This window comes from Miniopterus natalensis, chromosome 2 (genome assembly GCF_054644295.1).
Source record: "Miniopterus natalensis isolate mMinNat1 chromosome 2, mMinNat1.hap1, whole genome shotgun sequence".
Classification (NCBI taxonomy): Eukaryota; Metazoa; Chordata; class Mammalia; order Chiroptera; family Miniopteridae; genus Miniopterus; species Miniopterus natalensis.
Genome location: NC_142082.1, coordinates 176,140,495 through 176,397,078, shown reverse-complemented (window position 1 = coordinate 176,397,078; position 256,584 = coordinate 176,140,495). Strand labels below are relative to the sequence as shown.

General features: G+C 44.4%; 2 protein-coding genes across 6 annotated transcripts; both read right to left on the bottom strand.

Annotated features, from left to right (window-relative positions):
- Nucleotides 1–917: 917 nt before the first annotated feature.
- Nucleotides 918–98,285, bottom strand: RIC8B (RIC8 guanine nucleotide exchange factor B). 5 transcript variants are annotated; one of them, XR_015714083.1, is made up of 11 exons: nucleotides 98,153–98,285; nucleotides 89,834–89,881; nucleotides 62,363–62,971; nucleotides 52,416–52,510; nucleotides 40,085–40,313; nucleotides 39,236–39,331; nucleotides 34,639–34,783; nucleotides 24,546–24,690; nucleotides 15,285–15,404; nucleotides 6,921–7,885; nucleotides 1,068–1,155 (listed from the first exon to the last, which is right to left on the bottom strand). XR_015714083.1 is itself a non-coding variant. In XM_016223168.2 (10 exons), exons 1-10 carry the CDS (start codon nucleotides 98,234–98,236, stop codon nucleotides 1,044–1,046), a joined length of 1,683 nt encoding a protein of 560 aa, XP_016078654.2. In that variant the 5' UTR covers nucleotides 98,237–98,285; the 3' UTR covers nucleotides 918–1,043. The 5 variants fall into 5 exon arrangements, 3 of the variants coding, with proteins under 3 accessions (XP_016078654.2, XP_016078657.2, XP_016078656.2); XR_015714082.1 differs by lacking the exon at nucleotides 1,068–1,155 and having other exon boundaries at nucleotides 5,167–7,097; nucleotides 7,747–7,885; XM_016223168.2 differs by lacking the exon at nucleotides 6,921–7,885 and having other exon boundaries at nucleotides 918–1,155.
- A 12,894-nt stretch (nucleotides 98,286–111,179) lies between these two features.
- RFX4 (regulatory factor X4) lies at nucleotides 111,180–230,620 on the bottom strand. The gene is made up of 18 exons (XM_016223239.2): nucleotides 230,541–230,620; nucleotides 206,504–206,590; nucleotides 191,132–191,189; nucleotides 183,428–183,551; nucleotides 169,668–169,729; nucleotides 165,419–165,632; nucleotides 164,370–164,447; nucleotides 160,637–160,800; nucleotides 152,977–153,077; nucleotides 150,939–150,997; nucleotides 148,568–148,712; nucleotides 144,173–144,267; nucleotides 143,647–143,764; nucleotides 135,222–135,341; nucleotides 134,736–134,894; nucleotides 122,927–123,089; nucleotides 121,022–121,160; nucleotides 111,180–112,623 (listed from the first exon to the last, which is right to left on the bottom strand). Exons 1-18 carry the CDS (start codon nucleotides 230,581–230,583, stop codon nucleotides 112,351–112,353), a joined length of 2,202 nt encoding a protein of 733 aa, XP_016078725.1. The 5' UTR covers nucleotides 230,584–230,620; the 3' UTR covers nucleotides 111,180–112,350.
- Nucleotides 230,621–256,584: the final 25,964 nt, after the last annotated feature.

Here is a 256,584-nt window from a genome sequence, read left to right as displayed (position 1 = left end):
TTGATCAGTTTAACAGTAACTATTTGTGTTTCTTTTTTTTTTTAAATAAATAAGGTTACCGTTAAACTGATCATATGGTAGAAAGGTAGGACACACACACACCAGCACACACACAACCCCCGATTTAAAATGTGTGACGTCTGAATGACCTATATGTACAAAAGGGTGCTGCTGACCCCCCAGCCCCAGCAGAGGCCACAGAAGAGCTCCATACCCAGGAGTCCCCATTCCCTCTGTGGGGCTGGAGGACCAGATTCCTGGCACCCCAAGTTAGACCTCAGAATGCATGCTCCCCATGCAAGGATACAGATGGGGGTTCAGTTCTATGGTACTAGTGTTCAGGTACGTGAGGGAATAAATAGGCATTTGTAGCTGCCTCAGAACTAAACCATCATTTATAACTCTTTATAGGGAGAGATGTATTCTGAAGTTCTAGGTAAGCGACATACAAACTTTTAGTGCAGTCAGTTTGCAAGTCCGGGGCTGTGTGTGTGTGTGTGTGCGCGCGCGCGCATTTCTATAGATTTATACAAAATTGAAACGAAGAGTGGGCTAGGGTTATGGAGCAGCTGCTTGGCTTCCATGTAGTCAGTCTGATCTAACAAGTCACTTGCCTCAGCCCTTATTTAGCAGCTCGTTCTGCTTCCCATGTGCCTGCGTCTGCTGGAGAGATTCAGGTGGGGCAGTTGCCCAAGTGAGAGGAAGGACGCGGCTAAATCTTCTGCTAGGAATCTTGGCAAACGGACCTGCCAGATTCAGCCAGGGCTGCGTTACAGAATGGAGTCCTTCAGTTCTGTCCCAATGAAACGGCGTTGCTTCCTGCTGCCAGCCCCTGCACCTTCATTTAACTGCAGCTCTGCACGGATGCCTCAGTATCGCAAAAACACAGGATCACCTCTTAGATACGCTGGATTCTCGATGAGTAAACCAGTTAATGTGTTTCTAGCCAAAGCAAGGGCATAAATGTTTGAGAGAAAAGATTCCCCTGGAGCTACAGAGAAAAGATGCCGATAAAAGCAATATTGAGTTGAGCAGGTGACGCTTTAGTCGGTGTCGGAGCTGGTCTCCTCGATGACAGAGTACTGGCTGAGCGCTTCCTCCAAAGGCGTTATTGTCCCATCGGGTTTCAGTCCCATTGGTTTAAGCAACTCCTCTCTGGAGAAAGAGATAAAAGAAAGAAAAAAAAAGTATTCACCAGCATCACATACACACCCTCCCTCCCACCCCAATCCACAGCCTTTTAAAAAGAAAAGACTTTAAAAACCAAAGTATTTTTCCTCAAGCTCTGTGGGTAACAGGAAAGAGGAAAGGGGCACGGAAGGAAAAAGAGGGAGACAAAAGGCTTCATTCACACAGGCCAAACCCACTAAGCCATGAACAGGATGCAGTGAAGTCTAAATGGCTCAGGACAAGGAGCCAGCCTCTTCTGTTTCTAATAATTAACTTTTTTTCCTTTTGTGGATTCGTTTAGTGAAGGTGAAGCTGTCAAAACTTCACCTGTCTCCGTGGGCCAGGCATACAATTAGATGGCTGGTTTGATGCACGTGGATTTCACTCGGTGAGTAAGTTTGTCGACTTGGGTTTGCCTCTCCAGTGACAGAGGGACTCACCGATCCACCGCACCAGCCGCCTTCCCCAGCTGTCTCCCTCCCTTTTCTTTCCTTCTCTCTCTCTCTCTCTCCTTTTGTGAAAACACCATTGCTTTTGTTTGTGGCAGGTTAATTATGGGACTGACGGCCTTTTTAATCTCTTCAAAGCTCCCCAACTGCCCCTTTCCAGCTAATCCAATTATATCTACTCTGCAAGTTGCAGCCTCACCTAAAGATGATTAATTATTGATTAAGCCAATCAAAAAGCATTAGGAAAGATTTATTTAATCTTCTCATAGGCTCTTATTTATGACATGGAGATTATGGCAAATGGACCTGTTGTGTTGCTGACTCTCCTCCTACCCCCAAGGCCAGCAGTGCACTTTGAGTGGAGCCTGGACTGGCACATGAACTACATAGAACGTGTTTCTCACGGAAACGGGCATCACCCCCTGAAACCATGTCGACAACCAGAGGCCACCTGGCAACAGCTGTCATGTTGGTGGGATCTGGAGTGAAGGCAAATAACAGAACCTCCTCTCCTGCCCCCTTGCTGTTGTCCCCTCAGGCCAGCACGAAGACTGGCTCCCTCCTGGGAGCCCTGGCCACACGACAGCTGATGGTGCTCTAGTACAGTGAAACACCCTGGTGGGTGAGGACAGCTCAGTGGTCACTGGGAAGCCAACAGCAGCCTAATCAGGCAGCTCTGGCTAGCACTGGAAGGCTACTTCTGAGTCTGAAAATCAGTAATGTGGATGGCTGATGGGCTAAGCTGAGGCTCCTGAATATTATGAAGTAGGAAACATGTTTCCTGGTCCAAGAAGTGGGGTCAAAATCACAGAACTTAAAGTTGAAGGGGCCTTAGAGATCATTTAGTCCAACCCCTCCTTCAAGAAGAGACTGAGTGACTTGCCCAAGGTCACATATCTAGTGGCCAAGTTGGACCTGGGACACAGGACCCAGTTCAGTGCTCTCCGCAGCACACGCACCTGGGCTACCTGCTCTAACTGCACTGGAGGAGCACACAGCACTCAGCTGTTCAATAACTGCGCCAGGAACTACGCCACATACGGGGGAGACAGAAGACTGGGCTCAGCTGCTGCCCTTGAGGAGGTGAAATATACACATAAAAAGTAACTTAGAACATAACGGGGTAAAATGCTGTAAGAACCAGACCAGAGCTGTGGCGGCTCATGGAGCACACAGCCTATGCTGCCGGGGAGGTGGGGATGGCACCAAAGAGGTGTCTGTGCCCGGCAGCAGGGGTAAGAGTTTCAGGCGCAGCAGGCCGTGTTAAGGCTCCACATGGTCCCATCTACTTGTGTGATTTTGTAGAGCTTATTGAACGGTGTGAGGTTCTTTTCTGTCTGCTCTCTGCAGCTGTGAAAGGCTCCAGTGTTTGGGGAGTGGCGAGGGTCCCTGAAGGAGTGGCAGGAGGCGAGGCTGCAGGAGTAAGGCTGGAGGGTAGTTTGGGATCTAGCAGTCAAGTGTCCTAAGTGCAAAGTGAGGAGCTTGGGTTTTACTGTCAAAATGCCCAATCAGGCCTGTCTTGGAGCTGTCTCTGCGGCAGTGTGGGGGACACACTGAGTAGGGAATACTGTGGCAGAGATAAGTCATCAGGATGTCACTGTGACCATGTGTGAGAGGACACGGGCTGTACTATGGCCATGCTGTGCAAAGAAAGGCTACGTTTCCGAGGTAGACCTGTGATCCACTGGAAAGGTGGGGGGCTGGCTGGTGAGGTAGTAAGGAGTTGAGTGTCCCCGTGCTTCCAGCTCAGCTGACCATATGACGGTCACTCCATTCACTGTAGCAAGAACACAGTGGATGGAGGCCTGCTGGGGAGATGCTGACATCTTTACAACATGAAGAGCTTGAGGGCCTTGCATGACAACCAGGTACAAGCGTCTTGTGGGGTGCTAGAAATGCTTCGTTTCCATGAAAACGTCTCTCCAGCACAGACACACATTATGCATGTCTGTAGTTCTACAGCACAGTTTCCTAACCATGGGCTGGAGGACTCTGCTATTGCACACTACTGACTAGTAACTTACACAAAAGGAAAGGGGGACAATCTGCTGGGAATGAAACACTGAGGTGTAAGAAAGTTCAGAGGCCTGAGGAGGCTGGTGGACCTGAGGGTACAGAAAGGTGGGGTGGGGCAGGTGGAAGTAGGTGAGACTAGAGAAATTCTACTACGATAGCGATTAACTGCTGGTGGACAAAACATCACCCCTAACACTGCTGACGCTATTGCGTTTCTATGCCGCTGGGCTGGCTCCCAGCTGGAGAGAGCCGCTGGCTTTCTCGTTCAGGTCCAGGAGGAACATGTTCTAGTCAAGTCCATTGGTTTCCTCCCTACTCCTTACCCGTTTACAACGGAAATAATGAACAATTCACAAGTTTTATGGCCAATAATTCACCCACAGGACAAAGGGCCCCGCATTTTAATTCCCCTTGTGAACTAGTCTTCCAAGCATTCCTTTTCCAGGCCCTTTGTCTCACCCCTCCGCTAATATGGAAGCCTCTGAGGGTATGAATTACTCTCTTTTCCACATGGCTCCACGTGACGCTTGGACTTCCTGACACTTCTGTGGCAGAGGTGTCAGTGGTAACTGGCCACGTACTAATGCATTTGCACAAATGAATTACGGCAGCAACATGATGTAGCAGAACAAAAAGATCTGGCGCCAGGAGGTCTGTCTGAAGTCCTGGCTCTTCCACTTACCAGCTGTGTGATCGTGGGCAAGTCTCTGAGTCTGTTTCCCCATCTGCGAAATGGGAACGATGATACTACTCTAGCGACTTCTTAGTGGTGATGTGAGGAGTAGCAGTAATAGTACTAGTAGTGGTAGTGGCAATAATCACAACAATGCAGATGAAAGACTCCTATGAACTGTACAGGGGTCCTGAATGTTCGTTATTACTGTGGTGTAATGAAAGGCACATAGAAGTTTGAGTCAGAGAGCCCTAGGTTCTAATCCCGGATTTACCCTCACCAGCAGTAAGACCTTGAACTTCCTGAACTCTCACTTCCTTATGTGTAGAACTGGGACTGGAATACCCCCTCACTGAGCTGTCACAAGAGCAAAAGGTCATTATACATCTAAAGTGTGAAGTGCAATGGCTGGACTATCATTGGAACCCACAAGTTGCATTTCCTGTCACGTGCCTACGGAAGGTCTCCCCAAGCTCACTAGGGGACTCTGGGAATTAAGTGGGGGAAGAAATGCAGAAGCAAATAAAAGACATGGTCCCTGTCCTCAAGCTTTTAGTCAGTTCAGAAGATAAAACACACACACATTAAACAATAGTGAAGAATTATAGAACAGCAGCTCAACAAGCTTGAGAGGAATAACAGGCAGAGCCCTGCTTTCCCTAGACTGACATCCATGTACCCTACTGCAACTGGAATCTGCTCAGAGGAGACTTTTTGTCCTGTCTGCAAGCAGAAAGAGAGGTTCACTTACAGATATGTGACTGTTTTCTCTTATAGACCCCAGGCTGACTTTTCAAGTCTCCATCTTAATGTTTCTGAATTCTTTATCATACAACTAACAGCCCACAAATAGCAAAGTGAAATCTTTGCTATAGAGACTCACTCCTAAAATGTCTGATAAATGACCTGGTTATATTAGACTGTTTCACTTTGTCAACTCTGTTGTATCTAGATCAGCAAGATGTGGACAGAGAATGGGAGGCATTAATGAAGACCACAGAAATGTTGCTCCACCAGTCATATGTACGCGTGGGAGGGACACAGGAGACGGGAGGCTGCTCACAGGCTCCTTGCAGGAGATGGACGCAGGGCCAGACCATAATGGCAGTGATGCACATGGACTCATGGGGAGAAAGGCATCCCAAAGCAGAAGAATTAGTCAAGCAAAGGCACAGAAGCAAGAGTTAGTTGTGTGCAGGGACTGGCAAACAGGCTGGCTTGGCTGAAGTAAAGGAAAAAAAAAAGCTCAAAACAGATATGGGGTGTGAAAGAGAATCTCAAAGGAGACTTCGAAATCCTAGGCTGGCAAGTCTGGACTACAGTACGGAGGTATCTTTGCCTTCTCATTCAAGGGCCCCACATTTAAGAATATTTTTATTGAAAATAATTCTCATTACAAAGTTTGGAAGCTATGAAACAGTATCACTGACATACTAAAAAGAAAGTGTTGCAGGCTTTAATTTTCACATCCCTAGTGTCTAGCACAGTGCCTTGCAGATAGCAGATCCTCAATAAGTGTTGATGAACTAACTTAGTTGCAGTTGGTATCACCTTTCATTTACACAGAAAGGAACGGTATGGTGTTCTATGGGCCTCCTAAAAAACAGAGCACGACCAAGAGAAAAGCTAGATCTTTGGGTAAAAGACTCACTTGCACCATCAAGATCCACAGAGCTAGGAGAGGCATTGTTAGCATCCTACAGGAAATTCTTTCCAGGGGTTTCTCGTTCTCTACTAGACTGGGAGCAACTTGAGGGCAGAGTCCATGTCTTACCTGGCTGTGACCTGAGTTTCTAGTGTAAGATGGAGAACACAGTTGGTGCTCAGTACACGTTTACTGAGAGAATATAATACATGGGTCATAGCATAAATGGAGAGTGGTAGAGAACCATTTGTCAGGCATCATTCTCATATTATTTTAACTGTAATTATTTCCCCGATGAGACATCGTGACGTCCAGCAGAAGTCCAGCCCCCTTTGCACCGTACAGCCTGGAGCCCCCAACCACTAAATGGTGTAGGTTCAGCTTTTTCTATATGGGGCATTAGGGGGTCTAGATTCTAATTTCAGGTCTCCCACTAACTTGCTGGGTGTCCTTGGGCAAGTCATTTCCTTATCTGGGCTTAAGTCTCCCCATCTATAAAACGAAGGGGTTGGACAAGATGATCCCTAAGACTCTATTCTACTTCTAAGAGTCTAAAGTATTAGGCTACTAAATAATTTTGATCTACTTAAAAAATGGCTAGGTTTTTAATACTGCTAAGCCTTTGTTTTTAATTAATATAATCTAAGCCTAAGAGTCAAACACAGCATCCTACCTAATTGTTGCTGACATACACCAAGACCAGAAATCTTTTCTGCAAAACTATCGCAGATGGTTAGAATGATTAACAAGTAAATCAAAGCAATGGCAAAGGTCACGTGGAAGGGTCTAAATTCAGTCATGGCCCCCAATAAATAGGCCATTTCATGAAGAGTTACTGGTCCTAAGTGATGAAGGTCCCATCTAAGGGTGTCAGATATATGTACATCATGGTTAAACAGAGATATTGTATATTGAAATGTGCATCAGGATTAAGATAGTCACATAGCAACAACTCCTTCATACTTACCTTCAATGCTATACACAGGCCTTAACACAAGTTAAGACTGCCCTCGTTATCATCAAAAAGTACAGTGATGTCTACTGGATAAAGAGCCCATTCTAGGCACTGTGACAGTATCATGGCGGGCTTCTCATCTGATCAGGCATCTGGCCAGGGAAGAGATAAGCCTCCAAGAATGTTCAACTGGAACGAAACATCATTTAGAAATTTGATCTTACTAAACGATAAGGAACCATAATCTATAAGGGTTTGGCCAGGCACGAGGACACAGACAAAGCACGTCCAAGAAAGGAAACCTTATTTTGCCCCAGCCTAGCCCTTGGGACTGCTCACGGAAACCAAAAAAATACTTTTTTCTTAAAGATTTAGGGGTGGGAGATTATGGGATTTACACCATATTTTAAATTTTCTGGTATGTTTCTTTTTTTCCAGATATATTTTAGCATTTTCCTGAGCCACCATTCCCTGCAAGTATGGTCCTCTGGGATGCCTGGGCTTATATAACTTCTGAGAACCTTAGAGAAGGTTCCACTTTTCAGGGCTTCTGGTACCTATGTAACTCTTTCCCCCAGAAGTTACAGTGCAGTATTGGGGTTCAGGTGCTAATATACCCAATAGCACATTATAGAAGAGGCCAGATGTGTATGTGTATAAAACACCTTACTTGACCTGGAAGCAAAAGAATACTCTTGCCCACAGCACGTTGTTGTGCAATACAAACAAAGCATTCAATTCAAGTGTACTTGTTGAAAAACAGGACACAATCAAGCAGTTGGTAAAATGCATTCTTGTTTCCCACTTGCAGATCTCCCGAGAGTCCCTTCGAATTTACCTATACGAGTTTCAGCTTCCCGCTTGCCACTTAGCTTGGTAACGACTCAAAAATCATTCCCTTGTTTTCAAGGGCTCTTCTTTCTTGTCTGCTCTGTGTACTACAGGGCAGTATTGACACATGGAATTAATGACAGGGTCTGTAATGAAACAACAGTCATGCAAACACCGGTCTGCTCTTTTGATAAAACAGCACGTTAGAGACCTATTCACCTCCCTCTAATTGAGTACTGCATAATAGTTCCGATCCTTTTATGTAACATATTTTGTTCTATGATTAGAAAGGAAGAAAAGGGGGAACCTATGAGGCATTGCTTCCTTCAATCACCCCCTGATTAATTTTCTGTTTTTAATGAGGGTGGCTGTTATTTAGGCAGGTTCTGTTACATACTTGTTTTGTTGACTTCTGTACAATGTATAACAAAACCCAGGATGGGATAATTGGGAACCATTTCTTTGGCACAGGGATTCCTGCTCTTAATGCAAGGTTGGCTTGGAAAAAAGAACCCTGACATTTTAAATTAGCCATTTCATATTTAATTCCTTTTCACATTTGAAAGATAGGATGAGAAACTGGTATATAAATAAAACCTTTTAATTAACACAGAGCTTTTCCAAAAATGCCTGCAAGAATGAAGCCTGTGATAGCCTGGAGAAAGTAGTTCTGTAATCTTTGCTCTAATTCCAAGTCTGAAAGTGCATCTTATTTCAAGATTTCAGCATCACTAGAATAGCCCATTATTCACTGAAGTACAATGGATTTTCCCAATAGTTGTGATATGCTCATAGTGATTTTTAACCCCTCTCCCCTTTTTTCTCATAGAAATAACATTACCACCTTTGGCTCTGGTTAACATATTCAGTTACATGCTGTGAAAATGTCCTTTGGACCCTGATCCTTCACTTCCCCTTACGTCTTTCGTCTAATGGCTTCCTAGTACTGACTGGTTATACTGATTTCTCACTAAGTCACTAACCCAGTAGGTGGGAGGTATATGGTGGCTTTTCCACAGCAAATTCAGGCTGCCTCTTTCATGCTTTGGGATTGGGTACATTCGGGAAGGTTAAACATGTAGCATAAAAATACCATTCCCCAGACAAATGGATATGGCGTACTGTCCACCACGTCCTTCCATTTTGTGAAGGCAGTTGGGAGGGGCCTAAACAGTCACAAAGGGAAGCCTTGTTAAAGTTTAGTTTTCTTAATGTGATCATACTAAATAAAAGAATTTTTACAATACTTATAATCACTCTTTTCAAAACTCAGACTTTAACTTAAAAAAGAGGCCTTATAGTAGCATAGAATCACAGCAATTTTACTGGTTTCTTCTCTATAAAGCTGTTTTTTGTGTGTGTCTTTTTAACATAGGCTATTTATTTAGCTCTGATCTGATATTTGAAAAGAGCTCAAACCAGTTATAGAATGAAAGAGCAGCATACACGTCCTCCAGATCTTAATTCTCAGGTAAATATGCTTACTATCTGTCTTTATGCTTTGCACTTGTTTAAAATTTAGAATGTCTTATTAAAAATAATCAGACTGATAAATTTTGAAGAGGTGTTGGTAATTTTCAAAATAACATATGATCTGGAGTCTGAAGACTGAGAATTGAGTCCTGGCTGTGCATTAACGGTATGCCCGATCTTGGGTCAGTCATGTAATCACTGGTCCCATCTACTCTTCAGTAAAACACCTCTTTCCCTATCTAAGTCACAGGGCTGTTTTAATGACCAATGGAGATAATGTATAGGGAAGCACTTTTTAAAAACTTTAAAGCACTATAGAAATATTAGTCTTTTATTATTGTTCTCAATACTGTTAGAAGATCACATGCAAAGCTTCTAGAAGTTTGCTACCCACCTCACATTAAACAGCAAGGTTAAAATACAGAGACCGAGGTTAGGGATATTGCTGGGGAATAAAATTCAGTTTTTTCCTTAAGTAAAGGTGTTCTTTATTATTTCCTGGTAATTTCTTTAAAGAATTTTTCTATCTTATTGTCCAAATTAGCGAAATAAATATTAATAAGAAGTCAGCATGACAACTGACACTGTTGACTAAAGCAGTAGAAAGAGAAGTTCTTACATGTCTTTCCCAGGTAGAAAGGCTGAAAAGTCAAACGAAGAAGGTAACTATGGGAGCAAACAGCCAGTGGGGGTTACTCTTATTTGATGTTTCTCTAATAGCCAGAAGCTGTTTCAGCTAGTGCTTAAGAGTTAGAGGGCAATGACTACTGGCCAGCCATACAGAGGTGGCATGATACCTTCCCCAAGGGCGGTCTAGCCAAAGGGCAGTCCCTCTATAACCTAATAATATACAATATCAAGTTTCTCAAATTAATCCTCACCTGCCACTTTAAAGGTACATTAATTTAACTAGATCCAAGTTCCCTTAATTTAACTTCCATGCAGCCTTACAGTGTATGTTAATGATGTGAAATAGCGCTATCTAATGGAAATATAATGTAAGCTACAAAATGTAAGCCACATACGTAATCTTAAATGTTCTAGTAGCCACACTGAAAAAGTAAGAAAAGACAGGTAAGTTACTTTTAGTATATTTTGTTTAACCCAATGTATCAAAAATATTATTTCAATGTAAAATCTATATTAAACAGTTGAGATATTTTAATTCTTTTTGTACTGAGTCTTTGAAAGTCTGAGTACGTAACACTTAAAGGATATCCCACTTCAGACTAACCACTTCTCAAGTGCTCAATGGTCATATACGGCTGGTGGTTACCATATTAGACAGAGGAGAGCTAAAGGATTTTCTGATGTAAACAATTAAGATCTTTATACTTCAGTTCCTACAATGGCTCTCACAATGCTCCAAAGATTGGACCACATTTCTGAAATGTATCTGAAAAACATTTCCTTGACTAACTTCAAAAAGATGGGTGTAATCACAGTTGTTATTCTTGTAAGCAGAGCAAAGTAACTTATTTATAAGGAAAAAACTGTATATTACTTTTCAGTCATAAGTCACCTGTCTCAGCTTTAGTAAGTTTAAAAATAATCTTTGTATTAAAAGGAACTATTCCATATTTAATACCTGCATTTATTAAGAAAGCCATGTCCCAGAAACTACACAGTGACTGGCAATAAATAAATAAATGAGTGAATAAATGGATAAATAAGGAGTAGATAAGAGAAGGAAGAAATGGGAAAACTATTATTTATTTATATAAATAAATTTTAGAGGATTTTGATAGAATATATATGCAAAAAGGCAATGTACCTTGTTAAATAGTGATGGGGTATGGGTGGAGTATAAGATTAATAAGTACTGGTTCCAACTAAGGAACTAAAGGGGATTAGAAAAGTCAAAACAAACTTGAAATATTATTTCCCTTGGTTAGTTTAAGCTTAAGCCAATCAAGCCTCTCTCTCCTTTTCTGGAGGAGGCTGCATTATTATATACGAGTTGTGTGCTGTAACTAAGGTGAATGCAATTGTATTAGCCACACTGGACTTGCTTAACCACACACAATCCCCATTCTAATCTCCTGCTTAAATTGCAGGGGCTTATTATTTTCCAGTTCAGAGAAAGATAGATGAGGTGGAGAGGCAGGCAAGTTTCATCCCCTTTTCCACCTCTGCTCCGACATTAAAACTGTCAAATGAAGCTTTTTATAATCTCATGCCTCAAGTCTTAATGCTTATGTTTCATAAATATTATAATTATCTTTCTATATTAAAGGAATTATGTACCCATATATTTAAATTAGCCAGTCACGGGCCAAAGAACCTTTATGGAATTCTTTTCTAACCCTGAATTTTATGGCATTTGGCCAAGAAATGGAACTGCCAAAAGTATACTTAAAGTCTTAAACCATATAGGCTATTTTATAGAGCAGAAAACTGATCTTCAGATTTGGGGATCAGCTGTGTTATTTTCTCACACACTGGGGAAACCACAGGGTACAAGGCACTGTATAGCTAGACATGATGGGATTAATAGGGCTCAGATTATTCTCACACTCTTAAGACCTCCAGGTCCACTGCCAATCCCCTTACCTACATCTGTCACAAATAATCCTTATACTTAAAAACAAACAAACCAACCACTTGAAATACTACTAAGTCAGTTGGTATTTGATGGGAATAAAATGTTTGAGCACTAATCTCTCCAGTGTCCTTGGAAATCTAGGTGAGGTAAAGCTGCTAAGAGGTGAGCTCCCTGAGGCAGTGGCTACGTCCAGCATGGAGGCAAAACGAAAATGTAATTTAAGTTTCCGCATTGGTGGTCTTACAGTTGTGGTAGTGAATGTCATTTGTGCCCTACACCAGGCTCAGTAATAGTATCTGGCATGACCAACCTTAGTCATCACTTTGGTAAGTGCATTGGCACGGGCCACTGTTGCTAACCACCATCCTGGTGCAGGTCCTTCACATCTGCTCTCCTATGGATGGAAAAAAGGAAGTGTCTAGTGTCCATTCATTGGCCACATCACCTCCAACCCTATCCTTTACTCAGTGCCTTTCACTTCAGGCCCAGGAGAAAATGATTTCATTTCTGAGAAGGAAAGTTAATCAGACAAAGCTCGGGATACTTTTAGCGCGATAAAGACTTGGTGGGATGCAGGACATCCTTAAGGGACAGCTGAGGGGACTAACCAGCAGCACAACGCTGAAGAGGATGATCAGGAAGTGCTCTGGCGACACTGACTCTTGGACAGACACAGCAGCACAGCAGACAGAGCAAAGGTCTTGAGTTCTGGAAAATGAAGTTCCTAATCTCACTTTATTATGGAGCTAGAAAGAGAATGTATGTGAAGTGTTTTGTAAACTGTTAAAGGAAGTGGATTATCACTAGACATTAGTTTGGAAATGTTTGGGGCAATTCTTTGGGCCTTGCTTCCCCCAATGATAAATCTGGTAATAAATTATTAATCAAATAATGATAAAACAACTTGAGCTCTTTAGAAGCTATAGTATGTGAATACCAAAGACTTATCTTAAGAAGAGTAAGTTTCCCTCCACCTGGAATGAATGGTCATTCCTCCACTTGTCTATTAAATAACCTCTTACACATCAAGGATGAGCACAAATGCTACCTTCCCTGTGAAACAGTCCCTGATTCATCCAGACAGAATGAACTGCTCCTTTTCCTGGGTGCTGATGGTTCAACACAGACCTTATTTTGTTATTTTCTTTTACACCTTGTATTCTAGAATAGATAGATGACAGTCATTCCCTTCACTAGAATGTGAGTTTTCCAGAGGCAGAGACTGTCATGTTCACAATCTCCCTCAACCTTCTTAGCACAGTGCCTTGCACAGAGTAGCTGCTTAATTAATGTTCCCTGAATTGTACTGCATTCAGTCTATTTTGGCTTTATGGCTTCTTGTTTACCTCAAAAAAACCAAAACCAACAACAGTGAAAAGAGAGAAGAAACTTAAGACAGACATGTAAGACGCATAAAGAATGGCTTCATTCTTTGCATTCCTGCTTTGGAATGCTCACTGCTGATCTCCACGCAGCTTTGTCACTGATTGTTATTAGTGAGAGCAAATGTTAGAAAGCACACACAGGCAAACAATGTAAAAGACCCACCACACATCATGCAGAGTCGGTAACTTAGGACTATTCTCAAAGTTGCCTTTAGCTTCAACTTTCACAGCAAAATCAGTACCATCCAAGCCAACACAAGACATATTTGCTCTGCTTTATAGGTGCAAAAATCAGTGTCACCTTCAGGTTGAGGTGGCATCTACCTGGGTATCTTCTTTGAGGCAGAATTTAAATTAAGTAGAAGCTTGGTATTTCAGACCTGATGTTTGTGTATTTATTTGTTGGCAGCTTCTAGAAAACATGGATTTCCCTAAGATTACAAGGAGAAGGACCTGGCACTGTTGCTGTTACAGGGATGTCTCATGAAATGGTCTTGTCTCTTTCAGTAAGTGCCTGAATTATACTGTATTGTCTCAGGTAGTTCTATCCCTCATCTCCTACTTTCCTAGTTTGGAGTTTACTCATCCTGGATCTATCGCCCAGTTGACTAGCATCTGTGTTATATTTTAAGAACCTCATATTATTGAAATAATGTACGAAGATGGTATTTATGTGATTGACTGGTTTGCTGTCCTAACATACTAATATGCTCCACTCAGGTCTTGTTAACACTTCCTGCTCCAACCAGAGGGACTCTTGGCTCTCATTCTAACTGCTATATCACTGTGTTTTATCAGGTCCTTTTGGAAACAGCTAAGCACAAATCCTATTTTTATATATTCATTCTAAACTTGTTATTCTGCCTCTTACAGGTTTGCCATGTCAGTATCGTAGCTTTGACTGTGATTCCTTCAGGGAAGGAACATGTCCGTTCTATCAAAAGTATGGAGATTATCATCTGCAAATAGATGACAATGTCTTTTGAAGTTGTGAGCACTGTCAGTTGGCTGTAAATTCTAACCCTGGGAAAGGATGAGAGTTTAAAAAGACTAGCTGGAAGTAACTAAGTTCTAGTCATGCTAGCTTTGTAGATGATGTAACCATGTACTTCTAAATAACTTCTACCACACTGCCAGCCTCATCTGAAAGAAGCTCAGACTCTGCAGTGTCTAAATATCCATCCACACTTGTCACACTGCCCATGTTTTCAAACATTTCCACTCTGAGCCTCCTGCTGTGCTCTTAGCCTCTGCTTTTTTCTTTATTTCACCTTTCCCTTTAATGGTTGGCTTTCCTATTCCAGTTGCTACTTCTCTTGACTGAGGGACACTAGCCTTTACATAGTTGTGAAAAAGGAGATGAACAGAAGAAATTCACCTTTAAGTGACAGCTGCCACCAACACACAGAAGCACTCACTCAAGATGGCTTAAAGGAGACAGTGACTCAATGTATGACTGGAAAATAGAGCAATTCAGACAAGTGTGAAAGGAATTAATATTTTCTAATAACTCCTCCAAGATGACTAGCTGCTGATTAGTATACATTTGATTTAATTATTTTCAAAACTATTTTTGGAGGGGAAGGAGGTGTGGAGCAAGAAGGGAAGGGGAGATTGTTTTTAGAAACCCTTGTTAACACAAGCACCTGCTTTTAGAAAAGCCTGCAAGCCTGCATCTGAGTTATTCCTTTTCACTTTTTCCTGTTGGGTGCATGACAGTTTAGAATTCTTGGTTTCAGCAGCAACCCAAAAAGACAGAATTGCAAACTTGCACATCAAAAAAGAAAAAAAAAAGCATCATGATTTGAAACAAAAACCAAAACAGACTAAAACAAAAAATACAAGAAGCAGCAAAATCACTGAACCTAACTCAGCATCCTTTTGAAGACAGGGAGGTTAGTTGGTTAAATGTCACAGTGACCTAGCAGTGACTGTCCCAGCTTTGAGAGACTGACTGTTTAGAGTGCACATCCAGAGCGGCACAAGTAGGAGACCGCAGGAGCTAACTGCTGCAGCCGGGGCCACCTTGTGCCAGTCAGCATGGATTTCCAGAGCTGCTGTTCTATGGTAACTCTCAGCGAGAGAGACAAAGAAATAGAACATTTGTAGAAACCAAGCAAAATATGGATGGGAATACAATACCTGGAAAGTTTATCAAGCATGTTGACAAGTTTCATGGCTTCATATTCTTTTTGTTCTTCTGTCATTTCATCTATAAGGTTTGGCATTGGTTCCTCTAAATGACCAGTGATAAGATTAATGCTACAAAAAGAAAAAAAAGTTATGCTGTATGTTTTAAAATTATGCTCTTTCTATACTTTGCTGGTCCAAGTTGTAAGTTATAATAAGAAAGAGTATAATTGCCAAAAAACTGGCAATAGTAGCAATTTTATGGTATAGAACTGCTATAGGGATTTAAAAAAATTTACTTTCCTAGTAATTTGCTTTGGGAAACAGGTATTAACTATTGTTTTTGAAAAAGCAAAACTAACTTGCCAACTTAAAAAAAAAAAAAAGGCACAGCTGCTTTTTAAAATTATGAAATTTGATTGGTGGGGTTAGGGTAAATATCCCTGGATGCACAGCGTATTCATTAATTATAAGGGGACAAATGATTTCAGAGAGGAAGAAATTCATTTTGTGATACAGCATAAAACATATATAAAAAAAAATTGGAAAAATGATGACAGAGAGGCTAGAATCTAAAAATGAAAGCATGCCAATTTATAATCTCAGGAAATTAGTCCATTAGTGAGACCACAGAAGGCAATGAGTGTTTAAATAATAAAAGATAAAGCAGAAGAACAATTTTAATTAGACCTGATCTGACCTAGATAAAAAAGGAATGAAATCTAGCCTACGAGAGACAGGTATACCATCTGACTTTCTGGAAATAGATTTAATAAAGTACTTAGAATGAATACATTCCATAAACTCTGTATGAAGTTCTAAAACCAAATAAGCTTTCCTCTTAGATAAAAGTCACACTTTTTTTTTTTTACACAGTGAAATAGAAGATAATTCTTCCAATGCTGCTAAATATCTGTAAATTAAACGTGTTTCTGGAGAAAAGGGCAAGTAATTATAGCATTTTGTACCAGCTAAGTACAGATGGTCTGTGTTTAATGATCAAATGAAATATCCTCGCAAACAGCAAATTGCTAATAAATTGCTTTGTAGGGCCTACAAACACAAATGCATTCAGGCGCCAGGCCTTCAGGATAAGCAGGTGAGTGAACTGGTCAGTATAAACAATGTGGAGTGCTGGGACTGGAGTAAACTGGAGACTAGAATGCTAGTCTAAGCAGAAAAAAAAAATTACGTGGGCCAAAACAAAGACATTGTGATCAATTAGGTTCTCTGTTGGCGAGTTTTAGACTCTTATTTGGGCAAGTTTACTTTCTTTACTGACCGGGGCTTTTCTCATTTGGAGTAAGGGATAGGCCACTAGTTACTATTATCTATTACCAGAAGATTTCCTTTTCTTTTGCTGAATTTCTCGGAGGCTACCCAACATACAGATTCTTGTAAAAGGACTCAGCACTCACCATCCTCAAAAACATGATCTAACACATGTGTTTTGCAATTCCTACATAAGACCTATGTCTAGAGCCATGGTTAAAAAACCTTTTTTCTGTCATAGTAGTGGAAACTATCCCCTGCTTCTTATTTAACAAATGAAATCCTGTGTACAGGGCCGACATACAAAACATAAAAGTCGGAACTGCTCAGGCAGAAGGAACAGGAATGGCCAAGAGCTTCCTCCATTTGTCTGCACTCTTAAGGCGCTTTCAGGAACTCTGGCACTCAGGGTAAGCAGTGTGAAACCCACAGGCTTGCCAATGATTTTTAGCGTTGGCTGTACATGAGAAATCACTTGGGAAACTTTAAAGAAAAGGCATGGGCCTCACCTCAGACCAATATATACACACACACACATATATACGTGTGTGTGTGTGTATGTATATATATGTATAAAGTTTTCTAGGTAATTCTGATCCGCAGTGAGGTAGGAACCACTGGGCTAGAGTAGAGTGCCTACTTCAGACACTCATTGTGTGCTACTATTTCTTCTTTTTTCAGGTGCTTGTAAAAGAAGAGAGAAAGGCCTCTAGTTAGTGGCCATTAACAAGAACGCTGAATGGGGTCATCATATTTCCCAAAAGTGAAGAACAAAGCGGACCTAGACAAGGCTTCTGAGAATGACAGAGTTCTTAAGAGGTATCCAGATGCCACACTGAAAATGTAATTCCACCACCCATCTATTATTTGCTTAGGCACGTAACAGTGAGACAAGTTTTCACTGGTTTCTCTACTGCTGCCTGCTAAATCAGAAAAACAACTAGTCTTATAAATAATAAGTAAAAATGTGTATTATAGGTACATAACCACTTTCCAAGCAAACAGAGGAAGTCAGGTCTTTGAACAAAGTATAAGGGAAGGCAGTAGGTGTATTAACTATATATGCTCATTTTGTCTCGTAAGTGAAGGATTCTCTCCTATGGTCCGTGGAGGGTGATTTTAGCCTATGCTAATATTACACAGCCATCACGTGCCTCAGGGGAAGATGTGTCAGGAGAACGCGCTGGTAAGCTCTGTGGTACTGTGGGCACCACAGCACACAAATGCCAGGACATGTTTCCTTGGGTCGGGGCACATTTGATGCTTTTCTTGGTTCTTTTAAGGGTTTAATGAAAATGATGTCTGTTTTCCATAAGCTGACCTCAAGTCCTCTGCTGCTAAAATAATTTAATGGCTTGCTCTGAAATTAGTACTGAAATCACAAAATCCTTTGCTCACTGAACATAAAAAAAGCAGTAGCCAGGAATTCCTTTTTTTGGAGTAGGAACTTACCATCCTTTACTCATGTAGTAAAACATTCCAACCCCCCAGTCACTCCAGGGATCCAGGTTTCAGTTTTTCCTTTACAAAAACAAGCTCCCCCCCATACTCAGAACAATGTAAACAATACCACAGAAAACACAAGCTGGGGCGCTGAACTATGCCACTCTTTTAAGGGGAAAATGCCAATGCGGGGGGAAGGAGGCAGACTGGGGCACTGTCTCCTCTCTTGCTCCCTACTTCAAACCAGTCACACGAAGTTTCCTTACCCAGGGAAGAAGAGAAAACAAGTAAGAATCACCACAGCAATGATGTCAGTTTCCATAAAGTAGGTTATTTTCAGTTGAGTAAACACTTGCCACCTTTATAACCTCAAACAGCATAGTATAAGACTTAGCTTTCCAGGATTCAGGATCTTAACCCTATGAAATTCTGGGGTTAGTTTTATTTTGTTCCAAGATGCTGAGTTTTAAGACGCTTTAAGTACACTAACTGTGGTGGATGTTTTATTGGGTAATTTTATATTTATCATTATTTTCTCCACCTTGTTTCTATTCCCTTCCCAGCACTCTGTCCTATGATTATATTTGTCTTTCAGTTAGATGACAAGAAGTATCTAAACTCTTATCTGTGGTATTTACTTGAGAATTTTGTATTATATAAGGCCATTATATGAACTGAGAACAGCTATGAGCCCGGAGACCAAAGGATTGGGACATACTAAAAAGGTATGAGCGAATGAACATATGCATAGAAGCTGAAATATATTTCAAGACTTCTGTTCTTTCTTCAAACTGTTGTTACATTTGGCCATCAGCACTAGGTCACCTAACAAAAAAGAGCCATTAAAAGTTCCCTGAACTATATGAAAGTTAACGGTGTGAAATCAAGGAAGCCTTTGCCTGGTATGAAGGGGACCACACCACTCAACTCCATCAGTCGGGTGCCATGTGAGAATGTTATCAGAACCATCACTTTCCTAAAAGGAGCTGAAAATCCAATTTTTCACATGAAATATCTGAATTCTAAATGCTGGAAAGTAATTATTTTAAGCAGTACTATGTAAAATAAAAAAATAAAACCCCAAAACCCAAATAATCAATGCAACATGGGGAAGTCAAGTAGAACCTACTTGTGGGCTAAATGTAACCTATGCGCTTACAATCTGCAACCTCTAGGAAAGAAATCAGGGTTTTAGGAAAAGGCATTTGTGAAACAGACTAGAAAAGAAGGGGATAGGTAGGGTGGGAAAGGAGACATTATCTGCAAATGAATCTAGAAAAGCCTTTCCAGGAAAAACTCCCCAGAATATTTGTTCCTCACAAAACAACAAAAGAGCAGAGTGGAACTTTACCATATCCTGATTTTCTTGAATTTCATTCCTTGCTCCCACTCCCCAACTACAAATTGATCTTGATGAAGACAGGAACCTCAATCATTTGGTATCCCAATGCTGAGAGAAGCTTACTCAGAAAATTTAGTCAAGAACTCAAAACAATTAACAAAAATTTACTGAGTGCCTACTGTGTGCCAGGTACTACTCTGGGGACATCTCAATGAACAAAAACAGACCCCCTGCACCCCAAAGAAATCTCTTCTCTCCTGGTGCTTATCTTCCAATGGGGAAAACAGGCTTTATATGTAGATTGTATGGGTGTTATAAGTGCTATAACAAAAGAGCAATGTGAGGTAAGTGTAAAGTGGAGGGGTGATGGTAGGAGTGCTGCAGTTTTTAATAAGGGGACAGAATAGGCTTCACTAAGATGATGATATCTGAGTAAAAACTTGGAAAAGGTGAGACAGTAAGATAGTCAATGGTATGGTAGTTCTTCAAAAAATTAAACACAGAACTACCATCTGACCCAGCAATTCTGCTTCTGGATATACACTCAAAAAAAGTGAAAGCAGAGACTTGAACAGAGATGTGTCCACCCATGTTCACAACAGCACTATTTACAACAGCTGAAAGGCAGAAACCACCCAAGTGTCCATTGACGGAAGAACGGATAAACAAAATGTGGTACATACAATGGAACGTCATTCAGCTTTAAGGAGGAAGGAAATCTGGCACATGCTACAACACGGATGAATCTTAAAAACATTATTCTAAGTAAAATTAGCCAGTCCACAAAAGGAGACAAATACTATCTATGATTTCACCTATATGTGGTTCTTAAAATGGTGAATTTTATATTATGTATACTTTACCTCCCAAATAAGAAGGCAAAGTGAAGAGCACATTAAAACTTGCTTTGCCTACCTCAAAAAACAACAAAACATAAGCTCTGGAGTCAGGCCACCTGACCCACTCATGAACTATGTGTCCCACACAAGTATTTGACATCACTGAGCTTTAGTATCCTCGTCTGTAAAATGAGGAGAACCCTATCCCAATGGGTTGCTATGAAGATTAAATGAGATAATACCAGTACAGTTTTTAGAACAGTACCTGGCACATATTAGACACTCAATAAATACCAGCTATCATTATTAGCATAAGTGAGCCACTTGCTAAGGAATAAGCAAGCCAGAAGGCCTTGGATGATGCAGTGAGCTCACTCTATTCAGTTAAATTGTCACCCAGGAGTGGTCTGTACAATATTCATTAACTAAAGAAGCCATGCAACAATTAGATATTTTGAGCAGTTTCCTATAGATAAATTTAGATAGAAGGTATGTGGAAGAGACATCAATAAATGGTGACTGAGGCTGAAAATGTCTCAAGTAGTTTCGGAATTACCATAAAAATGGAACAGTGATTCCACAGTAAACAAGATGGTAAATTATGAAGCATCTTAATCCAAGTTTCTGCATTCCATTAGCAGTGCAAAGAACTAGGGTGTATGGTGTCACTCTTTTACTTATCAATTATTTACTAAGTGTCTGTCGTGTAGCAACCATACAAATATACATACTGAATACATATACATACGTATATAAATACCATATTTCATCTAAGCAATTTTAAAAAACCCAAAATGTCTTTTTAAATTATATTGCTTTCTAAGTGTTTCCTATGTTGGGTTTTTTGGATTAAGACTGATATCCTTGATTACAAAGGATACAGAAACTATGGTTGTAAATCTATAGGAAATGAAACCTGGAGCAACACTGTACTTTATCTAACACACCTGACCTCTTGCTGGCCATTTACCCAAATTATAATACAAAAATAAAAATAAAAAATAGAGAACTCAATTTTGAAAGTACAAAACTGGTATAGTTGCAAATATCACAAAGGCTGGTAAACTTACGGAACCAGTGTACATGGCAGAAGTGGCAATTTTATTTTCAATTCTGACCTTTTAGAGATCTGAATTTAGATTGTTTCATGATGGCTTACAGTAAATAAATTCCAGTTCCTAGAAATGCCAGTTAAATCCTATCATACACAAACATAACATCACAGCCCAAACTAGGCAAAGGGAAAATCTTCAAGTCCTGGTTTCTGGCTCATTTACTTAAACACAAAGATCTTCCATTTGGATAGCTCCAATATATGGAGACAGTAATAATGGGACCTGACTTAAAGCAGCATAACAAACCTTGACAAATAAAAGAAAAAAAGTCTTTTGTCTTGTGCTAAAGAAACTATCAATACAGCTGTTGCCACAGCTACTGCTGAGAGAAATATAGTCAAGAAGGCAATACCCAAGTAGCTTAGTATAATGTTAAGCTTCTGAATGTGATTTGAACTAGTGGGGGGGTATTAAGGTTGTAATGATGTATCTTAAAGTTCTTCCCACTCTGGCCATCCCCTCCTTCTGCCCCTAAAGACACTTCTTTGGACCCCTAGGCTCCTAGATATCTAACCTGAAAGCCATTTGTCTAAAATGAGCCAAATGTCATTCAATACACATCTTTTGATTGATGTTTAGAATGATGTATACAACATATCAGTCAGTTATACTACATAAACAGTTCAGGGGCCTCTATGCTCAGAGGCACAAAAGAAACAGGTATAAAAATTAGAATTTAGAAATTTGATTTCTCTTTGCTACAATAGCAAAGTTTATCTGAAAACTTTTAACAAACATGGCTAGACATATACCAAAAACTTGTGTGGCATGTAACTTGATTCTATGAGTATATTCTATCTAAGTGTGCTAATTACAGAAAGTCATTTCCAGTCCATTAAATACATTTATTTTGACACAAAAAGGACTGTTGTGATATTAACTGTCTCCCATAGCCTGAATGTAAGCCCCATACAATTCTTGGTTTCAGATTCCACTAAAGGATTATAGGTTACCTTGGTGCATTAATCAAAATCCACTTACATTTTTTACAATGGGACAAGGGCCAACTGGAGGAAGGGTAATTTCTCTGCTTCTGCCAATAACTAGCAACTCTTGTGAATAAATGCATCATAAGAAACACTGACCCTGATCCTGGGAACACTGACCGGTAAAGGATAACCAGGGGGTAGGGGAGTAAGCGATCCTTTCAGACACTGATTTTATAAGCTCTGCTAGATTGATAAAAAGTTTTTATAATAATTTTTAGGGAAAAGGTCCTTTGAGTTCTGTGGATCATTCCCTAGAGCACAAAGGATTGTCTTGCTTGCAAAGTACTTTATTCACCACTACTTCCTAAAGGACCATTTAAATAAGTATTTTGAGTTAATAAATTAAACATCCCACTACCCTGTTTCACCTGAAAGTAGGGAAGATATAAGAAAAAAATAACAGATGGGAAACATATTTATACTTGTGATGAGTAATGTTTCAGAAACACAAGGTTTCACAATGGTGACTATTCTGATCATAACTACACCATTCCTATAAACAGCGTAGGCCAGGTTCAAAGGCTAAAAGGATTAGAAATCTAAGGCCCAAGTATAGAATCTTATGACAGAAAGCCAAGACAATAACAATATCAAACATCATGGTCCTTGATTTAAACAAATAGTGCTCTCCTGAAATCTAGCATGTCTCTTTCCCATACCGTTGGGACAGACCCAGTGTTCTTGTGTTTTCTCTGAGCTCTTTCTTGTTAGAAGAGCATTCTGGTGCTTGCTAGATACATGACCATTACCATTGCAGAAGTCATCTACCAAACAAAAGCAACAATACACATTGAGTTGCAGCAATATAGACCATCCTCAGGTAAGTACTCAAGAGCTGTCTAAGTTGATTGTGTCTATATCCCTGGGGCACAAAGGAAGCCTAATGCAATTTCTATGTTCATTTAATATGAGACTTCTCCCCTGTTATATTTTAAAGTCTCAAATGGAGAGATATAAAATATTAAACTGATATGGAAATACAGTTTATGGAATGGAAAAAACAAGAGTGAGCAAGACTAATTTATAATTAAATTATATATAATTAGGGAAAGACTGAAATATTCCTCTATCTTGTCTACATATACTTGATAGCGATGCCCAGTTTATAACATCTAAATGGTGGCAGTCTTGAGAACTTACTACTTAGAGTCACTGCTAGCATTTTTCCCCCAAAGCCTTTTTTTCTGGGATATACTCTAAGATCTTGCTGAGACTGATAGCACTGGCGATGCTAAAAGTAATGCTACCTATTGAGACTTAATTTGCCAAGAATACAGGCAATTTAATTCCTATCTAATTAGGGAATGATCTTTTTTTTTTACCTTCTGACAACCCATTACTTTCATGCCAACAGGGCAGGATCTATATGAAAAAAAGGGGGGGCTAATTTTGCAGATAATGATTTTTCTATCTTTGATCAACTACTACATGACCCACATCACACTCCAGAAGATTATCAGTAGAAAACATAGCATGTCAACATCTTTGATGCCAAAAGGCAGTCGCTCTTTTAACATTCAGGAATGGAAACCAGAAAACTGAGCTCAAACAACTCCTAATAAGTGGAAACTTAAGAAATTCACCTGGGATGGGGGTTGAGAGGCAGGTGAAGAGGTTGGGAGGAGCAGAGGGAAGGAGCTGGTTTGGGACAGAAAGGAATGAGTGTCTGATTTGTAAGCACTGACTCAGGGAAGACTTGACAGTCTCGGGTTTGCCTATTCACTACACTAACGCATCTGCTCAGAGGTAATTTCCTTAGTGTTTGAGTAAAATTTACTGTGCAGCCGAAGTTCTTTCCTTTTGCTAGTCATGTGCCTTGCTGCTTTGCTGACTCACAGGGGCTCTTCTGTAAGAGGAAAGAGCAGAATGCACGGAATCTACACTTAGCTTCCTCAGAAAGACTCAAACATCAAAGAGCCAACTGAGGTGCACGATCTTGGTTGTACCTTCCAAGATCTCAACCTATGGAAAGAAAAGCAAAAAGGAAACAACAATACTTTCAAAGTGTAAGATGGTGCACACATAAAGCACCATCTCTCTTTAAGTCTTGGGACAGGATAATGAGCATTTTGTTTTCTTGCAATTGTTACCCTTCCTCAATCACTTGAAGTCACTCTAAGTCATGCGCTATGAAACCGCTTCTAAAAACACTATTAAATGGAAAGCTTCCAAATCCACAAAAGAAAAGAAATACTTGGAAAATGAGAGGCCAAGGAAGCGAAGGGCGAGTAGGGCGGTGGAGGCGCGGGCAGCGTGGGGCAGCGGCACGGCACCTGGGCTTCGCGCTCCTGTACTCCTCGGTGTCCGTGTCTTCGTCCTCCGAGTACCAGGTGTCTCCTCTCCCGCCGGCCAAGAGGCCCCTGGCCGCCAGCAGCCCCGCGGCATTCCCATAGCCAGTGTACTTCAGCAGGCTGTCCACTGCGAAAACAGAACAGGTTTTCAGACAGGAGCCCCTGGGTGCGCACCAGCATCGTGCCCCCTCGCCCGCACGGGGAAGCTGCAGGTACGGGCCGTGGCAGCAAGTCTTGGCACCGAGAACTCTCCAAGTGTGGCCGTGGGGATGCTGAACCACCTACCGTTTCTCCTACATGCTCTGAGGACCAAGTCTTTTTCCAAGTTTCTGAAATTCAAATGGAGCTGATCTGAATATACTTTGTGGCAGGAGTGGGGCTTCTGTTACCACCAGGTCATTGGTAAGGGTGGTGTTTTAAGTGTGTGTTCACAAATCTTATTTCTTTATCCAGTTTTAGAGAAATGATGATTAGAAACTGGAGCTGATAAAGGCCAGACTGGGATTTTACCAATAGAGCACATCACATAAAAATTTTCTCATACACTTTGTAGGAATTGGAGGGAAAGAAAATAAGAAAACTTAAGGGTATTAGCAAATAGAATGGGCTAAGTTACTGCTTTCTAAAAAAAGTCAGCAACAACATAAATGAAAGCACACGGAATCCACTGAGAAGCGGGGCTAGATTTCAATAATGAACACTTACTAGCTGGTTGACCCTGGGTACATTATTTTGCAGCTCTGTACTCCAATTTTCTAATCTGGACAATTGGAATATCATCTACCTCACAGGTCAATATAAGCAAAGTGCTTAAAAAAGTCTCTGGCACAAAACTTTTTCCTGGTCATATTAGGTAAAATGACCATTGATGATTTTTCAACGTACTTTAACACAAACACACAAATAAGCCAGCCCCAATAAAGCATCTGGTGCCAGTCCCCTGTAAGCATTACCTTGCTTGTCACCAGTGTAAGGTGATTACCTCTAAGAGAAGCAGACACATAAAATTTTTGTAGGGAAACCCTGAACTGTAGGAGTTTTTCTTTGTGTGTATGATTTTTAAGTACCTTTAAGGAAGGTACTAAGCAATCACTAGCAGCTTTATTTAGGAGCACTTTTTTTTCTTCAGGTACAATTTGAAGGTGAACACTAAAATAGTCAATGAAAAGATAAAAATTGGCAAAATTTACTTAAAGCTTTCAATAAAATGGCCACCGAAAAACAACTGTAAACATAACACTAACTTTTTTGTTAATACTCGCCCGAGGATATTTTTCTTCCCATAGCTTTTCAGGGAGATGGGGGAGGGGAGAGAGAGAGAGAAACATCAATATGAAAGAGGCACATTGATTGGTTGCCTCCTGCATGTACCCCAACTGAGGCCAGGAAGAGCCTGCAACCGAGGTATGTGCCCTTGGCCCCAACAAGCCAGGACCCGTCAGTCTGTGGGCCAGCACTCTAACCATTGAGCAACCATGCCAGGGCAAAACAACACTATCTTATCCACAAGTAAAGCCTTAGTAAAATCTACATCTGAAATACATTATAATTCAGATACCTAGATCACTTACCTTGAAAAAAGACAAAGTAAAACTGGAGAAGATTTAGAGGAGGGCAATTAAAATGACTGGGAGCTAGAAAGGGACAGTGGACAGGGAACTAGGTGGGTAAGGACAGAGGACGAATGTGAGAAGGGTATGAAATTAGGAGGGCGTGGATAGGATGAACAGTCCAGGATGGAGTTGTGCACTATATTTTCAGATACTTCAACTACAGGGTACCTCCCTTGACAGTGAAAATAAAAGGAAGTCCTGCTTTCAAAGAATATAGCAAGCTGGTGAAATTTGTGCAAAAAGAAACATGGATTAATAATATAAGTAGATTAAATAAAGTTTGCACTCTTAAGTTTCCATTTGCTACCTTAAAACCTATAGATAAAACCCTTGGTAATAATTCTCAGTGGGTGCTCAAGAAAATCACATTAGAATTTAATGAGAGATGCTGGTGGTATAATTTGAAAGCCCTCTAATAAATCTGATACGCTCTCTCTTACATTCAGTACCTCCACAGGATGAAGTGGTTTAGATAAATTAATGAATTGTTAATGGAAAAGTGATTATCTAGTGTATACAGGTATTCTTAACATTCATGGAATCAGACATGACCTTAATGACACAAAGTCACTGAGGCCAAAGGACCATAGATCTGAAGCCACATGGCACTGATACTCTCATTGTAAACATTTTTGACAGGGCTTGCTTGCTTATTTATTTATTCATTCATTTATTTATTTTTAACAAATAAGGATGGTTAGTGGTCTAGAAAAGAAATATTCACTGAAATTGTGAAAGTCTAAGTTGAGGTGACATGAATAAACGGTTTAAATGAATGCCCCTAAAAACAGTAACAATAAAAAGGACTCCAAACGTAAATAGCCACCTGCAATGGCTAAAGATTAAGAATTCAGTTTATCAAAGTCCAAAATAGGTTACAAAGAAGTCTACAGAACACTAAATAACCTGCTTTCTTATGCAGAATGTCCTTCTGAAAGCTAGTTAACAGGAAAACTCCCTAGCGCGCTTATGAAAACACGACTTACTGCTCATTCACTGGAACAAACATCACGTGCCAACTCTGACAGCTTCAGCCACCGAGACCAGTTAAGATGCAGCTTGCCTTCAAGTAGATGAGGCTACAGCTAATAGTTTTAAAATCAAATGAACTTTTGTTGATAGCATAAAGTACTGGAAATGGGGGTTGGGATTGGAAGACAGATTGACTACAAACTCCTCACAGTAAGAAGCATTTTCCTTGTGAAGTTCTGACTGACATTATGTATTTTCAGTCCTTGGCTGGGAATCTGCATGTGTGAAGGGCTGACTTAAGTTACACACTGATTTTCAACGGCACCAGTGGTCAGCACTCCTAACCCCCATGCTACTGAAGGGTCAACTATATTTGGTGGAGTGTTTCTAGCTGCTTTTTAGTCTATTTTCAAATATGCTGTAAGCATCCTATTTGATATTGGGAGAAGCAGTAAAAAGGAAAATGGGCTGAAGGCGGATGGTAAGGTGCACTGCTAAGGCAAAGAAAAGATATCCTGGTGGTCCTTAAAAGGAAAAGCAGCACATAGATATATGTGTTCTTTGTCATGGTAACCAAATAGCATTCAGTCAGAAAGTTGCAAGAAATGCTTCACCATTATTTCATCAGGATGCTAGAGGGCACTATGAACAGAGGAAAGCAAATCACAGTACACCACAAAGTCAGAACACACTGGTAGTCATGGTACACTGCTTACGCAAACGTGGGTTTATCACACTCCTTTCCTTTCCAATACTGCAGCTTCTAGAAACTCTGTACTTGCGGAACTCTAACCACTCTCCCTATTTCCAGTCTCCCATCCCTCCGTACAACTGCCTGCTGTACCTTCGTAAAGCAAAAATATGACATTACCACCTTCCTGGGTGAAACTTCTAATTTCTCCCCTAAAGGTGGAAGCTCAAGTTCTAAAGCAGGTCCAAATGGGTTCTTCATTTTCTGGCCTCCGCTTTCACTTCCAAACTCGTCTCCTAACTACTCCTACACACTGTGGACCCCTCACACCTGATGTAGCTTCTTTTCTGGATGTATCAAGACGGTTTCCCATTTCTCTCTCCTCTTCATGAAGATTTTCTTTGACCTTCTCTGCGTCACCCAGCCACTCCCTCTTCCAGGGGAGGCCAAAGAATCCGCACACTCCTCATGCTGCTTACCACAGTGCCCTGAAACGATCCCTTTATGCGGAGAAATCCACAAGACAATGTACAGGGTGGGGTGAAAGTAGGTTTGTAGTTGTTCTTATGGAAAATAATACAATAATTAATAAATAAGAATACAAGAATAAACTGTTTCACATACAACTGTAAATCTCCTTTTGCCCACCCTGTACTCTCCCCAGTAGATGCATAGAGAGCACAAACATTTGCTCTTTCTTTAAACCCTTATGGGGCACCTACTATTTGTAAGTCCTTTGTTAAATACTAGGGATCCAAAGATGAAGACGACACGATCTCTAACCTAAAGAAACTAATGTCTAGGATGAAAGTTCAACAAACAAAAAAGAGTTAAAACATTAGCAAATGCAGAAAGTATTAAAAACAGAGATAAGTGAAAATGATACAAGGCACAGAATGATTAACGCTGCCTTGGATGATCAGAGATGTCTTCACAGAGATGATGCTTAACCTGATCTTCAGGGATAAATAAAGCTCACCATGCTAACAAAGATGGGGAAAGGTATTCCATGCAAAAGGAACAGCATCTACTAAGTCATGAGGATATGGCAAGAATTGGTGCAATATAACCAGGCAAGAATAAAGAACTTGGTATGATTAAGAATACTCTATGGAGGTAACATGGGAGGGAAAATTTGGATTTTACCATGCAGGTGACAAGGAGTCATTAAAACTTTTACAAGAGGGAATGAGAAAACTGTATTTGTACTTTTAGAACAATCCCTCTGTTAGCCATGTGAAAGACAAAATGAAGAAAACCTGACTGGACAGAGAGAGAGAGATGACTACTTTAATAGTTTATTAAGTGATACTTAGATTTGGAAATGCCCAGCAAATAGGTTGAAGCAGAAGTCAAGGGAGAGGATGCGATCACTCAGGGAGCAATGTAAAGTGAGACCAGGGGCCAGAAGAGAACTCTAAAGAACAGTGGCAATTAAATGTGGACAAAGATAGGAGTTAGCAAACGAGACTGAAAAGGAGACAGAGAGGTAGGTGAAGGAAATCCAGGTGTGTGGTAGCATGGAAACAGAGTGGTCAAATGTTAACTGTTATGAGAGATACAGTAAGACAAGGGCTGAATAATACCTACCATATAATTTGTTAGTCAACTTGTGACCTGATCGAGAGCGTTTTCAATGGACTCGGGAGCTAGGGAATGGTAGTGCAAAGCCTGGCTGGCAGCAAGTTGAAGCCCGAGTGGGTAGTACGGTACTGATAAGAAAAGCAAGTTAATTTTTCAAGATGCTGAGATGTGAAGGACAGTGACATGAAGACACATATAGGTTGAGGAAAACATAGGCAGAGTTAAAAAACAAAATAGAGGGTAACAACTGATGGAGCAAGCCTTCTGAGAAGACAGGAAGAAAAAAGATCATAGGGAAGGAGGACTGCTTGGCTCTGAGATAGACACCTATTCTTCTGAGAAAGGAGGCAAAAGTAAGTTTATAAAGGTGTGGGGTATGGGCTGAGGGATTTCAAGCTTTATTTATCTCTGCAATTCAGCCCCTACCACAATGCACATATTAGGAAGTAATGAATGTGTTAAAAGGGGGGAATACCCCACAAAGGCAGGAAGTTTTAAAAATTATTTTCTTTTATTAAACCATATTAAGGCCTAACTTGAGGCCCCCCCTTAGAAAGTACACAATTTGCAGAGCAGGTAATAAAAGTTTAGTTTTGTCAGGGCTCCACAAAACAAGTTTGTAGCATGAGCATAAGCTAACTTGTGGGCCACTATCAGTTGGAGATACAGTTTAGCCTGGCACAGATGGGTGTTGAAGACACTTGGATAGTTCTTTCTGTGCCAAGTCTTCCATAAAATTTGCCCTTTGTATCTCACCCCATTTCAATTCTCTTTCTTAATCTAGTCTGTGTTCCTAACCCAATTTGACAGCTGCCTGTTGTCTCTACTTAGTTGTCTGACTTTTGAGCCTTGATCATGGTACCCTCACTTTCAAACAGCTTTGAATATCCTTAAAAGGGAAGTTCAGTCACTTATATAAGTTATTTGAAATTTATTTCATTTTGATACAGTCTGCCTCCAAACCCAACCCCAATTCCAAAATCTGATAACTTTTTTAAGTTGAATGTGGAATACAAACTCTGTGCACCACCCCTCGAAGATTTTAAAATTAGAATTAGTTGACAGAATTTAAAAACTGGCAGATTTTATGTAAAAATCCAGATCCTAGCATCTCTTGGAAAATCTGTAAGATTTGGTAACACTGGCTACAAGTTTCTTCATGGTAATAATAAGTTGGAGCCCAACACAGCAGCAATGTCCTCTTTCCAGCCCCCCCAGTCCCCTTGCTCCCCAGTCCCAATCCACTATCTCCCCAACAGTGAGCTAAGTGTCAGTTTTCATTTGTCATCTTACATCCAGTCCATTTGACTTACTTTATTACCAGCCTGGTACTTGCAGACATTTGTGTTATAACCCTTGATAAGAAAGTAAATAATATGAAGGATGGCAGAGACCTTATTTTTCTTGCATACATACCTCTGTATTCCCAAGGTCTAGCTCAAAAAATATTTGTTAAATGAGTAAATTTTTATTTCAGAAGAATAAATCTACTTAACTTAAAATCAAATTGGAAGGAAAAGCAGATGAGTATATATGAGTTGTTAAAGGTCAAATGAAAAAGATAAAATTTTGCTAATATGGGTTGGCTTTGGGCTCAAAGTCAGGACCATATAGAAACACAAATGTTGGGTCCAAGGGGGAAAAAAGCAAATCATTTCAAATGAAAAACAATTAACAAACTCCTTTATAAATACATATACTATATTTGCTAAGACATAATTCACTAAGTCATTAGTAAGGTGACTGTAATTAGATATATAATGATAGAGGAAATAAACTTTATTTTCCCTCATTTAATAACTTTTTTAAAAGTAAAACAAAAAATGCATACTCATTGTAGGAAAAAATTTAGAGAACAGAAAATTAAAAAAAATGTTAATAGTCATCCTACTACTTAGAGGTAACAATGGATAATATTTTGGTGTATATTTTGATAAAGCTTTTTTAATGAATAGATACATATGTATGTGGTTTAGATTTATGCATGTTTCTATATATATAATTATACTTAAAAAAACCCGTTTCTTTCTTGTTTCAGAAAAATCATTTTAATTCAGCCAGTATTTGCAGAATATATGCAAGACACTATACCTGTCACCTAATTCCAACATGCGATTATCAATTTTTTTCAAAGTCATGAAAAAATTGAGCTGTTGAGAAGAGCAGATGTTAAATAGCTAGTCTATAACAGTTGAAGATAATTCTCGTGAGAGGAAATATGGCAGAACTGAGTGAGAGGACTCAAATGGGGGCTTCAGCCCTAAGCAACTACGTAACCTTGGACAAGTTACTGAAAGGCTTTCAAATGCCAGGGTGCCTCCTTTATGACACTGAAAAAATAATATTTATATTAGGGTGTCCTTATGAAAATTAAATGGGATTATGGCATAGGACATTCGGGACATGATACCTCTACACAGCTATGGTCATTGTTATGATACTGATCACATTATGTTGCTAATATACCATCTTAATCAGAACTGAAATGGTTGGGTCAATGGATACAACTCAATAGCAAAACACTGAATACAGTTGGCCCTTGAACAACATAGGTTTGAACTGTGGGTGTGTATGGGTCCATTTATATGCAGATATTTTTCAATACATACAGTACTATAAATATATTTTCTCTTCCTCATGATTTTCTTAATATTTTCTTTTCTTTAGTTTACTTTACTGTAGGAATATAGTACATATATGTACCACAAGATCTCACTTATATGTGGGATGTAATAAACAAAATAAACTGATAAACAAAATGGATCCAGAGACATAGAAGCATGGAACAGACTGAGGGATCTCAGAGGGAAGGTGGTGATGGGGGAGTGGGTAGGGAGAGATTAATCAAAGAACTTATATGTTTATAAGCATAACCCTGGACACAGAAATTGGTTTGGGGAAGGCCTGGGGGTGAGGTAGATGCGGGGTGGAGGGGATCAATGGGGGTAAAAAGGTGACATCTATAATATTTTCAACAATAAAAATAAAGAAACTTTAAAATAAATAAGTGCAAAAAAAGAGAATATAGTATATAATACATATACAAAATATATAAATATATGCTAATTGACTGCTTATGTTCCTGTCAACAGTAAGGTATTAGTAGTTAGGTTTTTGGGGAGTCAAGAGTTATATGTGGGTTTTCAATTGTGTGGAGGGTCGGAACCCCTAAACCCCCATGTTGTTCAGGGGGCAAAGGACCTGAATAGGCATTTTCCCACGGAAGACATAGAAATGGCCAATAGCACATGAAAAGGTGCTCAACATCTCTATCAGGGAAATGCGTATCAAAGCCACAACGAGAGATCACCTCACATCTGTTAGGATGGCTTTTATCAAAAAGACAAGAGTGTTGGCAAGGATGTGGTGAAAAGGGATGTGGTAGGAAAGTAAGTTGGTGCAGCCACTATGGAAGACAGCATGGAGGTTTCTCAAAAAAATAAAAATAGAATTATCATATGATCTAGCAATCTAATTACTGGGGATATTCCCAAAGGAAATGAAATCAGTATCCCCAAGAGATATCTGCATTCCCATGTTATTGCAGCATTATATGCAATAGCCAAGATATGGAATGAGCTAAGTGTCCATTGATAGATGAATGGATAAAGGAGATGTGGTAACCATATATATGTATAAAATGTAACATTATTCAGCTTTGAAAAAGAAGGAAATCCTGCTATTTGTGACAAAATGGATAAACCTAGAGAACATTATGTGAAGTGAATAAGCCAGATACCGTATGATCTCACTTATACGTGGAATCTTAAAAACCAAACAAACAAAAAACTCATAGAACCAGAGTACAATGGTGGTTACCAGGGGGTTGGTAGTGGGTATGGGAAATGGGGAGATGCTGGGTCAAAGAGTACAAGCCTACAGTTATAACATGAGTAAGTTCTGGGAATTAATATACAGCATGGTGACTATAATTAAGACTGTAATGTACACTTGAAATGTACTCAGAGAGTAAACCTTAACTGTTCTTACCACACACACAGACAGACACACACACAAACGCTAACTATGTGAGGTAGTGGATATATTAACCTGGCTGTGGTAGTAAATTCACAATGTATTTATGTATCAAGTCATCATGTTGTATACTTCAAATATATACAATTTTATTTTTAATTATACCTTGATAAAGCTGGGGTAAAAAAAAAAAAATTTCCACTGACTTAAGATTTTGAGAGAAGTAAGTGAAGTTTTCTACCTCCAAATTCTCTATCTCACAAAACTGAGGTACTATACAGGAGTGGAATATAAAATCTGCTTAGATGTGACTTTTATACTAGTATATTTATGAACCAGGAGATGAAGAAACAGGTAAGGATATCAGAATAACAGTCAAAGTGCCCTGTTTGGAGAACTGCCTTCTGTGGAGGAAATACCCCATACAATTTTAGGAAACATAAAATTGTCAGATATATCTCAGAAGACAATCACTTTATATATACTTATAAAATAGTATTTATTACATTGTAGTATAGTTATTTTATGTAGTTGAGATTTTCAATCTTTTCATCTCATGGCACATATAAACTAATTACTAAAATTCTATGGCACACCAAAAACTACACTTCTTGCTGATCTGATTCATTCATACCAGATAGCCATTGCTGTGTTGGCTGTTGTAATTTTTTTATTTGACAATCTAAGGGAAAAGAAGTCAGTGCCCTGACTAGTCAGGTCAGGTATTGTATGTTTTAAAAATTCTTGTGTGCCGCGGCACACCAGTTGAAAATTGCTGATCTAGTATATTATATAGCTTACATTCTATAACAATTTATTGACTAATAACAGTGAAGAAGCCAAAGCTCCTATAGCTTTAATTCCAAAAGGAGTTAAAAAGGGGAACTAACTCAGGCCTTTGTCCGGTTATCAAAATTGCAGCACCTGAATTAGTTAAGCAGATTTTTCATAATGGATCTGGGCCCTGACTCATCAAGATTAAGAAGTCTGGTTTAAGGATATAGAAGGCAGAGTGTAAATGTGAGTGTGTTTGGTAGTGTATCTGCATTTCTCAATGAATTCAGAAGTATACAGAAAATGTTTTTAAATTATTACTTTTAATATCTCCTTAGGCCTCTAACAGAGCTGATGGAGAGTAACCTCTGCGAAGAGTAGAATTATATGGCTACTATTATCAGAAAGATTTCTCAAACTCCCTCAGAAAAATTAAAAGGTAGAGGGCAAGTAGAGTTTAACATACCTCTCTCCTTGCAAAGGACAAAAAGGAATTCAGCAGCAATTTGTTTGACTCCAAGGTCAACATGTGTCATGAGGCGCACCAGCTTATTTCTCACAGTTGAGCCAACTTCAGGTCGATTTGTCACATCCCTCAATGGTGGTAAAACCTAATGGTACAAATGCAAAAACCATCATCAATCATGGGTGCCAGAGCAAGTGAGGATGACACCATGAAACTGGTCAGTCTTGTAATGTCTACTGAGCTCAGTTTTGTAAGCATAGAAAAAACATTTTAAAAATAAATAGGCTTGTTTCCAAATAAAATAAAACTAAACAATAACAACAACAAAAACAAACTTCAAGTTCATGCCTGTAATGAAATTTTGTTTGAAGAGAAACATCTCTTCACTGTACCAGCACGACGTATTCAAATCCATTTCTGAGTTTTACTCATCACAGCACCTGAAATGCCTCTGCTTGCCTGTATCAAAATTCATTTTAAAGTCTGGGTCAAGTTTCTCTTTCTTCCATGGAAGCTTCATTATTGCCCTAACTCATATTGATTTTTCCCTTCTTTTAATTCCTGCAGCATTTTCTATTTATAAAAAAAATTTGTACTCAATGTTTTCTAGTTGTTTAAATTTATAATAAAAATGGTTCATAATTATAACTTCCTATGTGCTAGTTGCTATAATAGAGTCCTCCAGACTTTTATAGGCCTCTCAAATTTTGCAAGTCCTAAACATCTCTTTATGCTACCGGCAAAGCTGTTCCTTCTATAGTTTTCTATCTCACTAGCAAGTCCGTTCTTCCAACTGTTTAGTACAAAAACCTTGGGAATATCCTTGACTCCTCTCTTTCACACCCACATCAAATCCATCAGCAAATTATTTCAGCCCTACCTTCAAATATATCCACAATCCAACCACTTCTCACTCCCTTGTCTAGTATTATCAAATCTGAGCTATCAATACTTCTTGCCTGGACTATTGCCACAGCCTCCTAAGTGTCCCTGCTTCTATCCTGGTCCTTCTATGATTTATTCTCTACATAGCAACCAGGATTCTTTGAAAGTCAGAATATGTCACTCTTCTTCTCAAAGTCCTCCAGTTCCCATGGCTTGTCGCCTCACTCCTAGTAAAAGACAAGGTCCTTACAACTCCTTTAGGTTTCACGTAATCCAGCTTCCCGTTCCTTTCCTGATTTTTTTTCTACTACTTGCTTACACTGCTACAGCCACACAAACCTCCACGGAAGTCCTTAAACACACCAAGCACTTTCCTGCTCGTGGTCTTTGTATTGGCTCCTCCCTCTGTCCAGAAACTTTTTCTAGAAATCTGCATCATGGTTTATTCCCCCACTTCCTCAGATCTCTGTTCAAATGTCACTTATAGGAAGATGTTTCTTGACCACCTACCTAACTAACCTTTAGCAATCTTTTTAACCCCTCCCTTTAATTTTCCTCATAGCATTTATCACCACCTGACACCGTATATATTTCTTTACTGCCTGTCTTTTCCCACAAGAGTAAGTGGGCATGAGAGCAGAAATTTCTTCCTGTTTTGCTTACTGTTCTCAGTGCCTGGCATATTTTATGCAATATTTCCTGATTGAAGAAAAAATAAATTAATTCAAATAACTTTAGGCACTATGTTAACAAATGAGGACAGACACAAAGTCAAGTAATAATTTACTGTGCAGGACCCTTCATGTGTATATTATTTTATTCAATCCATTCAACTTATTTTCTTCCTTCCCTCACTTTCTGTATTAAGTGCCTACCATGTATCAGGAGGTACATGAGGCAATGGAAATATAACTGTGAAGAAAAATGGAAACTAAGTCTCAGAAAATGGAGTAATTACTTAAAGGGCTTCCAGAATCCTTATTTTAACATCTCTGGAAGGGTACAACACAGTACTCTTTGTGCTCTATAGCCACAAAGTAATTGCACAATAAATTCTTACTATTTGATTCAGCCAACCATACTGAGTTTACCTCCTATTAGGAGAAGAATGAGATATGTAACCAGTGACTTCACATAGTGTGTGCCTATAGTTCCAGGGTACAGAATCTATTAACCAAGGTTATCATACAAAAATTGTGTTAGCTATATTTTGGGCTCCTTAAAGCAAGTTTTTTAAGTGAAATTTTGTTGTTTTTATCACTCCCAGACACACTGCATAGGTATATGGACCCTTTCTATTAGCTTCCAAATACTACCCTCCAACAATTTTTCTTTTTTTGGACAAATCTTGCGCAGCCTTTCTGTCAAACCCACAGCATTCTCATCATTTCTATAAGCGTCTCCCGACTAACCCAGCCTGGGTCAGTGATTTCTACCATCTGCTGCGGTCTTTCTACCTGCCCAAACACAGAATGCTTGAGACCAATTTCCTTTGGGTGTGCATGAGTAGGATTTAATCAGGTATTAACTATAGGGCATAACAATTAATTAGGCATGGCTCCATTTACACTATTATCAAAGCTAATCATCTGTTACTTTAAGTTCTGCCTTTCTTGACTACCACCCTTCTCAGAATGAAAGTGGATTTTTGTATTGTGCCTTGTATCTTTAGTTATCTTTAACTTGTCATGGTTCATCTTTTTACGTAAACTGTAGTGTTTCTTTGAGAACAAGGAGTGGGTCTCATAATCTTTTGTATCTACATGTGTGACCCAAGGCCTTCATATAAAGAAGCTGTTTAACAAATAGATTTTTTTGGCTGTCTTGGTTAGAGATAGCAAAATCTAAAGTTTAGTTGTACCTGGATCTCCTATGTGAAAAAGCTAAAATGTACGAAACTTAAAGCATTTTCATTTATTCTTCTTCAAGTCCTCCCTGTCATGGTAGAATGTCTTAACATAGACATGGTAGAACGTCTCAACTTGGAAATGACCTTACTTCATTAAGTAACTAGTTTATTTTGCTTAAATGATTATTTATGCTTTCATGATACCCCTCTCTTCCTCCAATAGACTGTAAATTCCTCAAAGACAGACTCCCTACTTTCTAATCTCTCCTCATCAGCAATATCTATTAATGTGCTCTACACAAAGTACAGTGCTTACTAAGTCTTGACTATAAACAGAGGGGGAAAATTAACCTGGTTCATTTATTAGGAGAAAGTCTATATGGCAATAAATGAACCAGGAAGTTAAGAGTGGTACCATGTACTGGAATGTGTAAAGAAAAAGAAGAAACATGGTGGAGGGGAAAGGAAATCAAGACATTAGTTTGGGATATGTTAAACTTAAGGTACTAACTACCCATCCTATGAGAGGAGATGAGTAGGCAGTCCGGTATTTAAGTCTGGAGCTTAGGGGATAGGTTAGGGTTGGAGACAGAAATCTGAGAGTCATCAGTATTTAGAGGGTTTTTAAAACCATGACTGCTGAACGAGATCAAGGTGAGTAAAAAGACGACAGGGTGAGTATAGAAAACTCTGAGGAACGCTGCGTAAAGAAGAGCAGAGAAATGGGGAGGCAGCCTGAGAAGTGGGGTTAAGAGGGGTTTTTTTCTTTTTCTTGTATAATGGAAGATGTGTTTAGGTGCAGACAGAAATGATTGAGTACATTAAAAAATATTAATGTAAGAAGAAAGAGAAGGAGCGAATGCAGGAGCAGTTCTTGGGAAGGTGAGAGGGAGAGGGACCCGGGATGAAAGCACAGAGGCTGGCCACAGGAGGAAGCAGGGTCAATCCAACCACTGTGATGGACGGACAGACAAAGATGTACAAACGCGGTGATGGCATGATGACTTCTTACCATGACCTCCCACTCCACCAGCCTACTTCAAACATTCATCAGTTCCCTCTGAGCTGGTCTCCTCACGTCTACCTACTTCTCTAGTCTATCCCACATACAGCAGTCAGTTATCTGTAAATATAATGAAGTCACCTTACTCCCTTACTCCAAATGGTCCAATGCTTTCCCATTTCACTTAAAAAGAACTAAAAGTCCTTTTAGGGGAAAAAAACCCGGGGGGAAAAAGAAAAGTCCTATACAATCTTGTGTTATTTAGTTCCTGCTTGCCTCTCTCACTTCGTGCACCACTCTCCCTTTGCACACTGTTATCTAGCCTCTTGCTTTTTCTTAAGCATCCCAAAGCATCCTCTCCTCTCAGGGGCTTTGAACTTCTTCTCTCTGGCACATTCCTCTTCCAGAATATTCTCAGGGATCCTTTTCTTACCCAGATGTCCTTTCCTCAGGGAGGCCCTCCCTTATTCCTCCCCTAAGTTTCCCCTTCCCTGCTGTACACATCCTATCTTCAGAACACTTACCACTACTTGCCATTATATATTTGTTTACTTTTTGTCCCCCCACTAGAAGGTAAACTCTATAAGGCCAATACTTCACCTGTATTTCAATGCTTAGAACAATGCTTAGAGCACAGCATATAGATTTCAATAAATATTTGTTGAATAAATGACAAAAAATACACAGGATCACTTATTTCTGGATGAGGAAGATTTCAAAGATTAAAACAAAACAAACTTTTCTGAGTTTCTGACTTTCTGGGAAAAAAACATTATGAAAGAATTTGACTCATTAATTCTATGCTTTAAAAAAAACATGGAAGATTAACTTTTAAGGTGTAATATGCATTAAACGGTTACCTGATCTTTGAGATATTTTCTGATGTTTCGATGGGCCCGGGAACATTCTGTTAATAAGCTGAGAACTGGAGTTAGGCCCTCTCTATAGCTGCTTCCCTATAAAGAAAACCATACATGCTATATTAGTTTAGTTTCTAACAGTATTACTTTCCTTCATATAACTGAGTACGTTAATACTCCTTTTTCAGGGGGGAACATTTTATGTTACCCAAGCATTAAAAGCTCTTTAAAAGAGTTATTTTCCTAAAACTATTTTCATTTCATCAGTTATCTTCATGTTTACTAGGCTTACTTTTATCCTTCCTGAATTTTGCTACTTTTTGTAAGGTCCTCACTGGCTTAACCAATGGGCTTAAAAATAGGCAAAGGTTTTGATGACCCACCCAAATGTTGCCTTTCAGTATAGCTACCTGACAAAGCAAGTGACAGATGAGAGAAAATAAACAACTCACAACTAATGGAAAGTTGGTGATTTTTCTTTTAAAGATGTCTTTTAGATATTACGGAAAGCATTTATGATTAAATTTTTTGGGAGGGTGTGATTTTTATTTCTAGGATTTACAAAATACATACATAGAAAAGTAATTTTTCCTTTGTTTTCAGGCACTAGTCATAATTTTGGTACAGCAGCAACACAATTTTCAGTTTTAAACAAATAAGTTCACTTGGTTTCAGCAATTTATCATGTATTATAATAAAGTGCTTCCCAGAATACAAATAATTATAATTATACAAGATGTCAACTATTTTAAAAGGCTTAGATTTAAAAATCCTGTTCTGTGATGTATGTATGGCACTTTTACATTCTTTATGAGCATTTTCCCAAGGCCTCAGTTTTATCAGCCTTACCTTGTCTATTCTCTTCTCCATAAAACTGAGTAAAACATGAATGGCCTCCATATTCATACCATTGTATACCATGGTATTGTTTTTCAAAACTGTTTCTTTCTCAGCTGTTTTATCACTGGGCAGTTCATCTAGAGTCGTTGCCTCTTGGGCTGTTTCTTCATGGGTTAATGGACAAATGAGAACATCCAAACAAGAGACTGGAACATTGCTTAAAAGGTTGACTGCATTGCTGAAAAGCAATTTAAAAATACAATATTTTAATTTGGTTGAATAGTCCTTTAAAATGCAAACATAATAAGTTCAGAAGTGACTTTTAGGAGTCAATTAAAATTTTTCTTTTTCAAAATGAGTCTTTAATATTACTTGGCATTTACTGACTAAGAGATGGAAAATAAAGAGAACTATTTCAAAAACACATAAGACAAATTAGAAAGAACAGATGTTAAATGGACACACACAATCACATGATGTCATGTCACTTTCTGAAATGCTAAAATAGGAATTAGTAAGCTTTAATGCAAGCTCTTTTAATTTTATTACAACACAGTGCTAGCTTTGCATTTTTTCCTTGGGGTTTTAAATCCTTTTGTGGATCCACTGGTGTTTTATTATTTCTTAGAGTACAACATAAAGCATTTGAAAAGCACTGTATATAAGCAGCTTATCACAAAGGCAACAACATTAAAAGCCAAATACTGTAAGATTAGGTTTTGTTCTTTCTAGATGTAAAAAATACAATTTTTAGATCATCCTGTTTTTTGTAAGACATTTGCAGAAAATGGGTAATGGTGCTTTTTCTTGCTCTGTCATCACCAGGTCTCTTTAAAAAAGGCCAATGCAGCAATTTTTGATCTCTATCCCACAGCCCTTTCTGCTGCATGTTAACGAATACGCAGCCTGGAATGCACACCAGCAGGGGGAACTCGAGCCTTATAGTTTTGGTATTCCCTAAAAATCCTGCACTGTAGCTCAGTGTATGAGATTCAAATGACACTAATGATTTAAAAAATTAGACATGTCCTCAATGAACATATTTTCCTTCATGCATGATTTCATGTTCTTTCATCTAAAAGGAGAATTGGTGTTCTGTCCTAACTGGATCTTACAAGCCTGTGCTTGAGCACTTCCTGATGAACAATGGAAAGACAGGCATTACATTTCCTAGTGACAGAAGCAGATCTAAAAATAACCACATCCTGACTAAAAATAAACTGTTGCAAATGCAATTTAAAAGTCTAACCACTTAGAAACCAAATTCAGAGCTGAATCTACCTGATGCTGTCTTAATTTAGACCACAGTAGTTCCTTTTAATTTAGACTATAGTGACACTCTCAAGAATAAAACAAAATAAACAACAAAATGGAAATAAAATATAAGTTCAGTCCTTTTTTTCTCTCCTTGACCCTGAAGTGTGGCTCCATTTCCCCCAAAATGAGTATTTTTCTTTCTTTTTATATACGGAAAAATTCATAAAAAATCAAACTTTAAAAACTAGACAATACAGAGCAATGAGTGGTAATGTAAAGGTGTCAAAGAAATCTGAACCAAGAACAAAAATCATTTAACAAGTCCTATGAATGAGTGGTTCCCAGTAAAATACAAGTTATTTGGTGTCCCCACTAAAAATCTACAACTGCTGCTGCTATTACTACTGTTAAACATAAGTCTCTAATTTTGGTTATTTGTAAATAATCACAAGTGGTTGAAATAAAATGCTTTTCCCAAAAACTTTAAAAAAAATTTTTTTTGCAAACATCTGGAGTTCCTTAACTATAGTTAAAAATGTTTCGCTTCTGACTTAAACATTTGGAAACTGTTATTAAATATCATACATTCTCTATAATTAAAATAAACAAAAGAACTATACTTTAGAATTACTTTCTAAAACTGTACAAGCCATTCTGAAATGTTAAGATTTTTTTTTGACACATAAGGCAATAGGCTCCAGAGTCCATCAACAGTATAATTCGCTCAATCTACTGTAGAGACCACACTGAAAAGTTTAAGGTGATGCATTTCATTACAAAGGAACGTTTCCCTTTAAACTCATTTAAAATAAGCAGGTTCCAGGAATTCGGTAAATTTAAGAAACCAAATGTAGAGTCTGATTCAACAAATATTTGGAGGTTTTAGGCTTTTCAAGAAAAGTTCCCATTTTCTCATTTCTTATTAAACAACTGGGTTCCCAAACAACTACAAAATTAATTTTCTGGCTCACTGTGTTTGAGCTATTCTTTTTAAGTAAGGAAGGCCAGCTTTTTGAGCTCTGTCACTTCTCTGACAGTTTTATTTGTGGTGGAAGAGTGTATGAAATTCTCCAGCTACCAGGAAGTCAGTGACTATGCACAGATCCACACAATAGTGTTTGCATTCCTACTCCAGGGGGTAGAAATACTGTGTATATTACTCTCCCCTTTTCAGCTTCCTCGAGATCATTAATCACTGGGACATGACATCCTCCCCCTCGTGCTCCCAGCCCCCTCCTGATATGCAGATTTAAAAGCAAGGACTATTTAGAGCTCCTTAATGTCCTGATTAAAGCCTTGTTAGCTGTATGAGAGGGAAGGCAATCTAAAATCCAGACCTGTATCAATTGCTGGAACCAAACATAATTTAATACTAAGTGACATTAAGGAGCATGCTAACAGTACGTGTAGACTTACAGCTGTTTCATCTTCCTGGTCAATTGTATCTTCTTTATGTTTGGGGCTCACATCTTTTTTCATGGCTGGAAAATCTACTTAAATGAACCTTAAGATTTCCCAAAGATTTTCAGGTGTAAATACCTAAGATTACTTTCATCTCACTCAGTTCAGTAATTATTTACTAATTACTTATGCTAGGCATTGCTTCAGGCAGGTATTATGAAGAAAACAGACACAAATCCCTGCTCTTATGGAACTCATTTTTCAGCATGGAGAGAACAGTTTATGAAAAGTAAACAAAATAGATATGTTAACTGAATAAAAGGTGATTAAGTGGTCTGGGAGGAAAATCCAGGAGGGTAAGACAGCCAAGACATATGGGTTATAATTTTGAGTAGGGTGGTTAGGGCAGACTTCACTGAGATGGTGTCATTTAAGCAAAGATTTAAAGGAAGTTAGGAAATCAGCCATGTGCCCTCTGGGAAAAGAGCTTTCCAGGAAGAAGAGCAAGAGCAGTGCATATCTCAATTGCAAAAAAGTTGGTGTGGTCAAACCACCATGCACAGGAAGAGGAGTAGTAGGGCAGAAGATCATACAGATAACAGAGGGGCCAGATTGGTCTTGCAGGCTTTTACAACTTTAGTTTTTATTCTGAGTGAAGTGGGGAACCACTACAGGGGTTTGCACAGTATTATAACATGTTAAAAGGGCCACTCTGGCTCCTGTGTTGAGAACAGGTGGAAGGACATCACAGCTGAGGAGTGTTACACAGTTAGGGTGTTACTGTAGTAATTCAGGTGAGTGAGCAGGGGAGTAACAGTGAAGTGGATAGATCTGGATGCGTTCTGAAGGACTTCCTGACAGGCTAATGCAGAGTAAGAATCTGAGGTTCTAGCTTTAGGAAACAGAAAGCTGGAGTTACCATAAACTGAAACGGGAAACAGCATAGGAGAAGCAGCTTTTTAGGGGAGGGTTAAGAGTTTAAGTTCGAATATATTAAATTTGGGAGGTCTACTAGACTTCCTAGTGGAGATGTTGGTAGGAAGCTAGCTGTAAGAGCCTGGAGTTCAGGGAGAGAGATCTGGATTAGAGATATAGACTGAGGAATCATCAGCATGTAGATGGTATTTAAAGACAGAAGGTTGGATTGGATCAGTAAAGGAGTGAGTGTGAACTGAAAAACTATGAGGGCTGAACCTGGGGCACTCTATCATCTGAGGTAGGAGGAAAACCAAGATAGTAAGGCATCCTGAAAAGAAGTAAGACTGGAGTCACATGTGACAAATAATGTAGACAGATTAAGATGACAACTGAGAAATGTCCACTGGATTTAGCAACAGAGAAGTCACTAGTGACCTCAGTAATAGCCATTCTCGTGCAATAGTGGAACTAAAGCCTGAGTAGACTGGATTCAAGAGAGGATAACAGAAGAATGAGCTGACACCTAGAGGAGTTTTATGCAAACGGCAAGAGAAGACTGGAGCAGCGGCAGACAGAGAAGTGTCAAGAAAACTTGGATAAGTTATGGCTAGAAAGAGGCCCGAATGCTGCTCTCAGCAAAGCGTAACTTTGAGACCCATGCTGGCCTGGTGACTGCTCTCTTTTTCTGTATTTGCCCATGATTTCTCCTGTCTGGCACATTCTCATTCTTTAAGACTAGATCAAACCTCACTTCATTCTCAACAAATATTTACTATGCCTTGTGCTTGGTAATAAATATACAAAAATAAATAAAATATACTCCTTTTCCTAAGAGAAGGCAGCGTAGCATAATTTGTAGAGTAATGGGCTGAATTCTAGGTTGCTCTTAGTAAAAGTGTGCTTTGCACAAATTACGAGGCCTCTTCTAGGCTTTGGTGTCCTTATCTCTAATGTAAAGAGAAATACATTTATCCAACCAGGTTGATGTGAGGATTAAATGAAAAAAGGCACGTAAAGCACTCTGCTTGGCACACAGTAAATGGCAACTATCAAGGAGCTTTTGAACAGAAGGCATACTGCACTATAGGAGGGAATAGCAAAATCTGGAAGAATGCGGGAATATGGTATCTGTGGGGAACTGAAAACAGGTCCCTATGTTTAAGGCAAAGGACAGGGCCTTAAATGAGGGACCTTAGTAGGCCATCAGAGCAGAAAAGCATGTATGTGAAGGGCGGGGAGATTACTAAGGGACTGCCATGTGAGATATGTTAGGCCACATGGGTTACTGAGGACATTACACCAGAGAGCTGTGCTGGCAAAGGAGCAGGTGCAAAAGCCAGGGAAACAGGCTTCCCAGATGAAACTGCAGATCAGTAATAAATGCAGTGACAAAAGAAATTGCTCTTCACTGTAAAGACAGAGGGGGGCCAAGAGAGGATTCTAAGCAGGGACTTGCTTTTTGAAAAACAACTCTGTGTAGTGAAGAGGAGGAGCCAAGCTGACAGGTTAGGCCGCACTTCCCACAGTGCTGGGCAGCCTGAGTCTAGAGGCGCAGAAAGAAGGTAGTCTGACAGATCTGGACTCAGGTGCTTGAAGGGCAGCAGGTTGAAACGATGAACCAATGCTTTAGAACAAAGCGGGAAGGAGGTAAATCCATCCAGGAGCTACAGGAGAAAAAGGAATCCAGGGAACCAGAGGCCTGGGTGAGGAGGGACAGGTTCAGTGTGAACGGGGAAGAGTTCCCTCATCATGAGAGACCACAGTGAGTCTGTCCCTTGAATTCTATTAGCAATTACTAGTTGGATAATTAATTCACTGGGACGCTACTCAAAAATGATCTTGTGGTATCTCTTCTATCCTTGTCTTGAGCTGTTATTTAACTTTTCATAATATTTATGCCTTGTCTCCCCATTTAGACTGTATGTTCCTCCAGGGTATGCACTGTGGAATCCAGTCCTTCAAGGACCTAGTATGGTGCTCAGCTATAGTTCAGAAAAGATCTGTTCACCTAGATAACTGTTATTCGCAGTGAAAATCAGGTTAAAGAACTAAGAACTTTAATGCCAACAACAACAAAAATAAACCTCCTTTCCCTGATCTTTCCAAAGTAAACTCCTTTTTCTGTTCATGTCTGACACAACAATCATCAAAACAATTTCACTTTTAAAAAAAGTTTTTTAGAAAGAGAAATTGGCGCCCTCCTGCATGCACCTGGACTGGGAATCAAACCCACAACCTGGGTATGTGCCCTGAACGGGAACAGAAACCGCCACCTTCTGGTGTACAGTATGATGCCCCAACCAACTGGGACACACTGGCCAGGGCATGCACTTATTTACTTATGAGCCTGTTTTACTCCCTAGTTGGGGAGCCCTGGAGAACACAGATTGTACTATATTCATCTTTGTTGCACTGGACCTCAACATAGTGCCTAACATGTAGTAAGTGCTCAGTTAATAAATATAAGCCAAAATGAAATCATCTAGTTTTCAAACATTATTAAGTCTGTCATATGTAAGTTATTAAGCTTAGCTAATGCTATAGTGCTAATCATTTTGCAATATATAAGGATATCAAATCGACATGCTGTACACCTTAAACTTACACAATATTACATATCAATTGTATCTTAATAAAGCCAGGGGAAAAAGGCATTATGCTTACATTGTAATGAGGTATTATTAGGTACTAAATTGTTCCCTTCAATATATGAGATAAAATGAATTGGTCTAAAAGAAACAACAAAAACAGCTTTGTAGATAGAATTAGACTGAAATTAGAAATTAGATTGAGAGGCTAAATGATATTAAATCAGATCTGGTCCTTTCCCCTTTTTTTTTCTCCTCTCCAGTGTACAGGCCATCTCATCTCTCCAAAACAAAACCACAACCTCATCCACATGCAACTCTTTTTGGCTACGTGTTAATACATAAGCTTATTGATTATGGACAAGAAGGCTAAGAATACTTTCAGGCAGATAGTAGAGATGAACTGAATCAGGCTGTCCTTTGATGTAGCAAAGATGGATCATACCAACAATTTACTTGTTACTGTAAGTATAGACAAAAGTAAATGAAATATAACATAGATTTTAAAAACTAAGATACTGATTAGTGGAAATAAAGGTCAAGTCAGCTGTCATTGTGAGCTAACTCATTTTATGTCCATGTTCATGTCCTCTTGATTTCTCTTGGGGGGAAAGAGCACTGTCTTACAGAGACAACATATCAGAAAAAGCTGCTGCCAAGGCCATCTTCCTACTCACTTGTCTCCTGGAGCACCTTTATAGGCTCCTGATGTGCACTTATCATAGAACATGCACGGCTTCTCTACACAATCCCACGATAAACAAAGAAACAGGTTCCAAACAAAATATCAAAATCAAGAATTTTAAAAGAAATTTAGGGGGGAGAAACAAGATGGCGGCGTAGGTAGCAGCTGCACCTGCCGCCTCCCGCAACCACATCAAAATTACAACTAAAATACAGAACCACCGTCACTCAGAACCTCCTGAAATCTGGCTGAACAGGAGCCCAACAACCAGGGAGCTGAAGAAGCACCAAGACCGGTAGGAGGGGCGGAGACGCGGGCGGATCGGGGCTGAATCATGTAGACGCGGCCACAGGCCGACACCCGGTGCCGCGGTTGAAACCCGGAAGGGCATCTCGGCGGCGGAGGTTTCCCGGAGGAGGGAGGGGTCCCAGCCCCACAGCAGGCCCCCAGCCCAGGGCTCCAGGCCAGGAAGAAACGTCCCCACAACTTCCGGCCGTGAAACCAGCGGGGACTGTCCCTGAGGGTCGCGGAGGCTGCGGGAGCCCCAGCAGCTCCCCTTAAGGGCCCGGCGCGGACTCACTCGGACGCTCCCTCTGAGCCCAGCGCCGGGCAGCGGCCTGAAAGGACCCAGGACACTCGGGGAGGAACTGACCTGCCTGAAGTCGGGCGAGAGGCGGAGGGGCGGCTTCCTCCCAGGCAGAAGGGCTGACAGAGGCCTTTGCTCCTTGGGCAAGTCCTCAGGCACACAGCGGGCAGGCAGGCGCCATGTTTGAATCGCCAGCACCTGACTCACACCTTTGGCCCCGCCCCGTGATTCCCGGAGGCCCCGCCCCTCCCCACCTGCAGCTCATCCGGGCCATTTCCAGGGGCTTTTCTGTGCAAGTGGCCTCTCGAGCCTCAGGCTTAGGACTTTCCTAAAATCTCTCAAACAAGCAGCAGCGGGCCCCATACCACTTGATAAGTAGCCCCAGGCCTGGCACTAGCGGCAGCTGCATTGGCTCATAGCTTGGCCTCTCCTGGGCTCCTCCAAGCCCAGCACAAGGAGCAGCCAACTACGGTTTGCTGTGTAGCTCATGCTGGGTGGCCCTGGGCAAGGCACTGGCACAGGCTGACTTTGCACCTCCCGGGAGGCCCCAGAGACAGTGCACCTGGTGCTCAGACTCGACCACGCTGGATTACAACCCTACCACATCCACGAGTGACACTCAAGGGGCGCACTCGGTGAACACCAAAGCCCCGCTGAAGTAAATCCTGATCCATAAGGGTGTCTCCAGCACAGCAGCTCTTGGCTGTAGTTGCAGCTGGTCCTCACAGCTGATTGGCCTGGGGGTCAGTTCCTCCCAGGGACGCCAACAGCAACCAAGGCTCAACTACAACAGGACAGTGCACACAGCCCACACAGGGGAGCACCTAGAAAGCCCAGCTCAGGTAACTGGGGAGGCTGAGCCACTGGACCCTACAGGACACCTACTACACAAAGCCACTCTACAAATTCCGGAAGACATAGCAGCTCTACCTAAATACATAGAAACAAACACCTGGAAGCAGCCAAAATGTGGAGGCAAAGAAACATGCCACAAAGAAAAGAACAGAAGAAATCTCTAGAAGAGGAACTAAATGAAATAGATCCAAGCAAGCTAACAGATAGAGAGTTCAGAATAATGGTTATAAGGATGTTTAAGCAGACTGTTAGGGAAATAACTGAGAAAATCGATAACATAATAAAGTACCAATTTGAAATGAAGGCTTCAGGAACTGAAATGAATAATTTACATGGAATCAACAGTACAGTAGAGGATGCCGAGAATCAAATCAGCAATTTGGAACCTGAGGAAACAAAAAACACCCAACCAGAAGAGCAAAAAGAAAAAAGAATCCAGAAACACGAAAGTAGTATAAGGAGCCTCTGGGACAACTTCAAGAGCCCAACATTCATAGTATTGGGTTGCCAGAAGGGGAAGAAAGAGACCAAGGAATTGAAAACCTATTTGAAAAAGTAATTACAGAAAACTTCCCTTACCTGGGGAAAGAAATAGACTTACAAGTCCAGGAAGCACAGAGGGTCCCAAACAAAAGGAACCCAAAGGGGCCACAGCAAGACACATCATAATTAAAATGCCAAGGTTAAAGACAAAGAGAGAATCTTAAAAGCAGCAAGAGAAAAGCAGTTAGTTACCTACAAGGGAGCCCCCATACGACTGTCAGCTGATTTCTCAACAGAAACCTTGCAGGCCAGAAGGGAGTGGCAAGAAATATTCAAAGTGATGAAAAACATGGAACTACAACCAAGATTGCTCTACCCAGCAAAGCTATCATTTACAATTGAAGGTCAGATAAAGAGCTTCTCAGACAAGGAAAAGCTAAAGGAGTTCATCACCACCAGACCAGCAATACAGGAAAAGTTGAAGGGTCTTCTTTAAGAAGCTAATGAACAAAAGAATCTGATGAACTAAATAGATCCAGAGACATTGACGCATGCAACAGACGATCATATTTCAGAGGAAAGAGGGAAGGGGGGTGGAGGGTGGGAAGAGATTAACCAAAGAAGTTATATGCATAACCCATGGACACAGTTAATAACGGGGTGAAGGCCTGGGAAGGGGGTGGGAGCGAAGTGTAGGGGATCAACTGGGGGGAAAAATGGGATACCTGTAATACTCTCAACAATAAAGATAAATTTAAGAAGTAAAATAAAATAAAATAAAAGATATTTAGAACTAAATATTGGATCTAAAAGCCAATGTGCTTATTATAATAATAGTAATAGAAGTAGCAGTGTCTTGGTGATGGGAGAAACAGCTCCCCCATTAACTTAGAGCTTACTCAGTGCCAAGGACGAGTGCTTTATTAATTTCCCATGTAATCATTATTGTAACCCTTTGTGTTTGATCATAATGCATAACCATGCACTATACATACAGTCCAGGCTTACCTATTTCATTACATTTTTCCTTAAAACAAATCAGTATGTTAAAAAAAAAAACCCTTAGAAAAGAACTATAAAATTGAATGAGATGTTACTTTAAAACAGTCTGATTTTTTTTCTTAAACTTATATCTTGTACACATACACATAAAATGTTTTCAGGGTCACTATAAATTAGTAGAATTTAGTAGATATTACAATTCTAGTAAGGTTCCTAAAAACAGCTATGAGGTTCATATAGTTTTCTCTTATTAACTGTATTAGCCTAGATTCATTACTGCTTGAATGATACTAATCACTTTAATTCTGATTAAGGGATATGGAGGGCTACTCCAGACAAACTGTCAAGTCAGCAGCAACCTCAATCTTCTAGGAAAGCCTCTGAGAATTCTATACTCGTAAATCCTGTCTTTGGCTCTGGGGCAGGGGTGGGGAACATCCAACCCTTGCGCAGGCGATGCACCACTCTCCTCCTACTCCCCCTCGAAATCATTTGGTCTGGCCTTGGCAAGGCAACTGCAGGCTGGACTTGAAATTCAATAAAGCTAGGAGCTTTATTCATAGCTAATTTGTAAGTTGATAATTTTGTATGGCCCTCGAATGATGTTATAAATATCCAAATGGCCCCTTGGCAGAAAAAAGGTTCCCCACCCCTGCTCTAGGGAAAACCCTTTTTATTTGCAGTGTAGTAATAGTTTGTCAAAGCAACTTTTTAGATAAAAGCAAATTTGAAGAAAAATATCTTTAAAATTTATTTAAGAAAAGTAATATTTAAAGCAAATACCAGAAAGGAAAATAAAGAAATCTGATAATTTTTTTAAATCTGATTTTTAAATCAGATTTAGTTTTGCTCTATTTTGATGGATACCAAGTGCTTTGTTAAAATATTAAAGTCATTCTTCAGAAAAATCCTTTAGCAATGTTTTGTGACTAGTGTAACAATTACTTTAAATACACTTTGTATTGAATGTTCTCTAACTTGTGATATCTGATTTTAAAAAAAATAAAAATCAATTTACTCCTGGGCTTGGTATCTAGATTTCTAGTGGCTCTTGATTAGGAAAAAAATTATGGTAAAACAAAATGCTCAATAAAATCTTTTTAGAGGATATGATTTATTGCAGTCATCTGATTATTTTTTAAAGGCACAGTATCAAGAAAATTAAAGGTGCTTTTAATCTGCAGCTGCATAAAACTATTACACTTTTTAACTGTGACAAAAACACAATCTTCTGAAGACTTGCAGGGTAGAGTACATAAAGATAACCTACCAACAAACTCATTACAATATCAAATAATAAACTGCCAATCATACCAAAAATAATATGAATTTGTTTGAAAAATAACAAGAGTATGTTTAACTTTATATTCTGGTTGTGTTTCTATAGTTTTATTTAAACCATATTTTGGAAAACAGAATATTATAAGTGTTCAAAAGGCCATTTCTACTATTAAGAACACAACTTTTAAATTTATTTGTAAAGCAGAGGTAATGCCGTTACATTTTCGCAGATTTAATTTTTTTGAATTGTTTAAACTGCCACTTGTAGCCTGGCCAGGCAAGGCTCAGTGGTTGAGTGTCGACCTAGGATTCAGGCGATCAGGGTTCAATTCCCGGTCAGGGCACATGCCCGGGCTGCAGGCTTGATCCCCAGTTGGCGGCATGCAGGAGGCAGCCGACCAATGACTCTCTCATCACTGATGTTTCTCTCTCTCTCTCCCTCTCCTTTCCTCTCTCTGAAATCAATAAAGATATATTAAAAAAATTATAAAAAAAGCCACTTGTATTATTATAAAGTACCATGAGAAGTTTTATGTTAATGTGAGAAGTCTTGTTACTGCAAATCTGATCTCAAATGGAAAGTAAGAAAACCAGAAAAATGCACTAATACTTACTCCGTTGTTCTCAGAGAATGATAAATTTTAACAGTAATCCATTAATATTCTAACAGGCAAGTCATAAAACATTCTTTATATTATATTAACTGTTATTTATATATTAATACTTGAGACTGCGATCCAATTCTTGTAAGTTTATAAAATTTAATTAACACTGCTAAAGATATATTTTTTGGTAACTACAATGAAATTAGTGACCATATTAGTTAAGTGTAGTAATTAAAAGCAGGATTCAAATCCAAGCTCTTTCACTTATTAGGGCTATATATGATCTTGGGGAAATTGCTTGATCTTTTTATGTCTCAGTTTCACCATCTATTGAAAGGGGAAAATAGTAGTACCTACCTCATAAGGCTGGTGTGATGATTAAAAGGAGTTAATCTTTATTAAGAACTTAACATAATGCCACACACACTATTCAATAACTGTGTACTATTATTATAGTTGTTCTGGGTTTTCTTGTTGAATGCAACAAATTCCAAATTCTCTTCTCTTGTTGGGGCTTAATTTATAAGTCAAAGGGGACAGAATGAAAATTTCTCATCAGAGCATAATAATGATTTCTAACCTACCAGTTACCTGACTTACTAAGATATTTTCACTTTCTTGTGCTTATAACAATTAAAATTAGATGCATAAAAATAGTAAGAACTGAGAGGTTACCTACCTGTGCAGCTCTTCTGTTTTGTCTTCAGTTGGACCTGCGATTAGTAAACAATGGCGAAGGACAGCTGCCATGACACGGAACTGATGAGAATCACTCTATGGCAAATAAAAAAGAGCGGAGGAAAAATAGATTGAATGCCTTAATGAAGGAGTCTGCTACATCACTACATCCCTGGGAGTCATCTTATGGCCCACTGCCCTTCAAAACAGTCCTTCTTATCCCATACATGGAGAGGTCATAGTCACTGCCTCACATCTACAGCTACAGCCACTTCCAGAAATGGCTGAAACCAGAAGTTGCTGATTTAGCCGCTCCCTTAGGACGTGTCAGGCAAACACAGACATAATCAGCATCCATGTATTACCTGCTCTGTTTTACCTTAAGATAAATTCAACTAGGGATCTTTTCCATTTCTAGAAAGTCTAGATTCTTTCGTTTGATAGTATAGTGTTCTGGTTTAGTAGTCACTGAAAAAGTTCATATAGATTGTAATGCTATCAGATATTTTAGGAATGGGCTGTACATCCTTACTAAAAATGTCTCATCTCTTAACTTTCAAAGTAATGGATTAAAACCTATAATTTGTCAACTTCATTTTAATGAATCTTGTTAATTTCCTAGTTCCTCCAAATCTTACATAATCTAACAAACAATAGGGCATACTTTCATTACTCATAATGCAGATGACAATATTTTAAACATAACACCATCATGGGTAGGTTTGAAAGAGATGAAGGCCTCAGTGGCATAATAGAAAAAGCACTGCACTTGGAGCACTGCACTTGCAGGTTGTGACCTTAAGACAAATTGCATAGATTCTCTGAGCCAAAGTTTCCCTATGTGCATCTCCACAAACAGGAGGTTGTTAGGGTTTAAATGAAAGAAGATGCTATACATGAAAGTGCTCAGTACTTTCTATGAAACATTTGAAGGTGAGGAGCAAGAATGAGGGAGAAAGGAAACAAAGAGTGAGACTGATGGAGCTGAAACACGTGATAATGAAATAACTGTGTGTTGGGGGAAGGGTAAAGGAGAAGAGGGGCCAGTGGGATGCCAGAGACAGAAGGCGGGCAGGGTTGGAATGAATGCTGTCCCTTTCACCATCCACCTTCAAATGCTTGAATGAAAATTCTCTAATATGTAAATATACTTATTTACCCCAAACTACATAAAGCGCACTGAAATGCATGCAAAACTCATCCATTACTTAACACTCAATCATATTTTCTTTGGTTTTGAAAATTAACTGGGAATGTACTTCCTTTTAAGCTAGATTTTCCTTTATTTTAGATATCATAATTCTCCTCTTCTCATTCTGATGTTGACAGGCCTCTTGAAAAATTATCCACTTTGGTCTTTCCATTATTTGCAATGGTGAACCCCAAATCCTACTTCCTTCTATCCCATTTCCTCCTGTCCCAATTTTCATAACACCAATTCCCAAGCTGTACCCTGTATTTGCAATGTCTTTTTTTTTATTTTTTATCATAAATCCACTAAACCCTATTTCTCTTCTCAAAACAACTACTGAAACCCCCGACTGTTGCCTCCATGGCATAAGATTCCTTTTCACCCTCTGGGTCTAAGCTAAAATATCTTCTCAGAGAAGCAAGCCTCTTCTTTGACCACCTTATCTAAGGAGATCCTTTCCTTCATTATTATTCTCTACCACTACATCTTGTTAGGATTTCTGTCATGAAATCATGATTTGTTTATATACTTGCACATACATGGTCTTCTCCAGTAACCTATTACCTTCACAAGTTTAGAGGGCATGTATAGAATAGGTGTTCAATTATTTTTAAAAATTTATTGATTTTTAGAGAGAGAGGGATGAGAAGAGACAGGGAGAGAAACATCGATTCAGTGTTCCACTTATTTATGCATTCATTGGCTGATTTTTGTAGGTGCGCTGACTAGAGATAAAAACCCACAACTTTGGTGTATGGGGTTGATGTTCTAACCAATGGAGCTACTCAGCCAGGGCTCAATCATTTTTAATGTAAATGGTGAAACAAACAAAATGTCCAAATTGTAAGTGTACAGCTAGATCAACTCTCACAAAATGAGCACATCCATATATAATAAGCACAAAAATGATGCAATGCCAAGATTAATAACCTCAGAATTCCCTCTTGGCCGCTTCTAAGGATATTCCCCCACTACTCATGGGTAATTCTAACCTCTAGTATCACAGGTCAGTAGTTTCTGTTGTCACTGAACTTTATATGAATGGAATCATAAAATATAGACTCCTTTTTATCTGATTGTGAAATTCATGCTGTTGTGTGTAGGTACAGTTTGTTCAGTTTCACTGCTTGAGAGCAGTGCTATTCGCAGTGCAATTTGTGAACCACTGCTTGCCCACACCATTTGCCACTGATCTGCAATGCCATGAGCACAGAAGGTGCCCCATGCGAGCATTTAGAAACTGTCGAGCAGTTTGACATTGTGTGTAATATATTATACAACAGTTTCATTCTGACAGCTAGTGGGGAAATCTGGTTCTTTACCAGTTAGGTTAAGAAAGCACTGCTGTATACAATGAATACATTACAATTTACCTCTCCATCCTACTCTTTTTTTGCTGTTGTAATCCTCACCCAAGGATATTTTTTCCATTGATTTTTAGAGAGAGTGGAAGGGAGGAAGAGGAGTTGAGAGAGACAGAAACATCTATATGAGAGAGAGACATCGATTGGTTGCCTCTCGCATGTGACCCGACAGGAACCAGGGACTGAACCTGCAACCCAAGTATAGCGCCTTTGACTGGGAATCAAACCAGAGACCCTTAGGTTCTTAGGCCAGCACTCTAACTAGTGAGCTACACCAGCCAGGGCCCATCCTACTCTTGATGAACACTTGGATTATTTCCAGTTTTGGGTTATATTGAAGAGTGCTGCTATGCACATATTTCTTTACGTATCATTTGATATGCTGGGTCACAGGGCATATACGTATGTGAAGCTTTAGAAGGTACTGACTGCCAAACAGTATTTCAAAGTATTTAAACCAATTTATACTCCCACCAGTTTTTAACGGCTATGCCAATACTTGGTATTGTCAACCTGTTAAATTTTAGTCATTCTTGTGTGCAGTAGTCTCATGGTTTTGTTATGCATTTTCCTGATGACTAATAAAGTTGAACACCTTTTCATATGTCTATTGGCCATCTAGATAGCTCTGTAGTAAAGGGCCAGTTCAACCCTTTTGCCTATTTTTTTTTTTTTAAATATATCTTTATTGATTTCAGAGAGGAAGGGAGAGGGAGAGAGAGAGAGAGAGAAACATTAATGATGAGAGAGTCATTGATCGGCTTCAGCCTGCAACCCGGGCATGTGCCCTGACCGGGAATCGAACCCTGATTGCCTGGATCCTAGGTGGACACTCAACCGCTAAGTCACGCCCGGCTGGGCTGCCTATTTTTCTGTTGGGTTGACTGACTATTTGTATCGATTTGTAGGACTTTTTAATGTATTCTGGATAAAGTCCTTTATTGCATATATGTGTTGCAAATATCTTCTCCCACTTGGTGGCCTGCTTTTTTACTTTCTTCTCTTGATAAACTCATATTAATGAAGACCAATTTGTCAAATTTTCCTCTATGGTTTGATCTTTATTTTGTCCTGATCTAGAAATCTTTGCCTATTTAAGAAATACTTGACTTATTTAAGATACAGTCATGAAGATAATTTTCTGTTTTCTTCTTGGAGCTTTATTATTTTCCCTTTTATATTCAGGTCTCTTATCCATCTCAAATTAGTTTTTTTGTGTATGGTACAAGGTAGAAACTCAAATTTGTTTTTTTCCATATAGCCACACAATTGATCCACTGCAATTTTTAAAAAAGCCCACCTTTCCCCCACTGTACTTCAATGTTACCTATATCATAAACCAGTTGACTGTATATGTGTAGGCTTATTTCTAGATTCTTTATTCTATTCCATTAGTCTAGGTCTCAACAAATATTTGTTGAGTTAGTGCTATTATTTAAGAAGTATTATTTAACAAAGGTTAGAGTGGACACTATTTCCTACTGTTGGCTATCTTGCTGTGTGATTTTCCATAAATAATTTAAACTCTCTGATCTTTAGTGTCCTCATTTCTCAAATGGGGTTAAGGCTATCTCATAAGGATGACAGAACGATTAAAAAGAATTACTCCTTATAAAACGCTGTACAACCCAGTTTATACAACTGTCATTTACTTGCTTCATGATCTTAGTTTTGATATCTTTAGGGCATCAATATTCTCTCCTCTGAAATCATACTATCTCCAAAGGCTGTGAAGGAAAAGAAGTCTCTAAGGAGAAAGGGAGGAGAAAGTAAGCAGGTTTGTTGTGATAGTGAATATGAAAATGAGATGACAAAACTCAGGAAATTCTTTGGGATCTCTTTATATAGCCTTTATTTCTTAATTACAGATTCTACTGTACTTTTGCTTTTTTTTTCCTCCAGTGCAAACTATAGATTTCACTTTTGTTTGGTAAAGGTATCAATTTCCTAACACCTTTTCATTCAAAGCTTTAACTGACCTAATCAATGCCTAAGAGAAAGTCTGAAGGGAGACTAGTTCATACCAATGAGTCCTAATCTGGTTTTGTTATCTCAGGGTAGTTCTAATTACTTTGATAAGATTTAGGAAACTTGTCCTATAGAAATTCAATTTCAAGTCTACAAAGAGTGAAACAGCCCAGGCCAGTTTGGCTCAGCGGTTAGAGGGTCGGCCCGAAGACCAAAGGCTCGAGGTCAAGGGCATGTATGTGGGTTGCAGGTTTGATCTGAGGCTCTGGTCCAGGCGCATGTGGAAGGCAATTGATCAATGTGTTTCTCTCACATCAATGTCTGTCTGTCTGTCTGACTCTCCCCCTTCTCCCTCCCTTCCACTCTCTCTAAAAATCAATGGAAAAAATATCCTCAAATAAGGATTAACAAAAAAATAAAAATGAAAGTGAAACACACATACAGACACAGACATGTGGGTGCAAATGCATGTAAACATTCTTATCTGGAAATATTTCGGGTAGCTTTTCATCCTATGTTTTACCCTGGCCCTACTGCTTACTTCTATCATAATTATTTGTCTACTAAATTGTGTATGTTCAAAGATCTCTGTCTCCTTACAGGCAAAAATTACTTACTTTACCTCTTTTGTATTTATCATGGTACTGGGCATAAAGTAATAAATGCTTTTTTGAATTAACTTACAAAAGGAAATATAAATGTTATAAAATAAAGAGCAGTAATTCCAAAAAGACTAGAAATCTGCTCGTATAAACAATGTCATTAAATTTTTTAGGCTTCTAGAAATTCTTTTACTAGCTTTAAACATTTAAAAGGTTTAATAAACTTTCCTCCCTTCCTGTCAACATCAGGCGATTTCTCATATACAGATATCAAACTATATCACATTTTATTTTTCATTAAGAAACCATTTATTCAACACTACTTTGTGCTAGGTATGATGCCTAGTGCAAAGGCTATGCCAGTGAGGTTAGACATACTCCCAAAGATCTAGAACATATGGCATTTGAAGCAACTGTGCATTGCTGAGGTGATTCTTTTTTATTTTCAAACCTATAGAAAATATAGAGAATAGTAAATAATGTAACAAATAGTTGTATATCCACCTATGTTATATGTCTGATTTTCCTATTAGACTGCTAATTTTGTGAGGGCACTGACGCTTTATCTTGCATCTTGTGTGTCTAACACAGAACCCGGCACATACTGGGCAATAAATGTTTGTTGAAAAAATGATTCAGCAAAAAACATGGCACAGCTTGAAGGTTTATTTTTACTTAATTAACATCATGTCCTTTTTCTTATATTTCCTTCAAATCCTCTAAAATAATCATGGAACTAAACTCTTCTGTTACAATGTGTGACAGTCCCAATTACCTTCTACGGATACTCACTGCTTTGTTTCACTCAAAAAGCATCCTTTGACTACTCAGTACTCGAACTACTTCTCTGTTGGCACTTGGTTATCTGGCTCTACTGTGGCTGTTGGTCCTTGTATTGTCTCATTGTATTGCACTGACACCTGGGAAGTACTATAGAAGGGAATGTGTGCTAAGTAAGTGATCTCTACAATAACATGCTTTCCTCCATCAACAGAGAAGTGTAACAAAGGGTTAAAGGAGAAGAAAGACAAGACCTTTTAAATTCACTTTTCTAGAGCTGACTTCAGGTCCTGCTATGGAAATCGTCTGACCTTCTTAAACACATTACTTTTAGGAAGGGGGAGAAAAAGGGAGGGAGGGAGAAAAATAAGACTGACACCACATGTGGAAATGAGGCCAGCTACATTTCCTACTGAATGGAAAGAAATCCCCAAATTAATCTGTAGAAGGAATTTAACACTGAAGCATGAACCTAAAAATGAACAAATGGCACTAATTTGCTAAGCCTCAAGAAAAACCTAGTCATTAATTTTCTGTTTATGGTGAATTGTAAATGAACAGTCATAAAAATAACTACTAAAACGGTTAAAACCAAAACCAAACATCTGTATTTTCTGTAATGGTTGAACTGTAAAATAGGTAATTGTTTTAAAAAATGAAATGCCCGGGGTTTGGAATGATATAAACTTGCACTATTCTTCTGAAAGTCAATTTGGCAATGCATATTAATAAACCTTAAAGTTTTGAAAAACCCTTTGACCCAACAATTCTAGGAATTTATCTACAAAGTTTTTACAGTAAGAAATTCACTATATTACTATTTGAAATAGCAAACAATTGCAAATAGTTTAAATGCCTACACGTAGGGTATTTGCTAAAGGAGAATAAGGGGCTTAATAAGATCTTCATGAGGACTTATCAACCTGTAACAAATAGGAGAAGAAAGCAGTTATACAAATTCTTTTTGGTTGCACAACTTTTTATCCAAGAAAGGAAATCTAGTTCCACATAACAGCAAGAGCAATAGCAACAATCAAATGTGCTCTATTAAAAAAAAAAAAAAGTTTTTATTGATTTTAGAGAGAGAGGAAGGAAGAGGGAGAGACAGAGAGAAACACTGACTGGATGCCTCCTGCATGGCCCCAACTGGGGACCAAGCCCAAAACCCAGGCACGTGCCCTGACTGGGAATCGAACTGGTGACCTTCTGGTGCATGGGATGAGGCTCAACCACTGAGCCATATAGGCCAGAGCTCAAATGTGCTCTTTTTAAAGTAAAGCTCAGGAACCTGGAGCACTGCTCACTCATCCCCAGGGGCTACTCCTAGGAACTTTATGGCTTCAAGGAACACATTTTGAAAAGCATTACTCTATGAGAACGTTTGCTGTGAAAAAAAGATCAAGATTATAAAATCACTCTTTCTGTAAAAAAATGTATACATATGTTAATATTTATCTATTATACAATGGAGAATGGTTAAAAACATATACATCAAAATGCAACTAGTGCTTATCTTTGAGTGGTAGGTAATGTGTATTTGCTTATTGCTTGTATGCCCTTTTCCCCATGGATCTTCTATAATTAGCATGTATTATTTTTGTAAAAAGAAAAATAATATTATTTTTAAAGTTATATTTTAAAGTTGGATTTCTTCCGTACAATAAGATTTCTATATCCCTTTACTTCAATTGGCATTTTAAAGTATTAACAATTCTTTAGATACTTGCTCAACTGGAGAAAGATGAGTTTCATTTGACAATCAAGGAGATATTAAAACTCAGGTAAATGGACTCTTACTGGCAAGTTTCTCTGCATCCTTATTATAGATTTTCTTTCTTTTTATTTTACTTTATAGATTTTCCTTATGTTGTGGGTGCCTCACTAAACAACATTCTATGCTGATTTTTGTGTCTTTTCACATGCTGTTCAATTTCTGGGAAATGTTCATCCCCCATTTAGCTGAATCATTCTGTCTTCAGATCTCAGGAGAGATTTTCAAGTGACTGTACTAAGTACTCTCAATCATTGCATTGTTTCTCTCCTACACAATTTAAATTATAATTTGTTTATTTATTTATTACTTGTTTCACCAAAACTGGAGTTTCATGAAGGCAGAGAGTACATCTGTGATTACCAATGCATTACATAACACCCAGCATAAAACCTAGCAATTGTCCATAAATATTTGTTGATGGACTGAATGATTGACTGTGTTAAAATTTGAATCTGGAGATTCAAGTGGTTTAAAATAAACTTTCCCACACTCTTGCCTAAATGGGTTGGCAAGATACTATTTTCAATATTGTTTAAATTTCTGATAACTATATAATAGCCCAGAGTCACATTAACCGGGTACATTTTATAATGGCTGTATCATCTGATCCACAACTCACAGGAGGCACTAGGTCTGCTGAGATGGCCTGCTGTAGGGCTACTGATCCTCTCTCAGATACCTCTGGAGAATAAACATTCTATAACACAGAATGAGTATCTGCCCCTTCAACATTTTCTAAAGCTTCTTCCAGCCCCACTCATGAGGGCTAATTTCAACTTACTGATATATATTACATGTTGTCCATACATATATTGATGTATAGCCATTGAATTATAAACCTTTTTGTCAAGAATCTGAACAGTGTAAGCTACTATTTTAGACACAATTTAAATAACAGGGGCTCCAACAATGGCAAACCAACAGTCTCAGGAGAGCTCTTGCAACTAAATGGAAAACTTAAAAACACCAAAACAAACAGTGTAAGAAAAATAACCATAGAAGGTACCAAATAAGCACAGAGACATAACATTTTAAATACTTCCAAATATTTGGTTTCAAAGCATAAATGGAGCATGTGGGCTTTCCACATCTTTTTCTGCCAAGTCCCAGGAAAAACTGACCATACTACGGTCATCTAAAATAGCTGTTAGGACTGATCTTCAAATATTTGGTTTCAAAATATAGACCTATTTGCACTTTAAAACTCAGATGCCTGCATACTCCCACTATAGCACTGCACTGAGATAATCCTTTCAAAGTAAGTTGCTCTCTAAAAAAGAGATCTCTATTCATGGTGAGAACTGCTTCAAATGGACACAGCAAAATGTTAACTTAAGTCCTAAAGTCAACTGTCAGAAAAGATCATTGACACCAAAATGCTATTCTTTCTTTTTTCTTTTTTTTTAAAGGCAGAGGCTTAATTTCACCAGTTATTTAAGGTTAAGTAGAGAAGGTAAATGTGAAATGTTAAGATTCTAGAAACAAGGAGTAAAAGTTTACATCCACTTCACTTAAAATTGTTGACTTCCTTAAACTAAGTTTCTTGTTTAGCATATTGTTCTTGTGGGTACTCAGATATAAACTATCAAATCTGCCTCACTTGGGGTTGCTGGACAGTCCAAGCCACAGAAAAGGATCTTAGTCTAGAAATAAGTCAAGTGGTTTAAAATAACCGTTCCCATACTCTCATGTAATTATGCTTGTTTTCTAGGATTGTACAAGCATGGGTATCTAGTTTTAGTCCTACACTTCTGTTATCTAACACTGTAAAGTGACACTCTAGGAGACTAGGATGATACTCGATACAGCATCTTTTATCTTCTGAGCAGACGTTAATTCTGATTGATCAATTTCAACTGGTTTGATTTGTCTTAACTTTTAAGACAGCCACTGAAAATGCCTAAACCTTCATGAATCACACTGTTTTGTTTCCCTTAAATCTTATAATTTAAACCTTGTTCCTGAAAGAGGCACTCTACTCTTAAAAAGAAAAAAAAAAGACACGTGATAGTACAACTCAGAAAAGGAACTATATCTGGCATCTTACAAACAGTAGTCCATCTTTATCCTATTCTTCTGATAAGTGTTACACAAATGGAAAGAGTAAGACTTAAAATGGTTAAGAAATTAATCCTGAGTCATACAACTGTAATGGGGGAACTTGAAATTTTTCCATTTCCAGACTTAGCATTCCTCCCTTGCAGGCAGCTCTACGGATGCCCCAGACCAATTAAATTCCACAGTAAACAATACCCTTCTTAACCTTACCTCTTTATGCACCTTCCAACTGTCTACTGTCACATTGAAGAGAGCTTTGAGGGCCTCAATGGCACAGTCTGTCTCCTGAGGTGAGAGAGGAGGTCCATTATGGTCTATGGCCGACTCATACTCATCGGTCCACTTGATGCTAAAGGCACTTTCCAAGATCTGGGTTAGCAGCGGTAGTCCCTGGAGCTCGTAGCGCAATTGTGACCTGATGTCGGTGTGCAAAAGTGACAGGACAAAGAGCAAGCGCAAGTCAAAGCACTTAATGTCATTGATAAACTTTCGGTCCTTGCACTTTCTCAGGAGGTTACAGAGCTTTGCAGCAAGGTTAAGTTCCAGGCTGAGCTGCTGTGCCATCTGACTGTTGAACACTATGTTACACAGACATTTTAATGACTCCACAATAACTGGGAACTCTGACACCTTCTCCAAAGAATCATCTGACTCATTCAGCTTCGCTAGTCGCAGCAGTATCTGCATGTTTTCCTTGGTTGTTACAGGAACTAAAACCTTTTTGTCTCTGGAGAGAATGCGGAGAACTTCCAGGCAGGACACTTGACATGTTGTTGGGATGTCCTTTATAAGAACTTTAAATATGCCTTCACAGAGTTTCTGAAAAACAAGATTGAGAATGCAAAAATCATTATTTGGCTTAAAATAGAATGCTTTTCTACTAATATATTTAATAGCAGTTCAAGATCTGGCTAAAAAGATTATTATTTTTAAATCACAAAATGTTAGAACTGAGAGAGACCTTATTTTGGTACACTTCTTTCACTTTACAGATACGGAAATTAAGGACTAGAGAGGTTAAGTTGCTTGTACTGGGCCAGAGTGAATTAGTGGGGTAGTAAGAGCTAGAGTATGGGTTTCCTCATTTCCAGTCATTATTCTTGCTATAAAATCACTTATCCTCTTTTAAATGAACTAGTCTCAAATTTCCCAAGTAGCTTTGTTCTCAATGGATTTTTAACTTCAGACTGCACATAATATCAGGATGGAAGGCAATCAGTCTGAATCATAGCTGTTCTGTTTCCAGAAGTAAAGATTAATGTCTCGAGATTTGGTGCACAACTGCTCACAAGTTCTCATAAAAAGACTTTAAAAAGTATGCATTTCTGCCAAATTTTAGTGGTGATATTTCTTCTGAATTTATAGTTCTGTCAGTAGTTCCATGTTTTATGAACCTTAGAACTCTCTTTAGCTAACATGTAATAACATTTAATCATTGAGTGACACCCCAAAGGTGATCTTCTGCAGACAAAACTGCTAAAAATTATTCTAAGTTGGGGTCCAAAGAGGTCTTAGCTAGCATATGTGATGCCTTTGAACCAGTCACAAAAAGTTGCCCCTCTCCATGCCAAATAACTGCAAAAGAGTGTTCCTAGTTGGTGGACAAATTTTTAAAAAAGCCCCTTCCTCTAGCAGCCCTGTGCCAGCACACATGGCTCAGGAAGCTCAGAGTGTAGGAAAGGTCTTAGTTCTCTGTTCTCGGTGCAGAGCACAGATTACACACATATGCAGTAGGCCTGGTTCCAAATCTGCTACTACTATATCAGAAACAGTTCTTTTAAGATGAACCCAGAATGTACTCTCTCTTGAATTTTTTGAAAAATAGTTATTTCTATCATTGCCAAATTTAAGAACCACTGATTATTCTCCCAAAATTCAAAATATCCTCCATAAACCGCAGGTCTGGGTCTCTCGCTTATGCCTTATATATGTGGAGCAAGCAGGCATAACCATTCCACTACTAACCATTTCTGTACCTGTTACATTTTATAAAAACAACAGCAACAACAACTATGACCAATATAAGATTTTACAAAGTTTCTATTAACCTATTATTAGACTTTAACTCTTAAAAAAAGGCTCTCTGTGGGTCCAGAATTATGATTTTGGCAGGAATCCCAGGCTATGTGCACCTTCTCAGCAGATCTTAGTCATACAGCTATGGAAAAGAAGCCAATTTGAAACGTTCTGTAAATGGAGGTAGGAAGGAAATTAACCTGACAAGCTAAAAAATTGTAACAATATCAACTCTATCCCTACCATACCTGATAACTAGAAGCGTCTTTCATTTAATGTTTTAATATCATTGTTAAATCATTTTAAAAAATGAATGCGGTTTTGGGGTAGGGTAAAGTATAATGTGCCCATTATTAAAAATATATAAAAAAGGAAAAATTTTCTCCCATCTTTCACATCCAAAAACCGCCCCCCCCCCCCAATTCTCATACAACTTCTTATGTTATATTCCTGGGGGTGGGTTCTGATAACCTTTGCTCCTACATAATTTTACTCAAGAGGGAAATCATCTACATTCATATTTAAGAAATATAATATTATAAAATACTATATATGTGAATCTGGAGCTCTACATACCCTTCTTTCTAAACCAAAACAACAATCTAGAGGGAATATGGCTCCTTTCTTCCTCTGCCTTCAGACTCAAGAAAGAAAAGAAGCAAAGCATGAGTATAAACTGGAATAGCCACGGCTATAAACAAATGGACTGTGAAACTCTGGGACATAAGGCAGCTACAGGAAAGAGATTAGAGGTGCCTACAAAATTTATAGTTAAAAACTGCCTCATCTGTGGGCTTACAGCAAATTGACTAGCAACCAAAGGCAAGAATTCTAGTTTTAAAGCAGTTTTTAATCAATCTAGTTTTAAAGCAAAGTTTTCTTAAACATGTAACTTCTCATTACAGACTTGAGTCATGTGATGACTGTTAGGTAGCTTTTTGCTATAATGTCTCTTGAAAAGTAATACCACTTCTTGGACAATGACACTCCCCCCATTTTTGGTATTACAACTTTTTTAAAAAAAACCACAGACATACTCAAAATATTTAATAGACATTCACTGCTTTATTCAGTACAACCATTTCTATTCAGAGAATATTATAAAGAACAAATTAATAAATCATGTACCACATTTGGATGAATCAGAAAAGCTGGCTTCGTATATGTACACCAAGCAAGAGGATTGAAGAGGTAGTATTTTTTACAATTGCTCCATCTGTTGAGTATGCACACTGCTTGTTCTAAAGGCTTCTGTATTTTGCCCTAACAGTATTTTTCTGCGCTATGACTATTTTTTTTCATTGATTTTACTCTCCTTAAAACATGCCTTGCTCTCTTGAAAAGCTTTCTATAGCTCATTGTTGCTCACAGAATTGAACTGTAATGAGCACAGCGTCTTCTTTCCTACTGCGGTCTGTCATAATCCCCAGCCCTTCCTTTTCCAGGTGCTTCAAACTGACTCCCAGTGCCCTAACCATATGTCCTGAGTTGTTTCCCCTGCTGTTCCTTCAGCATGGCATGCCCTGGCACCGTGTCTGCTGGTTAGAACCCCATTCTTTTTCTAAGGCTTAGTTTGAGGTCTGAGGGGTCTACAAACCTCCTCAGCCACTCCCTCCTTTGTTTTCTTTCTGTCTGTGCCTGCAACAGCACTTAGTTTTTGCCTTTTTATAGAATGAGCTGTTGGGGGCATCTCACTCCTTCTCAAGACCCCTTGAGAACAGAGGCTCTGTTTCATTGGCATCCCAGTGGCTGGTCCAGGTGTGCTATAACTATTTTTAAGTGCAAGAAAACCACAAACTCCCAAAGTTACCTGCCTTGAAGTTTACCACCTGACTCTCCAACACTTTCCAAAGAATGACTTCTTTGTATTCCTCCTTCACCAGCCACCACTCACTATCAAGTCTTCTTTTGTTTGTAAGTACAACAGACCATCATTACATTTTAGGTAAAAACATTTTTATTTACTTTCGAAGTATTCATTTCTACAAACTTGTTTTCTTTGTTCAGTTGATATATTTTTAATCTAAAAATTATTTTATTGCAGATAATCATGAAACACATACTTTTTTCCATTAAAATAAATAAAAATATTTTCTGATATTGGTAACTTTTCACTTAGAGGTCAGGTTTTCAGGAATGAACTAAAGTCATAAACCAAAGGTTAGGTATGCTTACAAAGTATAATTACTAAAAAATCAAAGAGTCTGAGAAAGGCCCTTTAAAGATGCACATAGCATAGTAAGCCATAGCTATTGCCATAAAGTTAGAGTGTAAGGCCCATTAGCCTAGACTCAAGAGTAAGATCCCAAACTGTTCCTCAATGCTAATACCAGGTATAAAAAAGATTTAGCAGTTTGCTCCTGAACTGAATCTCTAGAGTATACTACAGCAGAGGTGGTCAAACTTCAGCATGCACCATAATCACCTAAAGGGATTGGTAAAACCCAGATTGTTGCAGCTCATCCCGTTTCTGATTCAGTAGATCTGGAGTGAGGCTCCAGAACTGGAATTTTTAACAAGTTCCCAGTTGATGCTGCTGCTGCAAGTTCAGGAGCCACACTCTGAGAACCACTGAACTACAGTTAACAATGGGCTGATGGAACTTGGCTGTTAGGGGGTTGTGGTAAACTGGGAGCAACTGACTGGATAAGCATAGGAAAGTGGGCAGAGTGGAAAGCAATTAGCACAAATACTTTAACTTCTCCTTGACTGTCCTGTGCTGAAGAGGTTCATGGGTGGCAGGAATAGAAATGAAATGTCACTGTGTGGTCACATTACCTTTCTTAAATGTTAAAAACTACTATAAGTATTATGCATATTACTTGTTTAAGGTCAGGGATCCTGGGCATGAAACTGGTTCAATTTACCATGGACTCTAGGACCAGAACAGTGTTGTAATTAAGAGCAGGGGTTCTGGATTTAAATAGCTTGTGTTCAAACCTTGGCTCTTCTATCATCTTCTAACAGTGTGACCTTGGCAAGTTGCTTAGCATCTCTGGGTCTCATTTACTGTACGAATTAAATGACATTACACACGTATGGCACTTAGAATAGTGCCAGGCATGTGATAAGTACTGGTTATCTTTTATACATTACTGTAAGATAAAATCTCAACATCCTCATGCTAGCAATTAGGATCCTCCAACCTGCTTTTTGAGTCTTCTCTTTCATAGTATTCACCTATTAAACCCTTCTCTTTAGCTATATTCCTTTCCAAATTATCTTGTGCTCTTTTATTTTCTAACTGCCTCCCCTCTACATGCATCAGTCCTTCTCCCTCTTTGACTATTTAAGTTTTAACCATTCCCCAAAGCTAAGCTTAAAATTCATTTTTGATATCAAGTTTTCCCTAACCACTTCAGTCCTCAACATTTTTTTCTCTCCAAGGAAAACCCAAACCACAATTTGTAGCAATCATTTGGTACTCAGCACATTCTTCCTGTTGTTTTTTTCTTTCTTCAAAAAAAAAAAAAAGTCTTTATTGATTTCAGAGAGAGGAATTGGGGGGGGGGAGAGAGAGAGAGAGAAACATCAATGATGAGAGAGTCACTGATCAGCTGCCTCCTGCATGCCCCCCACTGGGGATCGAGCCCAAAACCCGAGCATGTGCCTTGACAGGGAATTGAACCACAATCACCTGGATCATAGGTCGATGCTCAACTGCTGAGCCATGCTGGCTGAGCTCTTTTTCTTTCTTTTTTTTTTTTTTTAAATTCACATCCAAGGATATTTTTTCCATTGCTTTTTCAGAGAGAGTGGGGGGGAGGGGGGGGAGAGAGAGAGAGACACACACACACAATAATGTGAGAGAGACACATCGATTGGTTGTCTCCTGCACGCGCCCCAACCAGGGCTGGGGATTGGGCCTTCAACCCAGGCTGGAATCAAACCTGGGACCCTTCAGTCTTCAGGCCAACGCTCTAACCACCAAGCCAAATTGGCTACAAAAATCTTTTATGTATGTTCCTCAATCTAAGAAATGTTTATTGAACACTTGCTACAGGATTCTTTAAATAATTGCCTGAAGACACTTAGCTAAGAAGCCAAGGACTCAATCCAGATCATCTGACTCTGGTGTGATTTCCACTGTAAGTTAATGATCATACCATAACTGTCTTTCACTTATTAACTGATCTCAAGCCTGTTGCTTTATTAGGCCTCTTTCTTCATCTACACCATGCATTAAGACTCCCTAGGGCGACTTTCCAGATCCAGAATGGTAGGCTTTTCACTATGAATCTTCACTAGGATTAGATTTAGTTTTGCTATGAAACAAACCAACCATAGTATGAAGCGTATGTGAACATTCAAATGATCTATCATGACTTACATATGTACTGTTTTAAAAGGTGATTTACAAAAATATTAAAAATCAAAAGTTAAGTTTTATACATTTAAAAAAATGTCTTTGCTTAAAAGACAGCTATCACAGTCCACTACACTCTGGCAACCCAAAAGAAGTTAGAAAACACTTTTGAAACAAATGCCGCTCTAAATTTCTGCAGATTCATGCTAGTTCATGAACTGTCTGTTACTAGAGACAGGTACATGAGTTGAGGAAGGTATAAATAACCGAGAGTATACATTTAGAAACCTTTATAGTAATTTAACGTTGCTGTGACATCCAAGGATGTGATTATTTCTTTTAATAATTCATTTTTATTGTATTTTTAAAAAGTACTGGTCTACTACAAATTAGGGGGAAATAAACAACAAAAAAGAAACAAAAACTTGGTCCTTTGTCACAAATAGTTTGAGAAGCACTATTCTAGAGAATGCATTTGATCCTGTATGTTTTCTTCGATTGTATAACCAAGGTAGTAAAATTAACTCAGATCTCAGAGTAATGAGAAAATAATATAAAACCTCATAAATATGCTTATCTAAGACTTAGTTTGTTAGGCATTGTGATGAAAACTGGTAGTTGTACCAAAATCCATTCTCTTCTTATATAGTATCAGAACTGCGACTGCCTAGCTACACCATGTTCCTCAGCTGTCCTCCGTGGCCATGACTGAGTTCTTGCCAATCATATGTGTGTGGAAACATTGTATGTTGTTTTCGGGTTTGGGTCATCAAGACAGTAGGCATGTCTTCTCCACTTTCTTGTCTCCTTCTGCAGCCCAGAACTTGGAAATGGCAGCCCAATATAGGTTAGGACAATGCTCAGATGGTGAAGAAACTAGGCAACTGAATAAATTTATGAGGCAGAGCCACCTACCTGCTGGGTTGATCACCTCAGAAATGATACTTGAAAAAGTAATGAACACCTATATTCCTTAAATCCCTTCTATCTTGGGGTCCATTTGTTGCAACAACTTAGATATCAATTTAAATAGAATGCACCTTTGAAATACGGTGTCCCATCAATGCCCTCTACAGAACATCTTGTATCATCATTCCATAAGTTAAAAAAGTTATATTTCATCTGAATGACTAAGCAACCACTCTCTAAATCTAACACCAAGAGTAGATCAACTTGGCCTGGTTGTGCCATGGCTGGTTAGCATATTCATTTGTTCATCTAGTCACCTGTTCATTAAGAATTCAACAAGTGTCTATTTAATAAATCCAAGGCAGTGTCCTTGGTACTACAGAGACAATGGTGAACTTCCAAGGAACTTAAAATTGAGTGGGAGAGAATTACAAAGAAACACAAGCTATGGATTAATGTGCTAAGTGCTCTGATAAATTTAAACCAGAGTCTCTCAGCCTCAGTACCACAGTACTGACATTCTGGACTAGATAATTTTTTTTTAAATATATCTTTATTGATTTCAGAGAGAGGAAGGGAGAGGAAGAGAGAGAGCTAGAAACATCAATGATGAGAGTCCTCATTGATCGGCTGCCTCCTGCACGTCCCTGGCCTGGGGATCGAGCCCGCAACCCTGCATGTGCCCTGACCAGGAATCGAACCGTGATCTCTAGGATCCTAGGTCTATGCTTAACCACCGAGCCACGCCAGGCCAGGCTGGACTAGATAATTTTTGTTTTAAGAGACTGTTCTGTGTACTACAGGATATTTACTAGCATCCCTGGTCTCTACCCACTAGATGCCAGTAACACCCTACCACCACCACCACCACCACCACCACCACCACGTCATGGAAATCGATGTCTCCAGAAACTGTCAAATGTGTTCTGGGGAGAAAAATTGCCTCCAACTAGAACCACTGACTTATGCACTTAATCCAATCTTATGGAATAGAAATGGACCAATTTAGGGAAAAACTTCCTAAGGAAGTGACATCTAAGATGATACCAGAAACGTACGCTTAATTTCCATTTGACCATTTAACAAATACTTGTCTACTATATTCAATACATTGTGCTACATGACAGGTATACATCAGTGAACAAAATAGGTATGATTCTGTTGTGTTATAGGGGTGATAGTCTAATGGGGAAGACAGATAATAAACATAATTAAAATGTTATTAATGTTATGAGGGAAATGAACAGGATGCTATGATAGAAAATAACTGCAGAAAGGATCAACTTTAACTAGAGTGAAGCCAAGTTCTGATGGTGAGAAGCTGCTAGATGTGCAAAGAATAGAAGAAACAGCAATACAAGCAGAGCCTGTTGTGTTTAAGGTCCTGAAAGCCAGTGTGAGTGATGTTAATGGCAGAGTTCTGTGAGATATAAGCTGGGGTCAGATCATGTAAAGTTTTACAGGTCATGATAAGGAGACTAGACTTTAAATGCTATGAAAAGTCACTAAAAAAGTTTAAGGAAAGGAAAATACAACCCAATTAAAATTTTGAAAATTCACACTGGCTACTGTGTGCAAATGAATTGAGGGGAACAAAAGCAGCCTCGACATAGCAGAAGCAGTGGAGAGGGAAAGAGGTAGATGGACTTGATATGTAGTTTTGAGGAAAAATTGAAAGTACTTGCTATATGTCGGGGAGAGGGAGGTTTCTGGCTTAAGCAGTGTAGGGCCATTTATGGAGAAGAGGATGACTGGAGGAAGAACAGATTTTGGGGAAAATTCTGTATGACACATTAAGTTTGTGATGCCTAGAGAGGTGTCAAGTGGGAAGCTGAATGTATGTAGCTGGAGCCCCAAGTGGCCATCAGCACTATGCCTGGTGATATGTGAGCATAGGCATTCTGAGCTATAAGGATGGATGAGATCACTTAGAGAAAAATATACAGAAGGAAGACTATGAGCCCTGAAAAATGCCACCATGTAGAGGCTGGGGGAGGAGAAGCTGATAAAGGAGATTAAGAGATATCAGCCAGAGAAGCAAGAGGAAATCTAGGAGTGCCATGTTTCCGAAGCCAAGACAGGAAATGTATTTTATGGAGGGACTAGTAACTGTTTCAGAAGATCAAGTACCATAAGGATTTGGCAATGACAGATCACCAATGACCTTAGTAAAAGCAGTTTCCTAAGAGTATTAATTTGGGAGGTGACAAAGTGGAAAGAAAAATAAATACTTTTCAAGATATATGGCTATAACAGAAGCAGAGAAATAGGATGGTAACAAGAGGGAATGAGGTCAAGAAAGGTCTTTTTCTTTTTAAAGAGAAGATATACTAAGCCATGTCTATATGCTGAAGGGAATAAAGAGTCTGGAATTAATCCAGAGGGAAATAGGGACCTTACTGCAAAGTATAAAGCAGAGGAATGACATCAGACTTGCACTTTGGAAATATGGGAATATGGGGAATGGATAAGGGACAGAACAGAGACAGTTAAGAAGGTGAGAAGTGACAGACGTCGAAAATAAGGTAGAGAAGTGGCGAGAGAAGAGATTTTAAGGAAGTGGAACTGACTGGATGACTGGAGGAATGACTGGTGTCCAGGGTAGAGAAGAAAGGAGCAAGGAATCTCTCGAGCTGCTAACTCGGACAACTTGGTTGGTATCATTCATTCATTCATGAGAGGGGACTCATTTCCTAAAGTCGGCAGCAAAGAGAAAATGTTCTCGTCTGGCAGACATTTCTCTGTCTCACAGTGGACACCTCAAAAAAAATGCACCCAAACTCATTAACTAGGAAGGGGCCAGATTCCCCCATAACATGCTTCCAAAACTCACTCAACTACTTGTGTCACAATATCCTTGATCCAGGCAGAAAAAACTAACTCTCTACTACCTATGTGAACCTATGTGCTTTTCTCATGTTATTTCCTGTACTTAGAATATCTTCTCAAACCCCAACCTTCCCAAATCATTTCTATCTTCAAAGCAAATGTTATCTTCTTTGCCATCTCCCAGCAGGAAGATGACAGTACTAAATCCAGAGTACTTGATCTCTATTGCTTTTATAGCACTTAATACCTCTGGCCTGGAATTACACTTATGGAGACTTCTCAGCTCTCTCATCAGCTTTGGCAGGGGCAGGATTTGTCTAATATATTTCTTTTTCTTCCACAGGTACTAAGATGCAGTCAAATATGCTGAATAAATACTTACACACATACATACTAAGTGTGACATCTTTGAAGCACTGCATGCTAGAGTACTATGTCCTGACATTCATTAGGTGATTAAAGCCGAGTTTAATTCCCAGGCCCTACTTATTTAGTTGAAGGACTTTGAACAAACTGGTCAACTTCTTTAATTTCCTAATCTGTAAAATGGGTATCATAGTAACTACTTCACAGGGTTCTTGGGGGAATTAAATGAGATAATGTGTATGTGCTGCCCTAGAAGAATATAAATAATAAATGTTATTTAACATTATAACTACATTGCATGTGCCATATATAGTATTATCATATACTTCAGTAAGAGGCTACATAGTATAATAGAGTACATGAGCTGCAGCCAGACAGACTTCATTTTGCTATTTTTTTACCTGTGAAATCTGGGCAAGTTACTTGGTTTTCCTGAGCTTTGCTTTCATTATATGTAAAATGGAGATAATATCTCTGTATTACAGTGTTTTATTAAATGAGATGATGATACACAGTAATAACTAAAATTATACATTTCTAAGAACAAGACCTATAATTATAGATCTCAGCCAATAGCAGTATCTTGAAGGAAGCTGTTTCTATGATGGAAAGAACAAGCCTATATATAGACTTGACATCTAGTTTTCTCTCTAACATCAGTGCTTATCAAAACAATTTAATGAGCTGAAGGTTTTCAACTATTTACTGTTAGTTGGTAAAATTCAGGTGAAGATTCACAGATTAATTTAGAAAAATGGGCCATTAACTGAGAAATCAAATCAAGTGAAACAGTGAACAGAGACAAGGACATTGCAAAAGACAAGGACTAATGTCTGTTTTATTCATAAGAAACAGGAAAATGCAATAACTTTCCAGATCAAGCTGGAAGGAGGGGGAGGGTTCACAGAGCGCACAGGCACTGAGTTCAACTTGGCAGTAACCCCACTGTAACTACATGACAGAAAAGAGCTTAAGAGCCAAACAAAACGAGTATAATTTCCAGAATCAGGATGTTAAGAGTTAGCTGGGGCTACAGTGACTACTTAATATTAGTGAGCACTAGCAGTGCAAAAGGTTCTATGAAAGAACGGGGTTCATGGGAGAATAAGTCTGGGAAACTTGTAAGGTTTATTAAAATATTAAAGATTCTTGGATATACTATGGAAAAAAAGATACCTAATAACATACTCAGGGGATATCTCTTTTATTTTACAGATATGAAAACTGACTGCCAGAGAGGCTAAGTGATCTGCTTAAGGTAGCACAGAAAGCTACAATGGGAAAGGGGACTCAGATTCTTATCTGACTCAGTCCTACTCTCTTTTCATTCTATTGGGATCTGGTGATATATAAGGAGTAAAGCAAAATGGGTGTTCCAACATTAAAAGCAATTCTGGGTTAAGCTAGGCCTGTGAAAGGAATTAATGAAAACTGATTTTTTTCCTTCTTAAGTACACAGACTAAAGTCATTACACATGCTTCTACTTACTTTTTTTAAATGTTTCTGTTCTTCTATCGTAGCGGTAGTGAAATACTTATCCTTACAGTCTGCCAGTCTTTCCCTGTCCTTTTTTGCCCATTATGTCTACAATGTTAGCCACATTCTTGACTTAGGCTCTCATTCCATGGACAGTACTCCTATAGCGATGGGATGGGACTCCGATCTCAAAATAGACTGTGTATATTCAACTGGGAGATGTGGCACAGAGCCAGGGATGCTTAAGGTTCCAAGACAATCTGGGTGCATCTTCTTTAACCTCTATTTTACGAAAAGATTTATTGGGGGTGGGGTGGGGAAGAGTTTCTACATGAAAATAAACAAATGCATTGCAAATCACAATATAAAAAATCACATAAATTTTTAAGATAAAAAACCAGGTATCTAAAGAATTTTATAGTTAAAGCAGGATCCCTTGGATGATGCCTCCCTGGACTCTCAAGGTTATGCCTACACTGTCCTCTGATGGATGTCACTGGAAATATATTCCACAGGAATCTAATTTTAGTTCTTAACTGAAGCTGAAGGTCAGCCACCTACATCTGATAGTTCTAAACTTTTGCCCTCTGTATACAGCACACGTGAGTGCGTGAGTGTGTGTGTGTAAGCACAAAACGAAGACAGAGAGAGGGGTATTAAATTCTAAAATAAGCTTACTATAATTAACAGTTGGAACAATGTTGTCAGTCCCATAAGACCTATTTTAAAAATTGTATGTTACAAAAATATTAAATAGTTAATGACTTACTGCCAGAATTCTAAAATGTGCTTTTAATAAAAGAGAGAATTCTAGAGGTCAAACTTGGAATTTCTTTATAAAAAGTTAAAGAGATTTTCTAAATGAATACTCATGCAGCTCAGTTCAGTTATATTTAGTTTAATATTATATCTTATACTTCAGGGTTTTTCCTACTTGTAGTATGGCAGACAATGGTAATTCTCACTTTTTATTTAATGGATACTGTCCTTGTGAAAGAGGTTTTAGGTCATTTCCTAAATTTCATCTCTAGCTTCCCTTCTTGCACATGTACATCTTTCAGTAATACAGTCCTCCTGGCCATGTTCTCTATCATGGTGATCTTGCTAAAAAGACTGAAAAGCCAGTCCAGAGTAACAACAATTGTATAAGTTTCACTTAAGTTTCTTTGCTAATTAGTAATCCTGAGAAAGGCATATTGCATCATCAAGACTTCATTAATAGATGGGAAATACAGATCCTGGCCAAGTAGCTCAGTTGGTTAGAGCATCATCCCAATACGCCAAGGTTGTAGGCTCAAATCTGGTCAGGGCATATACAAGAATCAACCAATGAATGCATAAATAAGTGGAACAATAAACTGAGCTTCCTCCCTCCCTCCATTAAAAAAAAAAAAAAAAGGACGGGAAGATGGGAAACACAGATTAGGTGTAAATGAAAGCTTACAAAACCAATCATTTGCCTTTCCTTTCTTGACTGAGGGCAGAAATAGGAATGTCAAAACTTTTTATTTTTCTTCAAATATAGTACCAGTCAACTCTGGTTCTCTTATTACTTAAGTAGGAGTCTTTATTTTTCAGAAAGCCCTTTTCTCCACTATCTATGCAAAACATATTTAAGTATTTTAAAAAAATATATGGGCAAATACAGAAGCACCATCATTTGTTGCATATTAGAATTTACCAAATAATAAAACATCTCACTTAATCTTTAGTGAATTCTTAATACAAGCTATAGTTTGACTATGTAGTATATTAACAAGGCTGAAAGATAGATGCCCTGTCACAACATATACCTCAAATCTTAGTGGTTGATATAGATCCTGGTCCCATTGATTTCTATAGACCTTTGCTTTTCTGTCTTTTTCAGTGTATTAAAGAGTTTCTATATACAGTCTCTTTGGAATTTCCTTACTTTGTCTCCAATGCCATCTACCACCCAACACTTAACTATTCACACTGAACTAGTTACTCTCTCTCTGAATCCCTTGTTCTTAGCTTTAGTAGTCCAGGCATGTAATAACTGACTGTAAACTGATGCTATGAACTGAATGTCTGTTCCCCCTACATTCATACTAATGTGATATTTGGAGATGGGGCTTTTGGAAGGTAATTTTGGAGTTCATGAAGGTGGGGCCCTAGACTGATGGGATTAATGCCTTTGTAAGAAGAGACATCAGAGAGCTGGCTCACTCACTCTCTCTCCACTCCCCTCTCTATAACAAAAAGATCATGCGAGCACATAGTGAAATGACAGCCACCCACAAGCTAAGAGAAGAAGCCTCAAAATGAACTTTGCCAAAACCCTAATTTTGGACTTCCCAGTCTCCAGAACTGTGAAGAGTAAATTTCTGTTGTTTAAGCTACCCAGTCTATGGTATTTTGTTACAATAGTCTGAGCAGTCTAAGATAGTCAGGAACAGAAACAAGAGGGAAGGTAAGTTGTCTCAATGAGAGAGTTCTAAGACTTTATCGGTTTTCAAAGACATGACACCACACTAGTGGTCACAGTAGAAAGGGACAGAAACAGATTATCTGGGTTCTTTCCAGTCCCTGGTTCTACTATTTTCTAAACTTTGATCTAGACTGATTTACTTAATCTATTTGAAGCTAAATTTTCTCATGTATAAGATAGGTTACTGTAATTATTTAATACAGATAGCATCTGAGAGAACATTATTGTAGGGTTTGTTACTTATTGGGAAACAGTACAATTGAAGCAAAGAAAGCAGCTGGGTTTGAACACAAGCTTTGCCCCTTATGACGGTATGATCTTGGGTGTTTCTTGAAAACACTTGTGCCTCAGTTCCTCATCTCTAAAAATAGGGGTAGCATCTAGAGCTTATAAACATTAAATGAGATGATATATTAAAAACTCTAGCATAGTGCTTGGTGTAGAGAGGCTAATGCACATATTATAAAGATGGCCAAACAGATCAAGAAACATTAACAGGCATACTCTACACAGGGTCAGTATGGCTAGGAAGTTTTTATCTATATTTGCCTTTTAAAGGCAAAGCCACTTGAGAAGGCGAAGTACTGATGTTATAAATATAACACTGCAATTTTATATTGATTTTATGGATTCTATAGTGTCTATTTAGAATCTACAGTGTCCATTATTGAGCAACTGTGGACAAAGCCTCGATATAGGGGCTATGTACAAAACTCAAAATACTCCCACTTTAAAATTCAAGTACATGTAAATTTTTCAAGAGAAATAAATTCTAACCAAGTGACAAGAAGTCTATTTTGGGTTAAGAGCACATAACTCAAGTTATTTATAATATCAGAGATTGAACATATGTTAAATGACTAAGAAATGTAAATGTATAGCAATTTAAACTGTATATTAAAAGACTGAAGGAATAAACTATTGGGAATTTAGCCAGAGAAAGCTTTTTGATAAATGTTGAGTGTTGGGCAATAAGTGTGGGGGGGTGGGGGGTGACAGAGACAGAGTGGCAGAAATGAAGTAGGCAGATAAGTCAAATGGAAGAAAAAGGCAGAGGCAGAGAGGGATATGGGCAAAGTAGAATGATCAACCACAACAGATTTCAAGTTCATATAAAGTAAAAGCTTTCTAACAATTAAAGCTATTCCACGGCAGAGCAGCTGCTGTGAGCTTCCCATTACTGAAGTCTTCAGAGTGTGAGATACCTTAGAAAGTACTGTGCACTGGGCTGGCGTGGCTCAGCAGCTGAGCATCGACCTATGATCGAGATTAAGGTTCGACTCCTGGTCAGGAAACATGCCCGAGTTGTGGGCTTGATCCCCAGTAGGGGGTGTGCAGGAGGCAGCCAATTAATGACTGTAGTCATTGATTTATCTCTTTCTTCCTTTCCCTTCCTCTGAAATCAATAAAAACATAAAAATAAAAAACAAAAAAAAAGAACCACTATGCTGGAAGATATTCTGGGTCCCTTTACACTGTGAGTTCCCTGAGGAAGAACCCTGCAAAGATGATCACTGAAGACAGAAAAGGAGACAGAGGACCTGATTTGAATCCCACCTCTTCTACTCACTGTGACTTTGGGCAAGTCAGCCTCACAGTTTTTCATTAGTAAATGAGGAAATTTGGAACAATGGGAATGTCTGATCTGCCAAGAACTCTCTCAGGTCCCTAAGATCTTGTTTTTAATTAGTCAAAGATGTACAAATTCTTCACTTTCCTTAGTGTGTAATCAAACTTTGTAAGGAAGGAAAGCACTAACTGCTGAGAAAAAGAAACTTTACATTTTTGGCCAAAAAATAATCTGAGGAATCTAAAAAGAAAAAAAAGCCTTCAGTATGTCAAACTCCTGTATGTCAAGTACTTTACTGCTTATGGGGAGAGCTGACACAAGATACCCTCACTAGTTATCCTGTCCAGTCACTTACATTGCAAAGCCTGCTCTTCTGTTTCCTGTCAATGCTGATAATTAGTTCAATGTGAAAGCTCTGTTTATGTTCCACATCAAGTCTCAAATTTTGGATGCCCAAAATCAGAAAATGAATAGAATAGATTCGTATGCTATACAACAGGTCAATTCAATTATTAATGAATGACAGTATGGTGTAGCACATTGGCTGCAGAGTCAGACTGCATAGGCTTGAATCCTGGCCTCCTACCACACTAGTTTAGGCAAGTACAGCAGCACCTTGAACTATGTCATTTTATTAAATACTAGTAGGTAACAGGGTGAACTTTATGATATGTGAATTATATCTTTATGATATGTGAAAGTTGATGAGATGTGATAGGAACTTAAGTATTATTTATAACAACCTATGGTAAAACTGACGTCATTATACATCATTTTATTTAAAAGTCACAGACTCTATAGGTAATGTTAAGTAGGACTTACTGTAATTTCTGTGTGCCTTAGTTTCCTCATCTGTAAAATAACAGTACCTACTTTTATAGTCTTGTTGTGAGGATTAAATGTGTTAATATTCAGACAGTGCTTGGAATGAAGTGGGCATGTAGTGTATGTTACCTATTAGTATTTAATAACAACTGTATTGATATAATTCACATATCATAAAGTTCACCCTGTTAAAATATACAGATCATCGATTTTTAGTATATTCACCCTTGTACAAACACCTAATTTTAGAACCTTCTCATCACCCGCAAAAGAGATCCAGTATCTATTAGTAGTAACTCTCCAATTCCCTTCTCCCTAGAGCCCCTGGGCAACCACTAAACTACTTCTGGACACTACAGATCTCCTATTTTAGATACTGCGTATGAGTAAAATCATGTATTACATGGTCTTCTGTCTGGCTTCCTTCACTTAGCATGTTTCCAAGGCTCGTACATGCTGTAGCGCTTACCAGTTATTCTTTTTTATGGCTGAATAATATTCCATTGTATGGATATGACACCTTTTTTAATCCATTCACAAGTTAATGGCTATTTGGGATGTTTCCACCTTTTGGCTATTATAAACAATGCTGCTGTGTATAGTCAGGTACATGGTTTTTAAAAAGATTCTTTTAAATTGATTTTTAGAGAGAGGATGGGATGGGGGAGAGAGAGAAACATCAATGTGAAAGCAATACATTAATCAGCTGCCTCCTGCATGCACCCTACCGGAGATTGAGCCCACAACCCGGGCATGTGCCTCGACTGGGAATTGAACCGGTGCATGGGACAACGCCCAACCAAATGAGCCACAGTGGTCAAGGCTCAGGTACATGTTTTTGTGTGGTCCTGTATCTTCATTTCTTTGGGTAGATACTTAAGAGTGCAATTGCTGGGTCATATAGTAACTCTATTTAACCTTTTGAGAAACTGCCAGGCTTTTTCAAAGGGGCTGCACCATTTTACATTCCCACTAACAACATATGAGGGTCCTAACTTCTCCGCACCCTCATCAACACTTATTTTGACCTTTTTATTCTAACCATACCAGTGAGAAATGGTCTCTCATTGTGGTTTTGAACGTGCATTTCCCTGATAATGAGGTCAAGTATATTTTCATGTTTATTGGTCATTTGTGTATCTTCTTTGGAAAAATGTCTATTCATATCCTTTGCCCACTTTTAAAATGTGTTGTCTTTTTACTGAGTTTTTTATATATTCTAGATACAAGTCTCGTATCAGATACATGATTTGCAAATATTGTCTCCAATTCTGTGGGTTTTCTTTTCACTTTCTTGATAGGGGCCTTTGAAGCACAAAAGTCAACTTTGATGAAATCCAACTTATTTATTTTGCTGCTTGATCTTTTGTTGTCATAGCTAAGAATCCACTGCCAAGTATCAAGCAATGAAAACTTATCCCTACATTTTCTTCTAACAGTTTTGTGGCTTTGGCTCTACCAAATTTGGGTCTGATCCATTTTGAATTAATTTTTGTATATGATGTGAAGATTCAACTACAATCTTGATTCTTTCCCCACTGAATGGTTTTGTCACTCTTGTCAAAAATGAGTTGACCATAGACACGAGTTCACTTCCGGACTTTCAATACTATTCCTTTGATGTCTGTGTGTGTGTGTGTGTGTATGTGTGTAAAACTTATATTTATATCTATCCCCATGACAGTACCACACCATCTTGATTATTGTTGCTTTATAGTAAGTTTTGAAATTGGGAATTCTGAGTCCTCCAAGTTTCTATTGAAGACTGTTTTGGCTGTTCCACATTCCATGCAATTCCATATGAATCTTAGAATTGGCTTGTCAATTTTGACAAAGAATCTATCCAGGATTCTAAAATCTTGGTAATACACTGAATCTGTAGATCAATGCAGGAAGTACAGCCATCTTAGCCATAGTAAGTCTTCCAATCCATGAACATAAGATATTTTCCCATTTATTTAGCTCTTTAACTTCTTTCAACAATGTTGTTTTTTAAAATCCTCACCTGAGGATAATTTTTCCATTGCTTTACAGAAAGAGTAGAAGGGAGGGAGGAACATTGACATGAGGAGACAAATCAACTGGCTGCCTCCTCCCGCATGCACCCCGACATGGGCCGAGCCTGCAACCTAGGCATGTGACTTGGGCTGGAATCAAATCCGACCCTTCAGTCCATGGGCCAACGCTCTAACCACTGTGCCAAACCAGCTAAGGTGACAATGTTTTATAGTTCTCTACAAAACTGAATAACTTCCTTAGTTGTTGCTCTAGGACTTACTTAGTGTATACATCTTATCAGAATCAGCTCCAGATTTATATTAACTTAATTCCAGTGGTATATATAAATGTTACTTCTATATGATGCTATTTCTTTCCTCTCTTTTTGTGGCATTATTATTATATATAAGTGTTTTGAACCAAACAATACATTATAATTATTACTTTATAATTTTGTCTTTGAGAGACGCTGGAGAAAAGAGAACAATTATATATACCTATAGCTTTTGTTATCTTAGCTTTCTTATTTATCATTTCTGGTTCTCTTGAGGTGTTCTTGAGGATTCAAGTTACTATCTGGAGTCACTTCCTTCATCCAATACAGGTTTGGTCTCAGCTACCTTTGTGATGTTTTGGGCAAACATGCTACATTTCTATACATTACTGGCTCAATAAATTATATATATATTGTTTTATACAAAAGCTTTTAAAATTAGTTAAGAGGGGAAAAAAGCACTTATATTGTCTTTTACAATTACATAATTACCTCTCTTTGTGTGGATTCAAATTGCTATTTGGAGTCACTTGCTTTCAGTCTGAAAAACTTTTAGTATTTCGTATAAGGTTGGTCTTGAACAAATTCTTTCAGTTTTCCATTTATCTGGTCTCTTTATTCCCCCTGGTTTGTTAAGAGAACTCTGCTGGATATAAGATTCTTGGTTGAGGTTTTTTCTTTGAGCTCCTTGAGTATGTTATCCCACTGGCCTACATATCTGATGAGAAGTCAGCTGTGTATCTTAGTGAGGTACCTGTGTAAGTGGTGAGTCATTTTTCTCCTGCTGCTTCAGGATTTTCTCATCTTTGGCTTTCAGCATTTTTATTATGATGAATCTGTTTTCGGATTTCTTTGAGCATATCCTACTTGGATATTGCTGAGCTTCTTGGATGTGTAGGTTGTTTTCCAATAAATTTGGCAAGTTTTTAGCCATTATTTCTTCAAATATATTTTCTTCTCCTTTTTCTCTCTCCTCTCCTCTGGTACTCCCATGTACATGCTGGTACATTAAGGTTGGCCCATAATTCTCTAAGGCTTTCTTCATTTTTTAAAAATTATTTTTCCTCTGTTATTCACCTTGTATACTCTCTCTTGATCTATCTTCAAGTTTGCCTTTTCTTTCTTCCACCAGTTTGAACCGAGTGTTGAGCCCCTTTAGTGAATTTCTATTTCAGTTATTATACTTTTATTGCACTTTTTAATGCCAGAATTTCTATTTGGTTCTTTTTCTTTTTAATAATTTCTATCTTTGTACTGATAGTCCCCATTTGATGTGACATTTCATCAAACCTTGTATTACTTCTTTAATCATGGTTTCCTTTAGTTCTCTGACTATATTTATAGTGGCTACTTTGAACTCTTTGTCTGTTAAATCCAGTATCTGGTCATTCTCACAAGCAGTTTCCATTGCCTGCTTTCCCCCCAGTGTACAGATTCTTTCCTGTTTCTTTGCATGCCTCTCTCATTTTTTGAAACCGGACATTTTAGATAACATACTGTAGTAACGATGGGTAATGCCCCTACCCTCCAAGACTTGCTATTGTTATTTGCTTATCTGCTCAGCGCCTGGCTGAATTATTTTAGTGAAGCTTATTCTCCCCATCCCTCTCTGCAAGGGGGCTTGCCCTTGGGTAAGCCCACAGTCATTCTGGGAGGACAGTGGCCTGGGCAGGCCCCTCCTCTTTGACTTTCTCTTTCTCTGACCACACCCTACTGTTCAGCTCTACTAACTCCCCAGCTGACTGACCTATTGTCTTTAGCAATATACTGAGGTATAAATTATTCTACAAACTTAAAGTCTACTAGAGCTTCTTTGAAGGGATAATTCCTGAGGTCAATATTTAAAATCTGTTCTAACCACAAGAGGGTTCCTCACAGCTGTCTTTTCCCCTTTCTCTCTAGCAAACCAGGTAGTCTTCCGGCTACTTTATCTTCAATGAGTCTGTCAATCTCTTCCCAAATGCCTTTCACAACTTGCACCCTCAGTGATGAACTTCACACTTTTGTTGCAAATGAAGTTGATTCCTTTAGGGAGAGATTCCGAGCTGTTATAAGGTCTGTTTGCTCCTCTGGGCAAAACTTCTGATCCCTGGTTCTGATGCTTAGGCAGAGACAATGGTATATTTCTTCTCTCGGAGTAACAACTCCTTGAGAGAACAACTGGAGGGGGTAGGGGAACACCAGCTTGCCTCTCCCAGGGTGAAACCTATGTCCCACCAAGAGGGTCAAGGGCTACTGGGTCCCCACTATTCTCAACAGTACCATACTCAAGGTAGAGCCTCTGTCCCATGAATGGGAAGACTGGGTGAAAGGAAGAAGACCTCACCTCTCAGCTGCACTCATTCAAAATTTAGTCTCAGCAATAGGTAGCTGAGGCACGAAAGAAAATGCTGAGCTTACTCCTGTCCCTACTGGGAAGAAAGCCCTCCAACTTTGATGGAAGAGGGAGCTCTGTGTTCCTGGTTGTATCAGTTTGGAGGAGAGTTTCCATCTTGCTCAGCTAAGAGGGAGGAAGGGAGGAAGCAGGTCTCAGTTCAAATACCACAGACTTCCACTCTTCTTACTTTTAGTAAATATTCTTGAGTGTTTCTTCAATGACTGTATGCTCTTAGGACTATTTCCAGAGATTTTTAAATGGTTGTTTTGAAAAATATTTTTACTAGTTGCACTGCGGAGCAGATCCATAGATCTGTCATGGCTAGAAGAGGAAGTTCTTGGTAAGTTTTTTGTATGAGAAAATGGATCTGAAACTCTAAAGTACAAATCAGAAAAACTATTCTTATCATTCCCAAGCAGAAATCTTAAAAAGTGATCCAGCCCGGCCAGTGTGGCTCAGCGGCTGAGCATCAACCTACGATCCAGATTGTGATTCGATTCCCGGTCCAGGCACATGCCCAGGTTTTGGGCTCGATCCCCGGTAGGGGATGTGCAGGAGGCAGCCGAACAATGACTCAATCTCATCATTGATGTTTCTCTCTCTCTCCCCCTCTCCCTCTCTCTGAAATCAATAAAAACTTAAAAAAAAAAAAAAAAAGAGATCCAAAGATCACTTATGGGCTGCCACATATATGGCTTACTAAGTTAGAAGAGCTATTCTGTTCTTTCTCCCTACATTTATCCTTCAATAGCTTTGCAAAACGTCTGAAATAAAAAATGGGAGTCTGAAATGAAGTTTAAATTGTTTTATTTTGAACTACTGTGAAGCATTCATCCTGGCCTATGATATAACGCATCCCTTCTAGTTAGGTTTTGTGCCAGATCCCAGCTGCAGGAGAACTTTAAAAAGTGAAAGGTATAGGATGCTTTGGTAGAGTGTGTGTGTGTGTATTTGTGTGTGTGTATTTAAAAAATCAAGATATTGCAAATGATTATCTTAAAAAATTTTTTTTCTTCCTCACCCGAGGACATGCTGAGAGAGCAAGGGGGAGGGAGGGAGGGAGAGAGAGAGAGGGATGTGAGGAAGAAACACTGATCAGTTGCCTTCTGCATGTGCCCCAACTGGGGACTGAACCCACAACCCAGGTATGTGCCCTGACCAGGAATCTAACCAGCAACCTCTTGTGCACAGAATGACACTCAACCACACCAACCAGGTGTGGTTTTTTTTTTATGTTTTTTTTTAAGTGATTTAAAATTTGAGTCAAATTTGCAAGGCATACGAAGCTCATTTGTTTTAGTGAAAATCAGAGTTTAACAACAACTTCCAATGACTAAAATAAGTGTAAAAGGCTTTTAGAACCAATTTCCATGCCTCAAGTTATTCCTAAGCATGGATCCACACTATAGGATTAATGTTTCTATGTTGACACATTTTCCATGAGAGAATCTTACATGAAAATTTATCCATTCATTTTCTATCATCCACAATGGGAATCCTCAGTAGCTAAGAAAGTGCCAAACCAAACACCATAGGCAAATAGCCAACTTAGGAATCAAAAACTAATATAGGACGTGGAATACAGAAATTACTGAAAAAAGACTTGTGGACTACAGAGATCTTCACTAATATGCCAAGTCTGGGGGGATAAGTTAAAACAGAAGAAATATTTCAAATGGTAGCATGGAACTCTGCTGATATAAATTTATTTCATTCCATAAACTGACTGTAAGTAATACTATCTCTAAACATAATAATGTATTTCTATGCTCCTCTAAAAGGAATGTGTAAGATAATCAAGAAGGCTCAATTTTAGAGAAAATAAATTTTTTTAAAAAGTACTGGTCTTTGCTTATGTCTTCAATCACACTATTATAAAAGAATATAATATATAACATACATGTTATATATTGTATCATACTTTATGTCATAATAATCTAATATAGCAGAAAAGTTTAAATTACAGACAAGGGAAAGGAAAATATCATCCACAGTAATAATATTCACATAGTTACCATTTAGTGAATTTCCTTGTAGTTATTTTTCTTTGTATAGTTTTTATTAGTCTTATATGGTTGTCATCATACTGTATGAATACTTTTGTATCCTACTTTTTCAGTAAACAACATTATGAGATGTACTTGAGATCCTACTGTATAGGATCTCAACACCAAACAATATGTACAAGTCAGAGGAATTGCGGTCTCCACTCAATCTCCAGGTTCCCTTCACTCACTGAACAGGTGCTTATATTGTAGGTGCCTATTTTGTGCCACATGCAGTACTGGGGGATGAAAATACAAAGAGAAGCAAGCAAGCACATTCTTGTCAAAGTATTTTCAACTCAGCAATTACTCTGATTGCACAGAAATATGGACTTATCTATGTTAGTTTGAAGATGATAAAATAAATGCTTGAAATTTGGCTATTTTTAACTTCATTTTTTTGAGGAAAATTACTATACACAAAGATTTATATCAGACAATAACTGAAATTTTCCACATTTTATCCAGTTGTATTCTCATCTTACAGGTGAAAGAGCTGCAATTCTTTTGCTCATTTTATGACAGGTATTTTTCAACATTTATTGCAATTATGTAGTACTTTATTGGTCTTGAGATCAGCTGTGTTTTAGAAACCAATATAAGAGCTTTTGTTTCTTCAAAATGTAAATTTTCAGATTATTCAAACCTCCCCCTATCCTACATATTTGCATGATATATTTGTTTATGTGCTGGTAGATAATCATAGACTACCAATTTAGGTAGAAAATGTAGAGCAAATGCTTCTGTAAGCACAGGTGCTTATATTCAAATCTATAATGATCCACATGTACCCAGAACTATTTGCATATATGCACAAAGAGCAGTTGTATCTGACTTTACCTGGAAAAATTTAAGCACTCCCAGTTGGTAATTTCCTTTGCTAGTTCTAATTTAAGTCTAGTTGTCTAAATGGTGTCTCAAGGTATGAAATAAGAGCTAAAACAAGGTATTGAGCCATAATTTCAAACCTTATGAAATACCCCTCAAGTGGTAATGAGTGGGATCATTGACCAGTCAGTGAAGGAGCTGTACACAATAGTCAGAAAATCTGTTCTCTGCCTGAGGCTCCACCACTTATGACTTAAGTGAGTGTTAGCAAGCTGTTATTAATGTGATCCTGTTTTCTTATCAATAAAATAGGGATGGTGACATTTTTGCCATACTTATACCATTAGTGCATTACTATTACAAAGCAAATCTTTGTAAAAATGCAAAACACTACATGAGCGTTAGAAATTAGGTCTAGGGATCACTGATTTATAACTAATTCCTAAAAATCTCAGTATAATTTTTATTTTTTGAAAGGCTCTGTTCCCTTACATTTACTTCTAAGTTGTCAAAGGTTTTACATAAGAAAGGTGGTGTGCTTTTCAGAGACAGCACCTGTAGTTTATCGAAAGGGGTGCTGCAGTTACCAAGGAGCTCTGTACGAAGGCTCCAGAGACATGTTTAGGAAAGAGAAAAGGAGAACTAGGGTAGCAAAACAAAATGAATGGTAATTTGAGTTCCTCTTATTTACAGACTGGGTTTAATGTGGAGACATGCATACTATTCTACGTCTCTGCATTGAGAACGTAAAAAACTGTTAGGATACAGATCCTTTAGAGTAGTCCAACAGTTTTGATGTCAAACTGTTTTTAGGGCCTTAGGCATGAAAGAGTCACTAATGGTTTTAACCACTGGAGACTGAAGTGGTTTTGTTTGTCAATGTTTTTCCATTAATGACGATTACCTAGCTAGGTCCCTAATGACATCTGTTTATACAGAACTCTCAGGAAGCAGAAATCTGCACACTATAACTGAAAATAACACCAGTACAGTAGTTACCGTCTCCAAAGATCTAAAAGGCAGTAAACACAATACTTTGAAAGCGTTAGGCTTTTGCTACTATCCTATAGGAAATAAACATGCTTTATCAATAACTGTGTGGGAATTTTTTCCCCCTCAACTGAAACTTACATGAAGTGGGGGCACCTCTGTTTTAATATATTTACTTTGACCAGTAAAAGCACTACCAAAAATTCTAGTGCCAGATTCCGAAGGCACCATAAATCTACAGATACGGATTCTCCCAACTAAACTAAGTTAACAGCAGCTGCCTTCCTAGCCTGAATACCTATTATGAGTACGCCAAAAATGTACTTGTTAACAACATGCTTCTTTTTTTCACTTACCCCTCTCCCCCATTAGTACATCAGAGTATTCCCTGTCTCTCTCCCCCTCTCTTTACCACATCATAGTATTGGATTAAGTAGATATACCCTAGTTTCTTCAAATACTCCCTAATTGCTGGACATTTGGTTGTTTCCAACCTTTTGCTATTATGTGCAATGCTTCAATGAATAACTGTTTACTTGAGTTCATCTTATCCACAAAACAGATTTCTAAAAGCGGCACTGCTTGGTCGAAGGGCAAACTATACCTGTAATTTTGGGAGATGCTGCCAGTTTCTGCTCCACAGGAATTGTCCCATTTTGCACTCCCACCAAATGTGCAAGTACTTGTTTCCTGAACACCATCTATAAAAATACACATGTCTGGATCCCACTCCCCAAATTCTGACTCAGTAGAGAAAAGGTCAAGCCTGAGAAGGCCTCTCATTAAAAAGTTCCCCAAACAGCACATTCCTGGTTGAGAATCCCAGTTCTAAAAGGTATCCTAGTCTTATTTAACTGTTCAAATCCAAAAGAAAATCAGAGTTAAACCTTTAACTTCTGAAGTTTTATTCTCCATGTCATTCATTCAGTAATACTTTTTGAGTGCCTATGATGTGCTGGACATTCCAGGTGTCAAGGACATAAAGATAAGTAACAGTTATCTGTCATCAGGGAGTTTGCAGGGTTTAATAAGAAGAGACAGAAATACATAATTGAGACAATGTATAAGCATAGTGTTGGAGATTTATATAGAATTTTATGGGAATACTGAAAGGGATAAGACTTCACCCTAACAGGAATGCCAGAGGTTGTTTCCTGAAGGATATGCTGGTGAAGCTCTGTAGGATTAACCAGGTGAAAAGGAGACGAGATACACACGAAGGAAATGGCACTCTGGGTAGAAAACAACATGTGCAAAGGTAGAAAATAAGAAACAGAAGGTATGTGTATATAACTGGAAACAGTTCATATTGCTAGAGCATAAAATACAAGGGAGAGAAGTAAGCTGCAAAGGTAAGCAGAGATCAGGTCACTAAGCATCTAGTATGTCACATTTAGAAGCTTGAACTTTATAGGCAAAAAATGTCACTCAGGTGTTTTAAAGGCTGGGAATGACATGATCAGATTGTTGTTCTAGATTTATGGACAATGGACTGGAAGGGCACATAACTGGAAAAAGAAAGAACGGTTAGGAAACTGGTGCAGTAATCCAGATGAAAGCTGGAAATAAGGCAGGGGTTAACGAGAGAATGGACTAAAGAAAACATAAGAGGTAAAATAAACAGAGCATAAACATTACCTGTTGGGGGTAGAGGTGAGTAGAAGGATGACTTCAAGGTATTATCAAACCACTACCAGGAAAGCACTAGGTTTAAGCTATTTTTCTAGCACCAGTGATAGGTTTACACTGATTCAGTCATGTTCTCTTACCTGGTCTTCGTAACTATGAAACCAGGGATAGATGTACGCAGCCCAGCAAAACACACAGATAAAACTGGTGAGCTTCTCCTTTTACAGCATGCTCAAATCAACTAGGTAAAGCAACTATAGACAACCCAACAGGGAAACACACATGACATGGTCATAGCTCTGATGCAACTTCTCTTATAACTCCTCTATTGGTGAGTCTCTTGACTCCATTTTCCTCTATGCCCCTGAAGTGACCTAGACAATTGCTGACCACATAAATAACTGCAGACAGGGAACGATGTGTGGCTAAGGGGCAGCAGCATTAACAGCTGTTTCCCCAAAACTGAACCCAAAACCAAGCTTTACAATATTAGAAAAACATTTTGGGCAGCCTGCAGTCCTGCCATTAAATGAACCCTCTCCATTGCTCTGATTTATCCAAGTGTAATGGTCATGTGGGGATGGAGCAGGAGTGAGTTGTGTGTACTAAACCTGGTACTTGCTTTCTGCTCAGAGTTCCTAAAAAACAAACTGGAAGGAAACCAAAAACTAAGTAACCTTCAGATGAAAACAAGTCCACTGTTTAGAAAGTCCATGAATGAAACACAAATACAAACACACACACACACACACACACACACACACTCTTACATAGCAACACTAAGGCTTACCTTTCTTTTATCTTCATCTGTTGGTTCAAATTTGAAAGTAGCCCTATGCTGAGGGAGGGAAAAAAGGGAAACAAAGTTATTTTAAATACACAGATTTTTAATTTTGGCTGTTTAAAAATATACAATGTCTCTGTAAAAATGTTGCCTTCCCATATCATATCTCACCATTATTAAAGTAAGAGAGATAGGCATTTAAGCAAGTAATTTTATGAAGTATAAAAAGACTACAGCAGAAATATATAACAAGGAGCACAGAGGACCAAGCCTCTAACTCTGCCCAGGGAAATCTGGAATGCTCTGTGTACAGCATAGAGCATTTGAACTGGACCTTGGGGTATGAATAGAAGTTTGCCAGGAGGCAAATGGAAATCACTGCAGGAGTAGAAACAAAGGCTCAGATGTGTGAAATGATATATTTGTGAAATAGCATCTTTGGCAGAGTGAAACATAGGACACATGAGGGGAGTGAGGAAAGATGAGAATGGAAAAGTAAATTGGACAGATTTGGAAGGGCCTTTTAATGTTGCTGAGAAGTTTGTACTTTCTTTGTTATATGTAATAAGAAATCAGAGAATTATAGATAGGGAAAAGAATATTCAGAAAAAGTATTCTGTAAGAATGAAGGTTTAAATCATGGATCTATCATTTACTAGTTAGTTGAGTAAGTAACAAACTTTCCATAACTGAATTTCTCATGTGAAAAGAAGGGATACCTGGTTCAGAGCTGCTGTGAGGGTTAAAACAGCTACGGCATATAACTCACCACCTCAGTGCCTGGCACATGGTAAACAGTAAATATTAGGATTATAATGATGGTGAAACCAACAATATTGAGGGAAAAAATAACTAAAAGAGAAGAGTATCATGACTCCTAAAATGATTGGTGGCAACACTGTATTTTCCACTCCGTAGCTAAAATAGATGATGGGGTAAGCTGACTTGTCTACTGTCACAGAAAGAGTGACGGTGCCCAAAACTAGAGCACCAAATTCCTCATTCTCCTTTCCAAGTTTTAGTCAGAAGAACCAAGTGCTTTTAAGAATCCTAAGCTTTTCTTTAAAAAGAAAATCTCCACTGAACATCTCTCTGCCTTTCCTTTGTATTTCTCTCACTGGCCATACTAACACACACTGGCAACCCACCAGGAGTTAAGTATGCTGAGTACTAAAGATATCTCTACAGGGGGTTCTGTATTGACAACTTTGTAGAAGAAGCAATTTTTGAAATTTAATGAGATGGAGAAGAAATGCTGACAGAGCAGCAGTTCTGAATGTAAGAAATGGTCAGAGGGAAGACTTAGAGGTAAGAGAGAAGGGCCACTGAGAAAACCTAAGACAGACTGCTTCACACACGGTACAAAACAATTAAAACAAATTATGTATGTCGAGTGGTAGGGGTTGGGTTTTAAAATGTATATCTGAACTGCAAGATAGGTAACAGGCATCCAGGGGAAGACTCTGAAAAAAGTGTGAACAGTAGAGCATGCTGGAATATTCTGAGCAGTAGCTTACAGGCCAGGTCAAAGCAGAGCAAGACTGAAGACGTAAAGCTCTTTGAGAAATGGTCATCAATAATCCAAGCATGATATTGCTGGCGGCAGTATAAACTGACACAAACTTTAAAAGGGAAAATAATTTGGAAACACATATTGGAAACCATAAAAATATTCATACCCTTTGACCCAGAACTTCTACTCCTAGAAATTTATCCTAATGAAATCATCCAGAATGAGAGAAAAATTATATATGTAAGCATATTCACTGCAGTGTTATCTAGTATTAAAGAAGAAAAAAAGAGACAAACTTGAATATCCAATAACATGAGACTGATGAAATAAATTGCTGTGCATCCACCTAATGGAATGTTATATTGTTATTTTAAAAAGATGGCTAAAAAGCTCTGTAACAATATGGAAAATTACTTATGATGGCATCAAGTGGAGAAAGAAAAAAACATCAAATTATATTTCTATGTCTATGATGAAAGTATCTACATAAATACATGGATGCATTTGAACAAAGGCTTGAGTGTTAAAATGCAAATATAAAAGCAACTGTATAGGGATGGTGGAGTTTCTGTTTTTTGTTTTTTTTTTTACAAAGCTCACTGTTGGTATATTATTTTTATAATTAAAAGGGAAATTTTAAAAATAAAAGATGAGCCCTGGCCAGTGTGGCTCAGTTTGGTGGAGCATCCTCTCATACACCAGAAGGTTGTGGGCTTGATCCCCGGTCAGGGCACATACCTAGATTCAGGGTTCGATCCCTGGTTGGGTGATGTACAGGAGGCAATCAATCGATGTTTCTCCCTCACATTGATCTCTCTCTCGCTCTCACGCTCTCTCTGTTCCCTCTCTAAAAAAAAAATCGATAAGCATATCCTGGGGTGAGATGAATGGCTGAATGAATGAACAGGAAAAGCAGAAGAGGAAGGGAGAAAGAACAAGTTGTAAACCTGAAGGCTGTAACTTAGGCATTTATAGACTTGATGTTTAGTGAAAACCGACATTAGATAAAAGAGAGAAGCACCATGCATCAGGCTAAGCTTGTAAACTGAAGCTTAGTAAAGGTCCAATACAAATGAAAATAAATAATTGTACTTGGAAACCACAAAAGCTTATTCTTTGCCATTATATGTGAATTCTATAAATTATCTGAAATAAATGAACCTAGTTGCCAATATAATGGATCTGGTAAACATTTTTCAGTATTTACAGAAAGGGCATAGAAAAAGAAATCTTTTTAAAAGACCCTCACTAAGTTATAAAAATAGATTTTTAACAGTTTCTATATAGAATTAATCTTTTAAGGTGATAATTTAGAATAGTACCAAGGACTAATTTTTTTGTTGCTTTTTAAATGCAAGGCTGATCCTGTCACAAAACCACAACATTAAAAAAGAAAGAAAACCTTTCAAAAGCCCTGTTTAAATAGCATGAGGGCTTAATTTAATTAGAAGATATACTGGTATGTAAAATAATAAAACTGAATTTTGATTATGCCAATCTATTAAGAAACTCAGCCCTCTAAGATTGTTTGGATCCAAAGATATTTAAGGCTGGCTTCTTTTATCCAACTTAGATCACCCCTATCACCCCTAACCTATTCAGTACCTCTAACCTTTATTCTACCCCCTTTCTACAGCTGAAAGGAAGGGGAAGGGGCACTACATTTCTGGTTGTAAATGCATTCTAGAACTGCTAGCCAAAGTCAACCACCTTACCTTCTTTATATGCTTAATCTCCAAATGAACAGGAGCAACAAGTTAAATATAAAGAGTTAAAACCATTGTTTAATTTAGAGACCTGGTAAGGTGGAACAGCTCAGTGAAACACCGGACTCACTAGGAAGACTAGCCCCTGTAGGCTCCAAAAAGTTCAGGCTCATGAGTCAGACAGTAATGGGTTTGAGTTCAATCTTGCTGCTTACTAAAAGTGTGACTGTGGGCAAGTTACTCAACTTTTCTACCAGTCAGAACTTCCTTCTTTATGTATAGCACCTTGCACCTTAGCAGGTGACCACTATTGTCATCATTGCATGGCCTATGATGATGATGTGCCTGAATACTCAACTAGGAGTTATTTCATAGATTTCCAAACATACACTCAAATGGTAAGGATACAAAGGAATTAACCTAATTGGGGTGTCTGTGTGTTGCTGTGTTTCATGAATAGAGATTACTTCTAGAACTAAATGCCAGTAACTCAGATTATACAACCCATCTGGAAATAACAAGGTACAACAAAGGAACAGCCCACTAAAATGCTCCTCTGCAAAAATCTGTGGAATAAATTCAGAGTCAGAACTCAACCTCAAAGTGGAAAGCAAGTCCTCTTACATGGTACAGGACACTTATATGCTCTATTCAAATGTGGAGGCTGTATTTCTAGAACTGTCCCAATATTAGGTCCCTATCAATCAGGTTCTTCTAGCACATAAATGAAGACTTCACTTCTATCAGTGTGGTTTTCCTCTCTTCTGAGGCCAACTCTTGGAGACCTGCCTGCCTGTATCTTAAATAACTTTTACCTTTCATTTGGCCATAAACTTGCCGTACTTCTAATGTAGAATCCTGTTGGAGCCTGCTATGGAGTAACATACACCTAGGTGTCCTCTACAGCCACTAGGCCATCTCTCTAGTTATAATCATAGTTGATGACTCTAGGCCTGTTTCTTCACCTATTAATTGAGGGAGTTGGATGCAATTATCTTTGAGGTTCCCTCTGGTCTAAGTATCCTGTGACTCAAAGAATTATACTACTGTGCATCTTGGGGTCCTGGATCACCACTTTTTGTTGATAATCGTAATGATGACAACCAATCTCTCTATTAAATCTTTATCAGAATAGGTCCTAAAAGAGGAGAAGGAGATTGGACAGCCTAGACTAGCACAATACGTAGTTCATTCTATAACTGGAGTGGAGGTGATTAGGGTCCAATATTCGCCACAGGCAGCAGGGCACTGGCACTGAAAAACCTTTCTCTTCTGTGCTCAAAAACATAGAATAGGCAGGGCAAAGGCAACATGGCCTTGCAAAAAGAGCCCTGAAAATGAAACCTGAAGACTAGGTCTGCCATTTCTAGCCATGTGCCCTTGAGCCCGTAGATAGTCACTTTGTCTTTCTGATCCTCAATGTTCTATTTCCCCCAAAAGGGAATATTTTTATCTCCCTCCTAAGTTTTAATGTAAGAGGATTATGTGGGATGACATGTGAAAGTCCTTAAGATAATACATAGTACATAGTAGGCACTCAATAAATGTTAAAAGGTGAATTGAAAAGATGGAAGAACCACCACTCTTCCTATTTTTTAAAAATACTTTCCTCTGCTGAGTCAACCTGCATTATGCCCTTGAGAGGCAATTTTTTTTTTTTTTTTTTCTGGGATAAACAGATCTTCCCTCTCCCCATGATAACCAGGGTCAGTGAATGAAGCGAGAAGGTTTGGCAATTAGAGTCTCTGTAACACAGTAGAAATTAAATGTTACCTGGAACCAGACAGGTAAATGTTGCTCTAAATATGGTACAAGGTATTTTGCTACCCATTAGAAAGTGCAAGGGTCAAGATTAAAGAGAAAGAATGGAGTATATTCCCCAATTTCTTTTATGTCAAATATGTCAACTCAGTGGCACACATTTAATTCCTGCCTTTCTTTGTTCAAAAACTAAGTTGTGGGTTCCTTCTCAAAGTCAAGCACTATTCTAAGTGCTTTACACATATAACCCATTTAATCCTGACAACAAACCTAAGATGTGGGCACTATTATTATCCCTGTTTGGCGTATGAATAAACTGAGGCACAGGAAAGTTAAGTAACTTGCCCTAGGCCACACAGATGGTATACTGAGATTCAAGAGTCCAGGCAGTCTGGCTAGAAAGCCTGTGCTTGGGCCACAGGATTTCTTGAGTACCTGTATCATTAGAACTGTAACTTACTCAGTGAATGCCTCCAGGTGCATTGTGCTCAGTGTTTGGCATTATAATTCATTAATTTAAGCCTCAGAATAACTTAGGTGATATTATTCCTATTTTACAGATAAGGAAACTGAGACTCAGGCTTAAAATAACTTATCCATAGTCGTGAAACTAATGGCAGATCTGAAAAAAGGTTTATCTGACTCCAAATTCCACCTTCTCTCCACTACGCTTGACTGCCTCCTTTTGCGGACTGGCTTTATTAAAGAAATAAGGTAACATAAAGAACATCCTCCCCCAAAACAATGAACCAATCATTCTCTCTCCATAGCATTCATTTCCCTCTTGGGTTAGACTCCTCAGTGCCCCATAACCACCTTTTATTCTGAACATTTTTGAATTCAATTTTTCCAGACAGGGAAAATGAAGCACATGGTATACAGCCATGTTTTCAGGATTTCAGACTCCACTCCTATCAAGCTGGACAATTTACTTCCATCTCCCCATTCTTACTGCTGGACCACAACAATCATATTTCCCCTTCCTGTCCATCTGCATCCAATGTCTCTTGCCTTGAGGGGCAAAGCCCCACCACTGAAATGAAATTTTCTCTGCACTCTGGACCTACTATAATCAGCATTAAACATGAGAACTCTTTTCTGAAGGAGCTGACTCGGTCTGGATCAAGTCAGAGCATTTTCAGGCTTGAAAGATGTTCAATCCTCCTGAACACTTCAGGAATATTACCTTTAAAAAATACATTTTGGCCCTGGATGGGTGGCTCAGTTGGTTGGAACGTCGTCCCGTATACCAAAAAAGGTTGAGGGTTCGATTCTTCGTCAGGGCACATACCTAAGTTGTGGGTTTGATCCCTGGTCAGGGCATGTATGGGAGGCAACCAATAGATGTTTCTCTCACAATCAGTGTTTCTCTCTCTCTCTCCCCCTTCCTCTCACTCTAAAAAATCAATGAAAACATATCCTCAGGTGAGGATTAAAAAGATAATACACATTTAGCATTATAACTTTAAAGACATTCCCAATGTGAAAGGGGAGCTGGAGATGCCCAGAACTTAAGCTGACAGCACTTGGCCAGGAGTAGTAACCAATCTGGAGGGAGATCAAGCAAAGGAAGAGATAAATTGAAGGAAGCAAATCTGGAGTTCTAATTAGTTTAGACATGAACGGGAGGGAAAATGTTAAAGGAGGTGATGAGATCCAGCTAGAGGGTTTTCCTCCTCCCTTCCCTATGGAAGAAAGTTATTCTTTATTGCTAGATATCTGTCACATAGTAAGTGCTAAACAAATACTAAATGATTCAACACAATGGCAAGGTTTTGGTTGTTTCTTTTGAAAATCAGTTTGCAGCTGCCTCAAATCTTTTTTGGAAAGCAGTTATAAAGCAAGTAAAATGAATATAATCTCCACAATAGGTACACCTATGCATTGAATTTCTCCTAAATTAGGTAGATAGGCAACAGTAAAGCATGTCAAAAAGTGAAAGAGCTAAGACATGAAGAGAACTGAATCCATGCATGCTCCCAAAGAACGCAGTATAGTCCTGTAGAAAGAGTAGTCAAACAACCTAGATTTAAATCTCAGCCCTATCTTTCAATGGCTGTGTGGACTTGGGGCAACATTATCCGAAATTTCACCGTTTGTGGAATGGGGAATACCACCACTTTCCTCACGGGGTCGTTGGGAAGATTACTTGGGAATGAAGGTGCCTTACTTTTGGATCTGCACCCCAGGCAGAAATGGCACACTGGCAGTTCAGTACTACAAAGTGTACAAAGTGCAGTGGTGGGCACAGAGCAAACACAGAAGCGGAAATTACAAATGGGCAGCAAGCAAAAGGAAGAAAGATGTTACTTCTCAGGTGTGACCTGGTGTCGGGAGTGTTTTCACAGAGGGGGCCGTCAGTCATCTCTACAAGGCCATCTTCTACATGGAAGAACAAAGGTGTGGTATGCTACCTTTTGAAGTTAGCATGTAAAATTGCTGTAAGGACAAGTAATGGAGAGCTAACGGGTTCAGGAGACAGATTCAGAGAAGTGCCTGGGATTTATAACAAGATACCTTTTTACTGCAGAGTTGCATAGTGGAAAGAAAAATGAATGGTCTGAAGACCTAGGCTGGAATCCCAGCTCACAACTACGACCTTGGAGGAGTTGCTTAACCAATCAAGAATCTCAATTGCAAAACGCAGATAAAACCTCTCAGGACTGATGTCAAGATGAAATGAGATAAGGGATGGGAAAGCTGTTAATGAGATACAGATAATAGGTATTATTAGGCGTTAGACTCTAACCCCCCCCCCCCCAGTATGTCCATGACCTTGGCGTGATTTCAGTTCTTTGCGCCTTGGTTTTCTCATCTATAAAATGGGGAGGATAATACCACCTACCCTATAAACACTCTGAGAATCAAATTAAACCACACATGAGACCTCATGCCTTGCCATCTGTACAGTGCTATAGGTACGTAAAGAACTCCCATCGAGGCTGATACATTTGATGCATGTCAAGGGCTCGTGTCCAAGCAAATGTTTTTATGCCACACAGGTGAGGAAGTCTCGCGTGCATTTACGCATCCAAGAGTGGGGCACAGGGCACAGACGCACGTCTACGGATTCCGGGGGTGTGACTTGCGCGCTCGGGAGGAGGACCGCAGGACGGGCTGCTGGGCCGGAATCTGAGGAGTGGGCGCCGGAGTGGGGGCAGGGGGATACGGGATGCACGGACGGGAAAGGCTGGGGGCACAAACACGCATGCCCAAGCCGGAAACATTTTCGGGGGAGAGCAATGCGCATCCCCGGAATGAGGGGGATGGGGAGGGATGCGCGGTGCAAGCCCCGAGGGCGGCCCGGGGGTGCTACACCGCAAGCCCGGGGCCAGGGCTCTTTACCTTATCGCTGTAATCCCTCAGGACCCGCTCGATAGCCCCCGCCTCGCCGGCCCGGACGATGTACAGGGCGCGCTCCTCATCCATGGCCGCAGGTGCGGGGGAGCCGCGGCCGCTCCGCGCGCCCAAGCCGCTGCCTCCAGGTAAACGCCTCGCGCCCCCGCTCGCTCGCTCCTTCCCAGCTTCCTTCCTTCCCTCCTTCCCTCCCTCCCCTCCAGCCTCCAACCCGCCAGCCTCCGCCCGGGCAGGCCCGACGTCACCGCCCCTCAACTTTCACCCCGCGACGTCACCGGTCCCCCGGCAACCAGCGTCTCGCGGCCGCCCCCTACAAGGCCCAGGACTCTACGGAGGCCTGCCGAGCGGCCTGAGGGCTGGTCAGGCCTGACGTCTTGCTTGCTTTTCTGCCTCTCCCTCCCCCGAAGAAGAATCCAGCCTTTTCCGTGGGCTTTCACAGACAGAACCGTTCTCTCCTGGCCCTCCTCTATGAATCATTCTTCTCAGCTGACGAGAACGACCCGGCTCTTCCCCGCCTGTCTAAGCGACAGCAGCAAAAACGAACTACAATTCCCGGCGTGCAATAGGGTCATTCCACTATTCCATCTAATATACTGGAGTGCCGAATTGCATGCCGGGATTAGTAGTCATCCAGCGGGAAAGACTTCCCTCCAAAGGCGTGCTGGGAACTGTGGTCCTGCGAAGGCCGGAAATGGGAGTCCGGCGGCCCCTGAGGCCAGCGGCCAAGAAACCGTTAGGGGGTGGATCTGAGCGTCCGCCCTGCCTCCTTTTTGTTCCTTACGGAGCTGACTGTCCTGCTGGAGCCGTGGCTGGTTGGACTGGTTGCCGTTCGCGGAAACTGGCACTCTTTGGTGGGAACTGTGAAGCACCGGTTTAAAGCCCTCTTTTCTCGTTTAGCGGTTTCGGTCTCTCTCCAATTCTTTCCTTCCTCCCTTGTTTGCGGTCATGTAATGTGTTCAGCTACAGTAATGTGGGAAATTGCAGGTAATTATCTAGATGAAAGGGGACTCGGCGATTTTTTGGATACCTTTTTTAAAATCATTTTTTTAATTTTTCAGTGATTGACATACAATCCTGTTTTAGTTTCAGGTGTGCACCCCAGTGATTCGACATTAATTACATAACCCGCGAGGTGATCGTCCCGACATACCTTGTGCCCATCTGACACCACGCATAATCGTTAGAGTATTGTTGGCTGCACTCCCTCTGCTGTTCTTCAGATCCCTAGGACTATCCTGTAACAACCAATCTGTACTTTTTAATTCCCGTCGCCTTTCCACCCATCCCCCCCCTCCTCTCCCATCTAGCAACCTCCAAAGTGGTGTCTGTCTCTTTGAGTCTGTTTCTGTTCGGCTTGCTTATTTTGCTTTTTAGATTCAACTGTTGATACGCCTTGATTGCCATTTTATTGGTCATATTTTTTATCTTTTTTTTTCTCCTCAAAAAAGAACCGGTAACATTTCGTGCAGTACTGGCTTGGTGGTGGTGAACTAACTCCTCCAACTTTTTCTTGCCTGGGAAGCGCTTTCTGTGTAGGCTCAGGTTTGCTAAGCGCAGGCTTTCTGTTGCTTTGGCTGTATCGCCTCAGTCAGTGTCTCACAAAGTCAGTCAGCAAATACTTGAGAACCGGCGCTGTGCCCGGCGCTGCTGCATGCAGCCCAGGACCTGCGGTGTAGACACAGTGGGCCCCAAGTGAAGTCCCTGCCGGGATGGAGCTTCAGTTCCAGTGCTTAACCTATTGAGGAGGTGCTATTTTCACTTGAGGATGAGGGAACCTGGGTCTTGGAGAGGCCAATAAGTTAATTTACCCAAATTGCAGAATTTAGGAACTGAATTTGAACTCTGTGTTTCTCTTTCTCTCCCAAGCTCTTTGTTAGAGAGTGGGTGAATTCTCCAGGTGATTTCCAGTTTTCCATGCCTAGCAGCCTTGACCAGAAATCACCTGTCATGCCTCCCCTGCCCGCCTCTACCTCTTGAGCGCTGTGCTGAAGAGGAACTAGAGGGGACAAAAAGGTATTCGCCCAATAATTGCCGAGTTTCTTCTATGTGTCAGATATTGTGCTAGGCTTTGGGAATTTGGAGATACAACCAAATATGGAACATGAGCTCATGGAGCTGTACGTCTTTCTGTGGATTATATTTTTCATGCAGCAAACATTTATTGAGCCTATTTGTTGAGCCAAGGCATTGGGGTAGGAGCTGTGTCTGTAATAAACTAAGTCAGAAAGATTTTAGTCTATCTCGTGAGAGAGCACACTTTTTAGAAAGGTCATGCTATAGTAAGCTATATTCCTTAGGTAATAGTAACATCTTGTAGTCGTTTTGAACAGTTTACAAAACATTTTAATATATACTATCTCAGTAGATCCTTGAGGAAGGTATTGTTCCCAGTTATAGATAAGAAACAGGCTCAAGATGGGACTCAAACTAAGAGCTATAACATAACAGTATTTGGGTGCCTACTCTGTATCCAGTACTGTATTTTGTGCTTTTTGGGTAACCATATATTTATTTTTGGAGCAAGGGCTCCCGGACAGGATACTAACAAGCATAAAGTATCTGAGTAGAGCTGTGTCTTTCAAAGAGAGTCTTACACATGTGTTTGAAATGTCTATTTAACAGAAATAGGCTTATGTTTTTAGGCTCCAACCCTGTACTTTTAAAAAGAGATTTAAAAAATGCAAAACCACATGAATTAATGGCTTGGGAAATTGCACTTTAGTAATTTTAATTAAGCACTAATATTCTGATTTTATAAATCAAAAGGATCTTTGACTTTAATTCAAGTCATCCTTTGACCACTGACGAGACTCTGGTCCCAGAAAAATTAAGTGACTTGTCCAAAATCAATAGTTAAAAGCAGACTCTGGGACTAGAGCCTAGACTAGCTAAATCCTGGGTCACTACGTCACTTTACCTCCCTGAATATTTAGTTATGTGATACTTTCAGTGACTAGAGCCGCTAGTCCAGCACTAGCTCCAGTTCCTGTTGATTCTTGGGTGGCATGGTATGAAGGAATTAGAATTTAGAGACTGGGTAATCAAAGCAGCAAATACTTAGTCACAAGCCATTGTTTGGAAAGATGGTAATATAATAATTCTATACATATATATCAATAGTGCTTTACCAGTCTCAAAATATCTCCACATAGATAATCTGATTTAATCCTTAAAATAGCTTAAAAAAACACAAGGTCAATAGGACAGGCACTATCTTTCTTTTTATAGAGAAAAGGGAAGTTCAGGGTGTTGATCAGTTTGCTCATAAGCAATAAGTTGGCTAATAACTGGTATAGTTAAGGGCTAGAAGTGCTCTGGGTTCTGACAGGATAAAATGTTATGGACCTATAGGTCAGGGCCAGTGAACAAGCCTGAAGATAGATACTAGTCATTTATTTTGGACTTTGATATATATCCTGCTGTGGCACTTCCTCTGCCATGACAATGGGTAAGTTGGAATGTGCCAAATTGAAGGTCTTTAAGGAGTACCTGGTACTGACAGCTTTTAAAATCCAGATCTTCCACATGCGATAATTTTTACACCTTTTCTTTAGAAGCAGAAATTTAAAAACTGAACAGCTTAGTCTAGTCACTACAGCTCCAGAATTGGAATTCAGAAAATTCCACTAATTCAAGATATGACCTGTCACTCAACCTTTCTTAAGCCACAGTGTCCTCAGCTGTGAAATAAAGGAATTGAGTCAGATATTAATTTAGTTCTCTCTCAGTTCTAAAATTTTGTGATTCTAAGAACAACGAAACTATATTTGAACATGCTCATTCTTTAGAAAAATCTATTAAGAGTGAAGTTGTACAAATCAATAGGTGCAAATTAAATATCAGTATGATATATGCAAATCATTTCCTGGGCATACCTGCAAAGATTCTATTTCAGTTGATCTATGGTGAGGCCTGGGTACTGGTAGTTTTAAAAGCTTCTCAGTTGATCTGAGTGAGCAGCCAGGGTTGAGAACCAGTAGACCAATATTTTGATAGAGTATCAACCACTGAAGTAGTTTTTGATAGACTACCAAAATCAAGTGCATGTGACTCTTTAGTTTGAGAAATGAGAATGACCCAGCAAAATGAAAGTTATTTTAATATAGTTGAGAGTATGGGAAACATACTCTCAACTATATTAAACTCTCAACTATATTGTCCTTGTATTATTACTGTGTTATTTTCCGTATGAACAACTGTAAACCTACTTTTGCCCCATCCTGTATGTTGGATGGTCCAGGTACAGAAACTCACCAGGGCAGGAAACCCTGGATGCCTAGCAAGGAGTGAAACTGGGAAAACAAGAACCTTGTCCCCAGAGTAACCTGTCCTCCCCCAGCATTTCGATGGTCATGTGGTTTAGACCCCCTGAGCGTTTCCTCCCTACAGATAACATCTAGGCCTCAGTCGTATTTCAGCTCCAGGCTCAGAAAAGCAGCAAAACCAGACAAGTGGTGCCTTGGCTGCCTCAGGACCAGATACATGGACTGATGACCCCCTGCCCTGGCACCCACCAATCAGTGGAGACCAGGACCCTGAAAGAGCACACCTGGAGAGCTGATGAATATTCTGAGACATTCCCCTTAGACCTCCCCTAAGATTTCCACCACCAGGGAAGCAGACCAGCGCCATCTCTAATTCCTTCTTCCCTCCAAGGGTACCCCATGAGGCTTGCAACCAGGGGATCAATAGGCAGCGGCAGCTCGTTCTGGGCTAACCCCCTGAACCTGTCTCCAAGGCCCCCTTCTCTCTGACTTCTCAGTGCGTCAGAGCACCCCAGCCTACGTGCTCCTGTTGCTTCTTGTAGGCTTTCCCTTGTCTCACTGTCCCAAGTGTATTTTTGCTGCTATCATGGACCCAATACCCTTTGACTCAGTGGTGCATAGCCCTTCCCTTTGTATATCCCCATCCCCTATCCCCTTTTCCTTAAATGAATTCAGTTTTTCTTTATTCACTGTCTGAGATGGCTATTTAGCCTGTCTGTGCACCTCCTACCTTAACCTTTCACTGTATATGGTAATCACTGGAGCACAGAATTATCTTCAGCACCATTAAAAAAAACCCAGTAGAAACAACTAGTCCTGTTCTTTGGGGTATAAGAAACATCCAGGCAATCAGCAAATCTTTTCTAATTGAGCGTAAGTATTATGCAAATCAAAGCAAGATAAACATTGATGGGAAGAAGAATAATCAGAGGAGCCTTCTTGGAGGAGGTGAATTGTAAAGAGAGTAGTGGAGAGAACTTTAGAGGGTTTAACAAATAGGGGAAAATGCCATGAGAAAAGTTCAGGAGGCCAAAATTAACAAGACATTTATTGAGAAATTATACCAACTTGGTTGAACTTGAAAGCCAGCAATGGAGATTTCTTAAGAGGTCAGTTGGTCAGTGGAATAAGGAAAAGTTAAATCTGAGAGATATTTCGTAATCAGTGATGACTCTAAGACCAGCCAACCCAACGTCAACATGTTACATTCCTGAAAACACTATCTCACAATCCCATGTGACTTAAAGTTACATAGAACTGGGAAACAGGAGAGGGTCTGCTGCCGGAGGGTGTCAGATCCTTGTGCACATTATTTTAATTTCTCAGGATCTTATTTATAAAATTAGGGTTGGATTAAATAACTTCAGAGTTTAAAATAACGCCCCCTCAAGAATTTATGACTGCTCAGTCCAGCCTTTCAGCACCTTTATGAAGTTCTTCAGTAATATTTCCAGTATTCTGATTGCTAAAATTGAGCCCATGCTATTAGTCCCTGGCAAATGTACCTACAGTTGTTCAATATTGATTGACTGTCCACAGTGGGACTCTCAAACTAAGCACACAAAATGGGCTCTGCCCTTTAGGAGTTTTTATTTATCCAAGAGCTGGAATGTGGGTCAGACCTATTTGCATCTCGCTGGCTTGGAATCCCATCCAAACACCTCTTGGGAAAACCCAGCGCTTTGGGTGGCAGTGCTGTAATGTGGCGAAAGAACCTGGACTGGGAATTGGAAAACCTGGTTTTTAGTTGTGACTCACTGTGTGTCTCAGAAGCCGATCATTTGTCAAATTCCTTAAAACCCTTCTGGCAACCAGTTTGGTTTTTTTTGGGTTTTTTGTGTGTTTTGTTTTGTTTTTTGTATCTAACAGGAATACTTGAAAGCCAAAAGACTAGTTTAAATTTTAACTCTGTCTCTGGGTGTTCAGGAATAAGTCACTTGCCCTCTTTGGGTTGAGCATTGATTTTTTTTTCAGCTGTAATGAGCATAATAATACCTACTTTGCAGGATGTTGTAAGGGGTAAAAGAGAAGGCTGTCCAAGTGGCCAGCACAGCAGACCTGGCGTGGAGTGGCCACTCAAACGTCAGCTGAACTGGAATGAAAAACGCAGCCTCCCTCACAGTGCTGTTGTGAAGATTTGGGGATAAAAGTCATGTTATACCAAATGCGTAAGTTTTGTTGTTGGTGGTGTTTTTTTAAACAGGAGAGTAATTACAACACACTGCTTTGGTCTTTAAACCTTGGAGTTAATGTCCTCAACACTGACATGCTTTGACATAAGACAGGTTTGGGATAGTGACTGCTGTGTGTGTGTGTGTGTGTGTGTGTGTAAATAAAGAGACTAAAACAACACACACACCATATCAATGTCTTTGCAATTAAGCTTTTGAGATGACATGTCAGAGGAAGTATATTCTCACACCCCTTCTTCCCCCCACTTCCTTTTTAACTCCTTACGCAGTAAAGCATTAATTTACTTACCAACATTTGATTAAACTCTTAAGGCCCCACCCTAGGAGGAGGTGGCAGTGGACAAAGGATTATTGCCATTCATCATCAACACGTTTTAGTCTTCCCCTTGGGTTGCCCGTGGAGGATTAGCATTTCCCTGAAAGGACTACGACAAAATAAATTGCATCTATGGCCAAAGAACTGCCAGCTCCTTTCAGCTGGGGGCACATACCGGGAGCTTTTCCCATATTAGTCAGCTTTATCTCAACTTTTGGGCACTGCCTACATCTGAATTTCATGGGTTTCAGGGTCAGTCAAAACAGAATTGTAGGGCTGTTGAGGTCAGAGGCCACCCCTGTCAAAGGGTAGTGACCTGAACAGCAAGAGGTAGCCAGTGCCCCCCACCCCCCACACCTCCCTTAAATGACTTCATTCTAGTGAATACTTGGCTCATTGCACCTCCCCTGCAGAGCTTTTTTTTTGACCTGGTAATAAAAATCCTCCTGTGACCTGTTTTTTTGTGTGTGTTTTTTTTACATTATTATTGATTTCCTTTTGTTCCTGTTTCTCTATAGAATGACCAAATCTTGGTCCTTGATAATATATTGGTTTGTACGTACCCTGGGAAATGACAGAGGGAAAGCTGGTCTGCTGTTAACTTAGAGTAAGTGGAATGTCGCTAGGCGTGGGGGACCTGCCTTCATTCAGCACACCAAAATTTCCCAGAACTTGTGAAACTTCAACCCTAGTAGGTTCCGTGACCATGGTCAAGGTTGATTTAAAAGCTGCAAAGCTGCTTAGGAGAGAGGAATGGGGGTGGGGTGGGATGAAAACAAAAGTAGGAAGGAGGAGGAAGGCAGCGAGCTGGAGTAGGAGCAGCACAGGCTCTGGAACTGGGTAGTTTGGGTTTCAAACCCCAGCTCTCCCACTTGCTATGTGACTTTGGGCAAAGCACTAAACTGCTCAGAGCCTGCGCTGCTTCACCTGTAAACGGAAAGGACTGTACCACTGCCATAGCTGGGAGGTCGTGAGAAGCGGAGGTGGGTAGAGAAGGCTATTGGGAGGTGATGCCTCGGACGCGCCTGCCACATAGCGGCCCAAGGAATGGAGCCGCTATAGATTCACCCAGATCTATTTCAGAAAGGTACCACAGGTCACAGAGGGAGGCAAGGAAAGCATGTCGCATTCTCCTCATTTAAATACTGTCCTCGACCCTAGCCAGTTTGGCTCAGTGGTTGGAGGGCTGGCCTGCAGAGGGAAGAGTCTTGGGTTCAATTCCGGTCAAGGGCATGGACCTCAGTTGCAGGCACAATCCTCAGCCCCGGCTGGCCCAGTCAGGGTGCGAGCAGGAGGCAACCAGTCGATACGTCTGAAAGGTTAAAGTTGGTGGTAGGCAGGCTAAAGAGCCATCTCAGACAGTGAATAAAGAAAAATTAAATATAATTAAAAGGAGCTATCCAAAGGGACGGGTTACAGAGCACTGAGCCAAAGGGTTTTGGGTCCATGATGGCAGCAAAAATATACTTAGGACAGTGAGACAAAGAAGAGCATATAAGCAGCAGCAGGAGGACCTAAGCTGGGCTGCTTTAGGGACCCTGTGGACTGGTATAGGGGGTTGGCCCGGGATGAGCTGCCACTGCCTATTGCTCCTCTGGTTGCAAGTCTCGTGGGGTCCCCTTGGAGGGAAGAAGGAAGGAGATGCGCTGCGTGCTCCCCTGGTTGGGAGCTCATGCTGGGTGCTTTGTCCTGAGCATATTTATCTCTTTCTTGCAGGTGGGAATCTTAGGGGAGGTCTCAGGGGAAGGTCTCAATAGAATATTCATCAGCTCTCTAGGTGTGCTCTTTCAGGGTCCTTGATTGGTGGGTGCCAGGGCAGGGGGTCATCAGTCCATGTATCTGGTCCTGAGGCAGCCAAGGCACCACTTGTCTGGTTTTGCTGCTTTTCTGAGCCTGGAGCTGAAATACGACTGAGGCCTAGATGTTATCTGTAGGGAGGAAACACTCAGGGGGTCTAAAGTGCATGACCAGAGATATGCTGGGGGAGGACAGGTTACCCTGGGGACAAAGTTCTTGTTTTCCCAGTTTCACTCCTTGCTAGGCATCCAGGGCTTCCTGCCCTGGTGAGTCTCCACATTCGGCTTTCTGTACCTGGGCCATCTAACAGTGTCTCTCTCACATCAATGTTTCTTACCCCGCCTCCCCCCTTCCACTCTGAAAAGCAATGGAAAAAATATCCTCGGGTGAGGATTTAAAAAAAAAAGACTGTCGGTGACTTTGGCTACCTTTCAGTTCTAAAGAAGACGTTTCAGTTTATCCTGAGGGGTGTAGCATGGGCCAGGACATTTTGGATACCATTCCTGGTGGGGGCACAGTATGAAGGTTCCTTGAGAATTCACTCTTCTAAATTCAGTGGCTTTCCCGTCTACCAGGAGACTGTTGTACATACTAAGTATTAGCACTGCAGCTGCTTCTGAGGCTGCTTCTCTCCCCCCTGCTGTCACGGTCAGACCTCATTATTTTTCATAATAGTTCTCAAACAACTGGTTTTAGCTCTTGAGGTATTTATGATGACAAAGGGAGGAATAGAAGTAGGGAGCCCTCTTTCTCTCACCCACCACCTCTCTTCACCCACACCCCTTTCCTAGCAACAGCTCTTCTCTCAACTCTTGGGGCCCACGTCTTCCGTCCCACCTACACCAGCAGCAGCAAAACATGGGGTAAGAAGGCTGGGGCGGATTGAGGTGCAGGAGCAGGAACGGGGAAAGAGCTTCAGGGAGGAGGCTGATGAAGCACAAAAGGTTCTGACCTCCTCGGACGAAGAGGAAGCCACAAGGGCCGTGTCCAAGCTGGCTTAGTTTGGGAGGCTGCCAAGGAGCTGAAGCAGAGAAGGGCCAGGTTAGAAAGTGGGAGGGAGGCGGGCTGTCCTGAAGGGCCAGCAAACCAGTGCAGTCAGAGAAAGGTGTGTCTGTCAACAGTGCGGGGAAACTGTCAACAGTGCAGGCCAGCGATTTTCAACCCTTTTCATCTCATGGCACACACAGACTAATTACTAAAATTCTGCGACACACCAAAAAATATGTTTTTTGCCAATCTGACAAAAAAAAAGTATAATTTTGATGCATTTGCAATGGATGGCTCTTGTTGTGTTCGCTGTTGTCATTATTTTATTTGACAATATAAGGGAAGAGAGGTCAGTGGCCCTGACTAAGTAGTCAGGAATTGCATGTTTTAAAATCTCCTGCAGCCAACAATTGGGAATTGCTGGCGTAGGTTACTGGGGATTGTGATTCTTCTGCACTCTGCAGACTGGAGCCCTGTAAGAAAGAAACCTGGGTGCACCATCAGGGACCAGTCATCTCCGGATCTTAGTGCTTTCAGGTACAAGGGGTGGCGTTTCTCAACTCTGGCTGCATGTTAGCATCTCCTGGGAGCTTTAAAAAACTGATGCCCTGGGGTCACTTCCAGGTCAGTTGTTTACTGTGGGTGGGACCTTATACATCAGTATTTTATAAAGTTCGCAGGGTAACTCTTAACGGGCGGCCAGGGTTGAGAACCACTTAAGCCCAGTCCTATCTGGAGCAGGAGTGTCCCTTCTACAGCATCTTTGTTGGAACTAGGAGTTCATCTCAGCTCTACCTCACTTTAAAGGCACTAAGTATATCTACTTTTCCTTTTAAGCTTCCAGTGATGCTTTGCATTCTTCAGGCTTTGAATAAATCTGACTTTGCCTCAGGAGACCTACAGCAATCCTTCCCCACACCTTTCCCCTGTAATAATGAAGTATTTCTACTGTCCCCTTCCAGGATTTATTTACTTTTTTAATTTGCAATTCTGCCTTTAAGAGATGCAAGGAGTTGGGACAAATAGCCTGTTTTTGCTCTTCTCCAGATTCACTTGAGACATTTTAATTGATGTCACTTTAAAGCCAATATTAAAGACAAATCTGGAAAGATGGGAAAATTGCAACAGACTACTACCCAGATCTGTGCAGGAGAGGATGGGGTTGGGCATGAAGAAGCAGGTGGAGTGTTGCTCAGTGGTGGTGCTGCAGGTATTGGGGCAGAGCTGATGGGCATGAACCTCAGTCTGTTTTTGAGCACCAGCTGGTGGAGCCGTCGCCTTCTCTCTTGTGGCTGGCAAGAGAATTCTCAGGAAGAATCACTGCCCAGCTGCCAGTCCCTTCTTTGTTTTCCTTAAGCCATCCACCCTCCTCACCCAGATCTGCGGGCCCGAGTCCATCAGCACACAGACTGTAATTGGGATGTCATAGTCATATAACATGCCTGCTTGAGGTCCAGAGTGGGGAGGTGACCCCCTCCAAGGTCACATGGTGGTGAAGCCAAGGCTTCCTTTCAGTTCTCTCTCCACGATTTCAGTCCCTCTCCCCCTTTAGGTTGGACTTACTCAATGGCAGTTTTGATTGGTCTGTGACTGGGTTGCATTCTCAGAGGGGAGATTCCCTTTCTTTCCAGACCTGGGGTATATTAGAGGCCTCACAAAGGACACAGCAGGCTGGATGCCTAGGACGCCACAGGCCTGCAACGTGGGTGAGCCATCCTGGCTGCTGTTCACGACTCCAGCCAATTTCAAGCTGGCAGAGTCCTTTTCAGAAAGAGTCCTAAAGAGGGGAGTGTCCCTTTATTGCCAAGACTCCTCTGTTCTTTCTCTGACAAGTGACTGGCCCCACTCCCAGCCGCCAACCTTGCCCATTCCCATTCTGGTGACAGGGTAGGAACCATCAGAGAGGGAGAGAAGGTGCAATTGAGTCATGAGCTCACAGCAGCTGTTGTCTTTTCCTAGTCAAATCCTTGTCAGTTCTGAAGTTGAAGGTTGAGAATAATTGGGAACATAGGCAGTGTGCTCACCTCCCAAGAGATGGGTACCTTGTGCTCTGGAGAGAACAAACACCCAGTGGCTCCCAGCTCTTGGCTGTGCTGTGAGGGGGAGGCATGCTCATCTCCCTCGCAAAGTTCTTGGAGTGACTGTTCTCTGGGATTCAGGTCCTTGTTGATTGTGGCTGTTTTTGCCTAAAGATTCGTGCATTTACTGAGCTTGTGGCTGTGACTCGTATATGGGTGTCGTTTATTATGTGCTGCTGCTACCTGGCTAGAGAATTTGGCAATTGCTTTATTTTTTTATGATTAGTATGTCAAAAGTCAAACTTACTCCACCCTTTGATTTCTGGAGCACTAGCTCTGGATTTTAAGAGCAATAGGTCTGGGCATCCTCAGGTCTGTTTTATACAGTGACTGAATCTGAAATTTCATTCTTCTTTCCCCTTACTTTCCTCATATAAAGCCAAATAATGGATCGTGGCCAAAGATCAAATTAATTTACCTTCAGAGAGTGAAATACAGCACCTACTTTCTTTTGACAGATCAACATAGCTAAATTTTTAAAGGGGATGCTATGTAAAATATATCATTTTAATCTTAAAATCATTTTCAGGTACAAATATGTTATGTAATAGCAAGTGAAAACTTGGCTTTAAAAATAAATCTTTCAAAATGCAAATTGAGTTGTCAAATTCTCCTGCCTTTTAGTTAACATATCACTACTGCCATTTCTGGAAATCTTTGGCTCTGACTCTCTGATAGATCCTAGACTCTGGGGCAAAACATTTCATCGTTTTGCCTGTGTATCCTCAGTCCTCAGCCCCAGGATCCAAATGCAGGGCTGGGGAAGAATCTGTTGATGCTTACTGAGCATTCAGTAATGTTACTGTCTGTTCCTGAAGTTTATGAGCATCTAAAGCACTGCACTTGACATGTCTTTACACCCAGTGATCATTAACGCACAGTGAACTAAGTGCCAGGGGACCAAATCCTAATGATCCTGGTGTTGAAGAACAACATTCCCGTTAAGGGCTGAGAAGCCCCTGCCCTTGGCTGACGTCAGTCACCGTGCAGACTTAAGTCCTTGTGTGTAGAATGGGTCCCCTACAAACTTCAGTCAGTGTGCAGGTACTAAACTGTTGCTGAAGGACTGCACCTGGGAATAGTATCCACATTTTAACGATTGTTTTATTGAGATGACGATGAACTGGATAAGCATGAATATATAGGACCACTTAGTTTTGTTTTGCCTACTTACACCCTAAATCAGAATGGTATTTATATCACTCACACACACACACACACACACACACACACACACACACACACACGGGCCTTATCAAATGCAAAATGAAGCAGGTCATTTCAATACTTTTTATTTGAGTGTGAAACCATTCATATCTTGCACAACTGTACAGATAAAACTATTTCCATTTTAGCTGTAGACATGATTATCACACAGAGTGGGTGTGATCAAAGATTTTATTTACAGAACAATTGCTAAAACATCCGATGTCATATTTCTATTTATTTCTTACCCATAGGGTAATAGGTCCACCATAATTGCTTGGTGCTTTTTATAATACAGAAAGAAAACCTATGTTAAGCTCTAACAAACCTCACAAATTGCTACAAATCTGACAGAAAAATGCCTATGAAAAAATTTTCCAAAAGTACAATACATTTTTATTTCCACACATACACAGTATAGTATAGGCTCAAAGGCACAGCTTTGAAATTTTTTTCTATCAAAGTGTCGGAAATTATAGTCTTATGAAGGAACCGGGCAAGTCACTTTCACACTTGGTGCTCGGTGAGTTAATGTTTGGTCCATCCAGTTTCACAACGTCATACAGCAGAGTGTGGTACTCGATGCTATCACGGAATTTAGAAACCACTCCCTGTCTATTGCTGACACTAGCCACTGTGCAAACTTAGGACAAATACTAGTCTGTAGAAGAACTAGTCCCCTACAAACTTTAGTCAACTTAAGGCATACAGAACAGGCCTCTTCCTTGCCTCTAGCCAGTGCTCACATTCCAACACAGGGACTGTGACAGACACGAGCGTAACAGGGAATCTGGAGCTGCCAGGTACCTGTGTTTAGCGCTGGTGCTCCGGGAAGCACCACCAAGAAGAAAGGCTGCGTAGAACATATCTGAGGGCTGTTCACTGTACAGTAAGGTGACAGACAGATGGCAAGGCGAATGCTCTTGGTAAATTATGTGCCCATCCAAAAACACAAACCAGGCTCTGTCTCCAGTATCCATCCTTCAAGACTAAAGAGCTTTTGTCAACAGGAAAATAAGTAACTTACAGGGAGAGGCTGGCAACAAAAGCCAAGTCATGGAACAAAGGGAAAAGGCACCGATGGCCTGTCTGATAGTGCTCTACAGAAAGGCAAGTCTGGCTTGGCGACAGGAACCCAACCTCACTGACTATAGTGGGTCCTGTTTCTGAACTAAAGTTTACTCATCCCACACTGAATCCCAGCCTCACGATCGTCAGGAAAATGGATGCCTAGGAATGGTTCACGAGTTATAATGTATAGAGATAAAGTCTTCTGGGGGAGGGCTGAATGGGTTTATTATTATTAATACTTATTAATATTAAATATGGGTTCCTATGAGAGCAGTCATTTAGCCCATCCTGTGGAGGCCTCTCCGTTGATGTAAGCAAAGCCAGGAAAGTGTTGCATGTGCTCATACTCAGAATTCCTGCGCGTGGTCAGGGGTGTGTACATGTCACTAGAGTTTCCATACCTCGTGGAATGCACAGACGGGCTTGTGTAGCACGTGTTGGCTGTGGGCACCTCTGGCCATCGGGGGGTGACTGGGGTAGGATGCAGTCTGGGAGTACTGCTCATCAAACAAGGTTCCATCCGGGAAGTGGGGCTATTAAAAGGGTACTTGTTGAGGGGAAAGAAATTCCACAAAGTTAAAATTTGCTTGAAGTTACATATACACATTATCAGTCACGTTCATAGTTTAAGTTAAACTTCTTAAGATGCTATTAGTGAAAGTCAATGGGACACAATCAGTGAACTTCTGAAAGATCGAACCTTGGTCTAGGGAGTATCCAACAGGAGAAATGCAAAGGATCTTGGCCAGAGCTGGACTGGTGTTCACTCAGCCAGCAACACAGACTCTGGGCTCTTAATCTGGAATGTCTTGGGAAGTCAAACCCAAAAGAAGGAATAGCCCTACTGGGAACACAGGAGTGATACAGGAGAGAGAGAGAGGGAGAGAGAGAGAGAGGGAACATGAGTAACAGCATGTCCAAGTAGATATGGATGGATGGTTGTTTTATCATTAGTTATGGAGATGTGATAGGTCCCACTCAATCAACCCAAGAGAACAGTACTGCCAAGTAAAACACAATGACATTATTAAAAATAGCATTTTACAGCTGAATTCAATTATGAACTGCAGCCTAAAAGCAGGCTTTTGGAGAGGAAGCAAGTCAACAGCTTCAAAGGTTATTATTAGTGCCTATCATTTGAAGAACATCTTTTTGGTTCATAGTCACTGGAGTCCTGGAAGATACTCAGGCAGGAAGTGGCAGACTATTGGGCTTGGTGTGTGTGAATGTGGGAGGAGTCGGGAGGAGCCACCTGGGGGAGGGTGTGCTTCTGTGCAGGTCAGAAACACAGGTGCTCGTAGCTGCAAGAAGAGGGGAAGCAGTTCTAGAAAGAATTAGAAATAAGAGAAATGTCTCTGAAGTGTTCTTTACTTTTTTCTCAGTTCCCAAGATAGCTATGCAAATAAGCCCTTCAGTACAATCAGAGGGGAGACAGGGAGGAGCTCTGAGGCGCCCAGTTTGCGGGCCAGTCAACACAAAGATTTCCTCGCTGTGCCGAGGGCCACCCGGCAGGACAGGAACCAGTCAGCAAGGATGGCGAGGAGAGCGAGCAGGGGAGAGAGAGTGGGAATGTGTGAATTCTTCTGCTCCCCATCTGTCTTCCTTGACAGTTGGAGAGTGGAGCCCCGAGGGATTAGGTGGGAGGCTGCCTCCTGTGAGGGAGACAGACAGGCTGAAGCCGAGACAGCCGGGAGAAGGGGTTGTGACAACAATGGCTGCTGCTTGAAGTCGAGGGGGCCAAAGGGAACCATTCTGCCTCTTTGAGGGGGAGCCCGAGGGAAGCAGGGGGAGGCTCTCAGGCCTGAAGCATGGGAAGAGAACCAGCAATTCATCGGTCAAGAAGGAGGGATCCAGCTTCTGGCAGAGGGTCTGGCCTACCGGGGACAGCGCGCCCTGCACAGCCGAGCGCAGCAAGGAAAGGGAGCGGGGTGAGGGTGCTGTCTGGGAACTCACGGGAGGAGGCAGCCAGGGCTGTTGCCAAGGTGACTGACAGCATACCAAGGCTTTCACGATGCCCAAGGGTACCCCGTACGTGCGGCAGCCATGTGGGACCCCAGGCCTGAGCAGTGGAATTCCAGCCCAGGACCCACTCTAAAGCCCAGAGAGACCTCAGTAAGATTGGGCCCTGCCCAGGAAAACAAGATCCCAGGTATTACACAGCCCACATTAAGCAATAGTACAAAACGGTCTTTTAATTTTTTCCAACAGGTCGCTTCCCCCTCTTGATGGTCTCTCCCGTAAGCTCCCTGGACGCCTGTCGCCTCACTCCACAGGCTCGCCCTGGCGGAAGCCTCCTCTCGGGTCAGTGGCATGCCCGGCTGGTTCCCACCCAGGGAACTGTCTCCTGTTTCCTCCGCCTGGCACACTCTCTACCACCCCTACCTATCCCTAGGCTCCTTGCGTGTCTGCCTTTTGGTCATTCTTCAGATCTCAGCTCCAATGCCTCCTCCTCAGAGCGCCTTTCTGAACGTCCTATCTCAAGAAGCTAAACGCTCCGCCCTCTGCCCCTCAGGTCGGAATGGTGTCATTCTTGGCAGCTGTCTCTCTCTGGCTTATAGTCACAAGCTCCCGGGGGGCCTTCTCATGTCTGCCACCATATTCCCGACATCTAGAATCATGCCTGGCACCCAGTAGGTGCTAAGTAATTATTTGGTGAGTAACTTATTACTTGGTGAGATGTCAGCACTAGAAAGAACCTTAGGGATCCCATAATCCAGCTCCGTGTCATACAGCTGAGAAAAGCAGTACCCGGGGTGAAGCGTCCTGCCTACAGTCACATGGCCAGCCAGTGGCAGGGCTGGCGTAAAACCCCATCCTAGGGTCACGCTTCCCCACGTTCGCCTGCCTGGCCCACCACTGAATTACACAGAGAGGAAGAGCGCTCTGCAGTGGACATGCAGCCCATTGACCTTAACCTCTCCGTCACCTTTCCTTTCAGCTCCCCGTCCTCTGCAGACCTCAGGGTGTGACAGTTCTGATCAGGCCGCAGCTTGCTGGCTCTGACCGTCCTCATGGCCATGGCTCGTGTAGGTAAAACATCACAGTGCGGACTCGCAACCTCCTTCCCCCAGAACCCGAGAGAGTGTGGCTTTTGTGCCTAATCGAGGACCCCAGATGCAGCTGTGCCCAGGGGTTGTGTCACAGACTCAAAAGAGTAATTGCCTGGAAATGAGACTGGCTCAAAATATCTCCAATGTGACAATAAAATTCTGTTACCACAGAATCCGGCCTGGAAAATTCTGTCCCGTTAGGTCAGCTAATTGCAAATGAGTCAGTGACTCGCTTTCCCTGCGGTGAAGAGCCCATTGAGAGGCGAGGGGCTGGAGCGCTCGATGCCTCTGCCTCCGCCTGGTGATTAGCGCCGCCAATGAAGCTTCTATTTAGTCTGCCCGTGGCGCCCGCCTCACCTCTCACACTTCACATCCGGTTTCACGCCGGGCCCTTAAGCAGGCTGGGCACAAACCTCTGGGTCCGAGAGCTCGGCCAGAATAAAGGCCTTTTTGTTGAGGGCCCACAACAGGAAGTTGCTATTTTCTGGGTCGGATCCCGCGCTATTGCTCTGGATGTGAGAATGGAGCTCAGTCTCCAGTGCCTGCCCTGTGAGAGGTATGTGAGGTGTGGTTGCGGGCACGTGTTTGTGTGTGCGTGTCAAAGGTTCAGTCACATGGCTGAGGCTAAGTCCGTCTCAGCCGTGCCTGACTGTGGGCCTCCTCGGAACCATATTAGGACGTTCTATTTTGAGAAACGACTCCCCACACCAAGGGCTGACTTTCCTGCACATGGCGAGGGAAGAATGAGCCCTTTATCCCTGACCTTACCAAATGGGCTGTTCCTTGAGCAAGGGGTGAAGGGTGGCCCAGTCAGGAGCACAAACTTTTCCTGTGAAAGGCGGCTCTCGCCGCACCACGGTTCTGCCAGTGGGCCGGCCCCACAGGCTTCCTCTCAGCCACTTCTGGAAGAGGCCAGAGCCCCCACGCCCGTGCCAGACAATCGTATCTGCTGAGCTTTCGGGGTCAGGACTGAGTTAATACACGTGAGACACTTGGCACACCCATGCAGAAAGTGTTCGAAACACGTCAGCTATTACTAATAATCTCCCTCGAATCATAACGTCATGAATGGCAGGGAGCGCCTTAGTGACTCGCCATCTGGTCCTACCCATCCTTGGGGTCAAGAGAGGGGAAATGGCCTGCTTGTGGGTGGTCACACAGCAACTTTGTACCAGAGTAAGGATTCACTCACTCACTCGTTCGTTCATTCATTCATTCCACTGACAAGTGTTTACTGAGGACCCACTAAGGGGCAAACCTGGGCTGGGGTCCGGGAATATATGGTTAGAAAAAAAGGACCTGGCCCCTGCCCTCACAGAGCGAGTGCAGTGTGGGAGAAAAGCACTAACTATAATTACACAGAAGCTAACAAAGGGTATAATGTATACAAGCAGTGCCAACTGTGAGCCAGGCCCTGATCTAACCTTTATTAACTCACTCAACCCTTGCAACAACCCTATGAAATAGGTGCTATCACTATCCCCCGTTTTCACATGAGGCAATTGCGGCACAGAGCTAATCAGAGGCAGAGCTGGGATTTGAACCCAGGAAGCCTGGCTCTACCATCAGGATCTTACACCACTTTGCCTGACTGATCTGTATTCCCTTTGGCCCAGGATGCTATCCCAACGCAGAGCACCCTAAGCAAATTCTGCAGCAGTCAAGGGGCCTCTGAGGTCAAGGACCCACGGGGCCGGGGCTGATCTGGGTTGAGACAGAGGTACTGTGAGTGCTGCGTGACTGGCAGGCTGGGCCGGGCCTTGGCCATCCAGGTGAGAAGTAAGGGACAGCTCTCAAGGCCATTCTAAGTGTATTTCTAGCCACACAGCTTCTGGCTGATCAAATGGCTTTGAGCTCAAGTTTACATCCCAGTTTACATTCATGGCTGTGGAGAGGGTGGAGGCTCCATGGACATGTGTGGAGTGAGGCTCAGAAACATTTTGTAGCCGTGTGCTGGGCCTGGTCTGTGTTCTCTTTCGGGCCGGCATGAGAATGGGGGCCTGGGAAGGTGCAGCTGACAAGATCCCCCATTCACTTACTCGGATGTGAACGAGGGCAGCATCATTGCCACAAGGGTGTTTCCTGAAATAACTTAAACCTTACACTGTGAAGCCTCGTTCATCTGGACTCGCTCCTTAGAAATTACGAGAGTTCAAGTAGGGCTGGAGATTTACCTTCGTATTACCCGAAAGCAAGCATGTGCTGTGCAAAGCAGCAATATGAGCAAGGGCGCACGCACTCTAGGCCAGGCACAAATGACCGCAGCTTGCTTTGAGCATGTACGTGCGCAGGTGCTTACAATCCCTGCACAGCGAGGAACTGTACCAGCTCTTTAAGGCACGCCTGGCGGGCATGTGTTTGCAGAGGTCACTTTCAGTTACTCTTGAGCGGATGGCCAATGGCATTCATTCTTTAACCAAATTCCGTAATTGCAATTTTTCTTCAGACCGGTCTTTTCCCCAGTGAGTCTTATATACTGAAGTGTGACACTCAGTACTGAGGACTGGAACAGTTTGACCTCTGCTCTGGAAAGTTGAAACTAATTAGCCCTGCCTTAGCCAGTGTGGCTAGCTGGTTGGAGCATCATCCCGTGCACCAAAAGGTCGCCGGTTCAATTCCCTGTCAGGGCATATGCCCAGGTTACAGGTTCAATCCCTGATCGGGGTGCAGATGGAAAGCAGCCGATGGATGATTTTCTCTCACATCAAAGTTTCTCTCTCTCCCTTCCTCTCTCTCTAAAATCAATAAAAACATATTAAGAACACATACAACTAATTAATCCTGCGCTGGCTTTCCCCTATATGCTCAACCTTAACCCAAAGTACTAGGAAAGGAAAGAAATAAGGTATCTTGGGTGTGTGATTCTTCTCTTGGAAACTTGAAACTTACTGAGAATAGTTGCAGTAGCCTCTTGAATTTACCTCCCACCCTCCAATACACACATAGTGCAGTGTCCATGCGGGGGCTTGGCGCTGGGAGTTGGAGAATTTGCTTCGGGGCCTGCGCTGTGTCACGTACTGGATGCCTGACCTGGCGCAGACTACCTTCTGAAGCGGTTTCCTCATCTTTAAAAATTGGAGGAAAATGCCTTCTTCTCAAGGTTGCAGTGAGAATTAAGTGCCCAAATGAAAGTGCCTAAAACAGCACTTGATACATAAATGTTAATGAAAAACAAAACGAAGGATTCTTTGTCTTTGGCGTACCTTCCGCAGAAGCACTGACCTCACTCATTAGTCTGGCAGAGATGTGACAAATTAACTTCTCCCCACCCCCCTTTCTAAATGGAGACTATGGCATAAGCCACAGAGTGCAAAGTGTGCTGTGTGGTGGGGTCAGAGGTTGTCAGAGACTTTGTCTAAGGGCCACAGGGCACGGTGGTGAAGAGGCCAGCCAAGGGCCTGTCACCTCTCACAAGATATCCTCGCCTGGGTTCAAAGCGCTCCACCCTGAGCTTTCCTTTAGTCCTTGCCTTTCCATTGGGCCCACAGTTAATGCCAGTGCTCCAGTTGGGGAATGCTGTGGCTTCCAGTGCGGATGCTGCAGACCTATCTTTCATCACCAGGGACCACATGGGCCTTGAGGAAACCCTGGCTTTTTTTTTTTTTCACAGCAATGGCTTTAAAAATATCATCCCAGAACACCAGCTGCAGAAATTCCATGAGGAGGGACGAGGGACGAGGGGGTGAAGAGGGAAGATAATGCCGGGAGCTGGGGGTTTGGAACATTAGCTTGATCTCGCCCCTTTGCTTAGACTAGTGTCTCTTCCTGGAGCGTCAGCTCTCCCAAAGCAGGCACGTTTCTGTCCCATTCTCTGCTGTATTCTCAAGGCTAGAGCAGTGCTTGCTACATACTAGGCACCTGGCAATCACTGGAGGAATGAGGGAGGGAATGAATGAGTTGCTGATACTGTGTCTGCAGCAGCAGCTCTAAGTCACAGAGAGGAGCGCAGACTCTGCTCCCAAGGGAAGCAGTGCCCAAGGAGCCTGCATCTCCGCGTGACGCAGCTGGAGACCTGTAATGAATGCCCCAGGTGGTGATTTAGTGGAATCAACTTCTTGGCTTATCTGGGGATTATACCAGGGCTCCCCTTGGTACCTCGGATGGAAATCAAAACAGACGCCCGTTGGCCCCGAGCGCCGAGTGTTGTGGATACATTCGCCTTGTACCCTCCTCAGAGGCAAGTCTGTGTCCTGACAGCTGATGCGACTGGGCCGCCACCCCGGCTCACGTCCTGCCTTCTCCCTTCTTCACTCCTGCCTCTCCCAGCCCCTTTCTGGTTCGCGCAGCGAGTGCCGCGAGAGCTGTCTTTCCTAAGCATGGTCTCACCTTGTCCCTCCCAGGCTCCCAAACCTACCACGGTTCCCACACCTGCCGAACCCCGAGCACCCCTGGCACCCACACTGCTGCTGACGCTGCCCCACCGCCTGCTCACTCATCTGTTCCGCAATCGCTCGGCGAATGCTCACCCAGGAGAGGCAACAGAGGGCGGAGTAAGAGCCTGGGTAGCTGGGCCACGCTGCCTGGGGTCAATCCTTGAGCAAGAGACCTCTCCCTTTCTTTTCTGCAAGGGTTACCGTGAGGATGTGCAAAGTGCTCGGCACATGCTCAGTAGAAGCAAGCTGCTCTTTCTGATAGATGGCAAGTCCTGTGGCCAGGGGATGCTAGACTTAATTTTTGCTTTCAAGGAGTTTTCGAGTCCCCTGTGGGGGTCAGGAAAGCCAGCAATGATAATAGTGTGAGGAGTGTTACTAATCGAGGAAAGCCCAGCGTTCAATGCGAGTACAGAGGAGTGGGACATAATAAAGTCCTGGAGGAAGGGGCGAGTGTCAGAAAGTGCCACAAAGACCTTGAGATGCTTGCTGGGAACAGCAAGCAGAAGAGGCCGGGGGAGAGGATCTGAGCCAGAAGCAGCTTTCTCGGCACAGACATGGCGGACTGCACAGGGGTTGGCTGGCTGGAGCAGAGATGGGGGTAGGGGTCTTTGTAGGCCAGAGAGGCAGGCAGATGGTACTGAGTCTTGAGAGACATGCTAAGGAATTGAACTTGACTCTGAAAGCGATGACACACAAAATGGAGTATTATGACCAACTGGGTTTTCCCCCAAAGACTCCCTTAGCATCAGTGTAGGGGCTAGACCAGAGTGGGACAAGTTTGGCACCATGGAGACCAATGGGAAGGCTTTTGCTGTCATCTAGGTTAGATAAAGACCTGAGCTGAGGCAAGGACAGCGGGGGTGCAGAGACACAGAGGATGTAGAATTGAATGGAACTGGTGACCAGCTGTGCCTGGGGCCAGTGCACAGGAAAGTGTCTTAGACAAGTACAGTGCCCAGCACAGAAGTTATAGGTACAGCCACAATTCCCATTCACCACAGGCCACAGAGGTTGATCTGGTTTGTTAGACAGTGAGGGGCAAAGGCAACGTGTGGCCTGAGAATGATCTGATAAAGGGTCCGCCTCGAGGATTCTTCTGGTAAGAGTGTTTGTGGGGGCTGCACTGAGAAGGAGCACATGGGGGAGACCGAGGCACTGGTTAGAAGGCCAGGAGATAACAGTCCCGGCAGGACTCGATGAGGGTCTGCACCAGAGAATGGTGATGGGAAGGAGACCCGAGGTCCAATCGGAGGGGGCTGCCCGAAAAGGGGCAACAGACATCGCAGCTGATCGGATTGGATCAGAGAGGTCAGAGAGGGCGGAACTAAAGACAACTGTTTGCACCCACGTGCGTGAAAGCAAGTGGGGCAGCCACTGAAGAACCAACGACGCTGGGGGAAAGGCCACTCTTTCCTCATGACACTCGGACTGCACACACAGTACACAGCAGGTGCTCATTAACTGTGTGACGCTGATAGACCTGGCCTGGGGCTTGGGCAAGTGGGTGGGACCACCGACTCACCTGCGCAGAGCTCCTGTGGTAAGGGGCGTAGTGCAGGGGTCCAGAGATGGCTGCCTCGTGAGGGAGGGCCGGGTACTGGCTCTGCATCGGTGGGGGGTGCTGGTTGCCATAGCTCCCATAGTTATAGCTTCCCGTGTATCTAAAACGCATCAAGCACATTGACTGTGGTGAGCAATAGCAGGAGGAACAGATCAGTGTGACATCGTCAAGAATGCGCCTCCTCTGGTTTTCCTTCTTCTCTCTTTTTCCCCCATTTTTTCCCCCAGTCTTAGCGTCCCCACTCTGTGGCTTTGTTGTGGTAAATTAAACTCCCAGGTTGATTTGCCTTCTCCCCTGGCACCAGGAGCTGAGGGAACAAAAGCTAGTCCTGAGCCAAACCTAATTAGTGATGGAACCTCCGCACCTGTTGTCTTAAAAACCCCCTATTATAGCCTGAAGTCCAAGAGCAAAAAAAGCAGCTGCTGTGGGATCTGTGTTTTTGTTTTCAGGCCTCGGCTTCCCCATGATGGGGAAGGACAGAGTCTCGTCTGTGAGCTCTGTCCTGGGAGCAAACACCACGGCCTGGCCAGCCGGGTGTCAGAAACCCCAGCTCTCGGCCTGGTTCCACACTTTGCAGCTGGGGACCTTGGGCTGCTCACAGCCTCGTTCTCTCATCTGCACGTGCTGCACACGCTGATTCGGAGGGTCACACGTGTGAAGACACTCCCTAAAGCCAACCCTATGGGCACACGGGATGGTCTTATCACTGCTTTAATAATAACCTCACAGCAAAGATGCAGATGGATGACCGTGTGGATGTCTACTTGGCCATTCCTGCAGGGTCAAAAAGCTCTCAAAGTTTATTCTAAATGTGTGGGGAAATACTCAAAGAGGCCCCTGAAAAATAATGGCTGCCCTACAGATGCATCGGGGGCACCTGAAGCAATGGAAATAACTTGAGGATGCCCACCCTCAGGGTTGCCACCTTGCTGCACTATGCTGGGCCACCGAGAGGACGGGACCTGAGAGGTCCTCCCCCGCCCCCTTCCTCGCTCATCCCCCTCCCCCCCTCCTCCCTCCCCCTTCCTCTCTCCTCCCCTTCCCCCTCCCCCTCCCCTCCTCTCTCCTCCCCTTCCCCCTCCCCCCTCCTCCTCCTCCTCCCTCTCCTCCCTCTCCCCTTCCGGCTCCTTCTCCCCCTCGTGTTTTCCCCTGCAGCTGGTCTGCTGGAACCTGGCTGCGAGGCTCACTGCACCACACCGCAGAGCCTCACCTTGAGGGTGAGACGCTTTTTAACATCATAAGCGTCTTTCAGATCACTGCATTAGACACTGCAAGGTTAGTGTCTTTTGATAAAGACAACGCATAATGGCAAAGAGCTACTATGATTCAGGCCACAACTTTCAATGGCTTTGCAGATGATTCATCACAGCAACATCACTACACAATACAGGGTCCAAAGCACCACTGGAACCCACAGGCGTTCCCTGACCCCATTCATGATCACTGCCCTCCAGGACCTCCAGCTCTCAGGTGGGGAAGCCCTCCTCCAAACAGTCATAAAAGACCGGGACCTACCGTGAAGCTTTATAAGGCTGCAAAGTGCACACAGAGCCGCCGAGGGGACTGCTGAATGGGAGTTTCCAGCTGAGACTCTGAAGGAGCAAAGGCTCTGGAGCAGACAGCTGCTCCGTCTGGACCCCACGTTTACCAGCTGTGTGACTCTGAGGAGCTGTACTTCATCAACCAAGTCTCAGTGTCCCCATCTACAAAGTGGAGTCACTAACACCCACCTCGGGGACTGCTGAGCACACTGTGAGAACTCAGCAAAGGGTGGCCCTCTTCCTGCCCTTTGAGAAAACAACTGCCAAGTGAGCCCTGCTCTTTAAAATCAAATTTAGAAGGCGCCATCCCAGGAAAGTCACTTACCCGTGCTCCTCTCTGTGCGGGTAAACGGGTATCCTGTGTGTGACGGTGGAGGAAGGCACATGAGTACTCCTCATACAGGGGAGCTGTTGGGAGTTCTCAGCTGGGGACCCTGCCGCCGTTGTCACTGTGTAGGTTAGAGACCACGTGTATGACTGCATCGGTCCTGCAGAGACAAATTAAGATGCATCAGTCCTAGTACAGCTCTCGCACTGCCAGCTCTTCCTTAGAACACTTCAGTGGCTTCCCATGGCTCTTGAGCTGAAAGCCAAAATCCTTACGAAGCATATGTCTCTGGCCCTGCTGACCTCACCAGAAGCATCCCCTACCCCCTGCTTCTGTTCTCTCCAATCCAGCCATAATATCTTTCTTTCACTTTTTTCCAGAGTACCATGACTCCCAGCACCACAGGGCCTTTGCACATGCTGTTTCTGCTGCCTGGAACCCTCATGCTTCCCTTAGTGCCTGTGCATGCTTCATATCTCAATATAGATAAGCTGTCTCCTAGGCCCAGACTGGGTCCGGCCCCACACTGCACTATAGTCCTTGACGGTGTCTACCACAATTTGTAATCTTACATCCATCCATTAATGAATGTGATTTGATTAATGCCTATCTTCCACCCCTGCCTCGGGCTATAAACTCCATGAGGGTAGAGGCCTTGTCTATTTTGCCCACTATTGTATCCCCCAGTGTTTAGCACAGAGCCTGGAGGCCAAAGTATTTTCAATAAAGTTTTTAAAAGGAAGAAATGGAAAAGGAAAGATAGCAAGAAAGAAAGACGGAGTGAGGGAAGGAGAGAGAACAAAAGAAGGCTTGGGGCAACGAAGCTCCATAGGCCTAGCAAAATAACTTCTTAGCACTCAACTCAACAGGTGTTAAGGATCCAACAAATTGCTTTAAGTAAACATAAGTAGATTAGTGAGCTCTGCTTGCCCAGGTCTTTTTGAAGATTATTAGACAGTGACCTTAACCGTGACCTATTCCATACATATTATTAATTCCACTAATTTACTTTTTAATTGGATACCTTGAAAGTGCTAGGGACTGAGAAAAGAAACTGACAAAATTAAAAATACTAAAGATGCTTAAGAATTTTATGAGATGGTTAGAGTAAAAAAATGATGATTTAAGAAATCGCTAATAATAAATATGCCTATGGTATTTAATAAACTTGACAAGAAACTCATCAACTTAATTTCTGATAAATTCTAGAATGTCGACATCGTGGAAATGATTAAACCTAATTTTAGAAGGTAGAGGAAATAGCATTCAACTCCCCCTTGTAGGTACATGAAAAACTAAAGAATTGGTTAAGGGAGGCCAATTTTAAGAAATAAAAGAGAAGCCCTGGCCAGTGTGGCCCAGTTGGTTGGGCATTGTCCAGTGAACCAAAAGGTTGCTGGTTCGATTCCCAGTCAGGGCACATGACGGGGTTTCAGGCTCCACCCCCAGTAGAGGGCATGCTGATTGATATTTCCCTCTCACATTGATGTTTCTTCCTCTCTCTCTAAAAACAAAAAAAATGAATAAAGTGACAAAAAATTTTTAAAAAAATAAGTATAAAAGAGAAAACTTGGTTCACCAATTCTGTATATTCTGCAGCATACCATTTCTATCTTAAAATTCCTCTGGAAAGATAGAGAAAAGGTTTTCATTTAAAAAATTCACCCCATTCCATCCCAAACACTTTGCAAATAGCACACAAGAGTAGCTGCACTGACGCGGAGCAGGAGGAAGTGAAGAGCTGGTAGGTCAGCACTGAGCCAACTATGGGACAGAGAGCGGTAAGGAGTACCTGTAAGGGTTTGTGAAAATAGTGCCCTATTTTAAATATATGTGTTAGTTACATGTTTAAAAGAGCTTTCTATTGAACCCTCCTGTAAATTGGAGAATCTTTTGGAATACAAATAATGTCTTTTTTTTATTTTTTATGAAGTGACACAGATGCAATCCTAGAGCATAAAAGGAGACACCATTTGTTGAGCATCTAATATAGGCCAGGCACTGTGCTAAGTGCATTACAGACACCCTCAGGAGAAAAATTATCCCCAGGCAGTGAAAGTAGAAATTAAAACAAAACTGGAGCAAAAAGTGCACTCAGGAATGAGATGAAACATGCATTCCCTAAAGGTCCAAATTCATTCTAGGTGGGCCTTAGACTTGGCTCAGAGTTTCCCAGGAGCCAACAGCAAACGGGAGAGCTGACAGGTTAGGAGCCATAGGATGGTAAACAAATCCTCAGGAGTATACTGTCCTTGGAACTCAGAACAAACAGGAATCTCTTTCAGACGCCCTTACAACGGACCCCATGTCTTGATTTTCAAGACTGTTCCTGTGTCAACACTAATTGCAGGCTCCTGGCGTTGCACAAAAGCCCAGTTCAGGGAGCCGTGGCATGTTAAACAGCTCGCCCAAGGTCCCGCAGTGAGTGGGTGGCCCAGGGGGCTCTCAACCCTGGTCTGCCACACCCTTCCCGCTTACTCTACCATAGTCCCTTCACTCTGGGTGCTAGTTCTGCTGCGGACTCTGTAAGCCCCTGGCCCAGCCTCTTAAACTTTAGGAGCCTTTCTTTCCTTGCCGGTGAAATGGGGCTAATAGTATCTATCTTGAAGGGCTATCGTGAGGATTAATTGAGATGACGTGGCAGAGCCTGGGCCCGGCAAGGACGGTCAAGCACTCTGCATCACAACTTTGGGTATTCTTATATCAGACTTGCTTAAGAGAGAAATGTCCTTATTTCCCATTTCAGATCCTAAGGGATGAAGTATTTGAATAGCAGCAGTAATTCAGCCAATGACAGCAAACTTCTAACCAGGTTTTTCTGTAAAATGCCTGGAGTCCTTATTCACCAGCATGGCTAAAAGCACCCCTTCCTAGTTTGCACACCTACACTGTATTTGCCCTCAAAAGATGACTTTAGCAGGCTGTGTGTTAGGCATCATTTTTAATACCTGCAAGAAGACTGGAAGGAAAATGACTGGACTTTGTGTGATGCCTTCCCCTACATTTTGAACAGCCTATGTATAATTTTTATTAAAACAGGTTATCTCTTAGTGGTGGGATTGAGGATGGTTTTTAAATTTTTCTTTATTTTGCTTATCTGTATTTTTCTATAATGAATGTGTATTGCCTCTGTGAAAAGAAAAATATTAAACTTAAGCAAATTTTACAATTGGAAATGGAATTGGAAGGAGGTAGGAAGTTTGTAAGAACAATGAACCAGCCACAGCCAGCAAGTAATTAACCCTTGATGCCCCTGGGACCTCAGGGGAGCACAGTGAGGTCAGTGGGGATTGAAAGGGGGCAGCTAAGGAAGCCAGAGGATTTTCTCTCCCCCCACCCCGCCCCCCCAGAAGTAGGAAGAGGCGGTGATAACAGCCAGCACCTGAGAGAATGCAGCAGAAGCTACTTTGTGTGAGCTCCTGGAGCACAGCAACTGTTCCTCATTCATCTGTGTCCCCAACAGAGGGTCTGCCTAATAGTAGGTGTTCAGTAAATTTCTGTTCCATTGAATGTGTTGTTGAGGGAGTAAATGCTGCTAGAAATAGACGTTATCAAACAAAAAGCTAGTGGAACTCTTGGAAAAATGGGCTCCTGTGGTCTGGGAAACAAAACCCCTAAATGGCCATGTGCCAGCAGGCTAACAGACCCACTCAGGCAGGCTTAAGCAGATTAACACCTACTGGCTTGGGTGAGAGACCCTTTCTGCCGGGGTAGCAGAAAAGAACACCCTGCATTCCCTCCCTTTCCTACCCGTGGGACCTCCAGTGAGAACTGCGGCTTCTTCTATCTTAAGGAAACTAATAAAAGAAAATCTGTGCAGTGAACAGTTTGTGCTTAATTTTTAAGACAGCTCTAACTTCTTTTTGTTTGTTGATAAAACCATAACAAACCTTTCCAAGTTGTCTCATTCCCTAACTTTCTCTAGTTCTCCCCCCGCCATCCTCTACCCTGATTTGAAAGTCCGAGGACAGAGCGGGGAGCCCCTGATGTTTGAGAATCCCATAAAGATCCTATAGGATTTGAGAATCCTATACAGAAAAGTTGTTCATGTTGTCGTATTGAAATTGCTAGAGAGGAACATTTTCTTTCCATCCCCAACGAAACATTACCCCCCCCCCCCCCCCCGTTTTTTGTTTGTTTTTTATCCCTGGGATTTTAAACACAGGACAGGAAGGGTGCTCAGAATATAATAGGCACAGTAGTGAGTTGTTGAATAAATGAATGAATGATTGATCATCCAACATAAACCAGACCTCACGCTAGTTTCTTTTTATACATCAACTCTTTGAATCTTCACAATAACCTTTTGAGATAAGTACTATTAGTGTCTTGTTTAGTGAGAAAATTGAGGCCCAAGACTTGCTCAGGTAAGTGGCAGAGTTGGGATTTGAACTCAGACCAGACCAGCTCCAAACCTTTCCACAACAATTGCTTCTCACAGTTCAATGTGCATTTGAATCATTCTTGCTAAAATGCAGATTCTGATTTGACAGGTTGGGAGTCGAACTAGTGAGTCTGCATTTATAACAAGCTTCTCAATGATGACCATGCTGTTGGTCCATGGACCACACTTTGAGTGGCAAGGCTTGGAAACACACTGCCTCCTGTCATGCACCCTGCATGTTGAGGGCCATTAAAAGTCAGAGTTGTGAGTTTGATACATGCAGGTGAAAATTTAGACTACTTCCCAGGCTTCCTGGCCATGCCCTTCCTTCAGATCTTGGACTAAGCCTTTTCCTCACTAGGATTCTATGAACCATCCCAGAAGTTGCTTAGGTTTACAGCTAATCTTAGCCTTTTGTTAGTACCTTCCTGAGAAACAAGCTCCTTTACATATTTCCAGACTCTAGAGCTGCTCTGTCATAAAACAGTAGCCAACAGCCATCGGTGGGTATTTAAATTTAAAATGAAATACAATTAAAAATTCGGTTTTTTTGCCCAGCTGGTGTGACTTAGTGGTTGAGTGTCGACCTAGAATCCAGGAGATCAGGGTTTGATTCCTGGTCAGGGCGCATGCCTGGGTTTGTGGGCTCGATCCCCAGTAGGGGACATGCAGGAGGCAGCCGATCAATGACTTGCTCATCATTGATGTTTCTCTTTCTCCCTCTCCCTTCCTCTCTCTGAAATCAATAAAGATTTTTTTTTTTCTTAAATTAAGTTGCTTTTAGTTGCACTAGCCACATATGAAGTGCTCAGTAGCCACATGTGGTTAGTGTCTATTAATTTAGACAGCTTGGGTAAAAAAAGTTTCCATCATCACAAGAAGTTCTATTTGAACAGTGTTGCTTGACAATATGTGATACTAAACAAACCTTCAAGACTGAGGCAGGGAAAGAAGGTATTTTATATATACATATAAATCCCATTGACTATCATTTATCCTCAAGGTAGTTTTACTTAAGGGGAATACTTGCTGAAGGTGAAAAACTCATCTGTTTGAGTTAAACTTTATCAACAGTCCCATGGCCAAACTCTAATTGACATAACTGAGCAGGAGCAGCAAACCAATCAGTTCCCAAGGAGATGCTGATTCACAGTCTGGCCCCAGAATACACGGAATGAATGAATGAGCAAATCCAAAGGCCCAGCACAAGCCGAGATCTTGATGGTGTGAAGTCGGAGCAGATTAACCATCTATTTTCAATCCCAGCTTCCTTCCTGATTTCATTCCTTTAAGAAAAGGAGGCAGCAGGGATGGAGGAGGGACTCAGTGGCAGCGACAGGGAAGTTCTGGACGGGCTGTGGGGCTGGGGCAGGGCCGCAGCGGCTGTGTACCCGGCCAGCGTAGCCGCGCTCAGGATAACCGGGCTTTCGCTATCTGGGGAGAGCAGGGGCCAGCTATCTGGTTACCTCCTCCGCTGACAGAGAAAACGCAGCGGGCAGGCCGCATGTTCTGCAGCCAGGGCTGTTTATGAGGAGTTTGCCCTATTTCTTTAGGCATCCTGGCATCTCAATGGTTTACTTCGCTGGTTTTGTGTTGGAGGGAACCCATGGTGGGGAGGTGAAAACACGAGTTTAATAGTTAACTTTTATTGTCACTGTTGAAGGAAAGAATCCTTAAAATGGCATCATAAACAAGGTCTTAGAACCCTTTGGTGGCCTGACCCGGATGGAGTGGGAGCTTAAGATTTTGCTTTAAATAACATTGAAGAACTGCAGCCCAATGTCATGTTAAGTGGGCAGGCCAGTCTGGTACCACCTGCCATGCTCCTGAGGAGGGAGAGAGCCGGAGTTCCTTAAAGAAAGTTAAGGTTTCTGAACTCTGCTGGGTCATCTGGGGGGCGGCAAGCTCAAACAGTTAGGAGACCAAAGGAGGACATATGGGAATCATAGGTACCTGCTTGTGGAGACCTGCTGAAATGGAACAACATTTAACCAGTCTCTCACCAGGGCTTTGCCATGGAATCGAACTTGCCCAATCAAAATCGGCTGGGCCTCAGGTTCAGTTTTTGGTGCCTGAAATTCCTTTCCTTTCACTTTCTTTTTTTTTCTTTTTCCTTTTTGGAAACAATTACTAAATACAGTCTTAAGGAAACACATTTAGAAATACATGTATTCAGGTGTGGACACAGAGCTAGACATAGACAAGCAGAGTGGCCGTATTCCTAGGGAGTCACACTCCGTATCTCTACCACTGTGTACTCATTAGTCCTTGTATCAAAAAGATGCCAAAGGGCCCTGGCCGGATGGCTCAGTTGGTTGGAGCTTTGTCCCATGCACCAAAAGTTTTGGGGTTTGGTTACCGGTCAGGGCACATGCCGGGGTTGTGGGCTCAATCCCCACTGGGGAGCATGCAGGAGGCAGCCGATCAATAACTCATCATTTATGTTCTGTCTGTCTGTCTGTCTCTCTCCCCGCCCCCTTCCTCCCTCTGAGATCAATAAAGATATATTTTTTAAAAAAAGTGAGACACTAATTTGTGGAAGAGTCACAGACACCTGATTGGCTTGACCCTCAGTAAGTTGGACTTGATAAGTCCCTCGTCTGAGCACTATCATTCCGAGTGGGCTAGAAACCCAGCAAATCATTAGATCACACAAACTTTCACGGAAGGTGTTAATAAACTGGTTTAGCCAAGAGTTTATTTTGTTTACCCACTTCTTTATTTCTTGCTTCCTGGTTTGGGTTCTTTTTAAAAAAATTGGTTTTGCTTCATTTTTTTTCCTATTTTTTCTTTGTTAACCACTTCAGATCCTTTTTGGAAAGTAACGGTATATAAACAAGCAATAATTTTAAGATGGAAGTAAAAGTTAACTGTCCATGAAAACCATATGCTGAGTTAACCTTTTTAAAAAAGAAACATGGCAAATGCATTTTATAAGATGCATAATTGCTTCCCAATTTACAATGTTGCCTAATGAAAAATCACAAAAATCTCCCACTTTAAGAAGCCTGCCATAAGAGGTTTCTTACTATTTAGGCACATATCCTAACTAAGTAATTTGTGCTTTATAATGTAATGCCTATAAAACCATACATGTTGTTAGGAAATTATATTTATGTTTCCTCCAAGACCATGACCCACACTACATGCCAAGAGCCAGTCTAATTTACCGATGGAGTATTCAAAAGCGGTACTTGACAAAAATATTATACCTGGTTTTATGTAGGATGACATTTTTAATGCCCCCTGGAGATATCTGAGAACAAAGCTGGAATGTGCCAAAATCTTCAAAGGTTATAGTCATCTGAGGAGAAGCTGGTTCACATTTGTGTTTCTGAGAAGCTACTTTTATGACTTGAACACATTGCACAGAAACCTCTGCACACGTTTATGACACTGCCGAGGCTCTGCCTGCCACGCCTGCCACACCTCGAGGAGGAAAGCCAGGCGGCTCACTGGCCGGCTGAGCGTCCGAAGATCCCAGAAGCCTCGCTCCACACTCCTCCGTCCCGTTTCCCTAGAGACTGTTTGTTATGTTGCTACAGGGCAAGAAAGGTTCCACTCACATTGTTTCTGCTTCATAATGCAGAACTGTTTTATTTGCATAATTTCCCTGTTTATTTTGTTATAAGGATGTTATCACTGACTGGCTTGCGTGTGTCTCCCAGGCTGGGGGCAGGGTCTGGGGCAGGATGACTCGGGTCAGTGGCTCCTGGCTGTTCCTTCTGCCCTTGCTCCTTTCCCAGGGAGGCCGGGGACTGGGGGTGGCTGCCCCGTAATTCTAGACTGGGAAGACCCCTGAGCAGCTGAAGAGCTGTGAACAGTGCTTCACTTCCTGTCCCTTTTTTACTGTCACTGAACAAGGTTGTTCGTTATAATTAATTCCTCTTCCTGAGCCCTCCAAGCAGGAACTGCAACAACCCACTAGGAGAGAACCTGGGGGGAGGTGAGGGTGGGGGCAGTTAAGTTCTTTCTCTTCAAAGTAGAAAACAAAACATGATCTGAGGTGCATCTATGTAAAGAAAATTTGGCGATGTTCAAATCAAAATTTGCATAGAAGAGAACTGTCTCTAGCTGTGCACCCAGAGTGAAATCAAAGCTCCATCTCATGCCAGTTCCATCAACCATACTTTTCAAGTCTTGAGGAGTCCAGGCTCCCCAGCAGCTCCTGACAAAGGACCGCTGAGTCTGCTGGCAAGTCTGCCTCTGGCAAAGTACAGAGGAGGCACGCACCTCAGTGGCTCCTCAGCATCTGCTCATTTCCCCTCTGAGCAGCTCCAGTTCTGGGGAGAGGAAGCTTTGGGGAAGGAAATAATCAAAAGACTGCTGGAATATACACCTCAAATTCCCTGAAAACGGCATGCTCTCTAGCCTCCGGGCTTTTGTACTGCTTACTTCCTGTGCCTGGAACACCTTCCCTCCCATTATTCAGCCTTCCCAGACCCTCCAAATACAGGCTGGAGGCCGCTTCTGAGCTCGCCTAACACCCTGACGCTTCGCCCAAGCCAGAGCTCATCGCTTTACATTGTTTGTCATCAGAATCCTAACCGCTACACAATTGGCACCCTCGGGGCAGGGACCACGATTCCCTTGTTTGCACCACCAGCCCTCTGAACTGTTTAGCACATAGAAGCCACAAGAGAAATATTTATTGCATAAATGGAGAGATGTGTGAGTGAATGAATGGATAAAAGACAACATCCTAAATAGGGCAGTCTTACCCTACTTATTTGGTCTTCCAAAGATAAAACTGGGTTCTCATCTACTCTGAAAACAGTCCTGTTCTAAGCAGAACTAGTATATAATTGAGCCCATGCTATGAGGGTCTTGAGCAAGATTCTAACCCGGAGGGTGAGGGAAACAAACGTCAAGGATGAGCAGGGCTGTCTCCCACAGGATGGGAAGACAGTCCTGGAGGTGATGTGGACAATGAGAGCTTTGGGGTTTGGTGTGAGGCAGTGAACTCTGGGCCCCAGCACTCTGAAGAGGCATAAGCTTCAGGGAAATAAGCCCAGCGGGCAGTGTGGAGGCGGACAGACGAGACTCTGGAGGCAGGTAGCCAACCAGCTTGAGAGTCACTGTTGAGTCCATGAGAGGTGGGGATGCCTGAACCAGATGGCACCAGCGGGGTGGGAGGAATGGGCAGGTCCAGATCGGTACTGGAACCACTGGACTTGGGAGGTGTGCTGGAAAATGCCAGTGTCTCCCCTCAGTCCATCCCCTCTTCCCTACCTGGGGACACATGATCCTATATTTTCCAGGCTCCCTCTACAGTTACATGAGGCCCTGTGACCAAGCCCTAGGTGATGGGTTATGAGTGGGACTGACGTGCCACCTTCAGGCCAGGGCTTGACAAAGCCCTAAGGCGGAGGTCCTCAAAACAGTGAGAATTAGAATCACCTGGAGGCTTGTTGAGCAAATCCCTGGGACCTATTACTGAGCATTTCTAACAAGTTCCCAGGAGATGCTGATATTGCTGGTCCATGGACCACACTTTGAGAACCACTGCCCTGGGGTATGGTGGAGCCTAATTTTGAAGGAGCATGTGCCTCCTCTCCAGCCTAAATACCCTGCCAGCACTGTTTGCAACCATGAAACAGATTTTTATTCCTGTTAACTCCTTCCATGTCTGGATCTGTTTGTTAGAGTGGCTTAGCCGATCCTACCGCAGGAGCTGAGGGAAAGGAAAGATTTGAAGCTGACTGCCAGAGCTGGTGCTTGGGTAACTGGGAGACTACTAGAGCAGACTGGGATGGAAAGATAAAGACTTAATTACCACAGTCGTAGCAGGCCCTCCACGCCACAGAGACTGGTCCGCCCATCTGCCCCACCCCGCCCGGGGCCCATCCAGCAGAGGGTGGTCCTGCTTTGTTCCTGTGAGCCCGCTCCTCTTCTGCTGGCTGAGCCCTTCGTGTCTTTCAAGGCTGCCTTGAGTCTTGCCCCTCGCCCGAAGGTGTCTCTCCTGTCCGCTGAGTTCAGGTGGGAAGGAAACGGACTGCCTCTCGCTCTAGCTCCCGCGCATTCTCAGTGGTAGCTCACCTTGCAGGCCTTCCTAACAGTGCAGGCCTTCCTAACAGTAACCCCTTCTGTCTGGAGAGCACCTTGCTGCCAACAAAGCACTTTGGCCTGTCGTACTTCATCTGATTGCAGCCATGTGAGAAAATCTGAGGCTCACACACACACACACTTCCTCTTCATTATTATTACATATTAGCTAACACTTACTGAATATTGCACATACAATGTAACATTTCCACAAGTCTTGTGAGCAAGGAGATTTGCTGAATTGAATGAAATTATTTCTGTCTACTACTGACTATTGCACCCAGAACAAGGAATTTAACCTTCCTCACCCTCTATTTCTCCTCCATAAAATGGAACAGTATCTACCTTGCAGTGTTATTGTGAATATCAAGTGAGACAGTTATGCAAAGGTCCTTTGTATGTCGTAAATCAACATTTGGACACTAACAAGTAGCTATTATTACCCCTGTAACATCACTTTTCCAAACCTTGCCTTGGCATTCAGGACCCTCTAGGATGTGACTCCAGCTTGCCTTCCCCGCCTGTGTGACTCCTGAGAGGACATGTGACACTGGAGCCAGAGGTCACCATTCTCTCAAAGGCCCACGCTTCCCCACCCTGTGCGTGTGCTCATACTGGCCTCTGCCCAAACGGCCCTTCTGCAGACCTTTGTCAAAGTCAAGTTCCAGCTGAAATCATCCTCCTTTGTGAGGTCTTCCCTGAGACCTCTGACCAGCTTCTCTCCTTCCTTGGGGACCCCACAGCACTAGCTGGCACCTCATCACTGCCTGTCTTGATAAGGGTTGTCATGCTTGGTATATGGCTTTCTGTCTGCCCCACTCTCCAGAGCTGCCTCTCTGTTTGTGGTTCGCAGAGAGCTCCCTTTCTTGTTTTCAAGAATAGCTGTGGCCCGGCAGGCGTGGCTCAGCAGTTGAGCGTTGACCTAGGATCCAGGAGACCAGGGTTCAATTCCCGGTCAGGGCACATGCCTGGGTTGTGGGCGCGCTCCCCAGTGGGGGGCGTGCAGGAGGCAGCCGATCAATGGCTCTCATCATTGATGTTTCTATTTCTCTCTCCTCTCTCTGAAATCAATAAGTAAAATATATTTAAAAAAAGAATGGCTGTTTATTAATTTATGTTTTATATCATTTTAATGGCTTAGGTTTTGGGATGTGGTAGTGATTTTACCATGTACTTAGTCTGCCCACTTGAAAACAGAAGCATAAGGAACATGTACAAGCGAATCAGTGAATAGCTGCAAGTCACCTATAAGTCCAGGAAAATACTCAGGTTTTGGCCTTGTGGGGGGCGGGGCTGGAGGGACACGAATGTTTATCCAGAAAGCTCTTGCTTTAAACATCACCTTCCCACTGAGCGCCCCGAGGGACCTCCCGTTACCTGTGGTGCTGAGGCCGGCGTACTCGGGGGAAGGGCTGCTGACCGGGGAGGACGGGGGCGGCCCTTCCACCGACGTGGCGGACTGTGCCGGAGAAAACGGCGCTGGCGACGGGGTCGGCGGGGCGGCATCCGTCAGGACAGTCTCTTCTTGGACTTCTGCTACGGGTGGGGGAAAGGGCGGTTCTTAGGGCCAAAGGCCCAGGCCAGCTGTCGTGAGGGGCTTTACAAGACGAAATCTTTCTAACGTCATGTCACTCCCGGCTGAAGCCCTCCGCTGGTCTCCCATCACCATCAAGGCCCGCAAGGCAGTTCCATGCCCACTCATGCCCACTCCACAGAAGAGCGGGATGCGCTTGGTTTCACACCACTTCACCTGCTCCCCATAACTACATTCTTGGGGACACAGAGCTAAAGAAACACAGGGCACAGAAGGAAGGGTACAAATCACACAGCAAGAGGGCAACGCCCAGGGCAGAGCTGGCTCACCAGTGCTTCCTTCTCCCTTCATGGCCCGCATGAGCTCGTTGGCCCGCTCCTGACAGTGCAGGGACTCGAGCAGGTAGAGCACGTAGTCATCAAACATCAGGTGAATTAGGTGAAAAGACCCTGGTGAGAGGAGACGCAAGCAGAAGGGTAAGTCGTGTCAGCTCACGTCCACCCCCTTCGCCTGGTCAACAGCACAGGTGACACTGCGGTCGAATGACCTGTCCAAGGCTGTTGCTCCCCACTCAGTGATGACCTCCTCGTGGTCACAGCTCGCTCCCCTTTGCTGTACCCTCAACCTCACCTAGTGCTCAGCATAGGTAAGGGTAATTTACACGCTGTGGCGAGGGGGTCTTCCCCCTTATGAGCCATCTGACCAAGTGCTCTGAGCTCTCACACGCGCACTGACCGCCGCCTCATCTGAGCACCTTCGCTTTGTTCAGCATCTACTGAAACAGTGTCTTCCAGTCTTATTTCTTCCACAAGCATACCTCAGTTTCCCAACTGGACTTCAAGGATGTCCATGGCAGGGACACTGCCTTCTAGTTCCTTGTTATCTGCCAATTACCCAATTCCAGGAGCAGAGTTAAAATTTTAAATTTGGGAAGACTGTGTTATTTCCTTAAATGTTTCTGATTTCTGAGACCTCCATCTAGCACATGGTTCTTGGAAAAGCATTAAATTGAAAAGATTTGGTATTTTCAAGTAGCTCTCTCCATTCTCAATTTAAAGGAAGTTATTCCATAAAAAGGGATGTCAACAACCATTTAAAAGATTTTCCAAAATGCCAGTTTCTGTCTCAAGGTCATATATTCTCTAATTTAATCTCTACAACCACCCTGTAAAGTAGGTATTTTCCTTCCTATTTTGCAAGTCAAGTACTTGCGCAAGGTGACAAAATTAATAGATAATATATTATTTTGAAACCATCTATTCTTGTAGGTGGTGCTGCCGCTATGGGCCCAGCCTTCAGCTCCAGCCCCGTGTCTCCAACTCCATGGGCACCCCCACATAGATCCTTTGTCCCATCAAATGCCCCAAACCCCCCACCTTGACAAAGGGCCTCCTCTTCCAATTTTCCTGAGGGGAAGCAGAATTTGCCACCCCAAAATATCCTCTTTGGGGGGACTGTTGTATGCTGGTTATTTTTAAGAAACAAAAGACTCAGTCAGAACCTCTGACCTTACTTCAACTACCTGAAAGAACTTAGACAGAGGACCTGCTCCAGGAAGGGAGGCAGTGTCACAGGCGACCAGTTTAGTACGAGCGAGTGTGTGACACGGGGGAGCTAGCAAGGCCCATCTGACCAAAGTCCTCTCTGTGTCCCAGTGTTTTGTTTTCCTTTTCCCCCCAATTTTAAAAAAAAATTTTTTTCTATTACAGTTGACATCAATATTATTTTATATTAGTCTCAGGTGTATGGCATAGTGGTTGGACAATCACATACTTTACAAAGTGATCCCCCGGATAATTCAAGCACCCACCTGGCACCATTCAGAATTATTACAGTATTATTGACTATCTTCCCCGTGCTGCTCAACTTTACATCCCTGTGACTATTAGGTAACTACCGACCTGTACATCTTAAGCCCTCCACTCATCCCTCCAACCCCTTCCCTCTGCCAACCATCAGTCTGTTCTCCGCATCTTTGTGTCTGTTTCTGTTTTGTTTACTCATTTATTTTGTTCTTTAGCTTCCACATCGATAGACCAGTGGATAAAAAGTTGTGGTACATACAGACAGTGGAATATTACTCAGCCATAAAAAATGAAATCCTACCATTTGCAACAACACGGATGGGCCTAGAGGGTGTTACGCAGTGAAATAAGCCTGTGTGCATCGTAAGATGGCCCAGCAAACACTTCACCAAATGGCTGCTTATTCAACTCCACATGAATTGCCCTCCTGCCCTTGACGCCCCAAACCACAACCCCTTTCTCCTGAGCCCAGGTGGCATATAAGCCTCAACTGCGCGGTCTGTCCTTGGGTCCCATATTCTTATGGATCCCTGTATGTACGCACATCATTACATTTTGTTATTTTCTTCTCCTGTTGATCTGTCTCATGTCAATTTTATTATTAGGCCACCCAGAAGCTCTAAGAGGAAAAAGGGGACAATTTTTCCTCCCCCACACCCTCTAGTGTGCTTGTTTAGAGGCCTCCTGAGACTCTCTGGCTTTATTTCTCTTGTGATTCTGTCGTCACCACCACCACTATTATCAATGTCATCATCGCTGTCATCATCATCACCACCACCACACTCACCACTTACTGACTGCATACTATGTGCCAAGGACTCTGCTAAGTACTTCACCCAGGTCCCATCCTTACAACAAACTGAGAGACAGCGGCTCTTATCCTCTTATAGGTGGGAAATGGGTCTGCCCAGCAGTAATCAAGCAGGGGTTTGCCTCAGTTTGGTCTGGCTCTGAAATCTGTTCCCATGCCCCTAGAGATCACCTAGTCCAATCTCCTCATAGAAGACCCAGATGGCACAAAGGACTTGGTCCCTGTATCGGCCATTTGAGTTGTGAACTATATGCCCTTTCAAGTCTCAAAAAAAAGGTGATGGGGCCAGTTGGGGGCTTTTGGATGACTCCTCCTTGGTGGAATTCATCAATTTTCTCCTTAATGATACCTGGCTTCTGCAGCCCCTACCCCACCCCTTTCATCTCAGGTAGACTGATTAGTGTGGCCTAGCAAAGCTACAGAGGAAAATCTCTGGCTCAACTCTGAGGCCAGTGGATGCCCACAGGTCATGTGCATCTACTCCTTTACCCTCTCTAGGGAGCCTGCCACAGCCTCCCACCCTTGTGCCCACAGGGCTCCAGGCCAAAGCCTCCCATCCTGCACATTCCTCCTCCATCCCAGGGGGCTGTGTCTGTTTTTTAACCCCACTTGGAATTCAGCAAGGTTTGGATTTTGCTGAGTCACAGTGAGATGCAGTCTCCAAAACTAAACGTTCCAGCCACTTCCCCGAAATGGGTCTTGTGGACCACGATCCAGTTCTGCCACTTAGTAACTGGGACCTTAGATGAGTTACTCCTTGTAAATGTGAAAAACAAATTAAGTCGTTCAGTGAGCCCCTCACTGTGGCAGCCACTATAGGTTACTGTTGCAAGTAACCCCCATCACAGCTCCCTGTGATGAGTGATGCTCTCCTGCAAAGGAAGAACTGAAGCTTAGAGTGTTAGAGGGGTACAGTAACTGTCCAATGTCACACAGCTATTAAGTGGCAGAACTGGGACTTGAACCCATGGCCGTCTGATTCAATCACTCTGCAGCATGGCCCTCTAAGCGAGGGACAGTAAAGCCTATGGCACAGAAGCACCATAATGAGGACAAGCACATGTAGGTGCTTAATAAATGCCAACTACTGTTATTATCTCTAAGGTCCCTTTTGCTACTAATGTTTTAAGATCCCCCCTCTCTTTTGTTCATGGAGTCAAAGAAGTCAAAAGATAGCACCAAATGTTTAAGAGGAAACTAATCTCCAAAATGAAGAAATATTTCCTAACATGTTGCTCTAAGTCAACAAGGATGGAAAGAAACAACCCTCCTGTTTTATAAGACAAGGAAACAAAGCTCTGATGAGGAGAAGAATTTGCCTCGGACCCACTGCTTGAAAACATCAGCGCTGGACTTCGAGCCCAGCACTCCAGGGGAAGTGTCCCTTTGGGGCTTCACGCTCCCTTCCTTAATGACTCTGGTTGGTTACCCAATTGGCCTGATAATTTTCAATCATCTTTCAAACAACAAGAGCTTGCAGAGCTACTGCTACCTGCCTACTATAGCGCTAAGTGCTCTGAGTAGAATGAAAACTTAAAGCTGCATAGTCCCTGACTCCACAAAAGCTACAGTGTCCTTAGTAAGCAGAAATCAATCATTAAGATTATTGGGCGCTGGCCGGTGTGGCTCAAGTTGGTTGAGCATCGGCCCATGCACTGAAAGGTGGCCCAGACTGTGGGCTCAATCCTCGGTTAGGGTACATGTGGGAGGCAACAGATTGATGTTTTTCTCTCTCTCTCCTTCCTTCCTCTCTCTAAAAATCAGTAAAAACCTATTTTAAAAAGTGAACACTGGTGTACTCACCACCTAGCTGTATTTAGCATCCCAAGACCTTGGCATGCTTTGACTATTCTTTGAAGCTTCTCTTCCCACCAACCCATATTCTATTGTTTCCTAGAATTTGGTTTTACTCTTTTTAAACACACAAAAATTAGTTTTCAAATGTTTTAACCAATCACATGCGGAGAAAGTGACACTGCTTAACTTCTGAGATTGGGTCATAAAAGGCAATGCAGCTTCCTCCTTAGAACACTCACATGTGGGGCCCTGAGCTCACCAGGTGAGAAGCTGAACTGTTCGTAGGCCACCACGCTGCAAGGAAACTAAGCCATGTGGAAGGGCCACCTGCAGGCATCTTGCTCTGCAGCCCTAGTCGCCAAGTCATCCCAGCCCAGGCACCACACACGTGAGGGAAGATACCGCTAGCTGTCAACTCACTACCAGTTTTGAGTCTTCCCATCCAAAGTCCCAGACATCACACAGCAGAGAAGAGCCATCCCTGCTGTACCCTGTCCAGATTCCTGACTCACAGAACCCATAAGAATAATTAAATGATTACTTTAAGCCACTTAGCTTTGGGGTAATTTGTCACACAGCAAAAATAACTAGAACATTGTTGTTTCTTGTATTGCAGACCTTCACTGTGGCTTTACATTTCTTCTCACTGAAATGCATCCTTTCATAGTTTTGTTTTGTTTTAACTGACGTTCTATGGGTGCCAAAGTCTCTTAGTCTTTGTATAACTGAATACGTCTCTATTTCACCTTCACTCTTGAATACTGGTTGACAGTTCCTTGTTCTCAACACTTAAAAGATATTATTCCATTGTCTTCTGGTACCTCTTATGACTCATGATAGTCTAATTATTGTTCCTTTTTCCTCATAAATTCAAAAATTTTAAAAATCCATCCATATGGATCTTTTAAAAAGATCATCATGAAGATTAACTGAAGTTGTCTAGCCTTTTTGTCCATGCATCCAAGCCCAGGGTACTTGTCTTAATTGTGGTCACTGAAAAAGCCTGGGTTTTGCGGTCAGGCAGATTACATTGTGCAGCAGAGCCCCACCACTTGCCATATTAATCTTGGGCAAAAAATTCAAGCTCCCTCCCTCTCTCTCTGTAAAAGGCGCCTGTCATTATTGGCTTGCAGAGTTAATGTGAGCATTAAGTGGTAGCATGTGCTTCCTAGATTTGTTATGATTGTCATTGTCCTGACTTGGCTTCATGCTCTCCTCAGGTCCCTCATCTGTCCCATTGATGGCAGGCAGAGGGAACCTCCCAGGTGGTCATAAGGATTAAACCAGAAAGTGCCTAATAGTACGTGCCATGTATACTAGGCTCTCAGTTAACGTTATTTTGTTTTTATTATTAGTATGTCACTGGAGAAAGTTAGAAGAGGTGGTGGCAGTGTGGCTTAGCAGAGAGGACACGAGGTCTAGCACAGCAGAGATGCCAGGGGGAGCTCCACTCAACTTCCTGGGCGTCCACGGGCAAGTCCCCTCTCCTCTCTGGGTCCCTGCTTCCTCCCCTGCATACAGGGAAAGTGATTCCTGCCTCCTAGTGCTTGGGGAGGCCTGAGTGACCCCTCTAACATCAAGATCCTGTAATTAGCAGGCTCTGGGGAAGAGAGCCAGGCCAGGACACCTAAGCACAGAGAAGCAGCCTGGAGGGCTCGGTCATGGTCATGCCGCTTGGTCTGGCAGCTGCTCCCAGACAGAACCACTCCCACGTGGCCTCCCCGGCTCCGCCCGAGCGAGTGGACTTTGAAGCTAGACCTGAAAACAAGTGTGTAAAAAAGGGAAACCCTGGGGAATCATACGCAGGGCTGCTCCCTGAGCCATCGAACCCAGGGCTTCTTTCTAATAGTTTTGGGCAGAGTACTTCGAGGAACTCTTGTTGCCTTCCAGGAGTTCCTGTGAGATCCAGGCAGCTGGTGGAAAGCCAGAGGGAAAGAGCGAAGGCACCTGAGCTGACTGGGACCCAGGCATCCCAAGAGCTGAGACCAGAGCAGGCACCTGAAAATATGGTTTGTTTTTTAAGTAAAAGCTCTAATTTCCTCCTCTCTACTAGGACTCAAAGTTCATTGCCTGCTAGTCTACCTTCGTGGACTAATTTTCTAGAAACCGCTGCTTGCAGCAAAGAAAGTCTGGCTACTTTAGTTCACAGCATAGGCTCTTTCAGTGAAAAGGAATTAGGGAGAAAAGAGTGAAAAGGAATTAAGGAGAAGAAAGGAGTCAACTACCTTTGAAAGGGGCTGTTCTGGGAAGAGGTGATAGAGTCCCCCACGGATCATTGTCATATTCCACACGATCATTGTGACGGTCAGCCTGCTACGCTGACACCCAAACCCCACACCATTCACCGAGACAAGGACCGTGAGGGAGTTATAAGATACACGGAGCTGGCCCCTTGGGCTGGGGGAGGGGCCAGGGAACAGAGGGCTCTTTTTCCTAATTAGCTGTTTTTATACAGGGAACACATGACCCAAACACAGCCACCAACTGTGTCTTTGACACATACAGGCAGAAAGGGGGAGCTGGGCTTTTGTCTGCCGTAGATTCTTTCAACTTGCCTGTCACCCCAAGCTGCAAAACTCGACAATGAGTCAGATGAGTGGGGACATTTCAGATCATTTGCAAAATGGCCTTGGAAACAGGTATTTCAACCCATATAGGGTCGAAAAATACTGCAGAAGTGATACTGGGGTATAATCTCTTTCTTTCATTTTCTAAAAGATTTATGATCATTTTTGCCATTTGTCTGGGTTTCCAGTATATCCTAAAACTGTGTGTGGTTCAAAAAGAAATAAACACCTTTTAAAGAACAATATTTCTTAGTAATAAATTCAACCTATTCATAAAACCCTACTTGTTCTACTGTCCAAACTACCTTTATCAGATTAACTGTTAACTTAGTAAAAACAAATGAATTTCAAAAAATATTGTAAAGTAAATCACTTCCCACCTAAAGAGGGTACTTGAAAACATACACAAATGGAAGAATGAAGATACGGCAAGAAAAGGAGGCTTGCTTTGTGGATGTGGATTTGTGTGTGATATTGTTGATTCCTTGATTTTGAAACAATGAAAAAAATCTCAAATATTTTTCAACCACCCGCTTAACTGAAAGCAGTTCTGCGTGAACGATTTCCCAGAGCCAGAGGTAGCAGGTCCTAACACTGACGATGCTGAGCTGGAAGCCATCAAGACGCCAGGCCTGGTGGCACTGCCAGGTAGCAGTCACCACAGCTCAGAGAATTTCCATCTGCAGCTACGGTGCAGGCAGATTCAGAGACCTTCCCAAGGCTGAGATTAAAGAAACCCACCACAAAACGCCTCTCTGACTGGGTAAACACAGCCTTTCATGGACGGAGCTGTTTAGAAAAAATAGCGCCTTCTTTGTTTCACCACATATTCACTTGGTTGTATAGCACAACTGGAAAATGGTGACAAGACCATAGAAAGCTGGATGGAAAAGTGTCAAATTAAACCCTGAGCAAACCGCAGAGCTGATTGGCTTAATTGGAGATAATGAGAACCGAAACCACATCTCCACTTGCAAAGTAAAATGGGAGCTGAAGCAATTACCCAGGACATTTACCAACAGCCTTTCACCGAAATGCCTAGAAGACTGAGGCCAAAGCATTTTGAGGTTTCCAGTGTCTGGACAATGCCTCAGAGTCCCACCTCACTTCGCTAATGACGACCTGGACTCAATGCATACTCCACTCTGCGTCCCACAAAGGAGCACAACGTCCACCCCAAGTCGGTGGTTAGGTTCCTGCCCGCAGAGACTGTAACAAGCACCCCTGGGCGGATTTCAGGTCCCCGTGCCATGGAGAACGGTAGCTGAAGGCTGAGGGGAGGGATGTCCCTGGAAGGGAGGGTCAGTAAAGACGAGGAAAATAAATGGGAATCCACTTCTAGGCATCAGACGGGCACGTTTTTAAAGAAAACTTCAGACGGTCTACCCATCCCGGGACTGTCAAGCCAGCTGCAAATGTTCAAACTCAGAGGCTTCTTCATGGGCCCAGTCTTGGGACTTGTACACTTTGGAATCCTGCAAAACTGTCCCATGGAAGCAGCATTCTCTGGGAACATCTGTAAACGGAGAACAGCCACTGCTATTCATTCCTCTCTAAACTCAAATACTGCCTGTGTGCGAACCTCTCATTTTCAGGTTTGTATACTCACAATGTCATCTTTCTGCCTGAAAGTTCTAAGAATATGGTCCCCCCAGAACAGATACACTTCAGGGCAATGTCCTTGTGGCCTCAGAGACAACCAGTAAGACTGTGGCTGACCCTGAGAGGCGACCTTGACACACAGAGCCCTGGGGGCGGGCCGGGGTGGCCTTACCAAAGCTGGGGGCACTGTGCAAGGTCATGTCCCGGATCACCCTGGTGCCAAAACAGGACCACATCAGGAGGAACTGTTGGGCCACTTTCCTCAGCGACCCTTGTCTCTTGGCAGCCACCTACAAGAAAGGGAATGACTGTAACAGTGGTGGACTTGACCCTTCATTTATCACTCTCTTTGGAAATTGCTGGGAAGGCCTATGTAAGGTCTCCAAATTCAAAGTATGGAGCAGTGGTTTTCAACGTTTTGTTTTTATTAGCAAAAATACACTTGAAAAAATGAAATATTTTGTCAAGGCCCAATGTACGTAACAGGTAAAAGAGATGCTGACATGGCTGAATCAGGGGAGGAGACCAGCAGCCAACCCCTCTGAAGGGGGCCCCGCCCCACCTCACCACCCTGAGGCTCGTGGCTGCAGGGGAACCTTCAGGTGGCTCCCTGAGGGGCTCTGAGCTACCCACCAGTCACAAAGGTGAGTGAGGGGCTACAGGGCCCAGGGTTGCACCCCTGGCTCCCGCTTACCAACCTTCACGACACAGCGGTCCACCATGGTGTCCAGCCACTCGATGTAGGACTCAATGGGAGACTGCTCCTCCAGCAGGTGGTCAAACTCCTGATACACTGTCAAACAAAGGAGAGCCCCACACGTCACCCACTGTGTCTAAACAAAGATACATGTTAAAAAGAACAAGGGCATAAAATGGAAAAAACTAAAACCCCCCAGTCTTAGCAGGGCATTCAAGGCGTTAGAAAAATATGCCCCATCTCACCTTTCCGGGCTCACCTCCCATGCCTCTGCGTGCTTTAAACCCTGCCACCCCACAGTCCTTGCCGTTCCCCCAGGTCCTGCTTCTCCAGGCACTTCCCGCCACTTGGACTGTTTGGCTCTTCGTGGCCCAGCTGAAACTACCCTTCTTGAAATTCTTTCCACCCTCCTCGTGCCTCTTACCAGCAGAGCCGATCGTCCCCCTCTGTATGTTCCCAGCCCTGCATCTCCTGTACCCCGCCTTCACTATGGCGCCCGTAAGCCCGTGCTGTAGTGTGTGCATGTGGATGTGCGCGTCTCCCGCCTCTTCCTGTCCGCTGTCTTCAGTAGCTGGGGCCTGGCCTGAGATGCAGCTGTTACCCAGTGGTGCAGGCTCGCGTGAATGGACAGGGCACTCCTGCTCTTCTGCTCTCTGCCCCCGGAGAGGGCACATTTGATCACTCAAATGTTGCTAAACCACAACCATATCGGGCAGCAGCCCACCCAGCTCTGAGCGCTCAGCTTAAGGAGCACTGGGCACTACTTAAGTAGGTGCTTAATGAATACGCGTGGGACAAAGGAAGCAGCCTGTGCCCTCAGCTTCTGCACCGGTGAGAGGCAGGTAACTGTACCACCTTCGCACCCGTCTTCAGCTGCAGGCCAGGTAACCGAATCAGCAAGTACCTTGTAATCGGTGGAGCGCAACGGGAAACAGAAGCACCTCTGTGGTGCTCTCCAGTTTGAAACTCCTCTTTGCATTACTTTTTTTTTGGTATGTGGAACTCAATAAGTCTACCCACAATTCAAGAGCCACACGTCTGCAGCTTTCATTTGCCTGAGCAGTTTTTATTTTCCCGTTTCACTGGAATGGCCAATTTGTCCTATTTTACTTAGTTGATGGCTGCTACAGGGGTGGGCTTCCTGCGCCACCAGAAGGGCCTAGCGCTGCAGAGTGAGAAGGGGCTGGGAAAGGTCACTTAGTTGATCCGCCTCATTTTACAGACCCGGAAGCTATGTCTTAAGGACGTGAAATGGTCCACTCGAAGTCAGAGGGCACGTTAGGGACGGAAAGGGGATTGGGCCCAGTCTCTGAGCTTCTCGTGGGCTGTGTTCTTTCACTTTGTACCACTGTCTGTGTGTCTGAGCGACTGTGCTTCAGTCAGTGGTGGCGGCGGCGAAAATGCTAACTGCTAACAGTTACCCAGTGCTTGCCATGCGCCAGGCACCCTCTAAACGACGTACGTGGACACACTCATTCAACCTCAGACCATCCCTAGAATGTGAATGTAGTGAGACTAGAGCCTAGGACAGTGCATGGTACATAGTAGCTACTCAAGTGCCTTTTGTGTTCAAGTGTTTGTTGAATGAACGGATGAGCAACCTAAGGAGGTAGGTACTATTATTACCCCGCTTTTACAAGCGAGGAAACCAAGGCTCCATGTTATGAGTAACATTCCAAAGGTTGCATAGCTAGAGAATGGCAGAGGCAAGTTTAAAGCATGGTCTGACTCGAGTACTTGCCTTCTAACCACTTCATATAATTATATTACACTGTGCACCAGGCACAGGGCACATACTCTCCCATTTAATCCCTCTGCATTAGCCCCTTTATACAGATTCAGAAGCCAAGTCAGTGTGTGAGAGCCAGGGTTCGAATCCAAGTCTGTTGGGCATCCCAACCCCGCGCTCTTACCACAGCACCCCTTATTCATTTGCACCAGCATCCGCAAATCCCAGTGCTTTTTAATTTAAGCAAGCAGGCTCTCATTCCCTGGCATGACTGACATCCCGGGGTGACGGTGACCCCTGAAGCAAGAACCCACAGACTTGTCATCACCTGCCTGCAAGGAAAGGGGAGCGCAACACACAGCTGCCCCTAACCCTGCTCAAGCTGACCTTGGATCCAGCTCACTGTGTTCAGGGGCCTACTTCCCAGCTGTCTGGGGGTGCAGGGGTGATGCCCCTGTGCCAGGCCATGTGCCTGCAGACATGGCGCCCTCCCTCCATCCCCCTGTCCTGGCACTGCATCGCATAGCGTGTCCTCTTTGGTAAGACACAACACGTCAATTTCTTGTTCAACTTCTAATGTGCTATTCGCTCTAAGCCCTGCATGGAAGGGCACTGCCCATCGCATTCGCTGTGCTTTGCCCAGCAACTAACACAGTGCCTGGCCCAGGACAGGCATTTGGCAAGCACCCACTGGCTTTTACGGAAAGGCATTACCCTGTCCTCTAGAAGAATGCAATCACACCCTTCAAGGGCATCGTCCTACCCCAGGTCTAAGGGAGCCTGAAGAGAAAGCCCCACACGGTTCTTTCCTGGAGAGACCACCAGGACCTCTGTGGGACTGCGGCAAAGGCTCAGAGCCTTGCGGGTCCCTAATATAAGTGATGCTGACTGTTTCCCCTATGAGTCTGGGTCACATTCCTTCCCCACAAAAGGTGTTGAGGGGAGGAGAGCTGAGTATAATGCCTCTAAGGATGGTTAGCAGGATGACGAAGTCGGATGCTCTTGGTCCCCACTCATCTGCTGAGTCCTGCACAGACATGACCGGCACCTCCTCCAAGCCTGGCCCCGGAGGCGGCCCTGGGGACCCAGCCATCAGAGGTACTGCTGGCACTGTTAGATGCCCAGAGCCATGCTTTCCATGGACCTCTAGAGGGGAGCAGGGAAAAGAAGAAGAGGAAGTGCGACTGAAGAACTTCGAAAGATCCAGGAACCTCTGAGACGTGCCCACGTCTCGTTCCTCTGTCTCCTCAGCTCCTCTGCCAAGTGACAGTGCTAGTTCCTGGTGGGGAACCTGAGACTAGACTTGGGTTCAAGGTCCAAGTCTAGTATCCCTTGGCTGAGGTTCTCTAACTCCCTGGGGCTAGTTTTCTCATCTGTGAAGTGGGGGTGATAAGAGAACATCTGCATGGGGCTGATGTGGAGAGCAAGTGAGATCGTGCACATGGTGGGTCTGACCCGGGACCTGGCATAAGCTGAATTATTTCTTTATCTCTAAAGTTCTTAATGGGGAAAGCAGGCAGGGGCTGCACAGGGGAGAGAGAAGAGCCTGAGAGGAGCTCTGGGGCTGACGAGGAAAGAAGCCCAGGGAAGGTCCACATGGTCCAACGTTTCACCTGCTCCATCTGCTTTTGAAAAGCATTCAGAATGGGGGAACAGTCTCTAAGTAGGACTATCTGGGGAACTTTATTTGGTTATCAACACCACACGCTTAGACAGGATAAAAAAAGTTTCCCTTGACATCAGTGTAGAAGGAACATACTGGGAACCCGAGGGGCCAGGGGCTCTTGGGAGAACAGGCCCCTTGTCTCAGGGGACAGCCACTCTGCAGCATCTCAAACGATGTCAGTATCAGGATCCTGGGCCTCACCCCATTCAGAAGGTGAGGGTGTAGCAGCTGCTATATCCCCACCACCTGGACACACTCAGCACCAACCTTTCTGAGAGCTGCGAGGAGTGTGGACACCCTTCTCTCTCTCTCACGCTCCCTTTTCCGCAGAGGCAGGAGAAAGGAAGGCAGAGCAAAGTGAGGTCATAGCAAGGACCCTGGTCTAGGCTCCCAGGCTGTGGGTGCCCAGAGCCCAGGCTGTGATGGGCGTTTGGGGAACAGCAAGGATGAGGTAGTGATGGTGGTGTTCTCTGCCCCTCCCATGTCCACTACTACTGAGAACCACCTGACCGCATCAGGATAGTATCTGGAGCAATATTTCCTCAGTCTTCACCCACATGGACGTGAACATATGTTCGCAGAAGCAAAGCCCCATCCATCCCCTTCTCAAACATTTAAGGTGATCAAAAGGTCCACCTGCCAGTACGAAGGCTGACTCATCTGGCTGGGTCGGGCTGACATACACTGAGAGAGGCAGAGAGCTTTGTTCTCACTTTTCATGCCACCTGTGGGGCTATGTCTGGCACTGAGGGCCACATGGGAGGCCTGCTGCTGACACTGTGCTGCCCAGCTGCACCAGGACCCGTGTTCCCCAGCAATACCGACACGTGTCCTACGCCCATTAGCCCTCCCATCTGGGCCGGCCCATTTAACAGGAACACTATGAGAGGGAGGGGATCCTAGGGGGAAGGGCAGGGTGGGAATGCCACAAATATCAAGGATACTTTCTCTTTTAAAAAAATAAAAATAAAAAAGACACAAGGCATAGTGTCTCGTCTTACGCTGGATGATGAGCTTCCGGTGCTCCTCGTGGGAGTCCTCCATGGTGTACAGGGTTTGCTTGGTGATGCTGTTGAGGTCCACGTTCCTCCAGTCCTCCAGCATCTGGAAGGTGATGTCCGCGCTGTGGATCACTGTTCGCGAGGCCTGCGATCCAATCCAGTCAGCTCATTAGCTCAGGGTTGGTGGGTGAGAACCCTTGAACCTTATTTCCTTTAAGCCTTTTAAATGAACCTACCAATGGCGTTTTGCAAACTACTTTGAAATTCAGGAAAACTCAATTTTAGCAAATAAGTAGGTGAGCCCATAACTCAGAAGATCCGGACACTGTTTTCTCTTGTGGCTTTCTCACACTGACTTCCCTTTCTCGCTAAAAAACGGCCTCATGACCCAGCCAGTTTGGCTCAGTGGTTAGTGTGTCGGCCTGCAGACTGAAGGGCTGAGGGTTCGATTCTGGTCAGGGGCACATACCTCGGTTGCGGGATCACTCCCCAGCCCCAGTAGGGGCGCATGCGGGAGGCAACCAGTCCATGTGTCTCTCACATCTATGTTTCTCTCTCTCTGTCTCTTCCCTTCCATTCTGTCTAAAAAAATCAATGGAAAAAAATATCCTCAGGTTGAGGATTAACAACAACAAAAATGACCTCAAGGTGGCCTTGGCCAGACTCCACCGGGCCAGACCCAACCCTGCTGTTCACAGACCCTTGGGTCTTGACCCCGCGGAACAATGGGATGAGGCCGAGACCTGCCCGCTTTCCCATGCAAGCCTGTGGGACGGGAGCTCTGTGCTCAGTAGCTCTCTGTCTCTACAGCCTGAGAAGTGACAGCCCCAGACCCAGGAATGGTCCTGCTGACCCTGGGGCTAGGATAGCTTTGACCCCAGGAATTCTACAGCGTATATTTTTCATATAAATAAATCTGTGTATGTGTGTGCATACGCACTCGGGCACATGTTCACCCATAGGCATGAATGAGTGTGGGTGCTTTTACCTTCCTGTGCGTTAAGGGCCAAAGGCTTTCCTAAACTTTCTGAGCCCTGAGGTACGCACCAAGACCAAGTCTAGTTCCCTGATGTGACCCAAGGTGTGCACCCTTGGAAATAGGGCAGTGTGTCTTTAATTTGCCAGTATTAGTTTTCTTCACTGAATCCCATTAATCTGTCAGGCTCTGCCACGTCCCAGAACAGTGGCAGGTGTGGCCTCCGCACCTGCCTGCAGGAGCTTCGAAGGGTTTCCCTGGGTCTCTAAATCACTCCCTGTGCTGTTTACACCAGGGGAAGAGCATGAACAGTGAGGTGTGTGGGTGTCGGCTTATACATTCATTCTGGTTCCTAGCCTGAAGCCTGCCTCAGGCCACTCTAACTACAAGCCCCTCCCTCCCACCCACCTTGACCTTCAATAGCTGGCACCAACCCAGAACCAAGATTAGAAAGGAGGGGTTGCAAACCCAAACACATTAAGCAGGCAGGCAGGTGACACATGAGTGAAGTGTAACAGAATGCGGGGGAGATGAGGACCCTGCCACTGGAGAGAAGCTCAGCCTGGCCAGCTGATCACTGTCCTGGGATGTGCAGCTCTGGGGATGTCAGCTCTACAGAAAGCTTGGGTGTTCAGCTGTCATCTGCAAGTTTCAATTATTAGTGACTGAGTAAAAAATTTTTTTGAACATATGCAAATCAAACAAAAATAACCCCACACATCTGAGGGCCAGATTTGACCTGTAGCCACCAGCTTGCTCCTCCTGCTTTTAGATCATTAATATTTTAATGAATGTTAACAGGCAGGCTGAAATAAAATTGGCTAAATATTTAATATGCTTCGTGGCTTTGAACTTCTTTGGATGACACAAAAACTACAAACAAGTCATCCTCCATATCTGTTTGAATCATTGATTCAGTGGGTCACAACCAGGCATACTGTGCCCCAGGCTACACTGGCAGTGTCTGGGGACATTCCTGATTGTCACAATCCAGGTGGGGCTTGAGGGGTTGGGGATGCTACTGGCATCAGGTGGGTAGAGGCCAGGGATGCTACTAAACACCTACAATGCACAAAACAACTCCTCACGGCAAAGAATTATCCAGCCCAACAAGTCAACAGTGGCGGAGAAAACCCAATTTACAGAAGGAAAATACAAACTTGAGAACCTAGAACAGGTTAAGAGGCGACTGATGTCAGAAATAGTTTTGTGTGTTAGTTGAAGCTACTTAGTGATTGGCTAACATTTTTATTCCTTGTATGTAGAAATTAAAGATAACAGTGAGAGATAACATAACCCAGCCACACCCGACATCCTGTGGGGAGGTGTCCTGTGCATCTGCCCTCATTTGTAGTGACTTGGAGATAGTTAGAGCACAAAGCTCAGGACACATACCTGGCAAAGGTGATTCAGTGATGTCTGCCGTCTCAGAATTTGGGAAAACCGTCTTGACACTGAAAGAAGAAAAGAGGCGGTTTGAAATATTTGCTGGCTTTATGGTCCTACTCAGGATTTCCCAGGAGCAGATTTCAAAAAGTAACTTTCTTATTTACCTGAATTTGTCTCATTGCCCAACCCCATTATAGGTGCCCATGGCACAACCCGGCTCTGGATTCTTTGTTTTCCCATTTGGACAACTGTTTCCTAAATTGATGATATTTGGGGCATACGTTTCAAAGTCACACTAGCAGGTGTGAGAAACTGTGATGTCAATCAACCGTGAGTAAAAGCGATTATTTACTTGTCTTTCATTTAGCTAATTGCAAGCTCAATCACTTCTCCCCATAAATAATTGCAGGAATCCAGTGGAAGCTTTGAACAAGGCCCTTTAAAAAGTGGTCCATCCAATAGGAACCCGACTGAGCCTCGGCGGTGCGCTGCTAGGGGTTGCTCCCAGGTTGGAGCCCGGCTGCACCTTGAACGTGGCTTTGCGTTCATACTCCGTCAGGTTCATCAAAGGCGCTCCGGAACCTGCTGCGTGTTTGATGGTTCTGTTTCCCACACTGATGCAGTAACTGATGATCTGCAGTGGGGTGATCTTGTTTCCGTGGATTTAGAAACAGACAAGCCACGTGCCTGCCCAGGGTCTTCATTCTTAGTTATTTGGAATGGTGGGTGTTTCCACTCCTTGCCGGCTTTTGAGGTGCACCCCAAGGCTCCCAGGGAAGAGTGGGTGTCTCCAGGAACCCACAGGTGGAAGGTCTAAGAAAGCTCCTCACGGCCAACTTTCAACAGGTTTGTTTTGTCAGCATAATTAAAACCGTCGCAGGCATTCTCTCATTAATTTTTGAACTGGTCAAGAAACAATCAAAAGTGGAACTGGGATTATTGTAATTTGTACTCAGAGCCAGCTTGGCTTGAAAAATAGGGCGTGGGGTGGAGGAATGGGGGGCAGATGAACTTCTAATTTTCCAGGCTGATCAATCGTTAATCCTTGCCCTTAATTACTTTTTCTTTAACTTTGTGATGTGGAATTTAGTGCCCGGGAAAAGAAAAGAACTGAGAGCCGTGAAATAAAGCGGGCTTTATCAATAGGCGGTGGGCGCGGCAGGGGCCGCGGAGCAGCTGAAAGGGCTCCCTGCGCCCGGGGAGCGAGGGTAATTTGATCCCCTTCATTTTCCTGGGGGCTCCGATTTGGGGCAAGAATGGCAAGCTATGTTCAAATGGGGCTTTAAGAAACATATATCTTAAAACTTTTATTTGCTGAAAATCATTTCATCTTTGTTTAACTGCACGTGAGTCTTCTACAAGTGCAGACACATCAAGACAGAAATCGGACTAGTTTCCTCAGGCAAAACCAATGCTGGGCAATGCGGGGTGACACTCAGCAAAGAGAAGATTCGCAGTCCCAACCCCCTTTGAGAAATATTAAATTGGCTTTCTCATTAGGCAGAAAATTAAATATGTGAGTTCCTGAGCTATTTTCTGTCTCCTGATATCACCATTTTCATTTTGTGGGCAGGAGCTCAGGGGAAATCTCTGGGTCTGGGGGTCGGACAGACTGGAGTTGCACTCCTGGCAGCTGTGTGGCTGTGGGCACATTTCTCTGCCTCTTGAAGCCTCATCTGTAGAACAGGAACACTGTGTCCTACGCCATAGAAGTGGCATGAGGACTAGGCGAGATAGGACATGAAGGTGATGAGCAGAAACTCTGGTGTAACTGACAGAGCTGGGAGCAATCCTGCCTCTGCTCCTCACTACCTCTGTGGGCCTGTCCCCTTTTCTATGAAAATAGGTGTGCCACCTGCAATAAACATTTTGTAAGGATTAAATAAGTTAATGTATGGAAAGCGCTAAGCATACTTGGTGCTTTGTAGTAACACACAGTAAATGGTAGCTGCTACTGTTATAATGACTTTATTAACAACCTATGAATGTGTCTGGAATGAAAATGATTTCCCCCTTCACCTCAGCTCCCATGCTCAGTACTTACATTCAAATTTGATGTTTCGCAGGTTTTCTGGGAGGTCGTGGAGAGCCACTTTTAGCCACTCATCCAGCTGCTTGGCAAACTTTCGGATCACCTGAGTTAAGCTAGAAAGACAAAGGATACATTTTAAATTCCTCGTGTGTTGCCCAGTCCTTCCACTGGGCTGTAAGCAATAGGCACTACTCACAGAAGCAACTTCAGAGATGAGGCTGGTGGCCCCAGCCCTGCAGAGAGCTGGTGGGTCTGAGAAAGGCATGAACGGAATGTGCTCTGGTGCCAGTGCTGGGCGACAGGGACCCCGCAGGCACGAGTGGGGAAAGCCCACTGTGAGGCTGGGAGGCATCCAGGACTCTCTGTGAGCAAAGCACCATCCTTTGTGTTTCTGAAGAGCCTCGGGTGAGGGGTGAAGACAGTGGCGAGTGAGCCTCAGAGCACCGATTTGCCATTGGCCTCTCCTCCGCATGCTGCCCAGTCTTGCCTGAGCTCCCCAGCCAGACGGGGACCCAGCAGCATTCGGTCATCTGCCACCCAGTCTGGGCCCAGGCTTAATGAACTGCTTGCTTTTTGGTGGGGACTGGGAAGCAACAGCAGAGTTTTAAACTTGCAGACAACCCTGACATGAACCTTGAACTCATATCAGACTTGGAAAGTGAAGGGCTGTTTTGAAGCAGGAGGTGGGAAGGGACTAGAAGGGTAAAAGGTGCGTGTGTGTAGGGGGGGAGTAGGTTATGAGATGGAAATTTGGAGTTGAAAGGACATTGGGCACCATTTTCAGGGTCCCACAATCAAAATCGCGCGCTCATAGCTCTAGGTCCAGGGTCCTCCGTGAAGTCCTCCTTAGTCATGAGGGCCACAGGGACCTCTCCCCACGCTGACACCCACACCATCCTTGCCTTCCACCAGCACCACCTGCCCTGCCCTGGTTCAGCCTCCTGCCGACTCCCCTGCCACACCATGATCAGCACCCCCGCCCACTGGGTGCTCCTACCATGTTTCTCTGCTCAGCCATTCTACCCTTTTCCGCGGCAAATTCCAGCCTTCTCCCAAGACTCCCACCTCCAGCCCCCAAACCCTCCCACTCCACCAGCAGGCGGCATCACCTCCTACTTCTCCACAGAATCAAGGGGTCAAGCCCCTATCTCATCCCCTCCTGCCACCACTTCTGCCTAACGCCCACCTCTTCCTTCGGCCTGGGCCACTCCTCTCTCCATCCTAATGCACCCTACAGTGGCTCCCCTTCAAAACAAAACCCTCTCATCTCCTCACTCCTCAAGCCACCACCCTCTCCTCCTCTTCACAGACATACGGCTTCAAGCTCGTCTAGACACCCCGTCTCCTTTGCGTCACTTCCCATTCACTCTTGACCTCACTCCTGTCCCTCAACCACATGGCAGCCTCCATCCATGACGCAAACCCAATGGACTCATTTTGGCTCTCGTCCTGCCTGGCATCTTGGCGGCATCAGGCTCTGTTAGCCCTTCCTCCTGCTGGAAACATCTACTTCCCTTGGCATGTGTGACCCCATCCTCTGGCTCCTCCTCAGTCACAACGCTCAGCCCCCTCTGCCTGGCCACTGCATCTTCCAGTTCTTTCAAGGCTAAGCCTGGGCCCCTTACCACTCTTGATTCCTGCCCTGGGTAGCTTCTCCGAGCCCACACGGCAGTCACCATCTACTCACTGCCACATCTCCAGAGCAGAGGTCCTCAAAACTCCCACCAACTGCACGCAGGACCCTCCATTCAGAAGTCCCACGCCAAACTCACGTCCCACTCAACCTGTGCAAACTGAACTCATCATTTCCCCGTCAGAACCGGCTCTTTCCTCGTGTTCCCTACTTCAGTGGGAACTCCACTTTCCATGAAGTTTTGTTTTTAATAACTTCATTTATTATGAAAATTTCAAACATACCCCAGGATAGAGAGAAAGCATAATGAACCTCCAAATATCAATGACTCAGCTTTAATAATTAGCAACATTTTGCCATTTTAATTTATCACCATGCCATTAGTGTGCCTAACAGAATGAAAAGTATTTCTTTAACATTTTCTAAAGCCCAGTCTGCACTCAAATTTCTCGATCTCAAAGAAATCTTTTAGCTTGTTAGTATCAGGATCCAAACAAGGTCCACACATTGCATAAAACACATAACATTGCCTTTCCTATGTCTTCAGTCTACACCATGCCACTGGTTTAGGGCTCCCTCACGCTCTTTGTTCCCTGCAATGTCTCACATTCTGATTTTCTCCTCGTGGTGCATTTAACCTATGTGTTTTCTATAAACTAGCAGTTAGGTCTAAAGACTTGATTACATTCAGTTACGATTTTTATTTTTTGTAGGGAAGAAAACTTGGTAGGTGGCTGCCCCTTGCATCACATTATGAAGCTTATAATATCTGGCTGTTCTTCTTTTAGTGCAACTAGTTTGAGACTCAAATAGTCTCTCTTCCCACTGACGGGTATCACAGATTTTACCTTCAAGTTACCTCGCAGCCTCACCCAGCTTCCTCCCTTGTCTCCCACTTTAAGCTGTCCCCATCCTTCACCGGGGCCCCCACAACAGCTTCCAGAGTCTCCCCTGGCCTGCTCACCTTCAGGCCGCCAGCCCATCCTCCACGGCACCAGAGGGCTTTGCCCAGCACTTGCAATCCTGACCTATTTCCCCTGTGGTTAAAAACTCCTCAGAGCTTTCTCGTTACTTTACGGTAAAAGCCAACATCCTCACTAGGACCACCAAAGCTCACATTCTAGCCTACTTTCCTCTCCAGCCTTACTGAGCATTTCCTCCCTTCGTCCGCATTTCAGGCCCACTGGCCTCTGCCCAGGTTTTTGCTCCCTCAGGGCCCGTGTCCTTGGCATCCTTCATCCAAGAGCATCCCACCCCTCCTTACCTACACCTGATCTCAGACCAAATGTTGCTTCCACAGGAAACTTTCTCTGAATCCCCTAGACCAGGTCAGAGCCCCCAATGACTCCTCTGCGAGGGTACTGCAGATGTGACAGTTGGTAACCATACACTAACTTGTGTGACTATCTGATCAATGTCCATCTTTCCCACTAGACTGTATGTCCCACTGTATCCTCAGCACCTGGCATAGTGCCACACACCTAGCAGGCACATAAGAAATGTTCGTTAAGTGAAACAAATGAATGAATGGCTCCCAATCCCCAGGTACACAGAACTCAGATATATTTCCCACCAGGCCCTACCCAAATGTCCCCCTTTATCTCTCTGATTTCAGCTCCTGTCCCCTGCCCCCGGCTCACTCCATTCCCATGGGCACCAGTCCCCTCTCTGTTTCTTTAGGCCCTTGCCAGCCTCACCAGGGCCTTTGCACTCGCTGCTCCCTCTGCCTAGAAAGCTGCTCCCCAGATAGCAGCCTGGCTCCCTTCCTTGCCAACTTCAAAGGTTTGTTCAGTGTTGACTACAATATGTGAAATTGCCGCTGTCCCCAGTTTCTCAGCTTCCCCCACTATCTCAGCACTCTCCATCCTGCCATATGTTTTAAAGATTACTTTGGCTCCTGTGATGAAAATCAACTGTAGGAAGACAAGGACAGAACAGGGAGATCTGTGCAGAGTTACTGCAATAGTCCAGGCAAGAGGGCGGGTGAGGGTGCTAACTGGAAATAATGTGATATGGTCAGATTAAAATATCTTGAAGGCAGAACCAACAGGATTCCTGGTGAGTGAATGTGGGTGTGTAAGGAAAGAATGAAGTACATCTTCCTGAAAGGAAAGGGACTGTGCGCCCCATGCCCAGCAGAGTGCCTGAGGCACGGGAGGTGCTGAATAAATGTCGAATTCTGAGTGAAACCAAAGCCCTGCCCGTGTAGTGAAGCAAAAGTTCAAGGAGACTTCACTTGGGGTGGCGAGCACACAGTCCCGTGTACAGATGGTATGTGGTAGAACTGTGCACCTGAAACCTGTATAATCCTTGAACCAGTGTGACCTCAATAAATTCAATAATTAAAAAAATAAAGCAAAGGTTCAAATATGATATCAGTTAGTTGCACATTGGATCCGACTTCTGAGACATCTCAGAACGTTTGGAAGCTCTTAACACAGGTCAGAACCTAGGGTGTGTCTAGAGTGAGCCTCCCACGGCAGCCGGATCGTCAGGGACGGGGGACTTGCTGTTCTCCATCCACGACATATATCCAGGAGGAATTACTTGCTGCTGGAATGGGGGAGCTGGCCTTTGTCTAGGAGCAGAAAGTAAGCAGCAGGATGGGGCCTTTCACTAGGTGCAATTGTTTGACTTTATTAAGCTGAAGGAAAGCAAGGAAGGATTCGGCCTGGAAAGGGTTCTGTTTTGGGACTCAGACGTGGGGCTGTGGGACTTTTAGGAGTAACCTAAACATTCAGGCTTTCCTGCTCGAGCGCAGAAGGAGCTGGCCTGTCTGGTCACCTGGTCTGAGAGGTGCCTCCCAGCCCACCCACCTTCCTGCAGCAGCAGGTGGTGCTGACCACACCCTGCTTTCTGACATGCTCTCCTCCAGCAGTGTACACCCCACGGCCTGACCTTCTCCCTGCTGACTTATCTGGTCTCCTTCCCCGGCTCTACTTCCTCTGAGCCCCTCCCCAGGCTGGTGCTCCCGGGGCCCGCCCTGCACTCCTGCTGACACCCCTTCTCCTCACCTTGGAGCAGATGCTCCCACATCTGTGGCTCCAGCTTCCGCCCTCCTCCTGCATCCTAATTCCACACTTGAAAGTGCCTGAATGACCTCCAGCAGTGATGCTGGTACAACAGCAAAGCAGTGACAATACAGCAACCTTTTAACGAGCACAACTGACACTGCACTGAACACTTCACACACATTTTATATTTACTCCTCGCTAGCAAGTAGGTGCTATTGACATTCCCAGCAAAGAGGTAAGAAGCTGAGGCCCAGAGAAGTTATTTGCCCAAGGGGATGCAGCAAGTAAGTGCAAGAGCCAAGGTTTAAGTCCAGCTCTACCTGGTCCCAGAGCCCAGGGTTACCACCGCTACCTTACTGCAGACCAGGTGATGAAAATGCCCACACAGCGCATGACCTTGAGACGCCATGACTCCTTGTGCCCAGACCAGGGCCTTCTGCTGCTTGAAAGGTCAGGGGCCTGGCCATGGGTTTAGAATCTCAGGCTTCTCTTTGCTTCACTGATGTCTTATCCTCCCTGCCCACCCATCTCCTACACCCTCCCCAATAAACACGCTTCTTATGTCTGCTAAACCAGTCGTTATTAACGACCACTGTTCCAGCATCCCTTGGGAGGTCACGAGAGGCAAAAAGCCCAAGTTTGAGAATGATCTACGTTTCTTACAAGTAAGAGTGCATGACTCATGGTTATCTCTATGACACTGTCACTTATTCACCGGAAAGCATATTTCAATATGCTCTACAGAGCTGGAAAGGAAGGGGTGGGGGTCTGAGCTGGCCAGATGCTCAGAAGGACTTGGGGCAGGAGAGGAGAAAGGAGACAGCCCGTCTCTGAGGTGCAGGCCTGGAGGAGGGCAGCAGGCACTGCATGAAGCCCTACCCGGATGGCTCTCCCTTATGGAACAAAAGCCTCAAGTGGCCAGGGAAGGGCAGAAAATACTGTTGGTCTGGGACACTGTATAGGATAGGAAGTCTAGAAATAGCCCCAAATACCTATAAAATTTACTATAGAAAAAAGAAGGCATCTCAAATCTGTGAAAAAAAGTTGGAATAATTAACATCTGGTATTGGGACAACAGGATGGCTGCTGGGGGGGAAAATGAAGCCATACTTTACATCTTACACCGGGTTGAATTCCAAATTGACAAAAATTCAGAAGTACAAAATTAAACCATAAAGTTAGGGGATAACATGGGGAAGTTACTTTATAACTAGAAAGCGGAAGGCTTTTAAAACTATGATACAAAATCCAGAAGGCATAAAAACAAAGTCTGACAAATTCAACTACACAAACATATTTTCTGTATAGCAAAGACAAACAAAAAATACTTGAAACTGTTATTATAGATAAATGGTTAATATCCCTAATAAATAAAGAGCTCCTAAAAATCAATGAGAAAAATATCAACTACCAAAGAGAAAAACAGTCAAAGGGTAACAACAGAGAATTCATGGGAGAGAAAATGAAAATCACTCTTAAAGATATGAAGATATATTCAACCTCACTCATCGTAAGAGAAATGCAAATTAAAAGTTTACTGAGAAAAGTTTAAGTCACATGTCCTTTGAACCAGGAATTCAGCCCCAGGAATATATCCTACACATACATATATTCCATGTAGTAGGGTGGATGGTGGTCCCCCAAATATATGTCTACCCAGAACCCATGAAGGTGACTTATTTGGAAAAAGGGCCTCTGCAGACATGATTAAATAAAGGATCTTATTGAGATGAAGCCCTGAATTAATTGGGTGGGCCTCAGGTCCAATGATAAGTGTCCTTAAGAGTCAGCGAGACCCACAGAGTGGGAGCCAATGTGAAGACTGGAGGCAGACACCTGGGTGATCTGTCTACAGCCAAGGCCCACTGAGGCTTCGCAGCAACCAGCAGGAGCTGGGAGAAAGACCTTGAACAGATCCTCCTCGAGGTCTCCAGAAGGAACCAACCCTGCCAACACCCGAATTTCAGACTTCTGGCCTCCAGAACTGTGAGGGAATAATTTCTATTTTAAGCCACCTGGTTTGTGGCACTTTTAGTCCTAGGAAATGAATGCATTTCACCACGTAAAAAATGCACTTCAAATATCATTCATCACAGCATTGCTTGTAGTAGGACAAGACTAGGAATATCAGACCACTGATTAAATTCAATACAGTGGAACAGTACACAGGTATGAAAAAGGGGAAAAGGCTCTTTATAGACTGACTGATGTGGGATGCTCTCTGTAACGGTCCCAACAGAAAACAAATGCCACTAGAAATAGGAGAGTTTATTTACAAGGGACAAGTCATAAAGGTGTAGACAAGCAAAGAGGAACCCATAAAGGAGGTTGCTTCAACCTGGGGTAGAGGGCTCTGACCCACCTCCACGCCCAAAGGACAACCTGGAAGGCAGCAGAGCCCCTTGGGAGGCGGGACATGACAAGCCTGAGGCAGCCTCACACAGAGGGAGGCAGAGTCAGTCTCCTGACTTCCCTCTCTTTTCTCTCTCTGATCTCCCTCCTGACCAGACTCCCCCCATTAGCTGGTCCCAGGTGGCAGCCTGGGGAGAGGGAGCCCCGAGAAGAGCTCCATGTGGTCCGCCCCCAGGGCAGAGGGCAGCAAGCAGCACAGTGGAGAGAGCATTTGGATGGGCAAGTCCAACCTGATCACCGATATTTGTTTTTTAAAGCAAGGTACAGAACAGTATAGATAGTGTATCACTGTTTCGGTGAGAAAAAGTATATTATGTGTATCAGTTACATGTGCATAGCAGATCTGGATAGACCCCCAAGGAAATTATATTTGATGCTCTGGGGAGGGGACCTGAGTGTCTGGAGAAAAAGAGTGGGGGATGCTTTTCACTGTACATCATATTATACAGTTTGAATTCTGAACATTTTTCTCTAAATTTCATTTTAAAAAGTACAATATTAATAGTATTTATAAGGAGGACCCCCAGACAGTGCATGATTTGAGTCAATAAAAGAGAAGCGGGACCAGTAAGTGCTGGGGGCCAGCCATGGGGGAGACGAGGAGCGTGCCCACCTGTCAGGGAGCGCCTGCAGCACCGTGGGCATCAGCACTCCCGAGATAGCTTTGTACAGGATGGAGTCGCACACGCCGACGATGCTCACCACCGTGGAGGAGCCCAGCACGGGCAGCATGTGGGGTGGCATTCCTTGCCAAAAGTGCAGGAGGAAGCTCTGAACCTGTATCGACCCAAAGAGAGAAGCGTGAGGTCACACAGGGCCCTCCCAGCAGAACCCTGGGACTCGGCCAAGGCCTGGCCGGCCAGCCCGGTGTGGCTCAGGATGCCCTGAACGGCCCTCCTGTCCCAGGCCCCCCTGCCCATGTGTGCCGCATGCCCACTGCTGGAGAACCACGTGGCCTGGCAGCCTGGGGTCTCTTCTGCCTGGGAGAGGGGTAGCAGGTGAACCCGTCAGCCCCGTCATGCCTACTGCGGTCTGGGGAGAGTTTAAGGAAGGGAAGGTGGGATATTGTTTTTAAAAAGCTCAGACTACTTGAATTTACTATTCTTTGGGCCCACTGGTGCCCCAGGGCCCCCTGGGTGTTCCGGACAGAAAGGGGACGGCTGTGAGTTGCTGGTAAGAGGAATGCGGGCTGGAAGGGAAGAGAGTAGGTACCACAAGCAAAAATCTCCTGATTCAAACTTGCGTCCCAAAAACTGGAGAAAGTGCAAGGCCCTCTTCATATCCAAATTCCTCCATTTCCCCAAAGAGCCCTGGCCCTTTGGTGCCATTATGGGATGCTAGATGGTCACATCTGGTGGGTAAGCTACGTGGCACTCCAACCCCAACCACTGGCACAGAACAGAAATGAGGCAGGCACTCTGACAGGGGGTGTTATTAATACGATGCCAGCAGGAACTCAGGCTGCCTTGTTGATGAACAAGTGGTAGAGGGAATGTCCAAGCAGAGAACCCCCTGAGGGCGCCGACCCCTGTGTCTTTCAGTGTGTGACTTGAAGGTCAGGGAGAAAGTAGAGTAGGGGGTAGAGGGGTGGGACAAGATAAGGGAAGTGAAGAGAAATGGTAGAAGACGCTTAGGCTGTATATAGAGTAACATTAAAAAATATCTAGACTTCCGCCAACATTGGGGAGTGGCTCATCTTGAAGTTGGGGAATAATTGAATTTTTGTGATCTCATGGGCTCCACTTGGTTCCTGGACCATTGTATTATTTTCTCCACAGACGGGCGCTCTCCCACCTACAGCATCACCACATCCCTGGTTCCCCATGTCAGTCCTGACCCAATGCAGGAGATAATTTAGTACCCAGCCCAATACTTTGGAGGTGGTACTATTATTGGCATTAGCTTTATTTATTGAGTGCCTACTATATGCCAGGTACTTTGCACAGGTTCTCACATTTAACACTCATACTACTACTACAGCTGAGAATCATTACTCCCATTCTGCAGAGACATTAACCTACTTGTCCCAAGCCAAACAGCAAGTCAGGGAATTGATGACATAGACCCATGTCTGCTTGTCTCTCCACCAATCAGTCTCGTGGCTCGTTTGTTCTTCACATGGTAAATGGGCTTCTGCCCCAGTACCCCATTCCTGAGACCCGTCTCTCCTTCAACTGCTGCTTACTTCCCAGTTTTCTGCCCCTGCCCTAGGGACCTGCATATAGTGTCCTTCAGGCCCCTCTGAGGAGTAAGGTCTTGCTTTCCTCTCACCAGGCTACCCTGACCCCAGCCTGGTGACCTGATCTCACTTCTCCGACATCCATGGCCTGCCTGGACTTCGTGGTGCAGACACTGGATGAGAGGCTTGGGGAGTAGGGAATGGGAGGGAAAGCATGTCCCCTGACTTCCTAGAGGGAACATGGTAATCACCAAAAACATGATCAAAGATGTGAATAAAGTCATATTTGTAAATTGTGAAACTTAAGTCACAGTTCCATTAATTCCATGACAGTGAAAATACAACAAAGTTTCCATCCAGGTTGAAAATTCAAACAGACAATCCAGATGAGTGAAGACTGTTTCCCAGAGTCCAGTCCTGGCCCCACTACCAACCAGGTGCGTAATATCTCTACACCTCAGTTTCCTTACATGGGAAACGGGAGCAGAGGTAGTACTTACTGCATAGGTTTTGGTAAAGATTCCTTAAAAGCACTTGTTATAGCGCTCGGCATGTAGTAGATGCTTAATAAAGGTTAGCTATTACTGTTATATCATGGAGGCACCACCACTACTGGGCCCAAGAAATCCCTGCACTGTCCTAGGCATTTGACACACCCTCGCCCAAGTTCTCAATGTCACCCAGCCAGAATCCCCACTGTGGCTCTGCTCACTTGTCATTAGGACTCCTGGTAGCTGACTGTGGGTCTGGCTGGGCCTGGAAAGAGCCACATCTCTTGGACAAGGAGCTTGCCCTCCACAGAACCTTCTGTTGTCCCTCAATCCCAGCTCGTCCCTGGGCACTGGCCTCCACTGGTACTGGGCCTCCCTGCCTGCCCTTCCCACTCCAAGAAGGAAGCTCTGCCCAGCTGATTCCCAAGACTTGGCAGATTCTGAATCTGTTTGCCTTTCTAAGCCTTCCTTGCATGCAGCCCTACCCTTCTAGTATATGAGCAGTCAGTTCCTAGCAGAAATTCTGGAAAAGACCAGTGGCTGTGTGTGGTAAAACAAATCTGTGGAAAAGCAGTGTCTGCCGCAGGCATCTGCTCACGAGGCACAGGGAGCCCTGATCAGCACTCCGTCGCTGGAGCCGCCTTTGTAGGGCGTGTTTTATCCAGACCTCCCTTCCTACTCTTTGCATTTTAGACCGTTTAATGTCCAACGGTACTGGTCCCTCGGAGCGAGAAGAAAAAGGAAGGAGGGGAACAGTGCGAAGCTTAAGAGCTGATACTTGGACATGAGATGTGAAATGGACAGGCAGTGTTTCGATCGGGAGGTACAGCCGAAAGGACCTCCCGACAGACTGGACAGGAGGGGCGAGGGAAAGAGAAGAATCAAGGTTTGTGGCTTGAGCGATCAGGTGGGTTGTGGTGAGCTAAGACTTGGAAAACAGATCTGTGGCAGAAAATCAGCACTCTGGTTAATTAGATGCCAACAGAATCTGGAGCTCAAGACTAAATATGTGTGAGCTTCCAGCTTTTATAAGATGGAGATAATGGTGTCTACCTATTGTTAGGATGAAATCACATAACTTATATAAAATGCCTGGCATCATGTAGGCATTTACCAAGTGGAAACTTATTATTAGGCAGAAGGAAGAAGTTCTGACTCTTTGCAAGCGTGAGTGGTAAAATAATCAGAGGGAAGTGATTGAAAGTGATTATTTAAAGTCAGTCTCCTAGATTACCACTTCAGTCCCCTACTGGGGGGATTTGACAGACACATGGACCAGACTTGAGAATGGAGGATACCAGTAACCAGCTCCAAATGCACCACAGGAGATGAGCCTCAGGAGAAATTAAATCCAAAATACAGAAAAGGTTTCCTTTAGTTTTTCGGAATCTATAATTCTGGATGTAATGCTACTCTGACAAAACTGTCTTCCTAGTGGACCAACTGGGCAGGATGCAGCTCACTAGTCAGACCAAGGAAAAGGCCATGCCAACTGCTAGTCACCAGACAACAATGGTGCCTGGCTCCCAGGATCACTATGAGGACTAAGTGAACTGAAAATGTGCATCAGGGGCTTCCAGAAGGTCTGGCACCTAGCAGGAGCTCATGAAACAGGAGCTAGTTTTATTATACTATTTTAACACAGAGTGTCCACAGCTCAATGGGTGTTGACCTACCTCATCAAAGTTGGCTCTTATTACAGTGTCCAGTATTCTCTGACAGTGTGTTCTGTACATCATAATAAAGGTAGAAACCTGTGGGGGTGGGGAGGGGCCAACAATAAAGGACTGCATTAGTACATGTTACTGCTGCCCTTGGAATTCCAATTTTCAACTCATTTATTCCCTGTGGAGGGGATGAAGTCCACCCAACTCCTACCCATCCTGCAGGACCCCAGTGAGACACACTCTCATTAGGTGATGTTTGCCGACCCTCAGCTCCCTCCTCGGTGCTCACACAGCACCAGAGAGTGTTTCTCTCTCAGAACATTCACTCTCTGTATGGAAAACGCAGGTTGCTCTCTCTGTCCCCATTTGCTGTGAGCTTCCTGAGGAAAGGACTCACGTGTCGTTCATCACCACATCCCAGCTCCCAGGGTCACAGGTGGAAGAAGCCCCACAGGTGAGAGATGTGATGACTCAGGGGAAAGTCCCCAGATGTGTGTTTCCAATAATTTCCTCCAGACACCCTGTGGCTCAAACTGAGTCGCTATACCTACAATCTTCTCTGTCTGTGGGACCATGATTTCACCATATTCTCTGCAGCACATAGGAAAATAAGCTTAATCCTATAAAAAAGCCATCTAGAGGAGAGGGGCCCTTCCTTTGTGAAATGAGACAGGAACATCATAGATGGGTAGGTTGGTGGGTTGGTAGGTGGGTAGGTAGATAGGTAGGTTGATAGGTAGACAGATAAACATTTTATTCTAGAATAATATTAGATTTGTAGTAAAGTTCTGAAGATAGTGCAGGGAGTTCCCATTTAGCCTCACGCCCAGTGAGCTCTATTGTTATCTTACATTAGTATGGGACATTTGTCATAGCTAATGAACTGATATATCATTATTAATGAAAGTCCATACTTGCCTTAGATTTCTAGCTTTGTATTTTTAAACTCACCATTTGGCAATGAAAGTGTGTGTGTGTGTGTGTGTGTACGTGCGCGTGTTGTGTGGAAAAGAAAGAGAGAAACCACCCTCTCCCAGTAACACTTCGCATGTGGTCACCTTCTCCTCAGGCAGACTGGCGGGAAGGTTTAGGTCTTTGACATTTGGAAACTCCGGCAGCAGCGTTCCAAGCTTGGACCGGGGTGAATAGGCCACCGTCTGTTTGCTCACTTCTTTCTTGCCCGTCTCGCTCACCCAGGCGGCCCCTTTCTTGGAGTACATCACATCGTAATATTGGGAGCTCTCCTTCACAGCAATGCCGTAGTAATGGTACCTGGGCCAAAGCGAGAGAGAGAGAGAAAGGCCCAAGCAGTTATCAGGCAGGATCTCCTGAGCAAGGGGTGTGCAAGGCCGGGGTGACGGGGCCCATCCTCCCTGGGCGAGAAGAGTTAACTCTCCTGCAAGGCTTGCCATCTCTGGAGTCTAGAATTAAACCAGGGTTCCAGGTTGCCAGCCATCAATCACACAGGTAAAAATAACCAAAATTGCCTCCTACAGAAAATGTTAAGTCAAATACTTTGCAAAGCAGAAAAGGGGGATGAAAAAAATTTCCATTTGTACCTAGTCTCGTCTACCTAGCCAAATGTTAGATAAACGTGGTCCCAGGGACACGGCAGAGGAGTCTCCCTCTCTACAAGGGCCCAAGAAAAAGGGTGTGTTTATGCTTGCAAACCACCAACAGGAGTTCATTTGGCCTGTTTTTCTTAATCAATAAATGGTGGTCTGAAAGAACTGCATGTTTAAAAAGATAAACTCAGTGCTTCCATTGACACTAAATATAAAGCAAAGACCAGGGCTTTCTATCAACATGAAATGGGCTTAATGGTAGCAATATTTTCCATGAAGACTAATGGAAGGAGGCTGCGTTTTGTCTGGATTATAGATTTTAGAGTTTAGTTACAACTGTTGAGCACTTGTTCTGTGCCGGGCACTTTGCAAAGTGCTTTACCCACATTAATTTGTAAGATAATATTACAAAATGAGGATTATTACAGTCTTTTTACAGATGGGGAAATGAAGGCATGAAAGCTTCATTTTCTCAGGGCTATGCAGCTGTTTCGGGAAGAACAGGCTCTTGCACACAGGTCTGGTCCCCTGCGAAGCCGCTGTGCTGTGCTAACACCACTGCACAGTGTTATAAACTTGGGTGTGTGTCAGAGCCGTTCCTGGAGCATAACCAAAGTACGGCTTCCTGGGCCCCGTCCCAGAATGACAGATTCAAAGCATGGGAATAGGGCCCAAGCAGCACAGGTAATCCTCACGCACAGCAGCTGGAGGTCGGCTGGCCAGCTGCGTTAAGCACCTGCATTACATTCCAGCTCTGTGCCCCCCAGCCATGGGGGGGCTGCTGTGACTGCCATTGTAAGTGGGGGGCCCATCACAACAGCTCACAGGGTGCTAAATTGCCTTATTTAATCTCACAAAAACCCCTTGAGGCTAGAACTAATGATCATCCCCATTGTATAGACTATGGAACTAAGGCCCAGAGAATTTAAACAACCTACCCAAGATCACCCAGCGAGTAACAGCCAGAGGCAGGACTTGAACCTCCAGAGTGCTTTTAACCACCACGCCAGTGGTTCTCAAACTACTGACAGTAAGAATCACTGACAGAACATATTAAAATACAGACTCCTGGGCCCACCCCCAAAGGTTCTGATTTAGGTCTAGAGATTTTTTACAATCACACAGCAGTGCCAATCTAAGTAATTCATGGACCTCACTTTCAGAAACACAACAACATATTAACTGTTCTTTTCTACTCATAGAAGTATGGTTGGTGGTAGTCACAACACAATACAAATGAGAGAGCATCTGAGTTGTGGGACAGGCTTCTCGGGGGGGGGGGGGGAGACAAGCACACACAACCTTCCCTTCTCCCACCCCTGTCCCCCCTGGTACCATTCTGTGATATTTCTGCTTAGTGGGCATCTCGCCTCTATCTGTATGGCTCCTGGGACGAGGTACTCAGGCCCTCCCAAGGCAGCCCAGTTCATTTTAGGTCGGTACAGTTCTCAGAAAGTTCTCTCTGTGGGGAGCCGATCTGTCTCCTGCACCTTCTACTTCCCAACTGTCATAACTGCCTCTCTGGCTCCAAGCTGGCCCAGCGGGAGGGGGAGGGGACGGTTCCGTGGGATCTAGAAGCGCCCTGCAGTGGGAGGGCAGTTAGGACAAGCCTCCCTGACTTTACAAAGTTCCCCTTCATGACTTCTTAAGACCAAGAGAGCAATCACAATTCAGATCAGACCATTTCTTGATTTTGCAGAGTGTATGCTGCCCAAATCCACAACTACAGGAAGTTACTGCTCTGATCACTTCTTAATTTTTCTATATATTTCAGCTTTGTGGGGCAGGTCAACACACCCTCCACTGGCCATCCCCACCTCCGGCCCCACCCCTATTTATTCTGTCCAGGTACATTTGCTAAGGGATTTTTTTTTTCCTGTAAGACCAAGCGGCAGATTGGAGACTAGAGCTTCTTACTACCTTTCAAATGGTTGGAGGATCCTTACAGAGAGGAAACAATGAAATTGATTATATGGAATTTTTAAAGAACTATTGACCAATTTGCCAACCTTGGGGTTAAAGAAAACAAAAAACCCCAGGCTCTCAGAGGTAGACAGAGGGAATCTTTCTCCAAGTGTATGTAGGACGGGAAACTTTTATGTTCTTCACGACCTATTTCTACTCTTAGAGATGGGCAACAATGCACTGGAGCCAGTGACTCTATAGAATTCATTTCCACGCACTCAGCATCCTCCGTCCATCTACTTGTCTATGTCCCACCAACGCTGTGAGCTGCCCCTTGGGTGCCAGCAGCTGTGCTCACCGGCCAACGAGAAAGGGAGAATCTGGCTCTTGTTTTCTATGCCTTTCCCAAGGCTGAAACCTCGTTTTAAAACAGACGCTGGAATTCTCATTATTAACAAGAGTTGCTCTCCAGAGCAGGCACCTTGGAAGATTACGAGAAACTTATTCCAAAATGTCCCTGGCTAAAAAAATTCTGTGTATATCTCTTTGGAAATCACCCCCAAAGCTTCTGAGCCCCACGAATAAATCAGTCTTGGTATTTTCAGAACTTTACCAAAAACGGTTTTTCCCAGTTTGGTCGTCCACTTCCCTTAACTTGGCTCCAAAGTTAAGCTCGCACGGGAGGATGGGACTGTGCTGCCCAGCAATGGCAGAGAGGGGGAGAGAGGGGACAGTACTGGAGTGGGGGGATAGTACTGGACATGCTGCCTTTGAATCATCTCCATCACAAGTCTTAGAGGCCTTATGTACTTGCTATTGTTTTTTAAGAAGGTTCAGTATTTTATTAAGTCAGTATGTGCTGACCTGCAACTTCATGTCAAAACGCTTAGAAATGTTGCATAATAAGGCACCCTCTAGTGGAGTCACTGTGCACATTAGCATAATAAAGGTTCTGAGAAGTCCTGCACCAAGGAATCTGTTTAAAACTCAGCGCTTATCAGACTTACATGGCCACCAGACCTTTTTCACGGACCACCTATTGAAGTCCAACAATTTGTGAACACCTTCTGAGGCAAGTCTTAAAAATCCAGATTTTAGTAAAGTGTGAGCAGTACAGGCCTCCAGAGATTCCCTTCCCATTGACTCACACCTAGTAGGCAGGTGTCCACACACTCCTCAGGTCACCTCCTCAGAAAGGCTGTCCTGGGCCACTCCCCTGGTGTTATTCTCTATGACAACCCTCTTTGTGGCAACCGAACTGTCTTTTCCCCGCCTGCCTCCCCTGCCCGAACACATGCTCCATGAAGGCATGGCCTGTTTGCTCCCGTACTCCTGGCTCAGTGCCCTCCATCTGACACACACTAAGCGCAAAGCAAACAGTGGTTAGTTGGCCGACAGAACTGCTTAAAGGCGAGCAGGATGCTCTGTGCACCCCACGGCTGCACCTGCGTACTCGATCTCCCCTCAGGGTTTATTAGGACAGGTTGCTCCTCTGGCCGCTGGATGCTGTGAGGGCAGAGAGTTCGCTCAGTACAACAATCCAAGTAGCCTGGAGATCGCCCAAAAAGCTACGAGGTGCTCCTTTAACTAATGCTCAAGCCGATTTTACACAAACGCCTAAAGGCAGGGTGGCTAAAAGGTGGGTTCCTTAAAGCAGCTGGGCCAGCTGGCCCTGGGCGTTGGACAGCCTCTCTCAGGGGTCCTGGGAGAGAGGCCCGGCTGTCCAAAGCTCCTCTGAGCTCTGACCAGGCATGAGTTTCCCACCGGGCCTGTGGACAAAGCTGGGGAAGAAAGGCCTGGGCTGGGGCCTCGGCAGGCAGAAGGGCGTGGTGCTTACTTGGACTGTCCTCGGGTCCCGAGTCTTCTGGTGGTTAACTGAGGAAACTGCTGCCTTATGATCTGTAAGTCAACACAAGAGTCAGTTACCCGACAGGAAGAGCTGGGAGCACAGTGACCGAGTTTCACAAATGGCAATCTGAAGAAGGGAGGAAAACATATCCTTGGTTGCAATGACTTATTAGGAGCCCCTTGGACCCCGAGAAGGTGACCAGTGTCAGGGAGTGAGGACGGGAGCACTCGAGTGATGGTGGGGCTCTGGCTCCTGCTGGGGTCTCACTGGGCGGCTCTGTGCTTCACCCTCCTACTCAATGTAGGGATGGTGCCGGTGGACCCAGAACTTGACCCTCCCCTGCTTAAAGCCCTCCACTGGCTTCCATCACCCCTGCGATGAAAGCCCACCCCGGCCTCTGCAACCTGGTCCCTGCTCACCTCCCGGCCCTCGTCTCCTCCCACTCTCACCCTTACTCACCAGGGCCCAGCTTTTTTCCTACTGCCAAAACACAGCCAGGCTTGCTCCCCACTGGGGGCCCTCGCACTGCAGGTTCCTCTGCCCGAGTTGTAATTTCACCCCAATCCTCGGATCCTCAGTCACGAGACGGGCTCCTTCTCTTACACCATGCGGGCCTCTGGGTGCGGGCCCTCTGCCCAGCCAATGCAGGGTCGCAAAGGCAGTCCCTGGCCATCACGGGGCCCTGCTGTACGTCTTCTTCTCACTTAGCTCTCTGAAGTGAACTTGTTCACTTACCCTCTGAGAGCTCATTTTTGCCACCCCACCCCCATCCTCACCCCCAGTAGACCAGAAGCTCCATGAGAGCAGGGACCGGGCGCAGGGCTTGGCACATGCCAAGAGCTCAATCCTTATTTGCTGAATGAAAGAATGAATGACACCTGACCCCTGTCCTCAAGGGCACCCTCTATTCCTCTGCAGAGTGGAAGAAAGTAATGTGTTGCCCAGGACGACCACATAGATTTGCCAGAAGTCTGGGAGGAGGGGCCGTCTGCCAAGGCGAAAACACCAGCAAGGGTCCTTGTCCTTGGGGTCCCCAGCCCTGGTGTCTGGGGAGGCAGGATAGTGCAGGTTCTGGGCAAAGGCCCTGGAGCTGGGCCACCTGGGTCAGATCCAAGCTCGCCTTTTGTCAGCAGGACGCTCCTCGGTCAAGTTATTTAACATTCAAATGACTCAATTTCCTCATTTGTAAAATGGGAATAAATAACCCCTACCTTAGAGAATTTTTGTGAAAATCTAAAAAAGTAAATAAATGTATGTAAATAATTTGCAACAGTGCCTGGCACTTAGTAAGACCTCAATAATGGGTGAAAAAAAAAATCTGCATTCCCCACTAGAATGGTTAGAGGATCGATCTAATAGGATAACATCAGAGACCACTTCAAAGGTAAAAAGGGGCTTCTAAAATGTTCTCTCTCAGTGAGGATGGTGAACAAGTCAATGCCATAATTCTCTGAATTCTTTAATGGTGTCACTTTTGTAGGCAACACACCCCTGGTTTCTTCAGTCCTAACTCCTGTAAGCTAAGGGCCTGGGCTCCTCACTTTGTCTATGTCTCTCTCATTTAGGGGACCCAAGGAAAACGCAGTTTGAGAATGGGGTCTGGCCTGGGGCCGGTGACAGGGCTCTCTGCGCTCAGTCTGGTTATGCAGCCTAAGACCACACCAAGGTCCAGTGGCCACATCACCCTGGGCCACTACTATTAACCTCTGGCCAAGTAAGCCCTCCAGGCTCTCCTCACATGACTGGCTCCAGATCCGAGATTTGCAGCAGCTGTTCACAGAGCTACAATGACGGACAGACAGCGAGATGCCAACAGAGACTGAGGGTAAATACTGGAAGCATGTAAATATGGGGTCGGGGGCTCTTCTCTTGGTTAAAAGTGGGTTAGGATTTGGGTTCTGAGTTTCCTACTTACCCAAGCAAAGAAGATAATACAGTTACAAGAGTCCCTGTATCTAGGAGACAGACGCAGACTAGTTGCTGAGAAAAAGCAGAGGTTTTCCTATATTTCAGTCTGGGCACTTTCTCTGATGCAAACGGGCACAACAATAACGTTTGTGTTAAGTGCTCTGGAATTAGCGGACAGTTTGAAAATGATAATATTGAGTGCTGTCTAGGGCATGGAAATACGCATACATGGCTGATAACACTGTTCATTCGTATGATCCTTTCCTGAAGCATTTTTACAATAAAAAAATATTCATACTTTTTGATCTATTAATTCCAAGAAAATAAACTAAAATAAGAAAAAGCTATGTGCAGGACTATTCGAGTGAAAAATTGCAAAGAAAAGAAATGTCCAGTGGTAGGTAACTGGCTAAATAAATGATTAGATAGATACTCAATAAAATATGATACAGGCTTTAAAAATGATGGTAACAAAGCTATGTCACAACACAGAAAATGCTTATGACACAGTGTTAAATAAAGAGCAGAACTCGAACTACACTTATGCTGTGGCTGTGACTTATGTTTGTACAAATATAGGAATGGAAAGGGAATATGGGCAAGTAAAAGTGGATGTTTGCCGGGGAGAACGAAAAGGGTTTCTATACCATTTGTGCAAGAAAGCAACTTTTATGCAAATAGAATGGATTTTCTTACTAGAAATATTCCTAATTGTCAAGGCAGTTCAAGGTAATTTTGAAAGAAGAACCAAAAATATACCATAATGTTATAGTGGTTGTTTTATGTTTTTTTCTTTTTCTTTTTAAAAAATAAATCAATCCCTATACCCTGCAAACAATATGTAGATAATTTTTAAAAGGGGCATTTATTTGGTTGCCAAGCTTTAATGTTATCTGACTGAAGAGAATGAGCAGAGTTCTGAAATCTTTCTAAGTGTTTATCTGGATGGTGTCCCACAAATGGTGTCTCACGCAGTGTCCACAAAGCAAAAGGCAGTGCCTGGCCCACGGCTCAGGTACCAGGGGCCACGGACTCTGGTCTGGATATGAGACAGGCCGCTGGAACTGCTTGTTCTGCCTCCGTGAGGCAATAAAACGTAAGATCAGCGTGTTTGCAGCCCTTTGCTCTGTGATCTTGCAGGGTTATCAAGTCATGGAATAGCGCCTGTGAATTCTCTGATCAGTTTAATTATGATTCCCTCCATAGCTGACGGGTTTCACTTAGTCCCTTTGAATACTGTGTGGATCAGTACATGCAATTTCACCATATTTGCCGCCAGCATCCCCTTCCACTGAGTCACCCGAGACAGAACCAGGAGCAGCTCCCCTCTCTTCCTGACACTGCACCACCTGTGTCCTGTTGACTATGCCCAGAGCATGTGCTGAACCCAGCCTCTGCTCTCTCCCCGGCCACGGCCTTAGCCACCCAGGATCTCTCGCTTGGACCACAGACACGCCCTCCCAACTGGTAGCCCTGCCTCCAGTCTTGCTGCCCCACCAGCAGGATCTTTCTAAAATCCAAGTCTGCCCTGGCCAGCAGCTCAGCTGGCTAGAGCACTGTCCCCATAGTCCTGTCTGTGACTAAGTTCCATTCTTCCTCTGTGTTGAATGTATCCCGACTCTACCCGCACTTTCCCATCTCCACCAGTCCCAGGGTCATGCTCTCGAGCCTGGGTCACTGCAATGGTCTTCTCACTGCCTCTGTGTCCAGTCATGCCCCGACACAATCACGCCTCTATGAAGCCTCTAGATAAAGTCCAAGCCTACCAGGTCCCACCGCTTGGCCCAGCCTTCATTCTAGCTCATCTCTCCCCATCTTCCTCTCCTAGTCTCCATGCTCTGGCCATGCGACATCTCTCAAGCTTATGAGCACACTGTGTTCTCTCTTGCCCTGGCCTTTCCCACAGGCTCTTCTCATTTTCTGGAACCTTCTCTCCATGCCCTTTGTCTGCATAATGTCTATTTATCCTTCAAATATTTTTTTTTTTTTTAATTATCTTGATTGATTTCAGAGAGAGGAAAGGAGAGGGAGAGAGAGAGATAGAAACATCAATGATGAGAGAGTCATTGATCGGCTGCAGCCCGCAACCTGGGCATGTTCCCTGACTGGGAATCAAACCCTGATCACCTGGATCCTAGGTCGATGCTTAACCGCTGAGCCACGCCCGGCTGGGCTATCCTTCAAATCTTACCTTGTACCTGTTTCCTCCCAGAAATCTTCCCTGGGCCACTTGTTTGGTTTATGTGACGATAGTTATGTGGTCTGCACAATCCTCATATCTAGTCAATAGTCTGCTCAGCCCTACAAAGTCCTTGCCTAGGCCCACGAGACTCTACGCAAACCAGATCTCCAGCTTCATTTCCTACTCTTCTTCCCCATGTTTGCGGGGCTGCAGCCTCAGTAACCACATAGGCTGCCTAATGGGACATAGCCTAGATTCATTCAACAGCAAATATTTATTGAACTCTACTATGGGCCAGACACTTTGCCAAGCATTGAGGGATAGAACACTGAGCAAAACAGTAACAGCCTTTGTTTAGAAAGCTTACATTACATCACATCAGCGGGAGAACACCAAAGCTAAAAAGTCAACATGTTTTATATCAGATAAGTGCTACAAAGAGGAACAAAAAAAGCAGGGTGGGGGGATAGGGAATGTGGAAGCGGGGGTGTTATTTAGGGTGAAAAGGACTCAGTGATCAAATGTGGCATATGACCTAAAGGAAGTGAGAGAATAAAACCTGTGGATACCTGGAAGAAGAAAACTGCAAACAGACGAAACAGCCAGTGCAAAGGCCCTGGGGTAGGAGCTTGTTTGACATGTTTCAGGAAGAGCAAGGAACCCAATGTGGCTGGAGCAGAGCAAGTGCTCAGGACAGAAGATGAGGTCAAGAGGCTGGGAGGGGTTGATGAGCATGGCTAGTGGAGGGCCTTGTGGGCCTTTGTAAGCACTTCTGCTTTTACCCTAAATAAGATGGGGAGACTTTAGAGGGCTTTGAGCAGGGACATGAGGGACAAGATCTGACTACCTTTCAAAGAATCATTCTGGCTACTGTGTGGAGAACTGACTGTAGGGGGCAAGGGTGGAAGCAGGGAGCCCCGTCAGAGGCCACTGTGGTAGTCCAGGCAGGAGGTACTATGGCTCAGTACATTAATTCATTGATTCAATAAATGAGAGCCAATAAATGCATCGTTCCTTTGTTGGCCATTGAAGTTGTTTCCGGCGTTGTGCTAACATAAATAATGCTGTAAGCAATACCACTTGTGTAATGATTTTCATTTTTATTGTTGATATTTTGCTGGGGTTTCACCCCCTCATAATAGTTTCTCAAATGTGGAGCTGCCTGATTCAAGGGGAGAAACATTTCGAGGTTCCTAAAACATACTATCACATGCTTTCCATGAAGTGCAGAAGGGTATTATCGCTTTTGAAAGTGTGCTAAACTGAAAGTGCCCCCCCCCAAAAAAAATATTTTCCTCTTTCTTCTATTTGAACATCAGGTTTTTGAGCTCTAAAACGGGGACACTAACACTTGCTCAGCTTACAGGCTCGTAGCATGTCTGGGATTCAGGGAGTCAGGGAGGGGGCCCAGGCTTGTCTCCTGGGCTTCATTAGCCGGAAGTAGAGGAAGGGTGGCCGGGAGAAGTTCTGTCTCAACGGGGCTTTCATTGGCTTGTCACTGGATGGGGGGGTGGGGGGTGACCAGCTGCCAGGGAGGGGCTGGAGCAAGGAGGCCACACCTGTCAGCGCCTCCCTTACTAATGTCTTCCGCTGGTCACCATCCTTCCCTAGCCCACTCTCTTCACCGACAGACCCAGCGCTCTATACTCAGTCCTTTGATGGCATCACAGATGATCCTCACTAAGCTCCTTTTCAGGCTTCTGGGGTAGAGTATGGTGTCCCAAGCAATACATTTGTGCGGTTAGAATATTCAGTTCTGTTTGTAAAAATGCTTTTGATCTGAACATATTTGATGGCCAAATGCCCCCCTCCTCCCCGCAGAAGAGAAACAGCAATTCCACACCAGGAGCTCAGAGGACAGGAATTTTGTGGCAGGCCGGGGTGGGGGATGGGAGGCTCTGCGGAACCGCATCCATTCTGCCTAAATGGAGGTCAGGACTCTTCCCAGACAGGCCCCCTCCTTCCAGCCCCAACCAACCCTGTGGGACGGGGGCTTGCTTTTTTTTTTCTTTTTAACTGTTTCTTATGAGCTGCAGATTAGAAAGTATTCTCCTGTCCTTTCACCAAATAATCAACTGTCCCGGAATCTGAAAGCCCAGCACAACTTAGTTTGAGTCTCAAAACGCAGGGTCGGCTCAGCCCCTCGAAGGCTGTTCGGCTTCTAATTTCTGGAGCAGGACTCGGCAAACAGTCCAACACTTTTGCGGGGCTGTGGGCGCGGAGCTTTGCTGTTTGATAAATGAGCAGACGGCAGGCAGCCCCTCTCTTTGTGTGCGGATTCAATGAAGCTGCCTAAAGAACGCCACATGCTGTTCTCGCTAGTGATCTAACATTCCGCAGCAGCCAGCCCCCCAAATGCCCTTTAATTACTCGGGAATCCCACCCTTCTCCTTTCAGCCCCGCAGAGGCGCTGGGGCTCCTGGGCTGGGGTGGGGCGTGGGGGATCCCAGGAGAACCGCGCTCTCTGGAGCCGCTGGGTTTCTTTTTTAGGTGGTGGGGACATTATTCAGACCCCCCCCCCCCCCCCGTCTGTTGCTCCAGGCTGAAGGAAACTCAGCATGCAGGCTTTCCTGACATAATTCTGTGGGTTCAGTTTTCAAAAAGCATGAGTGAGTTTTCGGTAAACATTCCTGAACTGGTATATTCAAACCACCGCCCTCCTTTAAGACAGGGAAAGAGGGAGAGGAGGGACTGACACCCACTGGACATCACCAGGCACCACGCACTGACCAGGGGTTTTACACTTGGTTCTAAAATTTTATCCTAAAAACAGCATTGGAAGAATGTATGATGAGCCCATTTCACAGGCTAGAAGCTGGGCTCCAAGGTGACTGATTCGAGGCTCCCAGATTAACTGACTCCGGCCAGTGGGAGAAGCAGGAATCTTGTTCCGCTTTCTCTCCTGTTCTTCACTTTGGCTGCCACCCGTGGGAGCCAGAGACTTGTCCACTGACTGTGCAGGAGACCCTGGACGTCCTCTCTAGTGTTGCCTCAAGAGAATCTTCAGAGCCACACAGGAGGGACCCTCAGTCTCATGACTACAGACTGGATTTGTTTTATTTTGACCCAAATCATATGACCTTCACCCAGAGTGAGATGTAAATTTAGTCATCAGAACAGCTCTGAGCAAAGGCTTTTGGTTGCTTCCAAAAATTCGATCTACCCTCGGCAAGCAAAGATTTGCACCAACAAGAACTGATCCCAAAGAAGTTCCAAAGTAGTGGAAAGTGTAGACCTTCCTGTACTTTGAAGAAGACAAACTCCTGTGTATATAGAGAGTCGACTATGCTTAAAACAATTTAAACGTAAGAGCTGTGGGTCTTATTTGAGAGGTCATTTGAATGTGGAAAAAGAAGACGGGCTTTTCAAAAAGCAAGAAACTAGAAATCCACACAACATCAAGTAATTGTTTCACGACACTGTACTGGAGGAGTCTTGTGCCTGCTCTTAAAAAACAAACGCAGTTTTCTGCGAGAGAGAGAGAGAGAGAGAGAGAGAGAGAGAAACGATTAGGGAAAGAGGTTGGTTAAAGGGATTCTGTCACAACTTTAAGTCTGAAAGTGGCATACTCCCTTTCTTTGTTAACAACGAACCTAGCCCCTTTCCCAGAGAAGAAAAATTAATTAAGCCTGTTGGTATGAATAAGGATTTTTAAAACACCCTACACCTCAATGCTACCATCCTGAAATGGATATTTGCCAAAATAATCTCACTATGCTGATGTAACTATCCATCTGATAAGTTTTTTACCCTCACTCAAGGATATGTTTATTGATTTTTATTTTATTTTAGAGAGAGGGAGAAAGGGAGAGAGAGAGAAAAACATTGATGTGAGAGAGAAACATCAATCCATTGCCTCCCGTAGGTGCCTTGCCCCGGGAATCCAATCTGCAACCTTTTGGTGTACGGGACAACGCTCCGGCCAACTGAGGCACCCAGCCAGGGCCACTGGATGATTTTGTTTTTTTGCTAGCACCTATTGGGGGCCAGGCACTGGTGGTCCACAGGGTAAAGTGCTGCAGGTTCCACAGGAAATTCCCCAAGAGAAATTTCCAAAATTTCCAAGAAATTCTTATCTAGTACAATGAGAGAGAAATGGAAATTCATATCATGCATATGGATTAATGAAGGATGAAAACCCTCTGGGCTAGGAAGGTAACAGTTAATCTGTTGTCCCTTGAGGGGTGCCGTGGATGACAATTCCAAGGAGTCCAAAAGTCCATATGTGAGCCCAGGATTGTCCTTAAGCTGACTGGAAGACGGTCACATGCGTGCGTCTGAGGAAAGGCAGTCATCACTCACCAATTTAGCTAGAATGAGGTGAGTTACATAAGATGCAGGTTAAGTCAAAAATGGAATAATTCTGAAGACAGTAATAAGAGAGGGTGAGGGTGGTGATGGCAGCGTGTGTGATGTAGGACATTTTTAGAACAATTGTTCTCACAACTGTTCAGAAGGAAGAACAGCTAGAAGAGCCGAAAATTGATGTTAGGGATGATATATTAAAAACACCAGGTATTAGAGTCATGAAATGCTGCGAAGATAAACTGAAGTCATAATTCTAGCTGACGAGCATTGAGTGTTCATATTTACCGGGCCCTGTGCTAAGGACGTCCTTTTAACAGTCACCATTCTAACAATTCTTCAGGTGGCTGCTATCATTTTCCCACTTTACTGAGGCCCTGAGCTATCAGGAAATCACCTAAGCTCACCCAGCTGTTAGGCAGTAGAGATGCGACTCAAGCCTGAACGATTTGATTTCAGAGTTTTTACAGTGCATGACGCTAAGGACGCCTGAAGCAAGATGCAGAGACATTCTGATGTGGACACGGCACAGCAGACACTAAAGGTTAAGAATAACGTGCAAGCCCTGGCCGGTGTGGCTTGGCTGGCTGAGCGGTGCCTGCGCACCGAAAGGTCGTCTCTCACATGGATGTTTCTCTCTCTCCCTCTCCCTTCTTCTCTCTCTAAAAATCAGTTAAAAATCTTTTTAAAAAGTAGTAACATATGTACGAATGCTATAGGTACGTTCCATGTACTTTTTTCCTTGAAAGTTGGAAAAGGACCATCCCTGAAGGAGCCCAAGGGTGCTCCTTTGTCCTCGGCTGTGGCCCTCCAGGGCGTGCACGGGTCTCTAGCTCAGGGAGGGCGGCGTGCGCAGGGGGTTGTAAGGACTCTGAGGGAGTGGGCAGCCACGGGAAGTGAGAGGACTCTATAGCCTCATCTCCGTTCCAGGTATCCGTGGGTGCTGGAGGCACAGATCCCCAAAACGCAATTGGTGTTTTTGTTTGTTTGTTTTTGCATTGCTCAAGCCTAGCGAGCAGAGAGGCAGAAGCCAGATATTCAAGGAAGAGCCACCCACAGCCCAAACTGCCTATGACCCTCAAGTCCTCATGGGGAAAAGGCAGGATACAAATCAATTCAATTCATACAAGGACCTCTGTCTCCCCAGCCTCCTGGGCTCCGACCTTCCGACCTGTTACTGGTGTCTCTGCTCCAGAGTGGGCATTCAGTGCTCTTCCTGAACCTTCCAAGCCAGCCCTGCCACTAAGCACGGGACCCTGGGAAAACCACTCACTCCCACTGACTCTTAATCTCATCTGGAGTCGCCCAGTGGCTCTGTTCTTGTGTTGCAAGATTTTACCAGCTCGCCGCACACCTAGTGTTCTACCCCGGTTCTTGGAGATGCCAGATGCGCCCCCACAAGGGTAACTGGTATAGGAGCAGGTCAGTCCTGGAAGCCCCCAGGGACCTAGCACTGTTCTCTCCCAACCCACAGCCCTGGGACACCCACAGGAGCTGACGTGGATGTTTTAATTCCACCAATTACTTCTGTTTCCCACTAGTCTTTTGGAAACTCTGAAACAAAAACTCCACCTGCGCCAGGGTGGAGCATCATGTGGGCTCTGGAGGAGCCCCTGGGAGCTCCGCCCCACTGGCTGAAGGACGTGCTCTCCCCCAGCCCCGGGAAGATGACCACAGCAGAGGGCACTGAGTGCTGGGAGGGAGCTTCGAGAGCACCTGCTGGTCTGAGACTGAATGGCTCAGTGTCTGCCTCCAAGCGCCCTTTTCCCTGCGCTGCAGCAGGCAGAGAGAGAGAAGGCCGGCCACCCGCTCACTGAGCAAATTCTGAGCAAACGGGAGGGAGACAGAGGCTCTGACTATGATGGGAGAGGGAAGTTTTAACTTGGACCAAACTGGATTTTTCCACAGCTGAGTTTTCCATTAATGAGTTTTAATTATCTAATCAAGGCTGGGGTTGACGGCTGAGTACGGCCTGATGCTGTGGGATTTCCCTGTGATGCCATCAGAAGCGGGGCAGGGAGGTCAGACACAGGGCTTTCAAGGTGGGCTCCTCAAAGTCAGTAAAAATGCAGCCAGTTGCCACTGGACATTAACAAGGTCACCCCTACTCAGCAAACGGGCTCATCAAAATGGGCACAATGCCAGTTTCATATCGGTACCGTAGAGATAAACAAACTCACACATGTCAGATGATTCCTGTGGCCCCTGGCAAATACTACTCATAAAAGTCACTCAACTTTTAACAAATATCTGAGGGTCTATTATGTGCCAGGCACTATTCTGGGAGCTGGGTATTTATAGTGAACGAAAAAATCCTCGTGTGCTTCCATTCTAGAGAAGGAGGCAGACAAAACACAGCAACGAATATATATTATATTATATATTATGTTATGTTATGTTATATTATATTATATTATTATATTATATTACATTAATAGGGAAGTATAATATTTGCAATTATATATAATAATATACTATATATGGATATATAGATATATAATATACTATAATATATAGCAATATAATATAAATAATATATACTATATATTAGTGATAACATATACATATATGTATATATGTACACATATGTATATATGTATATGTGTGTGTATGTATACACACACACACACATATATATATAAATATAAAACTTCAGACAGTGACAAGTGCTATAAAGAGGAATAAAGCATGCTGAGGAAATAGAGGAGCCAGGATGGAGTGGGGCCAATTTTAGATAATGGTGATTTCTTCCATTGGTAGAGCTCTTTACAGTTTTAAAAAAATGTTCTCATAAGCCCTGTCCCACATTATCCCTAGAGTAATTTCGGGAGGGACTATTCTGGTCTAAAGATAAAGAAATGAGCACTCAGGAAAGTTAAGTGAGTCCAAGGCGGGCACCTCCCATGACCCTTGCCAACAGTAAGAGCAGGAGAAGCCCGGCGGCTAGGAGCCTCAGCACTCTCTGGGGACCTGCATTAATTCCGGGACTGAGTCAATCCGCTGTTACTGGAAGCCGGTGCTAACGGAGCCGGGCCACAGCACTGGGAAGGGGCTCTCTGCTTCAGCTCGTACTTGCACCAAAGCAGTCGCTGCTGTCCACTTTGTCAAGGACAGTACCCCAGCCGGGGACACGGGGATGTTGGGGGAGGGGTTTCAGCACTGATGTCTCTTTCACCTCAGCCCGAGTACAGGCTGGGTGGGGAGACCATTACCAATCTAATTTCCCCCTAAAAACCAATTTGAAATATTGAACGCTGCCTGCTTGGAGTTAAAAGTTCCATAGGACAGTCTGGGGTGTAAACCCTCCTACAAACTCCGGTATATCAGGATCACAGGGGCTGTCTTGTGCAAAGCGAAGAGGCCCCTCAGTTCATCCCAGGTTCACAATGGTCCAGAACAGGGCTGTCTAACAGAACTTTCTCTGATGATGGGAATGTTTTGTCTGTGCTGTCCTGTATGGTAGCCTCAGGTTACACATCGCCATTGAGCATTCGAAATATGGCTTGTGTGACTGAAAGATTAACTTTATTTAACTAAGTTACCAACTGTATGTGGCTAGTGGCTGCTGTACTGAGCAGCACAGGTGCAGAGAGCGGTGGAATATGCAGAAGGAAGACTCCCAACTCCAGGTGACCCCGAGAATGCAAGCGCTCTGGGATCTGCTGAAATCTCAGTGGCAGGCTTGAGACTTAAACTAGGAACAGAAGTGGGGTTCAGGGAGGAAGGACAGAGTTAAATCAATTTTACCTAGATCATGAGGTCAAAGAAACACTGAGCTGACAATAGGGTTATAAAAGCATTTGAGAAAAAGGAATAGAGGGTCCTCACACAGGCAAACTGGAGTTTCTAGAAATGGTGAGGTGTTTTTGTTGTTTTTCAGAATTTAAGCTAACAAATGGTTATTTGTATCTGCAACATCCCCCTGAAGAAGGGAGGGGTTGAGGCTCAGAGAGGTTCAAGGATAAGTCCAGGAGGGTCTTTCGATTCACCCAGCCTGTCCCTCCATCTAAGAGGCCCGATCTGGACTTTCCACTGTGGCCACTACGAGGGAGCGAGGAGACTCAAATGAAAGTTCCAGGACCATGGACGTGAGAAAGCTCCAGGGTCCCACGCACCCCTGGTCTGCTTTTCCTTCTCCCACCTGCTGAGGGGCTCTCGGTCTCCCTCCCTGGCCTGTGAGCCCCTCCACACGGGGACCCATGCTGGGTTCACTGCTGGGTGTCTGCTGCCTAAGGGTGCCTGCCACACAGCCCATCTCAGCTAATGCAGATGGACCGGAGAGGTGAATGAATGAACCGGCAAAGGTGGTTTCTCCATTGACTTTTTAAAAAATTCTTTTCACTTCGGACAAATAGTGTTAGTGCATCACAAAAACATGTTCCCCTCCCTAAGACACCAGAGCATCTTCGCATTTACTGAGGGGAGCCAGTTCTCAGCCACTCAGTTTTAGACTCTCCGGGGAGGCTGGCTAAGGTCTGATGATTTTTTTTCCTGCTGATGATTTATCTGTTGGGGGACTGCAAAGGGAACTCCTGACACTCTGACCTCCTTACACACTGGCCTCTTTCTGCTGTTCCAGTCGTGGCTATGCCTGCACTCAGAACACAGGTAAGGAAAGGAACAGGTCTGCCTATTTTTTATCAGAAGCAGTAAAAATTAGACATAGAGAAAAGAAGCTAATAAAAGGAGAAATAATTGGGAAGTAATGACTCAAGCTAAATTGGGTATTTTTTGGAAGTGTAAAAATCTAGATTTTTACCTATCACACAATCAGTCTTAGAGTGCTCCGACAGTTTTCCTTGGTCTGGTAAACGTGAATGACCAGGGATAACTTTTTTTTGTAGATATAGCCCTGAGTGGGGAATATCTTTTTATCATAAGATGGATAGAGAACAGCCAGGCCTGCAGTGACGTGACAATGAGCCTCCCACCCAGTGGTCACCTCCCAGACATCCAAGCTAATGAGCCAAGGCCATTTCCCAGTTTCTTCCAGGCACACCCATTATGAAGCCAAGTGGTTTGCCCATCCCAGGCTCACTGGCATACACTTGCGAGTTCAGTATCTCCCTCACAGAGGACAGAAGTTCCTTCGTGCAAATTAAATGCTGCGAAAAGTCAAGTCAGACATTCACTCTTTCCTTTCTCACCGGCCTGAATTACTTGAAGTTTTTAATATGTTGGTATTATTTTGTTTTGGGATGTGGTTTGGCGTTTCTTTGTTAACAAGTGTTTAAACTTTTTACAGTGAAGCGTTGCAGCAAAGTTAAGTAACCTACAAAGAACCAGCTCGCGTGATGAACTTGCAGGAACTGCGTGGAGGGTGGGAGACTGCACCTGGGGAGGCAGGACTCACCTTTCCGAAGCTGGCAGCGTTGACGGGCTGGGTGTCGTTCTTCTCGCAGAAATCCAGGTAGTGCATGTAGAGGGCACTGCGCGGGATGCAGACCCCTTCTGCGATCTCGTAGTTGTCCTCCAGCCTGGGGAATGAAGGAGTGCCCAGTGAGCCAAACCCAAGAAAGACAGGGACGGTTCCTCCAGTCCTCCCCAGAGCCGGGCGCACCTCAGAAATAGCCCCCTTCCTGCGGATGGGGAAACCGAAGCTCAGAAGGACAAAGCAACCTGCCCAAGGTCGTGATGGAGTCAGCAGGTTAGCAGGATCGGACTCCTGGCCGCTGTGGGTATGACCGCTGGTCACTTTTTCAGCCCAAATTCCCAGTCCTCCTCCTCGGTGCTGACATTGGCCTGGCTACATTTTGGGTGGATCAGGTTCCCCAAAACTCCAAAAATGATATAGGGCCTTGCAGGTGCCCCGCTCAGCCAAGTTTCAAACCACACACTCACTGTAGCTGTTTCTAACGGGTGTCACAATCACAGAGCGCTTTTGGATGACAAGAGCAGTGGGTGGGGACGGCCAGGGGAAGCAGCTGGACAGTCACTCACCTGCTGACTGAAGGGAGGCTTTCTACCCAGGGCAGGGAGCTGAACCTCTTGGCTCCTTTAGGATCGCCTTCTCGGCTGTACAAGGATTCTGATTCTACACCTATTACCTTCTTAATGAGTATATATAGGTCAGGGGTTCATGGCAGGGACTTTCAACTTGGTCAGATCCCAGCTTTGTCACTTGCTGGCTTGGTGGCCTTGGGCAAGTTTCTCAATCTCAGGCCTCAGTTTCCTTTTGGAGGTGAAGATTATAACTGCCTCACAAGGCGTTGTGATGGTCGGGTATAATGTGTGACATGTGCCAGCATGGTGCCTGGCACCGGTAAGTACTTTTTTTAATATATGTTTTTATTGACTTTAGAGAGACGAAGGGAGCAGGATAGAGGGAGAGAAACATCAATGATGAGAGAGAGACAACCATAGGCTGCCTCCCACACGGCCCCTACTGGGGATCAAGCCTGAAACTCCGGCATATGCCCTGACCCAGAATCGAACCACGACCTCCTAGTTCACGGGTCGACCTCAACCACTGAGCCACGCAGGCCAGGCTGGTAAGTAGATATTAGACCTCACCATCATCCACTTTTCCTTCGAAAAGCTTCTGGGCTCCTACAGGCCCTGAATGGGTGCTAGATATCAGAAACATAAAAGCAAACTAGATCTTTTCCCCTTTAACCCAAACACCAGAATGTAGGTGGCAGGTAGAATCCTGCCTCCTTTGCCACAGACGCACCGGGAGGTTAAGCACTTCTTCCAGCGGAGCTGCCGGGGCGCGTGGCCGCTGGGCTTCTCCTTGGGCCCTGATGCCTTCAGAGCCCGGGCACACACTGTCCAATCCACTCACCAACAGAAAACAGTTCTCCTCTGATCATGAACTGGACTTTAGGAAACAGCCCAAAGGCATTTGGAGTCAAGTTTGAGGGATAGAGTGACTGGAATAACTCTTTTCTCCCAAACGTGTTTTTTTTTGGGGGGGGGGGGGTGAGGGATCGAAAATAAGGCATGATTCTAAAGCAATGATACAAATGTCCTCAAGTGGCTTCTAACTTTGTCTGAGGGCACTTGCCAAGGAAGTGGTCCAGGGCTGTCGTAACTGGAGTGGAATGAGACACAGCCTCCTGAGGTGCCCACTCAAAAGGGCAGCGCTCGTTTGGCTCATTCTGACATGTGGCTGAAAGAAGGTCAGTTCTGCTTTTCGTATTCAGACCCCATGGACGTATACAAACCCCGGACGCTCAGATGAATGAGGAAGCCCGGTGCTGAATGGTCCCTGGTCCCCTCACCCACCCCTGCTCCTTCTCTGGGAAGGGGAACATTGAGTAACTCCTGACAGTTTTTAAGTGTTTCAGGAAATACTCTGTGCAGCCCTTTCTGGGCAACCTAATTCCTTGAGTCTGAGTCACTTCTGCATCCTTGGAGTCCAGCATATTCCTGGCACACAGCAGGTGCTCAGTGAGTGTCTGATGAATAGGCTGTTTCAGTCATATAATCATTCAACAAATATCTGTTGATCTCTCATCACCTGCCTGGTGCTGGGGAAGCCACCATGAGCAATGTGGTCCTTGTTTGCACACAGAAAACAGGCCAATGGTGGACAGGTGGATAAAGAAGCCGGTAATCTTTAACAATATTAACTGAATGCCAGGCAGCATTGTAAACATTAAGGAAAAGGCAGTGAACAAAACAAAGGCTCTGTCCTGAAAGGGCTTCCATTCTAGCATGTGTCCCCAACATCGTAACTCAGAACTCGAAATGTGTTTTTTGTAGGAAAGTGGTTTCATGCAGAGATTAGGTTCCTTAGGATGACCCTGAACTACAGGTCTGCTGTGAATGGGGACCAGCCCTCTAGCGTAACTTGGACCCCTAAGTGCCACTCACGGTATTGTCTCTCTCTAAAAGAGAGCTCAGAGGTCTAAACAACAAGCATACGCACAAACTCGCGGGGGCCACCTGAATAAGACGGCTCTCACAAGCTGGGGTCTCACAGGCAAGCTTTGTTTGGCCTGGACAGTGTTGGCCCAGCTTTGAAAACTCAGGACATTTCACACTGGAATCTGAATTCCTGGCTTCTTCTGAAAAGGCTGAGATCTGGCAACACTGGGCCCATATTCCCGCATGACAACAATGGGCCAGAGTTACATGTGCCCTCCAACTGGCCAGAGTCCCCACTCCCTGCTTCTCCTACACCCAGTCTATCTTCTGTTCCTGGTCTGGCTTCTGTTGGCTCATGTGTGACGTAAGACACAATCTACACCCTAGTTCACTTTGCAGTTTAACTGGAGAGGACAATGCACAGAACTGAAAATGCTTAAGCTCTACCAGCTGCAGACCACAGGCACAGTGGAAGGTGGGAAAGCAGGTTAGTGGTAGGTGACAGCAGTTGATTAAGGTTTCATGGGTGAATTGGGGTTGCAACTTTGTAACAACAGCAGCAGCCAATCTCTGGTGGGCTTGATGCTCTGGGTATCAGGATTTCATTCGATTCTCATAAGAGCCCTATGAGGTAAGCGTTACACCCATGTTTTAGATGAGGAACCTGAGGCTCCAAGAGTGGGAGTCATCTGCCCATGGCCATGCAGCTAGCTAGTAAGTGGGAGAGCTGGTCTCACTACACCACTGTGGTATCCAAGGTAGAGGGACAGGGCGTCAGGCAAGAGAACCAGCAAGGAAGAGAGGCAACGTGGCACGTGCTTTGAGTGATGGAGACACTGGTCTGAGTGCAGAAGGGAGCTTGTGAAGGAGTATCTAAAAGGAAAGAACCACGGGGAGGGGTATGGAGAGGCTTTAAATGCCCGTGGAGGATATGGCCTGGCATAAGAGTTTAGCAACCCCTGGAGCTGAAGAGTTGCTATGAAAGTATTATTTTCAGAAGGCAATGAAGGGATATTCAGAGAATTAAAAAAATAAAGACTCAGAGGCAGGAAGGCCCGAGTGTTTCCGGGATGCTGTAGGAATAATAATAATGCCATCAATAACAACAGTAACTAACACTAATGTAAAGCTCAGGATGTTCTTTTTGCCAGCAATGGCTTGAATATTAAAAGAGTGTAAAAAGATCCATTTCATAGGTTTCATCTTAGACTATCGACAGTTCCATTAATCACTCTCTCTGAAAAGCTTTGACTTCAATTCTTTAGACTGTGGTGGAACATTTTCCAGTTGAAGGCACACACACCAACAATGTGGGCAGCAGGAACTTTGTGCACGACAAGCTGTGGGGAGGCAGAAACTATCCCTTTTTTGCTTTTTTTTTAAAGTGATGTTCATCTTGAAATCTTTTTTAAAAAATACATGTTTTTATTTATTTTTTTAGAGAGATTAAGGGAGAGGGGGGAGAGAGAGGGAAAAATCTATGTGAGAGAGAAACATTGATTGGTCGCCTCCTATACACACTCCGACCGGCGACCAAACTCCAAACTGGGCATGTGCCCTGACCAGGAATTGAACCAGAGACCTTTCAGAGTATGGGACGATACTTAACCAGCTGAGCCACACTGGCCATGGCCTTTTTTTGCTTATTTTTGCTAATGAGTTCCTAAAATTAATTTTGGCGAGAAAAATCCACAGGCACATGCAACAAACATGCATTTCAAACCATTCAGAATTCATATTATAAAAGGTATAAGAGCCTTTAAAATGACAGGGTGGCAGTTAAGATTTTAAGCACAGGAGCAGCATAATCAAAGCTATTTTTCGGAAAGGTCACTCTGACACTGCTACAGTGGGTGGACTAGGTGGACTAGTGAGGCCTGGCACACAGTGGCTAATTAGTATTTGTTGAATGAATGAATGGATGAATGAATGAACAACTGAGACCAATTAGGAGCAACTACAACAGTCCAGGTAAGAAATGAACTGAAGGAGAGGCCGAGGGGCAGAGAGAACATTAGGGCGTGGGTCTCCTGTTGTCAGATGGGAGATGGGTAGGAGCAACCAGGGCAGGTTCTTGGTTCCTAACCAGGCTGAATGGATGAATGGGGGCTGCACTCCCTAAGATTAAAGAACGCAGGAGTGGTGAGCTGTGGGGAAGGACAATGCTGCCAAACCCCGTGTCAAAGAGCACAGGCTCCCGGGTAGATTCCCGGATCCCCAGCGTCAGTTACCTTACCTATGCCCCCTGAGCTCAGTTTCTATTTGCTGTTCTTGTGGCTTATCTGCTCATTAAATCTGGCTAAGAGATCGGGGTTAAAATACAAGGTCACGATTAAAATACATCTCATTAAATGAACCCATAGCAGCAACAACTATTTGAGTCAGATGGGTGTAAGTCACAGATCACACAGGCTGCGCTAATTAAGCAGCGACCTGCCAAAGGCCAGCGCCTTCTAAATAGCTCCATTTCTCCCCGTGTTTTATTACTGGCACCAGAGCTGCTCTGCCTCAAGGTGCCTGGGTAAAGCATTTTAATAAGCTCTACGAGGATGCAGAGGTAATTGGCATTAAGGGCAACTCTGATGTCTGATGAGTTTCTGCTCTCAGGAATAGCTTCATGACATCTCTCCCCAAACCTCACGAGGTCCGCGGGGTCCCTGCGTGTGCTGACGTCGCTGGCTGGAATGCCCGCTTCCTGACCAAGGCATGGCGGAAAGAAAGGCAGTTAATTATTTCTCCTCAGATCTGATGAAATTTCCCCCTTTCCTCCTCACTTTTAGAGGACATCATTAGTCTGACATGGTGAACAATACTCCATTATACCTGGGTATTTTTAATGATCACAAAAAAATTCCCCTCTTCTTCCATTTTCTGATCTTCTATTCAACGACCTGGTCATATTTGAATTGAGCCGATGCTATTACGGAGATAATGAACTCGGTCTGCCAGCCGGCACGAGTCATTAACTGCGTGTACATTTTTACAAGGCCTCCTCGCAAGGTTTCGATGTGTGGCATCGAGGGCACACAGAGGAAGGGTTGCATTAGCCCTTCTTAAAGGAGAGCCAGGGGCACCTAGCATAATCGCCCCCTCTGTTCTCATCTTACGCCTGTTTTCTTATTTGTAGTACACATGGGCCTTTGGTTCAAAGTCTCCACTTCTCATCCTTGCACACATGTCTAAAACAGAAAATTTTTTTCCTGTATTTTACCAAAAGAAAAGACAATAGGATTCAAAAAACAAAACAAAAAAATTTTGCTGAATGTCATAACTTATGATTGAAGTTGTCAGAGACATCATTCAGTGTCCTAAACCGCCTCCTTCGGCCTTCCCTCCCCATCTGTTCCCTGTCTGTACATTACAAACAGGGCCACCAAGGACATCGTCACCTGTGGCCCCTTACACACCTGTGGGGGTACTTCTCCATGTCAGCATGAAGAAGTGGAATTACTGGATGCACAAACTAAAATGTTAACGGGACTGCAAAACTGCTCACTCGGATAGCTTCAGCAGGCCCTGGCTGGGGAGCTCAGTTGTACTAACTCACTTCCTCTTCATGACTACCCCATGAGGTAGATGCCATTGCTGTCCCCATTTCACAGGGGAGTAGACTGAGGCACAGAGAGGTTTAGGAACTTGTCCACAGTTCCACAGCTGGAAAGCAGCAGAGCTGCGAGTTAATTCCTGGCAAGTCTGACTTAAGAGGCTACACCATCTATAGCCTCGTGTCACCAGGCAGATGCCAGAGAATCACAGGGAAACAGACATGAACAAGGTGATTTTCTTACAGTCCCTTTCAAATCTTTTATTCTAAAATGTACAACGTGTTCCAGTTATTAAAGCAAGAGTGTCTGTCGAGTCCTTGCATTTCTAGAAACTCTCACTCCCAACGTCCTTTACGTTGATGCCTCATTTGCTGTCCTGGCATCATGGGAATTTGCGCAGCCATAATTCCGGGGGAAGGGTGGAGGGGAGATTTGACCAGGGACGCAGAGTAGAATTTTAAATAAAGCAAAACAGCAATGAAAGCAATGAAAACAGAATATAGGGACAAACCGATGGAAACCAGCCAAGAGGCTGGCAATGGAGCTCGTGAAAACAACCTTGGCTACCCTTGGAGCAAAACAAGTCGACGGTTGAGACCCTTGTTAGAGAAGATTGAGTTACGTTCCTGAGTGCTCTCTCCCAATGCTGTTTTCCCCTCACCTGTGGCTGGATTAGACTAGAGAATCTAATACGATTTGCTCATTAATGCCCATCTGCTTTCCCTTCTGATCTGTTCTCTCTCCTCCATCCTTCCTGATATTTCTCTGCCTTTCTTCCAAATCATAGGCTTTGCAGTTAAAGAGATCCAGCCAGGTTCCTGTCTCTACACTTTATGGCTGTGTGGACATTCAGGCAGATGACTTAGCTGTCTAGGCTTTCTTTTCCTCATCTGTGAAATGGGCATAGCAATACAGCTTCACAGAATTGTGAGGATGAAGCGAGGCACATGTACAATGTGCCCAGCACGGAGGCTGCCACAAAATAGGTTTCAGTCTCTTTCCCTCCCCTCTTCTCTTTCCCTCCCCTTCATTCCTTAGTTCCTTCAGGTTTGCTGGGCCCCACTGCTAGGGGAAAAATAGCCCTTAACTGACAGGACCCTCCTAGGGGTGACTCTCAGGTACAGCTACAGCCACAACATCTCTAAGCAGAGCTCTTAGAGGAGAATTTACCGTAAATGTCAAACACGAGTGCAGCCAACACAGCATCACTAAATGTCACATCAAGTCCAGGAATTCCAAACTTTAAAGAGAAAGCCACACTAATAGATAATTCGTATTAATGTTAAAAATCATTGCAGTGCGGTTACAAGTAAGTGTTAATTTACTAAGGCTGATTGGTGGGGTGCACAGACCTATGTTTCTATATCGTCTGCTGCAACATTATTAACTGAAGTACGGATTCCATTAAAATCAATTAATAGCACCCATGTGGAATTCGGCCCTTGCCAGTGTTTAAACGATGGGGGGGGGGGCGGGGGGATCTACCCGAAAATAAAATCAATGTGAAAATTCAAATCTCCAGACTAGATCCAGATTGGGTATTTTACACATACCTGCAGATTCAATAGATTGCAGGCGGGCTACTGGGTGTCACGGGATCATGACAATGTCCAGAGAGCCAACCGACGTGCCCTCCTATCGGCAGAGAGATGCAGTCGGGCGAGCACCCCGTGGAGAGACCTGCTGGAAAGGGAACTTACCATTGCAGGGTGGCCGGCGTGGAGTGGGGCTTGGACGCTCTGTTTTCTTTTTCGTCATCTGTCAAAGGGAAGGAGAAGGGGCTGACTCAGTAGGGACACGGAAAGCTGCTCAGCTCTCAAGGCACCGTTTCCCTCAGACGCTGATGCTTGGAAAGCCAATGACACGTGGGCCTTTTCAACAGTTTAGACTTATTATATACTTTAGTGAGAAAAAAGGAGGAAACAGATTTTTACAGAAAGCTCTTACACCGATTTGTATTTGTATTTTTATTTGACACAACGTGTTACAGTTTGAGGAGCTCTCTCTTCCCACTGAACACCAGGGCTGCACCCCTCCGACTGGCAATTTTCCCAGGTGATGGGACTCAATGGCTTTGACCCTAAGAACCTATTCACCCCACAAACCATGTTTCCCTTGTAACTCTGTCGGAACAGAAAGTTAGGAAAAGGCAGGGAGAGCGTGAGTGCTCAGAAGAAGGAGGATTGCAGAACAGAGCAGGGGGTGGCCAGCTTCTTCTGTAAAGGGCTAGATAGCTAGCATTTTAGGGTTTGGAGGCCAAGGGGCAAAAATCAAGAATATTACATAATATTTATATAGTAAGAGACAGCAAATTCCACAAAACTTTATTGACAAAATTCAAAATAATAGTAATTGAGTATAATTTTTAATACAGGTCTATTACTGAGAAGAATGATATTATTTTGGGGGAAATGAGTAACATTTTTTTCTTAATTGGGGCTCAAAGTTCACAATCCCTATCATCAAATAGATTACAAATATTCATCTATGAAAACCATTCTTAGTGAACAGCACTATGAAAACAGGAATCAGGAAAGGTCTGCCTGTGGGGTCCTAGTTTGCTGACCTCTGCAACCCAGCAATCTGGACAACAGATCAATCTTTGCATACCTAAGAAGAATTTTATCAGGGGTGAGCTGAGAAATACATAGAGTCTCACCCGATTCCTAATGAAGATTCCGATAGGGATAGTCAATATAAAATAAAAGTTCTTGATCCACAAACTTTTACCCAAGAAGACCCATACATACATATCTTCAAAAGGAAATTAACAATGTCCAAACCTACAAATACAATCAACAGAATTTAATAAGGACTTATAAAATGGTTATTGAAATAGATCTGTGGTATAAATGTTATATGGAAAAGAATTTGTACTCATGAAAATAATTTAAGTAAAACAAAAGTGAAAATGAAAGAAAATGAAATAAGATGTATCAAAAAATTTTTTAATAAATTAGCTTAATAAAGCTGAGTTCAGAATATATTTTCTTGATGAAAGTTTATCAATATTGGTATAATTCAGCTTAAAATGTCTGCTCTTAAACACTGTGGCAGATATTGTTGCTTACTCAACAACTGTGCATACTCACCTGCTCCCACATTAATGGAGCCCCGATTTAGAGGGGACCATGCATTCAGGGAGGGGGATCCCCTCACAAATCCTACAGAGGTGAATGCTGATTAAATCTTTCATGGTAATTTTATGTCATCTAGCCACTGATGGAGTAGGTGGGGCATGTGGCATGGTTGGCCTGTCAGACTTTAGAAGAAAGATATTTTCCCTAATAAAAGGAACAGGAAAAGATATTTTCCCTAATAAAAGGAACAGGAAAAGATATTTTCCCTAATAAAAGGAACGGGGCCCAGTTGGCGTGACTCAGCGATTGAGCATCAACCTAGGACCCAGGAGATTGTGGTTCGATTCCCAGTCAGGGCACATGCCCGGGTGTGGGCTCAATCCACAGCGGGGGGTATGCAGGAGGCAGCCGATCAATGACGACTCTCTCATCACTGATGTTTCTCTCTCTCTCTCCCCTTCCTCTCTCTGAAATCAATAAAGATATATTTATATTTTTAAAAAAGAACGGGGGCCATGATTTTGAACTTCGGGCTCCAAAGCTGAAAAAACAAATGTCTGCTGTTTTACGAGGGAGGGAGGGAGGGAGGGAGGGGATTCTGGCCTGCCTGCGTTTGAACGATAACTGCACTGAGGCCACAAACTTTCAACTGGGGAAAGGGCAGCTGAGGACAAAGTCAACCCTGAGGCAGACTGAAAGGAAAGGGGGAAAACTGTGGATCCTGAATGTCATGTTGTGCTTCAGATTAACTAAGCCTAAAAAGAGCTGCCTCTTTGTTTTGTGAGCTAAGACATTTTCCTTAGTTAATAAAACTTGTTTTTAATTGAGTATTTTCCAAAACCATTCTAACTGATACAAACACACTAAATGTTCTCAGAGACAAAATGTCCCAGTACAGCGTGGGCTCAGTACCTGTTCATGCTGCTTCGTCAACCTGGAGTTCCTTCTAAATATTTCTCTTCCTTTCCAGCCTAGGATAAATGACACCACCTCTCTGAGGCCTTCCCTGCTGCAGTCCAAGTCAGGAATTGTTGGTCCTAACTCTGTTCTACAGCCCATTACTTATTTCTCGGTTGAATAGGGTAGCCGCCTAGATCATTATTTCTGTACACATCCGTCTCTCTGACTTAAGTATCCTACTTAATAAGCTCCTACTAAAGAAGGCAGGGCAGGTATCTCAGTTAACTTTGTTTTCCCTCCCACCAGTGCCTTCCAATTGGCAATTAAATTGTTAAGCATCTTCCACAAGTGTCTTCAACAATCTTCAAATAAAATAGTACAATTAGGAGCACAAACACATGAGTCTCACGAGAATGTAGATAAATGGACACAAAGAATAACGCTCAATCTCAGTTGTTCACAAAGAAATAGAAAGGAAAGAATGAGGCGCAGCTTCACATCTCTGAAGGGAACACAGATCTGAAACAATGATAACTCGCAATGCTGGTGTGTAAATGGTAAAACTGACAGCCTCATGCTTCTCTGAGGGTAGTGTTAATTGATGCAATGTTTTTGGTAAGCAGTTTGGCAATAATATTGAAAACCATCTAAAATGTCTAGTCACTTGGTGCCACAAGCCAACTCCTAGAAATTATATAAAGCAAATAATCGAAAAGAAAGAACAGTCTATATTGGAAAACATGATGAATTAAAAAAAAACACACACGAAAAAGTAGATAAACAACCTAAATATACCTCTGCCTAGCTTATGCTGGAACATGATTAACATTTTGGGCCCCCCTGGAACTGGCTGGGTTGTTGTCCCCCCAACCCCTTGCTTCTTTAAATTTCAGCATTTCAGCCAACCTGGATTAGATTTCAAAGACCCATGTTCTAGAATCAATTCGAAAACTTAGTGCCATGACTGGGCAAACCGCTCAACTCTTGGCTGCATTTCTCTTCATTTGTAAAATGGTCATTTTATAGGGCTATTGTAGGGATCATATTAAGTAATTCAATAAATATTCATTGAATACCTGATTTGTGCCAGCTAGACACTGGGGATAAAGAAATTAAATGCTTGTCCTTGATTCTGGTTGGGGAAAGAGAAAGACCAACAGTGGAGAGAGAGGCCAAGTTCCATAAGAAGTGGTAAATGCTGAGATACGGGTGGGCAAAGAGGAGCCTGCCAACCCAAGTGGCATGAAAAAGCAGGACCCGGCCCTAGCTGGTCTGGCTCAGTGGTTAGAGCGCCAGCCCACGGACTGAAGGGTCCTGGGTTTGATTTAGCGAAGGGCACATACTTAGGTTGCAGGCTCGATCCCCGGCCCTGGTCTGGGCTCATGTGGGAGGCAATTGATTGATGTGTCTCTCTCACATCAATGTTTCCCTCCCTCCCTCCCTCCCTCTCCTTTCCACTATTCTGAAAAAGCAGTGGGGGAAAAAATATATCCTCAGGTGAGGATTAAATAAATAAATTTAAAAAGCAGGGCCTGTGAAGGAAGGCTTCCTGGAAGAAGCAATAAGTAAGCTGAGTCCCAGGGCAGCCCAGAGATGGGAACCAAATGACAAGGAAGGTGGGACCAAGTTAGGGGGTAGGGTGGAGAAGGCAAGAGACAGACGAAGACGTGGGGGCTGTAAAGATCACGCCACCTTCCCCAGAAGCAAGGTGGCTGTGGCACTGGTCCTTGGTGGGTGTGGTGGGCGAGCAAAGGAGCTGGGGAGGGGCTGTTTGACAGTCCCGCGATCCTGTTTACCCTTCAAGACAGTTCCTTTCTCTAAACTGAGGATAATAAAATGCCTACCTTGAGCAGTGGCTGGGAAGATTAAGTGAAATGAATTTACCGGAGGCTACGGGCTCAGAAACTGTAGCTGCAGGGGCTGCTTGGTAAGGCTGCCCCGCTGCTCAGCGGGCGGGAGGCCTGGGGCAATTCCGTTCAGTGGGGAGCTGCTGGGGAAGCAGATGAGGGGGCGCCTCTCTGCTCCAGAGGACTTAGGGGAGCAAGACAACCAGGTGGGTGGGGATCCCGCAAGGCAAACACACCGGGGACATCACAGTTCCCAAGCGGAGGTGGGACCTGGGCTGGCCTGGAAGAGATGGTCGGGTTTTTTAACAGAACTTTGTTTTCTGTTTGCAAAAACTGATACGTGTCCATTTTTTTAAATTTGGAAAATATAGAGAAAACAGAAATCTCTGGCTATCCAAACCCCTTTCAACAGACAGAACTACTGTTAACTTTCTGTCCTATTTACCCATCTTTTTCAATGTTCTCTTTCACACCCAAGCACACACATGGACCCCTCACTTCAAACAAGTGAGGGCCACACAGCACATCCTGGCTTGTAACCTGTTTCACGCACCTTCGCAGGCACAGGTCAGACCCTGGGAGGAGGACACTGAGGGGGAGGGGCCTCCGGGGGGGGGGAAGCGACGTGAGGAAAGAGTGGAGGAGGGACCCTGGGGATTGGGGGACAGCACAAGTGCTCCATTTGGCTGAAGCCAGAAACGTTCTCGTTCTGGGACCCCATCACAGTGCCTTCAACTCAGGCAATGCCTGTCTCTACTGTGTCGCATTTTTTCCCAACTAAACTTTGTTCTGACCCATTTCTGACACCAGGGAGTGGAACGTGAACTGGCTCTGAGGGCAGGCAGGCCTGGGTTTGAATCCAAAGCCCAGCTTTGCCCCTAACTCAGTATGGGAGCCTGACTCACCCAAGTCGAGGGTCCTTACCTAAAAGAATGGGTCCTTACATCACAAGGGTGGGTTCAGGATTAAATATAATGATATACGTTAAAAACTAGATACATTTTTAAGAGTATTGTAACAATAATAATAGCATATTGGCCAGGCACCTAAGCCAGGCACCAGGCATCGCTTTCCCTGTGCCATCCGTTCTGTTTCTCCGCGGTGCTCTGAGACCTTTTCTATCCTGAGTTTATACATAAGGAAGCAGAGCTTTGGCAGGTCTGACTAACGTGCAAAGGCCACACAGCCGAGGGGTGGACTGGACTCACCTGGTGCCCAGCATATGGCAGCTACTGGTAGTATTTAGACAAGAACTGGTGCACCCAGTACCAACACAGACCCTCTGCTCAGCCATCAGACACGTGCCTTCCACCTCTGCAGGCCCCTTTCTAGACCACAGTGACTTCGTGCCCAGGGTCTGAAGGCCCAGCCTCTTTCCCCCAAAGGGTGTGCGTGTCACACCCAAGCCTGGCCCTCCTACCTGATGGCTCTCCATCCTAATTCACCTGAAGTGCTGGGCTGAAGACTTTGGGAGACATGCTCTCTGCCTAACCCTTTCTTTCCTGCCTCTGTGCTGAGTGGATTCACCGTATTTGGAAACCTATTCTAGGCTATTTCCTGCCTGGAACCCATGTGGCAGAGTTTCACACTGGGGGAGAAAGTTTCTAAATTAATTACTTCTTTTCAAATCCCAGAAAAGGTTCAGGTTTATGCCAGTCTCGAGTTTCACTTCAAAGTTTTAATTCTATTTCCTTTCATTATGCTAACCTGGCTGCACCTGGACAGACCTCACCTGTGAACATGGGGCTGCCAAACACTTCGTTTCCGCTCATCTACCTCCTTCCCAGGCCCTGCAAAGGGCTCCAGCCGACCGTCAGGGTGCTGGACCCAGGCCTCTGGCAGCGGGCATCAGCCCCTGGCAGCAAACCCTTCTCCCCGTGGGAACGGGGCTGCGTCCCAAACAAAACTGCGATGTTGGCAGCTCTGCTCTCACGGGCTGCGCACCTGCTGCCTTTCGCCTCCTCTGGGTAAATTCCTTCCCCGCTCCGGAGTAGGGGAGGCCTTTCTAACTGATGCAGACCCCAAAGCCGTACAAGAAAACGCTGATAAATTTCATTGCATGAAACACCCAGGGCTTCTATGAGGGGTGGAAAACGCCCTAAATACAAAGACAGAGACCCACTTGGGAAAACTGCAATCGTAGCATGAACAATGGTCTCTGCTCCACACCTCAGAAAACTGAGAGGAGAAGACCAAGAACCAAGAGGAAAAAACAAGCAAAACACATGACACACAGCCGATGAAAACAATACAAATGTTCCTGAAATGGGGAAAGACGATTACTCTCCATCGGGGAGAATGGCAATGACACTAAAATATTATTTCTCACTTATCAGATTGGCAAAAACCCAAACCACGGCAACGCAACTCCGTGTGGAGGCGTGGGAACCGGCGGCCTCCTGCCTCGCGGGCCGGTGCGAAGCGCCGTCTGCCCGTGTGGTCTCTGTGCAGAATCCACCGGGTTCCCACACGGCCCTCACCCCGCAGCCCGCGCCCCGCGGCCCCGCCCGGGCCTGGCGGGAACCGCCCGACGCGAGGCTCTCGGGGGCAGCTTGACTGTGCCAGCAAAGGTTTGGGGCAGCCCAGTCGCTGCCCCCCTGGTTCGCGGGGCCCCTCACGCCCGCAGTGGCAGGCTACACAGCCGTGAGAAGATTAAAGCGAGCAAAGCACAAGGATGCTCGCTGTGCTCGCCCGGCAGGAGCACCCCAGGCTCGTCACTGAGGGACAAGAGCAAGTCACAATGTGTATGGGGCGCTACATTTTTTGTGTGGAAAAAAAACACATCTGAATTTTGCATTTGCATAAAGAAATAAAATACCAGAAGGATAAACCCGGGAAAAACACGCAATAAATGAGTAAAAGTGCACCCCACTCGGGAGCTGACGTGGGAAGGTGGGGTGGGGCCCAGGCTTCTCCATGAGAACCCACGGAATGTTTTGATTTCTGAACCCTGTAGATGTATTAGCTACTCAAAAATACTCTAAGTTTTAACAAATTACAGACCCAAGTGGGGAGGGAACATTTGCAGGAAGAAAGTACTCAAAGGGTTCCACCGTCCTGGAGTCCAAAGCCCGAAAGCGAGTTACGGACACTCGTGCCTGGCACGGCTATAGTGTGTTCTGCTTTTCCGACGGCCCTTTACTCAGTACACACCTGCTGTGCGCCAGGCTCTCGCATGCCCAGTGCTGGCGAAACTGCCAGTCACACGGGCTCCTTCCCTTGGGGAGCTGTGGCCACCGAGGGACTCGGGGGGTGCAGAGGGGCCCTGGCCGTGGGCTCCAAGCACAGAGGAGGGACTCCCCAGTTCTCCACAAGAGGAGAGGACAGACAGACACTCTGGGGCACAGAAAGGGCAGCAGTGCCGGCTGAGGACGGGGGGGGCCTGGGGTTGTCTTTCGTCACAGCTGAGCACGGCCCTGCCTCCCCCAGCCAGCAGCAGCCTTGCACCCGGCTCCCGGCCAGGACCAAAATGGCAGCCTTCGCCCAGCACAGGAACCCCATCTGTGAGGCCATCGTGGGCGGCTCTCTGTGGGGCTCCCTTGGGCTTCCCGCTCTCAGTCACTGCCCCTGCTCCAGGAGCCCTCTGCACACCTTTCTGCTGTTGGCGGGGTGGGGTGGGGGTGGGGATTGTCCACTGTGCGACGGGAACGTGCAACCGTTTAACTACAGTTCCTCTTCTCTGGAACCCCCTCCTGTGAAGTTACAAGACCCCAAACTGGATAATAACCTGGGCGAGCTGAGTACAGCAAATATTCATATACACAGTCCTGAGGTGCAATGAGATTTTAATACGATGATGAGTCCTGGTGACCCCACGTCTAAGCTCTCACGCCACTGGATTCCCACTCTCCCCTTCCCTGTGCTGTAAGTCTCTCCCATCACCACCAGTCGGCACAGCCACGAGGAGCCCGCGGAGGGCTGGGGAGGGCAAAGGAAGAGCGACCTTCTCAATGAGGCAGGCGGGACGGGAGGACAGCGGCAGCTGTTAGGAGGTGTTAAAGAGCGGAGGGAGCGGGACACAGTCTGGACGGTCTCAGAAGAAAAGAGCCCCCTCCCACGCCTCCACCCTGCACACGGAATCGGATAACCGTTAGGGACAAAGGGGCGACCCTGGGCTCTCACCTAGGACACCGAATGCAGGATATATAAATCATAAATAAATCAAATCCGCAAGGAAACAGCGACCTGAGGGCTACAGGACGTGGGCCATCTGGGTACATTTGACTGTTCTGCTTCCCAAGTGGGGCAACAGGAATCCCAAGGAAGCCCACTGGGTCCCTGCTCTTCGGGCCCATCCTGTCGCCCCAGGCCCTCCACTTCTCTCCGTCCCACTGACACAGCCCTGGATTTACAGCCCCGGCCCCTCACCAGACTAGTGGGGCCCGACGTGTCCTGCTGGCTCTAACCCGCCTGCAGACAACCTGCCCATCAACCTTCTGAAAATGCCACTTAGATTTGTCACTCCCCTTCCAAACTGTGTTCCATCAAAATGCCCCATTTCCTCACGCTCACCGAAGCTCCCGTTAACCAATCCCCGCTAAAAGGCGCGTAACAAGAGGAGGCCTGGGTAGCAGTTCTGATTGAGCACGATTTGAACAAATAGTTTCCCTTCTCTGAGCCTCAGTTTCCTCATCTGTAACACTGCAGAGTGGGCCAAGAAGGTTTATAAAAATCTCCCAGTCTTGGATACAAGGCTAGTAAATAGATTATTCTCCTTTTCCATTTCTTTTTAACCAGGATTCCCTGATGCAAATATCCAACTCTCACTCAGGCCAGCAGATGGAACCTTTTATGGCAGGTGGGGCTCTGACCTCTCTCGAATCACCTGGGAAAGCACTGTCACCTGCTTGGCAAGTCTCAGCAATTCCAAATACCGAAATCATAGAGTGTGTTCTCTGACCAGAGTGGAAGTACAGTAGAAACCAGTAACAGAAAGATCGCTGGGAAGTAACAGAATGTTTGGAAAATAACATTCCTTAAAAGATTTCTTTAAACAAAAAACAACAACCAGGAATAATAGAAGAAATCACAATAGAAATTAGAAAATGAGTTTGAATGATAATGAAAGTATGGTATCAGAAAAATTATGGGATACAGTTAAGCAGCACTTAGAGGAAAATTCATAACTTTAAATTCCTATCTTAGAAAAGGTGGCAAGTCCATGATCTAAGTGATATCTCAAAGGCTAGAAAAAGGCAAAAATTACACTCAAAGAAAGTGGAAGGGAATGGTATAGATAAGAGCAGAAATAAATAAAATAGAAAATGGCTTAAATTGAGAACATAACAGAGCCAAAAGTTAGACTTTTGAAAAGACTAATAAAATTGATCAATTCTGGCAAGACTGACCAAGAAAAACAGAGAAACATAACTGGCTAATATCAGAAAAAAAAAAGGGAACATCACTGTAGATGCTAAAAACATGACCAGAAGTAATAAAAGGGAAGTTTAAACAATGTCATGTAAATAAATTTGCAAATTTAAATGAAATAACTTTCTTAAAAATAACTATTAAAAGTAACAGAACAAGAAATAGAAAAAATATGAATAATCCTATTGATATTTTAAGAACAGAATCTATCATTAAAAACTTTTCCTCAAAGAAAACTCCAAACCCAGAGGGCTTTGGTGTTGAATGCTTCCTCGTAATTAAGAAGTAAATAATGCCAATATTGCACAAAGTCTTCAGAAAAAATGAAAAAGAATTCCCACCTCTTTTCTTTATGAGGCCTATATAACTGTGACCAATACCTGACAAAGACATTGTAAGAAAGGAAAAATCATAAGTCAATAAAGTCTCATGAACATAGATACCAACATTCTTAACAAAATAACAGTCGATCGACAATAGAAATAGAATTTTAAAAATACTTCTGACTAAGTGCAGTTTATTCTCAGCAAACCAGGGATCTGATCGTATCTACAAAAAATTCACAACAAACATCTACTCAATGGTGAGACAGTAAATGTTTTTTCCCCTTAGGTCAGGAACAAGACAAGGATGTCTACTGTCACTTCAACACATTACACTAGAGGTCCCAGCCAGTGCACTAAGGCATGGAAAAGAAATAAAGATATAAAGACAATGAAAGAAGATGGAAAACTATCATTATTCTCAGGTGACATGATTCAGTTCATAGAAAAAAATTTAAAAAGCAAACTCATAGTTAATAAGCAATTTTAGCAAAGTGGCTGGACACAAAATCATTATCTAAAAAATCAGTTGCATTTTCACATGCTAGCAACAATTTTTAAAACTCTTAAAATAATTCTTACAATAGCACTGAAAAAAAAATCAATTTCCTAGGAATTAAGCTAATGAAAGCTGTGTAAAACCTCTACACTGACACCTACAAAACACTGCTGAGAGAAACTAAAGGCCATTCAATACATGGAGGTCTAATGTCACAGACATAGATTGGATATTTGAGGTTGGTAAGATGTCAGTTCTTCCCAGGTTAACTGCAGATTCAATGTAATCTCAATGACAATCCTAGCAGGGTTTTTTGTGCATGTGAAAATTGGCAAGCTGATTCTAAAATCTGTATGGAAATGTTAAGAACTTAAATTAACCAAAACAATCTTGAAGAAGGGGTTTTATGCTACCAGATATGACAACGTATGATAAAAGTGAAATAATAAAGACTGTGGTGTTGACCCAAAACAGAGACGCACAGATGATTCAGAATAAAGGTCAGGACATAGACCCATGTGCCTGTGATCTCCTGACTTACAGCCAGTGGGTAAAGGGGTTCTTTTCAACAAAAGGTGCTCTATCAGCCAAAAATAAAAAATAAAAAAGAATTATGACTCCTCCTTCACATCATAGACAAAAATTCTAGATGTACTGCTGATATAAGGATAAATGGTAAAATAATAAAACTTTTAGATAATAACATGAAAAATACCTTTATGACTTCCACAGAGGTAAAGGAAAACATTGGTAAACTAGACTTTATTAAAATTAAGAATTTCTGCTCATCTGAAGATGCCACTAAGAAGATGAAGAGGCAGATCACAAACTGAGAGAAGATGTTTGTGATACTTTTATCTGATAAACAGCTCCTATTAGGAATATAAAAACAACTCTTACAGGTCATTAAGGAAAAGACAAACTGCAATTTTAAAAAATGGAGGAAGACTAGACCTTGGATGGTTACCACAATGCAGTATACAGATGATGTATTATAGAATTGTTCGCTTGAAACCTATATGATGTTATTGGCCGATGTCGCCCCAATAGATTTAATAAAGAAATTTAAAAAAACTGACAGGCAAAAGATCTGAACAGGTAGTTCATAAAAGAAGATATCCACCAGAATGTCCAGAGCACCAATTCTTCTCAAACTCTCCCTAAAAGGGGAAGAGGAGGGGACACTTCCAAACTCATTCTATGAGGCTAGCCCTGTCCTGATACCAAGGCCAGACAAAGACACGACAAGAAAGGAAGCTAGAGATCAATATCCCTTATGAATATTGATGCAAAAATGCTCAGTGAAATACCAGCAAACAAAATTCTAGAGTAGGTTAAAAGGATTATACGCCATGACACGGTGGGATTTTTTTTATTCCCCGAATGAAAGGACAGTTCACCATACAACGATCCGTCAGTGTAATGCACCATATTGGCAGAAGATCCACGTGATCTTTTCAGTTGATGCAGAGAAAGCATTTGACAAAATTCTTTCATGATAAAAACACTCAACAAAATAAGAAAAGAAGAAAAATGGCTTCAACACAGTAAAAGGCTTTATGAACAACCCGCAGCAAACATCACACTGGACAATGAAAGACTGAAACTTTTCCTCTAAGGTCAGGAACAAGAAAAGGATGCTCACATTCACCACTTCTATTCAACAGGGTACTGGGAGGCCTACTTAGAGCAATTAGACAAGAAGACCACTCATGTGCACACAGGAACCTTGTCAGACCTAACAAACAAATTCAATGAAGTTGCAGGATACAAACCAACACATGAAAATCAGCTGCATTTCTCCACACTAACAATAAACAATCCAAAAAAGGAAATTAAGAAAATTCTATTTACAATAGCATGAAAAAGACTAAAATACTCAGGAGTAACCTTAGCCAGGGGAGCAAAAGACTTGCGCATGAAAAACTATAAAATGTTTCTGAAAGAAATTAAACAAGACACTAATAAAAGGAAAGACATCCTATGTTCATGGATTAGAAAACTTACTATTTTTAAGATGTCAATACTACTCAAAGTGATCTACAGATTCAGTGAAACTCCTATCAAAATCCCAATAACATTTTTTGCAGAAATAGAAAAATCCATCCTAAAATTCATATGGGAATCTCAAGGGATCCTGAACAGCCAAAACAATCTTGAAAAAGAATAACAATGTTGGAGGTCTCACATTTCCTGATTTCGAAACTCAATACAAAGCTACAGTGATCAAAATAGTTTGGTACTGGCATAAAGACAGATATAGAGACCAACAGAATAGAACAGAGAGCCCAGAAATAAACCCTTGCATATATGGTTAAATGGTTTTTGACAAGGGTGTCAGGACCATTCAATAGGGAAAGGACAGTCTTTTCAACAAGTGGTGTCAGGCAAGCTGGATATCCACATGCAGAAGAATGAATTTGGACCCTTACCTTACACCATATACAGAAATTAACTAAAAATAAAGGCGTAAACATAAGAGATAAAACTATAAAACTCTTGGAAGAAAACATAAAGGAAAAGTTTCATGATACTGGATTTAGCAAGGATTTCTTAGACATGACACCAAAAGCACAGGCAACCAAAGAAGTATGAACTGGACTATATCAAAATTAAAAACATCTGGGCATCAAAGGCACAGTAACAGAGTAAAAGGCAACCCATGGAATGAGAGAGGATACTTGAAAATCATATATCTAATAAGAGGTTATTACGCAGAATATACAAAGAACCCTTATAGTTCAACAACAACAAAAAATAAACAATTTGGTTAAAAAACATGAGCAAAAGACTTGAATAGACATTTTTTCAAAGAAGATACATAATCAATAGGCACATGGAAAAGATGCTCAATATCACTAGTCACTAGATAAATACAAATCGAAACCATGAGATTTCACTATATACTCATTAGGATGGCGATTATAAAAAAAAGTATAGGCAAGGATGTGGAGGAATTGGAATTCCTGTGCATTTCTAGTGGAAATGTAAAATGGTACAGCTGCTATGGAAGACAATTTGGCAGTTACTCAAATATTAAACACAGAATTCCATATGATCCAGCAATTCCATTTCTGGGTATATACTCAGAATAACTGAAAGCAGGGACTTGAACAGATATTTGCATACCCTAGTTCATAGCAGCATTACTCACAACAGCCAGAAGGTGGAAACAACCCAAGTGCCAATCAATGGGTGAACAGATAAACCAACTGTGGTCTATACATACAATGGAATGCCATTCAAACTTAAAAAGGAAGGAAATTCTGACACATGCTACAACATGGATGAACCTTGAAGATATTACGCTAAGTAAAATAAGCTGGTCACAGAAGGACAAATACTGTGTGAATCCACTTCTATGAGATAGAGTGGTCAAGTTCATAGAGGCAGAAAGTATAATAGTAGTTGCCAGGGACTGGGAGGAAAGGGATGGGGAATTTTTACTTAATAGGTACAGAGTTTCAGTTTGGAAAGATGGAAAAAGCTCTGTTCATAGATGGTGGTGATGGGTGCACAAGGTGAATGTACTTAATGCCAATGAACTGTGTACTTAAAATGGCTAAAAAGGTAAATTTTGTTATATATATTAACCACAATAAAGTAAAATTTAAAAAAGAATGTTCAGAGATGCTTAAGAAATAGTAAAAAACTTGAAACAATTTAAATATTGATCAACATTTAAATGGATATGTAAATTGTGGTATATGCATACAGTGAAATACTATACAGCAATGAAAAAAGAAAGAACTGCTATATAACACAGCATGCATGAATATCACAGTCATTATATTGAGTGAAAAAAGCTACATATGAAAGAATACAGAGTCTATGAGTCCATTTACATGATGTTTCAAAAACAGGCAAAATCAAACTAGATTGATAAAAGTCAGGACAGTAGTTATTGACAGGGATGGGACATGAAGGAGCCTCCCAAGCTGCTACCTCTTTTCTGGGTGGTGGTTACACAGATGGATACAAAATGTAAACAAAACAAACAAACAAAAAAGATACTCATCAAACTATTCACACGTTTTACGTACTTTATGTTCAATTTATCTCAATTTTATCAAATGAAGCAAAATAGTGATGATAGAAGGGGTTCTGGAAGGAAGCTGATCAGAATATCCAGCAAACACCCTTGGGGATTATGGAGTGGCTGTCACTGGCCCATGCTTTGAGAAAATTGAACTACGGAGATGCACTTTACCAACCAAGGGAGAAAGACACTTCTGTCCCAGCTAGAAATCACATTTATAAGCTGTCCCCCTTTTGTAGTTCTTAAGGGGCAAAAACAAGTCCCAGGTAGTCTTCTGCTCTTTTTTTAAAAAATCCTCACCCAAGGATACGTTTATTGATTTTTAGAGAGAAATATCGATGTGAGAGAGAAACATCTATCAGTCCCCTCCTGTGTATGCCCTGACTGGGATTGAACCCGCAACCTAGGTATGTGCCCTGACCTGGAATCAAATCTGTGACCTTCCGGTGCACAGGACAACACTCCAACCAACTGAGCCACCCGGCCAGGGCAGTAGTCTTCTGCTCTTAATATGAAGCACCCAGAAGCCCCAGTCTGACATAATCCTGGGGATGGTGTAAACACAGCAGTTCATATCCTTCCATTTATTCTAATTCTCTCGTCCATGATCCAGGAGACATTTTTACTTTCCAACAGCAAAGATCTTCATAGCTCTAAAACAACAGTCCTGTGACACACTACCTAAAACACACACCTACAGTGACACAGAGAATGGCCTTTCCCATTTAGGGGCCACATCTGCCCAAGTTGAGCATCGCTGTAACGGGGTCTCTGGGGTCTCAAACAGTATGAATGTGTCCCAGCAAGTTTCTGCAGTGGCCTCCGTTTCCACATCCACCTAAGTGGACTCCGTGTTTCAGAGCATTACAGGGAGGGCCTGGGCACCTCAGCAATGCCCGGAGAGCCTGTGGTTGCAGGGGACTTGCCCCAGCCCTGCACTCTAGAAGCGCTGTTTCTCCCATCAGGACACTGGCGTGTCTAGACGTCCTGTAAAACTGAGTTTCAAGCACTTACTTTCATCATTAGAAACATTCCCCAGAGATGTGTGGCTGGAATACCGTTTGTTTTCGCTTTCGTTGAGACATCTTTCGATCCAGCTCTCTGAAAAAAGAAAGAAAATCACAAAATTGCAGACTTGCTGCTGGTGTTTGTGAAGAGGCAGGAAAACCATAAATGCATTAGATTTATTCATCGCCCGTCAACTTTTGTCTGAGAACTGCTCCAACAGGAACTGCATTTCACAAGAAGCTCTACGTGCACCACTTGCTGGGTGGTATGAAGGCAAAATGGTAACTTGAGGCCCCACTTAAGTAATTCTTGGTCAGATTCTACTAATTCTGGAGTATTCATTGCCCAGTGGTACCAACTGAGGATTATCTTTCTTTGAAAAGAAGATACGTTCTTGAGAAGTGGTTTGAAAAACCAAATTTGGTCAACTGAATCCCTGGTGGTGGTTTGCAGACTTGTAAATGAGCAGCAGAACCCTCCCCCCAAACACAGATAGAGAGGAAAGCAGAGCAGCCCTTGCGCTGGCGGGAGTGGAGGAGGGCAGGGGCCTGCAGCTCTCCTCCCTGTGCCCAGCGAGCCCCGAACGGGCCCTTCACGCACAGGCCACGGGCCACTGCATGAGCTCTGAGGGTAGTGTAGTACTTTTATCTTTTTATTAAAATTTTTTATTTATTGATTGAGAGAGACAGATAGACATCGATTTGCTGGTTAGTCCACTTATTTAGGCATTCATTGGTTGCTTCTTGCATGTGCCCTGACAGAGATCAAACCCACCGCCTTGGCGTATCGGGACAGTACTCTAACCAACTAAGCTACCCGGCCAGGGCAGCTGTGCAGCACTTCTAAATCCAAAAGACTATGGTTTTTAAAATCCATCCCAAAGGCTACAGGTGTACTTTCTGTAACGTAGCATAATGCTATTCCACCCTCCAGACTACCCACCATTCATTCATTCATTCATTCATTCATTCATTCATTCATTCATTCATTCAGCAACATCAGCCAAGTACCGGCAGCTCTCCTATAATGCTTGTTTTGAAAATAAGAGTGGGTTCCAACGCAAGTGATATGTTAGGGAACGACGCGGGCACGGGGCATACTTTGTGTTTGCTTACGCTGGCTTTCTTCTGTAAGAGTGGGCAGGTGGATGCAGAAAACTGCACATAGCTGAACAGAGCCCCACAGGGATATGCAAAATTCACACTCTCACTCCTCACGCACCTACCGGTTACCTTAAGTGCACCACGAGCCACACCTGTCCAGACAACTGACACCACTTCACGGTAACTCAAGCTGCAGCCCTTCCCACGCCCACTTCCAAAAGCAAACTTCAGGTCTTTTCCAACATGAAGTGTCCTATTGATTGTATTTATGCATCTCTAAGCCATTTAACAAAACTGTGCTACCATTTTTATCAGTTTGTTTTTAGTGAGTCACTGACAAAGCTTCTGAGTGTTGTGGCCCTAGCTTATTTTCCCAGCCGACTCTGTGGTTTTTACCGTGCGATTCTGCAGAGCGGCGGTGATTTTAGGAATGCGTATGGAGTGTCCAGCAGAACTGACCAGAGCGATGGCTGTGCTTTTGCGCAGTGCAGTCTCCTGTTGCCGTCTGTATAACATGGGAACCCGCACTTATTGGACCCCTATTTCAACATGCCAGACCCTTTATATATGTTCTCACTGAATTCTGACAACTCCAAAAGCAAAGGTTTTAATCTCCATTTTTCCTAGAAAGCAACTGAAGCTTAGAGAGATTAAGTAATATGATTCCTCTTAATTCAAACAGCCAAGGAAGAGATCATTAGTTAACACCTTCCTAACATATTGTAAAAAGCAGCCAGGCAGGCGAGTAAACTGGGGTGGAGGTGGGGAAGACACGCAAACTCAAACAGCAGGGAGAAACGTCAGGTGTTTGTTTTGTATTTTATGTTCCAACAAACTGCTCTTTTAAAAGCTGCTTCTAAAACTGTAGATAAGTAGGGGGAATATCCAAGGGGAGGGACAGGAACCAGCTTGCTGAGAGGAGGTGGAAATCTGCTATTTCCAAGGAAGCATTAAGCAGCAGAGAAATTCAACATATCAGCCCCTTCCTGATATCAAACGCACAGCCTAGAAACACGTGGCCTGTCATGTTTTTAGAGCCGTGATGTTGCAAGGTGGGCGTCTGTCATCACATCATATTGAAAGATGCATCGGAATACATGTCTCCAGAACTCTTTTCAGGACTCAAAATGCCTCCACTCAGGTCTAATCCCTTTGGTCCTGGCACATTTTCCCTGGTAGCAGCCACGGCTGATTTTAAACGGCATCCACTGCAATGTGCTTCTTCCTTCACTAAACCAGCCCACCAACAGCCATGTCTACTGTTCTGGGCCAGTCCCTGGCCTTGCTAGCGAGGTATTCATACCTACTTACCCTTGAGTGTGTGGGCACATCACCATACTTACCACCCCCAGCCCCTCCAGCAGAAACAGGGAACTAAGAGAAACGCTCGCTCACTCGCTCTCACCCACTTGCCTATGCCAGGATTAGGCCTGTTAAAATCGGAGCCCTTAAAAGGGCCTATTCCTGCAGAGACACTCCCCAGTGACTGGTGGGCACTCTCTGAAGAACTCTTGGCAACATTGTGGAGAGGAGCTGGACTATTACCGGGTGGGTGAGAGAAGGTAACGCCCCCACAAGAGTTCAAGTCAGAATTTCCCTGATGGCTGTGCCTCTCCTTCATGCTGCTCAACCCAACACTGGAGAGATGAAGGCAAGGTTACTAGAAGGGAGAGAGGGTTGGAAGTGCCATTAAAAAAATCTCACCAAGGATCCTTTCCGCATCCCATTGCACCCACTCAGGTATCTCTGACCCCGTGGTCTATGCCTGTAGGCATTTTGCTACCCAGCTCTGCTCCCGAGATCAACACAGAATAAGCTTGGTCTCTTCTGCACATGAGAGAGATAGGAAGACAGCCATCATGTCTCCTTTTTTCTGGTCAAAGTACCCCCCGTTTCAGCTCTTTGGTAGAAGAAACTGATCCCACTTCTTTGCCACCCAATGCACTGCTTCTGGTTGTCTTCTAGCTTATCCTGTCCACCTGAACATGCAGCACCCAGCATGGACTCTCAGAGGGTGTGGAGGGTGACCTGAGCAGTGCCCAGAATGGCAGAACCATCACTTCTGTTGTTCTGGAGACCTGGAGTTCTCAGAGCATCCAAAGGCCTGCATTCCAGAGTGCGTGGGCTTGGCACCCTGCAATATCCAAATGGCCATGGCCTTGGGTCCACAGGTGCCCTTCGACCTCCGTCATCTTCCTCCCAGGACCCTCAACAGTGGTATCTGCAACTCGTGTCCCGTGAATCAGGCTGCTCCATGATTGGAAGGCCCCTATTTAGATCATCTGAAGTAACCTTTATATACTTCAAAACTATTAACAATGGATTTGGGTCTTGCAAAGATTAAGAATCACTCAACTGGAATGACATTTATATTGAACTTTTAATAGCACACTGTGTTCATCTGTCTTATTTATTTATGATTATGTGATTTAATAATAAAGGCCACCACATACTGAGCCCGTGGACCAGGCATTAGGCAAATGCATTACATTACCATTGTACTTAATCCTCAGAACAACCCTATGAGGCAGGGGCTATTAATATGCGCGTTTTAGAGATGAGAAAACTAAGGCTCAGAAAGATCAGGTGACTTGTCCACAGTCACCCCACTAGCAAGAGGCAGGATCAGCATTCAAACTCAGGTCCTAACCACCATGCTCTCTCCCTGCACAAACAGAGCTCTCCTCCCATGTCCCATACAGTCTCCAGAACACGGTGCCAATATGGCAGCATTGGTCACAGTCGGCCTTGAGTTAGAATTTTTGCTAAAACTCCCACATATGACAAGTTTTGCTAAATTCGTTTATGTATTTCTTTGTCAGCTTTTGTTACACGTAGCAGGCTCTTCAGTTTAGAACTGAAACAGCTGTAGAATGGAGCCCATTTCATTCTATTTCTTTTGACTCTCCCCTAGTGCCTGGTATCAAGTTTTTCTCACAGTCTGGCCCCAATAAATGTTACATTACTGCCACACGTGATATCAAAGAACGCATAGCATATAGATAGATATGTCCACATATCTATAGGATGTCCTAATCATTTTCTTTTTTACCACGTAGGCATGAAAAAGTACAAGTCAAAGGCAACTGTCTAAATCAGGGGTGGGGAACATCTGGCCAGAGAAATCATTTGGTCTGGCCCTGCCAAGGCAACTGCAGAAGGGACTCGAAATTCAATAACTCTAGGAGCTTTTCTCATAGCTAATTTTTAAGCTGATAATTTTGTATGGCCCGTGAATTATGTTATAAATATCCAAATGGCCCCTGAAAAAAGATTCCCTACCCCTGGCTTAAATAAAACAAGCAAAATTTGACAAGCATATATTTTGTGCCTTTTAGATATAAGAAGCTGTAGCAAGGAGAAGCTGTGAGTGATGTAGACATGAATAAGTGGGTTCTGCCCTCAAGAAAGTAAGGCAGATGCTGCTTTCCAGGCTCATGAGTGCACAGACTCTGGTTTTTGTTCACTACCTTGTACCCCATGGCCAGCCCTGGGCCTGCCCCCATAGATGTTGCAGAATAAATGTGTTATTGAATGCATTACTTTTTTCAAAAAACATTAAGTTCCTACTGTGTGACAGGTACTACCCAAGGTATTTTCACATATGTAGTTTAAATTACACCTCAGAACAATGTTATGTGGTATGTTTTAATATCTCTCTTTATAGAGGTGAAAACTGAGGCTTGAAGCAAAAGTCCTAACACAAGGCAGACTGTGCTGGATTTTGTAATATAGGCACTGTGTTGGATGTAGCAGGAGAGCTCAGTTCATACTTGGATAACCTCCTGCTACCAGTTGCCTCATTCTGGATCCATAAAAATCATCTGACCTTTTCACAAGGATCAAGCTTGCTCTAAGGGCCCCACAAGATTTACTGATGGCTATGAGTGTGGGCTCCTGGGCTGCAAAGCATCCCTGTGCCTGACTCCTCCGGGATCACAGGCAGGAAGCAGGATGCTGATGATACCTGGTTGGTTTTCACTTTGCAGAGAGTTCCACCCACACTCCTCGGAAGCAGATCTTCCTGTCTCCCCACTTTGGATCGAAGATGTGGAAACCTGAACTTGGAGTGACTTTCTCAAGTTCATATAATGAGGTTGAACAGGGTTATTGGGTTTTGCAGGCGGCTTGGTTCCCTTTGCAGCAGCAGCAAAAACCAACCAGGAAGCAGCTGTGGCAGGGTCATGGCACGTCCAAGGCAGTCCGAGGCCCAGCAGGGCTTCATGTGTATGTATGGGTCTGGCGGGAGGAGCCGGCTAAGATGGTTCCCCAAGGGCACGTAATCCTTGAAGTTCACAGAACCCAGTGACACACAGAACCTGATCCCAGCTTCACAGCCCACCTCATGAGGTGGAAACTCATCCCACTTCGCAGATAAGGAAACTGGGTTTAGAACATGGCAGTGGCTTGGCCAAGGTCAGGCAGAAGGATTAAACTCATAATTCAAACCCAGGTCTTCGGTCTCCAAAGCCTATGCTACTGCTTCTTGCTGCCTCATATCGAGCACAGGCCAGTTGTTCTCTTAGATTATCCATCCATCCATCCATCCATCCATCCATCCATCCATCCATCCATTCCATCCATTCATCTTGCAAATGATGATTGAGTACCTTCAGTATAAAGTTCCAACAGAATAGACGGACAAATGCTATTTAACCGGAAGCCTCATTCTGGATCCATAAAAATCATCTGACCTTTTCACAAGGATCAAGCTTGCTCTAAGGGCCCCACAAGATTTACTGATGGCTATGAGTGTGGGCTCATAGCAAGGTATCTCTGGTGGACTCAGGTCTCAGGACCTGAAAATATCTTATATGCTTGTGTGTTCTTTATTATTTATTGTCCCCACCTTAAAAATGTGAGTTCTAACAACCTTGTCTATCCTGTTCAGTGCTTAGTTCCCCAAGAGCCGGGAACAGTGACAGGCGCAGAGCTGGGGTGATGGTTTGATGAAGTAAAGTAGGGCGAAGGAACAGAGCAGGAGACGGGGGATCCCCCTGCCCCAGGATGGCCTCTGAGAAAAAACAGCACTGGGGAACAGTGCAGTGAGGGAGCAAGGCCTTCAAAGGTTTGGAGAGCGGGGACCACAAAGGCCCCGAGGAGGGATCGTGCGTGACCAGTTAAGGAGTGGCAAGAAGGCCCGGTGGCTGATGTGGAGTGACCGAGGGGGCGGCCGTGCAGATGAAAGAGACAGAGGCAGGCCGGGAAGATGTGGGCTTTGGAGTTAGAACAATTGGAGTTAGAACAATTGGACTTCAAATCCCAGCCCTGCCGCTTGCCAGCTATGTAACATCGGGATGGTTCTGAACCTTCCTGAAGCCCTACCTCCCGGGTTCTCTGAAGGTTAAAATAATACAGGGGGAGCCCTTGGCGCTTGGCTCTGTGGGCCATGGAAAGGCGAGGAAAGCGTGGCTGTCCTCCAGGGCTCACCGCAAGAGACAGGCGGGCAGCCCAGCGCTCACTGCGCACCGTCCCCACACCTGCTGCCCGCGTCCCATGCTTCGCCTCTGCTCCTCCCAGCAGCGGAGCGGAGCCCCGGGCTGACCACTCGGGTCTGAGGGGAGGGGACGGCCTCAGAGCGGCCGGGCGCAGCCCCCAGCTAGCTGGCGGCCCAGCCGGGGCAGGTCTGCCCGCCTCCAACGCTGGCTTGCGCTCCTGGCACCCTGCTCAGGAGCCGGCAGGTGACAGGGGGACATCTGTTACTACAAGAAGGTGCTGTGGGGACACAGAGAAGGGGGCTTCCGGCTCGGCCGGCCGCCTCACACCGGGTGGCATTTCAGCTGGACCTTAAAGAATTCCGCATCTGCCGGAGCAAGGAGGAAAGAAGGGCGTTTTGGACGAGGGGGCCGTCGTCAGGGACAAAGGCACAAAGTGGGTCCTGGGAAAGGTGAAGAGTTCGCTGACCCGTGGCCCACGGAGCGGTGGGCCACAGGTGGGGCGGCGGCCGGGAGAGGTCAGCGGGCTGCGAGGCCCCGCGCCAGGCCAGCGCCTGCAGGGCGGGAGCAGCGGGAGTCTAAGGGCTTTTCAAGCCGAGGGGAGCAGCTGGCGAGAACAGGGAGCCCCTGGCTTATGCAACACCTGAAGACGACGCTGCCTGACTTAGAAAGTGTCGCCCAGTTTTAATAGGAGGCATTAGCGTTAGTCACACTCGTTCTATCAACAGTCTCTCCCGGCCGTGCCCGGGCCGATCTTAGGAACCTACGGCTTGAGAAATGCTATGTAAGGGAGTTGACATGCCCCACACACAGCTACCAAGGGAGGGCCAGGCCCCAGGCCCCTCTCCCCCCTCCCCCACCCCGCCCCGCCTGCCCGGGGCCCTGGTCATTACCAGTGGGGCCACCCCAAGGTGGCCAGCTCCTGTCTCCCCCCGCTCCAGGGGGTGCTCTCCTCCTGCTCATTCTCTGGGCCCCTTCTCCTCTCTCCCCAGGGCGGTGACACACGGGACACACAGGCTCGGGTGGAAAGTCTGGGCCCTGGCGGTGGGCAGCTGGGGCCTCTCCTGGGGAGAACCCAGGTCAGTGGGTTGCCATGGTGACACCACAGGCCCTGCCCCAGAGGCCACTGGGTTCCAGGAAGGGGCCCCTGCTCCGCCTCCCAGGGGCAGCCCCACCCTGCCCGTTTCCTTTCCTCCCCTCGCCCATCAGATACGGGCTGGGCACCGACTCTTTGCCAGGCTCTGAGGATCTGGTGATGGGCGTGGCAGCCAAGGCCCTGCCCTCAGGGAGCTTAGATTCTGCGGTGCAGACAGAGACAAACAAGCAAGATGACTTCAGAATGAAGGACGTGAAGCCATGGCACGGGACAGGCAGGGATGGGGTGGTGTTTCAGGTGACAGGGACACTGACGACCTCTCGGGGGAGACGATGTCAGAGCAAGTACCGAGGCCTGAGGTGGGAGCGGGCCTGGAGTGCGTGAGGAGGAGAGGGAGGGGGACAGGGAGGGGCGAGAAGTTGGAAATGAGGCGGGAAGCTGGGAAGGGCCCTGTTTGTGGGGATTGCTGGCCACAGTGAGAACTTCGCGTTTATTCCAGGTGTGCCAAGACGCTATCGAAGGGCTTTAAACAGGTGATGGGAACTCCATCGGCTCAGGAAGGGTAGCCTCCTGGGGCATTTACAACCATTCGTCCCACTATTTGTCTATCAACTATTCACGGAGTCCCACATGCCAGGCCCTGGGCTACACACACAGCAGCGGCGAACAAGAGGGCGCAGTTTCTGTCTTCACGGGAGGTTAGAGTTTACTGTGGAGTCAGCTAATGCATGGTACACGCAGGTGTCACTGCCCGGGGCACTACAGGAGAGAGGAAAAGTACCCTTGTCGGTTTGCCGCCTCTTAGTTTTCTTTTCCTTAAAAATCTGAGTATTGTTTCCATCTCTTTCCCAATTCTAATATAATCCTTAAAAAAAAACCCTTCCTAAACTCCCATTTTACTTGTGCTCAGTTTCCACATCAGTCCGATAAGAATCTGCTTCATAAGGCTATAGTGAGACTCAAATGACGATGATGATGGTGATGGTGATGATGATGGTGGTGAGGGTTATGATGGTGGTGGTGGTGGTAGTGATGATCATGGTGATGATGGTGATGATGATGGTGGTGGTGGTGGTGATGATGATGATGATGATGGTGATGGTGGTGATGGTGATGATGATGATGATGATGATGATGATGGTGGTGGGTGGTGACGGTGGTGGTGATGATGATGATGGTAATGATGATGATGATGGTGACGATAGTGATGGTGGTGGTGGTGATGATGGTGATGATAGTGACGGTGGTGGTGGTGATGATGATGATGGTAATGATGGTGATGATGGTGACGATAGTGATGGTGGTGGTGGTGGTGATGATGATGGTGGTGATGGTGATGGTGATGACGATGATGATGGTGATGGTGGTGGTGGTGGTGATATAGGAACACATTCTGTATAAAGGCTAGCGTGCTAACTAAACACAAGGTGGTATTATTTTTATTACTATTCTTTAAACAGCCCTGTCTCCTCAGTGCTCTCTGACCTGCCCAAACCAGTCACTCTTTTTGTTTCTAGTTGCCTCTCTAGACCCCTAACGAGTCCCTGCTGGCTGTCCCGACAGACATTCATATCCTGGGGAATCTTTCCCACAAGTCCAGGAACTAGCAAGTGTTGGTACCCGAACCAATCTAACTCTTGACCACAGGGAGGAAGCCCCCTCCCCCTGGTTAGGGGGAGTCCAATACAGAGGAAAGAACGAGAAGACCTGACTTCTAAGCCTTGCTGCCTCACCAGTTCTGTGAACTTGACCAAATACTTTAACCTTACTGAGCCTCAGTTTCCTTGTCTGTTAGAGTTACAATAACTACCATTTTCTGAACCACCATTTTGTACCAAACTGTTTTCATGCCTTTCCTTGTAACTACTTCATATGTAGGTATTATTATTCCATTTTATAGATGGGGAAAGCAAGGCCCAGAGAGAAAGACAGGCCTGAATGAGAGAAGATGAGAACCCTGCCCTCTTTCTGGCTAACTGTGCTCACTCCCCTGGCCAATCCATGTGGCTAGTGTCCCTGTGTCTCTTCCTCTTCCTCACCAGTTGGAGCTCAACCATGGGATGATACAGGTGAGCCCAAGGGGACACTAATGACATCTCCTAGAATGTAGCCTCGTAATACAAGCACCATCATCTTCATCGACAGCATCAGCACAACTTGCCCAAGATCACACCACGGTAAGCAGCTGGGACAGGATTTGAATGTGACTCTAACCTAATCATTACATATACTATAATGCCCATAATTACATACTCCTTAAAGTCTCACTGTGAGTACTAAGCTGTGTCTAACATAACACCAAACGCATAGTAGATGCTCAGTAACGTTACTGCCCTTTCTCACTTTAGGAAAACTCAATACATAAGACTCTAAAGTGGGCAGAGAGATTAGCTAAGGCATCATTGCTTACAAAATACAAGAATTAACGAGGAAACCCTGAGGGGACACCAATGTCATTAGTTCACAGATCATGAGCTCACCACAGTCCCTGCAGGCTAGAGGAGATTAATGCTAAGGTATTCAGTGCCATCTCCTGTCGAAGATGAATTCAATGTAACAGCAGAGCTCTGCTCTGAAAATATCCCTGGGAACACCAGAGTAAGGTACATAACTGCATAACCAGGTGGCAAAAATTTTATTTCCCTTGACTTTGGCAGGGAGCATACCTACTACTTCCTAATGTCAGTGGACTTCTTGTTTCTCTGTTATTACAATATTATTAAAACACATAAAAATCTGAAAAAATTATTGGAGCCAAGACTACCCACTGTGCATCTGATATTATTTGATTCTTGACATCATTTCTTTCCTAGGTTGTTTTGTTTTTGTTTTTACCTCTTCTCCAAACAGACTTCAAGCCAGCCTGAACTTTTGAGATAAATCACCAAGATATCTGTCTCTTTTGCCTTTCCTATGTTAATCTATCATAGAAATTATATTTTAAAACATTTAAAAGAAAAACATTTGCCCACAAGCCCACCCTTCTAACATGTGAACTGTGACCCCAGCGAACATTCTATCCTGCAGACTTTCCCCATGTCGCTAGTCTTCACATGTATCTTTAATAGACACCCAGTGACCCACTGGGCCACTGCTCCCTGTTTTTATAATGCTTCAATGAACAACTTGGTGTATATCATTTTTTCTCTCTTTTGAGTCATTTCCTGAGAACATCTAGGAGAAAGAACAGAAGCATGTGAGTCCAGGAACTCGCTGCACATGAATGGTCTGGATCCCAGTCTTAGTACTTGCTAGTTCAATGACTCCAGGCAAAGTCTCTAACCTCAGGGTCCCCTCAAGTAAAAGGTGGGTGCCTGCCTCATCCTACTGGTGCGAGGTTTCAGAGAACAGAGGCATGGAAAGCTCTACGCACAGTGCCTGGCACAGAGCCAGGTCTAGATACATGGAACCACTGTGATTCCCAGGTACCCGCTATGACAGGGGCACTCTGTTTGTTTTAATGACAGTGTCACAGTCAAGAGCATGGACTCTGGAGCTCCACTGCCAGGTTCAAGTCTGATCTCCTCATTGTATGACCGTGGGCGAGTGACTCAACCTCCATGAGCCTTGGTTTTTTTCATCTGCAAAATGGGGGCAGTAAGACAGCTCCTCATGGAGTTTGCATGAGAATTAGGTGAAGAAGGCAGAGAGAGTGCTTACGTGATAAGCACTACGATTCTCAGCTATTTTCATTTTTATATCATGCCCTCCCACAAAGCATCCCACTTAGTCCCTTCCCTGTTGTCACTCCTTCTGTTTGACTCTTGGATCTCTTGGTGCAATGAAAAGAACGTGGCCCTGGAAGCCAGGAGGACACTAATTCGAATCCTGTCCTTACAGGTGACTAAGTCGGCTCTGCAACCCTTCGCAAAATTACTCAACCACATGGGTCTCAATTTCCTTCGATACAGTATCATAAAAAATCCACCCCATGGGTTATTGTGAGGATTAGGAGAAATAACATAAGCACCTGAGAGCTGACTGCACCTTAGTCACCCACTGTTCCCTGCACGCCGACGGTGCTGGGCACAGCAGGGCAGACCAACAAGGAGCGAGGAAAGGATGGAGAAAAGGGAGGGGAAGGAACGAATGAATGAAGCCCCGCGCCACGCCTGGCTCTCAGCAGGGAGGAAGGAGCCAGTGCATCTGCGGAGCTATGAAGGGCCCGTCTGCGTGGACCTCGAGCCGGCCTCCTGCACCGGGGCACCCTCCCTGATCGGAAGGCGGAGCGACTCGCATCCCGTGGATATTCATGGAGCACGGGCCTGTGCGAGACACCAGTGGGTGCTCTGCACTGTGCAGGTAATAGAGGCACAGGTGGGACGCTGGGAACAAAGGAAGACGCGCCAAGGAAACACGCGCAGTGAGGATGGACTGGACGCGGGGGCCGCGGCGCCAGGACAGTCAGGCTCGATCCCGCTGCAGGGCATTTTCACTGACTGTGAAAAGACCGAGCACAGTATCACTGGTTATACTCCCTACCTGTGCTTTACATCCCGGCGGCTATTTTGTGACCACCAATTTGTGCTTCTCAATCCTGTCACCTTTTTCACCCAGCCTCCCTAACCCCCTTCCCTCTGGCACCCATCAAAATGTTCTCTGTATCTATGAGTCTGTGTCTGTTTTATTAATTTATTCTGTTCTTAAGATTCCACATATGATAACTGTCCTTCTCTGACTTACTTTTCTTACCATAATACCCTATAGGTCCATCCATGCTGTCACAAATGGTAAGATTTTGTACTTGAAATATTGGGGCGATCACTCTGTGAAACATATGGTTGTTCAACCACTATGCTGTACATCTGAAACTAATACAAAATAACGTTGAATGTAAACTGTAATTTAAAAATAAAATTTAAAAAAGACTGAGCAGAAGTGATGTATAAATTCTGCTTTCTTCTCTGCGGTCCTTGTGGGGGGCAGGAAGACGGCAGGTCTTGGAAGCTAGGAGGGGAACACAGGAGCACTTTCTGTTTATTGAGCTTTGACAACGTGCCAAGGCGCCATGCCGATGCCGTTACATGAATTACTTCACTAATCCTCACAGTGCCCTATAAGGTGGGCACTGTGCATGGCCCCACTTTACTGACAAGCAAACTTAGGCTCAAAGCGGTTACCTAATGTGCTGAGTTCATACACCTAGCCCATGCCTCCTATGGGAGGCCAGAGCTGTTAATGAGTCTATCATTGATGGCAAAATCCCTGCTAGTAATGACTGTAACAGTGATTGTAAGCCAACATGCTATGCAAACGGGAGACACTGTTATTTTATCACCAAGGTTTTCGTGTTGAACTTATTTGATGGAGAGTCATGTCTGTAAGTAAATAGATATGAATCCCTTGATGATGTAAGATGTCAAATTTGCCAGAGTAACTGGCAGGGAGTGTGGGGGGGGGAACTACCCAGCGGTCGTGCCAGGCTGAACTCAGAAGCTCTGAGAATGATTACAGATGAAAGGCACACATTGCGTGAAGGTGCCCCAGCAGGAAGGAGTGCCCGAGGGCATCCTCAGTCAGCAGCCTGCTGCCAAAATCACATCGGGGTCCCTGTGGCAGCCAGATGCCCACTGACACCTGCGGCAGTGTGCTCCAAAGATCTGCAGTGTGAGCTGCTGTCTCCCACCAGGATCAGGGATGACTTGACCTCCTGATTGTCTTTATCAGTAGTGCAGGTGAGCTAGGAAGGACATTGCTAAGGCCTTCCTTCTAGTTCTAAGTTTTAGGAGGCAAGGAGGCAGCCTGGCTTCAAAATCAGAATAATCTGTGTTCAAATCCTGGTTTGACACCAGCTATTTCGCCTGCACGTGTTAATTAGGCTCTCTGAATCTCAGTTTCCTCATCTGTAAAATGGGACAATAATGCCATTGGTTCGGCATGAGAATGAAATGGGGTAAAACATACATTAACATTTAGCACAGTGCCTGGAAAAGATTATAAATTTCATTATCCCACTACCCAATTTTAAAAGGGAGCCACTTTTAATTTTTTTAAAAAGTAATAATTTTGAAAATAACTCATTAAGTCAATCTGGCATCAATTATATCAAAATGATTTCAATGTTGTTTTCTCCTTTGTCCCATCCTCTCTGGGTCCCTTCCTTCCTTCCTATTTGTCCTTCCTTCCTTCTAAAAAATGATCTATTTATCTACATAGAACAGACTGGATGAAATGGTAAAGGGATTAAAAAGTACAAATGAGTAGTTAAAAAATAGTCACGGGGATATAAAGTAAAGCAAGGGGAATATAGTCAATATTATTGTAATAACTGTGTATGGTGCCAGGTGGGTACTGGAAATATCAGGGGGATCACTGTGTAAAGTACATGATTGTCTAACCACTATGCTGTACACCTGAAACTGTTATTAAATTAAATAGGAACCATCTACAATCATATAGTTTTGGTGTTTCCATTTCTCTTTCTCTTTTAAAATATCTTTCAATACCAAGGAAAACTTTGAACAAAACACGAGATCCACAGGGAATCCTTTTCGTAGGTTCCTCATTTCTTGCACCTTCTGGACCCCTCTGCCCTTCATGCTTTCTGGGCTATACTCTGGCTCACCCAGGCACTGTGCGGGTCCCACGCCTGGATTGAGGGGCCAGGCCCTGGCGGGCAGCTCTCCCGCTCCCCGGGCTCCCTCGGCTGTGCCCTGTGCGGCGGCTGAGAGGGAGAATGCCCTGCAGCCTGGGCACACGGAGGAAACTCAAACGCAGCCGAGAAATAATTTATTCTTCTAATCACAGCAAAGTTTTCAAACTTTAAAACAGAGGCTTGATGAGAAGAAAAGCTGGTGTGTTTTTTCTAAAAGCCTGGCATTTCTGAAAAGCTCCCCTACCCAACCACAGCGACCTCAAACCTCTGCCCATGAATTGAAAATAAAAGTTCATGCAGACCAAAGGCCCTCTCACAACAGACGCCCAGCGCTTTAGAAATCGTCCCTCCAAAGCTTAAAAGTTGCAATGTTTTAACCAAGGGCCTGAGCCCCTGGAGCCGTTCTTCTTGTACGCTCCCAGGGCTTTCTCAGCCAACGTTATTTACTTTCTATGACACTGAAGGGAGAAACTGTTTTGCTTTTGAAAAGGAGTCATCAGTAAAGGAAATAAAACTCCTAGAAACAGAAACTTAGCCTTTTTAATGGTCATCTACATACGATGTAAAATTAGTTGATTTTTTTGGTGGACTGAAGAACTTACAGAGGGTCCCTAAGTCCAACCTGACTCAAGATGTGTTGTCAGCAGACCTGACACCACAAAGAAAACAGGGCCAATGTTGAAAGTAACCACTCAGTTCCATCAGAAATAGGTTTGCGCTTTGTCATGGTCCCAGTTCTGAAACTTTATAAAATCCTAATGATTTCAATGGGAACTTGACCTACCCGTGAGATCTAGAATTCACAAATTATAAATAAGTTACATGTATCAACATCCCGAATTTAGACTAATCATTCAGAAAAAGATGATGTGGAACTAAAAATCACTCCTGCTCATTTTTAAAGATTATGAATTCCAGAATTGCAACCTTCAAAGAAATACTCCCTTCTTCAAAAGTTTCATATTAGCTTGAAACGATTTCACGGCACTTGCAAGAGTCCAAACAAACACCTTGACATAACAAAATGCAGTTGTGCCTCAAAAAATGAAATGCCGGAGGTGTAATTAGCAATCACTAATCACGTTTGATATTCAAATGACAGTTCAAAATCTACTTCTAGAGCAGTTCACCTGTACTGACTGATGGTGCTTTTTCTCCAACACGATGGGTTCAGGGGATCAGAGCTTATGAAGTGCTAATTCTCCATTCCGAGAAAATAAAAGTCCGCTCAGTTCAGCAATCTCATTTAGGTTGCGTCTAAGTAACGCTGACCTTTAGACAACTGGGCGGCCAGAGAACACTCAGGACTCAAAGTGCCAACTAACCTTCACTGGGCTGCAGCCTTTTCAAAGACTTTCTTACTATCCCTTCAAATTCAAACAAGACAACCACAACAATATAAACGCAACATGTCCAAGTTCACCTGTCAACTAATAATTACTGATTGCTCAACGGCAGATTATGCTTTTAAGTTTTACTGACGATTAACCAACCACAAAAATAGAAACGAATTACATATTTTACAGTAATTTTGCTCTGCGGATCAGATCTGACACACAGAAACCACGTAATCGACTGGCACAGGTCAATCCAGCCTTAGTTGCCTAAATCTGGACCCTAGTCAATGGAAAACATAATGACTGAATTAAATTCTCTTCTGCTTTTTATGATTTCTTTCACTCTCTTTCTCAGAGGAAGCTGCTAACACTTCAAAAACTCAAAAAACACATGTAGGTAAAAAATCAAGTTAGAAAGACAGAAACAAAACAAATTTCTCCTAACATTAAAAAATAGGCAAGAAATACAAGCGAATGAGACACTTTCTCTGCATCCTGCTAAAAGGCGTTTCAGAGAATGGTTCACGTGAAACTGAGTTTTCCATTTCCTGAAAATCAAGTGTAAAATGAATGGTCAAGTCTTTAACACGGGGATGTGTACAAGTATTGGGGGGTGGGGGATGAGGGCCACCACATTCCGGAACTGGGAGGGCCTCAGGAGCTGTGGGGGGCCCATCAGAGGTGAGCAACATATGTCCTCTGAGGGATCTATGGGCCCCTCTCCCGGGTTCCCATTCCAGTCAACAGGTGCCGCCTCTACAAAGACACATCTCCCACTCCCTCTAACCCCGGAAAACACGAGGATGAAACCGTGGCAAACAGGAGCACATGAAATTCCCTCTCCATGGGAAAGGCTGAGAAATGAAATTAATCCTTCAGCCTGAACCCTGTAGAAAAGAGTGACTTCTCCTGACGTTAGAACTGGGGCTATGCCTCCATCGAACAGAAAACACCTAGATGTGCGAAAACAGTTTATTTTTTCAGGATTCTTATCTCCTTTCCCCAATTAGACACCTAGGCTTAGGCGTAGAAATACCAGGTAATTATTAGTAGTAATAATAAAACCTGCATTTACTGAGCGCTTCCTAAGAGCCGGGCTTAGTTTAACCTACACACTCTCATTATAATCTCTAAACCAACCTAAGAAAGTAAGGAATAGACATTTTCACAGAGAAAGAAATTGAGGCTTAGAGATCTCACCTGGGCCACACAGCTAGAAAGTGGCCGGGCTGGGGTTGAAACCCGGGTCTCTTTCGTGGCTAAGCTGGTGTTTGTTGCATTAAGCCCCACCACACCGGAAGTCATGCTAACACATCTCTGTCAATGACTTTGGCTGCACTATAGTTTGTTGAGTTACCTAACAGCTACACGTTCTGTCACATCACATCGTGCTCTTGCCTCATTAGTTTTTCTCACCGAGGTGTCTGTACGTGAGCAAGAATGAAGGGCGCCTCAGCACCCTCAGAGACAAGCAAATGTTAAGGACAGTTCAGATGAGTCAAATGTTGACTGAACTTCACACGAATCCCAAAGGCTACAGCGAAGATACACTCTTGTGACTAAGGGTAGAGACCTCGAGTAGGTGAGGCCACTTGCCCCCTTCACAGATGGGCTTCATCTTCCTCAGTTTCCCCGTTGCCCAAAATGGATAATGGCAGTACCCATAACACATTTTAAAATATAACTAATAATGTATTTAAAGCACTGAGTACATGCCTCATACATGAAAGGCATTTAATAAATGTTAGCTTAAAAATACAAATAACTTTACTTGGGTTTTATCTCGGGAAAATTAGGCACACACCCTTAAGACTGATCTTGCTTCCCATGCAACCAAGGTGTGTTTTCACAGCCCACCCGCAGGAGCCCGAAACTCACGGACCACCTCACTGGCTTTCATTTCTGCCTTTAGCCCATTTACACTGTGACTAACAACCGTTCATTCTCTATAGGGCTGAGGTGGGCATTTCATAAAAAATGCGTTTAAATTAAAAATGCTTATTAGCAAAGTGAAGACATACAGTAAGTGTTGAGTATACGGTAATCTATTACCACATTCACATTTCATGCTCGACGGCCCTATTAGGTGGTTATATCAGTTTCATTAGAAAATTGAGGCTCAGCAATTACTCAGCTTCCAGACCAAAGGCACGCAGCTTCACGTGGCGCAAGGGCGGCTGTGAAAGGCAGCACCTCCCCATCAGTGCTCTGTCTTCACTGCTCCAGGTGGCGGTTATTTTCTTCGTGTGCTCATCATGAACTGAAATTACCTATTTTTGTGTGTTTTCTTGTCTGTCTGTCTAGAATTTATGCTCTGGAGGAACAGAGGTGGCAGAGTGCTGGGCACAGAAGAGACACATAGTTTCCTTGAATGAATAAATGAAGCTAAAATTTCCCCAAAATCTCAACTCGACCACTATGATGCACCACCTCCCATCACTGCCATCATTTAAACTCCTCTTCAAGTGCAGAATCACATGACATCGAAGCGGTTTTCTCTGGAGCCCAAAGACGACACACGTTCCCCTTCTCGGCAAGCGGGATTCAAACCCACCTTGAGGGCCGAGCCACGCCTCAGCCCTGCCCAGCTGGCACTCCAGCAGTGCCCAGATGAAGTGCACTGGGTGGAGCGAGGGAACAGGCTCCCCCAGTCTGGTCTCCAGTCTAGCTCTGCCACATACAAGCTGTGACCCAGGCACGACTCAGAGGAAGGGACAACGCAGAGCTGTGGTGAGGCTTAAACGGCCAGTGTGTGACAAAGTGCCTGTTCCGGGGCTGACACATGGTGGGTACTCGACGAGAGAGAGCACCCTTTCTTCTAGGCTCCAAGGGGACGGTTTTTATGTCCTTTGGAGTGCTCATCACTCTCAATGTGCCCCCATCTTCTCTCATCAGACACATTCTAAAGTCCTTGATGGTAGGGACTACGGTGTCCTTCATCCCCCAGGTCTGCCACCCAACAGGTACTTACAGAGTAAGACTGAATAATACCTCTCATAAACTAACCCAAAGAATTTTTTTTTAACTTTTACCTGGCACTTCCAAATAATCTGTCTTGGGTTCATTCTGGGTCCCCTAAACCTTAATAAAATTGCAAAGACATGTAAAATAGAGTTAAAGGAGAACCACCTCAGAGATGTCTCCTGTGTTTTCCATCCCACTGAGCCTTGGAGACGTGTGGGGACGGATGAAGAGTGTCCCCAGTGACCTCTACACGTGGGATAGGCTCTCAGGGCCCTATGCAAGCGGAGACCTGCCACCTGGTATCCCAACTTGTGATGCCACCAGTTTATATTTCAGCCCTTTTGGCAAGGACACCACAGCAAAAAAAAACAAAAAAAACAAAAACAAAACCTGACTTAGGATCATGATCTTACAATGCTGGAAATGGAAGAGAAACCCTGTGCTTGATGCAGGTCACAGTAAGGCCTCTCTCGTGGAGCACTTGTGAGGACCACGGACCATAAAACTAGTTTATAAACAAAGCACAGGGCAGAATTCACAAATATGCCAGTAGACATACAGGAAGGCAGAGATGTAAATGAGTGGTAGTGGTTTAGGTAGGCCACAGCCATCAGGATCATCACGCCCGATCCATTCATTTACAAGCAGGGCAGAAGGCAAGAGGTCTCTGCTGAAATGATCGCCAGGAGGGGTGGCTGAGTGTGACAACAGCCTCACCTCTTCTAAAAGCTTGAGCGAGAGGGGACAGAGTCTGGTTTTCCTTTGACGGCATCATTTCGTCACACTGGCTAGTGTTTATGCCTCTCCAGCATCCACAGGCATGTCAGTGTTTCCTAAATTGACTTGGATACAGCCCCATGAAATCTAGGGCCTTATAGTGAGCTCCTTTGGGATACAAGGGGTTGACCAAAGACTTCAGGAATGTACCTCAGGTGCCCTTGAGAAAGGAAATAATGGGCCCTTTTAAATGGTTATCCAAGGTTCTTGATTCTTAAAATCCTAACTGATTTTCTAATATTTGAGTTTATCGTTAGTTTGGGGAGAGATTCACTAACTGTGCAGCGGACCACAGCTCACAGGGTGGTGACCAGCTCACACGTGCTTCCTGGGTTCTGCAGTGAAGAGGGACATGTTTAACGCGCCAGAGAGCCCAGGCTCTGAGCTGTCTTCCCCTGCATTTTCAGGCCAGGAAAGGCACTCTTGGGAAGGCTAGATTTCCTGCAGGAGCATGACTGGCCGAGCCGAGTCCTACCTCGGAGTTTTCCCACCGTAGGAAGGAGAGAAAGGAGTCGGACAGGCTCTCCCTTCCACCAGCCCCTCCGAGATGTTCCTGCCCTGTCCCATCCCCTCGGCCTTTCAGACCCGCCTGGACACGGGGGTGAGGAATTCACCCCGGGCGCTCCACGGGGCCGTGGGGAGAGACGCCAGAACCTTTCGCGCCGGCGAGCCCGTGGCTCGTGGGGGAGGCGGGCGCCCCGCCCAGCTGGCCTCCAACCTCGAGACGGGAGAGCGGCTGGAAGCGAACCGGGGAGGAGGGAAGGGCGCGCGGGGGCCGGAGGAAAGGTGCAGCTGCTGGAGAGAAATGAGACTCCGCGCCCCGGGAAGCCGACGGGTCTCAGCGCGGCCGGGAAGCCCCTGCAAGCTCCTCGCTCCTCGCACTCGGCCCTTTGTTGTCGGCCCCCGCCTCTGGCTCCCGCTCATGCCCTGCGGCCCCCCGCCCCTCTGAAGTCACCCCAACTGCACTCATAATATTTTGCTTTGCGCGGGGTCTGTTTTCCGCCACCAACTTCCAGCAGTCTCCATGGCGACGCCCTGGGGAGGGGCGGGCGCGGCCACGGAAACGCCAGGGCCCCGCGGCCCCTGCGGACTCCGCCGGGTCCCCGCGACCCGCAGGCCCGGTCGGGAAGCGCAGCCGCGCGGCGTCGAGTGCGGGGCTCCCGGGCCCGGCCTGCGCGCCGTGTCGCGCTGGCGAAGGCTGCAGCACTGGGCCTGGGGGACCCCGGGACCCAGCGACTTTCACTTGACCCTGCAGCCGAGCCCAGACGCCGGCGCTTGGCAGGTGGCGAGGGTGGGGGCGCGCATGCCCCCCTCGCTGGCCACACACACACACTTGGAGGGAGAGTCAGTCTAACTGGGGCGCGGGAGCAAAGCGTAGACACCCCCCCCGCCCCTTGATCCCCGGAGCCCGCAGCCCTGGTCTCGGGGCCCGAGAAGGCGGCTCCTTGCCTGGGGCCGAGCCTGGGAGAGGACGGAGGGGGCCGGGCCCAGCTCTCAGCCGGGCTCCTCCGCCGCGCGGGCCTCGAGCGCAGCCACCGAATGTCCTCACCTCGGGGCCCGCGGGGCCGGGCCGGGCCTCCTGCCGAGCCGGCGCCCGCGAGCCAGCCGGCCCTCGGGCCGCCGCGGCCCGCGGGGCTCAAATCCGGCTCCAGGGGTCCTGCAGCCGCCCCGCTCGGGATCTGGAGCGACGGGAAGCGGGCAGAGGCGGGGGTCCCGGCGCAGGCCCCGCGGGCCCCTCTAACGCGCCGTCCCCTTTAACCGGCCGCGACCCTTCTGTTGCGTAGGCGACCGACCTGGCCCCGGCCCGGTTCGCACAAGTTCTGCGGGACCTAAAATTCTACCTACTTTTCCCCTCCGTTCTCGAATTTTCGGGTACCTTCAGTAACTGAGCAACGCTCTCCCGGGCGGGGACACGTCGGCGCCGCGGGCGGCCCGCGTGGGCGGGGCGGGGTGGGCCACGCGGGGCTGCGCGCTCGCGTTCGCGCGGCGTGGGCCGCGGCGCGGGCCGGGTGAGACGTGCGCACGCCCGGGCCGCAAAGGGCGCAGGGCCCGACGGCCCCACGCGCCCCTGCGGCCTGACCGCCTGCTCCGCGGCGAGGCCCGTGCGCCGGGCCCGGCTCTGCGGCCGGCCTGGGAGGCGCGCGCCGGCTCCCCGGCCTCCCCCGACGGGGCCATTGTCTTAGCCCCACACTTGAGTATTTTGGAAAAACTGGAGGAATATATTACCGGCTCGGTGCGCCGAACAAAGGGGCGCGTTTCCTCAGGTCAAGCTGAAGTGGCCCCGAGGCACACCACTAGAGCCCCGGGCCCTGCAAAACTGTTCTCCGCGCCCCAGGCACTTTGCGCGGATTTTCCTTTTAAGAGCAGGCGACGGAGGCCCGGCTCGCCCGCCTCTCTGATCCTACCCGCTCCCGACTTCGCCCCAGCACTTGCTGCGAAACGGGGGTTCGGGCCCTTTCGGAATGAAGTGATGGCGATGATATTCGTGGTTCTGGTCGCGCGCGACCTGCTGTAAAAGGAGCAGAATCGAACCGCCCCAGGCAGCGCCAGCCTCCGCGAGCCGGGGCGCAAGGACCTTTACATAACAAGGGAGACTCGCGGGGAAAGCTAATTGGATTAAGTTCTCCGAAGGGAGGTGAGCGGAGGCGCCGGGACCGGACCGCGCCGAGCCGCGCTGCCCAGGCCGACGGCCCTGCGAGCCCGAGGGAAATGCCCCGGGTACGCCTCGTGCCGTTTCTCCAGGGCACTGTTTACCAGCGCTTTTGATTCTGAGTTCAGGATGGCCATCTAGATGTCTCAGTTGTTCGAAAGGGAGAGGAGAGTGGATGGGGAGAGATTTCTCTTTCCCCACTTGGGACGTTTGCAGTGGAGGTGAAGTGACCAGGTTCCCCACGACCATCAGCTGCGTGGAAAACAAATCAGAACGTTTCCACGGCCCCAAGAGCGCACGGAAACGCTCCAGGCCTGTGGAAGGGTCGGCTAACCGTCCAGGCTGGGCCGTGTCGGGTGTTGGGTAAGGGGAGACCCCAAGTCCCCGCGTTGCAAATACTTGGCCGCCAACAGTGCAGACATGGGTTTAGTTTCGTTCAACGATCTTTGCCTCTAAAGTTGGGGTGCTCAGGAGGTGCGCAGTGGAGAAAGCGCTTGACTTGAAAACGTGGAGGGAGGGGCTCTGTTCCTCCCTGGGTGCCTCCTTTACCGCCAGCGGAGAGAACTCAGGCAGGGCCCGCCCCGCACCCGCAGAGGAGACCCCTCTCCTTGCCTGTCGCCTACAGGAGGGACTGCGGAGCTCAGCCCGTCCCCACTCCCAGGGGGTCCACACCCATTTGGGGGTGCCCGATGGAAGAGGAACTTGGCTCTTGGGATCAGAAATAGACAACTGCCCTGGAAAACCAAAGGGGGCCCAAAGGGTGCGGGTGTCCCTGCCACCAGGGCCCGGGCAGAAGCCTGGGGTGGAGGTGGGGGGCTGGAAATCGGCCTACAGGGACCAAAGAAAGACCGTGTGGGGCGATGCCCGGATGACCCCTCCACCTCCCCACCCCCATTTCCAGCTGCTTTGGGGCGGAGGTGGGGCAACATCCGTGCGGTGTTTGTTTATTTGCTCAGGGAAGGGTCGCGCGTGTGTGAGAGGGAGGCAGAGGCTGCCAGGCACTTGTTGCTCCGCGCACCCTCCCAAGCCTGGCGTCACGTTGCTACCTGGGCCCGGGCTTCGCTCACCGCCCCGTTTCTGCCCCTCCCCAAGCCCATCTCTCCCGAGGCTGCCGCCCCGCCGCCGAGCCCGGATAGGAGTAGACGGCCTGACTCCTTCCACCTGGAAGGGACATCGGGAGCAAAACTCAGGTCTGGAAGTTTGGCGGCTCTTCAAAGGTGCTAGAAATGGGAGGTGGCGAAGGCTCTGCTGGAGAAAGAACGGAGGCGCCGGGCTTTTGAAAGAGATTTCTTGGCTTGTTCAGTTTTTACAGATCGCCGCGACCCCCAAAACGAACAGCCCACAGCCAACAGCCGCCCAAGTGCCGAGCAGTTTGCAGACCCCGCCGCCAGGCCTCGCGGGCCGCGCTGCGCAGCGCTGCGCCGCGCCCTCCAGCAGAGTCACAACCGCGGAGCCGCGCGCATCCTCGGGGGCTCCTTCCCCGCAGGGAGGCCACACCCGGCCTCGGACAGCCCGGGGCTTCCACCTCCTGACCCGACACGGATTCCCCGGGACCACCGGGTTCGCCGTCGCCACTCCCTCCAGCGGCGGGTCTCCACCAGCCCGAGCCTCGGTCGCCGCCTCCCAGGCGCTGCGCGAAGTCCTCTCCCTACCCCGCCTCTCGGGCGTTCCGCTCGGCTCCCGGCCCTCGCCTCCAGCCCGCAGCGCACGGCCGTCCCGCGGCCCCCGCCTGGGGGGCGGCCCGGCGCCCGGAAGGGGCAGTCGGCTCGCCAAGTTGCCGCAAGTGGCACCTCGAGCTCGCCGCGAGCCAGCGAATCTTTACGTAACTTTGTGTGCAGGGCGAGCGAAAGCGCGCTCCTCGGCGCGTGCGCGCGTGCACACACACTCACACATTTGCACACACACTTCCACGCATCCACTTGCACACATCGTGCCGGGCTGAGAACTTCTGCACGCTTTCCGTTATTTCCTGGGGTTCCACTGTCAAGTTGACCTTTCTGAACTTTTCCAAACTCTTTCCGAAGTTCCCCGTCTCCCTTTCTTTCCCTCCCGAGGTCTCCCCCCAACCCCCACCAGTAGGACTAACCTGTGGAATCCATGTCGGGTTCCTCCAGTAACCCACAATGCATGCTCTTCCCATGGACAGCACAGGCGCCCCCCAAAAGTCCTGATGTTTGGGGATCCCCTGTGCTAGGGCCGCCCGGGGAGGAAAGGACCGAGCAGGGCAGAAGGAGCGAGAGGCGCGGGGAGAGCGGGGCGAACGGATAACGGGGGACAGACAGGAAAGAAAGAGGAGAGCGCGAGGAGGGGGAGAGCGCGGCCGAGGGGGAGAGGGAAGCGAGCGGGCGAGGGGACACTCGGCAGGCCAGCCGGGCAGAGCCAAACCCGTCAAAATGTTTGCGGATGTTTCATGGGAAAAAGCATCATTTTATAGGAGCCCCGATGGGAGCAATGTCATTGATAGGCCAGCCGGCCTGATGAATGGCCGCTCGTCAGATGGGGCCGTGGCGAGGCGCACTGTGAAGCCCATTGTGGGCCTGTTTTGAATAAGAAAAGCCGCCTCCGAAAAGGGGGGCTCGGAGCGACGCAATCCCAGCCCTCCGACTTCCCCCTTCTATTATAGCATTAGCAACGTTTTTCTTATTTAAAGTTCCAGAGGCCTTCTCCAGCCCTCGCCCCGCGCTCATTATAGGCGAAATCAAAATTGGCTTAGATGTGGCCCCCTCTCTCCTTCCCACCCCTCCCCGGACCCGGCCAGGCGGGGCGCAGGAACGGGGGGGGCAGCGGACTCCGGGGAGCCTGGGGAGTCGCCTACGCGCCACGAGTGGGCCCCGATCCTTTCCCGCTCCTCTTCTGCCCCCCACCCCCGGTTTGGCTCCCGGGTTGGATTTAAGTGGGGGCCCTGGGAATGAGGTAGGGCTGGACCCCTCCCACGCGGGCCCGCGGACACGCGTGGACTACAGAGAGCTGAGGGGACGTGGGGGAGGGGAACTGCAGCCTTATGACCCCCCCCACCTGGGGGTTGGGAAGGCCGCCCGGCAGGGAGGGTGCGAGGGGCCGACTCCGCTCCCCCAGAACTTGGCCGCCTGCAGGCCCGTGGTCTCCCCGTCTCCCCCCTGCCCCCGTCTCCCCCTCTCCCCCTCTGCCCTCCCCTTGTCCTCTGGGTCCCTCTATTTCTCGGCCCAGCCCCTGCCCCCACTTCTCTTTGTCTCTCCCCAGGACTCTGTCCCTCTCTGTCTCTATCCCCCTTGGTCACTCCGACACCCCCCTGCCCGCCTCTTCCCGTAACTCTGTCTGTCAGTCTGTCTGCGTCTCAGCGCCTCCCTCCCGCCCCCACCTCCCCCTCCCCCTCCCGCCAGCAGCGAAGTTTGTGAGAAGCCCGGGCGGCCAAGTGGGGACGCGCTTTTCCCAGGGACCCCCTCCTCGGCTGAGTTTAAAGTGCAGAAAGAGGGGGCGAGGGGCTGGGGCTGGAAGGGGGGGGGGGGCCGCGCGCCGCGGGCCGGGGGAGCGGCGGCTCGCGGGCCGGCCGCGCTGTGATTAGAATATGAATGGGGCCGGCGGGCGGAAGAGAAAGCGGATTACGCGGGGCCGCGACCATGGACAGAGGCAGCGCCGCCCCGCGCGGAAGGGGCGGGGCGGCGCGGGGTCCCCCGGCCGGGCGAGGGGGGTCTCTAACCCCGGCCCCGGCTGGGCGCGGCCCCCCGCAGTCCCTCGCAAAGCCCCCCAGCCCGCCTGCCCGAGCAGGGCTGCGGGGGACAATGTGGGGGGGGCGTAGCGAGGGGCCAGCACGTGCCGAGCCCAGGTCACCGTACCCGGTGGGGGAGGCGGCGGCGCGCAACGCGGGCTGGACGGAGCCCGCTGCCCGCGCGCCGGGGCGCTGGGTTCGAATGCAGCCAGACTCCGCGGATTCCTTCATCTTTCTGGGCCCCAACTCGCTCGTCTGCAAAATGGCAGATTTGGCCAAGATGTCCCCGCACAGAGATCCACCGAGGCCGTGGATGTGAAAGGAGCTGAGCCTTTGCTGTTCCCTCTACCGGCCACCCTCTTCGCCCTCTGCCCCCGGCCCCGGCTCGTCCCCGCGTGGCCCGCTCCTTCCCGCCACGCGGGGCTGGGCTAAGCGCCGCCCCCTCGGGTGCCCGGGCCCGGCCAGCCCGTGCGGGTCCCCCTGCGCCCGCCGCGGCGCGGTCCGTCGCCCTTTGGCTCTGCGGGGCCCCGCGCCTTGTTTCCGGCTGAGACGGCCGGCGGCGAGGAAGGGGCGGCGGCGAGAGCTCCGGCCCCGCGGCGCCGTGTCCGCGCCGATGGCCAGGATGTCGCGCTGCGCGCGCGTGACGGCCGAGGCTCGAGACGCGGAGTCGGCCTGAGCCGCTGGGTCTGCCGCTCGCGCCTCGGTTTCTGTTTCAGAGAAACGGGGCGAATGATGGAGTCTCCTCGCCGGCTGCGGGGGCGCGCCCCAGGTGGAAGCCGCGGCCAGGAGCTCACCGGGTGCGTCCCCGCGCGCGGCCGCTGGGAGCCGTCCCGGCTGCGGAGCGGCCGCCACCCTGAGGGCATCGCGCCGTCGGAAGAATCCTGCAGGAGTGCCGGGGGCCCGGGCAGGCTCCAGAGGGCCGGTGACACTATTACGGCTGTTTATTATCATTATTAGTATGCACCCCAGATGGAGGTGGGGTGGGCTGGGCTTGCGCGGGGAAGGAAGGAAGAGAAAGTGCTCGGGGTGGGTGCGCGCCCTCCACAGCTCAGGGCGCGGGCTGGGCTGGGCTGGGCTGGGCTGGGCTGGGCTGGCGCAGCCCTGAGCTGTCTCACCTGGGAGGGCACCGGTTCTCAGCCAACACTGTGCCTCAGCACCTGGGAGCTTAAAGAAATGAAAATAAGCACTTATGCATTCCTTAGCAAATTTTTCCTGCATACCTACTGTATGCCCAACACTATTCTAGGCGCTGGGGATACAGCAGCGAACTGGACTAAAATTTTAAAAATTCTGCCCTCCTGGAGCTTAAATCCGAGCGAAGGGAGAGAGATAATACAGAAAATACATTAGATTATATGAATCGTTGGGTGATGAGTGTTACGTAAGGGGTGTTATGCAGTGTTAAGGGAGGGCTTCTCTAAGAAGGTAACATCTGAGCTTTAAAATAGTGCTATCTAGGGGCTGGTGACAGGGTGTGTTCACTTGTGAAAATTCATTGGCTGCGTACCTATAGTTTTATGCATTTTTCTGAGTGTATTCCAAACTTCAATAAAATGTCTGTTTACCTTTCACGCTAACTTTACAGTAGTAATAGCTACCATTTACCCTTTATGTCCTGGCGAACTGTGCTTCCACCGCGATAGGCATTTCCACGTATCATCTCACTGACTCGGAACAATACAACTAACAGACACCTATATTGTTGGCCCCACTTGTAGAGAGACCGGCGACTGGGGTTCAGAGCCGATCCTGCCCTTGGACAAAATAATAAACAGCCCAGTTCTTATCCCCCAGAAGCTCGAAGTCGAAAACAGGTGCAGCACAGGCCTGTGGGAGGGAAAGTGTGTGTGCTGTGGGAAGCCAGGGGAGACATGAAACGGAGTCCTGGCGGCTGGGGTCAAGGTAGGACGCCCGGAGGAAGTGATGACTAAGCCAGGCAAGGGGTGGAGGGTGTTACAGACAGAGGCCCGGGCAAAGAGGAGAGCGCACGTGGTATGTCTGGGTGCTGGAGCTCGGGGTGGCTGTACGGGGAAGGGGAGGAAAAAGCAATGGGTGATTTCTCTGGGAGGTAGGCAGGGATCAGATCAGGAGGGTCATGCTAAGAAATTTAGCCTGGAAGGGTTTTGATGGTATAGGACTAGGTTTGTGTTTTGGAGATACCAGTGTGGTCATGGTGCAATCTCAGCGTGGGAGCCGGTACTAAAGGTGAAGGTCAGAGGGGGGGAGGGGAGGGGAGGGGAGGGGAGGGAATAATGGTTTGAAATACAGACGTAGCAGTGGGGGCGTCAGGAGATACTGAGGAGGCTGCATGCGCCCGCCTTGGTGTTGACTGGATGTGGCCGATGAGCGGTGAGGAGGGGTGATGTCCAGGTTTCTGACTTGGGCTATTGGTACCACTCACAGAGATGATCCAAATGGGGAGTGGGGGTGGCAGGAGGGGGGAAGATTTGGCAGCAAGGGGCAAGTGACTTGAAGTGCTCATGAAGCTTCCCAGTAGGCCAGCAGTGACATCAGGCAGGCAGGCCCACTAAAGCATGGCGCTGGCGCTGCTTACGCAGGCCTGGGTGGCTGCTGGAGGCCTTGGGATGGGTGAATGAGCGGCACGGAGGGGCAGGGGCAGGATGGACCCCTCTCAGGTCACCGAGACCGCCTGGCATGTGCTGCCTCCACTGCTGCAGCCTCCGCAGTGCCCTGTACTTCCCGATCCTAACGCTCGCTTTATTGCAATTATTTACTTGTCTGATGTTTTATCTATGGAACTTATCACCATCTAAAATTTTCTTTCCTTGTTCATTGTACGTCTCTCCAGGATGCAAGGCTCAGGAGGGCTGGTGCTGTGTCCTTCCTGCTCACTGCTGTCTCGGGACAGCATTTGTTGATCGCTATGAATGGCCCATTCAGTGGCCTGACTGGTAGCAGGTGACACAGACCCACAGGACAGTGGATTTCCTTGTGCAGTGAAGTCACTGGACATGAGTTTTACACCTTGCATTATATTGAAAGGTTCTTAGTTATCCTAAGTAAAATCAGATAGAGCCCTGTTCAACTGATTCTAAAAACAAAATTGAAAGGTCAGTACCTCCTCTTTGAAAATCTCCAAAACATGTGCACATTTCTATTTTAGACTTGCCTTCTGTGTGGGTCCAAGCCTGGGTCACCTTCAGCAGAGAAGCCTTGAGTGAGATCTTCCTTCCTTCTTGTGAGAAATACACTCACTGAGGATGGCACAAAATTTTGTGCTCCACCCATTTCTCAAGATGTGATCTTCAAAACTTAGCTCCTTGGTTTAGTTTGACAGGTGCAAAGAAGACCCATCCTGAGCCCTGCAAAAAATCTCTCCCCCTGTTCTTATTCATGAGAAGCGCTGATTTACCAGAGTGAGATGCTTCACTCTTGGTAGCCGGTGCTCTTGCGCAGGGTACACAGGTCATACTCGGGAACTATGCATTGGATGGATGGCTGAGTGAATGAATGAAGGCTTTTAAAATGCATAAGTGACTGGGGGAAAATAATTGACACACTTACTGCAATCCCAAGAGAAATTCCAACTGGATTTTAGTTTATCTGGAAGTGTTAAATGGTGGGACTTAGTTGAGAAAATTTTTATATTAAAAAATTATTTTTGCCTTTGTTAAACAACAAAGTAATACATGTTTGCTCTTAAAACTCAAACTATGTAAGGGCGTATTAAAAACTAATCATCTCCTCTCCCCCCTACGATCTTACTCTGGTACACACCTTCATGGCTTGGTGTGTGTGATTCTCTAACCTTCGCTATGCTCAAACGTAAATTAATAATTGGATAAGAACATTGCACAGTTTAGTTGTACCACAATTTCTCCAATGTTTCCCTTATTGAAGGTCATTTGGGTTGTTTCTAGGGTTTTTTGGTTTGTCCGTTGTTCATTTTTTGCCATCACTGATGATGTTACAACAGACCACCCTTGCACATATATCCTTAAGTAGTGGTGCTTTTATTTCTAACAAGTAGATGGCCATGAAGGGGAGTGCCAGGCCATTTAGTATCTTAATGACCTGGATGGATTGCTTTACCAGAAGGTTTCACAGTTCACACCTCCGCCCAGTAAAGGCAAGTGCCAGCTTCTGCATGCACTAAATGTTATTACTTTAAAACAATTTGTAGCCAAATGTGGAATAAAAATGACGAACTGCTGTTTTAATTTGGACTAGTGAGGTTCAGCACCTTTTCTTGTATTTATTTGGTTTTTGCATTTCATTCTTTGTGAATTGCTTACTTCTACCCTGTGTTAAGCTGCCTTTAAAGTGGCTCCCCGGGCTCCAGCCGATTTGGCTCAGTGGTTGGATTGGTGGCCCGCGGGCTGAAGGGGTCCAGGTTCAGTTCCAGCCCAGGCCCACGCGGGAGGCAACCGACGTGTCTCTCTCACATCGATGTTTCTCTCTCTCCCTCTTCCTTCCACTCTCTTTCAAAAGCAATGGAAAAAATATCCTCTAGTGAGGATTTTAAAAATGAGAAAATAAAGCGGCTCCCAGTGATCCCCACCTCTGATGTCCACACACTCGTTCTCCTTGAGTACAACCTGGACCTTAGTGGGTCACTTCTAATAAATAGAATTTTTATTTTATTAAAGCAAAAAAATAACAAAAGTGATGGGGTGTCACTTTCAGTTGTTTCCACTCTATGGTTTGTGCTTTGAGGGCCTTATTTAAGAAATCTTCCTTTTTCCAAGACTACAAAGAAAGTCTTAATTTTTCGTTCATTGGCTAAATCTTTTTACCATTCCATCCTGTAGTCCATCTTTGTATACAAACCGGTTTTCAGTATAGTTAACCACTTTTCTTCCCACCAAAACTATTATCTTAGCTCGGGCTGCCATAACAAAATAGCACAGACTGGGTGGTTTAAATAACAGAATTTTATTTTCTCACAGTTCTGGAGGCTAGGAGTCCAAGATCAAGGTCCTGGTCCATTTGGTTTCTTGGGAGGGTTGTATTTCTGACTTGCAGATGGCCACCTTCTGTGTCCTCACCTGGCCTTTCCTTGGTGTGTGTGTGTGTGTGTGTGTGTGTGTGTAGAGGACTTTCTCTCTTCCTCCTCTTATAAGTGTGTGTGTGTGTGTGTGTGTGTGTGTGTGTGTGTGTGTGGAGAGGACTTTCTCTCTTCCTCCTCTTATAAGTCTACCAATCCTTTTGGATTAGGGCCCCACATGTGTGACCTCGTTTAACCTTAATTACCTCCTGAAAGGTCCTATTTCCAAATACACTCACCTTCGGGGTTAGAGTTGCAACATATAAATTGGGGGAGGGGCACGATTCGGCCCATGACAATTCTCTGTTAAATAACCCCTACTTTCCCCACTGCCTTATGGCACCACCATAAGCATATTCTAGTTTCCCATGTATGTACTCTCCGGTCTTTTTCTTTCACCTGTTTAGCTGTTCTTGGACTAGTGTCTCTCCATTTTTATCACTTTGGCTTTGTTACATTTCCTTATACCTAGTAAGCCAGTTCTCCCTTCTCTTCTTTTTCAAAACCAGCTACTCAAGGAACTAATTCTTTATATATATTTTAAAATAAAGTTGTCAAATCCTTGAGGAATTTTACCTGGACTTGAATTAAAATTAAAATTGCTCTGAGCTGAAAAAACATGTTTACATGTTAGTCATTCCACATATGCACAGAGTATAATCTCTTCATTTATTAAAAAATAATTGTGCACGCTTTGAGTTTCTTGGAAGACGTCTTCGCCTTGGTCTGATTTATTCCAGGAGACTTTACAGTTGGGCGGCTGCCGTGCATCGCATCTTGTTGCATTTTATACGCGGTTATTGCCGGTGTAGAGGAGCACTGCTGGGTCACACTCTCCTGCCTTCAGTTAGGCATGCGGTGATCCCGGAGATGCGCGGCTCAGATCTCCTCCAAGGGAGCTGCGGCGGGGAGGGGGCGGCTGACCTTCCTGCTGCTGCGGCTCTGAATCCACCGTGGCCTTCTCGCCTGCTGAGGCCGCACTTCAATCACTGGGCACAGCGGGGGTGCCCGGGCCGGTTCACTCTTGCAGGACGCAGACTTCGGCTTGAGGTCCTCCTCTTGGCCTAGCTGCAGGGTCTTTAGAGCCCTGTGGAAATCCGGGACGTCTGCCCCCTCCTCTCCTTCCCCAGGCATCACTCGCGCACTGCCGTGGAGACTCACGTCTCCCTGGCGTGTCTTTGTTCATCCCTAAGTCTCCCCACGTCCTTTTCTGTTCTATCCCCTTTACTCTTTATGTGCATTTCTCCCCACTAAACTTCTTGCGGGCCTAATCTCCTTTTGGCTCCTGCTTCTTGGAGGACCCGAACTAAGGAATAATTTACATAGAGCAAAACGCAGAGATCTAAGTGTGACACACGCTTGTACCTGTGTATCTGATACTACCAACCATACTTGCTGGCCTAGTTATTTCTTTCAACGGTCATCAAAAAAAAATGATACATATAAGAATTCAGAGAACTTTTAGGTGAATATTTGTATATGATCCCTGTATCTACTGAAATACATTTTACCAATATATAACATCCTTCTTTGCCATATGTTTGGATAATAAAATCGCTACATTAAAAAATTCATGTTTCTCTGGGTTGTCTTTCTTCGACCCTAAATTTTAATCTTTTTATATTCTTTTGCTTTAGTGTTTTTCTTGTAGGTTGTGCTATCCATCAATCCTCTCTGAGTCTTCATAGTTTTATGCTGTTTTATCTATTTCTACTTATTGTAATTACTCTTAAATTCTTTAAAAAAACACACACATTAGCCATTCTTCCTTGCTACTTGCTACAAAAAGGGTAAAATTAAACCAAGTTTTTATGTTTGTAAGTTATGAGCAACCAACATAAAAATAAAATTGAATGTATGATTTCAAGCAAAAAAAACTCCAACCTGTCTGATTAATGTCAGTTACTGATTGCCATGCGTGTAAAGCTTTGTTGGCCTCCTTTGTTGTCATGGTTGCTGAGTTTTACATCAGCCAAATTTACCCAGTTATTTATTTACCCTTCCTTTTTCAGTCACACCCCCTAGTGTTCTTGCTGCAGCACTTCTGTGCAGGTTTTCAAGGAGGGCCTTTGTACGGTAAACACGCATTATTTTCACATCACCTTTAAATGAGAGTTTAGCTGGATTTGGAATTTTAGATTCTAAGTTCTTTTACTTTAGTATTTATGCTGAAAATACTGCTCTGTGGTCTCCTTGCAGATGTTGCTGTGGAGAAATAGGAAGATCTGATCCTTGCTCCTTTGTAGGCAAGTTGCTTTGTATCTAGAAGTGTTTCTACTGTCCTCTGTGTTTCATGCACTTACATGATACAAAAAGGTACCTAAGGTATGTTTTTTCTTCATCTGTTGTATTTCTCTAAGTAGTTGTATTTATACTTTGAGGTTTTAAAACTTTCTCTAATCTGAGAAGTCCTCTGCTATTCTTTCTTTAAATGTTCCATTCTCTATATTTTTCCTCTTCTTCTGAGACTTCTATTATTTGAATTTTGATATTTCTGCTTCTATTTTCCATGTCTCTTAACCTTTCCCTTTTATATTTCAACTGCCTAGCCCGTCCCGGTGCCTTCTGGAACTAATCTTGCACTTCTCTGATTTATTCTGCTATCCAGCCTACTCCTGAACAGTCAATCTATTAAGTGTCGTTCCAACTTTTTTCATACTCAGAAATTCCTCTTAGGGCTCCTTTATGCCTTTACATATCCTTTCTTACCTCTTTAATACATTTTTCTTTCCTTATTGTTCTGTTTGGTCTGCTAAATTTGCTTCGTCCAGCTTAGAAACATTTTCCCTTCGCTGCTTTTCTCTTATACTAGTAGCCCCCCAGCGAGTCTGATTCTTTTCCCTGTGAGTTCATATTCGAGGCTATCACACGACAGGGCAGGGGCCCAGGCCTACTCTTCTGGAGTAGAGGTTCTCAACCAGGGGTGATTTTACCCCAACAGGAGACATTTAGAAAGTTCTGGAGACATTTTGGGTTGCTACAATCTGGGTGGTGGGGGGTGTGGGGTAACATAGTTAAGAGTATTGCTCCTGGCTTCCAGTGGGTAGAGGCCAGGGATGCTCCCCAAAACCATGTTATGTACAGGTCATCCTCTCACGACAATCATTTATCTGCCGAAATGTCAACAGAGCGAAGACTGAGACCACCTGCTCTGGAAGCTCTAGGTGCCCGGGCTGACGAGAGGCCAGAGCTGCCGCCTCTCTTTCCTGGCAAGTTTGGCACAGGGGTTGCAGAGAGCGCGCACCTCGGGGCCTTGCAGTTGACGCTTCCACCCTGCACCTGCTCCTTTCCAGGGCTGGCTGGGCGCAGGGCGAGGCAAGCAAGCGGCGCTCGGCCGGTCGGTGGGCTCGCACCCGTCCCTGGCTCTTAGCCGCCTGGCGTGGCTGGAGGCCCCCTCCGACCCCCCGCGGGCCGCCCGGCAGCACGGGGCCGGTGCCGTCTTTCCTGCTTCGCCGTGGCCCTGGGATGGGCAAAGCCTGCCCAGGACAGTGTTAAAGAGCAAAAGGAACATCTCGAAGTCTCTGTAACTCAGTTGCCCTGTCTCCATCCGTGGGGTTCACCCGCGTTTGGCTCTGGGCTTCCACTTATCTCCCTCACACCAGGACCTAAAACCTCCTGTCATACCAGATATTTTTTTACGAGTTTATGTTAGTTTCACACAACTTCCTTCTGTTGTCTGTGGCATTTATGAGGTGGGATTTGGAGAAGGAATTCGCGAGGATAAGCTGATCCTTCATCTTGGCAGGAACTAGAACTCCTAAACTGTCTGGATTTTAAAACTATGTATACATGCTTCTCTGATAAAACAAAAATTCATTTAAAAAGAAATAGAACAGGCAGACTGAGGGGACTGAGGGGACGTGCAAAAGTTACCATTTGAGTGGGGCCTGGGAGTGAGTCGGTCAAGTTGGAATTAGGGTCAGCTTGAGTAACACCCAAAATAACAGCGGCTTATTCCATATAGAAGTTTCTCTCTTTTATGTAAACATATGGAGTGGAGACACTTCAAGTTATTTTCTCCTGTGTGACCTGAATTCCTAAGACGACCTCATCATCTAAGACAGTTGCTTCGGCTCTGTTTACCATGTGTATGCTTCAGCCAGCAGGACGGAGGAAGGGGGGAAAGAGGCAACGAGCATATGAGGACTATATTTTAAGGTAGCTGCTTTTGTGTTTCTTTGTGGCGTAATAAACCACCCTAAAACTTAGGGGCATAGCACAACAACGATTTATTATATGTCGTGATTCTGAGTAGACTGCACAGCTCTCCTCCTTTCCATGGTGTTGGCCAGCATCCTGGGACAGTTGATAGGTCCAAAGCCACTCAACCACATGGTTGGAAGGGAGTCCAGGCAAACTGGCTGCTAGCTCGGAGCTCAGCTGGCATCACACTGCCTGAAGCCTCAGTTCTCCATCATGAGGGCTCCTCCTCACAGCTGCTTGGGCTCCCTCAGAGCATGGAAGCTGTGTTCATAAAGGCCTATTCCAAGCATGGGTGGCCCAAGAGGAACAGAATAAAAGCTCCAGTCGTCTTAAGACCTGAGCCTGGAAATCCCCGAATGCCCCTCCTGCTGCATTTTGTTGGTCAACTCAGGCACAGGGCCAGCCCAGACAGGAGTGGTGAGGGACACGCTCCACCCCTTGATGCGAAGGGTGGCATGTGCATCGAGGGGAGGAATTGTTGGGGGCCACCTCTGGGGGCTAGCAACCACGGAAATTTCTTAGAAGTGTCATAGGATACTTCTGTGGACCTTCCAATATCCAAAACAAAGTCAGGTAACAGCTACAAGGGAGGCTGGGAAATCGTTTTTAAACTGAGCATCCATGTACCTGGGTAAAAAGTGAGGGTCCAACCTCCATGGTAGAATGAGGGATCTCACACAGAGCTGAAATGAGCATCACAACGTGAATGGCCTGAGCGGTTATTAGGAACCGGGATGCAAAATCGAGGGAAAGGAGACCTGGGAGTCCAGAAAAAAGAATGGCAAGTGGAGTGGCAGGACAAAACAACTCATCGCAAAAACGCAGTTTAGCAGATCTGATGATAACAGCTACTCTTAGACATTATATTTTATTCATCTGTTTGTCCACTGATTGTCAGATACTTATCTATTCTCCACTATAGTCCAGACACTAGACTACGTGCTAGGAATGTAACAGGAATTAGACATCGGTAGATGCAAGAAAAAGGCAAAATAAAACACAAGGCCATCATGCCTCTTCCTCTACCACTTTCCAATTTAAGGGACCCTTCTCTACTGTCACATAGGGTAGAAGCAATAAAAGGCAGCTCAGCTACGCTAACAACAAGAACCTTTATTCAGAAAAGTGGCAAATAGATTCATATTTGGTAGTTTTTGAAATCCTCAAATGGCCATTGCTGGGGTTTTTAACTAAGTTAAGACCCAACTGTAGACGTCTGTAGGTTTTGCCTGTTCAGCATCTAGATTATCTAGTCACACTCATTCCATGAAAAACAGCACCTCTATTCTTTGATATCATCTGTTTCAGCCTATGTGGCTGGACCATATGGAATTGACCCCATTCCCATTCCAGGGGGTGGGTTTTGGCCCACAGGTAGTCTAAGCTTTTGCTAGAAGTCTTGCAAATGAGAGCTTGAACAGGAAGGGTGAAATGCTGGACCTGTGGAGGCCACCAAAGAGAGCCGGCCTGACGGGTCCCGCACGGATGAACGCAGAGCCAAGGCATGAAGAGAGAGAGCCTGAGTGATGCCTTCTGAGGGGACCCGGCCGTGCCTGAAATTTAATCTCCTCTTGAACTTTCCAGAACGAGCGCCAATAAATTCACCTTTTTGCTTAAGGCAGTTTCAGTTTGGTTTCTGCTACTTGCAACCAAAAGGCTCCAAGTAAATAAATTCTTAAGTCCTCGGCTATTCATCCTGTTCTTCTCCTTTGAGACACCTGGTCCATGTCTTCCAACTACTATTTCAATGTCAATCTCCCCCGTGGGTCTCTGTCCCGTGACCCTGTACTCATTGACTAGAATGGTGGGTATGGGCCCACACGATTTCTGTGGTGTCTTGCCGCTTGCCTCCCTCCTCCTGAATACGGGACTGAATTCTCCAGGTTAAATACAGGTGTGTCCTGCCTCCATTGCACTGTTCTCTTCTCTAGCAAAGGTAGCTGACCAGTAATGCTGCCTCTCAACACTCAATCAGTATAAAACCATCTTAGCCCCACTTTGCCACTAAGAAAACTGTCTGTCTTATAATAAGTGTTTAATAAATATTAGTGATACTAATGATAATTAAAATTAATAATTTATAAGCCTATTTAAATTATTATTCTGCTCCTTTCCTTTTCACTTAATGTATGGTGGAGCTCATGAGATATTTTATGTATATGGGCCTGCTTTGGTCTTTAAAAATTCTTAAATAACATCCCTTCATATGGGTGTCCTGCAGTTTAATCAGTTCCATATTTGTTATTAGATTGTTTCTAATCTTTTCTTTCTAGTACAAAAAATGCTACAGTAAATTTCTTTGTATATTCATTTTGCCTACATGTGCAAGTATATGTAGGTTATATTACAGAAATAAAATTGCTGGATTAAAGAGAACATGTATTTTAAAATCAGCTTATTGAGTTTCATGAATGTCTTGTTAGAATTGTGACTGGAATTTCACTGAATCTATAGAAAACTGGTATCTTTGTGTTATCTTCCTATTCATGAACATAATAGGTTTCTTTATTTAGATTTTTATTGTCCCTTGATTGATCTAGAAGGCAATACCTTCTACAGAAAAAAAATAAGGAGAGACTTGTCCTACCAGCTATTAGGACTTATAATGAAAATAGTCACTAAGACAACATGGTACAGGAGCAGAGATAAACGATTTAAACATAGAATAAAGATTTCAGAAACAGACTTACTTATCTGTCATGACAGATCAGTGGTGAAAAGAGGTACTATTCCATAAGTGGACCTTAAGAAAAACTGTTGTTCATATTGAAAAAATGGAATTGATCCCTACCTCACACCATACAAATAATTAACTTAGATGGATACCAAACTTACATGTCCAAAGCAAAGGTTTACAAGTTTTGATAGAAAATCTGAGTATTGTTTTAATTTGGGGGTAGATAAGAGTATTTTAAGACACAAAAAGTGTTAACTAAAAAAATATATTGGTAAATTTGCCTCTATAAAATTAAGAACGGTTCACCAAAAGACACTGACAATAAAGTGAAAATTCAAGTTTTAAGCTGTCTGCCTTAATACTGCTATATCAACTTTTAAAAATATATATATCTTTATTGATTTCAGAGAGAGGAAAGGAGAAGGAGAGAGAGGTAGAAACATCAATGATGAGAGAGAGTCATTGATGGGCTGCCTCCTGCACACCCCCTACTGTGGGATCGAGCCCAAAACCTGGGCATGTGCCCTGATTGGGAATCAAACCACTATCTCCTGGACATAGGTCAATGCTCAACCACTGAGCAACACCAGGCAGGTGCTATATCAACTTTTTTGATTAACATTTCCTTGATACATATTTTCCTTTCCTTGATTTTGAATCCTTATTTACCTTTAGATATACCTAATCAGTGATTTACCTTTAGATACATCATTCGTAATTGGCACATAGCTGGACTTTAAACATCTAATTTTTAGTTTCTCTATTTTGTTGTAATAGGTAAGTTAACCTGTGTAGTGGAATAAATGGTGACTCCTAAAAAGACATGTCCACTTTGTGATTCTCAGAGCCTGTGAATGTGACCTCATTTGGGCAAAAGGTCATTGCAGACTTAAAGGATCCTGAGGTGAGATCATCTTGGATTATCCAATAAGTTTATCATCCCAAATTCTCAGGCACACACAGGAAGAGACACAGAGAAGAGGAGGCCATATGAAGGAGAGATTGGAGTGACGTACCCACAGTTAAAGGAATGCCAGAAGCCACCAGAAGCTGGAAGATGCAAGTAAGGATTCTCCTCTAGGCCCTTCAGGGGAGCATGACTCTGCTGACAACTTCATTTTGGATTTCTGGCTTTCAGAACACTGAGAGAGTAAAATTTTAGTTGTTAAGCTACCAAGTTTGTAGTAATTTGTTATGGCAGCCCAGGAAATTAATACAACCTATTTACATTTATTGTGATAAATAGCACATTTAAATGTATTTTTAACACGTATTTTGTGTTTTGTTTACCATCTTTTTTTTCTGCTTTATTTTCTTTCCTGACTTCTGTTGAATTGATAAGGCTTCCTATATTCATTCACCTCCCTCTGTACTGACTGTATTTCTGTTCTTCTAATGGTTGCCCTTGAAGTTTAGCATATATGCTTAATTAATCTTTCCATAAAAAGCCCGAGATCACAAATAAAACAAGAATCTTAACATGCTTTAGTTGCCCATTGAACATAACCCCTACCTAATATTGATTCCTATAATTTATTTCACTGTTCTATACACAAAAAGTTAATGGTTTGCATAGTCCATAGTTAATTAAATTTATCCACTCATTTATTAATTTGTGTTCACCACTGTGTATTTAATCCCACAGCTTTCCTCTTCTTGCCAAAGAACACATTTAATGGGTAATAAACTCTTAGTCTTTGTATGCCGGAAAATGTCTATTTTGTCGTCACTCCCCACTCTGCCCACCCCCCATCTCCTACCAGCCACCCTAGTGGTTCCACCCAGTTCTCTAGGTCCTGAACCAGGTCGTATTTGGCAATGTAGGGTTCCTGCCCCTTGGCGATACTGAAGCAATGGCAGATATGCTGCCAAGCGCTCAGTGAACAGCTTGATTTAATTCCTGGCCATAAACTGTGCTGTGTTCTTTGCCTCCCTAGGGCCATAGCCTCACGCAAGCCTTGCACCAGGCAGCGGCTGGCAATGACTGTCAGCCTCCTTTCACAGACGAAGGAGCCCTGGTGCAGCCTCTGGTTTCTCGCGATGACCCTGGCTGCATACGAACACGTTTAGACCCAGGTGACCCAGAAAAAGATAAACTCGCAGTTGCCATGGAAGGTTCTGAGCCCAATTTGCCACTTTCCTTAGCGCAGGCTCTCACTTTGTGTTACTGCCCTGTTTCCTAGTGCATGGAGATACTTGTGTTTGAACCTTGCTATGTTTGTTTAATTTTCTGTTTATTTTGTCCATTATTGCTCTCTGTTTAGGGTAAAAGATACCCCAAAGCACAAACTTACAGAACTATATTAATTTTCCAGAAAAAATTTTTTAAGTATTAGAGTTCCTTAAAATTTTGGCTCAATCTTCCCTGGGAAACCAGGTAGGAATTCTGGGGGGTGGAGAGGGTGGAAGACAGCTGACTAAATCTTTAAGACTTTGACATATAACGATTTTAGTTTACTCTAAGTCTGAGGTTACGTTCATCACTCTTTTTTATCTTGTGTTTTTGTGCTCTCTTCTTTTATTTCTTGATTACATTGTTTTTATTCTAAATAACCCCCTTTACTTATATCTTCTTTATTTTCTAATACATTAAGTTCTATCTTTATATTAGTTTTTCCTTCTGCTCTCTTTATGTTTATTCTATTGTTCTTTTTCTAACTTCTTGAGTTAGATTAATTTTTGTTATTTATAAATATTAATGTCTTTGGCTATGAATTTCTCTCTCTACACTATTTTAATAATGCCTAACTTTGAATATGAAGTTTTTACTATTATTTTAAAAATATTCTATAATTTTTGAGTTCCATTTGATATAAGAGTTATTGTTTTTTTTTGTTTATAAGTGTTGTCATTGGTTTTTAGTTTTATTGCATTGTCACTAGATAATGTGATATGTTGTATGATTCTTGAGCAGACATTGACTATCTGCTTTGGTTGTGTAGAGTTCAATGCATTAAATTTGTTTAAATATTTTATGTATGTCTTCTCTCAGCTTATTTATTATTTTGTGAACTTTATCTGTAATAGGGTAAGAGAGATGAAGTCTCCTACTTCTGTGTCTACCTCTTATTTTCATGTTTTTGCTTTACGAATTTGGATGGTATTTTAATTGGTGCATAAACAAACATAAATGTAAGGTTTTCATTGTGCAGTTTGCCCCTTAGTATAAATTAGCAACAAATATATTTGGTGTTTTTAAATAGTCTTTTATGTTACAGTATGTCTTTTTTAGTCTTTTAAAAATATTTTTATTGTGTGATTTGTATTTTCTGTATTTCATTCTGTGAATGGATTTCCTGATAATTTGGAAGGTTTTTAGTTTGTTTGTAGTTATTTTAATGGCTCAGGAGACAAGATTTTTCCCCACTTGATTAATGGTTAGTTCTTGTTTGAGATGGTGTAGACAGGACAAGGTGTGCTGGGACCAGTAGTGACAAAAAAGCAAGGAAAAGATCCTTTACCAAGGAGTTGCCCCTAAAGGCCAACACACACACAGAACAGTCAGTGTAATAATCACCCCCTGGATCTGGACTCAGCATTGAAGGAAATAGTGAAAATCAACTGTGCCCCAGTCTCAGACACCCATATGAAGTCATAAGCAAGCCTTTTGACCAGGCTTTTCCACACTGAAGTATGCTGGCTGTGGAGGTGAAAGTGCTCATGTAAATTGTCTCTTTTCTGTTAATTTTATCTTCAATTATACAAATAGTACACGAGAACACTCAGATTATAAAACACTAAACAGGACCGATAAAGTTAAAGACCCCTGACCATGATTCCTGATCTACTTCCTGCTCTGGAGATAACTATTATGTTTTTTGTTTTGTTTTTTAATGAGGGATGAGACAAAACATTTTTCACGATGCTGATGATGCCAGTTAGGACCATTTCAATGATTTCAAGTGCCTTGCTCAAGGGAAGCCAGAGCCTGTCACTCCAGGGCCAACACTCCATGACTGTTCCTACTAAGAGTATGTATCAAGACTTCTTTAAAATGCTGCATCCAAATGCTGCAATGGAAATGAAATATTTCCCAGGGTGAACTCCTCAGACTGCATCAAGGGGTGCATTTACCACTGCACCCCAACAAACATTTTACTTCTCCAGCTGTTGAGCATGACATACTCATAAGCTTAGAGTCTAACACAGAGCTGAAGGGAGGCTTGACTGAAAGTCTTCTGTGTAGACTGTACATTGGTGGCTCCTGATCATGCCCCCTGATGTTCACGCACCTGTGTGGTCCCCTCCACATTGACTCTGGACTTGGCTACGTGACTTGTTTTGACCAATGGGACAACAGCAAAGGATAGTGAGGTTGTCCTTAGTAAGTGCTTGGGCTTGTCCTTTAGAAACACTCACCCCTGGAGCAGAGCAGCTTTTGTAAAGCATCTGGACCCCTGCTGGGGAGCCACAGGAAGAAAGAGTGAGCGAGGCCATCAGTCTTCCCAGACACTCTGGCTGAGGCGCCAGACGGGAGCGGGGCCTTCCAGCCCAGCCCAGCCACCGGCTAGGGCAGAGGAGACGCCCCTGCTGAAGCAGCCCTGCAAGGAGCTGAAGGACTGCCTGGCTAAGCCCTGCACATGACCCCGCCTCACCTAGGGTTCTCCAGCCGTTGGTCATCAAGCTACATGTAACTCCTGGGCGAAAGATGGCGAATATCATTCCTGTCACAGATTTAAACAAGGAGAAGTAATTAAAATATTGTTTCACTGTTTACAAAATGTGTTGAAACTCTACATGTTATCTGACCTAAAACTGGTGGACTACATTTGTGTAGTTTTTAACTGATGGACGAAACCAAAACCCTGCGCAGTACTGTCACGGAGGCCCTCCCACAAAGCCAGTGTGCATTCGATCGCCTTTCCAAAGCATCAGGGGAGGAGGGAAAGGAGCACCTGGGTGTTAAGTGATAAAAGGCAGGCTCCAGAGTAGTGCGTACTATCCGACGCCATTGACAGAGAGACCTATTTCCTCTCTGTATTGCTATGCAGGGCTCTCGTGGATATAACACTGGGTCAAAAAAATCAAAGTGAAGTATATGCACTTGCTTCTGTTTTTTGGAGGAGAGGATATACGCCTATATTTACAAAACAATAAAAATATAAACATAAAAAAATGTGAATGGTCAACTCTAGAAGAAAGCGATTAAATAAAAGGCAAATTCCCAAAACCAAAACTAGATGAAATAAATGAGCCTAACTTCGTATGCTGTCAGTGGAAATCTCACAGGAAACAGTTCTCAACTGCTGCACAGCCAGCAACTGGACGGCATATCCCTGGTGGGACATAGGGAATGGACAGTAATCGTGCTGTTGGTGGCAATGTGGGCAGTGCTGTTCTGAGACTGTTGTGCTGACATTCTCGGATAGTGATCATGCCGGTGTTGAGAACTTGGAACTGGGAGTTTGGGTGTGAAAGCAGATTTAAGATTGATGCAATTAAGAAAAACCTGTAGCCCCAAATTAGAACTGTTAGTGTTAGTAAGGACTCGTGATTCCTCCCTCCCTCCCTTCCTCCCTTCTCCTCTCTCCCTCCTTCAGAAAAACCTAGAAACAACTACCCGCTCAGTAGTCATGAGCATTCCTAACACCTGGATTGTGGTCTTGAAACATTTCCCACAAAAGGAAACTGGCCTCCTGGGAGAGATGGCTGAGTCCTGTCCTGGGACAGCAAATGCACAATAGGAGACTGGACCACCACGGCGCACCCGAAAGCAAGCAGGTTTCAAGGACCACTGGGCGTGTATCAAAAGGACTCCGGAGCAAACTTGAATAGCCTCTTCTGGCCAAAGATGAGACAATTTGAGCATGAGAATGATAAAAACTGCGATGGATTGGGACACATGAAATGTATTTAATCCGTGAGTTCAGACTGATACCCCACAAAAGCTCCCTGGTCCTCACTGACGGATGCTAGGGAACTCACTATTCATTGGGGAGAAAAAGGGGCATCTATAATATTTTAAACAAAAAAAGAAAAAAAGAAAAAAACTGGTAAGAGACGGGAAAGAATCAAGGAGACCCCTCGCTGAGTCTGCTCCCTGGGCCCCTCTCTCGCTGCCCTCACCCCTTGCTCCTGAGCCTTGTGCGTCCCCTTCAGGGCCTGAGAAGACAGTCAGCTAATCTCGTCACCATGACCCTAATCCGGAGCCCATTAGTTAACGTGTTCTCCCAGGAGACCTGCCTGCAGGGAGTGTAATGGTGGGGATTTTAGGCAGACTGCTGGGGACAGAATTCTGGGGACGGGGGCTGAAGCCATCCACCAGAGGCCATCCGGAGGCCAGCGGTGCTCCCCTGGCTGGCTTGCCCCGTGAACTGCTGCCCAGGAGGGAGGCCGGAGCTCTCTGGCCCTAGGAAACAGCCACCTTCCACTCCCCTCCAAGCCCCCGGGCTCCCGCCCCTCACGGCCTTGACTCTGCTCTCGCGGCTTAGAGCGCGCCCCCAGATGGATGCCTTTCGGGCCTCAACTTTCTGGTCTCCACGCATCCGCCTCCTGACCGTCCCTCCTCCCCTGCTTGCTGGGCACTGACAGTTCCTGCTGCTTTGCAGGCCCACGTGCTGGTCTTCAGAGCTCCACCTCGGCCCCGTCCTCAGAGCACTTCTCTGGGGAGGAGCTCACCCACACCCCCGGCCTGCGCTGGCGGCCCCTGCCTTCCCTCCCCACATGGGCTGCTGGCTCAGACGCCCACCTCAGTGTATGCTAAATGTAGTATGTGACCCCCCCCACCCCGGCTTTGCCATTGCTCCTGATCCTGGCGGTTCCCTACCTCAGAGCTCCTCGATTCCTTCCTCTTACTTCCTGTCAATTCTACCTCTCACTTGCTCCACCCTCCCCTCACCTCCAGTGTCACCCCAGACTATCCTTGCATTGGTGACTGTCCATTCGTTCTTTGAAAGTCAGCTCTGGCCGTCGCCTCTGGGAAACTTGCCCTGACTGCTCAGGAGCTCGCACTCTATGATGTCACAGGCTGGCCTCCCGCCTGCTGTATGACAGAGGAGCCCAGTCTCATTGGGGCACCAGCTTCCACAGTCAGCATTTAAAGGGGCAACCCCAAAAAGTCAGAATTACCCTCAAAGACAGCTTAGATCACTGAGCATTGGACTAGGGGGCTATGTCTTTGGCTGAACACCTAATGGGACAGTGTTTTAAATTTAGGGTCTATAATGCGCATGAAACCAAAACCCACCCCCGATCTTTTTAACTCCAGAGACTCACACTAGAGCAGGGACTCCCGCACTGTGAGAAGCTCGAGACAGCAGGTTACACTCCACTTCATCTAGACTTGACAATGGGGAGGTGAAAGCAGGGTTGTCTACCTTCTTTAAATCCCACCTTTCTCTTTCCCAATGCTGAGCAGGTATTAAATCCGTCAAAGTTACATCTGTGAATGGTAGCCTCCCCTCCTTGCATGGTAGCTTCTCTGTGTTCCCTCCCAAGTCATGACTGCATTCCCAGGACTAGTAGGATGCCCTTCCTAGAAGAACAGATCTCTGGGTGGATGGATTAATGATTTGGACCTCTCCAAAGAAGGAGACTTTCATGGGAATGAAACAGCCCATTCTGTCATTTGACCAAATGAAGTGGACCCTTTAGTTCAAGGTCTCCACCAGGATTCTCATGGGAATTAATGCTCTGAAGCAGGGCTCAGGCTGAAGGTTCAGATGGCTCCAGCTCAACTGATGAGCAGATATTTTTTCGAAGCCTCTGGTGTGGCTGGACCAACTCGTCAATAGGTTCTGGCCGGGTTCCAACTGCTGCTCTGCTTGCCCCTCTTGTCCCTAATCCAGGTCTAACGAGATGAGCATCATTAAGAAAGGCAGGGCGGTGATCCTTTAAGTGAGCAAAGTGACTCTTCACATAAGGACTTATTTTAATAACCCAGTGAGAGACCCCCTTGGAGGTACAGAATGATTCTGGCACATCAGTTAAGTGTTACACAAAACAGACGTGAGAATTCAAAATCAAAGGCGTTTTTCATTCATGTGAAAAAGGGATCAGTAAGCTGCATGAAAACTGGGGTGCATAAAAGTCCCGGGGGCCTCTGTCCACAGCAGGAAAAGCTCAGAGCAGATTGGGCCCAGGGGGAGGCAACCTCGGCCGCCCATAACTCAGAGATAGAAGGCGGTGATCTTCATGTGCCGCCTCTGTTTCATGTGCGGGCTCCTGCCTCTGATCTTTCGGCAGTTGCCTAATTGCCAATGACTGTTTCTGTGGACACAAGGGTCTGCTAAATGTGTAAGGCCTGCATTTTTCCAGGGGAGACTTTTTCCTTTGCACATAAGCCAAAGATTCCTTCATACACAAATTCTTTCTTATGCAGGTCATCAGATTCTTACGTGGGGGACATTAATGCTGAGTTCAATGCACACAGCTGAATATAAATATCTATATACAATCTGGTAACTCGATGGCGTGGGGATCCTAGATGGGAAGGCCATATGCATGTCTTGAATTTCTTTCCCTCATGAAGGCTGCACTCCTAACCCGCTATTAGGTAAACACTTTAAACTGTTTTCTAAGAGTGGAAATGGCTTCATTTTTAGTCAAACACATCCTCTGACCCAGTCTCCACTATAACCAAGGGCACACATTGAGGAGTGTTTGAATAAAAGCGAGGGCACATTTAAACTTAATACTCCAACAAGGATGGCGCCCTAGCTTTATCAGCACAACAGGCCACCTACACAGGTAACAAGTCACACAGGTGAAATGGACTTGAGAGAGAGAGACAGGGCTATGTTATACTAGGATGGCAAACAGGTTCCACATGGAAGCCACCGCCAACTAATCATAGTGATAGCTGATATTTATTGAGCACTTACGTGGGTCACATGAATTGATTCAATTAGCCCTATGAGTAGGTACTATTATTACCTCACTTTTACAGATGAGGAAACTGAAGCAATATAATTTGCCCGAGATCACCTAGCTAGCTGGCGGTGGAACCAGGGTTTGAAGGCAGGCAGTCCAACTGTAGAGTCCTTGCTCTTAACCACAGCGTGCTCCTGCTCTCCACTGAAGGGTCATGGCTTCCGAGCTTGGTGTTCAAGGGTCTGAGCCAAACTCAGGTTTAGCAGGCGAAGCTGCTACGATTGATTAGGGGGCTGCCAAGGGGATCCAGACACAGAATGGAAGCACATGTATGTGTATTTGCATCCCTGACTTTATTTAAAGGGTCCTTACAACATCTGTACTATCAGAACTATAACTGCCTCAATCTCAACAAATATTTACTCCTAGATTTTTGTAACATCTGAGTAAGGTAATTAGAATAACTCCCTGCTGGCAGAGCAGGTAACGAATCACTAACAGCCTCCTGTTTCACTTTCTGGACAGATTATAGACCTACCTGGGACATGCAAGACCCAGAGTAACGAGGGAGGACAATTTCCAGTAACTCAGAAAGACAGCTGCGGCTGCTGAGATTTCTGCTCTGGGACAGCCCTATTGCTGTCATCTCAAAGTGAAGGCAGTACTTGAGCGTGCTAGGAGAGGGCTCTCCCTGGGGCATATAACCCCATTTACTTGCACAGGACCATTCCAAGGAAAGGCAGGGTTTTCGTGCTGGGATAGACTGGGAGCTAAACAGTCCCTGCCATGAGGCAGGCAGGCAGGCAGGCAGATGCAAAACTGAGGTATTACTATTGGTTAAATGATGAAAATCAGTATGTGTCTTTGGCAAAAAACAAAAGTTGGCTAGATCTAAATCAGGTTGTGGGCAAATATGAATAAAAATGGAGATTATAACTAACCTTATTTTTTATATCTGTAACATTATCATTAGGTATATAAAAGCACATTTACAATAGGAATGAAACTTGTTTAACTTAACGACCAACGTGATGGACATCAGTTTTATCTAATGCTGTTTACAATTTGTACACTGAATCTGTGGTTCATGCTTACATTTGTTGCTATAATAGAGTAACAATTATACTCAATAATTCTGGATAATCACTAGATTATCCAGAAGCACATGGGCTGTCAGTTTACTGAGGACAAATTCCAATAACTGCAATTTGAAATTGTTCTCATTTGTTTGTAATTTAAACCACTTTTCATATGCATTGTCTAATTCAGTGGTTCTCAACTGGGGCTGATTTTGCCCTGCCGGGCACATTTGGAAATGTCTTGATTCCTGTATAAATCTGGCCTTTAATGCCCATTCCCTATGCTCAGGCTCTCCACCGGCAGGGGTAGGAGTGGGGGAGGCTGGGACAGTGGGGCTGAGGTGCAGTGGGAGGAACAGTCCAATTCAACCTGCTGCTTAAGGAAAAGTCACACCAGCAAGAGAGAAAAGTGGGGAGCTAGTTCCCAAGGGGTGGGTCCTGTGCACCCCTAAAAATCTAAACGCTGGCTCTAAGAGAAGGTGGGATCCAGAGCTCTTCATGCAGCTGAAGCAGTGGATCTCAAATTTTAGGTTGTGTTGGAACCACCTGGAGGGCTTGCTAAAACAGACTGCTGGGCCCCACCCACATTTTCAACAACCCCCAGCGATACTGATGATACTGGTGCAGGAACCACACTTTGAGACCCCTGGCCTAGAAGCATCCCAGCTGTCAGGCTACCCTACCCCTCAAAGATCTGTCATCATTATTTAACCATAAAGGGTAGTATTATTCCCATTTTTTTCAAATACAGTGTTCATAGGAGCCACTACTTAAAGTAGAGCAAATTCACTAAACCTCCATTCAAGTTACATCAAAAATGTGAATGCAAACTTCACCCCAGCATCTACTACAAAAGGCTTTGGATCCATCATCTGTTTTAATGTATTCACACCGCTCCTTGCCTTCATTAACGTGGATGATTGGGAGTTAACCAGACTTAAAATTTATTATTCATGGAACGAGTGCTATTCCCTGGACTTGAAAAATACTTTAACTCCTTTGACCACGGTCTGAGACTTCAGACTTCTGAGTGAAAATGTGAGTTTCAGGCTGTTCTGAAAATTTCTGCCAAGGTATCCTGATCACAATAAATCTGATTTGCTGAAGCAAATCTCTTAATTGCTTCCGGAGCCTGTGTCTGAAACCCAAATGGGCAGCTTGGCTTGGCTAACACTCTTCTGGATTGCCACCACTTGTGTGTTTTTTTTTGTTCCCATTTAAAACTACCTCTTCAGAGCTTGACTTTAATTTCTCACAACCTTGGCCCTGTGGGGCTGATGTAGTAAAAATCCAACTTTTGGTTAGCAAATGAAATAAACTGTTTTCAAGACACATATGGAGTAAATATGGATGGTAAAGAGGTGCTACTTTTACAGTCACTTTTCTGACCATCCGTTTTGCAAAGGAATTATTTGCAGGTCTCCCAGAAACTGGCTTCTCTATTACTCAGCCGGCCGGAAAGTGGATGGGCCCAGCCACCAGTCCTAACGCGCTCATTCCTGTGTGACTCATTACTGCAGAGAGGTGTTGGCCCAAAACGCTCTGAAGCAGCTGAAAACTATCCCATTATGTGGCAGCCAATCAAGGCCTTTTTCTTTTTCTTTTTTTACAAAATCCTTTACTTACTCTCACCACATGGAAGTGTTTTGAGAACTGGTTCTGTGGGCTTCATGAAACTATTCTGGGACTCTGGTGCCGACAACAGGCCTCACTTTGATGTCAGCGGTAAATGGATGTTCCAAGGAAGTGTGTTCTCAAACCCCACCTCCGTCCTTCCTTCCCATCACTGTGAAACAGGGCGGCTTTCACAAAACCCCACAGCTTCTGCCCTTGGTCCTGGTTCCCGAACTCCCTCTTCTAAAGGAAACTCAGGATTGCCCTTCCTAACCCTTTCCTGATGCAGCTGTTCAGGATAAGGCCAGTAAGGAGTATGGTATCAGTGAAAACAATAATACACATTTGTGAACACCTGTTATGTCCCAGGCATTGTGCCGAGCCCTTTAGGTGTATTACCTCATTGAATCTTAAAATGGCCCTAGGTGTATTATTATAATTCTCATTTTGAAGATGTGAAAACTAAGAGAACAAAGACCTATTTGGGGTGACAAAGCTATTAAATTTGGAACTTGTGTTCTTTTTAAAAAACTTATTAAAATATAACATATATTCAGAAAAGTGAAAAATCCTGAGTATATATTACTCAATGAATTTTCGTAAAATAAACACACCCATGTAACCAGCACTTAGGTCAGAGAAGTATTAGCAGAACCCGAGAAGCCCCTTTCCTGCACCACAGTCATTAGCCACCCATTCTGCATAGGGAACTGTAATCATAACTTCTTAGACTATGCCTATCTTTGAACTTAAACGGAACCAATATGGTATGTATTCTCTTGTCTAACATTTTTCAACCCAATATTATAGTCATGAGAGTATCTAGATTATTGTAGGCAGCAGTTTTTCATTGCTGTATAGTATTCCATTGTGTGGACACAGCACAATTTATTCTATTGTTAATATGCAGGGCTTATTACAAATAACAATGCTATTAGAAACATTTTTGTACATGTCTACTGGTAACATATACATACATTTCTGCTGGGCATACATACACCAAGGAATGGAATTCCTGGGTACATTCAGCTTTAATAGATAATGTTAGCAGTT

What these genes read in the sequence shown, in the direction of transcription:
- RFX4 (XM_016223239.2), bottom strand. Translation starts at nt 230,583, where the DNA reads ATGCATTGTGGGTTACTGGAGGAACCCGACATGGATTCCACAG. An exon ending in ACGCCGGCCACCCTGCAATG is followed by an intron (nt 183,552 to 191,131) that starts GTAAGTTCCCTT and finishes TTCATTCCCCAG; the next exon opens with GCTGGAGGACAACTACGAGA. An exon ending in GAAGGGAGAAGGAAGCACTG is followed by an intron (nt 134,895 to 135,221) that starts GTGAGCCAGCTC and finishes CCCCACCCGTAG; the next exon opens with CAGAAGTCCAAGAAGAGACT.
- RIC8B (XM_016223168.2), bottom strand. Translation starts at nt 98,236, where the DNA reads ATGGATGAGGAGCGCGCCCTGTACATCGTCCGGGCCGGCGAGGCGGGG. An exon ending in GAAAATATCTCAAAGATCAG is followed by an intron (nt 34,784 to 39,235) that starts GTAACCGTTTAA and finishes TTGTACCATTAG; the next exon opens with GTTTTACCACCATTGAGGGA. An exon ending in TGTCCTTTGCAAGGAGAGAG is followed by an intron (nt 24,691 to 34,638) that starts GTATGTTAAACT and finishes CTGTTTTCGCAG; the next exon opens with TGGACAGCCTGCTGAAGTAC.